Raw genomic sequence first — 251189 nt, forward strand, 5'->3', positions numbered from 1 at the left:
CCAGTACCGTTCCACATTGTTCAGAAGGTTGACGAGGAGTTGAACCGTTTACAGCAACTCGATATAATCACTCCAGTGGATTTTTCCGAGTGGGCAGCACCGATCGTCGTAGTAAAGAAGCCAGGTGGGAAGGTGCGAATTTGCGCTGACTATTCGACCGAACTCAACGCTATTCTGGAACCCCACCACTATCCTCTTCCGACACCCGACGACATCTTCAGCAAACTTGCAGGCAGCAAGATTTTCAGTATTATCGATCTATCCGACGCTTATTTGCAAGTTGAAGTTAACGATGATTCCAAAAAGCTCCTGACTATCAACACGCATCGAGGCCTGTTCCAGTTCAATCGGTTGGCTCCAGGAGTAAAATCAGCACCCGGTGCATTTCAACAACTGATGAGCAGTGTAATCGCTGGTATTGAAGGAGTAGAGTCTTTCCTGGACGACTTCATTATCCACACAGTAACAGAAACGGGCCACGATCGAACACTGAACGCTCTATTCAGCCGTCTTCAAGAATTTGGGTTCAATCTACGATTGGAAAAATGCAATTTTGGTCAATCCAGCATAAAGTTCATTGGTCATATTGTAAGTTCCAACGGTATACAGCCAGATCCAGCAAAAATCGGCGCTATCACGCAGATGCCACGACCTACTGATGTCAGCCAAGTCCGATCGTTCTTGGGAGCCGTTAACTTTTACGGTAAATTCGTTAAAAAAATGCACCAATTGCGACGACCGTTGGACAATTTGCTGAAGAAAGACTACCAATTCGTTTGGAGTCAGCAGTGCCAAGAGTTTTTCGTTAAAATCAAGAAAGTACTTCAATCGGATCTCTTACTAACTCACTACAACCCTGCTTTGGACATCATCGTAGCAGGAGATGCCTCGAAGACAGGAATAGGTGCCGTTATCATGCATCAGTTTCCAGATGGGCAAATCAAAGCCATTGCTCACGCTTCAAGGACACTGACGCATCCGAACAAAACTACAGTCAAGTGGAGAAAGAAGCACTCGCTTTGGTGTTTGCCGTGACCAAATTTCGCCGCATGCTGCTAGGTCGCCATTTTAAGCTCCAGACCGATCATCAACCGCTCCTGAAGGTATTCGGATCCAAGAAAGGAATTCCACTCCACACAGCCAATCGTCTCCAGAGATGGGCTCTTACGCTACTTGGATTTGATTTCGACGTGGAATATATTTCAACTGACCAGTTTGGATATGCAGACGTTCTCTCCCGGCTGATCAACAAACACGAGAAACCAGATGAAGAATTTGTAGTTGCTACAATCGGCATCGAAGAAGAGTTGGATAACGCCTTATGTGATTCGTTCAGCAATCTTCCAGTCACGTTCGAAATGGTTCTCTCAGCCACAAAGAAAGACAAGCTGCTCCAGACGGTTATCCAGCATATCAACACCGGTTGGCCAGCAGCTAAACAAATCACTGATCCAAGTCTCAAGACGTTTTGTTGCCGGCGAGAATCTCTTTCAATCGTCAAGGATTGCATCATGTTCTGCGATCGCATCGTAGTTCCAGCTGTATATCGTGGTCGAATCCTGAAGCAGATTCATCGCGGTCATCCTGGAATGGACCGAATGAAGTCAGTTGCGCGCAGTATCGTTTACTGGCCTGCAATTGACGAAGATATCCAGAACTATGTACGACGTTGTTCTATATGCGCCTGCGCAGCAAAGTCTCCACCGCAGATCCAACCTCAGCCATGGCCGAAAGCAGAAGGTCCTTGGAAACGAATTCATTTGGACTATGCCGGACCTATCGAGGGAATGTACTATCTGGTCATCGTTGATTCTTTCACCAAGTGGCCAGAAATCTTCCAAATTTCTTCATCAACGGCGCCATTGACAATAGGATTATTAAGAGAGACTTTTGCAAGATTTGGAAAACCTGATGCACTGGTTACGGATAACGGAAGCCAATTTTGCAGTGGCATATTCAAGCAGTTCTGTGAGAAATCCGGAATCACTCACATTCGTACCGCGCCCTACCATCCACAGTCAATCGGACAGGCGGAACGATTTGTGGACACGCTCAAGCGTTCACTGCGGAAAATTACAGACGGGGAAAACATACCATCATCCGAAGCGCTGCAAACCTTTCTTCAAGTATACCGCTCAACGCCAAGCAACGTGTTGGAAGGAAAATCCCCGGCAGAAGTAATGTTTGGCAGACCAATGACGACTACACTTGATTTGCTTCGTCCTACGGGAATCCATCAAGCCCAATCCACGTCATCTTCACTATCACCTTCCGCCACAACTCTAACTACTGGAGCAATGGTATACGCCAAGGTCCACAAGAACGCCAAAACTTGGACATGGAAACCTGGAACTATCATTGAAGCATTTGGAAAGGTGAATTTCAATGTTCTACTGGATCAAGGTACGGGACGCAGAAAACTCATTCGTTCCCATGCAAATCAACTACGCGCTAGGTATGATGATACCCAGCAGCCATCACACGAAGTTCATCTACCATTGGCAGAACTGATTGCAGATTTCAGATCACCGGTTTCTGTTCAATCGAATTTGAATCCAGAACCATCCACCAGCTCCGTTTCAAGACCAGCTATGCCCATTAATGATTCCGCTGACAGCCTGGATGAAACAATGCGGACAGCTTCACCAACAATGATTGCATCAACGCCTATAGCAATTCCGCTAAGAAATGATGAGATCACACCTCGCCCAGCCAGATGCTCAAGACCGCCAAGACGATTGGAGGATTACATCCGGTACTGAAATAAAGGGGGAGATGCTACCACCAGCTAGACAACTGAGTATGCGATGACTAAATGGAAAAACTTAGTTGTCAGAGAAAAGTAGAAAATAGATTGATTCTATTACAAGCTCTTGTTCAATCCAGACGTACTTTAATAAATAGTCAATAGTTTGAACATCTTTCATTTGTAACATAATCTAAAATAATTTCAAGTGAACATTAGAAAAAAGTACAAATATGGGCGTAGTAAGAGATCCGAGTTTGATCTTCATTAATATCAATTACCAAAAGATCCAAAAGTGCACAAGGAGTTATGACGGTTTTGCGTGAAGCATAAAAACAGCATATCGCTGCTCAATGTCGAGAGTAAACAGTGTAGTGTGAGCTTATTCCTAATTTTGAAACCGTTCTGGATTAAGGTGAAACGGGATTGTGGTCTTTTCCTATACAATTTTGAGGTTAGAAATCTTTTTACTTTTGTTCTTTTTACTTTTGAGCGTAAAAAATTCGGCTTCCACTAAATAAACAGCACTCAAATTGCTACTTCAGGCATGCGACAGTTGTGAAAACAATTGATCAAAGTTTCATGTACGTAGTCTTCATAAATCAAGTAAAAATTAGATTGCAAAATTTGAGTTGATCGCGACCACGTTCCGTTTCACCTTAAGGTTGGAACATACCTGTTGAGGCATATTGTTTGTGCGAAGAGATCAATTCAGATGGGTCAATGAATGAATCATAATCATTGATGGATGACACGTACGATTTTAAGTATATTAAAGATGCAGACTCTCCGGTAACCCTCAGACGGTAAAATTATCGCCTGCAGGAGGAATTGTACATAATGCATAAAGCATTAAAAACATTCAAGTATTTTCCGAGTGAATGGCATCACTTACGAAAAATTCAACAGGGATCATCGCGGTGCAGATGCAAGCAAGTCCACCAGTGGCTAAATTGAAGTTTCTAAAGCTAGTTTGGCAACTCCCACCATAACGCGACAACCGCACCGGGCGTTGCTATGTTGGTTTGGGAAATAACAATCCTCACCTCGGGTAGTAGCGAGTTATTAAATTTGGCAACGCGATAGCAACGAGCCGAATCGTTGCTATTTGATGAAATGTCAAACTGTTGTTTATTTTGTGCTCGATAGTGAATGTTCGTAATAATATTACGAAGACGGTGAGTGTTTCGAATGCGGACTCAATTGGTCGGCCTCGGAAGACGAAGCGTTTTGCCTCGCTTGTTAAACACGTCGTAGGACGCAAGTATCGGCGTGAACCACTACTCAATTTTATTTCCGATCGAGCTGAAATTTCGCACAGGGTGTTTTCCCGGGCAGGTAAACATTTTGTATAGGTTTTTTATTGAGATGACCATTTTGGTTGGCATTTTGGTCTACAACCTACACGATGCGGAAAGCTCAAATCCTCATAAGAATGGCCAATATTATTCAATAAACCTGGAAGGTTTAAGCAAATCTGCTCTGGAGTATTATCAACTATTTTCCCGTTTCGTTCGGTCGTTGTATAAAACCATTTTCCTCCTTTACCGCTGTTTCAATCTTCAAAAACAACCTAAGATGCGTTCGAAAGCGGCGTTGGAAATGGTCATCGGTATAGACCGTTGTTAAAACGCTGGATGGCACCTTCCTCCGTATGGCGGTCAATATTTGGCTATTCACTAGGCTGAGAGTCGCCCCGAATCTTTCCAAAAACCATTTTCTTAATCGCGTATAAGGAAATTTGTTTTGCGAAATCACTTTCTTCACCACTAGAATCAATCAAATAATCGAAAACAATTTACGCGTTCTATATTTAAGTGCTTTTTGGCGGCAAATTTTCAAATAATAATAGCAAACTGTGGGAACCGAAACAGCATGAAATACAGAATACAACTAATGACAGTTCGCCAGCTTTCAGTAGAATAGTTATTTAAGCCAACGTTGCGGGACGTGCCCAGTTTTACGGAATTACTTTAAATAAACATATAAGGATGAAAAAATTTATGTACGCACAAGTAAAAAAATCTGCAAAAGAATTATGTCACCGATATTGGGAGAACGGAAACAAAGTTAAAACAAAGTAACGTGAAATGGGGGGAACATTTTATAAAGTAGAAAGAACGTAGATTATTCCGGAAACGGATAAGTTGGTTATTACTAGATCCGCAAAAAATATGCGAAATACATCACAAACAAACATTTTGCCAACGCTGGCTAGTGACGGTCTTCCGAAATTGGCAACTGCCGGTGTGAAAAAGAAATAGTGGAATTGGTAATCCCCATTAGCAACGACCGGTGCGAAAATCGGTTGCTATCCAAAATAGCAACGGCCAGCGTTGTGAAAATAGCAACTCAAATGGCAACTCACCGGTGCGCTTGCTCTTAGGGGGCAACGTGTACTTGAAAAAAACGCCAGTGTTGCGTATGTCTTACACACTTATTCTCGTTTAAATTGTTCAGTAATTTTTATTACGGTCATGTTCAGTAAATTTGAAAAAATACTGATCATTTTGTAATTTTCTCAAAAATAACTGATGTCGGTTGAAGTTTTTACCAAATTACCGTTATGCAAAAGGCACTTGACGAGCTCAGCAAAAAACAGTACTGACCTTTTCTGTAAACTAAAGTATGTTCTGCACTTTCATAAAGTTCAGTAAATATTTGACGATCTGTCAGCATCTTCCTAGGTGTTGCTGAAAACTCTTCAATTGTTTAACTGAACTCTTGTTGTTTTTTTACTATACTGTTCGGCAATTTTTCTGCATCTGTCAAAACGAAACATCAAATGTACTTTCAAATCTACAAGAAAACGACGTGGAGGTACACGATCTATTCAGTCAGCATATGGAAATTTTTCCACCATAGGAAAGCAGTTTACTAGAAGCCTGCAACAAAAAGCCTGTATTCATCATAACATTAAACGAATCAAGTTTTTACTCGAATGTGCTTGGAACACCAGTATAATCGATCTAAACAATCCAAAATTCCTTTCTAAAATCATTCAACAGTTGCAATAGCAACTTTCACAATGGTTCATATTTCTCTCGTAACCATGAAAAAACTTTACGTTTACAGAATGCTCGGTAATTTGTGACGAATCGTCAGCTTTGTAAACTTACAGAACGGTCGGTAATTCATGACGAATAGTCAGCTTTGTAAATACCGAATCATGCAGCAATTTTAGATGAACGCTTCGTAAATTTTTACTGAGCTATCTTCTATGTTTGACGTTTCAGCGAGAATGAAAAACTACCGAGCACTCGTCAAGCAAATAAATTGCTGAACAGATTGCTGATGGCTCAGCTGTTGAGAACTCGTTAAAAAGATTGCTGAGTTCGGTAAAAGAAACTAAGTGTGTATGTATGTGGGCGAACTGTCATTGTAGCGATTTCGAGCAGTTTTAATTCGTGATTTAAAAATGAATGACAACGATAGAAAATTTTTGAAAATGAGATTAAATGAATGAATGAATATTTTGAAAATGACAATCGACTTCCATTTGTCAATTGGGTTGTTTAGCTATATCAGTTTTCATATCATCTCAAAGAGCTGCATTTTCTAAGCAAAACGTGATTTTCAAAATTTTTCTATCGTTGTTTTTTCGAATCACGAATTAAAACTACTCGAAATCTGCTCGAAATAGCTACAATGACAGTTGGTATATGGGTGAACCACATACATAAGACATACGTAACACTGGCGTTTTTTCTGGTACACGTTGTCCCATAGTACTCCGTACCTCGTCCTGTCAAACTGCTCGATAAATAATAAACAATATGAATTTTCTTTTTCTCGGCTTTATCGAGCCCCAAAAAAAACCCATAAGGAACTGTCAAAAAGTTATTTACAAAATCAATGCAGTTTTTTTTCGAGTAGGAACGAGACAAACGCAGGGCTGCGCTGGTACACTGCCTTCAAAAACAACCCAAACAGTGATTTTATTCAGATGGTGGTACCATTCAAGTAGTTCATTTTGTACCAACTCTATGAAAGATTTCTTCCTGAGTGTTACGTATGTCTTGTATGTGGGCGAACTGTCATTGTAGCGATTTAGAGTGATTTTTTAATCTTCATTTGAAAATCGAAGGACAATGATACAAAATTTTTAAAAATCATGTTTTGCTCAGAAAATGTCACTCTTTTAGTTGATATATGAAAATCAGAAATCCGTGAATAGCTATACAACCCAATTACAGGTAAATTTTAATTTTCATTATTCAACTGTTTTCAAGTTATTTTTGTTTATTAGACTAAATTGGGATATTTTTTTTCATTTTCCATGGCTTCCATGAAATCGCGACTTACCACTGTCCCTAGTAAACAATTATCTGAGAGAGCTTCGTAGCCGCAAGGTTACAGGGTCCGCTTTGATAGGCGAGTGATCGTGGGTTCGAATCTTAGTAGAATCAGACCATTTGGTTGTCAAAGGACTTTAACATGGGTTCATTCTCAGGCTCTCTACTACATACCCTTCCTTCAAGCTGAATTCCATAGTACCCTTGCTGTCTTTCATCCTAACAAAAAAGTCCCTCTTATAATAAAACTGTTCTGAGTAACGTGTAATAGTTCTCTTCAGGGAATTGTAATTATGACGCGGTCTTGGCTGGAGGAACGAGGTTCGATGAGACTCCTTCCTCTTGACAAAAATATAAGTCCTACTTATAATAAACCTGACCAGAGGTGAAGCATTGAGTGCCTCTTCAGGGAATTGTGATTGTGACACGGTGTTAGTAGGAGGAACGAGGTTCGATAAGACTCCTTCCTCTTGACAAAATAAGTCCTTCCTATAATAAAACTGATTTCAGAAATATTTACTCTCTACTGGGAATTATAATTTGCGATATTGGCACGGAGGAACGAGGTTTCGATAAGACTCCTTCCTCTTGACATAATAAGTTCCTCTTAGAATAAACCTGGCCAGAGAGGAACGTTAGGTGTAGCCTCAGTTCAGGGAATTGTAATTGGGCGATATTGGTAGGATAGAAAAGAGGCTCGGTATAGTAGAGCAGTAAGCTTGAAATGGAAAGGGTAAACTCTCACACACAAGCACGGATGTAAATGAAAAGCGTATCATTCACTTCAATAGTGATACTGCCAGTAATATGAAGTGCGGAATACAGAAAACACCTGGGCAATATCACAATAGATCAAAATGTCTCTGGTCGCAGTGATGAGTCCACACAGAGGGGGAAAAAATCAATTATCTGGCATCTCTTTCTCACTTGCGTCGTAAATTGCGATGTCGTTTCTATATTACTCGGCAGATTTGCCCGAACACAGCGGAATAAAGAAATTCGCTATCAGTTGTCATTACTAACGCTCTCGGATATTTCAAACAATATGATTTCACAAAGGTGTTCAGAAAGTGTGCTTATAAATCAATTGGTTTATTTTACCTCAGTATCGGATTAAACGCAAATAATAAATAGTTATGTTACATAATTTCAAACTACATCATAACTTCTTTAAATTAATATATTATCTCTCTTATTTTTTGTAAATATGCTTTAGTAAAAAAATGAAACCATCAAATCACGCTGTCATGTTTTCCATCAATGTTCTCAATTTGGCAGCTGCGTTTGTTATTTTCCGCTCTATTCTAGATTTCAACTTGACCAGCAATAATAACAAAATTGGTCAACTTGTTACTTTCCAATTTTTGAATGTTCCCTGTATTTTCAGAGTTGCAAAAAAGTGCTATTGTATTTGTGCAATCCTGCCCATTTAGAAAATCAAAAACTTAGTTTTACGTTTTTATCCCCTATTTTAAGCAGAGAATTTTTTCTAACATTTTATTGTGCCGTGTTATGCAAAAAAAATCTTGCAAAAATTCAATGAAAATTCTCGCCAAACATTTGAAAAGGGTCCATGTGCCATATGTAAACAAGCCGAATTTTATCGTTTTTTGATTAATACAAGTGAAGTTCACCCTTACTGATATGGTTTGTTAATCAAAGAATTTTAATCAAAAAATCCTATTTGTACAGGTAGATTAAGCTTGTATTCAATAAAACCGAGAAATCGTGGCTTGTTTACCTATGGCACATGGGCATATTCACGGATTTTTGATTTTTAAGTACGGCGCGCATAGTATTTACGAAATTGATAGCTTCCATATCGGTACGTCGTATTAAAATCGTATATAACTTCGTGACTTCAGGTGTGTTTTTGCGGTATCGTAGCGTTTTCTCTTTTAAAGCAGACGAAGTCCATATGAGAGACGTCACTACTCGATCTGTAAGGTAGAAAACTAAATGTCCGGTTGACCAAACCCCTAAAGACTCCGCGTCGATACATTCCGTGAGGGCGTATTATCTACAGATAAATCAACAACGCCAATAGTTTTCGGTATAAAGAGGATCACCTTACGATGAGATGTCCGATTAAGTCCAGTATCTTTGCGTATGCTCATTATTGCGGTGTTACTTTATCGAACTGAAAAAGTTCGAAACACGTTATGAATTTCATGGCGGATGAAATGAACTTGAAGGCGCAACATTTAGTCTAAAGAACCCGACACTCGAAATTAGGGAATCATTTACCAAAACGTACCCTGCTGTATACCCTGCCCATTCTCCAACATCCCAGTGATTTCTCGTGGAAGTGCAGAGGTGTCCTCGGCTTCCAATAAAGCGAGTATCACGTCAACATATTCCCATACAAACTCCTTCTTTGACCTGCATTCGGATGCGACCGGCGCTGGTATTGCCTTACATAAAGATTAAGATCTCCAGTTTTTGAGGATGCATGTTGGTCCTGAGCATCATCTGTTGGTTCTCTGTGTAATTACAGCTGATCTGGCAAAAACGGAGTAGCAACCACGCACGGTCAATCATGCTCATGCTCATGCTCATGGATTTTTGATTTTTTTTATCTCAGCTAAGAGAGTGTAACTTTCTGAGCAAAATGCGATTTTTTAGAATTATATATAATTGTCCTTCGATTTTTAAATGAAGAATTAAGAATCGCTACAATGACAGTTGGTACACATGCATAAGACAAACGTAACACTCAGGAAGAAATCTTTCGAAAAAGCTGGTACAAAATGAACTACTCGAATGGTACCACACATTGAATAAAATCAATGTTTGAGTTGTTTCTGAAGGCAGTGTACCTGCGCAGTCCTGCATTTGTCTTGTTCCTACTCGAAAAATGCTGCATTGATTTTGTAAATAACTTTTTGACAGTTCCTTATGAGATTTTCTTTGGGGCTTGATAAAGCCGAGAAAAAGAAAATTCATTTTGTTCATTATGTTTTATGTATGATTTCGAGCAGTTTTAATTCGTTATTTAAAAATTGAAGGACAAATTTTTCAAAAATCACGTTTTGTTTAGAAAATGCAGCTCTTTCAGTTGATGGAAAAAACTTTTATAGCTAAACAACCCAATTATTAAGTATAGTATATTGAGTAAAAGATACTCAGACATTAAACTACATTTTACGAACGTGCTGCGTAAACAATTCAGTTACGCTTTATTAACATTTTCCTTCTTTTGATTATAAAATGAAAGATTTTTTTATTGCAAGACGTCAGCTTCCTAAATAATTAGTTTTAGGTTTTCAGTAACATCTTTTATGTTGCAAATACGGATGTTTCAAATCATAAATATTTATTTTCAACATTTTCAAGCAGAGGCTAAACGTCTGAATCGGACGCCATTACTGCGCATTCGGATTTTCCACCGGGCGCATTCCAGTTTGTTGACATTTGTGTACGCTGTCAAAACAGTAGTGACAGATGAAAATTTGTTGTTTTCTGGCGCTGTCTCTCGCCCGTTTTCCAACTGAACGCAAACCAATCTATCGTCGCCAGCAAACAAGAGGAAGCTTTCGTTCGGAAACTGTCAGGTCGGTCGGTTCATTTTCTTTTACGCGATCAAATCGAGAAGAAAGGAGCGATTGGCTATTCACGCGACGACTAGCAAAGTTTAGTGCTACTACTGTAGAGTTTTGAACATTGTCTGGAGCGAAACAGGTGAAGTTTAGTGCGAAATCATAAAACTAGAACATTCATGGCCAGAGTATAGTACATTCGTTCGTTCTCTGGGAACTGTGGAATCCGTCATAAAAGTGTTCGAGAAACCGTGTCGATTTTTTTTTGCCCGCACTCTTCTTTCCTGGGGTAATTTCGTTGTCTCGTTTTTTCCACTTCCAGCGACGAATGTTTGACGTGTGTGTATCGTTTTTCGAATGAAGCCGTTTTCCGGGAGTTTTGAAAAATAAATGACAAAAAAAGTTTTGGTTAGGTGTACTGTAGTTCGAAATCGCATCGAATTTGTGTTAAATTCTGAATGCGTTGGAGGATGATTATATTCTCGTTATGTTGTTTTCGATGTAATTACCTAACGCTTGAAACTGTTGTAAGAGTGTAGGGCAGCAAAAATAGTAGGAGGATAGTGGGGAAATAGCACAAATAGTTGCCCAAAGTTGTTCGTTCAAAAACTTGGTAAGTTTTTCGATTTGCTGGTGTTATTACTAGTCGAAAGTTCAAGTGCTAGTTCTTTTAAAACTGTTAGAATATTTTCTGCATTCTAAATATCCTCAAAACTATTTTGATGAAATATTTTGTAACCCAGGAATTTTGGAAGCTCAGAAGAATTTCTCCCACTTATTGCCGAAATATTACCATCCTAATGTGAATAATTAATTAGGCATAAAATGCTTATGCTCAGGTTAGTAATAATGGAAGAAACTATGAAACTCAAAAATGTTATATAAAACAACGATATAACGAAAAAACCTTCCATTAAACGTATAATGGAAACAGGATGAGTATTTAAATATTTCTTTAAACACAGCTATTTATTTTGATTTAAAATAATAAAGGAAAACCAAATTTATTGCATATGAAGATCAAATTTGTATAAAATAAAAAGCATGATTGCAAAGGACTAACACTGTTTTTAGTAAAAAAGCACTTATTTCGTTTCTTCCTTTCGTTTCGTTTTTTTATATATTACAAGAAAAAAAGGAAGAAAAAACGGTTTTGCTGTTAAATCCAGGTTTAAATTCAATTTCGTAGATTTTTCGGGTATAATTAAAACTGTATTTGTTAACGATTTGCAACATAAAATAAAATAATTTGAGATTGTGTTGAAGATATAAAAGGCAGACAAAATGTCTATGTTTCATCTTCAAGGTGAAAAGCAATGTCAAAATGGAGTGAATCCAATATCCACTGTTTAGCCTACGTGTAAGTACACTCTGGATTGCGTTCTATAAAATATGCTTTCAATAAAACGCATTAGAAAAAAACCTACTAAATGTATTTGTTGAGAAAATTGAAGTTGATGGTGAAACTCACTCAAGTGAACAAAACGGTGATAAGTAACATTCAACACGAAATTAGTGTTATTAACAGTATCACTTTACCCGCAAGGATGACATCTAGATTTACTTAATTGGATTGATAAAATATAAAAAGAATTAAAACCAGTTAGAAAACAATTTTAATATTTGAACGAAAAAAAAAAACACAACCGATGTCACGCTACTTTCGGAATCTATGTTAACTAATTTATTTCATGTTAGATTCAAAAATAAAAAAAGAAAAATATGATAGCAAAAACATAACAATTTTTAAATAAAAAGTTCGGTACTGCTGAACAGTCCTACGTTGGAGCAAGTTTTTGATAAACATTAATTTTAGTTTATTTTTTCATATTCTTAGTGTACTTTGAGCCCTATTTACCGCTATGTTTAAACATCATATTGTAAAAGTTTTTCAAAATTAAATAGAATTTCAATACTAAAGTTATTCCTAAAAAACAGCCTCTGTCGGTTGTAATAGCACTCCCTCAGGCCCGATTTTATTCGAACTCCCGGAAAAAACAGCGTTCATGTTTGAGTTTGAATGTATGCATGTGTTAGTACAGTTTATCGTTTTCCATGCTCTAAAACCAGCAATAATTCCCCCCGGTTGCCCAATCCATCAATCGATCCGAGTGTGCTTGATTTGATAGTTGCTTTTTCTCTCGCTCGCAATCGCGGACAATTATTGGATTGGTAAGTCGCGGTACGTGTTCCAATAGCAATATATATTTTATTCTGCAGCATTATAGTCCAGCATCGCAGTCAGTCTATGTGTCCAGAAAAGTTGGAAGTTGAAACAAGTTCGATTAGAAGAAAAGAATATATAAACCGTTTTACCACACGCCGGGTTGATAGAAGATAGAGAAAAAATAACGAAGAAAAATTGGCTTAAGTTCGATGAAAGGCCGAGAAATAGAAGAAATAGTGTAGTGAGTGAGATCAGCGCCGATCATCGCCGTCCAGAGGCAGAGGTAGTGAATCAGCGACGAAACAAGTCGAAGAAGAAACAATCAAAATAGTGCGCGCTGTTGTCTCGTCAACGTTCGATTCTGCTTCGCATACGCTAGAAGTTGTGTATGAGTGATTCACGTCTCTCTCTCTCTATCTCTATCTATATCTCTCTCTATCTGTGTATAAATATTCCGATATTATTGCTGAACACAGAGCACAGCAAAAAGGCTGAAGTTTGATCTCGTCCAGTCAATCAGCGCCCGAGCCCTCGGCTCCCGATCGATCCGTTGCCGATTTTCGCGTTTCGCCACGGGAGGAAGATTGTGCGTAAGTGTTCAATTGTCAGTGTGCGTTCTGTGCTTTGCGCCGAGGGAGACCTCTGCCCCGGTTACGACCGGCTCTGCTCTGCTCTCGTCATCCTGCATATCACACGGTTAGCAACAGGACCGTCTCGTTTCGGTGGCGGCTGTACACGCAGCCAGCAGAATCTGTTCCACGGAATCGGCCAGGCAGCAGCGGATTGGTTCAAAGACCGCAAACTGCAGTGAATCTGATTTTTTCTGTTTGAATAAATAGTTGCGGAGTCTTGCTGAAAGCGAGCTGGAAAAGAGGGTCTAAAGGAGTGGAGGTGAGTGTTGATTATGTGTATGCATTTTCGGGCGAATATTTGGTTCTGTTTTATTCCAATTTAGCATAAATATCATTACTTATTCGCTGATCACGCGAATCATCATGAATTCGCAGCGTGGTGATGATGAAGCAACGCTATTATATAAAGCGATTGTTTTATTACTGCACAATTGAAATAGCAATGGATCGTCACAAGAAATGAGTTCTGTGTCACTTTACGCATGTGTTTATTCTTAGACTCCCACCTATCACCCTACTTGACTCTTCCCTCGCGTTGATTTCCAGAAAAAAGTGAATACAATCAAGCAGGTATAATTGCCGGTACTTGGCAAGGTATCTAACGAGGCTCGGTAAAGTAGAGCAGTAGAGTCTTTATATGAGCGTGTAGAGGGAAGGGTAAAAGTATAAAAATCCTTCACTTACCACGGTGACAAACTTAGCTTCCTTTCCGTTATAGTTGTTAGAGATGCAGAGAATTTGGACTCTGGCAACAACGATTGTGACACTTTCCTTCCTGAACAAACCGTAAAGACGTAGACGGCGCTGTTATAGATCTATACAAAGCGGCAGTTACCGAATTGTTGTACATTGAAGATGATAAATTAATTCCAAGGTAGCCATCTTACGGTGGCTCTTTGTGCAACTTCATTAGCTCAGATCCATCGCAGAGAAGCAACTACGAAATTTGCGGTTGTTCAAGCTTAAGCTCTTAAACCATCTGGCCCGTTACTGGGGACTATGCACCGAGTACTCCGAGTTTTTCAGTCTGAATCGAAGTCTTGTGGAAGCATCTCGTTTCGAGTAGGTCGAACAAAAATAAATGATCGCTGACGGGCGTAATGTTTCGTTTTTCGTATTTTCTCGATTTTGTGGGTTGCATTAATGATGTCCATGCATTAATGATGTCACGCAAAATTCGGCAAAAATTAACTCCCCCCTCCCCCTTGTCACAAACTGTCACAACTTTTTTGACCCCCACCCCTCAGTAACGTCACGTTTTTATATTTCCCCCCCCCTCCCTTTCTTGGTTATGATTGATTAAAAATTAAGAAATTTGTAAAAAATGCATTTTTTTCTAATTTGGAACGATTTTACTAAAATAAAAACTGAAAGGAAAAGAAGATTATAGAAGATAACTAGAAAAGGCGCTTAATCCTTGGTCCCAGCATTTTGTTGATGGATACGCATAACTAACTGCAATATCATTGCTGATTCATAAAAGACCATCCATATTTAGTTCCTCTTCTTGAAACAATTCGCAATCCAAATTTTCTCCACATGATACAATAACCAATCATTCTTATTCACGTTTTGTCACAATTTACTAAAAATGCATTGAATTACGCTGTCATTCATAAACAAACATGCACGGCAAAATAGAACTAATGAACATTATGTTTTCTGAACATAAAAAAAATTATTTCATTTTATCTCAAGCGAACGTTCAGCAAAAAAAAGTGATCGTAAAACTATTGTGCATACAGAGAAAAATCGGAAGCGACGGGTCGCTCGTCTGACAAGGATTTTCCAGCGAATTTCGTAGTATTTTAATATAATGTAGTCTTTGATCCAACATAAAATGTCCCGAAATATGCGACTGTAATATTTTCTAATAGTTTTGATTGTTTTCTAGTCGCAAAACTATGTCAATTTAATCAAAGAACATTAAAATTGCATTGTACTGTGCGAGAAATAATCATACAAATAGAAATCTTCGCGTCGCTGGACTCACTAGCGAATTGCAGAGTAGTGCTGCAGCGACAATATGAATGAATGTTGCGATCATCATAAATAGTTCTGAGTTGAACTCTGTGGAATGGCTATGTGTCTTTTTTTTGAGTTGAAATGTGATGTCACACTCAAGCTAACCCCCCTCTCCCGTATGTCACTAAATGTCACAATAATGCGTGACATCATTAATTGATGGTTCCTTAGATGAGCCACAGAAGAAATGACAATGACAGCTCCTTTTGAGCTCAAAGCAAAACTGGCAGGGCGTAACGTGCTCGAAAATAGTAAAAATCGTTCGAATCGAGCTGCGCAATACCCCCCCCCCCACCAGTTCTTTAAACTTTTTTGACGACTCTGTGTTTATTCAGGACTGTTTTGTGCTGATTATAAGCTGCGTTTTGAATCATATATTTATTTTAGGTTCTCTTCGTGGTTTTCAGCAGCGTTTTTCGACGACTCTGAGCTTTACTTGAGATTATTTTTCTTGTGTGACTTTTTTACCCTTTAGGAGCGTTTTGAGCAATTTTGAGCTAAACTTGAAATTTTGTTCCTTTTCTCCTTTCACTAACCTCTGGCAGCTTAGAACCAAATTTAGGATAATTTTCATTTTTTTTCGCTTTTTAGTGTTTGCAAATTATTTTTTTATCATATTTTTTGTTTATTCTGATCTTTAAAAGGTTGATTTTAACCCTCTTGTATCCAGTGCTGCCTTTAGACGGCCTTCATCGGAAACTTCTCTTAATCATACCTTTTTCTCATAAAATGAACTGACATTTTTTATGTTTATATGTGGTTTCATGATCATCTGAATCGTACGATAGCAACCAGTAAACTTGAAATTTGCATAAATAACCAAATAGGCATCATGATCTTTTGTCAAAATAAAATTGTTTAATAATGCTCTATTTTTGCTACTTTTATTTCAACAAACGCTTGAATAATTTTTTTTTGATAACTGGTGGAATATTTGTGTATTTTAATTATGAATGTTAGCACAAGTATTTTTTTTTCTACACGCACAGAACGCACGTCAATCCGAGACGAGCCTCCGTAACAAATCCGCCATTTTGTTTTTTTTTTGTATTATAATTTTTTTCTCGTGTTCAAACTTACTTTTAAATAAAATCGAAAGATTATTTCTCTGTGTTGCCTTCTCACTTCGAAAAAAAAAAATGAGAAAAATCATCTTCGACTCTTCTTGCAAAAAATCTGTGCTAAATTCGATTGACTTTTGTTGGTAATTCAGTTAGTCCAAATAAGCACTGACGAAGGCGCGAAGACGAAGCGTTGAAATACGGATATGCAAGTGATAAGTGAAAAGTGATAGAATTAAATAGTTTAGTTTAGTTTAGTTTATTCATTGTCTGATAGCGTAAGGCAAGCCTTTTTAAATGCTATCTCCGGAATGTCAGCGTTTGTCTATTACAGGTTATTATAATTATTCTTATTTGCTATTACTATCTGTTGCAATACTCTAGTAAGCCCCTCTTAAAAAATGCTTCTGACGGTGCACGCTTTACAGAGTTTGGAAGAGCGTTCTAATTGACCACACCAGCCACAAACAGCGAATTGGCGTAACCCGATGTACTGTTAGCTGGAACCACAAGATTTTGACACCGCTGTCCACGGAGGAAAGTTAACTTTCTGTATAGTGGTCCCGGGGATTGTAACTTGATGAGCTTATATAAAAATACACAGGAACGGTAGACGAAAAACTGCTTCAATGGACATCCCAGGAGGTTCGGCTGCAGATGGGTTACGGAAGAAAAGCGATTCAAATTATATACGTATCTAACGCAACTGTTTAAAGCCACGTGCAACCTATTCATAGCAGCTGCGCTAGGCTTAACGTGCAAAACATCAGCGAATAAAAAATGCGGCAGGATAGTGAAAGTGGATAAAAATTGTAATGTGTAGTACAATTTAATGTTTAACGGCGCCAATTATATCTGATGACTTAAAACTAACAGCAAATTTTTTATCCTCACTGTCGAATACGAGCTGGAATTAAGTCTAACTTAAAGCTAACATGGATTTTTCAATCTGTGCTTTTTTGTTAAATAGGCGTCTGATAATCTTTGACTGTTCTGCTGAGTCGCGATGTTATGAGCTGTGACAGGGGCTTGTAATCCTCGGGTCTTGGAGGTATTGTGCGGGGTCTAGTTGCTGGTTCTGTGCTTGAGGTTCAAACGTGTTCTTGTCGTTCTGTTGGGTGTAGGCGGAGGGGAACGGGACTAGAACTGTACTGGGGCCTGGATGGATTCTAGGAAAACATATAAGGGACATGTAGGGTAGGTCAAGGCTCGCCAAGACATCACGAACAGGAACAACCGGCTGCGTACTTCTGGCCTGAGGGGAAGCTATTGATTTAGACCTGGATTATCGAGCTTATGGAAGACGGTTAAATTGTTATTGAAGATACCGAAGCCAGTGGTTCCGTTTGGCTGCACGCCGATCATATGGTAAATGAATGATTCTAAGATAGAAGTTAAATGAACCGTTCATAGTCGAACGTTTGCAATGTGCTCCTCTGGTAGACAGATTGAACATCCAATTGCAAATTAGAGAACGAGGTAGCCAGATCTGGAATATGTACGCATACTTGCCTGGAAGTACAGGCTGAGAGACCCCTGCCATGACTCCGACCACAGTACCAGGACGACATTGGCAGCAGGGTACACTACAACTATGATTATTGGTCCTGTCGTCATAGTGTCTTGGGGCATGCGTCCCGGTTGAACCACGATGGCTGATTGGATTGTGGCTACTGGATTCGAAGACGGGTTCATCTTCACTGGAGTATCTCCTGAGGCTGAGAGACCCCATCCCGGTGAAACTTCGACAGCGGATGAGGTGGCCCGTGGTGTAGAAGGAATAGGTTGATATTACGGTGAACGTATGGCGTTTTCAAATTATTTATCGGTAAATCTGCGTACTTATTAAAGATTCTACAGCTTCTTTGAATTTTTTCGCGTTCTGCTCTTATTTCAGTTTTCTTGGTAAAGAGTTGAAGCACTTTTTGATGAAATATGGAACCAATCTCTTCGCCATTTCTATATGTGTTGACCGCATAGGTAAAACTGTGGAGTCCTTAGTAAATATCTGTGTGATGGCCGTTTCAGATTTAGATTATGGTGCGTGGGGCAAACACTGGAGCTCTCGCAAGGCAAGCACTGGTAGCACTGAGTAATATTGTACAAATCCACAGCTGAGAATAATCTCGGCTTTTTAAGGATAGCTTTCAGGCCTCAGTTTTCAACGGTTAGCAAGGGTTTCAAGCGAGACTTTGGTGCAGCTTGAGACTAGGTATTCAAAGTTTTGGATGGTAGAAACTTGCAGACCCTCCATAGTACGTCGCACATTGATGTGATGTTCCGCTGCGCGATTTTATATGAACACTCCATGTTAATGTGGAATTTATTAAAAACCGAGATGTTTGAAACTTTCAACTTTTTAAATCGTTGTTGATTGAGCCACTAGATCATTTTGAAGTGTGATGATATAGCGTGGCAAGTGCAATAATATGTATTTTGTTTTGAACAAATTCAGTGGGAGCAGGTTATCGTTGAAGAAAGCTTAAACCTTATCCAAATCGTCCTTCATCCGATGTATTATATTCTCAGGATTTGCATGCTTGTACGATAACGAAGTATCATCAGCAAATATCCGGGGCTTAGGGTGTAGAATAGGTTTAGGTAAGTCATTGACGTAGAGAAGGAATAATAGTGGCCCAAGGTGGCTACCTTGCGGAACGCCATTCGTCACTGGGCGAAGTGAGCTATTTTTCCTGTAGTTGTTGACGTCAGTTTTGGACCCTGCTCTATAAATAAAAGTTTTTTTTCCTGTATGGACTTCCTCACTTCGACCTTCCTGCGACCATAATCGTAGATCTATTGTGAGATATGCCCGGGTGTCTGCTGTATCCCGCACTTTTGTTAATAGCAATACCGCTATTGAGAAGTGGCATGCTTATTATTATTGTTCATCAGTGCTTGTGTGTAATGTGATACTCTTCCTTACACGCTTACTATTCTACTATACCGATACTCGTTCCTCTTGCCAAATGCCAATTATAATTCCCTGGAGAAGTTTCGTCGTGCGTCCTTCTGGCCAGTTTTATTGATAAGAGGTACTTATTTTTTGTTAAGAGGAAGTCACGCAAAGGTATTGTAGATTTCAGCGCAAAGGAAGGGTAACTGGTAGGGAGCCTGCGAATAAACCCATGCTTAAGCCCTTTTTGACATCGGATGGCCTGGTTCTACTAAGATTCGAACCCACGACCATCCCGCTTGACGAGGCGGCCTCTGTAACCTTGTGGCTACGCAGCTCCCTTATAAATAAATAAAAGTTACTCGTGCTACCTTTAAACAGTTCGGGAAGGTTCTCGCACTTATTGATTGGTTAAAAACGTCTCTACTTAATGTTGAGAAAGTCTATTTAGATTTCTAATCCTCTAGTTCCGTCGCGAATCGTAAAAAATCGAGGCATTGAGTGGCGTAAGCGTATCGTATTTGTTGATTTCTCGGTGACTGTTCATCATTGAGGTCAGCTGGGGTGTAATGGTACAAAAGAAATCGTTGAATGTATCGCTACCGAATGTCCGCTGGTTAGTCGTCCATATTTTATTGATAGTTTTGTTTTTGCTAGACCATCGTTTTTTTCTCTCTAATATTCTGTTCAAGTTAGTCAAGTTTTGTTTGTGGCTGTTTGAGCGAAATAAGTTCTCATAATACTCTTTTTTACATTTACCCTTGTCCTTTTGCACCATCCTGAAAACGCGTGCGAAAAGTTCTCTGGTTCTTCTTTCAGACGGTCGTCGCTTACAGCTTGCCAGAACATTTTCTTTGATGCGTAGAAGTTTCCAGAGGTTAAAAACTCATCCACGGGCAGTGTCTTATACTGCCGCTATTCGCGTAACAGTCCTATGTAAAATTTGAAGGTTTTCTTGTTTTTTGCGAGAATGGGTCCATCTTGGCATGCTTTTTAAGAATAGCCATTAAAAATATAAGGTTTGATTCCCACATCCTCGATTTAAATGGCTATTCTTGAAGAGCATGCCAAAATGGACCCATTCCCGCAAAAGAACAAGAAAATACAAAATTTTACATAGGACTGTTATGCGAATAGCGGCAGTATAATTGTCATCTGTACAGTAACTAAAAAGTAAGTAAAAAAGTGAAAAATATGTCCAATTTCAAATGTTATTAAATCGGTTAGTTTTCGATGGATTTCCTTCGTTCTTGCAGCAATAGATTGGATAATCTTCTAAGATTCCTCCCAAATGCAGAAAATTGTTATTTTATTATTCGAACAATCGAACTATTGAAAATTGTCAAGCCTTGTCAAAACGCAAAATTCGAGCTCTGATTGGTCGTTATATTATTGCTTTCCCAAGCACGGTCGACAGAATTATAGACCTAGTAATACGAAATGTACTATTTGGCCTATATAAGAGCCTGTTTCAGTAGAAACTGCTCATATCAAGTCTAGACAGCGGCAACAGCAGTCCTTACTTAGTAGTAGCAGCAGTAGCTGTGGGAGCGGATAGCATCAGCAGCAGCAGTGTTATCAGCAACGATATTGGCAGAGGTAGCTGATACAGCGGCACTTCCTCGAGTACAAGCTGCCTTTGTGCAGTAGCGAGCAGCATCAGTAGTAGGTACATTAGTCGGCACTTCCTCCTATGACATGTTGCCGTATTTTGACAACACACAGACGTTTTGCAATGCTGGCATACAAAATATATGGACCGTCAAATATTCATTAGGCGTCGTACACAAATTACGAAACGCAAAAAATCTAGATTCCAGACCCTCTCCCCCCCTATGTAACGATAGGTAACGTTCGATATGACTCTCCCCTCTAAAATTACATAACGCTGAACAGCCTGACCCCCCTTCGAAATTTTCAATTTCGAGCAAACATCACAGTTACGTAACTGTCTCTATTACCCCCCTCCCCCCTACGTAACGATAAGTAACGCAGACTCAACCCCCCCCCCCCTTCATGCGTTACTTAATTTGTGTGCGACGCCTTATGAAAACAACAGCTTTCAACTGTGTTATCATGAAAATGCCTTAATCCCCTCTGTCGGGGTAGCACACAGATGCGATCAGGGTTACCAAAAACATTTTTGAATAAACTGGAATAATTTTGAAAATAAAACTGGGAATAATTGGATCAATAATAGGATTTGCAATATTCCCGGGAAACAGGAATGAAAAGTCTCATCTTCCGGGAATTCCCGGGAACTGTAAATAGAAAAAAATCCTAGCGAACATGAGATTTCAAATAGTCAAAATCAAAGTTTATTGCCAAAGGTGCCAAACAAACATTTACAATTTTATTATCAATTCGCATGAAAAACGAATTGAAAAACAAAACTTATTCAAGTTCACTCCAGAAATTCATGATCGATTTTTGTCGAAAATGTTAGCAGAAGAGTAGGTTACAGGGTTTTCATGTCGTCGAACAATTGCTTCCGCTTTGCAATCCGCTGACAATTTTTCGTCAAGCCCAAATAATGTAATTTCCTGCTGTAAAACTTAGCTTAAGTTCGCTGAATCACCGCTGCACAGTGGTCCAATAAGGCAAAATGTGTAACTTAATTCCATAGCGCTTTTCACATTCATCCTAGTTTAATAGTGTCTTCGGCACAATTGTTTGTATGAATGCCCCGCAAAATCGCAAATTGTCGAAAAATATGAAAAGTCAATCATACTAAAAAAACTAACTTTTTTGTGTTAAGAGATAGAGGAATGATTTATTCAGGAAAGTTATAGAAGCTTCAAAAATATTGAACTTTGTTAAACAAATTAAAATCCTATCTTCATTAGGTACAAAGTTATAAAGTATATTATATGAAACTTACTTAAAATTTAGTTATTTGTATTTAACTTTTGTTAGTTGCAAAGTATCATATTTCAGCTTATTTTTTCGATTACTTCAAGAACGTATAAGTTAAAAAGGGGCAAAGGAAACCATGATACCAATTCAACACTTTTTCATGAAGTATAAACTCTTGTAGGTTCCATTTGTCCCAATCCACCCATATTAGAGTACGACGAGCATATGTTACAGTAGGTTTTCATATATGAAAAATACAAACTTTTTTGTGTTAAGAGATGAAGGCATAGCATTTGGAAAATTTAGGGAATATTAGAGTGTTTAAACTTTGAATTTGGGGACAATGATTTCGAACATTCAAATAAAATTTTCATTTCATGATGTTTTATTTTATTGAAAATAAATTGTCTGAATTTTGAATCATCAAATTAATCAATATATTGTATCGCAGCCCGTAAAATTTTTTCTCATTTATATTTCATTCAGGGAAAAAAACTAAATTTCATTTTAATATCTTCACTTGTGATAAAACACCACATTACACTGGTATGTTTTTCAACAAGTCTTTCGAATTAAATCATTCTAACACCATTTATAGACAAAGCTATAATTTGTTGATGAAGTCATAACGATGGTAGGTTATGACAGCCACGATTGGATAAAATATTGTGGTTTAATGCATGATGATCAACAGGAATGAATAGTTCTATATCACATCAATGCTTCCTCTACCACTCCCTTATCCACCGTACGGTTGTAAAGTTTTAAAAAAATTGTTTCAAATAAACCTACAAGAAAAACTCGATCAGGTGAATTGATTGGAGCTTCTGTCTGCATGAACACAATGTTTACTATAGTTTAGCCACCGGGTATTACTGTTTTTTTTTGTGCTATTCTGTTTCGGACACAAGACAAACATTCGTGTCGCACCCGACTAAATGCACGCCAAACAACTGGGGCACATCGTTCAAGATCACACAATTGGCGCACCGCGCTCTCGTTGTTTACGGCATAACTAATGCCTAGCCCCGCTTGGTTCCCCATTTTGACGTTTGAGTTGAGCGTAAAGCAGTGCCGCAGTTGCATTGCCGCGCTGCCGTTGCGTTGGTTGTTGCTACCATGCATATGATTAATACCAACCGGGCCTCGCTACGTTGCACATTTATCGTGTGAAATCATGTAGAAACAATTATCTCTACTTTAATTCAAATGTTTCTTTCCTGTTCCTACGCCGGATCTCGCCGCAGAGCCCGTCTTTCCCGTGTAGCGCCGTCTTCCCTGCCAAAATATTCTAACCCAGTCAGTCAGTGCTCCACTCAGCGTATGCAGGCTGTAGAACAAAGCATGATATGTGTATACCAGTACAAGCGCGTGTGCATCATTTTAACATGGTGGCAGACATGCAATATGCATAAGAGTGCACTCGGAGCGCGGATTCGTTTCATCATTGCAGGTTTCATTGCCGAAAAAAATTATCATTTTGGGGGTATGAATGGAAAAAGTGGTCCCAATGACAACGAAACAGCCAAGAGCTGTCGGTGATGAACAAACACACGCACTGTTCTCAGTGCAAAGCACAGTGGTGCGCGCTTGGACGCAGATTGGTCATAGTCATCAATTATTCAAACACCGTTAATGTACCTTTTTGGTGTGACCGGCCGTTGTGACGGGTAAATAGTCTGCTTCTTTTAAGGCATCCAACGTAGTTTGAAAAGCGCTAGGAATATATTGTTTAGATTATGTTTCTCACACCATGGATTGTGTTGTTTGTTCGGTTATGTATGTATGTATATGTGAAGTTTCTTGTTACTTTCATGCAGTTGGTCACTTGTGGTTAGATTTTAGTGTTATTTATACGAAGTTACCCGAATTGGTCAGCTATCCATAACGAGGTAGGTTCTATAGCTGAATTTTCCAACTGTGCGGTAATTTTATGAAACTGCAGAACTCCGGTTTTAGTTTCAGTATTTTCATTTTTCTTGAATGGTGTCTTCTTCAAAAATTCTTTTTTACCTGCATATACCAAATTTAATGCGGGACCTGTTGTGTGCGGGGAAAGCAAAATGAAGAAGGATGAATGAAATTGAAGTTGATGCGGCCACGTACTGCATTACATCTATATGTATCTGTTCTCCAGGGAGATTTTTCGAAATATTGCCTGGAAGCCTGCGTTGTGCCAGCTCCGGGCGGAGGCAACCACCAGGCACCGGCTCTGGGTGGAAGACGCCGAACCGAGGTATCATTTTGCGCGACTCTGGGTATAAAAAAGGGAAGAAGATAACGCTGTGCTGTTGGTTGCCTGACGGACTGGCTTGCCGAGCTCTCGCAGTCGCTGAAAAAAAAGGAAAATTGATTATGACGGAGCTGGGAGCTGGGAACTGTGTGGTTTTGAAGCATGTTGAAATATGTTTTCTGTTGTACGATGGAAGATTCATTTCGCACATTGAAACTATCGCTATTGATTAGTTTGATGTACCTACAAATAAAATGAATGGCAGATAAAGCAGCAGAGTGATGTGCTGATACCAGCATGCCTATTTATTGTTCCATTCCGGATAGACAGCATCGTTTAGAACGCAATGTATTTGTTCAAAATTTATGGGCAGAGAATAGCAAAAAAACACATACATAAGCAGTTTCTAGATCTCGTCGAGCTAAATGTACTGGCATTTTATCCTTGGGCCTCAGTTTGACAAAAAGAGGTATGACTAAATCACATTAAACCAGTAACATTTCCAATCAGTTATATTTCTAATTTTGGCCACCAACGAATGATTAGATCCCCCGTTCAATTCAACAAAAATCTAATAAACGGCCCAAACTATCTGCTGTTAAAACGTTTCTTCATCAGAAAAAAGAATTATGATTTCTTACATTATTCTATTGAGACGCTCAGCAAAATATTTTCAAATTCTTTTCTCCATTCTCTTGAGCTCGACCCAGTATCGCACTGGTAGCACCTCCGAATGTGATGGTTGCGCACCCGTTTCAGCACACCAACCAATGGTTTTAGATCGCAAACAGCTCTCTTACTTGCATCGTAAATCAATATCGTTTCTTTATTCAGTGGTAAATTGGCTCATGTTAATGATTTGTGCAACGTAAGAACAGTGATACACACAACATAACACGCGACGCATCACGGAACAAAACACTTATGGTCCTTTTAAACGTTCAATTGGCACTGACCGGTGGAAGTTATTAGTCTGCGTAAATAAGTATTTATCAAAATCAAAGCGCAAGTTATTCGTATAAATAAATAAATTTGATGCATTTATACCGAAATGTTTAAGCATGATATTTTGAAGTCCGTCTCATTTGCTTTTTCACCAAAATTGAGGTAAGGAGCGAAAATGGCAGGTGACAATTCATAGTTTCATAACAATCACTCGAAATTTTTGGATTGGTCAGATTTAGGACATGTGGGAACGAGCATTGAGGTCTTTTTCAATGACCAGCGTCTCTCGATTGTAATAGTAGTTGCTAAACATGCAAAAAGTTTCACGGGATCTTTATGAGCCTTGATAAACGGCAGTAGACGTTTATGCAGGTGCTCTTCCCTTTATATATTTCGAGTCTATTGTCTTGGTTGTGGTGAGAATTTTTAGCGCTCGAAACATGTTTTCTTCGGGAAAAACGGTCCCGTTTGCACTACACTACAAAATACTTATGAAAATGATTGTTCAGATACCCGGCACACTTCTAAACTAATGAAATAATATGAGTTTTTTGCTTTCAGTTGATCTGCTGGGTCACTAAAGTAAATAACGCAAACCTCTGCGAAAAAACAGCGTTTCGGGGAACCGGTACCCTACCAATAATTGATATTTCTTATGAACAAACGTGTTTTTTGTTGTTGATTGAAAGAACTTTCAGAAACTTACTACTTTTAAACAATAAAAAACCTAAATTAATCCACCTAGCGGTCAGACTCAGCCTTTCTCATTCAAACTTATTATTTGTAAAAATAGATTTACATGAATGCTTAAATCCAAAAAGGTATATCCACTCTTTGGGTTCTAAAATATTGATGTTGTAATTAAAGTATAAAATATGAAATTTGACGTAATGTTAGTGCTTCAAAAATAGCGAAATATAAGAAATGACTCTTAATTTCGAACTATTTAATCACGAGCGATACCGGGAACGTTCAAATAGTACGATACCACATTTAAATCATGTTAAGGCCATATATATTGATCAAAGCAGCTATAGTGTTGAATAGTCTTTGAATTTCTTTTCTTAACAAAACTTTTGAACAGTATATCAAATTTTTATGAAGTTTGTTATTTGAAAGTTTAAGAGATGACTCGATTGTATGACACTAGGTATGTTCAAATAAGTCGTGTAATACTTGAGATAATAGTCTTTCGTTGTTTTACAAATTAAAACATAACGGTTGCTTGAGTTTGATTACAATCAGCCAAACTTTGAAACCACGTGTTCAATCATAATTCATCAGTTAACCCTTAACTATTCCGTTCATTCGATATCAATATTGTTCAAATCTGTTGTGTAGTTTCTAAGATAATGAAGTTTCGTGATTTTCACATTTTGATACATTACAGACGAAGTTACATTCCGATTACAGCAAAATTTGATTTGATTTGATACTAATTCTGTGGAAATCGGGTCAACCATCTCTGAGAAAAGTGAGTGAGCCAACGTAGTCTTCAGAATATGTTTCTTTTCATAGCTGGATTTCACATTTTTTAACATAACAGGAAAAGTAATAATCCGTTCGCAAAAAAAATCATTAGGGTTTTATGGGGCAACAAGACTTTCCATATGACACTGATTTTATGAGAATCGGTCCAGCCATCTCTGAGAAACATGAGTGAGATTAAACAGTCTCCAGAACACGTTTCTTTCTGTAACTTCTGAACCATATGTTCAATCTTCATAAAATTCAAAAGTTTAGGGTTTTTAGGTAGCCCGTTCATTTGAAACCAATTTTGTTCAAATCGGTTGTGTAGTTTCTGAGATATTGATGTTTCGTGATTTTTACATTTTGATACATAACCTCTAAACTAGAAATCAGATTACGATAAAATGCAATAGGGTCTTATAGGGCAACTAGACCTTTCATTTGCAATTGATTTCATTGAAATCGATTCAGCCATCTCTGAGTAAATCGAGTGAGATTGGGAGAGCGTTACACACACACACATGCAGAAAATGCTCAGCTCGTCGAACTGAGTCGAGTGGCATACGACATTCGGCCCTTTTGAGCACTTTTATACCTTTAGTTTTTGCAGTGATTGCTATACCTTTCTAGGAGAAAGGCAAAAAGTGAAATGATAGAAATGACTTTTAATTTCAACTTCAATCTCGAGCAAGGCCGCAAACATTGAAATAGTACAAAATTAAATTTAAATGATGTTGAGGTCACGTATTTTGATTGTAGCTATAGTTTTAAACAGTCCGCGGGTTTCGTTTCTTTCCATAACTTTCAAACCACATGTTTAAACATTATGAAATTCATTGTTTAAGGGTTTGAAAGCCCATTTATTTGAATTCAACTATGTTCATAGCTTCTAAGATATAAGAGCGTTTTTCACATTCTGACGCAGCGCCAAAACTAAAAGTTTGATTACAATGAAATTCAATAGCAACCTAAGCGGCAAATAGACCCTTCATTCGACACACAAACATATACACCTTTACATGCATACAAGCAAAAAATGCTCGATCCGTCGAACTGAGTTGAGTAGTATATGACATTCGGCCATTTCAATCATTTTTCTACCTTTTAATTAGCCAGTGATCGTTAGGAGAAAGTCAATATGTTTACTTTCATTATGTGATTTCACATTTTTATGAACAACCGACATAGTTACGATCCGATTGCGATGAAATTCGATAGCAACCTATGGGGCAACTAGACCTTTCATTTGACACTAATTTTGTGAAAATCGGTTCAGCCATCACTGAGAATAATGAGTGAGTTTAAACAACCTCAGGATACCTTTTCTTTACATAACTTTTGATCCATATGTTCAATCATAACGAAATTCAAAAGTTAAGGGTTCTGGGGACAGCCCAATCATTTGAAACCAGTTTTATTGAAATCGGTTTTGTGGTTTCTGAGATATTGATGTTTCGTGATTTTTACATTTTGATACATAACCTCTAAACTAAAAATCCGATCACAATGAAATTCAATAGCAACCTATGGCGCAACTAGACCTTTCATTTGCAATTAATTTTATGAAAATCGGTCCAGCCATCTCTGAGAAAAGTGAGTCAGAAAAAAAAGTTGCACATACACATACACACATACACACATACACACATACACACATACACACATACATACATACATACAGAAAATGCTCAGTTGGTCGAAAGAAGTCGAGTGGTATATGACATTCGGCCATTGGGACCACTTTTATACCTTTGGTTTTTCCAGTGAGTGGCCAGGTGCTATACCTTTCTAGGAGAAAGGCCAAAAGGTGCTACACGCCCAAAAAAAATCCAAACTTTGCTCTTTTTTCTCGAGCAAAAATGTATATAACCCCTTAAGGTGTGATGAACATTAGTTGACATAGTGCCCGATCCCAGTTGGGATCGACTGGTTTCATGAAGGCTTATACCTTACCAGGATAACAATGCTAAATTTCGAGGGGCTGTAGTAGCTCTTTTCCGACTATTGACTTCTTTGATTGAACAATGCTCCGCAATTGCAGAGTATATGTTCAGCAGTTTCAGTTTCCATTTGGCAAAAACGACATTCTGGTGAGTGAGTTCTTACAATTTTATTCAGGTGATACCTACTCGGGCGGTCAACAGATCAGTTACTACCTGAAGATTTGTTTTTGAGATTAGGTCGGTTTGATAAATCTTTTGGCTTGTGTGGATGTATCCGTAGCGTTTCAGCTTGATTTTACCATGGACATTTCCCAGATTTCAAATTCAGTCCTCAGAGCACCTTCAGGGACTCCACGAAATGGTTCCGGGCCAATAAAATTTTATGCTGATCCTGTTTTTGGCAAGGCTGTCGGCTTTTCCATTCTCTTGAATGCCACGGGTACCCAGTATAGAGAGACTTCGTTCCTACCAGCCAATTGTCTTAAACAAAGAATGCATTCCCACACTAGCCTTGATTTACATGTAAAAGCTTTGAGTGTATTTAAAGCTGCTTAACAGTCAGATAATATGCATATTTTAGCAAATCCTTATTTCCTTGTTAAACAAATTAAGCACACATTCAATAATGGCTTCATCACCTGCAAGTCTCCTTCGATCTGGTGAGCCATCGTGCACGCTGTGCCCCTATATTTCTGGTGCCGACAGGGTTGCTGAAGAGGAGTGATTTCACAGGGTTGTCTTCCGGCATCCTTACGACGTGAGCGGCCCACCACAACATATTGACAACGCCGTCTACAGAGACTTGAGGTGGGAGGCTGATATTGTTCTCTTTGGAGCCTCTCGTTCGCATGTATTTCGTTTTCGACGCATTAATTCGCAGTTCGATGCGACCGGCTTCGGTTTTCAGTCGGGCGTAAGTTTCCTCCGCCCTCGCAAAGTTACGTGTTATGATGTCAAAGTCATCCGCGGAACCCAACAGCTGAACAGACCTTGTGAAAATCGTGTCTCTCGTGTCGACACGCAAGTATCACATCATTTGCGCCATGGTGACCTTGGTCAATCGAGTCAGTTTATCCGAAAATCCGTTGTTGTGCATGATCTGTCATATTTTTTATCGATCGACTGTATCATAGGCCGCCTTGAAGTCGATGAAGATGTGATGTGTGGGCACGTTGTACTCGTGACATTTCTGTAAGATCTGTCGAATTGAGAGGCTCCCACGAACTGGCCCACGAACAACCTGGTTAAAGGTGATAGACGACGGAACAAAATCTCTGAGAGTATTTTGTAGGCGGCATTGATAAGCGAGATACCGCGGTAGTTGTGGCACTCCAGCTTATCGTCCTTCTTGTAGATGGGGCAGGCGACTCCCTCTATCCACTCGTCTGGCAGTTTTTCCTCCTTCCAAATTCTGGGAATAACTCATTGCAGCGCTCCAGCCAGCGTCTCTCTTTCATGTTTAATGAGCTAGCTTGGCAGTCCCTCTCTGCCTGCGGCTTTGTTTTTCAGTAACCCGATCTCACAAAGAACTTTATGAACATCAGGGGCTGGTACTCGGTCATCTGCTGCTGGTGCTTCTAGGTCAATTCCAGCTCCGCTTCTGTTCAGAGCACTCCTTTCACCTGTCGACCACCTCGCTGGCATCCTTGAGGAGGTCCCCATTCGTGTAGTTTCACATGTTAGTTTGCGGCACATAACCACTTCCAGACTGGTTTACCTTCTCATAGAACACTGGCACGGTACAGCTGCTCCAGCTCCCCATGTTCACGATACGCTTCTTTTGTCTGAGAATCGGGATCACGTCGTTCTGTGCCCGTTTGTAATTGGCCTTGTTCACTCTCATTGACCTGCTCAGGTATATCGTCCAGGTCCGGTTCTCCTCACTAACCGCTGCCTCGCACTCCCCGTCATACCAGTCGTTTCTGCCACCCGGTGCTTCCACTCCTAGTGTCGCCGTTGCGGTTTTCCCTACAGCTGCGCGACTGCTCCACCAGCCGTCCTCGAGAGGCGATGCGTCAAGCCCCTACGACGTGGGTAGTATCGCTTCGAACTGTCGTGCGTATTCCTTTGCAGCCTAGAAGTCCCGGAGCCGCTTGATGTTGAGCCATGGGGTTCGGCGATGTCGCGCGTGGTATACGGTACGGTCCACTGTATTGAGCGCAAAGATACCGCAACGTCAAATTACATGTAAAACTGATCCAGTGATCCAGCTAATGCTGGCTTCACCAGAGGGCTCTTGTGGCTGTCAAACCACATACATTTTCCATCTACCACTCATTGATTCTGGTACCAGCATTTCTGGTACCCACTTTTCGGTTGGTTTGCCCTAAAACAAGTGTAATAGAGTAAACGTCCCATTTTGTCGGTAGACTTATTCTCGAGTAAATTTCGTTCTAGATGGACAAAAAACAAGAGCTCAACATTTGTTTTCAGTACAATGTGCACTCTTAATGAATAAGATAAGTTTTGTAAGCATTTGAAATGAAATATTGCCGCCGTGATGAATTTATGATTGGTAGGCAAAATGTTGACGTTTATAGGCCCCTGGGCTTCACTCATGTTGAATGTAAACGTCTGTGATGCCACCGGGTTGGCTTTCTGTTAGGCCTGAAACAAGCTGAACGCCAACGTGAGCGATCGGGCGAGATTCTTGCCGAAGGTTAATAAACAGCCGTGAGTAGAGTTGTTCATTAACCTACGGTAAGAATCTCACCCGATCGGTCGCGTTGGCGTTCAGCATGTTTCATGCCTTAGTATTGAATATTCCGGTGAAGTGTTTGCTATTTCATCTCGTCCGTTACGACAGCGGGCCGATTGCTGATCGCTTTACGCAAGGTGCATTTTCCAATCAGATTAAACCGACGTTTCGTGAGCCGCGTCTCCTAATCGTCACTGATCCATTGACTAATCACCAGCCAGTTACTGAAGCATCCTACCTGAACATTCATGTTATCGCTTTTGTAACACTGATTGTTTACTGAAATTCATCGATTCTGCCATCCCAATGCAACACCAAGGCATCGCATTTGATCGGTTTAATGTGGTGGTTATTGCCCCGAGAAGTTCCACACCCAAATTTATGGAAATTCGCTCTAAGCATGCTGTCAATAAAAATAGAGATATGGCAACCATATTTCTGTCGAACTGCTTACATTTTCCATCTATCACTTAGGAACCATTCAAATATTACATAACGCGGAATTCGGCAATTTTCAATACCCACCCACCCCCATGTAACGCAATTTTACATGTTTGCCACATGCAATATAACGCTCCGCTAAATACCCCCTCACCCCCTAGAGCGTTATGTATTATTTGAATGATCCCTTATTGATTCTAGTACCAACAATTCTGGTACCTATACTTTTTAGTTGATTTGCCTTAAAATAGCTGAAATAGAGTAAACGTCCTTTAATTGCTATTGACCTATTTTCGAATAAATATATTTATCAATGGAGAAACCAAGCCTTAACGTTTGTTTTCAGTATAATGTGCTCTTTCAATGAATATCTTATATTGCGTGTAAGCATTTTAAATTTAATTCTGATGCCATGATGAATTTATGATTGGTAGGCAAAATTTCGACGGCAGCACTCCCCTGATGGCAACCGAGAATATCGGACAGCAATATCGAGTCGCAATATCGAAATATCGATAATATCAAATGCGCCAATATCGTTCGAAAATATCGATATTGCGAGGGGCAAATATCGATAATATCAAATATCGATAAAATATCAGCAACCCTACTTGGGTGTAGCCGGTGAGACACCCCATTTTATAACTCAGCCGATCAAGTTCCCACCGGTTCACCGATCTTCCCTTGATTGCTCTTATCCCAGTTGGTACCACGTGGAGGTATAGATAGGAGTTGCTAGGCATTATGCTTTGGACCACACTGGGGTCTATTTTATGTCAACTAGTACGGGTGTACTGCTAGTACGCCCTGTCCAGTCGTTTACCAACGGTTATTGTTATAACGTTTACGCACTTTTTGCAGCCTGCTGCTTTACAAACATGTGTAAGGTTAGCATGTAGAGAAAGGCTTCCTAAGCAGTTGATGGAGTACTTTTTATTGTTGCCATGGCTCTGTTACAAATCCATAGGGCATTTGTACTCTTAGTGATAACCTTGTCTAGATGGGAATCCCAATTCAGTCTTTTATCCAAAGTTACATCGATGTTTTTAACTTATTCTGCAAACTGTATTTTAACTCTATCTAGAGCAAGTTGTTTTAGTTTTAGTTTTACTCTCTTAGTAAAAGGCACTAGTAACAGTTTTAGAAGGATTTACATTCAAACCCTCTTCTCTGCACTATTTCAAAGTTAGCTTGAGCGCAGCCTGGAATCGATTAGAAATCGTGTAGTTCTGCAAGCCTTTTAAGAAGTACGTCTACAACTAAGGACCACAATAAGAGCGAAAGCACTCCTTTTTCGAGGACATCCCTTCATCTCGATCTTTTAGCATCGCCATTGTCCCCATTCAATAATACAGTTATCCAAGCCTTTTGCTACAGGATGCATCATCACAGGCTTATTCAATATCAAGAAAAGCAACCAAAACTATTTCTTTGGCTTGAACCGATTTATCGATTTTACTAACTAGCAATTGTAACGCCGTTACTATAGATTTACCTGATTGGTAAACAAATTGCTTTTTACTCAATCGAAAATTTACCAAGCTTCTTAACTTGATGAAGATGTCCAAAGTTGTTTTCATAGTCTTTAAAATAATAGATGGAATGGGTCTGAAAGCTTTGAGAGTCGTTTTGCCTCTTTTGCCTATTTGTGGAATAGAGCAGGCGGTTCTCAACTTTTTCTTCGTCCGCGAGAGAGTGATGGTAGATCATGTTGTGGTAGTTTAGTTCAGGTTTCCAATTAAACTATAGCTTGTTTGATCGCTACAGTCATGTTTTAAGGGCTAGATTGACCAACAAATGAAGTATTATAGAGAAAAATTGCTTTGTTCGCCATTACTGATTTTTTTTTTCGCGTACCCCCTAAAGGCTTTCGAGTACTCCCAGGGGTACGTATACCCCAGGTCAAGAACGGCTGAAATAAAAACAGCTCGAACCTGTCTCTAGGTTTTTGGTATGTAACTCGTGGTAACACTGGCTCAGAAGAGCTCAGTCAACTACTTTTGAATAAGAGCTTCTTTTCCCTGTTGAAGTAGAGCTGTAAACATTCCGTGATTTCCAGCATATTTGTAAGGTTGATAAAACTTAGAGTCCATTCAACCCCAGCAGGCGTGAAGGTTTCGACAGGTGTAAAGATGATCTGCCTCATCTAAATCGTGTACTCCCGTTTGGTTACCTGCAGCCTTGAAAATTGCGACAACTTTCTCGTATACCGATTCCCCCCTAATCCTCAATTTAAGTTATGTTTTTCCCCGTTTCGCAGTCCGAGAGTGGATTTGCTTTCAACTTCCAAGCTCAGTTTCCGATCGCAAGTTTCACAACGACGCGTCCTTTATCCCGCCGGCAAGTAACAGTTGTACGTTCAATTTTTCAAAACGAACCGAATCAACGAGAGATTTTTACCGTCGAAAGATACAGATTTATAAACAATTTGCTGCCAAAGAATTTTAGATATGGCTACTATAACCTCTGCTATGAAATGAACAGTAATTTCGGATTCTGAATGTATCAAAACTTATCTTCAACGTAGTTGAAACAGATAGGAATACATATGGAAACTGGTTTGATCGGTTATCGGATGTGGAGCAGTGCGACGAATCTTTTTTTTTCTGAGATCGGAGATGAAGATTATAGGAACTTTCAAGTAATAATTCCCGAATATTTTAATGCTTTTACCCCTTATAAGGCCGTGTAAACTGCGCTAGGAACCAACACAAGTTCAGTAAATTGTAAATAAAATGTAAAAAATATCCTCAAATTAACATTGCACAGTTATAGCAGTTTTAGATATCTTGGAGTGTTGCAAGATACTGTTGGTTCCTTGGTTAAGCAAAATTTATAAACAATATTTTTGGTGCAGCAAAAAAATTTTTTTTTGTTGGTGTCAATATAGTTGGCCACTGCCTTATAAAAGGTTGAGTGAGTTTTCAAGGTCCCTACCAGGCTTGTTATTCTCTTTAACCCATTCCCGGCGGGTGATGCCATATGGCGTATGATCGTAGCTTAACAATATTTTTTGCAGTTTTGAACAACGGGACTATTTAATACGGTTAGAGAACAGATCGGTTTACAATATGCAATACAGTTTGTGTCAATTGTGCATGTAGTTGCTGAGTAGTACGAGTTTGAAGGTCATTTTTCGAGATAAAATTTGATTTATTTTCGCCGGGAATTGGTTAATACGTGAAAAGAGCGGAATTAAAATTCACCGCGCTTTACTTCTCCGGCATGAGCACTGCGTGTAGCAATTCTTTGCACCACATACCTTTCTTCTGCTTTGTGCTGTACCTCTGTCGTCTGCAAAAAAACTCAGTTGCTGATTACACCACAACCGAACAAAACAAGAGTGGTGAATCACTTCAGTGAGAATACACAGAAGTACAACGCAGTTGCTGCTAAATAATACAACAGAGACTTGAGTTTTTTATGGATTTTTTTGTTTTGTTTCGAGATGCAAAACAAATTCGACTTAGGGCGGGGGCCTAGCGTGGTTGGCAACGTCTTCGCCAACCACGCTCGACGCCTGGGTTCTAATCCCACCGCCGACATAGGTGTCGATGGTTGTGAGGTGTCGTGATCCACTCACAACCAACTCAACTGGTTTAGATTCAATCCTAGCCGACACCGGGAGATTTTCTGAGGCGAAAAATCTCTGGGATCACCCCTTCCATCGCATGAGAAAGTAAAGCCGTTGGCGCCGGTCCGTTAATCAACGGGTCGTGAATTAGGGTCCTGGGTGGACTCGCCTTCCCGGGCGTCGGTGATTGGCACAACAACAGTGGCGGAACTAGACCGACGGAAAATAAGCGAGAATAAAAAAAAAATCGACTTAAAACGCAACCTACTTTCCAACCCAGATGCTCCCCTCATTTAATATATGCGCGAAAAAGTCACTGTAAAAATACTGCAGTGAGTTTTGTTGTATAGTTATTTTGCGTAATATCCTTTGGTGCGAGAAAGCTCACCTCAGTTTGTTTATCTCCCCTGAAATATTTCAGATTCCACCACGCTGTTTTTTGGTAAGCTCCTCAGATACACAAGTTTCGTTGCTCTCTTCAAGTAAGTGCGTCGATTCGCTCACAGTCGTTCCCACAGTGAAAGATATTCTCCTACACGCTATTGATTCTCTGAGGAGAAAGATAAGCGTGGTTTCTACTTTGTGAGAATCCTACAGTCGACTAAGCGGAATCTATTTCACGTACTGGTAGACTAATTTAGTTAGTGAATATTGTTTTTTTTTTGTTTTATATTAGGTGACGATGTTCCACCAAATATGGATAAGATAAAGGCAAATATCCTATTTGCAGCATTATTTTATCGTTCGCCCAAATTCAATCATCGTCGAATGTATTCAAACTATTGGATTCCTGGCAAAAGAGGAAGATTAGAATACAAGTGATAAAATCAATCATGATTAATGATGTATCCAAGAGGAATTTTGATTTCGATGCGCTACATTATTCTTCATATTTTTTTTATCATTTTCGTCTTCGACGTCTACTCATGATATATTCATCATTGAAGTGAAATTAAGTTGAGTGTTTGACTTAATTTTACTTCAATGATGAATATATTTGAATTGAATAATCAAATTGGAAAGTCTAAGCGAACTTTCGCACCAAAAGAATCTCGATTGTTAGTGCTGTCTTAACTTCAGGAGATTTCGGCGTCAAATAACCATTGAGTTAAAAAAGTATCAGGAGTGTTACGACGTAAATACACCACCTAATTAGTAACTGGGCAACTCTTCGCCGGATATAAGTAATTTTCTATCCTGGAAGATATTCTTCATTATCAAGGGATATATTATCGGTCATGTTCCAGAAATTTCGTTTCAGGTACTTTCCAAAAGAACGACCGCAGTGATGGATCTTTTTTTGCGATAAAACCGCTGTTACTGTCAATTTTTAAACCTAGGCTAAACTGCACTGATAGTTTTTTGTTACCAAAATCGAGACTCAAAAATAATTGATTTACAAGTTAACGTCTCGTACTAAATTTTATTACCGTCGTCGTATCTTATCGTGAGTATTTCTCAGGTAAAGAATGTATATTTCTGGTTTCAACAAATCATCAGCCCCTAGCTGTATATTTTCCTACTCGAACTCAGCTAACACTTTTCGAACCGATGTGAACGTCTCCAAACGGCATAGCAGCAATACACATTCGGTAGAAACCGAGAGCAGCAGTTGGAAAAATCAATAAACGTCGAGAGCGGTGCGAAAATTGCACACCTTATAATATCCCAGAGCATTCCCCAAATGACGTCTCGTTTGTCGTTGTTGGGTAGCTAGATGTTACCTACGTACTTGTTGTACTGCTGGAATTGCACCAGAAAATGGTCTGCGAAATGCTACCAATCGGTATATCGTAAGTGGTATCTAGCAGTCCGCCATACAACACGTTAGTGTGCTGCTGGATGGCGGAAGCTAGCGCTTAAATCGACATCCTTCATTAAATAATATCAATAGCCGGGGCTAGCAAGCATGAGTCGGTTGTAAGTATGAACCGCTGTGTAGCAATACTGCTGGAGTGCTGGATCGAAAAACACTTTTGACTAGCAAATAAGAAAATAAGGAGGCAGTTCGGTGTAGGGGAATATTTTTTTAAATGTGCTATATGCGACGAATTTTTGTGCTGCAACTTGTTGGCTTCTTTTAGATTTGTCTCATCAAAATAAAAAAATCTATTGTTTTTAGCTGGTCGGTACCTACTTTACTTGATTGTATACGTGTGGTAAGCGGACGGATTTTCGCAACTGGGTTGGTTCCCATTCTATACCGTTCAACTTTGATAAGATGGTCAAATTAATGCATTGGAACGATCGAATGGCTGTAGCACTAGTGCTGAATAAACTCGTTTTTTTTTTCAAGAGAAGCAAAAATAGGACAAAATTGGTTCACGGATGAATTGAAATGCTGTCGAGTGTAACAACATCGCGTTGCACAGCGGTCTACACAAATGGCCTCTCGGATCCGTGCACGGGAAGGCGCATGTCGGCGAAGGCGGGCATTGTCATTTGCTATCGGTGCTATCGGAGCTTTGTTGTGTTGTATCGAAAGAAGGATATTTCAGCCGTATTTTTCGAACCTTCCGTGGGTGTCCGGGCAGCAGGTACTCTGCTGTTTTCCGAGCTGATGGTAAAAATTTTTGAGATTCCCGCACGAACCCCACTAACTTTGCGGGTTGTTGCAAACGAAGTAATTGAGAGTAAAATATGAAATATCGGTGGAAATGGTTGCAAAAAGGGACTACCTCTTTTTTATTGCTTGCTTTATTAAAACGGTTTGGTGAGCGAATAAAACCGACGGATTTGTCTTCAAGCTGCGTTGGCCGATCGGGGCACGCATTCAGGCGGAGCGGCTGAGAGCAAGTGAAATATTGCGTATCGAGTTTTATAGGACCATCAATTTGCGATAGCTGGAAACGATTGTGATGTTCCGAATAATTATGCTTTGGGTCACAAATTTCGCGTAACGATATTTGAAATGAAAATCTGGAAGTAATTGGTGCAATGCATGGGTGTGTATTTATGACTCACAAGAGATTTCTTTCATCTTTATTATTTTACACTGTTTTTATGATTGCGGGTTTCGTGGCTGGAGTTGTACTCCGTTTCGGTTTTTTGGCATACAACTTGTGTGAGTTTCTATGGTGATTGACAAATTATCAATGCGAATTGTTTATATTTACAGATTGTTTAGAAACGAAATTAAATCTCTCTATTATTTTTTATTTGAGAGCCAAAAAAGCTTGAACCCTGCGTGTTTTTAACGATGAATACTTTCAAAATTTTATGGAGTGTATTTCTTTCACATCTTTGCGCGATGTTTTATTCACGTAATGAAGCATCTAAAAACGATTTGTGTTTACCAGCTATCTTCTATCCAATGATTTTTAGAAATTGATAATTCATTTTAATGTTCACTAAACTGCCGGTAACCGCAAGTCAGTCCCATCTGTGAAAATGTTAAAACGACAAAACAGCTTGGAAAGATATTTCGTTCACGCTCAGTTATCACTTATTTAAGATGAATTATTTTGACAATATTCATGCTAAAATATAGTTTGCATACTAGCCTGCACTAATTACGTTGTGAAAACCATTGATATAATTGATTTTATGATAAAAACCTTGAGTGTAACTGACTTGCCGTTACATTCTACACCGAAGAGAAAAGTAACCGCAAGTCAGTCACATTGCCATGTTGAAACTATAGTGCGTGTTGACGTGTTGTTATTCGTTGCCGTGGAAAACTGTCAATCCTTCGCTGTTAGGAATCTCATGATGTACAGAACCGATGAAAGCTTATCCGGTGAGGACTCGGATAAAGAATTTATCCATTTGAGGTTCTAGCATCACTTTTGGAGATTTCTTGGAACGATTCCCTGGATTCTGATGGAAATTTTTTCGATACTCAAGATTATTCGGATATTTCCACTAAGAAGCGAACCAAGAAAAAAATTGACTTGAATTCGTATTAGCAGAAAATTGCTCCACACCAATTCAAACTAAAAAATAATTCCAACAATTGATAATTATTACTAGATAACTTGTTTTCATCTAAACGGTCGTATCGAACTCTTTTTTACTCTCCATTCATTTTACTGTTGTATTATGCATGTTTTTTTTTTGTAAATCGGGACTGACTTTCGGTTATTTTTCCTCTGGGACTGACTTGCGGTTATTTTGCCTAATGTGACAATTCGACTTGGTATTGATTTCCACTTTTGTTGAACAAACCACTATTTTTTATCGGTACATCTGAAAATATACTCAAAGCTAGGCCAAAATACGATGCTAACTCAAAATTGACAAAATTACAGATGGGACTGACTTGCGGTTACCGGCAGTAAAACTTGTGATGATTGTGAGAAGAATAGTTTCAAATGATTGAGATGGCCATGGTAGACAGGCTCAGGTTTCGGCGTGAGTAACTTATGACGAATCATGATGGGGTAAGATCCGTGAACTGGACAGAGAAAATTCAACTAGCCTGTTCTAGACTTTCATCATCTGTTCCGTTCTAATATCGTTTACGGTAGAAAAAAGTTAATTTGTTTCATATTTCTATTTATTTTATTTTTAATTTTTTTATCCAAAGATCTCATTGCATTTAAACGTAACAGCAGAACAGCTTGAAAGCCTTTCAAAAATCGTTTTTATGATTTATGAATTCAGGAAACCTCTCGAAACATCCGATAGTGTATGTCTTCTTTCAATAAATATTTTCGGACCTTCGAATTTTTTAAATTTTTTTCTCAGATTTAACATTTCTTCATAGAATTTCCATCTTTTCGGAATGTGAATATAACTACCAGCAACGCTTACACTACACAAGTTTGGTACTGTAAGTTATCAGTTCTCCTTCATAAAACTCTATAAACCTTCTTTGTGGCCACAAAAAATCGGAAGAAGTTGGTGTTACTGAAAAAAGTTTTTACGAAGTTGTCACTCGTAGTACTAACGGAAAAATAGGTGTTCACACTGTATCGTATGTTTGAGTTCTTTATACATAATTTCAAATACGATTTTATTTCAAAAACGATCCAATGATTAAACACCTGTGAATTTAGTGCAAATCAGAATGTTTTTCGAAACATTAACGGCTACACGAAAGTTTATTTAATTACTTTTTTCATGGTTAGCGCACGCTGCAAACTCACTTAAAATAACTTGCGAAAAAAAAAACTATACTTCCATGCAGATGAAGCGATGATGGAAAAGTTAATCATCTTTCCATTGCGTTTGAGTTTGTCAAACCTCTTATTTGTCCTCATCCTTCCCGGCAGCCCCACTGCGAACGCCAATAAAGAATGTCATAACTCCAATAACTTTCCCTCCAGTTACCAGTGTCTGTGAACGCAAGACTTCTAAAAGCCAAACTTTGTACATAGTTGCAAAGCGATCGTGGCCCATCCGTACAACGTTCTAACAACATTGTACTGCTCCGATGCGGAAAATTTCTCCAGCGGTGCAAAACTTTGTGATAAAACGTTTGTTTTATTCATTTCTAGATCTGAAGGAAACTCACTGCTCTTCCGTTGTCCTTTTTCGTTCGGTCTGACCTTTGGGTATGTCATGCGAATTTCTATTCTCTCGCTCGGTATTTTTTGAAACCCAGTAAGTTGTGGCTTGATCCTCAGTTTTCAACCGAACACTCATCGTAAATTATACGAGGCTGAAGTACATCGAGTGTAATATGAGCTTCCAACCCGACTGAAGTAAGTCACATCTTTGGACTGATGATGTTTTCCAACCAAACAACGTAGATGTGAATATGTCACCAATTCCAGCAGAAATAAAACGGAAAAGTTCTGTACAGCAATTTCTTCGATTCTGTAGGGAAAATGGAAATTCTCGCAGACTACAACTTTTTCGACCACCGCCCACCGGAGGCGGCGGTGGCGAGGGAACGAATATTTCACGACGATACGTACGTGTGCTAAATATAGAGGACAAGATGAAACGGTGGGCGAAACTTGCAAGGGTGCCTTGCAGTTAGCTTCCAGTTTCCTGGCGTATCCCCCGGCCGCCTTCCTTTCACTTTGCTTCACTTTGTGGAAGAATTTCTGCTCCAATATAAAATATACTTTTTCTGTGGCTTGACTGCTAGGCCGGGCCTTCCGAATATTTCATTGCAATATAGCAACATTTTTGCGTGACAAGAACATTTGCCCTCTTTCCTCCAAACATGGTAACCTAACCTTACCGCCGGTTATAGGCATGTAGTAGCAGCTATGGATGAATACAGTACGGCTGAGCCAAAGGCCTATCGCATTGCATGCTGCTGCTGCTCGACGAGAGTTCTTGAAACCCAAACCAGACGAACTCTACAAAAAAAAAAAAAATGCCCGCTCCTCTCGGCCTCCCAGCTATGCACTTTTTTCTCTCACTTTATAGCTTTTATTCCATTTGTGGCAACTTGTACAAGGGACGAACTAGACTTCATATAGCAGGCCACTGTACAAAACAGAACTAGAAAATTCTCAATAGTTTGCAAAGAGTTTCCGACCGCTTTGACACTGTATGACCAAACTAGACCAACCGAGCAGAAGGGATCCTTTCAGGTGACACCGCTCTGGACCCGGTGTCATATCTGTGCAGTGGCGCGCTCTGGCATTATAACAACTTCTTGCCGTGTGTACAAAGCCGCACACCTAAAACAGCGCTGGAAACAGATTGTGCATCGTTTTATTTCTTCCTCCCTCTCTTTCCTGTGAAACTGCTGATAAGCTGGTGGCTATTGGTAGTAATTTTAATTGGTCGCAATTTTAATCCATACTCTTAGTTTTGATGCAAAGAAATACAAATTAGGTTTACTAGCGGAACTAAGGCGTTATTTCGCCTGTGAATATATTTCGTGTTAGCTGGGATCATTTGTTTGCATTGTCACATTACTATTATTCTTACCTGTTTATGCAATACTTGAAACAGAATTTTATGTTAGCTTTTCGCAGTGTGTTCAGTTATCGTAAAACGGGGATAAAAGAAACGTATCTTTTGAGGTTAAAAAATGTTATTACAAGTCTTTGTAAACATTCAAAATTTATGTAGAATTTTTGTTTTGAATAGCTGAACAGTAAGTAAGTCCTCCTATCCCATTTATGGGTTAGCAGCATCACTGGCAGTTTGGAAAAAAAATACAAAACAGAGGCTCAAGTTCAGAGCGTTACCGAGTGTCAAAAAAAAACTTTGTGGAAGCCATTTTATTCCAATTTAAGCCGTTGAAGATGTTACGTCGTCAAGCGGCCACAAAATATGGACTCAACTCCTCAGCTAACCAAGATAACCAACTTGATAAAGTCTGATTTATTTGCTGTGTGATGCTCTACATGAATCGACAGAGACATAAAAAAGCCGAGAGAAACGGACCAAGATTCCAGTTTTATCAGCACAAAGTGTTACTGGAAGTCGTGTCCAGACGAAGTACAGGAAGACCATCCCAGGTAACAAAACTGGTTTTAAAAGTTTTATAGCACTGTTTTGGCTGTATTAAGCGCTATAAAACTTTGATAAAACCAATATTGTTACTAGGGCATGAATCGGTAGAAATTCTTGACCCAATTCCGAATCCTTCCATTTAAAATGAAGACTCTGTTAGGGGCCATCCACATACCACGTGGACAGATTTTTAACAATCTTAACCCTCCCCCCTCCCCTCCGTGGACAACTGCCCATACACATTCCAAAAAAAATGTATAGACCGTGGACATTAGCCAACCCCCCCCCCCTTCCCAAAGCTGTCCACGTGGTATGTGGGTGGCCCCTTAGGACATACCCATTCATTAAGATGTCATACATGAAGTAATAAATCTATCATTTCTGCTATTTAAATACTTTTTAATGTTTTTTTTTGCATCTCAAACCATTAAAAAAGATACTACTGATCAAAAAAAAAAAACGGAGTCGATTGACGAGTGTCTGAATTATCGTATCAAAATGAAAGCTACTACTTTAATAGAGGAAAGCTAAACCCATGTTTTAAAGCCTTCATATTCGTTGTAAACATTAACGTATTTTTTGTACACTGCAAGATATATTGAAGACTGTTTCTACTCGCCTCGTTTTACGACAATTTTCAGTTTTATAACCTGACTCTTTTTTCTGATAATGCGTTGGTGCATTGACGAAAAATATAGCAGATTTATTTTGATTTATTTCCAAGCTATTCCTTCTGTAGTTTCTACTTAAACACCGCCGTTTTTAAAACAATAAGGAATGTATTAAAAAAGTTTTGTCTGTATTTTTTATTACTTGTAAAGAAATTTGTCTAACAGAAATTTGACACCGCCGTTTTTTAACAATAAGGAATATATTAAAAAAGTTTTGTCCGTATTTTTTATTACTTAAAAAAATGTCTAATAGAAATTTGACACCAGACAATAATCATATTCAAAGTGTTAAAATTTTATATGATTAACAGCCGCATCTAGCGCCAAGTTTTAAAGTCTTAATACCTATGCCTGGGTGCACAAGCGCCTGGCTTGATAAAGGACTACAGAGAGTATAACAAACGTTCGTAGGAATCATAAAAAATCAGATTCCGAAATCATTCCAACTTTCATTTTGTGTAGCTGGATACACAGTTGGTCTCGGTGTAAGATGTTGGTCTAACAAGCCATGAAAAAATCGTTAGATTCGTCAATAGAATCGTAACAATTGCCCTATACCACTAACGCTTGATTACGGAGTCTGTGTCGACTTCCCTGATATTCCCTGATTTTCCAGGTTCTTAAAGATTTTCGCCACCCGGACTTAGTACACAGAATGCAACTTTGAGTTGAAAAACTATTCGACCAGATCAGAATCAAACAGCAGAGGCTTAGTATCACCATTTTATGCTGAAATAAATTCGATTTAATGATAGTCAACCGTTCAACCGATTCTTTCAATCGCATCGTGAAAATCTTTCCTGTTTGTTTTTATTTCTCCTAACATTTACTGATTCAGGGACCATACTTAAATGACGTAGCACTTATGGGGAACGGGGGGGGGGGGGATGCTCGTTTGTTGAACAACCTGAGACAAGGGGGGGGGAGGTATTGGATTGAAACCGACGTAGCATTTTACTTTAAGGGGTTATATACCTTTTTGGTCGAGAAAAATGAGGAAAGTTTGAAGTTATTTTTAAGTGCATAGCACCATTTTCATTGCATCAAAGTGGTATTTTTCTGAAAGAACAGTTTATCAACAATAAAAAAATACGTTTGAGAGGCTGGCATCACGGCTAACTAATAATACGTGCCCCGAAAGCTATCCGTTTAAGTTATTAATTTATAAGTGAATTAAGTGGCCAAACTTGTTAAAAAGTGTCAAGTTGTGATCTGTGATGCTTTGTCTAAGTGAGAAAAGTGAAGGTTTTGTGAAAAACACAGTGTTCTTTGCGTGTAAATAGTATTTTTTCCTCGAATTGCAATTGAAAATTGCAAGGCCAGCTAAGTTGCGTGAGTGTGAGTGCCTACTTTGTGCGTCGCGATAACTAGCGGTTCGTTATTAACATGCGAAAATGGAATGCATGGCGGTGTGAGCGAAGAGAACAATAATATCTGGCGAGAGAGCGAAGAGATTAGTGTTGCGCTGTGCTTGTCGGCGTTTGTTTCGCTGGCATAGGCATAACCAAAATAAACAGATGAGTATAAGTTTTTGTATCAAACATTTTAAGAATGCATAGGCTCTGTGTGTAGTGGTTTTTAGCGGGCTTAGGACTTTGCCAGAAGTGTAAGGCTACTGACATACTGAGGCGTCAAATGAAGCGAAGCGTTGAGCGTTTGAGAAGCGGAATAAACAGAAGCGTTGGGTGAAGCTTCCTATGACATACTGGAGCGAGCGTCGCAAATGCGTTGTGTTGTCATATTCCTAGATTCCAATAGCGGTTTTCTTTAAAGGAAATATGAATTCGTCCAATGAAGATTTTTTTGCTTCTTCAAGCACGGTAAATTACGTTTTCAGTAAACAGAGATATTTTTATGAAATAAAATAATATTACTGAAGTGAGTTGCGCTACAGACGTAGTAAAAAAAATAAGAAATTATTCTAAATTTTAAACCCGTTGACCCCGAGCAACGTTCAACTAGTTTATAATATCTGTTAGGATTTGAATAACCAATGAGAGCACAGCTAGTTACTCAGCGGCTTGCATTTTCGCGACCAAAGAAGTTCAGCATGCTAGATTTCTGGCCATTCAAATCAAAACTCAACAATATCAATCAATAATATCAGTGCTATTTTCCCGACGACCTGAAAAATTTTCCCTATAGTATTTTCTATCCTACTTTTTTTCTTTTTTAAGATTTAAGACCAAAGCAAATATTAAGTACCTGGCGATATCAGGTTTAGTCTGAACATGGATTTTCTGCACAACCCTCTTCTAAACATTTTAACATTTTCTAAACGGAAATGTATTTATTTGCTTTTTTCAATTACCAAACCAAAACAAAGCAAATATAAAGCACCTGGCGATAAAAGATTTAGTCTGGATATGGTATTACCGCGTACATATACGCGCGTCAAAACACTACTCGTTCTGTTTCGCCGCCTCTATCGACGCGTCTTTGCCGCTCCAGTATGACCGGTTCGAGCGTTTCATATAGACGTTCGAAGAAGTAGCTCTGACGCTTTTGCGACGCTTTTGCTTCGCTTCATTTGACACCTCAGTATGTCATTAGCCTAAATGTGTCATCTGTTGGTGCACAAAGTGTGGTAGCTTTTCGGTTGCGGGTGAAGTTTTTTTTTTTTTATTTACAAACCAGATTGTACGGTGCACTCTCACAGGTCAAAATTGGCAGTTTTACAATATAGTTTCAAAATTCATCATTCGAGCATGACAATGCGGCATGCGATTGATGCATCGTCTACAATTGTGAGTCCTGGCAGGGCGGTGACATTTTATTCAGTTCTATGTTCTTGTTTTATGATTTTCCTAGCTTTTGGACAAATGTTGATATACATAAGTAACTTTTATTTAATTATGTTGAAATCGTTTTGGGCGTGAAAATAGTTCACGACAACTGAACTTTGATTGCAATTATTTTGCATTTTAATAATAAACTTGGAACTCTGTTTTGTTTAATATGCTTATTTGCATTTTTTTAAGTTTTTGGGCTATGAATGCATGGAACTTTGTCAGTTTTTATATTCAGTAGGTGTCTTTTGTGCGAAACGTCGTGTCGCGTATGCGTCGGTAGGAGAAAATGGAGCGGTCGTCCATAATGCCTCGGTGAAACGCATCATCGGCCCGGGTGAGTTTTGTTTATCTAGGGGTTTCCGGAGTGCAGTGGGCACGCTATTGTTTACTTCGGGGAGGTCAGCTCAGTTTCGCGCACGTTATTTTGACAGCGCTCAGTGTAACTATCTTAATACAGCGGTTTCGGAGCTCAATGACCTTTACATCGTATAATGCTCGGGTGTGCCTTGTGGGTTTTTTTTACTCGCTCTAACGGTTCTTTGAGCTGGTACCAGTAGTTTGCGTTCGGCGTGAGGTGCGTTTTACGAAATTCATTCGTTTCGAGGTTAATTTTAATAGTTCACGGGATGAAACGCGAAGTTTGGTGTGATACAGACTAAATCTAGAAAATCTATAACGAGCGTCTTAGCAGAGTGATTGAGATCAATCAAGGAAGTAGTTGTCGGTTTCCGTTGTGCTCTGCTAGATTTTTTGGAGGTGGATGTTGAGGTTCGGTCCGCAAATATATGTTTCGACTGTGACGTGCAGTCTTCCTCAGTGCTTGTGTGGACTGGAACCAGTCCACATAGGCACTGGGGGGGACTGTGCGTCACAGTCGAGATATAGATAGATATTTGCGGACTGAATTTCGATATTTGTTTCCGGGAAGTTTGGTGGAGTGTAGCGGAGGCCGATGGCTGTTTCTTTGATTGATCGGTGATACAGACTGTTAACGATTGGTTGCCGATGATACCTAGAAACTTCGATTCTCCTATATGCCGATACAGCGATCGTGATGCGGTTCTATTTATATCGTCTTCTGATGGCCGGTTGCGCAGAGACCGAGAAATATCCATATCGGGCGCGAATTTGTGTATAAAAGATCGCACCATCAACCTCGATGGATCCAGATCAATTCCTTTCCACTAACACTAATTCCTTCCTTTGATACTTGTGGATGATGCAGAGGATTCCTCGGTCTCTAGTAGCAACAAGTATTAAACTAACACTCCCGATATCCCTTCCTCTATTGATCTGCATTGGGCGTGGCCAGCTACGTTATTGACCAGTGGAAAGAAAAATCACCAGGAATTGTACACTGAAAATGGCTTGCTACTCCTAGGCACCATTTTGACGGTTCTTTGTGCAATTTCAGCTGGTTCTGGTCAATCGCGGGCAACACACGGGCGATCAAATATGCTATGCTATGCTATGCTAAAAAAATACGTTTGATATTGAGATATACCAATTATTACTGGAGTAATGGCCATTTCCCCGAAACGCTATTTTTTGCAGAGGCTTGCGGTGATCCTGATAGAGACTCAGCGGGTCAACCGAAATCAAAAAACTCATATTATTTCATTAGTTTAGAAGTGTGCCGGGTCCTTGAACGATCGCTTTTATGAGTATTTTGTTTTCAGTGCAAACGGGAACGTTTTTCCCAAAAAATGCACGTTTTGAGCGCTAAAAATTGCATTTAATTTTTTCTTGCGGCAAAATGTAACTGTATGTTTCAAAGAGCGATCGTTCAAGGACCGGCGAATTTAATAACGAAAATAAAAAAAAATGAAGGAAATCGGTTCAGTAGTTTTTCCGCAGTCAGGATCACGGCAATGTCATTTTTCGGAAAACACTATTCCGAGATAATAGCGTGTAAAGTTTCAAGTTTAGCTTATGCGGCCGTGGCGAGGCACGCTGCAAATCGCTCTAACTTTCTTCCTATTCCTCAGATCTTTATGAAAATTTGTGAAAATGTTCTCAAGATGTTGTATTTGAAGATAATGCAATAAATTTTTTTTCGGTTTTTTGAAAACTAAAAAGGTGTGTAACCCCTTAAAAGACTATTTTTTTTCACTATTAAAAGTTCTGCGATAGATGCCGCCAGCAGTAAGTGCTGGTTGATTTTGACATATCTAAAACATGATGAACCAAGCTAAAACATATGGCAAACGAACCGCTTTAACAGGTCAGTGATTTTATTGTGGTGTCATATATTTTTACTTGCGTAAAAATATCTGATTTTGTGTCAAAAAATCGTCAATCGCGGTAAGTGTTAAATTTTTTTCTTCATTCATAGAAAATGGCAACTTAAGCGCATCGAGAGTTAAAAAAAAGTTCGCAAAATTGCTGCTTTAAGTGAAACAATGTGTCATAATTGGCTGCGTCGCTTTAAGGTGTGAAACTTCGTTCGATTGTTTACACCACTGACACATGCATAGAGTAGCAATCCGGGCGCTATTTATTAGGTGGAAGCTAAGATTACTATTTATGAATAAAAAAAGTAGGAGGTTGTGTCCAAGGCACGACCGCACAAATGACGTAGAACTACGTACACTATTAACAAATGCATTGAGTGTTTCATTACCCTAGTAACACAACTGTTTTTATCATAGTTTTAAAGCGCTTTTTTGGCTGTATTGAGCGCTATAAAACTTTGATAAAACCAATATTTTTACTTGGCTAATGAGTTATAATGTCTACTAATGAAGGGTTGTGAATTTCATTAACCGGATTCAGCAGTTAGCAGATCGTGCCAAGTTAAAAATCATACACAGCACACACACACAAATCATACCATATCATTGACACACACATCATACCATATCATACACACACAGCAAGCAAGCGACCAATCAGAGGACGTTATTTTTATTTCAACAAGACTTGACAATTTCCAATAGTGCAATAGTTCGTAGATTCAAAAAACATTTTTCTGCATTTGGGCAGATGCGTGTATAATTTTCCAATCGATTGCTGCAAGAATGAAGAAAATCGGTTGAAAACCAATCGACCTATAAGCATTTGAAAAGGGACAAATTTCGTCCCAGTTTTTCAGTTTGCATCCCTGTGTGGTATGCTAAAGTAAAACGTAGTTCTACGTAAAAAAAAAAAAAACTAAGATTACTACACTCAAAATCGTCAAGTCCTCGTCAAAAGCCACCGTTCAGTTTCACCTTACAGATGGTAACTTCGATGTTGCAGGCTGTCCGCATGAAGGAAGACCAAAAACCTTTGAAGATGCTGAATTGGAAGATTTGCTCGGAGAGGGTCCATGTTAAACGCAGCAACAGCTTGTTCCGGTGTTAGAAGTTACCCGCCGAACCATTAGCAAGCTTTTGCATGTTTAAAAAATGATTTAAAAACAAGGAACTTGGGTTCCTTGTGATTTGAAGCCAAGAAACAGTATCGTATTTTTGCCTGTGAACACTGTTTAAAAAAGGAAGGGGTTTCTACATCGCATTGCTCATTTCAGTTTTCATAGAATGGGTGGCAATGAAAATTGAACTTTTAGAATTTCGTTCAGAAATAGGACTCAATTCTTGACCGATTTTGGATCTTGACTCGTCAAAAGATTTATCTATTTTCAGTAAACGGAACCTAAAGAGCTGTTGGTGCTTCCCATTAATCCGGATCTCCGGGACCACGTTCATGATCGGGAATCTGCTTCGGAATGGCTATTTCGAACAACTCATCAGATGGACTTAGAATGAATGAAAATCAACTCCTGGAGTGATTTCATGAATTTTGATCCCGATGTTGTTTGGTTTTATTGACAATTGTAGTATTTTGTTTCATCGGAACATGGTCCCGAAGATCCGGATTTACAGCAACCAGATGGGGTCTCAGGTTCCAGTCGGTCCCGGATTCTAAAAATAGAAAGATTTTCCAATCTTTTGAGAGGCCAAAAAAAGTAAGAAGCATTTAAATTTGTGGGTACCCGGGTACCTTGCCGAATGAATGCCGAAATGAAAGATTATAGGTTTTCAGCCTTTCCTGTAAATTTTAGCGCCCCTAGCCACTCACATTTTCTCAGAGACCTAAATAAGTTTTCTCGTAAACATAACGTTGAAGCGACAAACTCGGCAAACAATTACTATGCGAACTCTCACGTAAGTTGACGCATTTTGGTATTTGCTAGGGGCACCAAAACACAGGAATGGTTAAAAAAATATAATCTTCAATTTTTTCTAGTTTGAACTTTAAGGCCACACCAGTGTTCGAGCATCAGGCCGAGTATAGTCTTACCGTGGAATCACTTTTTCGTCGTTTCTCACGCAGTGCTCGGCCTTATCGCATCAATTGAAGTCGATACCGTTTCCCAGTGATGATTTCGTTCGACTTCAACAAATACACAGCATTTGACTGAACTGACGACGTAGAAGATTGACCGTGAAGTCCCCATGGTTTTCTTTTTTGGGTTGCTGTAATTAATACATTTTTCTGAAAAGACACCCGGATACCCTTCGGAGTAGATAGACATGATGTTTCAACAAGCCGGCGAAACATGCCATACTGCACGCGAAAAAATGGACATTTTAAGGAATGAATTGAGTAAGCAAAATTTATCTCTCGTTTTAACCCTGTAAATTGACCAGCAAGTTTAACGCCACTGGACTGTTTTATGAGGGGGTTGCGTGAAATCGTTGGTGTATGTAAACAAACCCAACACCATTGAGAAGTTTTAGGACAAAATTAACACGTGTAATTTATGGAATTCAGGTCCAAATACTGTAAAAAGCATAATTGCACCTTTCGTAAGAGCTTTTTGAAACGTAGCATGAAACAATATGCAAAATTCCCTAAACTGACATTTGAAAAAAAAGTTAGAATTGAAGCCGATTGTACAAGCTTTCGGGTTGCTTATTTTCTAGGCTATCTCTTGGTTTTAAGGTGTCACTGATACCTCTAGCGGATCTCAGATTTTTGCTTGAGTAACAAGACAGAGAATGCATAATTCTTATCACCTGTTTCTATTTCATCCTTCTGCTCAAATTCAATATAACAACTTTTACTTCGATAACGTAACGAAAATAAAAATTGGTTTATAAATTGAGGTATGTATCTTATAATTTGTGCGAAAGATTTTAGTCCGAGTACATGTTCTTTAAAAGATATTGATGTTGTGATGGTCCTTTATTTCTACTAAAATATCAGCAAATTTTATTCCAAAAGAGGTGATAAGCGAGTCTAAAATACCATTCGCGGATTCATAAGAACTTTTTTTTGTCTGGATAAGCCTTTTGTTCGGATTTGTTGATCCAGTACCTGAGTTAATTAAATCTCAAAACGGTTGAGGAATTATTATGATTATTAGGATTTTATTACCACATTATTGATCAATGTTTATTGTCAGACTGAATTTGAAGAATTTGAGATGTCGTGCACCAATGCTCATCCCACTTTCATTAAAGGTAATTCATTGAATTACTTCCCTCATCTTTGATGTCCAAAGATTCATTTCCCGTGCTGGTGGCCTGATCTAATCAAACTTATCCAATAATTATCGCTCTCGGGCGTAATACCTCTTGTAGTACCCGCACATACGAACTTACGGAGGCTCACCGCCAACCTCACTGTGGTCCTAAGTTTTACTGCGGTCTGTTACAGTGAAACGTTGGCTTCATCACTCATACCGTGACGTCTAGCAGCGGACCGCCGGTTGCAGTAGAAGTTGTTGGGTACAACTCTACTGCAATGTATTACATCATCGTTTACCAATCCATCCGCAAGCCATGCTGAAAGCAGTCTTATACTACACTATGCTCATTTGAAAGTTTGAGCTCTGATAGTATGAAATTAAATTAAACTTTGAAACTTTGCCATTTATCCATCATCTTTGAGCGACCGACGATGGTGATAGTGATGGAGTGATGGTGCAGGGGGGTGTTGCTCCGACAGGGAAGCCCAAAAAAGCTTGATGGTTTGATATATTTGCCATGAGAAAACTTGATCCCTGCACAGGCAGACGAAGGCAAAATAAAATCTTATCATTAACAAACGAACGAACGAACGAACGAGCGTACGAAGAGACGAATGATGGTTGCCTTCTGGTCAGAAGGCACAACCGAAGGAGGAGGGCACGGCAGATTGAACATCGTGTCGCTTGTTTGCGAAAGCTTGTAGGTCAATGTAGATTTACAGCTCTCACCATTTATGGCAGAGTAAAACATTAATACCCATTTTTAGAATTCGTTTCGTAATTTTGCAATTGTGATTAAGTTTACAACACCAAATCGTCTCATCAAACAAAATACAGGTTAAGTGGTATCTGAAGTTTGACATTAAATCTCCGTTTTCGACTTACTTGTTCAAGTCTACAGGGTTTTTCGGATAAACGGTAGAATTTCGTTCCCGGTTTGACCTCTGAAGCTGGTCGTTTGCCAGCTAGAGGAAATCTTAACTTGATGATATCAAAAGATCGAGCCGAAGAGAAACGAGCACTTTACCGAAGCGAGCCCAAAAGCTTCTTTCGGGTGCCAATATGCACAGTATAGTGAGAAGAAAAATAAACTTTCTTTTCCGGATTACTAGATATTGAAATTTATATTTCCGTCCTTTGAATGTACAGATGAATATTCCAGCGTACTTTTCCTACACTATTATGCAAAGCGGCTGGTAGCCGCAGTTACCCCTGTCAAGGCACACGCATTCGGAAGACGGAAAGACTTGATGAACCGCTGTTGGATCCGCTTGGTCTACGCCCAGAAACTCATTTTATGCTGGCCTTGAGTTTTGCTGTTGCTAAACCGACTTCGCTCGTTCGCTGCGAGCTATAACTTTTTAATCCCGTATGGATGGTTCGTCTGAATCATCCTGCTACCGCACCCATGTGCGCCTAGATAGGAATGAATCTTGAATGATGTTATTCACAGAATTAACAGGGGGATAGAATACACTTTGAACTACTGATTTTGCAGTGGTTTGATGTGACACATAGCGTTCAAGCTACCAATTAAATGTAAATCTTTGAATTTCGATAATTTTAAAGTCTTCATTGTAATAGTTCATATACGTATAATCTTTTCATTGCCATGCATTGTCTACTTTTTTACTTTTCTTTCTCTGTGTGGACTCATCATTGCGACCAGAGACATTTGATCTATTGTTATACTGCCCAGGTGTTTTCTGTATTCCGCACTTCATATTATTGGCCAGTACCACTATTGAAGTAAATGATACGCTTTTTTCATTTATATCCGTGCTTTTATATCAAAGCGGACTCTGTAAGTTGGACTCTATCACTTAATTTTTCAAGTAATAAATGGATTATATGTCCATTAAATGAAATATAAATATTTTTTTTTAAATTTATTTTTAATTATCTAAGTCAATATTGCGGATTGCGAAGATTTTTTTTTGAGCTTTAGTTTGACCGCAAAGTTTGTAGTTGCTCCTCCGTGATGGATCTGAGTTCGTGAAGTTGCACAAAAAACCACCGTATGATGGCTAATTTGGAATTAATTTACTATCTTCATTGTACAACAATTCGGTTGCTTCCGTATTGTATAGATCGATAACAGCACCGGCGACGTCCTTTTGGTCGGTTAGAAAAGGGAAAGAAGGAGTGTTCCAATCGTTGCCAAAGACCGAGTTTTCCTCTGTATCTTTAACGACTGTTACGGGAATGAAGGGTACTTTGTCACCATGGGAAATTATGGGTTTTTATACTTTTACCCTTCCCTCTATTTTCAACTCTACTGCTCTTCTTCACCGATCCTTGTTAGCTACTCCTGCCAAGCATCGGCAGTTACCTGGAGAAGTGTGTATTTATTCAACTTAGTTTCGGGTCTGACTATTTAGGGCGAATGTCAGTCAGAGTTGAAATTTCCAATTTTATTTGAGACTCTAAGCCAAAGCAATGCGTCGGTGTTATCCGTAACCCAGTAGTTGTGTACTTGAGCATAGTGATGAAGAGAGTTAACACTTAAACGCGCAACGTTGTTTAAAAAATATTGGGAATAATGTTTCAAAATGAATGCATTTTTTATTTTTTCTACAAATATAATTGATTGGAGCAGTTATCTAGGCTTCAATTTTTTTTAATTAAAACCTGTTTATACCAGCGGTTCTCAACCTGGGGTATGAAAGCCTCTATGGGGTACGCAAAAATGAAATCAGTAATGGCGGACAAAGCAAATTTTCATTTTTATACTTCATTTGTTTTAAAATATTGCTCTTAAAACACGACTGTAGCAAATAAACAAACCATGGTTTATTTTAAAACATGAACTAGACCTTCACATGACAACATGATCTGCCTTTACTCTCTCCCACGCTGCGAGAACAAACCGGGCCATGGGGTACAATTGATTTAAAAAATCACAGGAAGGTTGTATGCAAAGCCACAACCGCAAGCTTGAAGTAGAATACTTTTACAAGAAAGATAAATCGGCTGCTTGCGTGTCAGTCATTTTTTCTAGTAAATAAACGTTGACCGTTCATTGGTAGTATTGTAATTTCTTTTTGTTTGATATTTTGAATGAAGTTCATTGAATATTTTCAAATTTTGTGCAAATGAGAAGTTGAAGTGCTGCCGAATTGTAATATGCACATTTAATACGACATCATTAAACGGGAACGGAACAAAGACTACGGTTATGCAGAACGCGAATGACGGCGCGATGCGATTCGCCTTACCGTGGTGAAATGTACAGCTCTTTTCAAGGCGAAGTAGAGCTATACATTTCAACACATTTCGTCTTGCCGAATCGCATCGCGCCGTTATTTGCGTTCTGCATGACCGTAGCCAAACACTAAGCGACGCAAACACGTAATAATAGTCAGAGTATGCATGTAGATGAAGATAATTAACTTTGGATTATAGCGCGAAACGAGAAAATATTAACTCTTCAAATATTCATTTGTGTTCTTCAAATTTCAGTTGTTCAATTTAATAACCGATGAAATGTCTGTTTATTATCTGATGAAGTTCTTATATAGGCCAAATGATTCATTCCCAATTTACTAGGTCCATAACTCTGCCGACCGTGCTTGGGAAAGCAATCGTATAACGACCAATCAGAGGTCGAATTTTGTGTTTTGACAAGGCTTAAGGATTTTCAATAGTATAATAGTTCGAAAAATAAAATTGCAATTTCATGCATCTGGTAGGAATCTTAGAAGATTTTCTAATCGATTGCTGCAAAAACGAAGGAAATCCATCGAAAACTAACCGATTTATTAGCATTTGAAATTGGACATATATCTCACTTTTTTCAGCTTTAGATTTTCATTTCACATCCCTATGTAGCCGAACTTCCTGAGAGAAGTATTCTACTTCAAAATATCGCCAAGGGGAACGTGGACAAAAAAAGGTTGAGAACCGCTGGTTTACACGATTTATATTTCTAGAAAAAACGAATTTAATACGTTATTCGCAATGTTGTTTTAAAACAATATTGCGCTTTCAAGGGTTGAAAAAATTATGCTAACTGATTAATCGAAAACATTGCGTGACTACTCTGAAGTGTGAAATGTTAAAAACGGGTATTTTGACAATTATACAACCCACAAAGCAGAGCAAAAAAATGGGTTTATTGTTGATGGCAATGAATAATTTCTTATAATACTTCATCATAATCAAACAGAACACAAACATTCGTTTCCTCTCAGCATATGTACTTCGTAGGCAGGTGGAAAGCGGGATAATACGCATGCAAATAATTTCTCGGCGAGAAACTCCATCATCCGTGTTCTTCGAAGCAGAAGTAATCAGCAATCAGCATTCTCGGATTTGCGGGGAATTAACGATAACACCTCTTTCGCTTATTACAGGTGTGATTCCGTGTACTCCTTCGACTTTGGCTTCTAATATCGAAATTCGTGCGCCAATTTTCAGTGCTAATCACGTTTTCCTTTGTAAAAAGCATAGCTTTTAAATTTCATCACCGACTGCCGCTGCAGGGCGCCTCGCGTCTCCTCTCAAGCACAAGCCGAGTTATTCTTTCTCTGCATCCACAGGGGAGGCAGAACCGAAAAGTAAAAGATATAGCCTCGCTCATGAGCAGCATGAGCATGACGAAACTTCTACACCGGCATCACGTTGGTATTTTTTCGGAATCCTGCTAGCATCGCGACATGCATCGCTTACTCCACTTTGCATCATATCCAGTTTCCCAGATGGGTTAAACTTTTCATTCTGCGATGGCGAAAGGGCGGCAACTCACGATTTCTGACTTTTTATTCATGCACTTCAGAGTGCAATCTGGTACCGAAGCCACTAATGCAAAAATCATTATTCATTGTGATTTTCGGTGCAAATTCTATTTTCATAATTTACTTCAGGCTATCCTAACTTTTACTGTTCCGTTTGAAGGCGAAACTAGTTCTTCGAAGGAGGTAATCGTGAATTCAGGCTTCATAGCTCTGCTCGTTTCCACTAGAGATGGTCGGGTATGGGAAATTTGTTACCCGTACCCGACCCGTACCCGACTCATCGAAAATTTTCAAACCCGTACCCGACCCGAACCCGAAGTCTGGTTTGTTTAAAATACCCGTACCCGACCCGAACCCGAAAAATATCTATTCTAACTACCCGTACCCGACCCGTACCCGATAGAAAAAAACGCCGAAATTGCCGGTACCCGACCCGTACCCGACCCGTCCTGGTTTTATTTTTTTATTTTTTTTGTTCAACATGCCTGGGTACCTCGTACATTTTATGCACTGATTGTCATATGTGGTTTCTCTAGATGATGGCCGGAGTCAGGCTAGAACCGAGTGTGCGTGTGAACGAACGATAATGAACCCAGAGTTTCAGGCGGGTGGTCCGCTATAAGGAATCGGTCCACTATGAAAAGTGCATGTCTGGTAAAGTTTAAAATAAACGACGAGTTTTATAAACACATTAAAGGGTCAAACGAATTTTAAAAGGTCAAAACTAATATAGTTTATAACTTGAGAAAAATTTGATTATTCACTGCATTTGCCAAAAACCTGTAATTTGAGTATAGATTCGGTGTCATTGATAAATTCTAAAAATCAGTAAAAACAGATATTAAATAAATAAATAAATAAATAAATAAATATTTAAGTGCTTAAGTCCAAAATATGGGTGCAATATCATAGAATTTGATTTTTTTATAACTTTCCAAAACTCGGCATACTGACGTTTTTTGACATATTTAAAAATAAATATATCATTACTTTGAAACGCTCTGCAGCTTCAATGATAGCTTGTTATTTTTTTGGCCTCGAAGAAAAAGTTGATTTGTAGTTAGTTTTTATTACCTATTATAATATATAATATTGTTTAAATTTTTATAAAAACAATTTTTTTTTGCGAAATTTGGTTGATTTGAGGAGTTGTGCAAAAACTACGTAAGCTGTTTTTGTAAAGAGGACGCCCTGTGGCGTTGCTTGTGGTTGAAGATTATATAATTCTGTTTAATAAAAAAGTTAGGGGAGAAGTGCTAAAAAATCATGACAAATAGAGTCACGTGCTTTATGAACGTCTCCAAATAAAAAGTGGAATGGAGATTCGTGTTCAGCACCCCAAAATTAAGTATATACCATATTTTTGTCTTATTTATCGACACTTTCTTTTTCTTGGCAAGCATTTGTATTAAGTCGCCCCACTGTGCAATGCTCCGCGGTTTTCCTGACAGTTATGAAAAAAGCCCGACAAAAACTCCATTTAAATCAAAACCGTTGCAGGAAGAACTATTCAATCTAACATTAGAAAGCGATAGCATGATGTCATTCCCTTGGTGCATAGACTGCCGACAACTGTCAGAATAGGTATTGGGCGATCTCTCGTTGAGTGATGATGGGCGATTTTCTCTCCGATCTTACCGATTATCGACATTAAGAAAACACCCAGGCTTGAAATGATAAAAATTGAATTCTCACAATGCACGAAAATTGAATTACCCGTACCCGACCAATTGAGAATTTTTCAAACCCGTACCCGACCCGAACCCGAAGCCTTGGTTTTTTAATTACCCGTACCCGACCCGAACCCGTAGAATATTTTTTGGCGTTACCCGAAACCCGACCCGAACCCGTCGGGTACGGGTTTCGGGTAAAAATACCCGTACCCGACCATCTCTAGTTTTCACAGCTGCAACATTGCTAACATCCCAAGCCAAGTAACTTGGTGGGAAGCGGTCTCTAATGAGATATATGATCTCGTACATTATTTAAACTGCCTAACTCTCGGTATACTTTATTCTGCTCTCTATCATATTCATACATACCACCTGAGGAAAAACGTTGGCGTAAGAACTCCAATTCTCTGTCAAAAGTTCTTCCAGCGTACACTGTGCTGCACTTCGGAAAGGTGCACTTTTCCGGAGCCCTTGGGAAACGACACCGCCGAACAAACTTTCTGATTCATTTCGGCAAATTCCTGATGGTGTTGTGTACTTTTGGTTCATGTTCCCGCTAATAGCGAAAATTCGAATTAACTTTCTGAGTACCTCCCGCAACCGTTACCTGAATTTCAGCTTCACGTGAAGTGCACATTTGAAAAATGACTGCCGGGAGAAGGCCTGTCTGGGGTGCATGATGATGGGCACATTTGTGTGCTCACGGTGTCGATATTTTACCCATCCGAATGAAGATATGGCACAATTTTGGCGGAAAAGTGCAAGACCGGCTTTCGGCATGGCGAAGCCGAAGTTGGTTGCGTTTCGTGGTGGGTGCAATTGCAGTAGTAGTACTATGTTGCACCAAGAGCATTCAATAATTGCGAAGACCTTGGAGTGTAGTGTTATATCTGTCAAATGCATGGATGTGAGCATCGTATTTTGGAATATCGAAGTTAATCCGCGGGATATGTTTTGTAATGACAACGTGAAAAACGTAAACATTCATGACGATTATGATTTCATTACAATTCCAGATTAAATTAGCCAAAGTGGTCCGTGAACAATAATTTATTTTGAACACTAGTTTAAATTTAATTATATTGTCAATTTATATATGTACTCGGTGATAATTGCCACATGTGGAAAAATGTTATTCATTGGATTGCTTGAAACAATCGCTAACGATATTTTTCGATTCCATGTATGAACTGTTCTTCGCGCAGTGAGGTTCACCGTGGATTAAGCTCATTTGCAAAATGCGATGGAACGAGTTTCTGGCACTAAAAGTTTGCTTTCAAATTTATTGCTCCCAACTTTTTTCGAGTGTAAACTTTCCGTTGGGTACATCGTGTGCGAAAAAAAAAACCAACTACTAACTCGCTGCTCGCGTGAGGTGTCTGTACTGTGTATTGTAGTATGTCTGTTCCGACTGATTCGATGATGCAAAAGTTCGTTTTCGATTGTCGATGTAATTATTTTTGTTCATGGCACCGTCCCAGCCGAAACATCTGGTGGCGAATTTAGTTTTTCTCTTAGAGGGGAGGCTGTATAATTTTGCTCTGAGGCTTTTTAATTAGGACTCGTGAAGAAATTTAACACATCGACTCAGTTTAGAAAATTGAACAAGTAGACACAGTTTTTTAAAAGAGGTGTCAAAAATTTAGCGCTATTGAATTTGAAGTTGTTTACCTTCGAAAAATGGATTATTGGATTAATTATATGGGGTTCTTCAACCGAATTGTTTAAATTGAAAAAAGTTTTCAACAACTTATATATTTTTGTTTATTTTCTCTCTATCATCAAATCTCCACATATGGTAGAAGCAATTGTTAGCTTAATTGTGTTAAATTGAAAAAAAGATTCAGCAGACACAGAGGCGTCGCGTGGCTGATTTCGTCACATATACACCAAACATTGATTCAAGTTCTTTTTCCTCGAACGAAATAAGAAAATCAAACCAAAGTTTTTGATGCTCGGATATTAGAACAGGTGGACCCGACGCCACTGAGCAGACATTGAATTTTTATATTGGAGTATTTCGCGCTAACTCGATTGAGGGGTTGGCAGCACCCTTTCAGAATTCAATTAACTTTGCGGGTATGTAGGCCTTACTACCCTAAGCAGCTCTGCGTATGTGCAGAGCTAGCACCTAAGCAGCTCTGCAGTACATGAGATAGAGAAATGTTGTCAAGAAAAGTTCTAGGGAATTGTCTGAACTTTCATTTAAAAATAATAAAAAAAGTTTTAATTCAGAACCGAAATAAATTCATTTTGAAAACAAAAAGTGGTTTCAAAAAATCGGTTATCTCAAATTTTATTCAAAATAAGTTTTAGATGGACAATTTAGTTGCCTGAAATTCTCCTGAACAAATCGTACTCTTAAGAAAAAGAAGTTTTTCTACCAAAACTTTTTTTTGTTCACCTTTTGTGGATGACTTCTAGGTAATCATTCTTGCTTTCATTTGAAAATAGTGGAAACATTAAATTATAAACTTTCCAAGAAAAGAATTTATTTCATAAACAAAATGTGATTCTATAAAATCGTTCATCTCAGATATTTTTCGAAAATTTAACGACTTAACTCTTCTAAATAAAAAAGTGGGCACTGTTAGGAAAAAAAAGATTCTTTAACAAAAACTTTTTCATGTTTGACGCGGTTGTAGGGGAGGATTGTACAAAACGCACCAGTCAAGCATTTGCACGATTTACAGCGCTTCAAATCATTTCAAAGCGATTGAACGTGTAGGATGATTGTAGGATCTATTTATTGTATGTTTATGACGAAGTTTATTATAAAATACTCGATTTCAATGTCTTTTTTGGTAAAAATTACCATTGCCGCCAAACAAGCCTGTGACCAAAACGCACCACAACAAAGGTCAGTATGCTCCAAAGCAGAAGGCTAATATCACAGAACAGATATGCAACTTCGAACAAAACTCTGCAGCAAATCGGTGCTCAAGTTTTCGCATTCATTTTTTGCTGTTCCATCCTACATTAAGTTTACAGTGCATCGTTCGAACAGTTCGCTCCAATAGTTTGAACATGCACCAAAAAACTATTTTTTTGCTTTAATGACCAGGCAAAAAGGTGATCTTGAATAGTTGAATCTATCAAAATCAAGTTAAGACAGGATCGCATTCAAGAAATCTTCAAAGTGGAAATTCAGAAACAATTCACAATCAACGTCAATAAACTAAAAATCTTTCAACCATTCAAACATTGTCTAACAAATCTTCTTGGATCGTACACCTCACGACTGTTAAAACTATTTTAACCTGTTAGTTGATTTACTTGAATATTTTCGATGGACTTGGAAACCGGATTTTCTCGATCAACGACAATATTTTTTTCTCATACCGTTTTATATACCTAACATTGCTAGAAATGGATATCAGACGCGCTGTACCAGCACTGTTTACGACATTAGGTACAATGTAAAAAAATGATTGTCGTTAGTCAAGATATTCAGTTTTCAACTTGGGCAACAAGGAAATTCATTAAAAATATATCTACATAAAAACCGTTGCACGTATGCGGGTGGTACTGTACGTTTATCATGAAAAGGCACCCTCGCTATACCAGTACCGGGGAGAACAAAGGATTCTCTCGATGAAAAAGCGGCGAGAGCGCATACAGTCCTTTTGTTGAATGAATGGAATATAAGCGTAATGAAATTTCGAGTGTAAAATGTATTCTCTCCACCGCTAGATGTCGATACCCTAAATAAAGAGATTTTGTCTCGTTTTTGATTCTTCAGTTGAACAGATGTGCTAATATGCCACTAGCAGAAATCAGCACGCGAAGTGAGAAGCGCTTGAAGTCTCGAAAGTAAAATAAAAAATAATGGAATATGCTCTACGTTGTCAAGCAATCTCCTGCAAGCTCTTCATAGTGCATTCTGTCCCAATTTAAATTTTGATTGTTTTAAGGTAAAAGTTGACGAAAGTTAGTGAAATCATTTGAAATACTCTTTATAATACTATAAACTCCAAAAGTGTAAAGGTTAGGGGAACCATAGTTTTTTGTATTATTTACTAGTCAGTTTATCATGAAAGCTTAAATAAAATTCATGAATAATAACATGTTGGACAGAGCCACAGCCAATTGCACAGTTTTTTTGAGTATTTTAGTCATTATGGCACACTTTTTTATATGAGAATGAGAACTGTAGAGAAGCTGGGTTTTTATGAGAAAAGCGAGGAATTTCGTCATAAAAAGCCACATTTGTAAGTATTTTGGGGAATTAATAGCATGGGCCATTTTACCCAACTGGTGCGTCTTGTACGGTTCTCCCTTACTTGTAAGTTGTCAAGGATAGTTTTCAAAAAAAATATCTGAATTTTCATTTAAAAATTTTGAGAAAATAAATTTAGAGATTCTACACTTCTCAACGAGCCGCCTGAAAAAGTTTTTGCTAGAAAAACTTATGGTGATTATTAATTGTAACCGAACTACGTATCTACGGTCGTTTTAATTTACTATCTTTCGATTTCCTTTGATAAAATTCAATGTAAACTTTCTTATCATACAGTATGTTAGGTCCCTCGTTTGGAATATTTCTTGAGCTGACAGAGAGTCACATTTGATAGAAAAACTCGTCTGCGCATATGTCCTAATGTTAATCTACTTAATGTTTTTCAACCTTTAGGTTTTTTTTTAATACTCTTCTACTGAAATTGTAATTTATCAAATACTAAGATACAGAGTTTCCTTGTAGAAGCTTATGACCACTGCTACCATCAGTTAGATACAGAGTTGGTATCAAAAAACGAGCTGTAGAGCGGTTTTTAACGGTTTTTAATTGAACTATGGAAACAAAAATTGTAATAACGTTTTTTGTGAAAAAACTTCAAAATACGTTTAAAACTATACTACTTTTGAACTTTTTTGCTCCAAAAATGTTATGCAAAGAGCAGAGTGAAAATTTACCACATACTACTTATCCAGCATTAGCTCTGCGTGTAGCAATTGTTTGCACCAAACTCATTTTTTCTTCGCTGTGTTGTGTTTATGCTGTTCGCAGGAGAATGAACACACTTGCTGCTAACACTACAGCTGATCGGAACAAGACTTGTGAATCACTCTAGTGAGAATTACACAGAAGCACACTACGGTGAGCACTACTGGGATAAATTCGATAACTTTCGAAGAGAATCATGTGGGACGGGCGGCTGATCAAGATGCTAAGCAAACAACGCAATCTACAGGGGATAGTCAAAATAAGTAGGATAGGCAAAATTTTGATGGAATTTGAAATGCTGTAGCTTTGCCAAACGTTATTCGATTTTAATAATTCGAACACTATTGAACTGGAAAACTTCTGAAGTTTCATTTTCTGACCTCAGATCTGGCCTAGGTCACCGGATGTAGGAAATATTCCTAAGTTCCGGTAGGTATGTCAAATCTGCAAATTTTTGGATGGATTTGGTAATGGGTTACCTGATGAAAATACTTATTCGCATCATCGACATAGATAACAAAATCATTTCTGAAGCGAATGGTCCATCAAGATCCCAAGAAGTCTCCTAAGTCCTAAGAAGAACCTTTAATAGGGGACATTCACGTTTTTGCACCAAATATAGCGTGTGACACCTCTATCTTCAGGATTTTTCATCAGAAATCTTTCAAAAGACTAATTTTTGAATATAGGCTTCATTGGCCACTTCCGGAACAACCTGAATGCCCCGAAGGAACTCGTAGTGAGGGAATTTACATTTCTGCATCAAAATATAGTATGCGACACCTCTATCTTCAGGATTTTTCATCAGTAATAATCCCGAAGACATATTTCTGAATACAAACTGCGTTGGTCACTACAGGAACAATATAAATGCCCCGAGGGACCCGTAGCCCGTACTAGAGGTTCCTCTGAGTACTTCCGGATGAAAAAAAGCCATTTCTCGATGAGTTCTTGGCCGATTCCGGATCTTGATGGACCGTTCGCTTCAGAAATGATTTTGCCATCTATGTCAATGATGCGAATAAGTATTTTCATCAGGTAACCCATCACCAAATCCATCCAAAGAATAGCAGGTTTGACATGCCTACCGGAACTTAAGAATATTTCCCACATCCGGTGACTTAGGCCAGATCTGAGGTCAGAAAATGAAACTTCAAAAATTTTCCAGTTCAATAGTGTTCGAACTATTAAAATCGAATAACATTTGGCAAAGGTACATCATTCCAAATTTCATCAAAACTTTGCCTATCCTACTTATTTTGACTATCCCCTGTACTTTCCTACCTAGATGCTCTCCTAATGTCCTTTCGGGTGAAAAAGCTCACACCACTCTATTATCTCTTTGGAGAAATATTTCAGATTGCACAGCAGGGCTTTTTTGTGAGCTTCTGAGATACACATGATTCGTTCTTCTCCTCAAGCAAGTACGGCACTTTGCCCCCCGTGTGAGAGCAGTTGTTTTCACGGTGTAAAATATTCTCATACACGCTAGTGATTTTCTGAGGAGAATCCACTGATTATGAATTATAACACTGGTCAACATAGGTGCAATCCAAAGGCTCAAATCGGAAAAAATGAAAGATTATAGCCATTCAACCATTCCTGTGAATTTTGGTGTCCCTAGCCACTAACTTTTTTCAGAGACTTAGATGAGTTTTCTCGTGAATTTAACGTTGAAGCGACGAACCCGGCGACCAATTACGCTCTCGTTAGCTGACGTGTTTTGGTAATGGCCAGGGGCACCAAAATTCATAACAATGTTTGAATATGTATAGTTTTACATTTTTTCCGGTTTGAGCTGTTGAAATGCCCTTTTTTTAATTTTGTCGATCAGTGGAATCCAAATACGTATCTGCGGACGATTCTATTTTTTTAAATTTTTTGTAGCAGAATTCAATTGAAACGCTTTCTATCTTTATTACCATGAAATATCTAACATATTTAAAAAACAAAAGCAAAAAGCACAAAAACTGTAAAAAAAGAAAAAAAAGTATTAATTTGCAAAACTACTTGTTATCAATGCCGCATAGGAAGAGTGTAATCGTGAAGTCGAAAATGAAGTCAAATCATGCCCAAACATTTTTTTCAACTACGTAACCACGAAACTGAAAAGTAGCAATTTCCCGTCACGAATGCATTTTGATGAAAATGTAGGTGAAAACCCATCCGAAATTTGTTATCTATTTGCAAATTTCTTTCAGGTAGTCTATAGTACATTCTTCGAAGAAGACCGCGACCGCGACTTCTTTGCGTTCATTCCAGAAATCTCTAATCATGTATCTGTTAATAAATTTTTTCAACACGAAGTCTTAAAAGCACTTAGAAGCTTAGACGCATCGAAAAGGTCTGAACGTAACGGAATTGCTCCAATGTTCTTGAAGAATCTTCCTGGGGAACTAACAGTTCCAGTAGAACGTCTTTTCAATTTATCTCGTAAACAAGGGAAATTCCCCGAAATCTGGAAATGTTCTTATATAGTGCCTATTTAAAAACCAGGTGCGAAATCTGATGACATATCTCTTCTATTCCAAAACTTTTTGAATCGTTTGTAAATGACAAAATTTTCAAACAAATAAAAGGGTTCGCCACAGAAGGCAGAATCGCAAAAGGCAGAATCGTGAAAGGCAGAATTATATGACTGTACACACAAGGCAGAATATTTCAAAAGGCGGAAATATGAAAGGCAGTATTTAAAAGAGCATGAAAGGCAGAATCACTGGAAGCAAAAGCTGACTCACGATAGCCAAGTGCGTTATGGGAAATTGGTGCGAATCCTGGTCATGGTGTCAAAGGTGCTACTCTACTGGTTTTGCCTAGGTCCTCAAGACTTTCGCGGAGAGTAGTTTTTCGGTATAACTTAGGCATAACTTTCATTAGTCTCAACGGCTTGTTGGGTATAATTAACATAACACAATTCATGCGGCGAAGACGCATAATCGAGGGTAAGGAACCGAGGCGGCACAAAGCCGCCGTGGTTTCCGCAGTTCGAGCCGGCCGCCGACCCGCCGTCGGAAGCGGTGGTCTCTCGCATACAAACGACTGATCTACTCGATTTCTAGGATTATTTAAACAGGTTTTCTTTCCCTTGGTTAAGTTCGAACGAGCGGTAGCGAGTAAGGACAACATACACTTGGACAATAGAGTCGGCCAATGTTAGTAAAGTACATAACCAAATCGAATCTGCCATTTTGTGATTCTGCCATTCGTGCTCTTTGTGATTCTGCCTTATGAAATATTCTGCCTTTCGTAATTCTGCTTTTCGTGATTCCGCCTTTTGATTTTCCGCCTTTCGTATGAGACCCATTGGATTCATGAGCGTCCTTGAAAAGGATTCCTAAAAAAAGAATCTTCAGGAATGCCCTGACTGTGGGTTTGGTGAAATGATGGAGATTAGTATTTTTTGTTGAATAACATAAGAATCTAATAAAAATACTGATTTTTACAATTTCATCAAGTCCACAGGGTCATTGGATTCACGAGGGTGTTTTTTGACCGCGATAAAATTGAAACAGCACTGTAGTATGCTTTCAAAACAAATTTCAGTCATCTCTGGGGTGCACCGGGGTACGCATTTAGGTCCACTTCTTTTCATTTTGTATGTAAATGACATTTCCCTCATGGTTTGAAAAATAAACATATTAACGCTATTCTTCGTCAATGACATTATTTCAAATTGTATAGACTCAGCTGCGTATCTCCCAGCTGATTTCGAAGTAAGATGCTTCTCGAGTCCCGGCTCGGAAAAGACTGTTAGTGTCACTGGGATCGTAGCGCTGGCCCCGCAATTGTTCTGTACACTCAACAGTTGGCTTCGAAGTTTGTGTACAATAAAACAGAAGGTAGAGCTCCGATATGAAATGTAGCACCATGGCCGGAAAACAGTGCAGAACAAACTATACAAAAAATGATGCCATAAATCGCATGATGCGTCAGTGTAATCTACATTGCGAAACCATTGGCATAACAAAGTCACAAGAACAAATTGAAAACTGTCTGAAACGCACTAGAATGCTTAGTACCTAAGAAAAGAGTTTTTTTTTCTTCATCTATAGTTTATTTGACACGGCACAAATACAATTCAATGTTTAACGGCGCCAATTATATCTGGTAGCTTACTTTCTAAAGTATCTGAATAACTAAAAGCGAATTTTTTATCCTCGCTGCCGACTACGAGCTGAAACTAAATCTAACTTAAAGCTAGAATATTTTGCATTAAAAGCACAGGTTTGCTGTTTGATGGTTTTCATTGCCATAGGTAAGCAGCATATTTAATTTGTTCCGCTGCTGGGCCAAGATATTACGGACTGGCATATTGGGTTGTTTCCATCGGGCCTTGAGAGTATCGTGCGGGTCTGATTGCTGTTTCCGGATCCGGGGTCTTAACGTGTTCTTGTCGTTTGGTTGGATGTAGGCGGAAGGGAATAGGACTAAACTGGGGCGTGGATGGATTTCAGGAAAACGTATATAAGGGACATGTAGGATAGGTCACGGCTCGCCAAGACATCACGAACAGGAACAGCCGGCTGCCTACCTTCGGCCTGCAGGGAAGCTATTAATCTAGACCTGGCGTCACGGTGTACAGGGCATGACCAAACAACGTGCTCTATGTCGTGATAACCTTCACCACAGGCACAGATACCACTCTCCCCGAGCCCAACACGACGGAGATGCGCGTCAAATCTATAGTGGTTGGACATAAGCCGGGACATCACGCAAATGAAATTCCGACCTACATCCAACCCCTTGAACCACGGCTTCGTCGATACCTTGGGGATTATGGAATGTAACCACCTTCCCAGTTCCCCCTTGGTCCAAGAATTTTGCCAACTGATGATCGTATTCTGACGTACAAATGCGAAAAATTCATTAAAGGCAATTGGTCTTTCATAAATATCACCGTTTGTTGCGCCCACCTTAGCCAAAGAGTCCGCTTTCTCATTACCCGGTATCGAGCAGTGAGAAGGGACCCACGCTAAGGTAATCTGAGTAGATTTTTCGGATAAAGCACTCAGATGTTCCCGTATTTTCCCCAGGAAATACGGAGAGTGCTTAACATCTTTCATCGATCGGAGAGCCTCAATGGAACTAAGACTGTCCGTAAAGATGAAATAATGGTCCGTGGGCATTTTTTCGATAATCCCTAGGGTGTACTGAATTGCAGCTAATTCTGCGACGTAAACAGAAGCAGGATTATCGAGCTTATGGGAGACGGTTAAATTGTTATTGAAGATACCGAAGCCAGTGGACCCATCAAGAAGTGATCCGTCAGTGTAGTACATATTGTCGCAGTTGATGTTTCGATATTTATTGGAAAAAATTTTAGGGATCTGCTGCACGCGTAAATGATCCGGGATTCCACGAGTTTCTTCTATCATGGATATATCGAAAAACACAGTAGAATCAGAAGTATTTGATAAGTCGACACGATTTGGAATATTCAAAGAAGGGATAATATTTTGGGATATGTGATTGAAATACAATGTCATAAAACGGGTTTGAGAATTAAGTTCGCTTAACCTTTCAAAATTTTCAATCACGGGACGGTTCAAGACCTCACATTTGATTAGAATACGAGAAGACAGGCTCCAGAAGCGGTTTTTCAATGGTAGTACTCCAGCTAAGATCTCCAAACTCATCGTATGGGTCGATTGCATGCAACCCAAGGCGATACGCAAACAACGATATTGTATTCGCTCCAGTTTGATCAAATGTGTGTTTGCTGCGGAGCGGAAGCAGAAACACCCGTACTCAATAACAGACAGTATCGTTGTTTGGTAAAGCCTTATAAGGTCTCCTGGGTGGGCTCCCCACCATTGTCCGGTTATTGTACGAAGAAAATTCACTCTTTGTTGACATTTTTTCATCAGATACCTCACGTGACAACCCCAGGTGCTTTTAGAGTCGAACCAGACACCAAGATATTTGTGTACCAAAACCTGAGAAATCGTTTTACCCATTAATTGTGTTTGAAGCTGAGCAGGTTCATGCTTCCTAGAAAAAACTACTATCTCAGTCTTCTCCGGAGAGAATTCGATACCTAGCTGTAAAGCCCAAGCAGACAAATTGTCCAAGGTATCTTGCAATGGTCCTTGCAAATCGGCAGCTTTGGCTCCTGTAACAGAGATTACACTGTCGTCTGCAAGTTGTCTTATCGTGCATGAATTTGCCAGACATTCGTCGATGTCATTTACATAAAAGTTGTGAAGAAGGGGGCTTAAACATGAGCCCTGGGGAAGACCCATGTAGCTAATGCGAAAAGTTGCCAAATCGCCGTGCGTAAAATGCATGTGCTTTTCGGACAACAAATTGTGCAAAAAATTGTTCAAAATTGGAGAAAATCCTTGTCGGTGAAGTTTACCCGAAAGAATGTTAATAGAAACGGAATCAAAAGCCCCCTTAATGTCCAAGAACGCAGACGCCATTTGTTCTTTGCGAGCATACGCCAGCTGAATATCTGTTGAAAGCAACGCAAGACAATCATTCGTCCCTTTGGCACGGCGGAAGCCAAATTGAGTATCTGATAGTAGACCATTTGATTCGACCCAATGGTCTAAACGACGGAGTATCATTTTTTCCATCAATTTCCGGATACAGGATAGCATTGCGATCGGCCTATAAGAGTTGTGATCAGAAGCTGGTTTCCCTGGTTTTTGGATGGCGATCACCTTCACTTGCCTCCAATCCTGCGGTACAATGTTTTGCTCCAGGAACTTATTGAACAAGTTCAACAAGCGCCTCTTGGCATTGCCGGGTAGATTCTTCAACAAGTTGAATTTGATTCTATCTAACCCAGGCGCGTTATTGTTACAGGACAGGAGGGCAACTGAAAATTCTGCCATCGTAAAAGGTGATTCTATCGCGTCGTGGCCCGGAGACGCATCGCGAACAATGTTTTGCTCAGGAACAGAGTCCGGACATACTTTCCTGGCAAAATCAAATATCCACCGACTTGAAGACTCCTCGCTTTCGTTGACCGTTACGCGATTCCGCATTCTTCGGGCTGTGTTCCAAAGAGTGCTCATCGATGTCTCCCTCGACGTCTCGTTCACGAACCGACGCCAATATCCGCGTTTCTTTGCTTTAGCCAAACTTTTAAGCTTGGTATTAAGCTCTGAATACCGTAAATAGTCGCCAGGTATACCTCCCTTCTGGTAGGCCTTAAACGCGTCGGATCTTTGCGTGTAGACATCGGAGCACTCTTGGTCCCACCACGGAGTGGGAGGCCGTTCTTTGATCGTTACGCCGGGATATTTCTTCGTTTGGGCTTGCAACGCGGCGTCGAGAATCAAGCCCGCGAGGAGGTTGTATTCTTCAAGTGGTGGATGATGTTGAATCGACTCGACCGCTTTTGAAATCATTTCCTCGTATAACTTCCAATCGACATTCCGTGTGAGGTCATACGGAATGTCAATTGGTCGCATGCGAGTTGACCCGTTATTAATTGAAATAAGAATAGGCAAATGGTCGCTACCGTGAGGATCAAGGATTATCTTCCATGTGCAATCCAACCGTAGCGACGTCGAACATAAGGATAGATCCAAAGCGCTTGGGCGCGCTGGAGGTTTCGGGATACGTGTCATTTCACCGTTGTTTAAAATAGTCATGTCGAAGTCATCGCAAAGGTTATAGATTAAAGAGGAGCGGTTATCATTGTAAGGGGAACCCCAAGCCACACCATGAGAGTTGAAGTCTCCCAAAATCAAACGTGGCGAGGGAAGAAGTTCTATTAAATCAAAGAGCAGCCGTTGCCCAACCTGTGCTCTGGGAGGAATATATATTGAGGCAATACAAAGCTCTTTACCTTGTATTGTCATTTGACATGCGACAACTTCGATGCCTGGAATCGAGGGGAGGTTAATACGATAGAAAGAATAGCACTTTTTAATCCCTAAAAGTACTCCTCCATATGGGGTGTCTCGATCAAGGCGAATAATATTAAAATCATGGAAGTTGAGATCAATATTTGAAGTAAGCCAAGTTTCACAAAGGGAAAATGCATCGCATTTGTTTTTATTTATCAAAACTTTAAACGAATCAATTTTTGGTAAAATACTTCTACAATTCCACTGTAAGACAGAGATAGAATCCTTCATATACGCAGTTGAATTAGGCATCGAAGGATACAATCGCTGCAAGGAGGGGCCATTGGGCAGTCAACTGCTTCAAAAATGATCTAACTGTTGGGAGGAATGCTGTAAGAAAAATTTTAATTGGATCGGGTACATTGAAATTTTCAAAAATCCAGTCCACAATGTCAGGAAATTTCACTAATCCAGAGTTTGTTTCATCAACTGGATGTGCAAAAGGAACAACTGGGGTTTTAGATGTTCCTGGCAGTGCTGGGAACTCCTTCTGGGACTTTAAATTTGCAAGTCCAGGAGGAGTTTGCTTCGGTTTTTCAGCAGCACTGTTTGGTTTGTTCGTACTTTTCATTACACTTTGGGAAATCTTAGGACCTTTACGGGGAAGTTTAGGAGAAGAAACATTTTTCCTCTTCCTAGACTCCCCAGGATTGGCATAAGATGTTCCCGCTGATGAATCGTCAGAATCGGTTTCATCAGAGGGCAACAGATCAAAGGGGTTCGATGTTATGGTAGAAGTGGTCACGGTCTTCTTAAGCATCTCAGCGTAAGAACGCTTTGAACGCTCCTTAAGTGACCGCTTGATTTTATCTCTGCGCTGCATGTACACCGGGCATGTGGAGAGCTCATGCTGGTTTTCCCCACAGTGAATACATTTTTCAGCATTAACACTGCAAGAATCTTCTGCATGAGTCTCCCCACACTTGCTACATCGTGCCTTATTGCAGCAGTAGGCGGCTGTGTGGCCTAACTGCTTGCAATTGGTGCAATTCATAACACGGGGTACATACAATCGCAAAGGCAGACGAACCCGGTCGATCGAGACGTGGCTAGGGAGTGCAGATCCGGCAAACGTAACGCGAAACGAGTCTGACGGAGTGTAAACTTTTTTACCGCCGACGAGAGACATGGACCGCAATTGCTTACAATCCAAAATCTTCGCCTGTGTTTCGGTATTTTTGAAGCAACCGGTTGCGCTTTTTAGGATACACTCGACAGACAGACTCGAATCGGTTATGACACCGTCGATCTCCACGTCTCGTGCGGGTATGTAAACGCGATACTCGCGTGTGAAGAGCTCAGAGCAAGCGATAGCATTGGCCTGTGTCAGATCACTGACCACGACACGGAGCTTGTTAGGTCGGACCTTGGAAATTTCGGTCACGGCCTTGTACCCCTTCGTCAGGTCTTTTGAAATTTGCAGTATGTTTAATCGCTTTGAATTCACTCCTGCCTTTGGACGAAAATAAACAGTATAGCTGCCCTGTTGAGATCCGTCCGGGTAAAGCCTGGGGCGAGGGGGGACTGGAGAATGAACAGGGGAGGGGGTAACAGAAGGGTCAGGGTCAGGGGGGTTCGGGGATGGTGGCACGGGAGGCGAGGGATCTATATCCATCGCGCTAAATGTAGCGCACGAGCGCACTAGCGCCGACAAGAACACGTACCTCTTTACTTCTTCCTTCCAGCAGTGGTTGTCCGATCGTTCGAAGCTGCACCCAAAGCAGCCAGCGGCACCAGTACAGCAGCACCAACACAGCCACCAGCAGTGAGCCGGGTGTGAGATCACTCAGCACAGCGACACGGACTCGACTGTCAACTGATGGCCTTGAATAAAACACTCTTTTGTTTGGCTATTCGTACACACGGACCGGATTGTAATAGAACGACCACTTTGCACGTCCGTTTCTGTCGAGTGTTCGACGCGGAATGAGAAAAGAGTTGTAAACATTATAAGTGACAATTCTAATCAAACAGTGTATGTAGTCTACATTTGCTATAAATAAAAATAAATGAAATAAATAAATTTAAATTTTTTGTCGGGAATCCGTTTAGTTCAAATAAGATTATAAACAAAATTTCGTTGCACTTTTTACAAATGCAGGGGCGACTCGTCCATAGGTGCAACCTGTGCATTGCACATGGGGACGTCAGGCAAAAAATGAGTCTGAAATCCAAATTCATGCTCTTATTTTCTTATTTTTTGGTTTTATTTTTGAATAGTAACAAAGGGAATTACTTGCTTTTATTCGCGGTTAAAATTGTAATTACTTCCCCAAACTCTGATTTTCAGAATTTCTAGTTGAACAGGTAGGTTCAACAGCCACGAGTCGCCCCTGTACAAATGCCAGCATACTTTCATAGGACGTAGTCCTACGTGAAAAAGCGAACAACATAAATCGTACACGATAAAGGAGTATAAACACTAGCAGCTACCACCGTAACTTTGAATATACGTGTGATCGGAAATACTGAAAACCTTTTACTAAAGAGAGATGGAAAACAGTGAAAAAAATTAGGAACCTATTTAAATTCGATATATTATAATGTCAGGTGACCACACATGTAAACACATAGGATGAGTTTTGTTTTGAACTGTTTTGATCTAATATGCGATTCAAACTATACAATTTAAGGATTGCAATTAATCTATTCGGAAAATACATGCAAAAATATGGAATCATTAGAACTCACAAAAAGCTCTTGTCTGATGGTGGTAGAATGAACTTGTTTGTGATTGATTTGCAGGAAGAATGTGGTTTACGGTTTTCGTAGAAATCAAACCAATTGGAAAATTCATAATGGGGCAAAAGTTCGCTATATCCTTGAGGCAAAACTTCGCACCAAGTTTTTCAGCCAGAAGAGTAACGTGTTTCAACTTTTTAAGGTACGCTATGTTCGTTCCGGAAATATCAGAAAATATAAGTTGGAAGCAATGAACACCTAAGACATAACGGAAAAACAAAACGTTGTGTTTCTTTAGAGCTAAACTTGGAGATATGGTATTATCATTCTGTCCAGCTTCCTAGAAGAATTAAATTCGTTATTCCACAGCTTAGGCTAGAGCGTTTTTCATCAGTTTTTGAAAAATTTCGATTCGAAATAGATACCACTTCTTCAAGAATCGGATTTTAACTGCTGAAAGAGGAAGAAAACGGGTGTAGCGATTTTGGGTGTTTTTTTCGAAATTCTTAGACTTCAGACAAAGTTCGAAAAGTTCTGGTAATACGTTTTGAAGGTGAAAGGTTTATGTTCCACACTATGAACTCTGAATTACTAATGCCAAAGCATATATTAGTTTTTCCTCTACACATCCTCTTGGCACCAAAATTAAAAAATGTGTACCTTTTTCACCTTTTACCTTTTTTCTACTATTTAATCTTTTGAGTAATCTTCCAATGTGGTTCCTCTTCTTCCCTTGAATATTTCTTTCACAAATAAGAAAGCCGCATTTCGCAAGATTGTCATTTCGAAATGTAACAATTTCACCAGAATAACTAACAGGCATTCAACGAAGTAATAAAACACTTAAAATGCGAGTGGCACGTTAATGTTAAGTTTACGCAGGTTGCAAATATATGCACTGCTCTTCAAGCACAGCAATGTTCACAACTCAGGAGATTCCAACAACCACAACATGGATGTTATAAATATTGTACACCCTTCCTTTTTCCCTCTGAGTGGCGCACGCTTACTTTGCTTTCATTCTCCGCAAAGTACGAAATTGTTACGTCTGCACACGCACCCAAAAATGGTTCTCCTATGTCGAGTTCCTTTCTGTTTCCGCTCGAGTGGTGGCGGTGTTCCTGGTGGATGAAGTTCATAGCAGGTGTGTGAAAGGAATTTCGAAATGTCGTAGCATGGCAAAAGCTTCCATATATATACACACACATTTATATACGAGTTATAAAATCCATAATCCTCGACGTGCTATATTCAGACAAGCATCTCATTTATGCCACTACTGCACTACCGGGGCTTCCTATGGCGGTACAGCTTGCTTTCCTTTATTCGCTGCTGCCAGTAACACAGTGGCTAACGAGAGTCGCAGTTCATCTGGATTTAATTGGGCATTGAGATAAGGAAATTGGTGCAAAGCATACCTGGAACACGCGCGTCCGTCGAGCACATGCCAAGTAACTAAGGACTGCCGTCGACGGTCGGTGTGCTCATGGAATTTGCTTGCCAGGTATTTATATCAGTGAAGCTCGGAAAGTCAGGCCGTTTCACTGTAAGTTTTCCACCCAGACAAATGCGAACAGGAGTGCTTAAACGATCTCCCAGAACTGGGTACAATCTAAGGAATTTTGTCTGACACTCTCATAGCTCATAGCATTTAATAAAAGTGCTTTACACCGCACACCATCGTCGTTTAGCTAAAACTAGGTGAATTGTATATATACACTCGCAAACGCACACGAAACAGGAAGATGGAGTGGGTGGATTTTACTGCAGAGTGTAAAGTTTACTTGCGGTACAGAAAGTAACCATGGAACAATTAAGCGAGACTTTCCACGATCCTTCACACTTGCCAAGCCCAGCTATCCAGCAGCGGAGTACGAGAGCTTTCGCACGAGCAAAGAAGCAGGAGCTCATTGTTTCCTAATCTGTTAATTACCTATTCTAGAGTATAGTGTAGGTGTTCTTTACCCTGAGGCGAACCCGCTGCGAATAATGATGCCTTTAAAATTCTTTTTATGAATCATCATGAACGCACAAATATATTTTTTCAAAGTTGGAGTGTCAGGTTTGTTTTTGGAAAAGTATTCAATTGAGACTCTAGTGACATCTGTATTCGTTTTTTTTTTCAGTTGTACCAGTGATTTACTACAAAAACGTAGTTATTCTAAGCCATTTGTCTGACCTCGTTGGTTTATTTGCTTATGAACGCAATGGATTTTGAGGGAAGCTTTTCGTTGCGGTCAGTTTAATTTTGTAAAATTGCCCGGCATATAGACATCGCGGCGCAGCGCATAGAACGAATAACTAAAAAGGGTCTTCGCGTTTTCATAGGATCATTTTCACCAAGAGAACGCGTTTGTTTGACATTAACGAATGCTGATAAAGCGTTTCGCTGGTTTAATGGCATTTCGTCAGAAATTTGGTTTCAAGTTGGTACTATTTTGCTCTGTCTATGTTTAACGCATTGACGTGAAGTATATGGTTATTGCTAAAACGGTAACTCTGAAGCAACTTTAATTATCGAGTGCTTTTAATTGACGAAGAACCATTTGTCATTTATAACTGTATAAAAATGCTCTTTTGTGGCAATGAGTCGCCGTAAAAAAATCTCACCACAATGTCTACAGTTTTATGCTTATATTTCGCTATAATGATAATTTTTTGCTTCTCATTGCAATCAAAACCGATTCTTTCAGTTTCTGAAACTGTTTCTTCCAGTAGCTTGCGAGATTTGCTGCTCGCTCATTAATCCATTGTACCGATAATAATATTTTTTAGGTGAGGTCCTTATGATGAGAATTCCCTCTTCCCAAAACAGATATGCAGCAATATTGTACCCTACATTTGTGAGACTTTTTTACGAGTATGCAATAGGGTCCAACATTTCCCGAAAACATCTTCGACGCTTGTAATATTTGAGTAACATTTTCTCAAAAAATCTACATGTGTAAAATTTATTAAGTGGCGAGTTTCAGCGGATGAAAAGCAAAGCACAGATTCCGTGAGAGATTGATTCAAGCTCAATCCGAAACTTTTTATTCGGGACTCGGCCAAGAAGGTTAATTCTTCCAAATCCCGCACCAGGAAGCTGTACCGCGAATAGTTGATGCAGCTGAAATTCATCGTACTGAACGAGACGTACGTTAAAGCGGATGCCAGGTAGATCCCCAGGGATTTTTTCGTCGGCAAGTCCCGCCTGAATGTTCCGAAAAAGAAGGTCTACAAATTTACCAAGAAATACTTGGTGTGGCAGTCGATCCATGGGTGCGGCAAGTGTGAGGCCGCTATTAATTCAAAGCACAACCTCAGCAAAATTTGAGAGTTGTGTAGCCGCCAGGTTACAGTGTCCGCTTTGTCAAGTGGATGATTGTGGGTTCGAATCTCAGTAGAATCATGTCAAAAAAGACTCAAATGGGTGTTTTCTCAGGCTCCTCAACCGTTTACTTTTCCTTTACGCTGAATTCTCTAATACGTTGGTGTGATTTCCTCTTAAGAAAAAAAAAGTTCTCTCTTATAATTAAAATTGGCCAGAAGGACGCACTACGATACTTCTCCAGGGAATAACAAGTGACTATATTTGACAGGTAGAACGAGGCAAAAATAAGTTCGCTTTTAATAAAACTGGCCAGAACACTTAAAGAAACTTCTCCAGGGAATTATAAGTGGCGATATTTGGCAGGAGGAACAAAGTATAGTAGAACAGTAAGCGTGTAAAAGGAAGAATAAAATCACATTACCACAAACACGGATAATAATAAGCATGCCACTTCTCAAAAGCAGTATTGCTAATAATAAAAGTGCTTTTGCTCGTCACCTTCTAGAACGTTACCTCTAAATGTTTGAAGAAAAACGGGCCTCACAAACAAATTTGCCCCGGGCCCCCAGCTTCTAAATCCGGCTCTGGTTGCCAGAACAAGAGAGAACTCTTTTTGTTGTAAAACGCTTATTAACATTACTTTATTGGAGTTTATGACATGTAAAAGCTTATATTTTCATCTTTATATTGCTACGCTGAAAGGTCACGTTCTAAATCAAATAAACATGGTTTTAAATTTGAGAGTTTAAACATAGATATGGAAGCACTGCTCGTGGGCGAATATTTTCTCCCTGTTGCTCTTACATAAAATGCAAGATGATAGTGACAGCATGTACCAAAATTTCGATGATCATGCTTGCAAACGTGCATCTTACACATCCTCAGAAATGACATTATTAATGCTAACATGCCCTGGACTTAATGGCGTAAGGATTCCACTTATACTTGGAACGGCGGTTGTTGCAATTAAAAGTATATAAAAAGAGTATATTTTTACAAAACCTGTTTTCTTTCTTGCCTATTCACGAAGACAACCAAACATTAACGAAAATCCAAACTGACTGGACGACAATAGAACTCGGCACGCAAGCCTTTGCAACTGAATTTACAAACTCGAACTTTTCTTAACTTTTCCTGATGAAATTAATCAGATTTGAAGTAGGAAAGTATAATAAAAACATTGGGCGAAACTCGACTACTTACTAGATGAGGATGGTAATTTAAAAACTAACAAGTGCTGCAAACAGCCGAGAACTGATTTGTATTATATTTATATACTGCGCAGTGTGAATCCGGGATACGTTCAACACCAAACATTACTAACAACAAATAGTAAATATTTTGTTTGTTACGACTGCTGAACGTTAAATAGGATAAGAAGCAATGCTACCCTCTTCGCCTATCTATAAAACCTTTGCTGGACCATTGGCTAAAACCGTTTTCTTTGTTTGATTTCAGCTGCAGCGGAAGCACGATGGTTTCCACACGACAGATGACTGGTTCCACTACTGAGGACACCACCCTCTACCTGTTTCGCTCGTCGGCCAGTAATTCCTCCAGCCAGTTTTCCTCGAACCGGTCCACCGCCGCTAGCGTTCACCAGCAGAGCCATCAACAGTCATGTAGTCCCACAAATGCCCCAACCGGCCCCAACTCTGGGCTGGTGCTAGTGGGGCTCAATTCCCTACCGCAACAACACTCGTGTCCATCGGAGCAACCGGCTCTGAATTTGCTGGATCTACCAATCGAGATCCTGGGCCACATATTCTCCTACGTGGGCTACAAGAAGGTGGCACAGATGCGAGTGGTGAGTAGACGACAATTTATGATATCCTCTTATATCCTCCTATGTACAGTCTCAATGTCCATCGGAACGCAGTCAGCTATTCCATGTAGTATCCATTTTGTACTGCTCATGAATATCATTGATTTTAATTATTATGCAAATCTAGGGTTCAATTTTCGTACACTGACGTGCGAAATTGACGTTGCGATAGAGCAGGTTCCATTCCCAGAGGTTATAAAAAAAGCGGAACGCTCTACTGACGCAAGGAAGTTAAAAAAAGCTTGATTAGATTAGGTCGATCTGATAAATGTGATGTGACGTGCAAATGATTGAAGGAAAATGAGAAAAATCACTTCGAGGAAAGATTCATTTCCGCTTGAAAATGTCATCTGCTATTCGAACTCTCCTGCGTGATGGAGTTGAAATGCCGTCTGCCGAAATCATGAAGAGAAAAAAGCATCCCCGGCTGTATCTTTCAGTCACTTATCATGGCCTCTTCTCGGCAGAACGAGCACGAACGAAAGTAGCAGGAAATCGTTGACAAATAAAAAACCGATATGATTTTCTCATTTTTCTGTATAATCCTTCGAACGTAGCGGCTCGCGATCGGATTTAAAGTTTCGAGAAGTTATGACTATGAAAATTTGAACGTGATACCTGCAGCCTCCCAGAAAAAGCACTGAGGAAAATCGAAAACGTATCGCCAATTACCGCACTTTGCTTATGCACGGAAAGTTGCAGCCGCTTTTGGTGAAACGTGCAATTTTAGTTGATTAGAAATTCAAATGACTTGCAATGGAAAGACAAAATAAAACTAGGTATATGAGTACCTTATATTTCGTTTTATCTTCTGTACATTTTTTCCTCTCGGGGGATCTTCGCTTGTTAGTTTTGTCGTTAATTTCAACGGCAATATTACCTTTTATTATTTTTTGTTGCCGATTCGCTTTTATCAAGGAATGCAATGCGAGGTGAAAATAATGAGCTAATCCAATTTCAAGGAAAATAATGAGAAATTAAGGTTTGAGAAAACGTAGCCAACTTTGAGTGAAAACAGCTTGGCATGGTTCAAACTATTCAAAACACAGCTACTACATTTTTGCTGCTTGATCGTCATATGCTTCTTATTCAACGTCATAGTTAATGATGGTTTTATAATAATCCTTTATAAAACGCCATCAAAACTAGAGTATCTCGTGCAAAACTATACGCAACACAAACGGAAGGGATTTTGTTACTTTTGAGTAACATTTTCTCACTTTTTTGTGTCTTATGACCTCGCATTAGACACAAAAGGTAATAAAAATAAGTAACAAAATATATAACGGCTACACGCTTGTATATGTTTCTGCAGGAGAACATACAACCAAGAACAGCAATGCATTATATCGAGACTTTTTCCGCTGCATTTGTATTGAGGCAACGATGAGGTTCATTTCTGTCCGCTTCATTCACAAATAAGCAGAATCTCACCCGTTAACCTCAAATTTCTAATTAGAAACACCACTGTTTCGTTCCGCAATGTTTACTTGAAATTGAAATATGTAATACCGTGTGACCAGAGTTGCCGGAGTTGCGAGTGTTGTTCTAGATGGGCAAGAGCTTTGTATCTTCAACAGGTTTAAATGAGTTTCCATGGAACGATGAGTGTGTGTTTTAGATAACTTGCAAAAAAGCAAATGTTTGTGTTTTTGTGGGGGAAAAATGCTGCTTGGGAGCTCTTGTCATATTTTTTCTCTACTCCGGATGCGTACAACAAACAAACTAATATACGCAAACCGGATGATTTGGAGATAGAAGAAACTGGTAACATGTGCAACATATGCGACAGTAGGGGAACAACGGGCAAGACGGTCACCCTAAGGAAATCATTCATTATTCTGCTCAAAACACAATATTTCAACCAACGATATTCATAATCTTCGACATTGACTAATGCTTTTCATAAAATAATGCAAACTTTTCCTTTTTTATGTGATTTTATATTAGTTTTCACTAAAATAAAAACAGTCTCGAAAAACCACTATTTCACAACGTGCATATGAAACGGACCGGCTGTGCTGGTAAGACAGATCTATGAAAGACTATAGCAAATTTCTTTTCTATACGGGACGACGCGCTGGGCAAAAAAGCACGTGTTTGCTTACCGTCGCCGGCTGCGCCGATGGAATCATTCACATCATTTACATGTAGTATATTTACAGCTTTTAACAATGTTTTTAATGATGATTTTTGTTTCAAATGAGAGTTAATGACTTTAGGTCTCATATCGCATGCTAAGAATGCTGAAAAAAGAATAATAAATGGTGCTATTGTCGTTTTCTCAGACTGCCCATTTTGCTGTTGGTATGTAACTGGCATAACTGATTTGTGTTAATTTCAATGGTTTATATAGAAATGAGCAACGGTCCATCTTGCTCGCCCTGTCCGTGTTGCCCGTTGTTCCCCTACCTATGTGTAGTTTTTTGACTGTAGATGGAAAGGAAACATTTTTCGACAGTGAAAACTTTACATCTAGTTTGAACGACCTTTGTTAGATAGTCGTACTCCTGTAACATGTGCGTAATATAAGACACTATCTGTTGTTACTTGACTGGAGAAGAATGCGTGTGACATTTTTTTGGTATCGCGACAAGTTCACATTTATTTATTGCATTTTCGGAGGATTCAAGACAAAACAGTTTTATCCATGATAGCCTTAAAATCATACTTTGGAAGAAAGCTAAAAATAATTGTTTTTGGGTATAACAACACCTACGAAAATTATTATTCCCATTTTTCGTTTACTGTTATTAATTAATCCCGTACAAACGTATATTTTTTCGATATTTAACTCGGTTTAGATTGAACCATTTTATTTGAATCATAACATAACACAAAGTAGATCCATTAGATATTATTGGCCTTTTTGATATGTGAGTCTCGGTAGGTTGGAACTTCTTTACAGTTTGGTAAATTTCTATGAAATTTCCATCTAAATGATCCATTTTTTCCAGCTTTTCCCACTTATCGGCGTACCATTGTGGGCGGTGTTTGTTTATTTAAGATACTTGTTTTTTTAACACTGTATTCCGTTCTATTCTATAGTTTTAAGAAAATTTTATAGGCGCATTTTCAAGGTGTAGTTTGAAGATGACTACCGTGAAACTTTGGCAAAAGCTTTATAAAATGTTGATAAAGTTTTTTAGAGTTGTTTTGAAATAGATGGAGTTTGGGAGGTGTTTTAAAGTTTTATAGAGATTCTTCAAGTTTAACCCTCTAGTGCCCACTGCCGCCTTTAGACGGTCTTCAGTTACACCTCTTAAAAGCTTTAATCAATACTTAAAAAATATTTATAAAGATTCATAGTGATTTTTTCGAAGTCCTTCTGGAAATAAACTTGTGCACTAGAGGGTTAAGAACCGATCACTTTTGGTAACTGTTGATAAATGAAAACCCCGAGCACTTACAAAACTTAATAGATTCAGTAATGCTTTGATAAAACTACCATACCATTGAGCTTGAGCACAACCGCACATTTCGTAGTTGCTCCTCCGTGATGGTTCTGAACTAGTGAAGTTTTACAGAGAACCACGTATATGGCAACTTAAGATTAGTTTACCATCTTCAATGTACAACAAGCGGTAGTTTCCGCTTTGTACAGATACATAAACGGCGCCGGTCACGTCCTTACAGTCGTTAGGCCAAAAAAAGAGATTGAAAAGAAGGGGGTGTCACAGTCATTGTTGTCGGAAATCAAGTTTACCTCTGCATCTCCACGACTGCGACGGAAAGGTAAGGTTTGGTCTCCGTGGTAAGCAGCGGTGCCAACCTTTTTTTATAAAAAGCTGGAAGAATTCAAAATAAAAAACTGGAGAAAACTGGATATATAAATTTGAAGCTTTTACAGAAATTTATTTGATTTTCGGTTCAAAATTGCTGCACCGTATTATTGTATGTAACCAAAAAGGCTGAAAGAAAAATTTTTACTGATGGAGATTATAGTCACTGGCGTACTTGAAATTGAGTGGATTTCGATTAAAATCTTAGAACCGAGGGGCATGAATGCACAAAATACTGAAAAGACCATACATGTAATGGGAATGAGTTCAAAAAATGTGGTGATGAACAGAAAACTGGATAAAACTGGAACAATTTCCAAAAAACTGGAAATATTCAACCTTCAGCTGTTCCGCTGACGATCTTCAAAAAAAGTGGAGGTATCCAGGAAAAACTGGAGGGTTGGCAACGCTGGTGGTAAGTGATGAATCGAACAACGTTGCGCGCAAAGTAAACTCATTACGAAAGCAAGCGAAAATATATTGCCATTGCGCAGTCGTCACATCAATCCCGATATTTATCGGCCGAACGAAACCTACTCCGTCTCACAACACACCTATATAAAAGCAACGGGTGAGCAATCTCCTGCTAAACGGCCAGCCCGAGACCGAATTTATTTCTTAATCTTTTCTAAATTCAAAAAATAAAAATAGAAATATTTCTCGACAAAGCCTCTAGCCTTTTAGAAAAAAAAACTAATTGTGACTGCAAAAAAAAAACCGAAAAAACAAGAATATACTGAAGTCGCTTTTTACGCGGGGGAATACGTGCCGTGTAAATGGAAACCGCGTGAAATGCGGAAATCCGCGTAAAAAAACGCCTAAATTCCGGAATCCACGTAAAAAACCTGCGTAAATTCCGGAATCCGCGTAAAAAATACCCGCGAAAAAAAACACATAACAGCGACTTTAGTGTATTATTATAATTATCTAAAAAACACTTCTGATTATTTTCTTCTACCAAAAAAACACAGTGTAAGCTAAGCATTGATGTTTGTTCCAACTTGAAAAAACGAAAAATCGAAAACTAAAATTTCTTTGAAATTTTTTTTACAACGTTAATTTTTTGGATCAAACAAACCGTTCTGGCTCCAAGAATATTTCAATAAATCTGATTTAAGAGCCATTTGGAGTTCGCGAGAGGTGCAACCGCCTTTTGTGAGGGACGTTGTTTTGATGTTCTTTGATTTAGCTGAAATTTTCAGCGTTTATTTGTCTATTCAAGGTAAAAAGTTTTTTTTTTCTTCCCAGTAAAATGTTTTGCAAAATTTCAATTTTTTTCATTGAGGTTAAGTGGGGTAAAACGGCCCTCAAAGATGTTATGTCCAAAAAACGTCAAAAAACCAAAAAGTTCAATAACTCCTGCTAGAGTTGATGGATTTTTCTAAAAAAATTGTGTTATTATTCTACACTAAGAGTACTTCAAAATGCATGGTTTTAATATATGACAAAGGGGTAACATGACGAAAAAAATGCATTTTTCTTTTAAAAATTGTCAATTTTCGTGGTCATCCTACTCTTCTCAACATTGCTAGAAAAAATATCAAAATATAGTGTTTTGTAGAGCAACTCAAAAGCTTTAATTTTATGTATAAGCCAAGTGGGGTAAAACGGCCCAAGAAGGTTTTTTTTCAAAAACTGTCAAAATCACTAATATCTTTACCTGCTAGACTTGAAAGATTTGGCTGAAAATTTGAATAATCACTCTGCCTTACCAGAATTACCTACTTTACCAGAAGAACACCATTTGGGGTAAAACGTTACATGAAGATTTTTTTCGAAAAATGCCGTCTAATAACTGCAAAAACTCGAGTTAGACTTGATAGATTTGCTGAAAATTTAGATTATTACTCTAGTTGAATAAGAACTTAATGGCAAGGTGACAAAGGTGACAATAAATTAACATCACGAAAAAATTTTATTGGAAAATATTTGGCGATTTTCGGGGTGCTGTTTTCTCTACAGAAAAAGGTCCAGAACCCCAGAGAAAAATTTGGAAACAGACCAAAAAGGCTTAAGTTTTTCTTGACTGTTTCACTAAGTTTAAAGAAAAGCATCAAACAAGGTAAAAGATATTATCGATATGACGGTTGCGAAAATGAATAATTACAACCGAGTTCCTACTTGTCCGTGAAGCATATAAACTCATTATGTGCACGATTTTCTACAATATTTATACAGGTCAAAATTAGCGCAAAGGAAGATGGTGCTTTGATGAACGTTGAAGAACATCATGAGCATAAGTTGCTGAGCATTAGTATTCGAAGTCGTGTTTTTTTAAATGATTGCTTATTTTTATTGATACGACAGCAACCAAAGCAACACTTTGGGAAATCAGCGATGAATGCGAGGAATGGAACCGATGACAATAAATTCAAAAGTAAATCGTAATCAAAATGATGAACATGAAAGTCAAAGAATATTTTACTTCATTTGCTTCAACAAGGTTCGAAATATTGTAAATATGTATTGTAATATTGTATTGAAATATTGTATATTGTTTTTACCTTGTTTGACGCTTTCCTTGAAACTTAGTGAAAAAGTCAAGAAAAACTTCAGTCCTTTTTAGTCAGTTGCATCAGTCAGTTGCAAATGATGCATCTGGATTTGATATCAAATAAAAGCTCTTTAGTTGTTTTATAAAATGCTAACTTCGGGTTCTGGACCTTTTTTTGTAGAGAAAAAAGCACCCCGAAAATCGCCAAGTATTTCCCAAGAAAAATATTTTTTTTCGTCATGTTAATATATTTCTCACTTTTGTACTTTTGTTTTGAGTAAATCTATCGGATCTAACCCAATCTTTTGCAGTTTTTGTGATTTTGATGGCATTTTGGAAAAAAATCTTCATGGAACGTTTTACTTCAAATAGCTTTTCTTCTGATAAAGTAGGTAGTTCTGATAAGGTAAAGTGATTATTCAAATTTTCAGCAAAATTTATTAAGTCTAGCAGGAAATATTGAGATTTCAGTGGTTTTGACGGTTTTTGGAAAAAAAAAACATCTAGGGCCGTTTTACCCCATTTGGCACACTTGGCTTACACATAAAATTGAAGCTCTTGAGTTGCTCTACAAAACGCTATATTCAAATATTTTTTTCTAGCGATGGAGGGGAAGAGTAGAGTGACCCTGAAAATTGACAACTTTTAAAAGGAAAATGCATTTTTTCGTCATGTTTCCCCTCTGCCATATATTGTGACCATGCGAAATATTCTTAGTGTAGAATAATAACACAAATTTTTAGAAAAATCCATCTCATATAGCAGGAGTTATTGCAGTTTTTGGTTTTTGTACGTTTTCAGACATACCATTTTTAAGGCAGTTTTACCCCACTTAACTGCCGGTAACCGCAAGTCAGTCCCATCTGTAATTTTGTCGATTTTGAGTTAGCATCGGATTTTGGATGGGGAGTGGAGAAGAGAGATTCGATATGATCGTTTATATGAAAATAAGTTATCTAGTAACAATTATCAATTATTGGGATTATTTTTTAGTTTGAAATGGTGATGAATTTATGCAGCAATTTCCTGCTAATATGAGTTCAAGTCCATTTTTTTCTTGGTTCGCTTCTTCATGGATCTATCCGGAAAATCTTCAGTATCGAAAAAGCTTCCATCAGAATCCAGGAAATCGTTTCAAGATATCGCCAAAGGTGATGCTCCAACCTAAAACGGATTTTGATCATCTTGACATTTGTTGTCGGATGAACCAACTGCAGTCCCGGCTGCAGTTTCTTCATTCGAATCCTCACCGGATGAGCTTTCATCGGTTCCGTACATCATGAGATTTTCCAACAACGACATTTTTGGAACTGTTCACATGAACATAGACTTCCGAACAGCGAAGGATTGACGGATTTCCACGGCAAAGAATAACAATACGTCGACAAGCACTATAGCATCAACATGGCAATGTGACTGACTTGCGGTTACTTTTCTCTTCGATGTAGAATGTAACGGCAAGTCAGTCACACTCAAGGTTTTTATCATTAAATCAATGATTTCAGTGGTTTTTACAACGTAATAAGTGCAGGCTAGTATGCAAACTATATTTTAGCATGAATATTGTCAAAATATTTCATGTTGAATAAGTGATAACTGAGCGTGAATAAAATATCTTCCGAAGCTGTTTCCTCGATTTCATATTTTTACAGATGGGATTGACTTGCGGTTACCGGCAGTTAACCTCAATGATAAAAATTGAAATTTTGCAAAACTTTTTACCCTGAATAGACAAACAAACGCTGAAAATTTCAGCCCAATCGGAAAACATCAAAACAACATGTGGTTGCGCCTCTCGCGAACTGGCTCTTAACAAGGCTTTTTTTTTAATTTACTTTTATTTTTTAATTTCAAACAACTAACTTTTTGTAGTTTATAAAATTTCGAGGTAAATAATTTTTAACTAAAAATATTTCATTGAAAAAATTCAAAATTGGGACAGATTTTATGGAATTGCTTGAAGGTTGACTGAAACCTGAAAGATGAAAAAAGTTGTTTAAGTGAAAGTGAACTAAAAAATAGACCAGCATCGAGAATGAACCGTTTACTGGATAGAATACGAATCCAATTAGATAATCTCATCGGACGAACATTTTATAAGTATCGTTTGGAGTAAGAACGGACTTGGTATTCAAAAAGGTTCGGTCATGTCCTATACCAATGCTTCAAAAATGGGAATTCAACAGGTGGTGGCGTGTATGACTTCAAAACAAAAAAAAAATGATTATAGCTATGGGAAAGTGTCCAGTTGTTTTGTTGGTAGAAATAACTGCAATAAAAGAGCATGAAAAGATAGACGCTCATACGAACATATAGACCTGCTAATCATCGTTCTATCGAACAGGAAAACTGCACTTTAGTGCGGTATTGTTTTAAAACCATAAACGCACGCTACTGCCTTAGGAGATCGGATTTGCGTCAATATGCGCCTATGAATAAATTGTTCGAAACTAATAATTTATATTACCTGAATTATCTTGTAAAAATTTTTTTCCCAGTTATATGCTCACAGTGTTTTGAAATTTACAAAATAGCTATAGCGATAGGAAGATGTGTTTTCCAACTTTTCAAAAAAAAAAAAAAAGAACAAGTTTTTTTACTGGCACAGCAATAGATATCAAATAAGCTGTGGAAGAATCAAATGACCACTAGAACTCATATGCAATGTGTAGCAGGAGACCGGGAGCGCGTTGGCATGCTTCTTCAATTGATTTCTGCAAACGACTCTGAAGAGTTATTTATTCTATGTAACTTGTTTTACGGTATTTCCAATTCATACCTACACAGTAAAAAATTCTGAATATCACACTTCACGTGAAATATTTTCTCATTTGAATTTCTGTTGCTTCTGACAAAAACCACGATTTTAAATGAAATTTATATGCAATATTATTTGAATTTCAGTTGCTTCTGACGTAAATCATGGTTTTGTTTGAAAATTACACGCAATATCATTCAAATTTACGTGGAATGTTATGGAATTTTCTATCATAAGCGATGGAGGCAATTCTTTACATGCGATTCGACATAAAGTTTTCTTACTGTGTATATCGATTCAATGAGTATTTCGATAACACCGCTCACCTAGGTTGTCTGCAATATAATTGCCGTATCTGTGTTGTTCCTACCATCAAACTACTTTTTGTTCAGCCCAGCAGATTCCTAACGATACCTACACACATGCAGCGAATGTTTATGCTTTTGTCCTAAGCAAGCTTCTTCTTTGCATGCATCAGTTTTCCGAGCGAAGGGGAAAACACAAAATATACTAGCTCTTTTTGATAGCATCGATTCTAGCGGACGACAACGTTTCTGACGGAAGACCGTTGGAAAAAACTCGAATTCCCCGGTTCCCTTCCCTTTACGACATTCCAGTGCTGCATGGCATAATATTGGAATTGCACAAAGTCAGCGCTTTTTATTCACGGCATCCACGCGAGAGCGCGCAGTAGCAAAAATAAGGGGCGAAGAAACCCATTGAAGTATGCTGCTGCGAGTTTATAGAAGCTGACGCGATGATGCTTTCTGTATACAACAGCACAACGTTCTCTCTGTTCTGTTCGGGGCATTGTTACGTTATAACTTTCGCGATAGCCGCCCAACCTATTGCCGAATACCTAAACCACAACGGTCGAAGCTGTGTGTCGACTCGAGTCTGTTCGGAGGCAATCAAACTGGGAGTGCACTGGGGTGAGCGTGATAACTTCAACTACCGCAAAGAAATATCCCAGCTCCGTGACCTATAGAACTACAGCTCCTACAAACGAATGCTGGCTTCAACTATCACGATTCATCTGATTTCGGTCGGTCGCAGTCATCCAGGAAAACAATTACATCGCGTTATCTTTTCTGCTTTTCCTCCGGGTGAACGCCGCTTCCCAGTGATGTGTGTCATTTTCATTTGTTAGCATGGCGATAACTGTTTCCAAACTACTTAGGAAAAGTTTACTGAAACAACAAATTGCACAAACATAAATAAATGTTTTTCTTGAAGTCAGCCAGCCGACATGACAGTGCCGTAGTTTTTACGCTCAAGCTACCTTCAATTGTCTATTCCTGGGAAATGCCTTGACGGAACTAGGGTTTCCATTGTGACGAGATGAATTGCATTTCGTAGAAAATGTCTGACAAATATACTTGTTTGTCTCACGCCATCTTGCCAGTACCAATAAAGTGCTAATTGAACATCGGGAAATATTCCAGAAAAGTTGTGATAAAATTATTTGCCATTACAACTGGAAATTTTGCATATGAAAATTTGCTATATTTAAAATCTTTCCACAGTGAGCGATATTTCCAACCCTAGCCCTAGGCAGGCACTTGTGTATATCTCGATCTTCACAAACATTTTCCGACGCGAGCAAAATTAGCAGTTGCCTTATTCCGTGGCAGCACCAGCAAACCCATCATCATGCCATCGGAGTTTGGAATTAGGTTAACTAGGCTATTGTCGGTGGGTCGAAGCGCTCCATCCGGCATTAAGCGTAGCACTCTGGTGTTGTGCCAGAAAACGGTGAAGGGCGGAGGGAGAACGCGATTCTCGAACTCTCGGTTTTTCGGTTCCGGGTGTACCGGCATGGCGTGGTGGTAGTGTCCGCAGCGCGTGCCAAAAGCACAAGCACTTTCGGCGAAGCGAAGTGAATCTGAGCCAAATAACAACACCACCACTCGCAGCTCCGGTTGTCAGGCACCGAACATAAGCGCAACGTACCCGGCCAGCGTGAAATGCTCGATGGAGCAGCGATTCTTAATTATACCTCGTTTGGTGTTTCGTGAAAAATCGTCAAATTTCCTCCTTTTTTTCTAGTTTGGGTGTGTGCTACTACGTTCTGGCCTGCTGTAAGCGTTAGTTTTTGTAGCCTGTGAAAGTGGAAAAATTGCCATCCCTGCGTCCGATGGGCGGGGGACAGGAAGTGTGCTCTAATTTGCTCAATTATTTTTCATGAAATAATAAAGTAGTTTAAAGCGTTTCCAGACAGAAGGATGATGGTGATACTTTGTTATGTTGTTTAAAATTCGGATCCTAGAAATATATAATTTGATATGAAGCAACTCCTTCCTTAGAAGTGAATGGTTTGTTGATCCTTCTTTTTCATGTATGTGTATGTAATTACTTCGTATAATAAACAATGACCGTGTATCCATAAACACGACTAACAAAAAACCTCCTGCATAATTATACCAACCAACTATATCGAATATTTTTTACTATTTATTTATTTCGTCAAACAAAAATAGACTACATATGTTTAAAACTAACTTACACGCTATATGCTATTTATACTAGTGGGAGCAAAAAAAAAGAGCTTGTACATAATTGAATAATAATTTCTTCACTTGACGGATTATTACAATGAATGTTTTCTATCGATTTAAATTGCGCGTTGAGTTGAAATATTGTTTTAATTTAGTTCTCGACATAGAAAAGTCAATTGTTTCACAGTGTTGGTTATACACTATTACATTTGATTAATTGGCCCGTATTTAGCATAATTGTTTCGTTGATGATTTAAAGAAAACAAAGTCCGAGTTCGTAAATTTCTAGAAGGTACATAAAGATTGAGCTTTGATAATATTTCGGGTGAATCGACACGTTGAGATACGATATCGTTAACAAATGACATCATTGCGAATTCACGACGGGTTTTTAATGATTGGATGTCAATAAGTCTGCAGCGTTCGTCATATGATGGTAGGGGAAATGACGTCCATCGTAGATTACGAAGTGCATATAACAGGAATTGTTTTTGCACTGATTCTATTCTGTTTACATGTGTTGCAGAAAACGGAGACCATACAATGCTACAGTATTCTAAAAGTGACCTGACATAGGAATAATAAAGTGTTTTTATTGTGTATGGATCTTGGAAATTATAGCAGAAACGTTTTATAAAACTGAGCATGTTACTAGCCTTATTAATAATTGTATTGTAGTGATCAGTGAATGTTAATTTTGAGTCGAGTATGACTCCTAGGTCCCTAACTCGTTCACTTTTCTCTACAACCTGATCTTCTAAGGTAATAATTTCGCTTGGCATGTTTCTTTTTCTGCCAAAAGCCATCGAACTACATTTTTTAACGTTTAGCTGAAGAAGGCTTTTTTTACACCAAATGTAAAAATATTTTATCTCGTTACGAAAAATATTTACATCATCAGCGTTTTTAATTTCAATGAAAAGTTTAATATCGTCGGCATAAATAAGAATTTTTACATGTTTTAGAATAAAGGAAATGTCGTTTACAAATAATATAAATAGTAGAGGGCCCAAGTGAGAGCCTTGAGGAACTCCTGAGGTTACCTGAATAGGTTTCGATATTCTACCTTTAAATTTGACTGTTTGTTGACGATCTGTCAAATACGATTCAATCCATTTGAGTAATTGTGGATGAATTCCAATTTTTCGTAACTTGAAGAGAAGCAGGGGTATATCAATGCGATCGAAAGCTTTACTGAAGTCAGTATATAAGGTTTCAACATAATTACCTTTATCCATTGCGTTCAAAGAGAAGTTAATAAACTCGAGTAAGTTAGTTGTTGTTGAGCGCCCTTTGAAAAAACCGTGTTGCGTTGGGGTAATTCTATTTTTTATTTGGTGGAAAAACTTTTTGTTTATTATTGCTTCAAATAGCTTAGGTATACAGGAAAGAATGGCTATGCCTCGATAGTTGCTAATGTCGGTTTTTTTACCAGATTTGAACACAGGCACTAGATATGAGTTTTTCCAGAATTTCGGGAAGCAACCGGATTCCAGCGACATATTGAAAATCAAGAACAGTGGGGAAGTTAGCTCTTTAGCTAAATGTTTCATGAATGCTGGCGGAATTCCGTCTCTTCAATTTCGCGTGCGCTGACATGTTCAATATTGAAATAGTTGGGAAACTCAGGAAAGTTGGTGAAGAATGTATAGTCACGATCAGATTCGGAGAAAGTTGTATAATTTTGTTGAGAAAAATCAGCAAATAGATCAGAGATGTATGCCGGGTTCTCTTCAACTTTGTCATGCAGTTGCATTTTTGAAGGAAAATTTTCAGATTTTAACTTTGATTTAACATATTTGAAAAAAATTTTTGGACAGGATTTGATTTCAAGCTCAGTCTTTAATGTGAACTCTTCAAACGCGTTACTAATGGCATCGTTTAATTCGCCGCAAATGTTAAGATAAGTTGTTAAAGCATCACGATTTTTATGAGTTTTGTATTATTTATGTGCTTTTTATTTTTTGTTTTTTAAGTTTTTAATTTGTCTATTGTACCAGACTGGGTATTTGGAATTGCCATGACGTCTTATTCTTTTCAATGGTATTTCGCTAATAAATAAATCAGATAATATGTTATAAAAATTTTCTATAGCCGAATCGACGTTTCCGTCTTCAAACAATACATCTTGCCAGTTGATACTATTTAGTTTATGTTTTAATTCATCATAGTTTGCTGACTGAAAGTCAAAAACATCTTCGAATTTATATTCGTCAGGTCTTTTATTCACATGCACAAATAAAGAAAACTCTATTGCTGTATGATAAACTTCGTTCTTCCATAATGGTTGTAATGAATTCGTCACACAAAAGTCTTCACTAATGTTGGACATTAACAGATCTAGATAACACTTTTGTCCATTTTTCACATGATTTATTTGATTAAGACCAAGACTAGAGGTTTTATCAAAAAGAAGTTGCAGCGTTTCATTTTCGCCAATAATAGGAAGTAAAATGCTATGGTTATCGATGTCCGGAATAAAATCAATGTTGCGTTGGTTGAAATCACCGTATATGTGGAGTTTTACGTCAGGTAACAGCTTAGATGCAATATTTTCAACAACATAAGAAACTTTTCAAAAAATTCATTCCGCGCATTATTTGGAGGGAAATAGACAGAGACAAATACGTGTGTCTCTCCTGCTAGTTCTGCTTTCACCCAAACATGTTCGAACTCTTTAAACTGAATGGTGTCGATAAACGCTGAATTAAAGTCTACTGACACCGCAATCAACACACCACCACCGGATTTCATTTCAGATAATTGATAGTTACGGTCATTTCTATAGACATTATATCGGCAACCGAAGACTTCTTCGCTGCGAACGCCCTCATCCCAGCTGGTTTCGGTTGCTAAAATAACAGAAAATGAACAGGATAGTACATTTTTTTGAATTTCGTTAATTTTGTGAGCGCCTCGCATGCGGTTAAAATTTTGGCAATATACAGAGATCTCGGTAGTGGTGGGGTGTTCGAGTGTAGAAGCTAAAGAATGAGAGTCATTATTAACAGAAGTGTTTACCAGAGCAGAGCAGGTCGCGTCATTTCCTACATCTCTAGGTTGAACAAAATTATCACCAGCAACGGTCCTCTGATGAGTGAGTCAATTGCGTTGAAGACACGAGTGCCTAGATGAGCACGCAATGCATTGTGAAGTAGGAAGGTGTGCAGGATCGCTGATCATCTTTGAAATTGAATCGTAGGAATGAAGTTAGATTGAGGTCTGCTATTACTAAATCACGTGGTCATATTTTGATTATACCCCCCTAATCCCCCGTGGTCTTTCTGGTTATGGTCAACCTCCCCGTCCTCCACCACCTTTAACCTCATGGTCTTTTGATTTCACCAAAAATGCCCCTTACCTCCATAATAGATGCGGAAAGCATTTTTATTTTCTTTTTTATTATTTATTTTTTTATTTATTTATTTTATTTATTCAATTGGAGTAACCTAGTTGCTATTTCCTGATTATTTCACAAGACATCTTAGCGATTCGGAAATTCGAGGGGTTTTTACCCTTTAATTTATTCTCAATAATTTCACTTCTACAACCGTCAATTCTAATGTTAAGAGTAATGACTTTGCCTTCCAAAGCACACATTTTTGTGGTTTTTTCGTTTGTGCTTCAACGTTCGATTTCAATTTTTGACCACTTCTCCTGTGCAGATACGCGAACTTGGTTGGGCATTGTTATGCAAATACACGTGAGTCACACACACGTTTTGTTCTGTCCACCTCTCCCGGAGTGCAGATAAACGTCGTCGTGGTTTGCATATTTGCCTCTGCACTGCGTCTTTACATATGCAGCGCATGCTGCTGTCACAGATTGATAGACGCAGCACTCAAGGTAACAACTCATGTGCCGCAAGCATCCGTGACGTGTAGGTACTGTGTGGAAAACGAGATGTTGATTTGGAAATTGCATGCCGCTGTATGTTTGCCCGGCTTTATGAGCCATAATTGATCACAAAAATCGTGGAATTTATGTGGTCGTAAAAAAAAAGCTATTGAAAGTTATTGCTCCAAGAGTAACTTTGACGATTATTGGTTGCTTTGTCGAAATGCTTTTTAGATTTCTACCCTGTTTGTAAGAGATAATGTAATGAGATTAGAAAACACCTTTTAGGCTGGTAGTCTATTGTTTCAAATAATTTCATATTTTTCAGAACACTCGGTAGCTATTTCAATATTACCGAAGAGAAACGTAATAGCAAACCATCAAACTGAATTTGCACCGTGACTGATTCGAATGACAGCCGCGTACTAGGTATGAATTCGGCAGCACGAAAGAATGGTCCAATTTCCGAAGGCCAAATTTCGAAACAGGCGACGTTCTTCCTGTATGCCAATTTGAGCCATTTGTTAGTACTAGCGAGGACAGTACGTGTGCTGGGGGAGTTTGGGTTTGATTCGCGTCGGACGCCTCCCGGTAATGGGAGCGTAGACGAATGTACTAACCGGAAATGAATGGCATAAAAGAAATATGGTATGCAGAGTTTACGCGAAAAGTCGAAGTTTTACATGTTACATAAAAAAAGGCACGAAAAAGTTTGCACTAAATTAAAGCTCTTCGGTGAGCCCTTAAAGCAATGACATGAAATATAATAATAATCCATTCTTGATTATAAACTGACACAGAAATTCGGCTCTGCTATTGCGAAACATCGCGAAAAACTCACTGGAACCAATGCGATTCCTGCGACTTCCGCACAGCTTTCTCACAAATTTAGAACCAATATCCAGTACTTCCCGATAAGATTACTTTTTCTGCTAACTCTCGCACCCCATTGCATGTCAATAATAGACAGAAGTTGTTATTCAAATATCGTGCTTATAATTCATTTTCAGTAGCACTAACTGCGAAGTTCTGTACTTCAGTAGTTAAATACTATGTCGATTTTTCGTTATTGAAATATGCTGATTTTCCAAAGTGCCTGCTCTAGAAAAAGTTGTGCAATAATGTAGAATTAGTTTGACCCTCTGGCACAGTACCAAACGTTTCCTACTCTCTAAAACATTAATTGCCGTTGTTACTCAATGTAATATACTGCACCGTTGGCAGCCCTCTGTGACATGCATGCATAAATTGGTGCAAAATGCTTGCACAGTAATGTAATCACAATCATGGTTTCATATTTAAAAAATATTTGAAGTTGCCCTATTACTAACCAGCCGTCGCCATCTTTCGCAGTATTTCCCGTACCCATCAGAGTGGCTAAGCGTTGAATATTATGTACTGACGTTCGACCTACTGTCAGGATCGAATAAAGTATCGAATTAAGATTACGCATCGGATGGATCAGAATGTAGTCGTTAGTCAGTTGTACCAGCCCGATATTCGTCCTCCGTGTGCGACACTGTAAATCCCTAATATGGGATCCATTTCACCAGTACATAGGAAATGACTGCCATCCTCTAACGACAATGAGTGAAGGAAGACGCCGATAGATGTTACCACATATCCAGAGATATAGTTGGTATATTCTATAAAGCTACACGACCACGAATACCAGGTTTCACGTGGACTGTCCCGGTCCCGGTTGGACTAGTTCTTGATGCTTAGCTTAGCTTCTGACCCCGAATGACAAACTGACTGGGTCGGCAATTGGCATGGGGACATTCATTCTGTAACGTTCCGTTATGTAGACATGTGTACTGCTGCTCCAGTAGTTGCTGGTCCCATCGGATTTGCAGCTCTACACCATCTTCAGGCAGGCAGCTAGGCAGACCGAAACTACAATGTGCCACTACCGCCGTGGTGTACACGAGTGAGATTGAATTTCGTTTTATGATGCTTCAAATTAATATCCTCCTTATCCTTCTCTGTTTTGTTAGACTTTATGTCTAAGCTTTTCCTTGGCTGGCAGTTCATACAGCCTTTCCGGTTGACATCGCATCGGCAGAGAATGAAAAATCCGCTTTTAGCAACAAGAGTCGTTATCTATTCTACAAAACCAATGTGAGTGATGATTGTGGTTTGAAGTGTGTAGGTTAAGGTGATAAGTAAGACGACTGTTTCCAATAGTAATAAAATATGTAGAATACCCTATATGGAAAATTTTAGTTTTAATTAGTAGCCAGGCATGGCGACCGTGTCAAATCGATCATTTTCTTCGAAGATTATTTCCTGCATTTTTGAGTACAACTGAAGCACTATGGGTGACCCGGCTTGAAATAAAGTGGCCAGAAAAATTGGCTTTACTCGATACATTTTATTTTCATGAATTATTAACTTTTGAACCAGTTGATCAATTTTCGATGTTTGTGGATCAAACATTAAAGTAATTATTTCTAGTTTAAAAAACATACCGAAGAATCAAACACGTTTATTTTTCAATGCAAAAAATATGAAATTATTATAATTTTTTATCATGTTTTCAACAGAAATTCACTTAAATACAAAAAAGTATAATTTAAAAGTTGCCTAAAACGGGGATACAAAGACAATTTTTTGCTCCATCTACAAACATAAAAGACTGATTCTGATTACATCAAACATTTCGGTCACCCTAATTTCTGATAATATGAAAATGAGCGCTTCATTATATGTAACAACTTTGTAGAAGAAAGTTTTCCTCTAAAATACCATCGAAATCTAGATCCTAATTTCCCTCTACAATGATGGGGAATTTATTTTTGCATCATTTCGTCGTTTCAGCTGGTCGTGTTCTAAATTCTTTGTTTATTTATTGGCAGAAACTTCAATTTAATTGCATAATTCATCTTCCTAAAAAAATTAATCTTCTTATCGCTTTAAAATTCGCGAAAACAAAATTTCACAGGTGAGCAAAATCATTTCAAATCGCCTGGAAATAAGTGAAAATTTAATCGACCATTTTTGATTTGAATGAAACTTTGCACACGTAAACTGAGCATTTTTCACAGGTGGAGAGATTTTTACACCCATGAGTTACATTCTAAAAGGGCGTATGCCTTTCGGCATAGGTTTTATTCGAAGCATTGTACCCCAGAAACCGTTGGTTGTATAGAGAAACTGTTTGAGAATGAGTTGTAGCGAATCGAAAATGCATCATAAAAAAAAAATATCCACTGTACAAAAAAAAATTTTTTTTGACCAAAAAAAATTAAAAATAAACAAATTTCAATTTAAAAAAAAAAATAGTTGATTTTTTTTATTTTTTTTTAAAGAAACGACGTTAATACGCAACTTTTAAAAAAAGTCCAGGATGCAAAAATGAAAATTTTTTTTTTATGGTAGATTAATTTTTTTATAAAAAATCTAATTTAAACATTTTTCAAAATATTTGTATTCTGATGATTTTAAAAGATGCAGAGAGTCATTTTGAATCAAAAAGCTTTTGGTAGTAAACATTCTAAAGGCATCGGTTATCGAGTTATTTTTAATTTAAGCTCGAAAAATTATTTTAATATTTCGGAAAATACACGTTTTTCTTAATTTGTCCATGGTTCTCCAGCATTCTTTTTTTTTTTAAATTGAAACTGAATGTTTATTTTTAATTTTTTTTGTCGAAAAATTTTTTTTTCGATATAAGGCAACCTCGATATAACGTAACTTCATATAACGTAACTTTTACCTCGATATAACGTAACTTTTCAAAATGTATTGAAATCGAAAATAAATGATACAGCATAATAAATAGCATATAAATAGCTTCAAAAAATGTTTGTAGTAAGTTTTGAAACCAATAAAACCAATGCGAAAATTGTCCAAAATAGGCATAAGGAAGGTTTAAAAATACTAATAGGTGATGGGAAATAGGTTTTCACGCATCCTTCAGTAACAATTCACAGTCTTGCACCAATATAAAAAAAATAATTTTTTTTGCTTGTTGAAATTTTCTCTAAATGGGCATAAAAAAGGTTTAAAAATACTGATAGGTGATGGAAAATAGGTTTTCGCGCATCTTTGAGTAACCATTAACATTCTTGCATAAATTAAAAAAATTTTTTTTTACTTCGGTATAACGTAACTCGATATAACGTAACGAAAATAAAAATAAAGTTGCCTTATATCGAGACATGACTGTATATGGAAATTACCTTCAAATGTCGTTTTGTAGTAGGGTTCAAAAGTTTCATCTTCTGGAAAATAGTCGTTATGCGAAATTCCAGCTCAATCGGACAAAGGGATGCGGAGTTTCAAAGTTGTTAAAGTCGGTAAAAAACGGGCAACCAATTCAATCTTTTTTTCTTTTTTTTTTCTTTTGACTTTAAAAAAATTTTTTTTTAGAGTGTATGTTTTTTTCTCGGAAAGACAAAATTATTATCTACAGCTTTGTCGAAGACGTCGCACCGGTCAACCAAACCGTATTGGCCCTAAAAATATTTGTAATCATCAATACCTTCCCAAAATAACATTTTTCAATAGCTTCTTTAAAATGAGTCGTGTTCCAAAAAATTTAACCAATAGCACAAAATGGCATCTTTTGCCCATAGAAACGTCTATGCAAAGTTTCAGCCAAATCAAAAATGACAATTTAAAAAAAAAAATTAAAACTGGGACATTTTTTGTGGTACTGCTCAGTAGAAGGTTGTATCCAAGACACGAACGCATAGCAGAGGTAGAATACGACCACTTCCGGGCAAACAATTTTGTTGACTTAGAGCTTGACAGCTGCTATTAAACGAATTAAAAAACCATGAAAAAACAGTTCTATTCGATGAATTCTATTTTCAAAAATTCATTACTTTTGGACCAGTTGATCGATTCTTGATTTTTTGGATCAAATTAAAGGTTATTACTTCCAGTTTTAAGAAATAATATCAAAAAATAAATCTGTGTGCTTTTACACACATAATATATAAAACCTTTGGAAATTTTTGTCATGTTTTTGAATTGAATTTAACGAAATTAAAAAAAAATTGAAAAATTTCTTCATATATAGTGTCAAATATGCCCTTCAAATTGAGACCAAGAGATATTTTTTATGTTTGCTCCAAAAAGAATGCCAAACAAATGAAAAACGCATATTTTTTATGAAAAACATCGATAACTTTGAGTAGAAATGAGATATTCACAATATCAGCATTGCAAATTGTTTCTATTAAAATGCCCTAGAAGTCGTTCAAAGACAGCTTAAAGGTGAATATTAAAATAAAAAAGTTAGAGTGAAAAATGTATTTTTACAATATAAATCGGTTGTTTTAAAAGATAGAAAAAGCTTTTTTTACAAAGCTACTTTAAATTAAGAGAGCTAAACCATTGTAGAACAACTATTTCTTTTATCTATAAAGAAATAAGAGTTAGTTACCTGATTTTATCGTATATTTGTGTCACCTTAATCTGTGATAATTTTTCAATAAGCGGTTTATCATATGTAACAACTTTGTTGAAGAAAGTTTTTCTCTAAAATATTGCTATAGAGCTCTAGACCCAAATTTCCTCCTAAATTTGGTTTCTGGACCATTGTGCATTGGTAAATGAGCTTTTTCAAATAATTATTTTTTTGTTTCTCTATAGCTTATTTTTCAAACAAAAATATTTTGTTATAGTGGCATCAATGCGCAAGGCAAATTGCGGTCGATTGCTTCGATGGGTACTCCTGTACCAATCCGCATATTTTACGGATACTGGCCGTGACGTTAGCAAACCTAGGCTGTGCGTCTTCTTCTACATTTACCACCTACGTGGTAGGAACGCAATTACGAGAAAAACGAAGAATAAATGTGAACTGAAAGTGATTTTAAAATATACACACCAAAAATTCTCTTTATGGTTCAGCAAAGTACATTGCTGAAAGTTTATCAGCAAATCACTTGTTTACTGAATCACAGCATTTTTTCCAAAAGTTTACTGTAATTCAGTTCTACAGTTTACTGAATTTCGTTCAGTAATTTTATTTTTGCTGTAAACCAGTATTTCATTGATAAATTTACTGAAAACCAGTAATCGATTCAGTGATTCGCAAAAATACAGCAAATCTATTTGCTGAACAGAAAACAGTAAATGAATGTTTGCTGGAATCCAGCGAAAGAATTGATATGTCAAAATATTTTACGTCAAGCTGACATTAGTAAAACGCGCCAAATCGCTGTGCAGCTGGTATGGGATCATCTCTAAGCTCCTGATAGCGGATATGGGACCATAGCTAAGTCACTGTTGCGCTAGATGAACTCAAAGGTTGAAATGATAATCATACATCTCTAGTTCAACAGTAATTTGGCTATGATCCGATGGGCGGATGGAAGCTGGTGCCTGAGGGAAACATGGTTCCCTTGAACTAACTGGTTAACCAGTAAATTGATTTATGCTTTGCTAAATGTACAGCAAATTGTCATAGCTGACAATCAGCAATTTGTATTTTGTTTTACTGAACATGCAGCAAACGATCTGTCATTTTTATGCAATTGAGCATTACTGAATAATCAGCAAATTTCATTTTGCTGAACAGATTGCTGGAAACACAGCACACCAAAAATCAGCAAAATTTTGCTGGTTTCCAGCAATGAAAATTTGGTGTGTACACCCAAATAGCGCCGAAGTCAGGGGACGAATGAATGATGATGTGATGAAATATATGCTTACGATTATCTTAAATAACTACGGAAAGAACAAATGCCACAAGTAGGCGGGGCCGCGGATGTGGTATTATGGAATAATGTAAAAATAGCTTGGACTGCGCTACGCATTGTTTCAAGGTTTACAGAAGACGTTGCACGAGAAGTACATTAGTTTTTCATCAACTATTCAACTGTCAACAAGCACATCGTTAAGATGGTACCAAGGACACAAAGGGGCTACGGACAAACGGCAAAGCGTACTTTTGCTGCTACCAGAATAACTAGAATTAGAAGCTTAAGAAGAATTAGAAGCTTAGGCTCTTACGAAATATACTAGCTCAAAGCGAATCGTCATCTTCCTCCTGCCTAGTACAAATTACAATTGGCCTTTCTCAAGGCCACGAACACATTCTTGAAGCAATGAGGAATTTTCTTACCTTGCAAATTATGAAATATGCAGTTCTAAATTTAATTCTAGCGATTAAAGTGACTTGAACCTTGATGACGTCTAAGGAAAAGTTGTCTGTAAAATAGTGGAGAACAAATCCTTATCATTGAACGTAACGTATAATCTCATCGTAATACCCAAACAAATCAAACGAAATTAAAAAATTACGCATTTTTTAAACGGAAAGGTTTGGCACTTTCGGCACTAGCTTGGAAAAAATGCTTTCAAATGCACCTAGTCCGATCTTGCGCAGAGTACCCTTTTTTCAAAAAGAAACAACTAGTGTTTGGCACATATCAAATTTTAAGAACGTAAAGTTAAATTGCACTCTGCAAACCGTCAACAGAATAACAAATGACAAACATGATTCAGTGTAAATAATCACCTTTTTTTATTTACAAGTTCAACTCATCTATACTTCGATATTTAACGCAGTATTTTGGATAACCAGCACCGAGGACCTGATCCCTCGACCACATATTGCTACTGCAACGTAACCCTTAGGGAGAGTGAATAATGTGAGCGCGTCAAACCACTGTTTTTCCGTTTTGTTTTGTCACATGATAATTGGTGCAGGTTACTTTCTCTTATAGCGAATTTCTTTATTCCACGGGGTTAGTGCCAACTTTCGGGTGGAATAAAAAAACGATCTCGATCTACGATCTAAAGCCTTGCGTTGGTGTGCGTGAGACCATGTGCAATGTAAACATAAATAAGGCAATCCACGAGACAGTTGCGATCAGCTGATTTCAGTCTGTTTTCAACTTATGACAGCTTTACGTATATTCGATCGGTCGCAACTTGGATGCAACTCGGATCCAGAAGCGTGAAAAACAAATGTTATCCGATCGGTAGCTTTTGTATTGCGGATGCCAATCCTAAATACAACAACAACAAATCATTTTTGATTTTATTGCCGACATTAAAAGATTTCTGTTTTGATCGTGTTTTGGTTTTGCAGCTTGAAAAACAGCAACAATAATAAATGTACAAGCATTGATAAGCCACCCGTGGACTGCCTTATGCTGTCAAAATACTTTTTTCCATTTCGCCATCTCTGCTGCATCCCGCCAATACCTTTGCTGCAGCAATTATTCCTTCTCTGCGTTCCATGATTTCACTGCACAGACGACAACACATTTTTCTTTTGTTTGCACCATCACGCGCTAGTTTTGACCGTTTCGACAGATACGATGTAATAGTATTGGTGAACCCACTCGCAAAACTGACAAAAATCACAGTGCGAACCTGTCTGTTTTGCAGGCGCTTCCAGGTCAAAACTGGGTCAATATCGAGCGAATAAAGAAGGGTTTTGACAGCAGTTAGTGCGCTTTCAGGTCAAAACGAGGTGAGCTGGTGGAATAAAGAAATTCGCTTTTAAACTGCCTCTGTCTTCAATCTTCTCAAAACTCTCATTCTTAAATCCAAGATGGCGACTTCCAGAATCTGGAAAACAGCTTATTATGGCTAAATACAATCTAATTTGGATAGTACTGCGAACGGGAAGGTGCCCAGAGTACAAATAGCCTTAAATAGTTCTACTTCTATCTTGTGGTCGTGTCTTGAATATGACTCTTCTGTTGTTGTATTTCAGTACTTTTCTGCATGCATGAAATACTACCAATTCTTGTCATCCATAACAATAATCCTTTCAAAACTGTTACCAATCGGGACCAATCTGGACCTCGTTGAACAAACTCTCGCTTCCTTGCTGACTATCCCATTACCTTTGAGCAGTGAAAAAATAAAACCGTTTACCGACAGATTTGCGCAAAGCAATGCAGCGTTTTTCTGCTTACTGAGGCAAATCTCTTTTTATAAAACTGTTGTAGCGAAAAAATGCATACCACACCGTAACTTTTACGCTCGGTTCGTGATTGCTTCTGGCTGCGCCTATCGGAAAGGATGCTAACGCAAGGGTAAAGAGCAGATTTTAAAAATCTGCAAACATACGCATTTATTTTTTTCGGCCTCCGATCGATTCAATGCGCAGCCACGCGGTTCTGATCGTGAACCAGGAAAGAAATACGGTTGGCCGGTCGTTCGGTCCAGTGCAATCTGAGTTCTGAGCAGGAGTGAGATGGGCTTAAACGCGTTTCGGTTGAAGGAGAAAGTAAATAGTTGATGACATAATTTAAACTTCATGAAACGGGATTTTCTATGCATTGAAACTTTTCAATAATTCAATAGCACATGATCCTATCTATGGAGTATGTTTTACACTGTTTCACTCAGCTGCGGTGGAGAGAACGATTTTCTGTGCGATCTTGTGCAGGCATTATATAGCTGTACTGTGCCACAATATAGTTATAAATCATCTTTGTTACCGTATGTAATTGAAATCGGTCGAAAATTTCCCGAATATACGCAACGGGTAGATGGAATTACTAGTGGCTGCCGAGCGAGCAGCTAACCCGATTGCTCTACATCGGCGTGTACTCGGCGTTATTGATGTTGGGGACAGCCCAACCCAACAGGATTAGCATGAGTTATTGTCAATCGGCTAAAATTTATTCAACAACCGTTTCCATCCGAAACGGTTGGTGCATAAATTTCCACAGATGCTAACGAATCAAATTGATTATGTGTGCCTGTGTGGACTTCCCGTGCGAAAATGACTGGTTGACCGTCTCTATTCTAAAACCATTTTTCACAAAAAACCGTTTGGTGCATAAACTGAATGGAATTTGGGACGCTTTTTCCGATCGGCGAACAGAACAAAATATTCAATAAACTGGAAAGCATTTTGTTGCTATAAACAAAGTGGGAGGCTTGAGCATGGAACGAATTCAACGAGTTCAGTACCCAATAAAAAAACTTTCGCCTCCTTATGTTACCCGCACCCCGACACTGTAGAAAATTCATATCTCAATGAAAATTACGGCGTCGGGATTTTTCAGTGTTGTTTTTATCACTGATTACCATACATTTTGATGTCCGAAGCTAAATTTGAAAACTGTCGCTTGAAAATCATAAAATATGTTCCAAGGAATTACTGAAATAGATTTTTATTTATCAAAGTTATATTTTACCGCAAATTGACCATCAGATAACGTCCTGAAACAGCACTTTCTATTGAACACTTCGTTACCAACCAAAAAAACTTCCAGCGACCCACTTCAGATGGGAACAAATGTCACCGTTTCATCATCCGCCATCGGACACTTTGTCGGAAAGCGTGAACCGACAATTGTCGAACACTGCAGAACTGTTTTTATCTTGCAGATGAGCTGCAAAATAAAAATCGCTCCATAAACAAGGAGTGTTTTTCGTGCACTTACCCATCGCATTCCGTCTACAGGCGCTCTTATTGCTCACTAGAACAATATAGGGTGTCCTTGCTGTTGAAGGCGAAGGTTTGAAGTTTTGCGCAATTTTATCTGGGTACGAGTTAGCAGCTAAGTTGTGCTATCGAAAACGATATTTTCAGCGATATCACGTCGATAAATTCATAGCGATTAAGTCCAAGATTAATTTGCACAAGCCCGGGACGCGGTTTCTACTCTCCGGGACACCCGTGCGCGGGGAGGCCCAGTTTCTTTTGCCATGAATTTCGTATCTACTTAGTTCTTGAGTTTTCCTTTCGTCCTTAAGGTGAATCGGGACGTGGTCGCGATCAACTCGAATTTTGCAATCTAATATTTTCTTGATTTATGAAGACTACGTACATGAAACTTTGATCAATTGTTTTCACAACTGTTGCATGCCTGAAGTAGCAATTTGAGTGCTGTTTATTTAGTGGAAGCCGAATTTTTTACGATCAAAATACAGAAGTAAAAAGAACTCTAACCTCAAAATTGTATAGGAAAAGGCCACAATCCCGTTTCACCTTAAGTTGCTGCGGGAATCGTGCCGTGGAATTCGTTATGTAGAAAAACAGCAGACTTTCCACGAAAATCATTTTCACATTTTCCCACCCCCGCTCTGGGTTTATGGGAATGAAATAACGACATCACCAGCAGGGTACCAGAGTGCCGAACAAATAATAGATCTTCACGTGGGTGGAGCTGATGTTCTCCGCCTAGCAGAAGGCTTTCGCTTCTAAAAGCGGTTTATTTCCTCTTCTTCATTTGAGCCCTGGCGTGGAATTCTAGCCACCATTAGTAGTGCTACATTTTACTGATGTCGTTAGGATGTGGATTATATCTTTACTTTAAATTATTGATCCTGTAACATTCTTGATTTCATAGTTTAACGCTTTCGAACTCCAGCTGCAAGTAGAGAGAGATAGAGAGCTAACCCAAGTCAATTTATTCTCAGCTGTCTTGTGTCCCATAGTACAAATGTGATCATTGTCTGCATGGTTTCGTGTGTGTATACTTTTCAACCGTAAGATGAGGAAACTTTTTTGTTTGAAATGACAGAAAAAAGAATGCAATACTCAGTCAAATGTGTCTGACGTTTACACAACGAGTTCACTCTACACAAAGAAGCACGGACGCTTTAATCGAGGTGCGAATAGATCTATTTTAGAGCTGTCACCGAGGTACATTCTACAATATGGAAGATACCTTCAATGTGATTAACTTTATGGTTCATAAAATGCTTGGAACTGCTGGTTAAAAGGCTGATTTTTGGTTTTTGTCCTATTTCAGCATGATGAATTGAATTTTTTAGGAAGAGCTTTTGTTTTAATTCCTAGTTCTCACAGATTTGCTTGTTGGAGGCATAAAATGGTCGTTATTTTTTTCTACTTATATAGTTCATTATTATCGTCAAACATTTTTGCATCAAGTTAAAAATTTTTATTATTATTACTGGAAAATGTATGTAACATATATGCATTTTCAACTCATCGATAAAAAGTGTATCATCAAACATTTAGAAATCTCTTTAATTATGTTACATCATCAGAAAATCTGGCTATCGAAAATGATTTTATGTTCTTAGAAATAATTGCTAACAACACTTTAAATACGCAATTTTCATTTCCACACTTCAGTGATCTGTATATGTCAAACCAAATCTCTGTTGACAAAAACTTTCATCTATCGCTTTTTATGTTCAGATAAATGTAGTTGAATTTTTGAATAATTTTCATCCTCCAGCCAATCTGAATGATGGGATTTTGATGCTATCACGATACTATCGATACTATCACATTTCAAAAATAGAACATTTCGTCGCTGCATCGAGATTGCTTCTATATGCTTTCGAATTTTTTTACCTTGTTCTTCGTTCTTCTTCTCGAAAAATGCTGTTCCGGCACCACTAAATTGATGCGCGAAATATGCAGAATATTCCCCGTTTGGCTCCTTCAGCTTTTTTATTGGCGAGGCTGTGTTGCGAACGCGGTCTTGCGTTGCTCCTCAAATCCTGGTTTGGATGAAGAGCTTTCCACTAGACATACACACCGTAGTGGGACCTAGAAGTAGCTGATGTTACGAGCCTCACGTATTAAAACAACTGAGATGCGTCGGTAGCGGCGGCGGTGTGCTGTGGTTACTAAAACAACCTACGATGTCGTATGTGCTGTGTTTAATGCAAACACCACCTATACTTACCCTGAGGCCGCCCGGTGTTGTGTCTGGTAGCGCCAGCAGCCAGCCACCTAACAGCAATTGCACTGGTAGCAGAAGCGGTAGTCGATGCCTCTGTTGTGTCGGCAGAATGTATGGTTTTTAATTAAAATGTATGCGGGAAATCCCATCGTTACTTTGCACGTCTTCTTCATTGCCTTTACCTTTTCCATTCAGAATCCATTCTGTGAACTGTTACACCCTCTTAAATATGTTGCAATAACGTACAAAAACGTTCAATACCAGAATACTGAGGATAGCCCAAAATTTGTCCTTTTTAAAATAAAAATGATACCTAAAGAGCTCTTTTTCGTTTATTTAGAGAAAGCACCTTTGTACACTGATAGAGGGCTTAATATTTCACAAGAATGACTATTCCCAGCGGGAAAACTAAATGCATTTCCGGAAAAATGTCAGTAGCAAGGGCAAACACGGAAATACACCCCAAAATAGCAATCGTACGACTATTTAGTTGATAATGGCCGCTCGTTGGCGGGCAGGTAACGGTTGGGCTAATTACTATTTCTCCGGTGCTTCTTATCGACCCGAAGGATCTGTCTCCCCCACTGTGTAAAGTTTCCGAATCATTTAAAGAACTTGTTTGGGGTATGCCATGTGTACATTCATTTTTTTATTGTTATTTGTTTTTAAAAATCTGTTTTTCAGTTGATTTGTTTTGAAGTAGAATACTTCTCTCAGGAAGTTCGGCTACATAGGGATGTGAAATGAAAATCTAAAACCGAAAAAAGTGAAAAATATGTCCAATTTCAAATGCTAATAAACCGATTAGTATTCGATGGATTTCCTTCATTCTTGCAGCAATAGATTGGAAAATCTTCTAAGATTCTTCCCAAAATAAGATAATTGTAATTTTATTATTCACACTATTGTACTATTGAAAATAGTCAAGCCTTGTCAAAACAAAAAATTTCGACCCCTGATTGGTCGTTATATGCTTGCTTCCCAAGCACGGTCGACAGGATCATATACCTTGCAATTGAAAACATGCTATTTGGCCTATATAAGAGCCTGTTTCAGCCGGAGCCGCTCATAATAGTTCTGAACAGCGACGACAGCAGTCCTCCCTTAGCAGCAGCGGGAGCGAGCAGTGGGTACCATCGATAGCGGAAAGCGGCCACAACTGTGGCATGGCTGTGGATAGGCGCAGCAGTTCCAGCGGATCTCACCATCGATAGCAGCAGGGCCAGCAGATGCAGTTACAGTGGATACCAATGGCGGCCACAACTGTGGCATGGCTACGGATAGTGTTGCAGTTGCTCAGCAGTTAGGCCAGCGTATAGCGGCCACAACTGTGGCATGGCTATGCGCATAGCGTAGCATCAGACAGCGACAGCAGCAGTCGTCCTTCCTCAGCAGCAGCACTAGCCCTGTGGTTGGTCACCACGTCTCAGGAGCAGCGCGGTTTTTCTCAGCGTGTGTCGCCAGACAGCCATTATTCCCCCCGTGTTGGGGCAGTATGATGTTTGCCATCAGGAAATCCAGTTTCGGAAATCAAAATGCCTTTTTGAAGGCAAATAAACAAGTCATTGAAAGTTAATAATTTTTATCAACGCAAGCAAGCATTCTGTGTTGCATCCTAGCAATTTAAATTTGTCGCACCCGTCTAATTTACTGAATGTGAAATAGCTTCCACAGTGCATGTTGTCCGTGTATCTTATTTCCCCCAATGTTAGGGCAGCTCAAAGGTTGTAATTAGCAACCGATTTTGAACCACACCATGCTTTTTTCAAGGCAAATAAAAAATAATTGAAGGTTAATAATTTTTTGGCATCAACACAAGCAGACATTCTGTGCGGGATGCAATCAAATTCTGTTGTAGTTGTCTAATTTTTACTTTCACTTTATTTAGTAAACCCCCCACTGTAGGGGCAGCGCAAAAGCTGCGATCAGCATAACCGACATTGAATAATAAATTTCCCTGTTAGTACGCATTCACAAAAGCAGTTAGTCCGACTATGCAGAGCTAATATGAAGTCGATTCAATCAATCAGCATAAACAGAATTTCGTCGTCTCCCAGCTGCCAAGTTGCAACATGATGCAACACGCAACAGCGAGCAAACGAAATCGCTTGATGTTACAAACCGCAATAAGATACGGGTTAAAACCGTTGCGTGTGTGAGAGCATCATCGGTGTTTATTCGCTGGATACACTATCTACTGTCTACTGAACGCAATAATCTGCTTACATGCGACACGGGGACGGGAACATTTTCTTCAACGAAGCTGCGCAACACGACACAAAACATGTTATTTTGTTGCTTCAATGAGAGTGCTATCGGTCCGGCTCGACAAGAAATCATTTTTGTGCATCCGTGCTACGAAACTGAGGAAAAACTTTAGAAACTGAAAAAAGAGGTGGAGCTTATCAAATGATCGCTATATCATTCCACCACGTACGTGAAATAATTCATTCCTATTTTCATCCCTATATAAGAGCCTGTTTTAGTCCAAGCCGCTCATAATAGTTCTGAACAGCGACGACAGCAGTCCTCCCTTAGCAGCAGCGGGAGCGAGCAGTGGGTACCATCGATAGCGGAAAGCGGCCACAACTGTGGCATGGCTGTGGATAGGCGCAGCAGTTCCAGCGGATCTCACCATCGATAGCAGCAGGGCCAGCAGATGCAGTTACAGTGGATATCAATGGCGGCCACAACTGTGGCATGGCTACGGATAGTGTTGCAGTTGCTCAGCAGTTAGGCCAGCGTATAGCGGCCACAACTGTGGCATAGCGTAGCATCAGACAGCGACAACAGCAGTCGTCCTTCCTTAGCAGCAGCACTAGCCCTGTGGTTGGTCACCACGTCTCAGGAGCAGCGCGGTTTTTCTCAGCGTGTGTCGCCAGACAGCCATTATTCCCCCCGTGTTGGGGCAGCATGATGATTGCCATCAGGAAATCCAGTTTCGGAAATCAAAATGCCTTTTTGAAGGCAAATAAACAAGTCATTGAAAGTTAATAATTTTTGTCAACGCAAGCAAGCATTCTGTGTTGCATCCTAGCAATTTAAATTTGTCGCACCCGTTTAATTTACTGAATGTGAAATAGCTTCCACAGTGCATGTTGTCCGTGTATCTTAATTCCCCCAATGTTAGGGCAGCTCAAAGGTTGTAATTAGCAACCGATTTTGAACCACACCATGCTTTTTTCAAGGCAAATAAAAAATAATTGAAGGTTAATAATTTTCTGGCATCAACACAAGCAGACATTCTGTGCGGGATGCAATCAAATTCTGTTGTAGTTGTCCAATTTTTACTTTATTTAGTAATCCCCCCACTGTAGGGGCAGCGCAAAGGCTGCAATCAGCATGACCAACTTTGAATAACAAACGGTTAACGTTTATTCACTAAAATTTCATCCAATTCAAAACAGGTTTTTGTCTGAGTACAATAATTTGCACAAAAAGACATTAAAAATTTTACCGCATTATTAGACGCGTTTCTCCAGTCATGCCTCGTGAACGAGAAGGTTCCCTATCACAGACATAGATTTCGTGCTCCAGCACATTACAACACGTGGAAATTGTCTTTTTGCTAGTGCAACATTTCTTGGAAGTGTTTTATTATTCTCGGGTAAGAGACTACGAGTGCATTTTTGAAGTAGAATACTTCTCTCAGGAAGTTCGGCTACATAGGGATGTGAAATGAAAATCTAAAACCGAAAAAAGTTAGAAATATGTCCAATTTCAAATGCTAATAAATCGGTTAGTATTCGATGGATTTCCTTCGTTCTTGCAGCAATAGATTGGAAAATCTTTTAAGATTCTTCCCAAAATAAGATAATTGTGATTTTATTATTCACACTATTGTACTATTGAAAATAGTCAAGCATTGTCAAAACGAAAAATTCGACCTCTGGTTGGTCGTTATATGCTTGCTTCCCAAGCACGGTCGACAGGATCATATACCTTGCAATTGAAAACATGCTATTTGGCCTATATAAGAGCCTGTTTCAGCCGGAGCCGCTCATAATAGTTCTAGACAGCGACAACAGCAGTCGTCCTTCCTTAGCAGCAGCACTAGCCCTGTGGTTGGTCACCACGTCTCAGGAGCAGCGCGGTTCTTCTCAGCGGGTGTCGTCAGACTGCCATAATCCCCCCCGTTTTGGGGCAGCATGATGATTGCCATCAGGAAATCCAATTTCGGAAATCAAAATGCCTTTTTCAAGGCAAATAAACAAGTCATTGAAAGTTAATAATTTTTGTCAACGCAAGCAAGCATTCTGTGTTGCATCCTAACAATTTAAATTTGTCGCACTCGTCTAATTTACTGAATGTGAAATAGCTTCCACAGTGCATGTTGTCCGTGTATCTTAGTTCCCCCAATGTTAGGGCAGCTCAAAGGTTGTAATTAGCAACCGATTTTGAACCGCAAAATGCTTTTTGAAGTAGAATACTTCTCTCAGGAAGTTCAGCTACATAGGGATGTGAAATGAAAATCTAAAACCGAAAAATGTGAAAAATATGTCCAATTTCAAATGCTAATAAATCGGTTAGTTTTCGATGGATTTCCTTCGTTCTTGCAGCAATAGATTGGAAAATCTTCTAAGATTCTTTTCAAATGAAGATAATTGTAATTTGATTATTCAAACTATTGTACTATTGACAATAGTAAAGCCTTGTCAAAACGAAGAATTCTACCTCTGATTGCACGGTCGACAGAATCATAGACCTTGCAATTTAAAATATGCTATTTGGCTTATATAAGAGCCTGTTTCAGCCGAAGCTGCTCATAATAGCTCTAGACAGCGACAACAGTAGTCCTCCCTTAGCAGCAGCAGTAGCAGTGCAGTGGATATCAGCGATAGCGGATAGCGGCCACAGCTGTGGCATAGCAATGGGTAGCGCACTAGTTGCAGCGGATCTCAGCATCGATAGCAGCTGGGCCAGCTGATGCAGGGACAGCGGATACCAATGGCAGCGTATAGCGGCCACAACTGTGGCATGGCTACGGATGGTGTAGCAGTTGCAGCGGGTATCAGCATCGATAGCAGCTGATGCAGTGAGACACTTTAGTGAAATGCAGTCTCTGTGCGATAGCGGGCACTAGTAAATGTATTCAATGAAAAGTTGACTCGTTTTGACAACACATGAGCCGTCTAGTTTTGAGTGTTAAATCAGTTGTTTATTTTATCACAAGGAATACTTTATTCGCACTGTCAGTGATAACGGTGACCGGTATCTTATCCGATATTCCGATATAAATTAATTTTTCGCGTAACCAAAATTTAAAAATTGTCAAGCCCCAATCATGACAAGCAACTTGCTATAATATTGAAAATGATCAATCCTTGTTGAAGCGCAAAATTCGATTGATCTGATTAGTCAACGTTTATTTACTAGAAATAATGACTGACAGGCAAGCAGCCGGGTTATCTTTCTTGTAAAAGTATTCTACTTCAACCTTGCGGTCGTGGCTTTGCACACAACCCTCCTGTGATTTTTTTCCGGTTCTTTCGATTTCAAATATGGGATGGGATTGCTTCTAAATATATTTAAAAAGTATGTTCGAGTAGATGATCAAATGATTAACACATTTTTTTCTAGTTGTTAAACATTCTTGTTCGATTAGAAGCAGTTTTTCAAAGTAACATATGAAAATTATTGTGTATGCAAAGGGATTAACTATAGACGGATGTTTGTTTCAGCCACAATTATAACAGGAAGAAGTTGGTGGTGCGATCTTTACCAAGAGCTCACGCACGATATGGGTGCTTTACTGGGTGTCCGACCACCGGAAGACAATATACCTAAAATCATATCATAAACGCAGCAACAGTATACAAGAAAATCAAAGTAAAGAAAAAGCAAATCAATTTCGGCTGCCTCACATAATAATCGCTAATTATCCGTCGCCTTCTGAGCAGCATTCAATGATTTATGTACAACAACTCAGTAGCTTTTGCTTTCTGTGAAGATCAATAACGGCGCCGGCTACGTCCTAACGATCGATTAGGGAAGAAAGAAATCGTTTGTAGCCAGAGCCAAAGCTCACCTCTGCATCTCTAACGACTGTTACGAAAAGTAAGAGGGTACTATTGTCGCCGTGGTAGTGACGGATTTTTATACTTTTACCCTTCCCTCTACAATTTGCAAGGAGAGATGTACAGTAAGGTATTTTTTACGTGGATTTTGCGCAAACTGTTTTTCACAACAACTCAAAAATGGTGCAAGACTTCAATCACGTTTCCGTTTCAGGCCAAGAGTTATCATATATCAGTTTTCTAAAAAACACAATTTTGGTGTAAATACTTAAAATTTTAAACATTGCAATTTGGCCGCTAGAATGACCCCTATCATTCATATTCATCATATTTTCTTCGTTACATTTTCAACTTGAAAATCGTAATAAATCCCATACAAATTTGGAACACATTCCCCGCGTAAAAATAGTGTATTCAAAATCATTCAACTGTGTGTCGGATCTGACTATTTTCGATTTAGCGCGAAGGGAAGGGTTAAAGTGGAGGGATGGAAGGGAGCCTGCGTTCAAATCGGTGCGTAAAAGTCTCTCCGAAACCGAACGATTTGTTTCCATGAGAATTCGAACTAATGATCATCCGCTTATCAAAGCGGATTCGGTAACCTACGAGCTACGAGGTCCCCCTAGTCTGGGATCGGATTCAACTATCTGGGCATAATACAAATTTCGAAAATATACATGTTGAATGGTATTTGAGCATTTTAGGTTATATTCCAGAAGCCGATCCCGATTCTGCTAATACGCATGTTAAATGGAAATTGTCGATTCTACATTCGAATGTATGTTAGAAACAAAGGAAACAATATCTATGAACTCAACTGCGTCACGGAATTCCATGTTTATATATAAGACTAGCTGAGCGGGCAAACTTTGTTCCGCCCATTTTTTCTTTATTTAAATAATTTCAAGCATTCTAAATTGAGAATCTCCACATGCTAAATTTGGCTCAAATTAGTTCTCAAGTTGTACAGAAAATTATGTTTCATTTATGTGTGTCTGTCTGTCTGTCTGTCTGTCTGTCTGTCTGTCTGTCTGTCTGTCTGTCTGTCTATCTGTCTGTCTGTCTGTCTGTCTGTCTGTCTGTCTGTCTGTCTGTCTGTCTGTCTGTCTGTCTGTCTGTCTGTCTGTCTGTCTGTCTGTCTGTCTGTCTGTCTGTCTGTCTGTCTGTCTGTCTGTCTGTCTGTCTGTCTGTCTGCCTGTCTGTTTGTCTGTCTGTCTGTCTGTCTGTCTGTCTGTCTGTCTGTCTGTCTGTCTGTCTGTCTGTCTGTCTGTCTGTCTGTCTGTCTGTCTGTCTGTCTGTCTGTCTGTCTGTCTGTCTGTCTGTCTGTCTGTCTGTCTGTCTGTCTGTCTGTCTGTCTGTCTGTCTGTCTGTCTGTCTGTCTGTCTGTCTGTCTGTCTGTCTGTCTGTCTGTCTGTCTGTCTGTCTGTCTGTCTGTCTGTCTGTCTGTCTGTCTGTCTGTCTGTCTGTCTGTCTGTCTGTCTGTCTGTCTGTCTGTCTGTCTGTCTGTCTGTCTGTCTGTCTGTCTGTCTGTCTGTCTGTCTGTCTGTCTGTCTGTCTGTCTGTCTGTCTGTCTGTCTGTCTGTCTGTCTGTCTGTCTGTCTGTCTGTCTGTCTGTCTGTCTGTCTGTCTGTCTGTCTGTCTGTCTGTCTGTCTGTCTGTCTGTCTGTCTGTCTGTCTGTCTGTCTGTCTGTCTGTCTGTCTGTCTGTCTGTCTGTCTGTCTGTCTGTCTGTTTGTCTGTCTGTCTGTCTGTCTGTCTGTCTGTCTGTCTGTCTGTCTGTCTGTCTGTCTGTCTGCCCGATTGGGGAGTTCCATAGTTCTGATTCATCCTAATTCTAACTACAAGTTACATACTTTATTAGTTTATTACTGTTCATTTTATTGCTAAAATTAGCTGTAAAATGTTTATATGAATGAAGTCAAATAGAAACGCTAGCATATTGGTTGATGAGCTTCGTACGATGCAAAATAGTTTTTCAAATAGCTTCCCGATAGCTAACATACGGGGCGGATGTGATAGAGCGATAACAAGTCTATATACATATAGTACCGACAAACGAACTGCAAATTGCCGAGTGCGCCTATAGAAAGGTATTCATTTTTAATGCTCTCTTTGGCTTATAATTGGCGTCGATTTATTTACCACCATCCCTTATGTGGTCGCATCAATATTCTAGCAATGTAATCCACTGTTGGAAAATGTACTTATCGTGAGACACCTTTGATATCTCTACTTATCTGTTTCATATATGGTCGGCGTGCGACCAGACCGAACCAAGCGCCATTTTTTTTTAATCAGTTATTAACACCAGTCGATGTAAGAATAAATAATCTATCTTTGATGAAGAAACGAAATCATTTGAACAGTTCATTACATTATAACAAAAATTGTGTATAGCAGCTTGCAGGAAACAAACAGGGTGATTAAACTTTAAACGCCGATTACTCGAAATAATGTTTCTGGCGCTTGGCTCGACCTGGCTGCATGCCGACTGTATTACGGTTATTAATTTTTACCGAGCACTTTTCAATTGAGAATCAATCTTTAATTTAATTTGACTTCACTACATGGCGACCGCGGTATTATCAAATAAACAGTTTATTGGCAAACACAAAATTTCGTTAATTTTTAGTTTACCCTGCAAATTTTTAAATTTCATTATGAGAAAAACTAACCCAGTTGTGGTTATTGCAACAACTAACATAGAACCTACGGCATCAATCTTTGCGATATGAGGGCCCTAAAAATTATTGCCATTCGCGTTATTCTAATCCTGGTGGTCCGTAACGTTATGACAATAAGTTATGCACCTCCATTCACGATAATACGATTATCGCTTGCTGTGAATAGAGAATATTAATGAAAATTGAAAACTCCAAAAACCCGCATTTGATAGAGGAAATTTACCATAGTTATCAATACGGTTGAGCCTTTGGTTTTTGTTTTCTGTGTGTTTCGCTTCGCATAGCAGTCGTCCTACCTATAGAGTAGAATAAAACTGAAACGTTCACGTGGAGGTGTGTGGCTCTGTATTAAGGGAACCCGTAGACCATATGAGTATGTGTGTTTATCCTTATCAGTTACCCAGTCTGTGCACTGGAATTCGAATAAAAGCAGAAGCAGAACAATACTCGTCCAGGTGTGCTTTTGTAGCCCGGCGGCGTGTCCTGTACCAGTGCGCTTGACTAAACAACGGCAAACAGCAATTCAGTTTTCCACCAAATGCCGGTACGGTACGGTTGAGCCTAAGCACGTATCCCGTTGGCTAAACATTTGCTGATATTTGCATGCATGCTTGCATGCGTTATTTATGTAATCGAATGAATTCCGGTCGCACATATTGAAGTAATGGGTTTTACTGCAAAACTGAAATTATGCGCATGTACCGCAAGAGAAAGAGAGAGAGAGGAGGTAGAGACAGAATGCAATACAGGATCTAGCAGTTCCAAAATATATTTAACCAGTTCAAAAAATTTGGAAGAATAGCTTCGTGCTTCTACTGTGTGTTTTAAGCGAATGGACTAGCAGGAGAATAAATGTATGCAAGAGAAAAAAAGTTCAAAACTGGCTAACTGTACCGACATTATCGATGCAGCGTTCTTGCTGAATACTGGAATGGAAAGCCTTTTGACTGTGGAATCGAGCTTGCTAGGGTGACGAAATGGAAATAAATGATCCGTTTTCTAAGTTTATTACGGGAATATTTTCCGAACAGGGAATGTGACCTTCGGGAACGATTACATTGCATGCCTCAGAATTACAGACATCTATTATGTATAGTCGGTCATCAAAAGACAGACAGTTCGGGTTGCAATCTATTCGAGCAATTGCAGAAAGAATGCCTTGCGATAGGTGAGACGATTTTCTTGACTCGTGTGCAACCAGAGTTGATTAAACTTCAACGTCAATCGGGCAAATTACACGTTGTTATGAGATCAATAACATGAACGTGAAGCATGTTCTCGTTCTGCATGTGGAAATATAGTGTATTTGAGCGCAATGATGGGATTTCAATGGCGCTCAAAAATTCAATAAGTTCGGAATCGATCACTAGACACGTATGGATTTATGTCCTAATGTGTAAAAAAAGTTTCAACAATTTGACGACCAATGAATAGAATGTTCATGAAATGAACAGAAGGATTTATATGATTGATAAAGTTTTTTGATAGGATTGATTTGTGCAAAATCCACTAGGAGTAATATTCGCACCGACTATAGGCAGAAATGAAATTTGCTTTTTTTGTGAAATCAATACATTAAAAGCTTTATTAAATGTGGCGAGCGAAACCAAAAACCCGTTACTCGGTGATCGTTTTTGCAAAACAAAAGTCAAATTAAATTTTATTAACCTTAACAACTACACGTGATTGCGCTATATTTACCTCCACAGTTCAGCACACTCCAAGTAGAGAGAACGACGTTTTTTTCGGAAGGGCATGAGTTTCCAGATAGGCAAACACGAAAGTGTAATAAACGTGACAGCTGCCGCGTCAATTAAATAAACTGCAATTAAATCCAACCAATCGATTGGTAGCATATACAGAGCATGTTAAAATGGTGAAAGTCGGTTGTAAGATTGAACATATTGGCAGCAGGGCTCTTATGACGCAGAAAATCGAGGTTGATCCTGTCGAATATGTAATGTCATTCTACATGTAACCAGTTAGTCTTTTCTATGGTAACTTACTGGTAAATCATATTTGTATCATGTAGTTTCTATCTCTTTGTACTACGAAGTGCAATTGAATGCACTCCCGAATTTATATTCGATTGTTGCCTTTCTCCTAGAAAGGTATAGCAATCACTGGAAAAACCAAAGGTATAAAAGTGGTTCCAATGGCCGAATGTCATATACCACTCGACCCCTTTCAACGAACTGAGCATTTTCTGTATGTATGTATGTATGTGTGTATGTGTGTGTGTGTGTGTGTGTATGTGCAACTTTTTTTTCTCACTCACTTTTCTCAGAGATGACTGGAGCGATTTTCATGAAATTAATTGCAAATGAAAGGTCTAGTTGCGCCATAGGTTGCTATTGAATTTCATTGTAATCGGATTCTTAGTTTAGAGGTTATGTATTAAAATGTAAAAATCTCGAAACATCAATATCTCAGAAACCACATAACCGATTTCAATAAAACTAGTTTCATACGATCGGGCTGTCTCCTAAACCCTTATTTTTTAAATTTCGTTATGATTAAATATGGTTAAAAAGTTATGTAAAGAAAAGTTATCCTGAGGTTGTTTAAACTCACTCATTTTTCTCAGAGATGGCTGAACCGATTTTCACAAAATTAGTGTCTAATGAAAGGTCTAGTTGCCCCATATTGAATTTCATTGTAATCGGATTGTAACTTTGTCCGTTGTTAATTAAAATGTGAAATCACATAATGAAAGTAAACATATTGACTTTCTCCTAACGATCACTGGCTAATTTAAAGGAAGAAAAGTGATCCAAATGGCCGAATGTCATATACTACTCGACTCAGTTTGACGAATCGAGCATCTTCTGCATGTATGCATGTATAGGTGTATATGTTTGTGTGTGGGTGTGTACGTGTGTATGTGCACCTTTTTTTTCGCACTCACTTTTCTCAGAGATGGTCTGACCGATTCTTTCTATCTTGGTGTCAAATGAAGGGTCTATTTGCCGCTTAGGTTTCTATTGAATTTCATTGTAATCAAACTTTTAGTTTTGGCGCTGCGTCTAAATGTAAAAATCGCTCTTATATCTCAGAAGCTATGAAAATAGTTGAATTCTAATTAATGGGCTTTTAAACCCCTAAACAATGAATTTCATAATGTTTAAACATGTGGTTTGAAAGTTATAGAAAGAAACGTAACCCGCAGACTGTTTGAAACTATAGCTACCATCAAAATATGTGGCCTCAACATCATTTAAATTTGGTATTGTACTATTTCAATGTTTGCGGCCTTGCTCGAAATTGAAGTTGAAATTAAAAGTCATTTCTATCATTTCACTTTTTCTCTAGCACAAATATTACGTTAAATATCACATACTATACCTAAATTATTACTCTATATATTACATCAATATTCTAGTACCCAAAGAGTGGTTATACCTTTATTGAATTGTATTTGACAATTCAAGGATGTTTTCCTTAAACCGGAAGCTGCAAAATCGGGTTTCAAAGTGAAATATGAAGTTTGCGGGCCCCCCCCTTGCCGTCCTAAGATGATTTCTGGTCTCTGGGTGTAACGCTTCCGTAATACTCATAATGGATGATATTTGGTCATCTTAAGTTGTTTTCCAGAAACTTAAAGTCGGCATCTTCGACATCGAAATACCCGGATTAGGCAAAATTTGGCCATTTCAGGATGTATTCCGGCAACCAGAAGTAGTCATCTGGATTTTTCGCGTGATGTATTTGAAACATATTTATTTCATGGTATTTGCATATGTATGTTTTAATGTATGCTCTTTAGACTGGGACACGGTTATATGGGAAAAAAGCGATGGAAACAATAACTTTTCGCTCCCATGCACTTTTCGTGTTTCTTATGGGTCCTATAACAACTGTGTAACTTTTCAGATCGATCGGTGAAATGCCCGATTTTCGCCCGATTAGTTTTAAAAATCGGGGAAGAGATTTTTCCATGAAAATTTCCTATAAATATCATGTATTGAAATTTTTTAAGAGCCAACTTGACATCTCTAGAGAATAAGTTTTGAAGAAGTGGATTTCTCATATAAAATCGTATGGAAACTTTAAAAATTGGGCGCAAATCGGGCGTTTCACCGATCGATCTGAAAAGTTACACAGTTGTTATGGGACCCATAAGGAACACGAAAAGTGTATGGGAGCTAACATTCATTTTTTGTCCCACCCTAATGCTCATATGTGTGTAAATGTTCGGTATAGTTGTGCTGTTGGCTATCGGAAATTTCTTATTTAGAGTGAAAAATGAAACCAGCGGAAATTTTCAAGGAGTATTTTTTCTGTTAAATCGTGTAAATCTATTTTAACATATAATAAGTTTGAATGCGAAAGGCTGAGTCTGACCGCTTGGTGGATTAATTTAGGTTTTTTTTTCTTGAAATACACCGCTATTGAACTCAATCTACTTCTTCAACTCTTGCTTTGCAACATAATGACAAACAACATTGTCGGCGTACACCGATTAAGCTGTACGTTTTACACAATAGTAGGAGAGAGGTGTAAAATATCTCTATTTGATTTCATCAGAGTTCTTCATTGGAAAGCCTTAGAAAACTACCAATTTACAATTGTGTTGTTTTCTCATATTGGAATCTTCCTATCGAAAATGTTTCGAATTTTTGCTTGCTCTACTTTGACGAACCTCTTTTGATATTCCCTTTTACCCGGGCAGCTCTCCATAATTTAAAATGCGGTAACGTAAATTCCTCGTGGGGCTATACATTGTTGCGATAATTGTACCATCAACGAGCGATTGAAGTTACAACCGTCAGGGCCCGACGATGACAATTGCTGGGAAACGATTGTACGTAAAAGAGTTATGCTCGGTCGTGCCCTACCGCCAACGATGACGCCGCCAGATATGGTGGACAGATCCGTGTTTGGCTTTGAACATGAATGCACGTAATTTAGCGGCTTGGATTTGGTTGTTAGGCCAGAAATAAATGTGTCTACCGTATGGATGGCAATCATGGTAATCGACTATACCGGGTTTATCACAGTGGATTCGTTATAGTATATTGATCAAAATAACGTTCGCAGGGAGCAGTCAATATGTTTACACCAAGCTTGTACGTTTTACGTAATATAGTTTTCAATGGGTTGAGAAATGTGTAATGTTTGATTCAACTGGTTGGTAAAATATGGTATTTATACTTAAACCATATTTATTGTTTTTAAACTTGTAAAATTGTTGAAAGTCGTTCGATAAGCGATGAAAAAACTGCCAATTTGGCAACTGTGTTTCACATGTCAGAGGTGCCAGATTTCTTTTCAAAGCGCATTGTTGACTAACTTTTTTATTCGACTCGTATAATAGGTGGTGACGACGGAAGTCCTGGGGAATAATAAAGTGCAACGCAAAAACCGTGGAGGTGTTAAATTTTATGTTTATGTTTAATGTTATACACTTTCACCATAATTGATTATTATTTTGTGAACCACACTCAAGGTTTGTGAACCTCCGGTTAAAAATCACTGAGATAATGCCATTTTGAAGCATTCCCAATTCATTGGTTAGCAATAGAACAAGAAAAACGTGAAAAATAAACACGTCCTTAATTGTACCTGATTGCAAAACCTCTCAATGTGTTACTTTTCTTGTTAGGTTGGCTCGGATTTTGACATGTTCGTTTGACTCACAACATTCTCTCCGCGTATCTCTCCCCCTGAGTATTGCTAGTTCATACTAATCTTTATTGATTTTAAAATGTTACTGTTTTGTTTTAACCTCTAATTCTTGCAAGTTATGTTATGTTTGCTTCTTTTAAATCATGGCTTAAAAATAAAAACCTTTAATTGATCTCTAACAAAAACAAGTTAATAAAGGCTATATCACATGGTCGGTCGGTCGTGATGAAAACGCCTGCTTCTCACTGCAGACGGCTTGTGTCTGGGCATATTGGTCCCATCCCCGTCCATGTGTGGGTGGTTGGAGTCGTCTGGTGGGTTGTGATGTAGCATACCAACGGATAAAAAACTAGATATGCTGGTAGTAAGATCTTACTAGGGGAGAGGGGGGTATCAAAAAATCTTACGATATCTTACAAGGGAGGGAGGGGGGCTTGAAAAAGTGAAAAAATATGCTCACGTAGTTATTGAGCGGCCCCATATGCAGAAGTAAGGCAAACTCTATGACGAGGTGTGCCGCTTTTACAGACTTGAGAATGATACCATGGAAAACTTACTCTGCGAATACTGAGTAACAATATAACGCAGACTGTGTATCCTCAGTAAAGGATTCCTAAGTCCCTCCGACTCTTGTAACGAAAGCTCTAATCAGATATCAACTCAATAATAGTTGTGCATAAAATTGAATGCACCTAGTGTAAGACGAAGCATACCACAATAAATCTACTATCAATGGTCGCAGTGGTTCTATCTCTTATGGGAAAGAAATCGAAGCGTTTTTTAACAACTCACTTCAAACCTTAAAGTTTTCTAGTTCGCACAATTTCTTAATTTTTTTGAAAATCAAACGCTTCTCAACCAAAAATGCATTCCCTTTTCAACTCATTCAGACATTTTATACTGCAGTAGAAAACCTTTACGATAAAAATTCTCGTCACTTGAGATATTTAACGCTAATTTCGTTGCACTAAAGATAGCAAATATGGTACGTTGAACACTGACGATTGACCACGTGGTTAAAGTCGACGACCACGTGGTTAAAGAGACGACCACGTGGTTAAAGTCGCAAGACCACGTGGTTAAAGTCGCAAGAGAAGAGGGGGGGGGGCTGGCCAACAGACCCGAAAGACCACGGGGGGGTACGGGGGTATAAAAAGTGATCAAAATATGACCACGTGGTTTAGGAACGGCCCCTTAGTATCACAATATCATAATTTTCCGCATTTTGGTGGGCTGAACGCTAATTTCCTTATCGATTGCTGTAAAAATAAGCAAAACCCAGTAGAAATGAACTAAGTTTTAAGCATTCTAATGTGGACAATTTCTGTGACGCTTCGTATGTTTTCGGTTTTCAATTTCTACCCCTATATATGTTGTCAAAAGACGTAATTCTACGTCAAAAAATTGCGCATTACATCAAACAAATAAAGTGGTTCATTTAAGAATTAAAAAATAAATTCGGCAGAAACGGAAGCACTGTTCATACGAAAATATTTCTCTTCTCTATGAAGGTACTATATAACATCATGTATCCCTTATCAAGATGAGGATAATTGTAAACGCGTATCTTACACTTCTACAGAAATGTCATCTTTAGAACTAATTTGCTTCGAAGAATGCGGAACTGATAGCGTTGGGACTTCACACATACTGTGAACGACGGTTGGATAGAGTATGTGGTCTTTTAGTTTATTTGAGTACAAGTAGATAAACGTGTACAGTTTCATAAGTTCTTATTCTCTCGTTTCCCATTGGGGTAAAAAAAACCGATATTGACAGTAACACTTATGGGTGGTCGCAGATAGAACTAAGGTCGTAGTCGGTAGGGAGGATAAAAAATTTGCTTTTAGTTTCTAAGATACCTTGAAAATTAGGACACTAGAGTCGAATGGCGCCGTTAAACTTTTTTTTGTATTGTGCCGTGTCAAATAAATGTTGTGAAAAAAAACTTATCGAATCGACGAAAACCTAAAGTCCAATAAAACTCTACGACCTCACACCGTTTTAACTCTCTAAACCAGGCGTTCGTTGTTTTTTTAACGGCAGTAGGTTTCTTTCTCGTACTAGATACGTCCTGCACAAAAAGTAGAAATCCCACTTTGCTTCCGTGAGGTACCTAGATTTTGGGGCTGTTCCTAAACCACGTGGTCATATTTTAATCACTTCTTATACCCCCCCGTGGTCTTTCATGGTCTTTTGGCCAACCTCTCCCTCCCCTCCTTCTTGCGACTTTAACTACGTGGTCTTTTCATTTGTCAAGTGCCAAAAATTCACTTAAATTTTTACATTTTCATTATTAAACATTCAGTACATTCTATATTTCTAAAGTGCAAAAGCTTCATTCTTAATTTGGTGGCAGCAATAAATTATAAGTCAGGAAAAAAGACCAAGTGGTCATTTCGTTAACCCCCCCTCCTCCACCGCCGTGCGTGGTCTTTTGACAAACCCCCCCCGTTCCCCTCTTCTTGACCTCGTGGTTTAGGACCGCCCCTTTATACTGAGATTAAGAGGTCTCAAGCAGCCATAAGATCTGTGTAAATTGTGTCTATTTGTTTCTCACCATCAACGATCACCTCTGAACACGATCAGTAACCTGTTCAACAATTTAATATATAATTGGTTGAAACAATGTTTTCAATTATCGCTATAATTTCAAACAAAAAATCTAATTTAAATAGGCCTATTCCATATTGGCTAATAGTAATTTAAAAAATCGTTGTTCAAATTGCAATAATGGATTTAAACCGATAGAACTTCTTTCCTTATTTATTTACTGATTCAGCAACAATTTTCTGCAGTGTTTAATCGGCGCGTTTCCAGGTAACTTACGAGTATTGGCGGATTCACAATCAAAAAATTGTTGCGAACATATGTCGGGTATGGAAACCAATATTCAGCAGTAAATAAAAATACGAAAATCAGGGATGTTAGGGAAATCATTTTTCGATCAGGAAAATTGTACTGAATGCTAAAAAATATAAGGAAATTTAATTTTCAATACTTTTCCGCTACCCTGAGTAGACAATTCGTAATACATTTGATGACTATCATATAGACTGTTCCGAAAATTATAAATACATCTTCTTTCTTGAATAAAACAAAAAATACAGGATTTTTCGGGTCATTTTATTCTGAAATATAGATAATAAGTGTTTCCTTTCCAGTTTCAATTCAAGTTGGGATTATTTTTCGTAGGATACGCGAGTTCTCTAACTTTTCTCTTAACACTACTCATAAGCTTTTGCACAGTGTGTTCTCCGACCATTTTTACCACTTTAAGCCAATGTTTTTTAAATTTTTCAACATTGTCCGCTGGTTTGACATATTTCCTGAGCTTTGCCTTGGTCAAAGCCCAAAAAGTTTCAATAGGGCGAATTTCAGGACAGTTTGGAGGATTCATCTCCTTTGGGACATATGTGACATTATTTGTTTTATACCACCCTAGTGCATCCTTGGAGTGATGGCAGGAAGCAAGATCTTTACCATGGGTAACAACCTTTTCTGCAAACACTCTTTCACGTAAATTTTACCATTCATTGTGTCATTCGTAATGAATGGACGAGATATTTTCCCACATTCACAAATGGCCTGCCAAACTATTACCTTCTTTCCGTTCTTTCCGAATTTTCGGTGTAAATGGCTTTCACTGGTTTAGGGACATCCTTTCCCTTCGGTGATGTATAAAATTGCGGTCCTGGCAGAGTCTTATAGTCCAGTTTCATGTAGGTTTCGTCATCCATGATAACACACCCAATTTTTTTGGTCAGAAGTTTGTCATAAAGCTTCCGAGCTCTCGGTTTCACAGATTCAGCTTGTTTTGGATTTCGTTTTGGCTGCTCCTGCTTCCGACGGGTCTGCAGACCCATTCTTCCCTTGGCACGCATAACGTTACTCGCCGAGGTTCCAAGCTTTCTCGCCACATCTCGTACTGTTACTGAAGGATGCCGCTTGTAGTATTCCTTAACCTTTTTGTCCATTGTGGGATCAACAGGCCCGGGTTTTCTACCACGTCTTGGGGCATCAGTGAATGTGCACTCTTCCCAATACTTCCGCAATGCGGTTTGAACTGCTCCGACACTTCTACCTTCTTCTCTGGCTAATTTTCTTATAAGAAGACCACTCACGGTGCCCCATTTGTGCACAGTTCGCTTTCTTTGCTCGGGAGAAAGGCCACGCATTTTCAAAATTTCGCACTAAATGTTAGAAAAAATGCCAGCATCTGTTTCTTATACTGCACGTTATTTGAAATGACGGTTGTTCGTAAGTGTATTTATAATTATCGGAACGGTCTATAAAATTCTCTGATCATGTAAACCTACGGAGAGACAACTGGGTATAGATAGCCACTCGCTGATTGGTTGAAATTGAAAGCCCCGAGTGCGTTAGAATTTATCATCAGGCTTAATGGCAGTGTTGCTGAACAACATGTTTTGTTGTTTTGATTTAGGTTTATATCAATTACCAAAACATCCATCCAAGCTTTTTGATGGCGAACACAGTAGTCGTGTTACTGTGTGGTGATATAAAATTGTTAATTTGCGTGTGAAATAGTGAAGTGATTCACGATAGATACATTCTAACGTGTTTCGGTAGTGAATCTATACAAGGCTAAGTACAAGAACAGTTGCTTTAAGCAGCAAGTTCGCGTTAAAGTTTGATAAAATAAAACCCCCTCCGGCGCTTTCACAGCAGCGGTGGTGGCGATCGTTTTTTTCCTTGCCTCTGTCTCTCTTCTCTGCATGCTTGTTGGTGTAGCGTCCCGCGTTTAACCTGTATTGTGTCATGATTTGCTCCGGCTGTAGTTCGGCAATTGTATTATCAGATTTGCCGTTGAAATGTGTGGGCTTTAACTGTGCACGTTTGTTTCACTACAAGTGCACCGGGCTCACCAAGGCGACGGCAAAGATGATTACAGACAACGATAATCTTTGCTTCAAGTGTGATGAGTGTTTATCAAACCAGTGTTGTGGTGGGCAACATTTGACTCCGGACATGAAGCGTATCGAAGAAGAGATGCAGAAATTATCTTCTCTCTCTGACTCGGTCATTCAAATACGGGATCAAATTGCGACCCAGATAAACAGCGCGATAAATATCGGTATGGAACAGTTGAGATCAAATGTAAAGGAGTCTCTTGAAAAATTATTATGTGAGAAATTTGAAAAATTGAATCAATCGGTTTTGCAATTAAATACGAATCAGAATATAGCTGCTATTAATAATGCTCGCGCGCGGATTGGGACGATTCCTTCTGAATCGGACCAAATCGGCAAAAAGCGTAGAATCGAATACGAAAATAATGACGATGTTTTTGACGACGGTGCAACTTTTGCGCAAGTTGTTAAAAGTCGCGGTAAAAACAATAAATCTAACTCAAGTAACAAAAGTAATACTAATATCGGATTTAAACCGGTTAAACCTAAGACTCGTCCGGTTATTGTGATTAAACCGAAAGAGTCCAAACAACCTTGCGAGGAAACTCGTAAGTTTTTGAAAACTAACTTAGATCCTAAAACACACAAAGTTAGTAATTTCAGGAACGGTAAAGATGGTTCCATTATTGTCGAATGCGCCGTTGGCGAAAATATTGATTTAGTGAAAAATGGCATTCAAAGCAATCTGGGTGAAAAATACAGTGCTGTTGTTCCCACGTCGGTGCCTAGATTGAAAGTAGTGGGCATGAGTGAGAATCTTTCTCCTGATGTTTTCATTGACTATTTAAAGAGTCAAAATGATTGCATCACAATCAATGAGGTAAAAGTAGTTAATATGTACGAAAATCCACGCTTCACCTATAACAAGTATAGCGCGGTAATTGAAGTTGATTTAGAAACGTATAATAGTTTGTTATCTGCTAAGCAAGTAAATGTAGAGTTTGATCGGTGCTTAGTATTGCCCGCGATAAATGTGCTAAGATGCTTCAAATGTGGAGAATTTGGACACAAGAGCATGAATTGCAAAAATTGTGATGCATGCTCTAGGTGTAGCTAAAACCATAAGACATCTGAGTGTACCTCTACTGTATTGAAATGCGTCAATTGTGTAAAAACGAATAAAGAGCGTAAAACTAATTTGGACGTCAACCATGCCGCTTTTAGTTCAGAGTGTTTAATTTATAAAAGACTATTCGAGCAAAAGAAAAGCAGCTTGCGTTTCAATAAATAGCAAACAAGTTCCAACGAGAATGTGAATAAGTTTGATTTTTTGTATTTTAATATTGCGGGGTTGACAACAAACTACGTTACATTACGTCAGATTGTTGAAGATAAACGTCCACTTTTGGTGTTTTTATCAGAGACTCACATTGTCGATGATGAAGCATTTGAACAATATAGTATTCCGGGATACAATGTTGCTGCTTGTTTATCACATTCTAGGCAAACTGGCGGTGTTTTGCTATTTATGTCAGAGAATCAGTTCATTTCCAGCTTTGTCACAACGAAGCTAAGGATGGTAACTGGTTCTTGGGCATTACAGTAGTTGGTGGCATGAAGGTGGGCAATTATGGTGTTTTGTATCATTCTCCTAATGCTAGTGACCGCCGTTTTCTTGAAATATTGGAAAACTGGCTTGATGAATTTCTTGATTTGAGTAAAATAAATATAGTGACGGGCGATTTTAATATTAACTGGCGAAATGATGCAAATTCGAATCATTTGAAGCGTTTAGTTGAGTCTTTCAATTTGAAACAAAGTGTAGATGAATATACGCGTATTTCCCAGCGGAGTAGAACTTTGATTGACCATGTTTATTGCAATTTTGATTCGATTCGTTCAGTTACGAATTCTGATATGAAAATAACCGATCATGAGACATTAGTAATTAATGTTCTAGAAAACTTGAATAATAATAATGATTCAATAAAATTGAAATGCTGGAGAAAATATTCGAAACAGGCTGTTTCGAACCTTGTTGAGAGAAGCTTGGGTTTTCCAACCGCGACCGGTAGTTTAGATGAATCTGCAGCTGTTCTTACTCACATTTTGGAGACGTGTACGAATCAATTAGTTGAACATAAATTTGTTTCGCTGAAAAACTCGAACAGCTGGTATAGTTTGGATCTTTTGCGCCTAAAGCGCAAGAGAGATAAACTGTACAAAAAGTTTTGTAGATCAAACAATCAGAATCATTGGATTGAGTACACGTTCGCGCGTAATAAATATTCACAAGCGATTAAAAAGAAGCGTTGTGAATATATCCAGAGAAAGATTGTTCAACATGAAAATAACAGCAAAGAGTTATGGAAAATTTTGAAATCTTTGTTGAAACCTAGTAATTGTAAACCGCGGTCCATAACTTTTGAAGGCACATTAGAACATTCAGGACAAATTATTGCATCTAGATTTAATGATTATTTTGTCAATAGTGTTTCATTGATCAATCAATCCATTGAATTGGTCGAGGAACCCGACGAAATAAAACAGCCGATTAACAGTAGTTGTACATTTGATAGTTTTCACCCAATCACGTTAGATGAACTGAGAAAAATTTGTTTTTCATTAGGTAAAACGGCTGGAGTAGATAATGTAAATGCTAGAGTTATTCAAGATTGCTTCAATGTCATTGGTCACACTTTGCTGGACCTCATTAATGAATCGTTGCAAACAGGGCACGTGCCTTTGGTGTGGAAAGAATCGTTGGTTGTTCTGATTCAAAAGGTTGCTGGAACGATTAAAGCCGAAGAGTTTCGTCCCATCAACATGTTACACACATTAGAAAAGATATTAGAACTAGTTGTTAAAGGCCAGTTTCTAGAATATTGAAATAGTAACTCGTTGCTAATTCCGGAACAATCAGGCTACCGGGAAGGCCACTCATGTGAAACCGCGTTAAACTTAGTACTAGCAAAATGGAAAGATAACTTAGAAAAAAGAGACACAATATTTGCTGTTTTTTTGGATCTAAAACGCGCTTTTGAGACAATTTCTAGGCCCTTATTGTTGAACACAATCAAGCGCTTTGGAATTTCAAGTACTGCATTCAGATGGTTTGAAAGCTACTTGTCTGACAGAACTCAACGGACTGTTTTTAATGATTCTGTTTCTAGTCCCGTGGAGAATGATCTTGGAGTTCCACAGGGAAGTGTATTAGGGCCCCTTTTGTTCATTTTGTATATAAATGACACGCGACGAGTTTTACGTTTTTGTGATATTAATCTTTTTGCCGATGACACCGTATTATTCAATGCAGCTAAGAATGTAGAAGAAGCCGTTTCACACTTGAACGAAGATTTACGTTCTCTAAGCAGATGGTTGAAGTATAAGCAATTGAAATTGAATATTGATAAAACTAAATTTATGATTTTCTCGCGCACCGTTGTAAATGATGATGTCTCTGTTTTGATTGATGATGAGGCAATTGGTCGCGTTCGGGAGATTAAATATCTTGGCGTGATTATTGATGACAATCTAAAGTTCAACGCTCACATTGACAATGTCATCAAGAAAATTGCCAAAAAGTATGGAATTCTATGCCGTCTGAAAAACGAATTAACGATTAGTAGTAAAATACAGCTATACAAGTCAATCATCTCTCCACATTTGGATTTTTGCCCTACTTTTTTATACTTAGCCAATAACACACAACTGTTGAGGTTACAGCGTTTGCAGAATAGAATAATGCGTTTGATCTTAAATTGTGATAGATTAACTTCCTCTGTTTTCATGTTGGACGCTTTGCAATGGCTATCTGTGAAGCAGCGAGTTGTTTATTTGTCTATGGTGTTCATTTTTAAAATAATTAATGGTTTGCTACCTCAATATTTGAGTGATCGAATTGAAAGAGGAAGAGATTTTCATAGATATAACACTAGAACCGCGGATGAAATAAGAACACCTTTCTTTCTAACGAGAGCTTCACAAAATTCATTGTTTTATAAAGGTATAAATTTTTTCAATTCGATGCCAAGACATGTTAAACGTGCACCAACACTTGCGGAGTTCAAAAGACAATGTATTTCACACGTGAAAGTTTCTATTGTATAGAACGATACTAAGTTTTTCAAAATGATGTAGAGTTTACCTGACGAAGTTTGAACAAACGGATCTTAAATGACGAAGTTTTAACAAACGGATTTATTTTAGATGAACTATTTGTTTTGGTTTCTATTCATATATTGATTGTTTTATTGAAGCTTGTAAATGACGAAGTTTTATACGAACGGATCTGATTGTGTTGTAAAATTTTATTTATATGTTTATATTAAATTGGACTTTTATAAATTTATAACAACAAAACTACTGTGTTCGTCACGGTGATGATGAAGGATTTTTTTTTCTTTTCATTATTGTTGTTGTAGCTTTAAAAATAATAGAAAGAGACTACAAAAGCTTGAGCCTCGCGCGCGGCTTTCAGATATAAATGATTTCTTTTAGCAAATTAAAATTGTTATTTGAATGCTTAGAGAAAATCATGAAATAGTTGTGGTTGGTCTGGCTGAAGGTCATGAAAACCCTGTACTAGTTTTGTATGCTCTATGAATCAAGTATACAGTTTTTGAAGAAGTTTATATCTGGAGGTAAAATCAGTTCGTTTTTTTTTTGTTTTGTATAACTGATGAAAATGTGATCACATTAATTATCTATAGATAAATCGTCCAGCTCAAACCTTTGTAGGGGTATGTGGCGGGACCATCATCATCATCATCATCATCATCATCCAAAAGTGCGCAAGGAGTGAATACGGTTTCGCGTGAAGCATAAGAACAACATACCGCTGCTCAATGTTGGAAGTAAATAGTGTAGTGTGAACTTATATCCACTTTTGAATACGTTATGGATTAAGATTGAAACATACCTGTTGAGGCACATTACTTAGACGGAGAGTGCAATTCAGATGGTTCAATAAATAAAATGTAATTATTGATGGATGACACATTCGATTTTAAGGATATTGAAGATGCAGATTCTTTGGTAACCCTCAAACGGTAAAACTCTCGCCTGCAGGAATAATTGTGCATAATGGTGATAAAAAGCATCAAAAACATTCAAGTATTTTCTGAGTGAATGGCATCACTTACGAAAAATACAGAGAGTAAGAAGCCAGTTGTCGCCTCTCAGGTATAAACCCTAGCCTGTGAAGATAGTGGAGTGGTTTAATCATTAGTGATCAAGTAAGCAAGCTTATCTTTTTTCACAATTTATTGGGTGTTGTTTTTTAATAAAAGTTCAGTTTATTTTAAAAAAGCATGCGATCACTTGGAAATGCTGGCTGGGTAACTTCTAATACCAAAGCAAGCTGTTCCTGCATTTTGGATCCTAATCGATCAATCCCTCAATTCGGGGCCTTCGAAGATTTCAACATCGAAATCATCCCCTTCGAAGCGACGGAATCAATTACGTTACGTTAGAGTAGCATTTCCGTACACTTTTTTCAACTCTCGATGCGCTTCAGCTGTCGTTATCTTCGCATGAGATGAGAAAAGTAACACTTCCCGCAAATGACGATTTGTTGGCATAAATCAAACAGTTTCACACAACTGAAAGTATATGATGTCATAATAAAATCACTAACGTTTCAAAACGGTTGATGTATGCTCGATTTATCATGTTTTAGATAATCGACCAGCACTTACTACTGGCGCAATCTATTGACAAACAGTGAGAACTTAGTTCCACATTTATATTTAAACATATATATTATAGTAAAAAATTCAAATCCAGTTTCGGTTGAATGCTACTCAAGCTTTTCTACTGCTAGCTTTCGATACTTCTATTGCCTTCAACAGTCCCATCGCGTTGAAAATAGAATTTTGTTAATTCAAAATACCTTATATTTAACACATTTTTTTTGCGAGATTATCATTCAATCTTGTCAACTAATAATTGTACTTATTTTTGCAAAATCTAACTCGCTGAGAAAAATCGTCTCCAACGATACTTACAAGGTCCAACGTGTAATCGGTAAAACAATTTCACGATCTATTACACTTGACTGCGCGAGCTTGCACCTCTTTCTATTATCGATTACAAGGGAGCTAATACATCTAAACAGTGTCGGCACTCAAGTAATACTCCGAGAATTCTGAAGTAATATCTCACAAAGCGAAGCAGTCCTTTAGTTACTGCCGTGACTGAAAGCGAACCGTACGTAGTGGCGTTAAACCCGCTGGCTGAAGTCGAGAGTGTCGACTACGTAACGCTTATAGATGCTACGCCGCACAGTGGTCGGAAAGGACTGAAATCAGGGCGAAATTAATAACTACTTAGGGTTGCCTCCTAGATGAACGATGTCTTCTCGAATATTGATCCTAAAACTATTGGCCAACTTTTGATAATTGCTAGGTAGTTCAAAATTCTACCGCTAGGGCGGCGCTGTCGCTAATTTCTCAAGGAAGCAAAAAAGAAGGATAATGTCTAAAGAAAGTTTGTAGAGAATAGTATTTTGAAAAACTCCTCCTTGGATATGAAAATAGTACATGATGTATTTTTTGAGTAATTTAGCAATTAATGTTAAAAAACATGATTTATGGCTACCTATAGCATGTCGAAGAAGAAAATCCCGAAAAATCTCGAATTTTAGATATATCAAAAAAAGTTTATGTATGCGTAACGGCTATTAATGTGTATGTAGTAAACTAGTTTAATTTTATGAGTGGCGCCCCAAGCTAACTTTGCTTGCTAAAAAATGGCTGCTTGCGCGTCGCACGGTCGTTTTTGTTTTTGATATTGTGAACGTTTCGGCGAAAATTGCCCAGAAAACTTTGTTGTTCCTGTCTCTATGAACACGAGGGAACATTTTAGATTTTGAATGAGCGCGGATAAAGGCGGGGATACCATTTAAAAATCTACATAAAGTTGGAGTGACAAGTATTTTATTATACTTATTTGTGGAAATATTATTTCCATGAAACAACTATAAAAAGGATATCTGAAGTTGTTAGAATACTAGAGTAAGGCCATATAATCATTTCGACACCACTGTAACATTCATTACTACCTCTGCATTCTGTAATAATTCACCTGGGTAAACAACTTGAAAATGGAGAAGTCGTGAGTGCAGAAGAAGCCTACTTTCTCAACTTAGTTAAATGTATGACAACATTAATTATCCGAACATTCTAATGATTTTTCACTAGCCTAAACCCTGCGAAAATGATTCCTGAAAAGGGCTTGCTCGATGCATCAAGTTGAAAAATTGACTTTTTTCCGACTTTAGGCAATTTCAGACCACTGTGCGCCGCTTCTCGTTACACATCAAACAAAGTGTATGAATAATTTCCATCCATGTCATGAATATTCATTTAAACAATATCTGACCTTTCCTTTTTACATTCATGTTTACTTTCATCATTTAGCCTGTAAAGTGGCAAAGAAGGAGGCAACAGGAGCCTAACTCACAGCTCTATCCAGTGTTCATGTACGTGTACTGTTCATCAGCTTTGGAAGAGTCTCAGCTTTCGCCTGGATTACGCTGCTATAAGCAGTCAGTGCACTCCGTTTGTTTTCCGGTCATTTGAAGAGTACACACACTCGCGCGCACACACACACACACACGGTCGCTTGCATCATGTTCGCATGCACGTTAACGGAGGTGCCACCCCCTTTCTAGCTTCCATTTCACTCATTTTTCACGTTCTGTAACGACAGAATCTCCACATGCTTTATAATGTGGACGTTATGTAGACGTTTATATGGTAATCCTTTTTCCGGAGAGCTTGAAGCTATTTTGTTTGCTAAATGAAATGAAGAGCTTTAGCAGCGCTTTCTGAACTTAAAAGTGAAATGGCATGAGCATGGGAGGAACGTTGCAGTGGACTAGAGCTGGAATAGTGGAAGCTGAAAGATAAGCATGGAATCTGCAGGTGGCTCGTAGCAGCGATTTCCGTCATCGTGCTTGGGCGCTCCCGAACTTAGTTCCATAATTTATGAAATACATAATTTACGTGGTATAATAATGCATACGATAGCAGCGTGATATCTCTATTTAGAACCCGTCTGTAGTTTGATTTGATTGAAGGTTGAAAATCGGAAGCAATCTGTCTACATTGCGAATGCTGCAAATGATTTCATATTGCTTCACTCGCAACCATTCATCTCTATCCGATGCAATACGGTGTTTAGTGTCTTTATCAGTTGAATATGTGGTATGCTAATTACGGGATACATGCCTTGTGCAGAATTGAATGAAGGTACCAACAATATTCAGTTAATTGGCCATCAAGCTTTCACTAACCGTTTCACGATTATGTGGTATTATACCTAGTCGACTGTGTAGAACCCAAGGTTCAAACGGGCGTAAAAACGTTTGAGCGTAAGCTATTTCCATTCTCATTCATGTCTTAATATTGGATAATTTTTATGTGACATTGCAGTGTTGGTTACTTAATTATTTTACTGATTTGTGTTTTGGTTATATTTTAAAAGCAGAAAGAGATGCAATTGGCATTATTGGCAATCATCCCTACATGATAGCTATTAGGCTTTGCTGTCATCAACACACACCAAATACAAGCATTCATTTTTTCGTTGAAATCTAGAGAAACATAGACAATAACAATTTAAATACAAATTGAAATTGCGATAACAAACTGATTGTATCTTCCTTCTTTTTCAGGTTTCACATCAGATGAATCAAGTTTGTAGTTCGATACTGAACTCTACCTTCCAGAAACTGCAGACGCAGATGCTGACACGTTTTCAAATTGTTAAAGCAAAAATGCCACGCAGGTAATTACTATCACTATATGTACCGTTATTCTATACATCACAGGATATTTCTTGCAAAGAAAATTTTCCATGTTTTATTGTACTGAACGCTGATTTCACCCAACGTGTGCTCGACGGGAGTAGAAGTGTAAGAAATGTTTTGATTTTCCCGTTCGGTTTGCCGCTTGAAGCTGAAATTGCTTCTTCCGATCAAACGTTGCTGACCACTGTGGAAAATCCGGACCGTATCCGGCGAAAGGAGTGGAAAATCTGCATACACTTGAATGAAGTGTAAATCGGATTTCCATTTTGTTTTGATAAATTGGTTTACCATCGTCTGAATATTGAATTTGCTGCTCGACCAGTGACATGGTACGATTCTTGTTTTCGTTTCAAGTTTATAGGTTCACATTTCAGTGATGTAAAAATGCTTGGAAGGTGTGCTGATCAGAATATTTGATTTGTATCGTTGTTTCAAATTCATGAAAAACGAAGTTTCATCAAAGCAAAAAAAAGAAGGGTCATTTCGGTGAATCTTATCAGGCAGACGGGGGTATTGTCAAGAGAGCGTGAGAAATTTCAATAGCTCTATTATTTTTATTGCTTTGTTCGTTGATAATACCTTTCTGTTACCTCTTCCAACCAATCAATTTCTGAACGACACCGAGGCGCAAAATGCCTGCGAGTAAAGCTACAAATACCCGAAAGCGAACTGTATACAAGGCTGAAAGGATCAGCACGACGTGGTTGTTACTCGTCGCACGACATAAACTATTGCAACCGTTCGAGTCAACTGAACGACAAACGAGGGGGTACGAGCAAGGGACCAGTTTATGATATCGGCGGAAGGCTAGAAGCGGACTATTTTTGCCTCTCAGCTGCCTGCCAGTGGCTTCTTCAGAAGCCTTCCCACTCGGTCTCGTTTTGCACGGCAAACCAGCACAATTCTGCCGGTATTGAATAAGAATCCTTATTATTTTATTTCGTTGTGTTCCGACTTCTCAGGTGGATTTTTTTCTTCTGTGCAACTTTTCTCCTGTTGTAGGATTTTCTTTTCTTTTTTCCGCTTTTTGTGTGTTTATTTGCTTCTGTTCTGGTATATTCAAATAAGGGTTTTATTTTTGGCACAAATTTAAATCGACAGCCAGTCAGTTCCGGATCCTTTCTGTTTATTTATTTCAGTATTTATTGTTTAGTATATAAACGATTTATGCGCTACCATGAATTCTGCGAATTCGGTTCTATTTCACCAAACTGAAGATGAAGTGTTGATCACTTTTTTGGTGAAGTTCGCATTGATGCGTAGGTGGCAAATGATGTTTCAAAATTCTCGGTTTCTTGATAATTGTAACGCCTGTTCTCACAGTTGAAAACAATAACTCTGGGCTGGGTTGCTACTCGACGAACAAAGACCGTCGAATGTCGAACGTTGGCGAGTTTTATTATTGCTTCAAGTTTCCAACTGATAAGAGATATTTTCATTCAGTTTGCGGTTCGTTTTGCTTGTCCCGTGGCGTTACTTTTTTTGAGAATTGGTTTGTTATGAAATGGAATCAGCCTATAGAAATATCAAACTATGGCAGTGAAACATTGGCAAATGGCAGTTGTGGCAACCCAGATCGGTTTGAGATCGAAGGTTGTAGTGATATCGTCAATGGCAGTATCGTGATAAAACTATGAAAACAGATTCCACTTGAATCCGTCGGTGTAAAACTTACTTACTTTTTGTGTAGTTGGGACTGATAACATGTCGTACCCCTAAGTAACTTCAGTTTAAATAGGAACCATAAGTTTTACTGGAAACAATAAATTACTGACATTGGGTTGTTCAGCTATATCAGTTTTTTATGTCATCTGAAAGAGCTGCATTTTCTAAGCAAAACGTGATTTTAAAAAATTTTCTATCGTCATTCAAATTTTAAATCACGAATAAAAACAGCTTTTTTTCATTTAAAAATCGAAAGACAATGATACAAAATTTTAAAAAATCACGTTTTGCCCAGAAAATTACACTCTTTTACCTGATATATAAAAATTTGAAATCTGTGAGTAGCTAAACAACCCAAATAACGCTTTTTCTTACGCATATTTTACTGTGATAAATGAAAGATCTAAATGCTGCGCCGTTAGTGCGTTTTTTGTACTATTTCACGTCTGATATGATATTGAGTGAGTTGCAACAATATGATTCCGTTCCAACATTTAAAATTTTTATCCAAATTCAAATTTCACGGATTACAAGTACTTTTGCCAACAGTGATAAATCGTAGATAAATTCATCAAAATCGACAACGTTTTCATGGATTATGCAGAGAACAACTGGGCCACGTTTGGAAAGAATCTGTGCCATAGCTTCAAAACTACAGCAGTCATCGACTTTACAAATGTAAAGTTTGTGAAATTGGTTAGTTAGATTTTGCTCCAGTTTCTCTCTGCTAATTGTTAGTAGTTCATGATTTTATTTTCTTTGAAACTGTTTTGTTATTGAAATGTTTTTGCCTTTCTCCTAGAAAGGTATAGCAATCACTGAAAAAACCAAAGGTATAAAAGTGCTCCAAAGGGTCGAATCTCATATATCAATAGACTTAGTTCGACGAGCTGAGCATTTTCTGTATGTGTGTGTGTATGTATGTAACGGTCTCCCAATCTCACTCGATTTTCTCTGAGATGGCTGGACCGATTTTCATGAAACTAATTGCAAATGAAAGGTCTTGTTGCCCCATAAGACCCTATTGAATTTTATTGTAATCGGATTTTTAGTTTAGAGGTTATGTATCAAAATGTGAAAATCACAAAACTTCGTTATCTCAGAAACTACAAAACCGATTTGAACAAACTTGGTATCAAAAGAACGAGCTTGTTTTTTGAACCATTTGTTAAATAATTTTATAATGATTGGACATGTAATTCAAAAGTTATGCAAAGAAACGTGTTCCAAACACTGTTTAAACTCACTCACTTTTCTGAGAGATGGCTGGACCGATTTTCACAAAATTAGTGTCATATGGAAGGTCTTGTTGCCCCATAAGACCCTATTGAATTTTATGGTTATTGGACTTCAACTTTGTCCGTTATGTATAATAACGGAAAATCAGGCTATGACAAGAAATATGTTTCTAAGATTGTTTGAACTCACCCACTTTTCTCAGAGATGGATGGACCGATTTCCACAAAATAAGTTGCAATTGAAAGTCCTAGTTGCCTGATAAGACCCTATTGAATTTTATTATAATCGGACTGTAACTTTGTCTGTTATGTATCAACATGTAAAAGTTATGAAACTCCATTATCTCAGAAACTACACAACCGATTTGAACAAAATAGGTATCAAATGAACAAAATAGGTATCAAAACCCCTAAATAACGAATTTTATGATGATTGAACATGTTGTTCGAAGGTTATGAAAAAAAACGTATTTAGAAAACTTTTTAAATTCACTCGTTTTACCAAAGATGGGCTGGACTTATTTTAACAATCTTAGTTTTAAATTGAAGGTTTAGTTGCTTTATTGGTCCCTTTTTAATTTGATTATAACACTAGTTGACAAAATCGAAAAAAATGCTGCTCTAAATCTTATAATAGTTGCCCTAGAATGAACAAAATTTAATAACAAGCTATAATTTTTCTTTTATTTTAGTTTGATCTTCGAGGCAACACTTGTGTTAGCCAGTGTAATCGGACTTTTATTTTATCCATTATGTATTAAATTGTAAAAATGTTGAATATCTCTTCTTTCAAAGATTACACGATTATTTAAAGAAAACAGGTGTCAAAAGAACAGGTTGTCCCTCAAATTTAAAAAGAATCAAACCCCAAAGGCTGTTTAAAACTAACTGCCTTAATCAAAGTTCGAAATTAGGAGTCATTATGATAGAAAAACTATTTATTCAGTGCAAATATTATGTCAAACTTCAAATCCTATGCTGCAATTATTCCTTCAAATACAACATCAATATTCTAGAATCCAAAGAGTTGATATACCTTTATTGGATCTTATTTAGCAATTGAAGGATGTTTTCCATAAACCGGAAGTCGCAAATTCGGATTTCAAAATGAAGTATGAAGTTGATTGCTGGCCTCTGAGCATCATCCCGGGTACTGAAAAACTCGCATTGGGTAATATTTGTCCCTTTTAGACTGGTTTCCAGAAACCAGAAGCTACTGTCTAGAAATTTAAAATGGCGTCTGAAGATAATTTCTGGCCTCAGGGTATCATACTGCTTCCCCAAATCGTATTGGATGATATTTGTCACTTTAGGCTGTTGATCGGAAACTGTCGCCATCTTCGCCATAGAAATACCCAGATTAGGCAGTTCGGCAATTTTATGATGGATTTTATGATTATCAGGCCACCATAAGTGGTCATGTGGATTGAAAATTGGGTTTGTAGTCGAATTCTGGCCACTGCGTATAATCCAGTTTTCGAAACCCATTTTGAATGGTATTTGGCCATTCATTGGATGTTCCTCAGAAACGATCAGTAATATCAATTGCGTTAAAGAATTTCACTTTCACTTATAAGATCATTCAAATTAATGTACAAGGAACAACATTTAATTATACATTATTTGAAATCTACTGACTAACGTTGACTGAAAGAATCTGAATATTTATACGCAGTATATGAGTACAAATCGATTATACCACGATTAAAAACAAAATCGCATCATAAAGTTGAAAGAATTTCATGTTATTTGCATGTATGTGTGTTAATTTATGTTCATAGGTTATATTTTAAATGTTCGGTATAGTCGTGCTGTTGGCTACCAAAAATTTGTTGTTTAGAATGAATAACAAATCCAGCAGAAATTATCAAGGTGTATTTTTCAAGTGTTGGAGTGAATCTATTTTAACAAATAATAAGTTCGAATGAGAAAGGCTGGGTCTCACTGCTAGGTGGTTTAATTTAGGTTTTTTTTAGCATATTTCACGTTCTTTTTAGGCAGTAACGTATCATTGCAATTTTTGTTCAACCTCAATTGTTTAGTAATTCCTATCAGAACTGCGCTACGAACCGACAAAAGTTCAGTAAAACGTAATTAGAATGTAAAAATTATTCCCAAATTAACATTGCACACTTCTATCAGTTTCAGTAAACTAGGAGTGATTCAAGATACCCTTAGAAGTTTCTGGTTGAGCAAAATTTATAACCAATATTCTATGCGGTTTTTTACGTGGATTGCGGAATTTAGGCGGTTTTTTGTATGCGGTTTTTTTTACGCGGCACGAATCCCCCGCGTAAAATGCGACTTTAGTGTACACTACGAAACAGAAATAAATTTGGAACGTAAAACTCGATGCGATAGATGAAAATCAAAGGCAGATGAAACTCGGTTGAAAGCTCGCTGAATATCAGTGATGGCACCGTTAGCACTGTAGTTAGTGCGGCGGAAAGGAATTTACAGCGCAGATGACCTCCGCAGGTTTCTAGATGGCACGTTTCAATATGTTCTTTGTGCGTGCTCTATTAAGCCCAAATTAAGCAATTTAATAATTCAATTCGAAATAACACATTTTTTAAATTGATTATTCTAAAATAAACTGGGCATAGTTGTTTATTTTCGATAGAGATGTCATATATAACAGATGACAACTAAAACTTTGGAATTATTTTCTGGTTTTCTTACTCCCCAACAGGCCCGGATTTGAGAGGGGGCAAAGGGGGCAAATGCCCCGGGCCTCCCGATTCAAGGGGCCCCTCTAGTCCTGGGACGACCTTTTTTTTTGCTCGTCACCTTCCAGAACGTTACCTCTGAATGTTTTGAAAAGAGGGCCTCACAGATAAATTTGCCACGGGCCTCTCAGCGTCTAAATCCGGCCCTGCTCCTCAACAAACATATTTGAAAAGAGTGTATGGGAGTACACTGGGGTCGTTTTTTACGCGGTTTGTTGTACCGCATTTAAAATATTAGATTAGATATACTTATACCAAACTTATTTGATACCGCGTACAAATAATCTTCCGAATCGAGTAAAAATAGTCCGCGTTATTGTATAAATATCCCGTTTAAATAAACGCATAAAAACAACCCGCGTAAAAAGCGACCCCAGTGTATGTACATGTAACTCTCTCTCTCTCTCTATTTTATGCCAGTATTTTTTGTTTTGTTGCTTAGTTTTGTTAAAAATGACGTCAAAACAAGAAGCATTGCGCTATACTGGCAAAAATATTACAGTAAACCATTTAAAAAAAATAAATTTTTCGTTTTCGGTAGTGTATAATATCCTGCAAACCTCAACAATAATTCAAGAAACAGATAGTGGAAGACTGGTCAAAAGAATGGGCAACAAAGGACTTCGTTCTTTTTCTCTAAATCATGATTCAAACCCACTGGTTTGGCTATCAATCTAGATGTGTATAGGGCTAGCAGCGAGTCACTTTTTAGTGATTTTGTTACCATTTCGAGCCTAGTGACTGAAAAGTCACTATTTATTGAAGCCACTTTTTTAACTTTAAATGAGCAAAAATTACTATTTTGTATAGAACATACATTGGAAAGAGTTCTGCTCAGTTACCAAATATTTGGACAGTTCATTTCGCTGACTTTTCCATCGTGAAAGTTACATGCCACCCAATGTTCTCGAATCTCTTATTGCAGTGTAGACACTATTCGGCCGCCTGTTTAACCGTATATTCGACTAAACAGACGGCCGAATATTCAACAGAACATGATGATTAAATGAGAAAAATTAAAAACCAAATTACTCTTGAATTCGAAAATCCGAATTTCCGGTAATTTTCCAAAATAACTTTTTCACAGCCCTATTATTCGGAGCATCTCTACTACATACTAACAAACTGTCTAAGAACCAAGCTTGGGGAAAACACAGCACTTCAGAACGCGGGCGGCCCATCTGCCAACAAACACACCACACAGGGCAATTCGTGTGGATTCGGCAACACTTGAGCCGAGGGTTTTTAACTTCGGTACATGAAACAACCGCGGGCTTGCAGTTTCGAAAAACACACTAGCATTAGTCGCCAAGATGAGATCGACAATGGTATAATAATGGATAGCTTGATGGTAATCATCGCATACATCCCCCTGCAATGTTTTTTTCGTATGAACTTTTGTAAAAAGGAAGCGTTTGAGAAAACATGTGTAAGCAAGCGAGCTTCCGAGGGCTCACGAAGTCGGGAACACTAGGTTTTGTGTTTGCCGAAGCTTCCGAAGGGCTGTTCTATTTGAAACAGTGGGTTTCCGTTTTGTATAGGCACTGAAGGGCAATGAAAATACCCTCCGTGGTATCGTTTAAAACACACACGCCGTGGTGTGGGTGGGTTTAGACATGCCTGCTAAGAACTGCCAATATGAAAGCTTATTCTAAAAGCTGCCTGCGCCTTTGTGCGTGAAATTACGTAACTACTTTGATTTCCTTGTCTTAAATCGTATGTACTCTCCTGTTTTTCCTGATTGAAAAGCAGAAAAAAAATTCAAACTCATGGGTCGTATTACAGAAGCTTCAACGAGCACCTCGCTTCATTTGATATACATGGACGAGTCGCTTTGATATACATGGACGGCACTCGCGGTGTTTCACAGATCAATGTAAAAGCCATAAGCTGTAAAAGCTTATCATAAAAAAAATCCACCAAAAAATCTGAGTACTCTATTCTATTCGATATGATGCACTGAATTTCTGGTCAAAATTTCATAATCTTTACTCGGTACATTTTTGAAGGTCGTAAAATACAAAAAGGTATATAAAAACGACTAAATAGTCATTGTAAAACACATTGTCCAACCACCATTTTATAAAATAAGCTTCAAAATGTTTTCTGCACATCTCAATCATTAGATTTCATGATATTTACAATGACTGGAAAGATTTATGAAAAAATCTTATGGTGCACAGTAGTCCAAATTCGTAAAAAAAATCGTGATCATTTTGAATTTGACTGTAAAAAATTGATTTTATGTACCCAGTGTCTTAAGCAAGTTTCTTACATAAAATGTCGTCTTCTGTTTTTTAAGCAATCCCCCTATAAGTCAGATTCAAAATTTGTGTCTATTTTGAATACACCAGATTGCTTCCTTCAGCAAAGCTGTAGAAAAAATTAAAAGAAAAGAAAATTGCTGTGTTAATAAAATAAAAATAAAATTAAAAGAAAAGAAAATTGCTGTGTTGCCCTTCTATCTGTGAGTTGGAAATGACAAAATAGAGTTTTTCGTGGAACACCTTTTCTCAAAATCGGTTTTCTGTCACAACTTTTTCTGTGATTGTCAAACCCAAACGCAACTCAACGAATCATTCTGAGAACAATGTACGAAAATAGCATTTTTAACCAACAAACAATTCTAAAACGGTTGAAATAATTTTAATGCTCAATAAGTGCTCTTGAAAATAACTGATTATCATGTTAATTTTTGGTGACTAAAAAAATTGAAAATTTTATTATCCAAGCATAAATTTTTTTTCAATTTTTTTCCTAAAACGATCAAAAACCTTTAAATGCAATAAGATGTCAATAAAATTTTCCCAAAAAAAAATCACAAGAGGGTTGTGTGCAAAGCCGTGACCGCAAGATTGAAGTAGAATACTTTTACAAGGAAGATAACCCGGCTGCTTGCGTGTCAGTCATTTGTCAAAACTAGATGGCTCATGTGATGTCAGAATGAGTCAACTTTTCATTGAATGCATTTACTAGTGCCCGCTATCGCACAGAGACTGCATTTCACCAAAGTGCCTCACTGCATCAGCTGCTATCGATGGTGATACCCGCTGGAACTGCTACGCTTCCCCTAGTCATGACACAGTTCTGGCCACTTTCCGCTATCGCTGGTATCCACTGCACTGCTACTGCTGCTGCTAAGGAACGACTGCTGTTGTCGCTGTCTGAAACTATTATGAGCGGCTTCGGCTGAAACAGGCTCTTATATAGGCCAAATAGCATATTTTAAATTGCAAGATATATGATTCTGTCGACCGTGCTTGGGAAGCAATCATATAACGACCAATCAGAGGTCGAATTTTTCGTTTTGACAAGGCTTGACTATTTTCAATAGTACAATAGTTTGTACAATAAAATTACAATTATCTTCTTTTGGGAAGAATCTTAAAAGATTTTCCAGTCCATTGCTACAAGAACGAAGGGAATCCATCGAATACTAACCGATTTATTAGCATTTGAAATTGGACATATTTTTCACTTTTTTGGTTTTAGATTTTTATTTCACATCCCTATGTAGCCGAACTTTCTGAGAGAAGTATTCTACTTAAAAAAAAATTCAAAAATATTGTTCTGCTAGCTTAGAAAAAAAGTTAGCAGAGCAATGGCCAAAAACAGTATTTATAACCAATAAACTGCTGTAGAATGGTCAAAATAATTCAATGCTCATGAAACGCTCTTGAAAAAACCTTATTTTCATGATAAATTTATTGATTTTCAAAATTCGAAGATATATTTATGCATGCATAGTTTTATTTTTTTTAACCCTGGAAAGATAATCTCATTCTGGCGTTAAATTGATGCATGAATTTTGAAACATTCAAAATGCAAGTTTTTTTTTTAAATTTAATAATAAGTGATCATTACGGTGTAAACACATTGCACAATGGTCCAGAAACCAAATTTAGGGGGAAATTTGGGTCTAGAGCTCTATAGCAACATTTTAGAGAAAAACTTTCTTCTACAAAGTTGTTACATATAATAAAACGCTTATTGAAAAATTATCGAAAATTAGGGTGACCAACATTTTCGATACAATCAAGTATCTAACTTTTTTATCTTTGTAGATAGAAGAAAAATTTGTTCTACAATGTTATGGCTCCATTAATTTTAAATAACTTTGTAAAAGAAAGTTTTTCTCTATCTTTGAAAACAACCGATTTATATTGAAAAAACATATTTCACGCTCCAACTTTTTTATTTCAAGTTTCATCTCAAAACTGTCTTTGAACGACTTTTAGAGCTTTTTAAGAGAAACAATTTGCAACGCTGACATCGTAGATATCTCAATTTTACTCAAAGTTATTAATATTTTTCATCAAAAAATATGCGTTTTTCATGTGTATGTCAAGAATGACACATTGGGGCAAACATAAAAAATATCTCTTGGTCTCATTTTGAAGGGCATACTTGACTCTATAAACGGAGGAACTTTTAGAAATATGTTATTTTTTAAATTTGAGTAAATTCAATTTAAAAACAAGACGAAAATTTCAATAACTTTATACATTGTGCATATAAAAGCACCCAGATTTATTTTTTGGTATTTTTTTCTTATAACTAGACGTACTTACCTTACCAAACAGTCCCAAGCCGTGGTGTGGCCTTTGCTGTATGTAAGAGTCGTCTCCATTCCACTCGGTCCATGGCTGCAGTTCGCCAGCTCTGCAGTCTGCGTAGGGTCCGCAGGTCGTCTTCCACCTGATCGATCCACCTTGCCCGCTGTGCACCTCTCCGTCTCGTCCCTGACGGATTGGTTTCAAGAACCATCTTTACCGGGCTGTCGTCTGACATCCTTACAACATGCCCAGCCCACCGCAGCCTGCCTATCTTAGCGGTGTGGACGATAGATGGCTCCCTAAGCAGCTCCTGCAGTTCGTGGTTCATTCGCCCTCTCCACACTCCGTTTTCCATCTGCAGTCCACCGAAAATGGTACGCAGTACCTTCCGCTCGAACACCGCAAGGGCGCGTTGGTCCTCCACAAGCATAGTCCATGTCTCATGCCCGTAGAGGACTACCGGTCTGATCAGCGTCTTGTAGATGGTTAACTTGGTGCGGCGGCGAATTCTGCTCGATCGAAGCGTCCTCCGGAGACCAAAGTATGCACGATTTCCTGCCATAATGCGCCGTTGAATTTCTCTGCTGGTATCGTTGTCGGCAGTTACCAGTGAGCCCAGGTACACGAACTCATCGACCACCTCGATTTCATCACCACCAATTTGAACTCGAGGTGGGAGGTTACTGATACTGTTACTGTCTTCACGTGAACCCCTTCCTTTCATGTACTTCGTCTTCGATGCATTGATGACCAGTCCAATCCGTTTGGCTTCAGCCTTTAGTCCGATGTACGTATCCGCCATCTTCACAAAGGTCCGAGCCACAATGTCAATATCGTCGGCGAAACCAAACAGTTGAACCGACTTTTGGAAAATCGTGCTACTCGTGTTAATCCCCGCTCTTCTTATGACACCTTCCAGGGCAATGTTGAACAGTAGGGACGAGAGACCATCACCTTGCCTCAGCCCTCTTCGGGTTTCGAAGGGGCTCGAGAGTGCCCCCGAAACACGAACTACACACATCACTCGATCCATCGTCTTTTTGACCAACCGCGTCAGTTTGTCCGGAAAACCGTAGTCGTGCATAATTTCCCATAGCTTGTCCCGATCGATTGTGTCGTACGCCGATTTGAAATCGATGAACAAATGATGTGTGGGCACGTTATATTCGCGGCATTTCTACATAACCTGCCGAACCGCGAATATCTGATTTTCACGTCCCGTCGCGGGCAGCTATCGTAGACCTGCTCCAGCTGCGCGTAGAACGCTTCCTTCTCGTCGTCGGATCTTCCTTCATGTGGGCAGTGCACGTTGATGATGCTGTAATTGAAGAACCGGCCCTTTATCCTCAACTTGCACATTCTTGCGTTGATCGGCTGCCACCCCATCACGCGTTGGCGCATCTTACCCAGTACTATGAAGCCGGTTCCCAGCTCGCTGGTTGTGCCACAGCTCTGGTAGAAAGTAGCCGCCCGGTGCCCGCTTCTCCATACCTTCTGTCCTGTCCAACAAAGTTCCTGCAGCGCTACGACTTCGAAGTTGCGTGGATGTAGCTCGTCATAGATTATCCTGTCGCATCCTGGAAAGCAGAGCGATTTGCAGTTCCATGTCCCAAGTTTCCAATCGTAGTCCTTATTTCGTTGCCTAGGTCTATGCCGATTGTTCCGATCCGTATTATCTCTTACGTTTTTTGTAACATGTTGTTTTCCGGGGCGGCTTGTTGGGCCTTCCCCAACCCCCTGTCTCGCCGGGGGACCATCATGCCAGCTCTGTTTAGAGTCCCACGCTGCCACCAGGACGTTGATCAGCCGCTCCTAACATGGAGATCAGACGCTGTTTTGAGCCGCACCATCTTGGTGAACAGACGCTCGGGTTGACGAAGCATTTCCTCCACCGCCGGAATATGGTTAACGCGCCAATGATCGCGTCGCACCTTCTCACTTAGCTAGTGTCGGATGACAACATTGCCCAGGCAACACCAACCAGTTGTATCCATGTTCCAACCGGCAGTCTAGTGTAATCATATGACTCGCGGAGGTGTGAGATAGGAACTTTTGAGGGCCGAAGCTATGTTTGACGCTCCTTCCAGGTTGTCAACTCACCATTTGTTGCCCCTGTAACTAGACCGTAATTACCTTTAATTTGACCCAAAAAGATCGAAAATCGATTAACTGGTTCAAAAGTTATGAATTTTTTTAAAATTAAATACATCGAACACAGTCATTTTTTATGGTCACCCTATTTCGAAGTTGGTTACGCAAAGTGCTTCAATTGTGCTCAAAATCGCAGGGATGCATCTATGTTGAAAATAATCAAACCCGCATTGTTTCGTTGGGTTGTTAAGGGGACTAGCTCCGAAATAGGGTGACCATAAAAAGCGGCTATATTCGATGTATTTTATTTTAAAAAAATTCATAACTTTCGAACCAGTTGATCGATTTTCAATCTTTTCGGATCAAATTAAAGGTAATCATCCCTAGTTATGGAAAAAAATACCAAAAAATAAATCTGGGTGTTTTTATATGCATAATGTATAAAATTATTGAAATTTTTGTCTTGTTTTTAAATTGAATTTACTCAAATTTAAAAAAATAACATTTTTCTAAAAGTTCCTTTATTTGTAGAGTCAAGTATGCCCTTCAAAATGAGACCAAGAGGTATTTTTTATGTTTGCCACAAAAAGAATGACATACAAATGAAAAAAGCATTTTTTTTGATGAAAAATATTAATAACTTTGAGTAAAATTGAGATATTTACGATGTCAGCATTGCAAATTGTTTCTTTTAAAAAGCTCTAAAAGTCGTTCAAAGACAGTTTTGAGATGAAACTTGAAATAAAAAAGTTGGAGCGTGAAATATGTTTTTTCAATATAAATCGGTTGTTTTCAGAGAAAGAGAAAAACTTTCTTTTACAAAGTTACTTCAAATTAATGGAGCTATAACATTGTAGAACAAATTTTTTTTCTATCCACAAAGATAAAAAAGTTAGATACTTGATTGCGTCGAAAATGTTGGTCATCCTAATTTTCGATAATTTTTCAATAAGCGTTTTATCATATGTAACAACTTTGTAGAAGAAGGTTTTTCTCTAAAATGTTGCTATGGAAATCTAGACCCAAATTTCCCCCTAAATTTGGTTTCTGGACCATTGAGCCTTGAGACATAACTAATACCAGAGTTCAGTTTTTTGAAAAAAAAAAAAGAAGACGGGTTCGCACTATTTGGAAAAAAACGGGCAATGTCACTAGAAGCGAGGAGTCACATCGACGAAGACTATTTTTCTAGGGTAAAAAAATGTTGCTCTGAAACCGATCCTAAATCTTTAGATACAATAAGATGTCAATGTTGCTTCCATACGCAGATTTTTATTTTTTTAACTCTAATTCATAGAAACTATCTGCGTATAGAAGCATTTAATTGACATCTTATTGTATCTAATAATTTCTGATCGGTTTCAGAAGAAAATATTCAAATGAAACTATACATGTATAAATATATTTTAAACTTTTTTTGAATCAACAAAATCATCATAAAATTCGGATTTAATGAGCCTTTAATAAGCATTAAATCATTTTGACCATTCTACAGCAGTTTATTAGTTGGGAGTGCTGTTTTTGACCATTGTTCTGCTAACATTTTTCTTTAGGCCAAACGGTATTAAAGCCACAAATGGCCGACTTCGGGCCACCATTTCGAATTTTTAGTAGCACAAGACTCGGTAGCAGTGCATCGGTGTTTTCACAAGGAACGCGTTATCTATTTCTGAATTTTGTGCTTCTGAAAATTCGAAACGATGGCTCGAAGACGGCCGTTTGTGGGATTCAATACCACTTTGAAGTATTTTCAGAAATTTTGTCACGTCGAAAGCCTCTATGCAAAATTTCAGCTCAATCAGCTCAAGCGGTCAAAGTTTAACCTTTTTGATCGATGAAAAATGCACAGGTAATGGCACATGAAATTGTCGATACCAAACCTTTTTTTAAGCCAAATGTCTTAGAAATGCTCGAAACGTCGAGATCTGGTGTTATCTAAATAATAATAATAATAATAATAAATCTTTCGAAAAAAAAAACGAGTTTCTGGGACTTAGCTGTTTTACAAAAACCGGAAGTCTCCATCTTGGATTTCAAAATGTCATCTGGTGTAGGACTCAAGCGTCTGCTTAGCGTCCGGGCTCCGAAAACATCCATATGGTATTTCACCATTTAAAGCTGTTTTACAGTATGCACCAGTCGCCATATTGGATTCCAGAACACTGTCTAGAGCTTGTTCCCGGCTCCGAAAATATCCATTTTAGATTGTCAATGCTGTAATTTGCCATTTTGGATTTTGGGAACTGATTCTCAGCTGCTAGGATTATCATAGTCATGAAAGTTACTACACAGAACTTAAATTCAATTTACAATCAACAGCAATCAAAGCCCGGGAACTACTACTAAATTTAAGCAAAAGAGACTAGCAAAACAAGCAGTAATAGCATGTATAATAGTTATGCGCCATATTTAATGCACCTAGAGTAAGGCGGAGCATACCACAATAGATCTACTATAAACGGTCGCAGTGGTTCAGTCTCCTACAGGAAAAAAGCATTTTAGATTGTCAATGCTGTAATTTGCCATTTTGGATTTTGGGAACTGATTCTCAGCTGCTAGGATTATCATAGTCATGAAAGTTACTACACAGAACTTAAATTCAATTTACAATCAACAGCAATCAAAGCCCGGGAACTACTACTAAATTTTAGCAAAAGAGACTAGCAAAACAAGCAGTAATAGCATGTATAATAGTTATGCGCCATATTTAATGCACCTAGAGTAAGGCGGAGCATACCACAATAGATCTACTATAAACGGTCGCAGTGGTTCAGTCTCCTACAGGAAAAAAGCAGTAATAGCGAACCCCATTAACATGTCAGCAAGAGATAAATTTGTTATTTATTATTCAACAAATTTTGTACAACCTTAGTTCAAAATATCAATGTCAGAGGTGCTTGGTAACACACAATGAATTTCCAAAATGATTTCTCTACGATCATAATTTTTTCTTAAAAAAAAAGGAGATGTGGTGCGTAGTGGATACACAGATGTAGCATAGCACCTACGAAGCTACTTCGTCTAGGTCTTGCAAACGAGGGCGATAACACCCAAGTTCAATAGCCCATGTTCGAATCGCCAAGGATCCAACAACGACCGTTCTCAAATTACCAGAATTCGGATGTAGTAAGCACATTTTACCAGGTCTCTGTCGTTCTCTCTTTATGCCCGGAGGCTATCGATTCCCTATGCATTTCTGTTAAAAATAAGCCAAATTAAATATTGCTACTCAATAAATAATTATTCGTTACACAGACATCGCTTTGAGCATTTCGGAGAATTTATTTTTCGATCAGGGAATATCCAGGAAAACGAAAAACAAAGGCGAAAAATATAGTGAACGTTTACAGAGAAATGGGATTCGGTTCAAATATATTTGTACAGCCTGTTGCATGTTTTGTTCCGTTTTGAACATTGTACCTTATAGATTAAATACTACAAACAAATCTGTTTAAGTTGCTTTGATGTGATTTTTCAAACTTCTGTGAAATATTTGACAAACAATGCAATAAGTTTTAGAATTACGATGAAGAGATCAAGTCTTCTCGGAAATCAGTTCTTCTTGAGGCACAGTTACACACGCGGCGTAATGACGCCTTATCCATACAAAATAGAAGGCGGAATGGCCGTGTGTGTATCTTGACCTTTAGTCTCTGCTACAACTGAACATGATTTATAAGCTGAAGATATTTCATTTCACTAATAGAAGCAAAGGTTACCAGTCTCATAATGAACAAACATTTAAATACACACTTAAATGTAAAACATCAATTCAATTCATACACCGACTGATTTAGTGTGTGCAAAGTTCTATCGACCTTGCTCGCTTCAGTCGTTGTCATTTCCCTAATTTCTCAATTGATTGCTTACAGGAAACGTACAACATAACTCAATGTCCTTCTTTTCTATTTTCGACAGAGAATCCGCCCGGCGGAACCATCCGCTAGCTTGCGAATGTGATATACTGGAAACCTGTTCGATGCGCCTCTCGTTGCTGCAAATGACATTCGGCAAACATATCGAGCGGAAGCACTGTTGTTTTTTTCCCGGTGGGGTAAGTACTGTTTGTTTCTTCTTCTTACTTTTATACCTTTTTGTTTTGCTGCTACTACTGCCCTAAAACAGGGTTATTCAGAGATCGATTCTCCGGGTAATGTATCTTTTGTTTAATTTATTTGTTTTCATTTGACGAATGTTTCAAAAGCCCACATAATTCTATCAATTTTAGTTGAAGTTTTGATGGAAAACTTACTTTTTAATTGAATCGGCAAATGCCACGAAAGTATATCGAAATACTGAAATTCAGCCTACAACTTGCATTTTTTTTACACACGATTCTTAGTCTGCACGATGGTGTAGAATTGATAGCATTCGATTCTTTCATTCGAAAGTGCCATTCAGCGTGTCACATTAAGCAAATATGACTGTTCAGTGCGTCCGTCACTACTCGAATATTGTTCACTGGGCGCCGTTTCAAAATAGTTCGATTTCACGCAGTATGTTCGCGCGAACTGGGTCTGATTGACAAATAGATAAACTGTCAAAACAAAAATGTATATATCGTACTGTCACGTACGTGACCTTTTCCCAAACATGTACGGGCACGATATATTGGCGGAGCTCAGTGCAGAATCTACTCGGATACACAAAAGTGGGCTCCGAAACAAGCCATGGCACATCCATGGGAACTGTTAGTAGTGCAACGTAAGTCCCCGCTGCAAACGACCAGATCCGAATTTCGCCTGCTAAGTACACGATACTGCTGGCGCTGTTGCAGGAAAGTCGGCTACGGGCGATGAATGGATCGGAACAGATTGCTCCTGGAGGGACAATTTGCCGACTTTTTTGTGAAGAGGAAAACGCGATGAAAAAATGTAACATTGCACTTCTTCTATTCATCAATGAGGGCCATTATAGCGAGTGCCATTGAAATATGTCTGACTGGAGCGATAAATCTCGTAATAGTAGGAATATTCACCAAACGAATTTATCTGCCAGGAAGAAAAGGCGGAATAAATTTAATTTGTTCGGAATGAATTGTGTATCCATGGGCGTTTGGTATTCGGGCTTTCAGGTCGGAGAATTATTGCGTATTTTTATCTCCTCTTCTACATACTATCATAGATAAAAAGTGTGCTCACTTGTTTGGTTTAGTTTTGTTTTTCTAATTTTCAACATTTTAATGTACTGTAGTATTGTAAAAGCGAAACTAAAAAATTCATTCTAACAGGGTTCACTCCATTATCTGAACCTACTACATTTGCTTGTGTAATTTAACCGAATTCATATTCGCCTTCAGTCGGACTATGTTTCGATATTGCAGAGTGTACCACAATGCACCGTCCTTTCTGCCATCAAGCGCTCCCGGCTCGGGTTCTGCTTTTTATTTAAACAACCCGATAGTGAAACCAAACTCAATCAGCGAAAAAGCTCCAATCCGCATCGACCCCTCGGATGGGAAAACAATCATCGAGATTATTTTCCTTTTTAGCATTAAATAGAAGCAATTGTAACGAAGCGAAGCAAAAAAGCACCAACATAGAGAAAAAAAATTAATCTCATCCGTTCTGGTTTATTTCGACTATACTCCGCGCTGCGGCTTCGGGGATGAGTAAGGAATTTCTTGGTGGCATACTGGTCATATCGGATCAGTGCCCAAATAACAATGAAAGATTTTTCCACGATTAAACGCAAGCTCAGCGCTTCGTTGAACTATGGCAACTTTTCTCTACCCTTTTGTTGATACTAGCAGTAACGACATAGTCAATCGTTGGTCGGAGTCGTCCGTTCCTTTCTCCGCCCAATCGGTCCAGCGCGAATGAATGAAGAATGGTCTGGCCTGGGGAAAGAAAACAAACGAACAGTATTTTTCACTCAATCAAACGAGTAGAAGAAATGTTTTATTGCCTAGTGCTTCTAGCTGTGATTGATCTCTTGTAAAGGAGCAATGTTCTACTGTATATTGTATTGGTTTGAATTGCTGGGGCTGATTTTGAACTACGTTTAGTTACGTTTAGCTTGTTAGGCCAGCGTCGTACCCCGGAACCAGCTGGGATTAATTTTTTTTCATACTATAATAGATGGGGCTTCTAGAGTTTTCATATTAAACAGAATTAAGCGGAAGCTGGATTGCTTGTAAATCAAATGACCTGCACATGCTATGAAAATAATCATGCACTTTATGCTGTGTGTCACCGGGCATCTGACAACTCTTAGATGCAAAACCAATATTTTGTCGGCTATGATTCACATATTCCCTGAATTGTGTAATTGAACTAACTATGCCATAATACCAATCTTGCGAAATAAATTAAGTCAACCTTCTGAGAATACAATCCGTATGTTGCAAGCATGTTTTATTACTAATGAAAGAATGAAGAGACAAAGCGTCCTACCCGCGTGTTTGCACTAGTAGGATATATTATGGAAACTGATGAGAAGTGATGAAATAAAATACCCGTCCGTGACTACTGTACGGTGTCTTGCAACATTTTATTCGCGATAAAAAATTAAATTAGACTATCAACTAAATCCTTTGCACTATCCACTGCTCGCTGGAACCGCGGGGGGAAAATTTATTCCATTTATCTAGTGTTCCTGTCACATGAAACAGAAACAAACTCTCTTCTTCCATACCTATTCCTCGCCAAACCGTTTTCCATTGTCTGGCCCCGGAGCTGCGTCTCCATTTTACGTGCTTCGGTTTCGGTCAGTCAGTTATCTAATAATGAAACGAATAAATTGTCGGTTCGCCACTGGTGGTGCTACATAATTCTGGTTGCATTACTCTCTTGATTTATTATTAAGCTCACGACGGTACATACACACATCTGTACGCTCGTGTACCAGTCAGTGGCAAGATCAGCACTAGTATCACTATGTAGGGAAAAGTAGGTAAAGACGGACATCCTAAGGTTTAATCTAAATAATTACTTAGGTATTGCTATTTAGATCGCAGTAGTCATACAAATTGAAACTCAAGATCATTTGTTTTCATAATCATTTTTGGTATTAGTGAACTTCCTCCAAGTTTTATGTGTTTTGGGTCTTCAAAAGTAAGACTACAAATTGCTGTTTTTTGACATCGTTGGGAAAGACGGACACTTGGGGTGGATAAGATGGACACTACGAAGGTAAAGGTGGAGACTCACAAAAAAGATGTAGTACGTTAAGTATTCTTTTGGTTTATGTGTTAAGTGATGGCCATACATTACTCTACGTTATTAGAGTCCACCTATACATCACGTGAACAGTTTGAGAGGATGGGTTTCGACGAAGGCGAATATTCCACGCCTATATGGCCTGTTCTAACTGCTAAGTGAATAATATCTGCTGGTTTCTCTCGCGGGTGCACTTTGTGAACATCTGTAGTACACAACAGATGCTACATGTGAAAATTCTTGGAAAATCCGTGTGTCCATCTTTCCCTACCTTAGTGTGTCCGTCTTGCCCGACCTGGTTGTAAATTTTTCAAACGATCGTAGCTCTTCATCGGAACATCGAAAATCTGCTGGATTTTCACTAGAAAACCGAGGAAAGACTAATTAATCACTTTACTATTGTGAACAAATGAAAACACGTAAGTTTCACGAGTTTTTCACTATTTTCCGTGGAATAAAAATTACATCAGATTGCGCGTTCACGAAAATATTCTTTGTTTTACTTACAAATTTGACAATTTGCTTGCTGAAAACCGATAATGCAACTCAAAAGCATTAACACACTATAAAGAAGGTATTCGCATCACTCAACTATCATAATACATTCTAGTTTGTGAAATATTAAAAGTGTCCATCTTACCCGCAGTGTCCGTCTTTACCTACTTTCCCCTACATAGCGGAAAAAAATTCCATCAGTGTCCCATGTACCGAGCTTAAACCGAGATGGCATTCAGAGCTTTATCCGTAGCATCGACCACGCACAAATGAGAATACGGAAATAACCTGCCGGCCTGCGAGCCATAACCTTACCCGGCGTCGTTTCTATTTTCACTTCGCATATCAGTGGATTCCAGGTATTGTTTCCATAATGGGAAAGAAAAGCTCTGGTGCGAAGCTTACCTGCAGTAACGTTGCACGTCGGTCTAGCGCTGCACTGGACAATAAGCTAGTCGCATTGTTCGGGGATTATTTATTCCAGTCTACGGGGGCGCTTAATACTTCAGGTGATTTGTGTTCACCAGATGAGAATCCTAAATAGTTCCCACATTCAAGTTTATGATTGATTATCGTAGAACGGCTACATCATTGCAGCATAGCTACCAGTCGCTGTTCTTCTGTCTTTCATAAACGCGTTTCGAATCAGTTCGATTTCACGTAACATTTTTGGATACACTATTGGGGTGTACTACAAAAAGAATGAATAGAAATGCCATCCAGCGGACCATGCAGAATTCGATTTCTAAACACGGTCAGTGTTGAATCTTTTTGAGATCTGCCACACAACGAGGTGAAATTTCCACTAACAACATATTACATAATGATACGAAAATTTGCTTTTTATTTTGCCTTGGACCCATTTCACCTTTAGAAGCAACAATAGCGCTATTTTGGTTTTTTGAGGAACCGTAAACTGACATTTTAAAGGGTGTACGGAATCAAATTGTATCACAAAAAAGGCTTGGTAAATTTCGCTCATTCAACCAATCGCTTTCTAACTTTCAGGTAGTAAAATAAAACATGTTATTTAGTTTTTTCACTGTTCGTTTTATTCAATCCCATCCCCGTATCTAAATGCACAAACTTTCCTTTAATACTACTTATAAGGTTCTGTACAACGTTTGGACCCATTGGTTTTTTTTCTGTGGAAATCCATTTTCTCTTCATATCCTCATCCGATTTTACTTTTAGGATGTTTCCGAAGTGCTTGCTTCATGATGGCCCAGTACTGCTCAATTGGCCGGCCGCAGTTCAGTTGCGTTCGGGGGTTTGAGATGCTTCGGTACGAAGTTGACTTAGTCTCATACCATACCATACAGAATCTTTCGAGTAATGACACAAGGCTAAATCCGGCCAGAAAGTTGTTGAACCGTCGTGTGATTTCAGAAGTGGAAGTAAACGCTTTTGAGGCTCTCCTTCAAGAAAACCTACCCATCGACCGTCCCGGTTGTCACGAACGGGGTGCTCCGCCTACCACACGAGCAAATTGCTTGCCAAACCATTACTTTTTGGCAAACTTTGACATCTTCTGCTTTCTAACGTCCTCGGAAACTTCGAATTTATGATGAGCCTTGAAGTCCTGGAGCCCCGGAAGCTGCCGGGAATCTGCTTTTATAGACTGTTCCGAAAATTATAAATACATCTTCTTTCTTGAATAAAACAAAAAATACCGGATTTTTCGGGTCATTTTATTCTCAAATATAGATAATAAGTGTTTTCTTTCCAGTTTCAATTCAAATTGGGATTATTTTCCGTAGGATAAGCGAGTTCTCTAAATTTTCTCTTAACACTACTCATAAGCTTTTGCACAGTGTGTTCTCCGACCATTTTTACCACTTTAAGCCAATCTTTTTTAAATTTTTCAACATTGTCCGCTGGTTTGACATATTTCCTCAGCTTTGCCTTGGTCAAAGCCCAAAAAGTTTCAATAGGGCGAATTTCAGGGCAGTTTGGGGGATTCATCTCCTTTGGGACACATGTGACATTATTTGTTTTATACCACCCTAGTGCATCCTTAGAGTAATGGCAGGAAGCCAGATTGGGCCAAAAGATTGGAGGATTGTTATGCTGCTTAACCATGGGTAACAACCTTTTCTGCAAACACTCTTTAACGTAAATTTTACCATTTATTGTTTCATTCGTAATGAATGGACGAGATATTTTCCCACATTCACAAATGGCCTGCCAAACCATTACCTTCTTGCCGAATTTTTCAGTGTTAATGGCTTTCACTGGTCCAGGGACATCGTTTCCCTTCGGTGATGTATAAAATTGCGGTCCTGGCAGAGTCTTATAGTCCAGTTTTATGTAAGTTTCGTCATCCATGATAACACACCCCATTTTTTTGGTCAGAAGTTTGTCATAAAGCTTCCGAGATCTCGGTTTCACAGATTCAGCTTGTTTTGGATTTCGTTTTGGCTGCTTCTGCTTCCGACGGGTCTGCAGACCCATTCTTCCCTTGGCACGCATAACGTTACTCGCCGAGGTTCCAAGCTTTCTCGCCACATCTCCTACTGACACTGAAGGATGCCGCTTGTTGTATTCCTTAACCTTTTTGTCCATTATGGGATCAACAGGCCCGGGTTTTCTACCACGTCTTGGGGCATCAGTAAATCTGCACTCTTCACAATACTTCTGCAACATGGTTTGAACTGCTCCGACACTTATACCTTCTTCTCTGGCTAATTTTCTTATAGAAAGACCACTCACGGTGCCCCATTTGTGCACAATTCGCTTTCTTTGCTCGGAAGAAAGGCCACGCATTTTCAAAATTTCGCACTAAATGTTAGAAAAAATGACAGCATCTGTTTCTTTTGGATGTAAACAACAGGACGCAGCCAACGTTCGGTTGAATACTGCACGTTATTTGAAATGACGGTTGATCGTAAGTGTATTTATAATTATCGGAACGGTCTATACCTGCTGATTGTGAGAAAGATTTGGATTTTCGAGTTATGTGCGCAAAATTTCTTTATGCCTCTTCTGTTCTTCAAACTCCATCTTCGCAACGATTGCACTAGCAGCTGAGTGCAACTTACACAATGTCAACAATATACATTGAACAAATTTCGCCCAAATGTTTAATAGAAAATACGCAATAAGTAAAAAGTTCCGGCCACTTGAAAATAATGCAATTTGATTCCGTACACGCTTTTTGTGGTTACTGACATTTTATGTGGATCAGATATCTACTAATCGATTTTTGAGACTATTTACCTTAATATAAGATAAAATTTAACTACCTCATTTAGATATTAGCGCTTTCATTAGTGCTCTACATACTTGACATTATTTTGCTTTGTGAAATATATTAAAATCATGCTGAAACTGTTTTCGTAGAATCACTGTTTGAGGTCAGTTTTTGTCCGATTTTAAATCTGTTTTTCAAAAAGATGGGTCTTCCTTGTTGATGCTCCGGAGTTTCTGCTAGTCTTTTTCTTGTTCCGCTTACTGACGTTTTGCTGGTGGCCGGAACAGTTCAAGATTTGTTCGGATTCGACGTCCAAACAATGCCGGATTTGGAGTGCTTCGCCACTTCAACAGAAACAGGTCTAGTGCTTCCTGGATCAGACTTTTCCCTTCTCGAATCTTCCTGATACCTCTTTTGAAGGTATCGACGAACTGTTCCGCCTGCGGGTGAAACGGTACTGTGGTGGTATGTTCGATGCCGTTCATACTGCAAAAATGTCCTAACTTGGCGCTGGTAAATTGCGTGCCATTTTCGAATATGGCATCGCCATGCGGGCAAAAAGCTTCGCAAAATCTTGATGGTTGCTGTGGTTGTAAAGTGGCCTGTTTGCACTACTTTGGGTCACTTAGTGAAGGGCTCCACTGCCAGTAAAAATAGTCTCCATCGAGTAGTCCAGCGTAGTCCACGTGGACCCGTTCCCATGGCCGTTGTTTTGGCTAAGGTACAGGTGAGACTCGATGTGATGACTTGAAATGTCTACGGTCCATAATTTTGTTTAAATATACATGGGCAGGTGTCTACGGAGAGAGGGAGGGGGTGTAAAATTGTTGAAAATCTGTCCACGCGGAATGTGGATGGCCCCAAAAGACAACGTTGCGGGAGTCGAACGTAACCGATCCAACATCCTTCTCAAGTGAAATAGATGCGATGACATAATCCTCATCCAACATAACGTGTTGCTCGCCAACACATCCACGTGATCGAACTTCTGAATGATCACGTGATCGATGGTAAAATCGTACATAAGTAGCATCAGGACCCACAGTTGAAATCTATTGGCGGAGTACATAGGGACCATTGTTCGAACTGAATATACGAAGCAACGGTGCATGACTGGTTTGAAGCCGAAGCTTGCTTTCAAAGACAGTGCAGTGAAACTTCGTGATCGCAAATATTATTACCAGGTCCTCTCGATCAGGTTGACGATGCGTCGGCAGCGACAATCATTTCTAGCTCTGGGTTGCAGTGCATTAGAAGCAGCTCCGACGACAGGATCTCTTTTAAGTTGTTGAACGCTCCGCCGTCTACTTGAACCCTCAGCAACTCATTCAATGGTAATCGTAAGACACGCATATTTGGCATAAATTTTCCGTAATAGTTAACGGTTCGTAGAAATTCGCGTTTTTCTGTTCGCTTCAACCTTTCCTGGGACCGGCCGAACCCCAGGTTAATCCAGCAAGTGTCCCAAGTGTCTAATTTGGCGAGATCCGAACTAGCACTTCTCCAGACGAATGGTGCTAAACGATTGACCTTGCAAATGCCCCGATGAGTGTTAACGACCAGGAGTTTACTGGTAGCCTCGTCGACTTCCAGCTGAAGATGCGGTAGGGGTCCGCTATGATGACGATGTCCGATAACGACTCAGTGGCTGCTTGGTGTAGCAGCTGCTGAGCCGCGAAGCAATGGTTCAGGTTCAGTTGCGTCACCCTTACGCCCGTGGTTTCGCAGCCGGCTTACCGGCTGGGCACCTGGGGCCTCCCATAAAGTGTTTGGCGTTCCGTTTCCTGGAACATACCATGCACTTGGGAGACTCCCCACAGTTCTTTGCTTTATGGCCTGCACCTCCACATCGCCTGCACAGCTGGCTCCTATCGGGCCCCTTGCAGGTCCAGGACTTATGTCCGCCCTCGAAGCACCGGAAGCAAATGTCTGGTTGCTGTAGTATGCCCAGAGGAGCGTCCGCCGACGGTAGTCGGAAGGTAGCTATCTGGGTCCCCGCCGGACCTTTACGGAGGCTGATTGACTCCTTAGCCACCTCCACCCCGCACTTTACTTTGGGGGCTTGTGCAATGTCGCACCCCTCAGTGATTTCGTCCAGGTTTTTAAGCTGGAGAGTCACTTCTGAGGTGAGTGCCCGCACTTGCACCTCCTGCTCTTTTCAGCTACCGTTTTGTAGGTAGCCCCCTTGTTCTTGGCGTCCTGCCGGAGCTCAAGTATCATCTCGCCAGTGCGAGATCGCCGGATACTCCGCACATCCGCCCCCAGATCCTTGAGCTGGGTTTCCTCCCTCATCTTTTTCAAGACTTCTGAGTACTTCGACCCATCCGTCTTAAATATGAGGGCATTATCCCTACTCCGCGCCTTTTTGACCTTTTTTGGGCCTCTGGCCGCTCCGTTATCTTGGCGCGTCGCGCCTTCCCGACGCTTCCTACCCTCTACGGTAGTCCAAGGGTTGCCCGTAGCCTCCACCTGTGCTTTTTCCGCGGTGGACCTTGAACCGGTTGGCGTGCTCTCCCGTGGGAGTAGCACGACCAATCGTTTCTTGGTGTTCCCGGGGGCCGTTTCCCCCGGAGACTGCCTCGTTCGCTTAGCGACCCGCCCCGTGGAGCAGACCGACGCGAACAAGGGGGCGTCTGTCTGCACCTCTTTAGATGCAGTCACCCTCCCGGTGCTGGCTGCTTTCTCGGCCGCCTTCACCCGAGCTACGAGTTCTTCGTGCTCCTTTCTGGCTTCATCAATGGTGCTCCGAAGCAGGAGGAGGCTCTGCTTCAGGTCGCCAGCGATGTTTCGCCTGTTCGCCGAGAACTCGATTATGGCATCGAGTTGTTCAGACAGCGCCGCCACTCTTGGCCGCGTGTCCACACACCTTCCGACGGCCTTGACTAGCAAGGGACCGTCTATCGAGATGTCTGGTGTGGACACCGACGGATTCGCCGTTTTTCCACCTCCAGACTTCGCCGCATCCGTCTCCGCCTTCTTCTACGGAGTCCGCTGGATGCCACCTCGTGTGAAGGGATTTGGTAACCCCTCCGCACCCGTCTCTTTTTTTTGTTGTGAGCTCATTGTAGTTAAGTGGGTCCCCCTTCCAGCCGCTATCCTTGTCCATGGTGGAGTAGTCGCCTATGTGGTCCCATGGTGGTCTATGCCGAAGCAGTGAGGTCATGGCTAGGGTAAGCAGTCATAGCGCCTTATGGGCAACTATGACTCCACCGACCGGCGCAAGTCAGGAATCTGATCCTACTCCTGCCTGATTCCCACCAGGCAATAGACTCGGAACGTACTGGAAGACCTGCCAGGTTTTATGGGACGGAGACCCCTGCACCGGGTACCACCTCGCCATTTCTAGCCGTTGCCAGCCCGAGGACGCGGTACCATTACGAAATCCAGCTCATATCCGTTCACTACGCTGCCAGTTGCCATAATCGGGACCTTACAGGCATCAGTCCCGATGGGCGGGTTAGTGCTTTTGGGTGATGGGAGCGGCTCTATTCGCTCCGTCAGAGGTGCCTCAGGGTGCTTGTGGCTTTTGCGAGGAGTCGACTGTCCCTGGTCCGACGCTCACCACCCCTAGGCGACCTCCCGCTGCTGGTCCGGGACTGTCAGTGGTCACATCACTCTCCAAGTTTCATCCTCACACCCTTAGATCTCTTCTCAGGTGTCTCAGGGCAGATTTGCTCACCATTGTTCAAAAATAAAAAAAAAAAACAAGTCCGTGCGAGGCGGTTCTTTTTTGGGACCTATCTGTCGATACCAACCCGATCAAAAGAGCATAACTAAAAAAATACGAAATTCTATCAACGTGAGACACAAATAACATATTTTGATACAATTTGTATTTTCCATATAATTTTGATAACAAAATTAAATCTGAATGAGTTATAATAACAAAACGTGAAATGAGGTAGTTCTGAAACAAGTCTAACTAATTTTTCGTTTTTATCAAAACCTGTTGTTTCTAACAATGTTTGTTATTATATTGTTCTATATATTATCTCATTTTGTTAGAAAGCTGATATATTAGTAACAAATTTTAATATGTGTTTCATACTAGTAGAATCATTTCTGTTATAATTTCTGTTATTTTGACAGCTAACGGGACCAAATTGAAAACATAGCCTGTAAGGTTTTTCCCGTAACAAACTAACAACTTCTGTTACATTTTTCTTTTTTCTTTCTGATTGTCTTCTAGATTCTGGATGAGGTGTACTCAGTGTTAAATTACGTTCGAACCACACCAATGTTGGCGCGACCGTTCAAAGTGACGGACGAGCTGTTCGATCTGTCCACGATGGCCATGGAGTATTTCAAGGAGTACATTGAACCAAACTTACCTGATATTGCATACTTTAGTAAAGATTACAGTAAGTATCAAAGCTCTTTGTTTAAAAAAAAATAATTTAATTTAATTTGTACCTTCTCCCCAAAATACAGCATCTAGTACAAAACCGTTCGCGACACTGGAGGTTTCCTCCTCGATTCTGTCTCGAGACACATCACACTCGAGTTCGTCCTCGCCTCCGCAGAGCAACATGGTACTTCGGAAGGGTATCCGCAAAATTAAACAGGGAATGAAAAGGTAAACCCCAACACCAGTGCAAACGTATGGCTATCAGGAGTCTTCTTTCTGTGCTGGTCGATTTGACTGTGGAGCAAAATTTATGGTGATTAATTATAGGCTGTAGCAGGTATTGAAGTATTTTGTTTATTCGATTAGCATAACGTCGCTAAAAAATGTGAACCGAGCGTTGCAGTTTAGTTTCTCAATTTTTTTTTCGTCATGTATGAGAAAGTTGAAGTATTGCTATTTAATTAAAATGAATAGTAAAATTCACAGGTTATAATTAATCACCAAATAGGTAACTGATATAGTCGTTTGACTAATCTATATTCCAATAATGGCTAAACATTTTTTTCTTATCTATATCAAATTTTTGCATCAACAGATACAATAATCAATTATCAGTGTTGCGCAGCGAGTTGCGTACCTGCAAGAGGAAAGCAACCGAGCAGGCAAAGCAAATTGCCGAACAGCAGAAACTGCTTGCCGAACAACAAAAACAAACACTGGAGTATGCAAATCGGCTCGACGAGAACGACAAAAAGAACGAGGAGATATCAAGGAAGTTCTCCACTCTGCTACAGGTAAAATATTCGCTTCTTTTCCACTTGTTTGCTTGGTTGTACCAAAAAAAAAAAACTTAAGCCACTGCACCGTGCAAGAAGCAAACAAACACCAAATTATTTCACGTTATAGCAACGATACTTTCGTTATTGTTCTCTAACTAACGATGATACATAACTTTCATTCTAGGAATTAAACAAATGCAAAACTGAACTACAATATTGGCGCTCCAAAAGCCCGGCCACGCCCAATTGCAACGCGTGTGGACAAGCCATCGTACCGATGCCAGCAGAGGAACTACAGGCACTGGTCAATCAAGGAGTTCGACCAGAGGAAGTCGGCCTAGCGGTAATCCCCGAGGAACCCACCAATCAGGAAGAAGAGAATATCGCTATACTAGATCTAGACGCTCAACCAATGTCTCCGTTGACACCTTCAGTGGCTGCGGTAGTAGTAGTAGGGGCTGGTTCCCCCAGAAGTCAGAAACGCAAATTTGCGGAATGTATCGGAAGTGCCAGCGATGATTTACCGTCTCACTGCAGCAGTGAGCCGGCTTCAGGATCTACTTCTCCCCTTAGCCCGCCATTTGCATCGGCTCCGTTTGCCTCTCTAGTGGCATCGTATTCGTCGTCGGCTGGATCTTCAGCCCCGCCAACAGGCCCTTCATCATCATCATCATCAACAATATCATCATCATCATCATCACCACCGTCATCATCATCTTCGTCAGTTGTTTCAGCACTGCTGTCGCTAGCAATACCCACCTGTTCCCCTCACACAGCTTCACAAATAAGTCATAATTCCCCGCCAGCCGTTTCTGCCCCAGCAGTAGCTACGGGCACAGTTGCAACGATGGCCGTTGCTGGCAACTTAATCGGTGATAGTGTTAATCATAAGAAACCACGGAGAGTACAAAATAAAGCTAGATCACAAACTAATCACAATAATAGTAGTAACGTGACTAACACGAACACAAAAACAACTAGAAGTAAACAGTTTGAAAAATAAATTTATGTCCAGTTGATCTGAGCAATGGGAGGCGAAACAAATAGAGCATCTAACCAATTCCCGTGAAATGGATGAATTTAATAGAATAACAATTTTTAGTTAATTTAGATTTTTCATCTTCATCAAGCTTTAATGTTTAATTGATGTTTTCTAACTTTTTTTTTACTTTCAACGTACTATTGTTATGTGGCTTAATTCTTTCTGGTTTGGAACACAATAATTAGCAGCAAACTGAACTAACTTGACACGCGTAGTAATACTCGATACCCACTATTCCCGTATGTTATGGTTTCTCAGAACCTGAAATAATTACTGCTAACATAAATGTGATGTCATAATTTCTAAACAGAACATTAACTAACAGCACTTGAGCACAATAGCACCCAACACCAAACAGAAATCAATACAATAAACTAAAGTATTGGCGGAATAAGAATCATTAATAGTACGTCATCTCTCTCATTCACTCACACAGATAACTTATCCATAGTTGGACAGTTTACGTCTAACAATGAAATAAAATAGCAAAAAAAAACATATTTGTGTCGCAATAGTACTATTTTAAATGAAATATTTGTACCAGTAGTTAAAATCCACAAGCATACAAAAACACACACACACACACATACATATATACAAGTTCGGTTTTAACTATCATGCACAATAAAAATGGTGTTGGATGATCTCGAGTTACAACGGCTTTGAATGCTTTTCGGGTTTCTCTGTATCCCCCTCAAAAGGATCTAAATAGCGGTTTCGATAGTGGTTTTTGACTTGGTTTGGTTATCCTTCACTTGATAAATTTTAACAATATTATTTCACAACGTTGCAGCGTTAATAGGGACAAAATGAAGGCAATGAAAGATTAATTTTTGATAATGTATCGGAATCTTTGCGATACTATTAATGATAGGTAACTCTGAAGTCGACACTAAGAGATAGAGATGATCACTTCATTCACTCATTTCGCATTACAAACTTTTCAAAATTAAATTGAGATTCAGTTTCTTGCATGGATTTTTTACTTCAATTTAGCTTTTTGTGAGACGAAAGTATGTTTTGAATATAATTTTACGATTGTGATCGTAATATCTTCTCCCTGGTACCTATTCCGGTGACCACTCCAGAGATTTCACTACTCGAATCCACACTTTCACAAATTGAATGCATCCATGGATGTCTGTTTCACATTTTTTTCATTTACGTACAGAAAATGCTCTGATCATTTTAGTTTTTTTCTCAAAATATTATTTGAAAGTTGAAATTAAATACAACATAAAAAAACCAGTTTATGCTTAATTAACAAATGCAAAGGAAGATTTATGTAACTAGCAATGTAAATAAATCTTTAAATTCATAATAAAATTACTGAATGGATGGTAAAAGCTGTGCTGAAGATTAAGTATAATATTGCATCAATTAAAGCCGATTACAATTATAAAAATATTCGACACACATGCAAATGCATCAGAACTAAATACTCAGCAATGAGAACGGCATACATCCGAAAAATTACACAAAATTTAGGAATACGATGATAAAAAAAAGTAAAAATGTAGTAGACTTTTTCTCTTATATATACAATATATATACAACAAATAACTAATTATTATTTTTGTAGTAGATGCTAGTTTTGTAAGACAATTTACCGTGGATCGTGTTACGACGAAGGGCGATTTGTGGTATCCTACATCCTCGCGTAAGAAAAAGACAACCGCTGACGCTATGGCAAACGCCCGGCTTCATACGTAATTCGCCACGCTCCGTCAACTCTCATCTTATTGTGGTAGTGATATCTCCGTAAAATTTCCTACTCTACTAGAGACTATGAGGAAAATCATAAAAGCTGAACATGTGTGGATCAAACAGAATAAAAGAAGAAAAAAAACAAATAAAACACATACACGCGTAAATTAAGGCATATTAGGTTGATTTTAAATAATTAGAAAAAAAAGACGACTTAATTATGAGGCAAAATGAAAATATCCTTTAAATTTCAAGTGCAGGGATACGGAAATCAAAACATTCAACATACATGAATACGCAAGAAGAACACAAGTAACAAATCTGGTAGTCGAGAACCAAAAAAAAAATTGATCAGATTTCGGCTCTTTTCTATAAAACAACTAGTTTTCTCTGGAAACAGTTTCAAACCAAAAAAATCAAAGGAAGCAGCGCAGAGTTTTCATACAATAATTGAGTTAGGAACTGCAAAAGTTAATTATAAACAAAAAACAATTAAGTAGAATGTGATAGAGGACACAACCAAAAATCCAGTCACTCTCGCATACACACACTCACACACTAACGCTAAAATATATGACATTAGCGTGTTTTAACGTTACTTCTTAGTCGTTTCAGTTTCTAGTTTCTTTCGGTACCCTCCCTTTTTGATATATGTGAAAAAAAAAGAAAACAACGCAACACAAAGTGTATCTCTTAATGATCCCATTTCTGTCTGTTAGGACCAACGGTATCGCAAAACTTCCACCATTTTATTGTGGCTTACGTCTGCCGTGATTCACCATAGCTGTAGGCTTACTCTGTCAAATGTAGTGGCTGCGGTTACTTGAAGACAAGCAATAGTGAATCACGCATGACAGCAGGATGAATGATTGGCGCTTGGGACACCGCACCAATCGCTAGGGTGGAAAACGATGAATTTTAAAACCCATCTCTGTTAACCTTGAAGCAAAATAGATATTTTTAGAAGTTTTCTTCTGTATTTCTCGTTGCACAAGAGTAAGAATATATTATTAACCAATGAAGACAAAACAAGCAAACAATTGCTAGAATGCAAAACATCATTCAGAAGCCAATAAAAAATCCTGAGGTGAAAACAATGAGGAAAACATGTTCGCTTCCTAGCTTTGTTGTATATGAAAATGTGAGAAAGTTTTGAAAATTTTTATAGTTTTATTTTTTTTATATTTGTTTAGAGTTGCTTAATAATTTTGTGAAAGTCGGAGTCTCCCCAGCTTAAATCGGAACAATAGACAATTACAGCCCCTGAAAAACTGACAGGGTGCGTACCCTTAAACACCTGTCAAATCGAAATTACAACTTTACATAACAACGGACGCCGCTTGGTTAACGCATGCGTCGAATTTTTCTGACAGTTTCAAACATGTTAGCGTCGTGAAATAGAACTCAGCTGATAGTCTGCGACATGGTTTTTAGCGTGCAAAACATGCGCATTCTGATTGCGCAAGGAAAAAGCCACTAGTTTTTAGTTTTGACGCATGCGTCTCTCGTCTGTATGTCTGAATTTTATGAATGAGCTAGTCGTGATACGTACTGTCAATTTGACGTGGCGTTTACATTCCACTTCAATTGGAAAACCGAACGTTCGCTGTTAGCAATTGGATCTACGACTCAATCCGGCACCTTGCTTTTATTTTACTACTAATGGCGGGATTCAGCGAAAATTTTCAGGTTTTGGAAACCGCAGAATCCGAACGGTAAGTTAAAATAAAGGTTGCACTATTACTTTAATGAGATCGAACAGTGCTAGTTCACACGTAACTCATGCAGATAAATCTATTATTGACTTGAGCCAATGGTTCACTGGCACTTGACTTATTTTTGGCTTTTTTCAGATATGTTGTTGCTAAACGTAATATCGCTAGCGGAGAGCAGATCCTCATGGAAGAGGCCTACGTTACTGGACCGTATTACGATGCAGATATTAGTTGTTTAAATTGCTTCAAGGAGTCCTGCTGTACATGCAGGTAACGAAGCTCTATGGTAATTTTTGCGCTAATCATTCATTGATTTATGCTTATAATTAGCAAATGCAGCAAAGCTCCACTTTGCTATGATTGTAGTAGTCACAACGCAGACGAGTGTGATTTCTACCGAGAATCTAGCCTAGACAAGAATTTTTTATACAATCACTTCAACGTCATCACCCCGGTTCGGTGCCTGCTGCTGTATGGAACAAATCGAGAACGCTACGACGAAGTTATGCGTATGGAATCCCATTTAGAGGAGCGTCGTGGAACCGAAATTTGGGACATTCACGAAAAATATGTCGTTAAACCACTACTAGACAGTGGAGCTTTCGACAACTTCCATAACTTGGAAGTAACTGGAGAACTAATCCAACGGATTTGTGGGATTTTAGACGTGAATACGTTCGAAATACGTGGGAACGAAGATAGCCCAGGAATGACTATGAGCAACCTAGCGCGAGGATTGTTTCCAAAAACCGCACTGATGACACACAGCTGTGTACCCAATACGCTTCTGTCGATCGATGGGTACGCAAATGCTCGTGTCTATACATCCGTACCAGTCAAAATGGGCGAAGTACTGCACAATAGTTACACCAGAAACCTGCTCGTAGGTGAACTATTCATAGCAAAAGTTGTGTATTGCTGAAAATTCTATTCTTCGCAGGGAACGTACGATCGTCAGACTCAGCTGATAGAGGGAAGACATTTTACATGCTCTTGCAAACGGTGTACCGATCCGACCGAGCTGGGTACACATTTGAGCTCCATACGATGCACATCATGCACTGATGGACTCTGTTCGTTTCACACTGACAAGTAAACTATCCTATCATATTGTATATGTATGGCTACCAAATGCTAATTATTCTATCGTTTTTCAGTCCCAGGTGGGAGTGCAACAATTGTCACCACCTGCTCAAACGGGAGTATGTCAACGAAGTGATGTGTGCAGCTCGCAGCGAAATCCTTGCATGCCGTAAGCTTTGCTTATACATACTTAATTGCGTTTGATATTCTTTATTCGTAACACTTTCACCGGACGAAGATTTTTTACGAAATTCACTGCGAAAGCTTAGGCTTCAAACGCTTTTTCATAAATTTGTTTTTATTGCTAGCATATTGATCAAAGTGCGGTGCGTCTCCATCGCTTGAAAACAGATGCAGGCGCATGGTCAATTGTGACTGATCAAATTTGATTGGGGCACGTACTTCAATAGAACCGATGTAGCTAGAAAAAATCTGGTATTTAACCCGTTAATTTCACAAGAGATTATGTTTGATGTTATTTTTTTCATTTGCTACCGCAAATCAACAATTTATGTTAAGTATGTTCGAATATCCATTTACAGCACCGGAAATTCGCGACCTCGAGAAGGTAATTAGTAAACATTCGAAAACACTAAACCCCCAACACTCGTTGGTGCTGGAGGCAAAGCAAAATCTAGCCGGCGAGCTGCGCAGTGTTTGCATGTCACTGGAGCCGCCCCATGTGCCGAAGCAAATTCTCAAGCGGAAAATAGAGCTGTGTGAGGAGATTCTGGGCGTTGTGCGTGTCCTGGAACCGGGAATTTCTCGGATGGTTGGAATCGCCCTGTACGAGCACCATGTGGCACTGGTTGAACTGTCGCGGCGCAATTTCGATACAACGGAATTCAAATCGCACGAGTTGCTGGTTTGTTACAGTGACAACAATTTTACTTTACCGAGTTTTTGATAGTTCTATTTTAGGACAATCTACTGAAAGCGGAAAACGATTTGAAACAAGCAGTCAGCATGCTATTATTCGAACACGTTTCCACGCCTGAGGGCCAACTTGCAAAAAGAGCTATGCGGGAGTTGAAAGATTTACGGGAAGATATTGCGGAGGTACGAGCGATGATAGAGGATGAACATTTGGAGAAGCAAGATCAGGGTCATAATCGGAAAAGTAACACGGCGAGTAACGGATGCAGAACGAAGAAATTTGGAAAACGTCGATAAAGATACTTAAAATATTATTTTTATTCTGTCGAAAAATTCCACCACGAATTATTATTATTATTACTTTAGAACAAACCTTTGAAACAGTACTACATAATATTTTAACCCTTTCTTTACCACAAGGTTTTTACTTAAACAAAAATCGAAAATTAGGTTTTTAGCGAAAGCGCTTGAACAAACCCTTCTTATTTTATCCCAAATTATAGTTTGAACGAAAAAAAAAATCCAAAATGGTGCTGTAGAGCACCACTGGGTCTTACGAGTCACATTTTACAAACAATACAAAATCAACAACTAACTTTTTTTTGTCTAGATATCTCATAAAAAGTAAAAAGAACGGAATAATATTTTATATTATGTATGCTATGCTGTAAAGCAATTACGGTCTCTTAAAAGGCATAACGGCCTTCCATATTTCGAGCAACAGAAATATGTAAAATGGCTACGAGAATCACAATGGTAACAACGTGATCGCTCGTCACATGCTATAGGCCAGTGAGCAACACCATCTAATCTGGAGTTCAACTCGGGAGCTTTCAGCGAAAGTCGAGATTTTTTTACAGGCATCTGTTTCAGGGGTCGACCTCTACGCTTTACTATTTGTTTTCCACGCTGAATGAGCCAGTTTGCAATTTCGATACGAAAGTCCAGCAACATTATTCTGGTTTCATCAAGTCGCGTATCGTGACGTCGGTATTGTATTGAAGGCATCGATGTGCTATTTCAGTCACTCTTTAGAAAACAGCACGATAATTCTAAATTTTCAAACGTGTTGGGAACAACTTCATTTTTGTTGTTATTCGCCCAGTAATGCTCTGGTGCACCAAGGTTTGAGCATTCATAAAACTTGATTAAAATGAGAAAAATGACTACAATTTGTTTTAAGGAGTGTTGTGACACCTAATTAATAAGAAAATATTTTTTGCACGGATCAACAATAGAATGGTGATAGCTCATGAACAATAGAAAATATTGAATTATTTTTCGAAGAAAAAAACGGCACTTTTTCAAATGTTTGATACTCTAATAAATTATTGACTGTACATTTTTGGATAATTTTTTGCCGAAACATAAGTTAGGTGTGCAAGAATATATTTTCGAAATTTGAGCAAGATTGCTAAATAATTCGTAACGATACACACATCCAAACTTGTGGTGCTCTAGAGCAACCATGGTAAAGAGAGGGTTAATCCGTATTAATAAGAGCTGTCTCTTCAAAGGCGTTTTTTGGTTTTACACTTAGTAATTCAAAATTTACATGACATTTATATCAATTATTGATATTATTATTAGGGTTCCCAATCATAGCCCCTGTTTCAGACATTCTGCAATTTATGTTAGTCTACAAATTGTCCACCTAGTCTAGTACGAAGTATTTGGAGCAATTCTGACAGGAAGTCTTCAAATAATTTACAGAAATTCACTGTTTTGAGAGATATTTCCGATTTCCCCTAAAGTAAGATGACAAAAATTAGCTTCGTGAAGTGAGATTGACAGTGAATTGAAAAAGAGAATAGGACAAGTGAACTGAGACTGTTTCCCAGCTCAAACATTTCTATGTCCCAGAAAGTCGATATTTCCGATTTTGTCAAGATAACACCAGATCTCGACATTTTATGCATTTCTAAGACAAAAAGTTTTTGTGCCTTTCGTCATCAGTTGAAAAAGTGAGACTTTGGCCGTTTTGAAGCCCAACTTCCCCGAGTTGAAATTTTGTATGATGACATTTTCGAGAAGACGAAACTTTTCAGCCCTACCGCAAAATTAAGTTCGAAGGTCAATTTTTTCCCTTACGTAATTATTTGGCATGATACTGGCAATAAACCTTCTCGCAGTCATAATCGACGTAACTATTAAAGTTGAGTTGGTCGTCGATCATCACTCCCAGGTACTTGAGCGCGCGCTTCGGAAGTATGACATCGCCGCCGATGGTGATTTCTGTCCGCTAAACCGCTTTACACATGCTGACCAAAAGCACTTCTTTTTTTTAATGTGCAAACTTCAGCTTTACTTCCCGCATCCGGATTTTGATGATTCCGATTGCCTTGGTAGCCGGTATTTCCACCTCTTCCAGAGACTCGCCTGTCGACGATAGCACAATAGCATCTGCAAAACCAACAATCACCACCCCTTTGGATAGCTACAGTGTCAGCACGTCATTATACATTCCATTTCGAAGTGTTGGACCGAGTCGTGGTCTTCTGTCCCTCGACAGTTTCGTATACCAGGACCCGATTCTGGAAGTAGCTACCTAGAATCTTACATAGAAAGTCTGGTACTCGAATTCTGTGTAGCGACTCGGCGTTAGCTTCCCAGCTAGCACTGTTGAATGCGTTTTTGATGTCGATTGTAACTACGACCCAATGACGATTGTTAATTTGTAGGATGTCTCAAGCACTGTACGGATAGCCTCAACTGCAGATTTGCCTCTCCGAAATCCAAATTGCATTTTTGACAGGCCTCGTTCGCCTTCCGTGTATACGGTGTCAGCCTAAAAGCTCAACAGCTGTATCCAAATCAGCCTGTACGATACTGGATCTCCTACTGGCTCGTTCGGTTTCGGCAACAATATTAACTTCTGCTTTTTCCATCTGGCCGTTCTGAGCGTTCTGAGCAGGTCCGGAAATGCTTGGATCACTGATTTCGAAGCCACACTAGGGATTCCACCTGGACCGCTTTTTTCGTCTTCAGCTTGTTCACTACACTCAGGAGTTCTTCATTGGAGACGTGTGGCCTATTGGCGTCACTTCCATTTTCTTCGCCGTATGGTGTGGTCGGTCCAAGTTACTGGAAAAGTCCCTCAACTATCATTTACAACTTTTCTGGACTTTGATCCATAGCTGTCATTGACCCTTTGACTTTCGACATCACGATTCGGTACGCATCGCCTGAGAGGTCGGCATCCGTTGAACTGACTGTGTTCTTTCCACGCCATTGTTGTAATGAGGGTTTCAGACAACCGAGCAGTACTCTAATATAGAACGAGAAATGCGCAATGCAACGATTTGAGGCAGCTGTTAAGTCAGTGTAAACGATGCACGTTTCACCATAAGTCACTGATGGACGAGTTGAGACAAAGCAGATAAGGGGCGGTAGAGTGCCTGGCTGTGAATTTATGTTGGCCAGTGCTTATAAAAGCTTCACAGTGAGCGAGCAAAAGGCTCCATGATGACAAGCTCGAACAGTTTGGAAACAGCACAGAGCGAGGTGATAATTGCTCAAATCGTGTTTGTTTCCCTTTTTGTGTACTGGAAACATGTACACACAAATTTCCAGCAGGACGGGAAGATACCGAAATTGACAGATAGCTGGAAAACATGCAGGAGTTGAGATACCAGGTTTTCAAATTGCGTTTTAAGAAACGTCGACGGAATTCCGTCAGGACCCGGGTTCAGGGATGATTTGAATTTAGGCATAATTTGAGTTTCGGCAGGCTCTAGAAATCATCGTCGCGTTTAAACGAATGGTGTTCAAAGTTTGACCGGACCGTGGGGTATTACTGACGGCACGTTCAACGTGATGATCGCTCAGTGTCTCGTCAGTGAACATACTGGCGAATTTCTCGAAGAAAAGCTGACAGATGTCCTGCGAGGTGGTTGCCTCCTTACCTTTAAACGTCATAGAGGAGGGGACCACCTTCATGTCGTTGTTGATTGACGAACCTCCAAAACTGCATGAGACGAGACTTGAGCTTCCTCTCTAAATCTTGTTGATATCGGAGAAAGCATCGTTTCGCAACACTTTTAGATACGTAATTGATTCTCACATAATGACGTTTCAGAGACAATGCACGGTGCTTAGTAATTTTTTTAAAGGCCGCTCACTTCTCCGATTTCAACTGCCGCAGTTCTTTCGTTTGCCGCTGCTGTCGGGGCGCAAGACTCTTTTTTGGGACCTGTTGGTCGGTGGCATAGGCCAATACGTTGGAGAGAGTTCAAGCGGTTTCTTCGGCATTGACGGAGTCCAAAACAGAGCTCCAGCTCTGTCCTCCAGAGCTCCAGCTCGGACCTTGGAGGAAACGTTAGGATGGATACTCGAATGATCCAAGTCCGGAAAGAAAAACCGAAAGCCGAACACCATAACTTCATCTGTTGCTTAAACGATTTCCAGCACTGAGTAGACCGATTGGCACGGAGCAACAATACATTTACGCTCATGTACTCATGAGGTATGTACAGAGCGCAGAGAAACGACTTACGATCGCTCAAAGAAGCGGCATCCTCTAAAGTTTTTATTCTGAACTTAGAATTGACTGCCAGTAGATGTGCGACTATTTTCGGCGCTCCTATCGCAACGGAAAACCTCATAGTTATTTCCAAACACCTGACGAGAAAGTGTGCGCGTATCCAGTCAAGTCTTCTTTAAAACTATGATATCATAGCAAAGAACCGAGACGAGAACACGGAAATCATCGACAAACCTGTTCATACCACCGATATCCTGGTAGTACAAGTCAGGTCAAGTCAAGTGGCGGCTAAAAAGCAGGCAACTTGTTGGTCGTATTGTTGATGTGCAGCTCGAAGTGCCGGAAGTCCAACTAGAATGCGAAGCGGTATCAGGCATGGAATGGGCCGAATCGTAACCATACTTGCCTGCTGGAGCAGGTTGCAAGACCCCGGTTCACATCTGTCATCAGGACCATGGGCGTAGCCAGAATTTCAAATAGGGGGGGGGGGGGCAAGTTCTTCAAAAATTTTTAGGTAAAAAAAATAGTAGGGTATCGAACGTCTTCGTCAGTGGTTTTCTTCGGCAGTTTTTCTGCAGCAATCTTATGCAAAAGGGGGCCGAAGAAAACCACTGACAAAAACGTTCGATACTCTATTTTGAAAAATAGAAATCAACACTAGTGTTTAGTGATTGAACGGAGTTATGTTCGGACGCTGGTTTAACCGCCGACAGGACCTCTTCGAGAACGATGCAGGCCAGCTGAATGATGCGGCGAAGGTACCTCGTTCGCCGGAAGCTGGACACCCATTCGCACAGCCGCCATCTCAACTACATCCTGCCATAGCTTTCCAAGGACGTGAAATTTGAAGACACAGTCAAGATTCTCAATAAATTTTTTGGACATCAAACGTCAACGTTCCGGAAGCAGTTCATGTGTCTGCAGTTAGTGAAATGCACATCTGAGGATATTATCAGCTACGGCGGCAACGTCAATCGAGCCTGTGAAGATTCTCGGTCCTAGAACCTAAAACCGGATCATTCCAAGCGCCTCATTGTCGTCAGCGGATTTAAAGCCACAAAATATGCGTATGTCCGGACAAGACTACCTTTCTTGTTAGAGAATGTCCAATTGATGAGTATCAGCGCCTTGTAAACTTCAATGAAGACGACACGATCATCAACAAAGCAGCGGCTCGAAATCTACAGTTCACGCCGCCAGGGACAGGGAGAGTGCACCGTATCAGCGAAATTCTTCGAAGCAAGAAGGTAAGAAACCAAAGACACCATGTTGGCCAAATGCATTTCGTGAAGGACTGATTTTTCAACAACCGCGTTGGGCACAAAAAAGGATACCGTTCCTGTTCGAAGAAGACGAATCAAAACATGTAGATATCCTGAAGGCTCCTGCTTCTTAAGATCCACCAACTGAACATGAAGTTCAAGAACTTCCTCCGCCACCATTAAAAGCTCCACCACAACTTATGGCTGAAGAACAACAACCCCTCGATACTGCTGAACAGCCACTAGACAATTAAAAAAAGGTTCCTGAGCAGTTAGACGATGAAGAGCCAGAAAGCCCTGATCGACCTAGACGGCTCGTTTCGCTGCCTTCCAGATTCACAGGGTATCGGCTGTTTCAAGGAGGGAGATGTTACATTCAGGCAACCAGTGAAAAGTTGTCCTTGACATCAGAGTGGAACATTTGATTATTGATTGTCCAACCGAATGGAAATAGATGTTCTTTAGTAAAAAGTTTTAAGTTCATTTAAACTTTTGGACATATCAGTGATCAACACTAATTTTCATTTTTTTATTAACACTTGACTTAAATTAATTGTAATTTAATTTACACCAAACGTACCGTAGAAAGATAACAATAACAATGTCGTTAGTTAAAAATCATCTTCCTTTTATCCTGTGCAAATCGCGTCAGCGCTAATTCAGTATTTTTTTCACGATTTTTGCTAACCATTTGCCGATGAACACTCAGGAAGCAGAGAGCACTCAACCGCTGTTCAACCATTGTTGACTTCAGCCAGGTTTTTACCAGACGTAATGAGCTGAACGAGTGCAATTTCAATTGCTTTCTCAGTCGCAGGGAAGAAAGAACGGGTTTCAGCTAGCAAACTTCCACCTCTCCAACAAAACTGTCAGCTTTTGTAAAAAAAATACTAAACTTTTGGTTTTGCGCTTGAACTCTCCCAACGACAGGCAGGTGCAGTATTTTCACCGAACCGTGTATCCAGTGCTCGGTTCCAATACTCTAAGCTAGTTGATGGAGGCGGATTTGCCCAGTACTTTTTGTCCTTGGTGGATCAACTGAAAAACCTGTGCAATTCCACAATCAATTATTTTTCATCTGGCTGATACTTTACACAGATGTTTCTATGGGCTGAGGATGTCGTTTTGTGCTATTAGAGTTATTGAAAAGAGAATTCAGCTGTGAATACCGTGAAGAGCGCTGGCTGCAATCAGCGCGACTAGGGTAGAGGAACCGGGGGCTTCCATATTGCTTTTCACAGTGCGTCCCGGAAATTTAGAATAACGTCAGGAAGCAAAATACAATCGAAACACGCCTGAGTCGAATACTTGCCTGAGATAACAGGCTGGAAGATCCCCTCTGTTTCTTTGAACTCAGTACCGGGACGGCTCTGTTGGCGAGAACTCCGATCGACGTTGCCACTAAGTTTAAAATAAAATCTGGCAAACGGATAAAATTCCTGGCAGAATTGAAAGTGATGACCTTTTTTTTGCTCTCGCTGGGTGTAGGTGGGTTAAGGCCAGCTACGGCCCATCTCGCAGTAATGACCTTTTTGCGAGACGACGCGGGTGAAATCTGGCAAACATCTGGATTATTTGCAAATATCTGTTTGACTGGCGCGCAAACAGAAACCTGGCAAAATACATATTTATCTGGCATACTGGCAACGTTGACTCCAATGAAGAACGAAGAGATTATCGATTCTTGAAGATGGTAGAACCGAGACAGAGTCAGAGGGGACTTCTACTGAACCTTGTTGCGTGCATCCCGGTATAACCAAATTAGTCGCTAACTGGACGTCGAAAATGATGGATCGGTCCCTGTGGCGTCTACAAGTTAGATAAGTGGATTCAGTGGTCCCTTCCGGGTAATCTTCTAATGTCTCTTTCGGTTGTGCAATTGTGGAGGAACGTTCCGGGATTAGCTCAGACCAACCATAGGCGTTACTGGAGACGAAACCTGGGATAGCAATAGCGATGTCGTTGATTTATTGGTTTCCAGCGTACCCGCGTGAAAGAGGGTACCCTCTGGCCAGGTTTCTGGATCTAGTACCTTGGCCTTTAGGGATGGATCAATTCCAATTTTAAAGGCACGAACGTAAGAGTGCTGAAATTCCTGTCCTTCGAAACAAGTTTGACAACGACGGGGTCGTTGTCGATTTTGAGATAGGCTTCGCTATAGATGACATTGATTCCGAAGAGAGGAACTGAGGCATATTCTTCGAACTTTTTAGAAATTTAAAGTTTTTCCGTAACGCATGAAGGGGGGTGGAGGAGGATTGAATTTGCGTTACTTAATGTTACATAGGTTTGGTGGAGGGTTCTAAAATCTAGATTTTTAGCGTTAGGTATTTTGTGTATGACGCCCTTCGCCAAATTTACTCTGCAATGGCTTTCCGATAAAATCTTCTCCGTTATACATCAACCCACCAAACTGTCCCCAACTGTGGCCGATCGAGCGCTACTGAGCAATTGTAAAGGGTATGCTCAAGACGTAACGTACAGTATTGCGAGACAAGCAAGCGTTCAAAAAGAATCAGCAGGAAGTACAAAAAAATGCGGTGCAGAATTTGACGAAAGACGTCAAGTTTAAGGTACGAGAATTCTACAGAAATCGACAATCCGCTTGATTTATTCAACGCATTGCTATTGAAACGAGGCTAGCTAAAACAAATGGTTTCATTTTTTTTTCAGTCAATTCGTGTTAATTTTTGTATTTAAGCGAAAGAATGCCAGTTGTAGCAGCGAATTTCAATTTCTTCAAAATAAGCACGAGAAGATGATTTTTAAGTTGCTATCACGGCCATTTTCAAAAATTGCACTTACTTTGAGTTTCATTAACTTAACATTAACATTTCATTGACTTACAAGATCCAATAAATTTAATCAATTTTCTGGGCATCAATGATAGGCAAATCACATCGTATTAAATGAGAAACCTTTCAATTATGTTATTGAATTCCGTTCGTAAACTATGGATGAGACAATAAATTCCTCCAACAAAAGTTAAAAGAGCGTTTGAGACTAAACCTCAAACTATTGGTAAAATGCGACCGTACAAGGGTTTGAATCGCCCTCTCCTTTCAAAGTTGATTTCACTTAGTGGTACAAAATGATAAAAGACTCTTTTCCTTCTATTACTGACAAAAATAAACTTTCAATTAACGTCAACTTAGTGTAGAGATAACGGTTCAACAGCAAGGTATAATTTTTTTTAACTATTGATAATTATAATTATAATCAGTCTTTTATGTCTATTTTGTTATGTTCAAATCGTAAAGGCTAGTCAATTTATTTGAACACTCGAACTAACAAACAATGAATCTCTCCAGTCGCTAGGAGACAAATCAGTTCCACAGGTGCAAATAATGCGCAAACGCGTGTTTTTAACCGTTATGTACTCGGCAGGGTACCCGGGTACCTTTTCAGACTTTATTGCTTTAAAAAACAAGGATAACCTCAACTCAGCCAGCTGAAACTTATGGAATGTTCCTAACTAGTGGAAATAAACCATTTCCCATCACCAGATGGGTAAGGTTTCGAATTTTTTTTACCCCATAAGTACTCGGCAGGGTACCCGGGTACCCACAAAATGAAATGTTTCTTGCTTTTTCATTTCTTGACCGATTTTTGATCCTGGCCAGTCGAAAGATTGGAAAATCTGTCTACTTTTAGAATCTCAGACCGACATGAACCTGTGACCACATCTGGCTCCTGTAAATCCGGATCTACGGGAGTATGTTCCGGTGAGACAAATTAGTACAATTGTCTCTAAAACCGAACAAAATTGGTATCAATATTCATTAAATCACTCCAGGAGTTGATTTTCATTCATTTTGAGTCCATTTGATAAGTTGTCCGAAATGGCCATTTCGGAGCGAACTCCCGACCTTGAAGATGGTCTCGAAGATCCGGATTCACGGGAACCATTTAAGAGCCAATGGGTCTTTCGGCCCCATATACTGAAAATAGACAAATTTTTCAATCTTTTGACGGGTCAAGATCGAAAATCGGTCAAGAATTGAGGAAGTAAGAAGCATTTCATTTTGGTGGGTACCCGGGTACCCTGCCGTGTACTTACGTGTGTTAAAATTGCCGAGTACATAACGGTTAAACAAACTTCCGATTGTAAAATGCGCCGTGCTAGATTTTCCATGCACACGACTCGAGCGAGACAGCGTTGCGCACCGTCGTCGGTCGCCCGTCGCCGCGCGCCAAAGTGATGTGTTGTGGACAGGAAAAATTGTGTGTGATATGGGCGGCAAAGAAAATATTTCGCCCACCAGTTATTCTTCGCTGCCAACCTTTCGACTGCAGGCAGTAGTCAGGTACCTACATTCGATTGCCACATTCAGTCCAGTCGAAAGCGCGGTCGGAGATGGCACAGTTTGGTGAAAATTGTGAGATTTCGAAATCAGAAGAATTGGGTAGGTAGGTTGAGTTGATATGTGGCATTGTATTCAGTAGATATGTGTAGTTGACAATAATTATTAAAAATATGTTTCCTGTTCTTTTGCTAACTTTCATAGATTTTTAATTGCAAAACGCGATCTCACTCGTGGACAACTTGTGTTCGTAGATCAACCGTTCGTTACTGGACCTTACTGGGATTCGGAGATCAGTTGCCTGAGTTGTTTCCGGAGTTCTTGTACAATTTGCAGGTGACGAATTACGCCGACTAAATTGGCAGGCGTCAGTCAATGATTCGATTTAATTAGACTAATTAATACGGAATGTGTTTTTCATCACAGGCAATGCAGAAGAGCACCACTCTGCTTCGAATGCGTGGGCCACAACGAAAACGAGTGCAACTTCTACCGAAACTCAAACCTAGATGTAAATTTTTTGTTCAATCATTTTAATGTTGTGACTGTGGTGCGATGCTTGCTACTGTATGAAAACAATCGCACACAATTCGATGAAATGATACAAATGGAAGCGCATCTGGAGCAGCGTCGAGGATCGGAAATTTGGAATATCCATGAGAAGTGTGTCGTGAAACCGTTGCTAGAAAGTTGTGCTTTTCGGAAATATACTGAACTCGGTCTGACCGGAGACTTGATTCAACGAATCTGCGGAATCCTGGATGTCAATGCCTTCGAAATCAGAGGATATGTGGATAGTCAGGGCGTAAATTACCCGGCTCGTGGTCTGTACCCGAAGACAGCGTTGATGACGCACAATTGCGTGACTAACACCCTAATTTCGGTGGACGGACAACACAATGTTAAAGTGTATGCAACTGTTCCCATTTCCAGTGGAGAATTGTTGTACTACAACTACACGAGATGTTTGTTTGTATGCTTTCAAAACATTCGTTTAAATAATAATTTGGTAAACAATTTGATGTGTTATGACAGGGAACGTTCGAACGTCGTGCCCATTTGCGTAGAGGAAAATATTTTCTATGTTCCTGTGCACGTTGCAGTGATCCAACCGAACTGGGGTCACATCTAAGCTCGGTTCAATGTACAGCATGTGCGGATGGCCTCTGCTCGTACTATGCTAATGAGTGAGAAAAAGCAAACGGACTGAATTTATGGAAAACCATTCACCTCTCAATGATTTTAGGCTGAAATGGATATGCTGTAAATGTGGCAATCAATTAGATCGCGACTACGTGAAGCAAATATTTACATCGGCAAGGAACGATGCGATGAGTTGTTGTAAGTATGAATATTTTGATATTGAACTTTTTGTGGTAGAATTGTATAGTATCAGAACTAAAAATTTCAGAAATTTCAATTTTAAAAACTAAATGAATTTTTTTTCTTAAGTAATATTTGCTTGCATATAGTTTTCAGTTCGACACTATTCCTAATCAAACCAAAGTATCATATATAGGGTAGAAGCATCGGTTTTGGCCATGATAGAAAAAAATTGATAATTGTAAATAAGTATCACAGACTTCGCAGCCAACTGTTAAGTGTGCAGGACAATTGTGGGGCTAGCGCCACGATCCTGCTGACACTAACAGTGTCCTCCGAAGCGAAGACTCGAACTTACGACGGCGCCTAACTTGTTAGGCCTGCATCGTACCACTAGACCAGCTGGGGAGTTTCTGAAAGCTGTTTTTAGATATTTCAATATTTAGTTTGAAAAATTTCGACTTTCTATGAAATAGAGTTATTTGTGGTTCTCCAGCCACAAACATAGATTTGTTGAAATATACGATCGATATAACACAGCTCATTTTTGACATCATTGATTGGATCGATAAATCAGAAGTTATGGTTTTGTTCACATTCACGGAGATTTATTTACTAGAGGTGGGCAACCCGCTCACGAACTGATCTAAAGAGCTAGTTCTTCGAAGTGGGTGAGTGATTGACGGTTCCTTTTTAAAGAGGGGTAACTCACCTCTTACTTAAAGCAAAAAAGCTGATTGCTGATTCAGTTGATTAGATACCTCAAGCTAGAGCCATGTAAGAGCTTTACACCCCAAGCGCAAAGCGGCGAGCGAAACTGCAATAAAACTCCCAGCAACCAGCTGCCACCGGCTGTCTACTCTCTTATGCATAATCCATCCACCAGCCGCGAGAACAAGAAAAAATTAACTTGCCACAGTTTACACACAGATACGAGTGCCAAAATTGACGGCGAAAAACTTTGCACGAACTAGGATAAGGTAATTTTTTTTCTTGCTCTCGCGGCTGTTGGATGAGTTATGCATAGGAGATCAGACAGCTGGTTGCTGGGAGTTCTATGTAATTGTATTGTGTAAAGCTTTCATATGGCTTGCGGTGTCTGATAATAAGCTATTATAATCGAAAAAAATCACAAGGGTTGTACGCAAAGCCACGACCGCAAAGTTGACGTGTTCGATACGTTACTAGTATGGAATTTTTCTGTGAATTTGCAAATGAGAAGTTGAAGTGCTATCGAATTGTGATATGCATATATAAATACATTATTGAACAGGAATGGAATATGCGAATACAGTCAAAGTTTGCATGCAGGTAGAGATAATTATCTTTCGATTATAGCGCAAAACGAGGAAAAATCAAATCTTCATTAATTCATTTGTTATCCTTATAAGGACAATTGTTAAATTTAACATAGGATGTAATGTTTGTCTGACCTCTCTGTCCTACTTTGACAGTGAGGACAAAAGCGCACGGCCAACAAAGTAGAAAGGTGTTTTCACATTGAAAACTAGACACGGCTTCACTTGAGGAAGTGTTGGCATATGCATACCGCTATCGTACGAAAGCGCGTTGTTTCATGTCGGGAATAATATCAACAACAAAAAATGACGCGCGTCTAAGCACATCCCGAACTGTTTTGCCGTGCCGCTTCCATTCACTTTCTTTTAACATCGGCCTTAGGGACGTGCCGCCTGCACCAACCGTTGAGGCTGTTACCACAATGCTGCTGGTACCCAAAGATATTAACTCTTTAAATATGTGTTTTATTTGTCCCCAATAGAAGAATTGTTTAATTTAATATCGGATATAGCGCTAATCGCATCTCTGTAATATTACCGACAGTAATATTTTTCTGAAGAAAATGATCCAACTTTTCCATTAGAGGAAGTGCCGGCTGATGTATTTACTGCTGATGCTGCCCGCCCACACAAAGACAACATTTTATTGGATGGAGTACCACGGCATCAGTTGACCCTGCTACTATCGATGCTGATTACCCGCAGCAAATGCTGTCGCTATTCGTTGCCACAGCTGTGACCGCTTCCGCTGCCTCTGCATCAGCTGGCCCTGCTAATATCGATGCTGAGATCCGCTGCAACTGCTGCACCACCCGTTGCCATGCCACAGCTGTGGCCGCTATCCGCTACCGCTGGTATCCACTGCACTGCTACTGCTGCTGCTAAGGGAGGACTGCTGTTGTCGCTGTCTAGAACTTTTATGAGCAGCTTCGACTAAAACAGGCTCTTATATAGGAATGGAAAACCTATCGATAGTTATCGATAGTATTAGGAAATTATAGATAACTATCGATTGCCATTTTAGTCGTTATTTCCCATCCTTGCTCTTATACAGGCCAAATAGCACATTTCAAATTGCAAGGTCTATGTTTTTGTCGACCGTGCTTGGGAAGCAATCATATTAACGACCAATCAGATCAATCGAATTTTGCGCTTCAACAAGGATTGACGATTTTCAATAATATAGTAAGTTGCTTGTCATATTTGGTGCTTAATAATTTTTAAATTTTGATTATGCGAATACTTGATTTTTATGCAGATAATGAAAGTTTCTTGGATGTTGTACTCATGACTGAATGTGCCCGCTATCGCACAGAGACTACATATCACTAAAGTGCCTCACTGCATCAGCTGGCCCAGCTGCTATCGATGCTGATACCCGCTGCAACCGCTGCTGCACCATCCGTAGCCATGCCACAGTTGTGGCCAGCGATGCCAACTTTTTCTCAAGAAAAACTGGATATGAAAATTTGAGGCTTCTGCGGAAATTTGTTTGATATTCGGTTCAAAAATGTTGCGTAAGCAACAATGCTATTCATATATTGCACCGTTATTTCATGTGAACAAAACAGATGGCAGAGACAATGCATTGCTATTTCGATTTTTTTTAGTGATGTAGATTACAGTCACTAGGTATAAAGTCTGGTGTACTCGAAATTTTGAAGATGCGACTGGAATTCGATTCAAACCAGAAAACTAAAGGGCATGAATGCACGAAATATTAAAACAAAATACGTTTAAGGATAATGAATTCAATAAATGAGGTGACGAATAGAAAACTGGATAAAACTGGATCAATTTTTAAAAACTGGAGATATTCAACCTTTAGCTGTTTCGCTGGCGTGGCAAAAAAACTGAAGATATCCAGGTAAAACTACAGGGTTGGCAACGCTGGTTGTGGCCGCTATACGCTGCCATTGGTTTTCGTTGCCCCTGCATCCGTGCTCCTGCATCAGCTGGCCCTGCTAATATCGATGCTTAGATCCGCTGCAACTGCTGTGCTATCCGTTGCCATGCCACAGCTGTGGTCGCTATCCGTTGCCACTGGTATCCACTGCACTGCTACTGCTGCTGCTAAGGAAGGACTGCTGTTGTCGCTGTCTAGAACTGTTATGAGCTGCGTAGCCGCGAGGTTACAGAATCCGCTTTGTCAAGCGGATGGTCGAGGGTTCGAATCTTAGTAGAATCAGGCCATTCGATGTCAGAAAGGGACTTTAAGCATGGTTTATTCTCAGGCTCCCCACCAGTTACCCTTCCTTCACGCTGAAATCTCCACAATACCTTTGCGTGACTTCCTCCCAACAAAAAATAAGTCCCTCTTATCAATAAAACTGGCCAGAAGGACGCACGACGAAACTTCTCCAGGGAATTTTAATTGGTGATATATAGCAGGAGGGAACGAGGCTTGGTTTGGTATAGGAGAACAGTAGGCGTGTAAAAGGAAAGGTAGCACATTACACACAAGCACTGATAAAAAGTAATAATAAGCATGCCACTTTTCAATGGCGGTATTGCTAATAATAGAAGTGCGAGATACAGCAGACACCCGGGCATATCTCACAATAGATCAACGATTATGGTCGCATTGAGGAAGTCAAAACAGGAAAAAAAAATCCATTGCCATGCCACAGCTGTGGTCGCTATCCGTTGCCACTGGTATCCACTGCGCTGCTACTGCTGCTGCTGAGAAAGGACTGCTGTTGTCGCTGTCTAGAACTGTTATGAGCGGCTTGGACTGAAACGGGCTGTTATAGGCCAAATAGCATATTTAAAATGGCAAGGTCTCGAACGTGCTTGGGAAAGCAATCATTTAACGACCAATCAGAGGTCGAATTTTTCGTTTTGACAAGGCTTGACTGTTTTCAATAGTACAAAAGTTAGAATAATAAAATTACAATTATCTTTATTTGGGAAGAATCTCAGAAGATTTTCTAATCTATTGTTGCAAGAACGAAGGAAATCCATCGAAAACTAACCGATTTCTTAGCATTTGAAATTGGACATATTGCTCACTTTTTCCTTCGCTTTTATATTTTCATTTTACATCCCTATGTAGCTAAGTATGTAACCGAACTTCATGAGAGACGTAGAACGGAAAGAGCGAGTGACCTGTTAAAAAGAACTAATTCACCTTAGTAAACGGAACCGCTCCTATTAATTTCATGGGTTGAGCAATTCAAAAGAAGGAAATAATTTTTAAATTATTTATCCAATCTCTCTGATGTCAAAAAATGACTTGTGTTATATCAATCGTATATTTCAATAAATCTATGTTTGTTGCTGGAGAATCACGAATAACTCACCAAAAATCGTATTTTCATAAAAAACTGAAATTTTTCAAACTTAATATTAATATATTATTAATTTGGAAAGTTAGAGCTTTATGATTTGAAATTACTGAGCAATATCACAAAAAAAAACGACCAACCATTTTAAATTTGTTTGAAAGTTATGTGAATATGCTATGTAGAAAAAGGTATTGACGATTACAAATACTTTTGGAGCTTTGGTTTTGATTAGAGACAGTGGTAATTCGCGGCCAAACAGTTGAAAATTCGCGGGTGGCAAAATAGAAAATATTCAAAATTCGCGGTAATTTCGCGGCGACTTTTTTCTCCAGGAAATACCTAATAAAATAATTTTGCTTTAGATAAAAACAAGGAATAACTGTTTTATTTATTTTAATATACGGTAATCCAACCGTACGATTCACCTTTTTTTGCATTACTGACAAAAAATGCAAAATGTGTCAAATTGTTTTCGGTCAGATTTTGGTGTTGGTAAGCATTCAAGATATTCAAGTTATGTTCAGAATAGAAGTTATAAAGTTCAGAAAAACGTCCGCGATCCGAATACCTACTTACTTTACTTTACTTTTAAGGCGACAGACCGATTATCGATCCAGTGCCGAATCCAGAATTCGTCGCCATGTCCCTCGGTCTTGGGCTGCTATCCTCCAATCGCCTCTAACACCTATTTCGCGTGCATCCTCGTCGACAGCACACATCCAACGAGTGCGGGGTCTACCTCGAAGTCGACTACCTCTATCGGGATTCCTGCTAAATATAGCCTTCGCTTGACGCTCATCCGGCATTCTCGCTACATGCCCAGCCCACTGAAGCCTGCCGTGTTTTATCCGCTTGACTATATCCGCCGATTTGTATGCCTGGTACACTTCATGGTTCATGCGTCTGCGCCAAACACCATTTTCTAGTTGGCCGCCAAGGATTGAACGCAAAATCCTACGCTCAAAAACACCAAGAGCTCGCCGATCAGCCTCTTTCAGCGTCCATGATTCATGGCCGTAGAGAGCCACCGGAAGAATCAGTGTTTTATAGAGTGCATGTTTAGTACGGATTTGCAGACTGCGGGACCTTAGCTGGTTACGTGGTCCGTAAAAGGCCCTGTTTGAGGCTGCTATCCGCCTCTTTATCTCACGGCTAACCTTGTTGTCACATGTCACTAATGTTCCCAGGTAAATAAATTCGTCGACTACTTCAAATGTTTCCCCATCTAGCACCACTCTGCCAGCCACCATGTATTTCGTTTTGGCAGAGTTTATGACAAGCCCTAATCTCGCAGCTTCCCTCCTGAGAGGTCCGAAAGCCTCTTCCACAGCTCTACGGTTGATACCAATGATGTCGATATCAACCGCAAAACCGAGAAACATGTGCGACTTCGTAATGATGGTGCCGCTTCTCTGCACACCAGCCCTCCGTATAGCACCTTCCAATGCGATGTTGAACAATAAATTCGGCAGTCCGTCACCCTGCTTCAAACCATCTAACGTCACGAACGAGTCCGATATCTCACCGGCTATCCTGACGCTTGATGTAGAACCTTCAACGGTGGCACGTATCAGCCTAATCAGCTTTGTTGGGAAGCCATGTTCAATCATAATCTGCCATAACTCATTTCTCTTGACCGAATCGTACGCTGCCCTGAAGGCTATGAACAGATGGTGCGTCTGCAAGTTGTATTCTCGAAATTTATCGAGGATTTGTCGCAAGGTAAACATTTGGTCCGTCGTGGAACGTCCCCCTCGAAAACCGCATTGGTACTCGCCAACAAAGGTCTCCTGCAACGGCCTCAGTCTATGGAACAGGATGCGGGAGAGAATTTTGTACACGGTATTGAAAAGAGTTATGCCCCGATAATTCCTACAGTCCAGGCGATGGCCTTTTTTGTAGATCGGGCATATGAGACCCGCCAACCAGTCCGAGGGCAATTCTGCATCAGACCACACTCTCAGCATGATCCGATGGATGGCACGATACAGCTGTTCGCTCCCGACTTTGAAGAGTTCGGCGGGAATGCCGTCCTTCCCGGCTGCCTTGCAGTTTATCAGCTCTTTCACTGCTTTCTTCACCTCGTCCATGGATGGTGGATCCACAGCCTGACCATCATTCTCAATAGTCATCCTGCTCCTTTCGACTCCACTGTTTCCCTCACCGTTCAACAGCACACTGAAGTGTTCCTTCCAACGCCTGGCTACCTCTGTTTTATCGGTTATCAGTTTCCCCTCCCTATCGTTGCACATGGCAGGGGCTGACACGTTTTGATTCCTGATTCCGTTGACCTTCTTGTAGAAGCTCCTCGCATCGTGCCTGGAGAAGCAACCTTCCGCCTCCGCAAGAATACGCTCCCAATGCTGTCGTTTCTTCCGGCGATGGAGTCTCTTTTCAGCGGCTCTTGCATCTCGATATCTACCCATGCCCTGACGAGTCACAGCCGTGGCCAACATGTGACCCCTGGCGCGGTTCTTCTCCTCCGTCGCTCGCTGGCACTCAGCGTCAAACCACTCATTGGGCGCAGCTTCCGCAGTTGTACCCAACACTTCTCGTGCTGTAGTGCTGATCGAAATGTGGATGTGCCTCCACTGTTCATTCAGGTTCCCTTCAACTCTTTCCTCAATCCGTTCATCAACTTTCTGCGAGTACTCTGCAGCCACTCCTTCAGTTGATAGCCGCTGGATGTTCAACTGCATCCTCCTCGTTGCCTTGAATTTCAGCACGTTGGACAGCCGGGCGTGGATTTTGGCTACTACGAGATAGTTATCCGAGTCAACGTTCGGTCCTCTGAACGACCTCACGTCTGTAACGTCTGAAAAGTGCCATCCATCAATCAGAACGTGGTCAATTTGAGAGCAAAGCTCTCCAGGTCCAGGTGTGCTTACGTATGTTCCGGCGTGCAAAATAAGTGTTACAAATAGTCATCCCCCTAGCTGCAGCGAAATTAACAAGCCTCAGGTCATTGTCGTTCGTAGTAGAGTGGGTGCTTTCCCTACCAGTTACGGGGCGGTCTTGGTGCCCGACCTGTGCATTTGCATCTCCGATGACAATCTTTATATCGTGTCCTGGGCACTCATTGTATGTCTTTTCCAGGAGCTCATAGAACTCCTTTTTTTCGTCATCGGGTTTCTCGTTGGTCGGTGCGTACACATTTATTAGGCTGTAGTTGAAAAATTTGCCCTTAATTCTCAACACGCATATACGGTCACTGATCGGCCTCCATCTAATGACACGCTTTATCTGTTTTCCAATTAGCACGAAACCGACTCCTCTTTCTGCTTTCACGCCGCCGCTATAGTAGATGTGGTACTTAAATGGAGTGTCCGCAATCTCGGAATTCGCGTTCTCCCGATTTCGGCCACCGCACCTCTTGCATAGCTGCAACCTCCACATTCACCTTTCGCAGCTCTCTAGCCAGGATACTTGCGCGTGCCGGTTCGACTAGAGTCCTTACATTTCAAGTACCGAGTTTCCAATAATCGTTGTCTTTTTTCGTTCGCCTAGGTCCATGTCGATTATTCCGTTCCGTATTTATATCTGGATTGTTCGTAGTATTTAATATTCAGTATGCTGGCTTACTAGGGCTGCGATACCTAGTCTCGCGACGGGGCTGCCGTCTTTGATATAGCTGGCGAGACACCGCGTTTCATGATTCAGCCGCCCGCTCCGGATCAGACGCTGTTGTACGCCGCACCTAACATGGGGAAACAGCCGCGTACGTTCCCCCTTCCCAGTCAGCATACGACCAAAGTTTCCACCAGGGTTGGTTACCCGATCTCCACTGAGGTTACTCGTAATCGCCAAAATCTTTGCTCGAAGAGGATCTAGCAACCGAACCGCCCGAAGACAATTCACTCCAGGCTGACAAAATCGCGTTTTAAGAGTACTATTTCATTTTATTGGTTACGTAGGAAAAGGTTTCCCGTTGCCATCCAAGTGCCCATTAATTTTCAAATTTGTAGGTGTTGCTGGTTTTCATGAGTTTCGCAGATTTTAAATCGGAATGTTCCATGGTTGGCATAGAATGTTGCGGTTTTTTATTACTTCTACATGAAATATTTAAATTATGGAATTTGGAACTACAAGTCGTCTGCTTTCCGGGATCAACTTAAAAATCGTAGCGCAGCACTTTGTTGGACAAGACAGAAAATAGCAGGCACCGGCAGTTACTTTCTAAAGGGTGGAACGACCAAAACTTTAACGTAGCATGAATCCCATAATCGATTAGTTGAAAAAAATTCCCTGTTTTTGTTGGTTTTGTCTGCTTACTTTGTTTTCGGCGCACGCTCTTCAGTTGTCAAAATGGCCTCCACGCAAGGGGACCGGCGTTTAAAAACTCTGCACGCGCGTCAAAAAACTTGTGTGAGTGTCTCCAAAAACGATTCCTGCCAATCCTGCAGCAGCACACGGGTTCCGTGCTGTTTTGGCCGGATCTGGCCTCATGTTACTACGGCCAAAAGGCCCTGGAATGGTATGCGACCAACTACATCTAATTTGGTCCTAAGGATAAGAACCCGCGAAGACAAAAAGTCGTCAGTAGAGAGCAGCAGTTCAAGGCGAACTGGCGAGTAGCAGCTGAGAAGGTCGACAAATCGACTGTACAAAATGTGATGCAGCATGCGAAAAGGAAGGCCCAAGCATTTGTTTTTTTTTGCCGCAGAAGAACTTACTTGATTGTAAAAACCTATGATAGCTGGCCGCCACGAGACGTGGAAACCGTTATCAGATCAGACCGGACCGGGGCCTTAAAAGGCCAAATACACACACGGCGTGACAACGCCTTCCTGACGAAAATTGTCAGTACCTTCTTGAAGCCTTCTAATGTGTCTTCTAGCATCTGCCACCTTCCACTCGTCTACACGGAAGGCGCAATCACGCCGTCTTGAGCTAAGCCGTGTGCTAATTTTTTTGGCGTCATGCCATCCAATTTATGTTTATTTATGTTTGTTGGATGAAAAAATAAAGCAACACACTTCTAGAATCAACAGCAGGCGAAAAATGATACAACACGTTGCTGCCAGCGCCTTCGCCAAAAAAAGGCGACACAAGACCGTGTGGAAAGCACGATGCGTCTACACGGAAGGCAGACAAGTACGCAGCCGAAGGCGAAGCTAGAAGGTTCTGGTTAAAAGGCGTCCCAACGGAAGGCGCGATTACGCCTTTTAATTTGTATGGAGGAGGCGTCATTACGCCGTGTGTGTATTCGGGCCTTAAAACTTAGTTTACCCTAAGAAACGTCAACTAGAAGACCGAGATCGCGTTGTGATGGAAGAACTGTGTCAAGCTAATGACACTCGAAAGCATACGTGCCGCAAGCCGATATGCGTAGGAACTTGGAAGGCAATTTCTTACGGACGAGTGTTGCATGATCGGAAGGTTGAAGTTGCACTTCGATACGCATCTGAATGGCGATGCAGTAGAGCACGAGGAGTGGACCAAGCAAGCTGGCGGCGGAACACTGGCTAGATCAGAGCGTTGGGTAATTGTCGAGACTTGGGAGGAAGAATGAGTACCGAGGAAGGTATCGTATGCTCCATTTACAAAAAGGGTGCTAAGCTGGAATATTATAATTATCGGACAATCATTCTGCAAAACGCCGCATACAAGGTACTCTCCCAAGTATTCTGCCGTCGAATATCCCCCTTTTGTAAAGCAGCTCGCGGTGCATTACCGGGCGAAATTCATGAGGCCCGTGTCATCAGAAATATTCAGGATTTCGCAAGATTTCAAATCGGTGTACAACACAATCGATCGACACCTGTTATGGCATGAGCAGGTACATATCTCTAGACAAATTAACGCGATTGGCCAAAACGAGGACGGACCAACTGATGTTGGGGGTACTATCAAGCCCTTTCGAAACACGAGAAGCTTTACGGTGAGGTCTTTCGTACCTACTGTTTAATATTGCTCTAGAAGGTGTGATTGGAAGAGCGGGTATTGAATAGCATGATATTCCAAAAGCTCGTTCAACTTTTTGGCTTCGCCGATGATATCAACATTGTTGCTCGGACCTTTGTGAAGATGGCGGATACGTATTAAAGGCCGAAGACAAACGTATTGGACTGGTCATTAATGCATCGAAGACGAAGTACATGAAAGGAAGGGGTTCACGAGGAGACAGTGCCAACCTCTCACCTCGAGTTCAAGTTGGTGGTGACCGAGGTGGTAGACGAGTTCATGTACCTACCTGGGCTCACTGATAACTGCCGACAACGATACGAATTTAATCGTCGTATTATGGCAGGAAATTGCGCATACTTTGGTCTCCGAAGGATGCTCCGATCGAGTAGAATTCGTCCTCTACGACGATGAGACATGGACTATGCTTGTGGAGAACCAACGCACCCTTGCGTCTTCGAGCGAGAAGTGTCGCGTGGAATGCAGATGGAGAACGGAGCGTAGAGTGGATTGGAGACGACTCATACGTACAGCAGAGGCCACATCAGAGCTTGGGACTGTTTGGCGAGCTAAGTAAGTAAAAGGGAAGGTAGTCGAAATTTTCAAAACCATCAAACTATCAACATTACCGAAAAAATACCTTGTCTGACAGACCATATGCAATATTGATCAAGAGATCTACGTCCACTAGTTAGAGCCATGAAAAGCGGTGCTACCTTTCATAGCAATATAATAGACCTGTACTATTCTAGTCGGACTTGGTGAGAAAAAAGACAATTAAGTGGTGCAATGGCGTTCGGTGGCCAATAAGGTCGATGAGACCACTTTGCAAAATTTATCGAAAGGTTTGAGCGGAAGGCATGGCAGTTCGGGATTAACAAACCAGAAGAATAAACAAACTCTTTTTTCTTCAAATATATGAATTGAACTACCAAATGAAAAATAGGAAGATTTTTGTATTAATTTAAAAGTCTTAAATCTTGCAACCACGATAAGCCTGATTTTTTATTTTTTAGCTACTTATATTGTATGAGGGAGTTATATTTGTTTCAAAACTGAAACTAGAGGGTTGAATCAATTTGTGATAAGGTTTTTAATTAACATTTTATCACCATTAAATGTCACACGCTTTTCGAACCATTTATTTTTTGTTTCGCTTCACAATAAATTACTATTTTTGCACTTGTAAATTATCATTATTTTGGTCTATCAAGTGCGACCGTAAGTGTTCCGTAACGCTTTGCCTTCTTTCCACTCGTTCAAGCAACACTGAATTAGCGGTGGTGTTTATAACCCGTGGTATATACGGCACGGTGCAGCGAAAAATTTTAACCATTATTTTCTACACTTCTCGAAAGACTTGCAACATTTCAATAATGAACTATTTTTAACTTCCGACAAATCCATAGCCTCTGATATCAATGAGCTGGAAAACATAATCAACAAGCACTCGAAAACGCTGAATCCCCATAACTCTTTGGTACTGGAAATGAAACAAACACTAGCCGGAGAACTGCGTAATCTCTGCCTATCGTCTGATCCAGCTGACATCGCCGCGCACACCCTCGAGCGCAAACTTGAGTTATGTGGAGAAATGTTACAGATTCTACGAGAGCTGGAGCCGGGTATTTCTCGGCTCACCGGAATTGCTCTTTACGAGTACAATGTGGCGCTGTGGCATCTCTGCCGAAAGAATTTCGAGTCCAAATTGATTTCATGTGCTGATTTATTGGTGACTATAAAGATAACAAGCAAATTAAGAAAAAAATAAACTAAAACTTTTTTCTTTAACAGCGCAAACTCGGAGAGGCAGAAAACGGTCTAAGGGAATCAATTGGTATGCTGCTGTTTGATCATCCAACAACACCAGAGGGTCAGCTCAGCAAGCGGGCCATGAGTGAACTGAAGGAATTACGTGGGGAATTATCACAACTGAAGGCTTTGACCGAAGATGCGAACACAGCAAAACCCAACCGTAGTAAGAAGAAAACTTCAAAACATAAATAACTCGAAATAATTGTTTGGAATTAAGAATAAAGTGTATATTATAACAAAGATTTCAAAATACTTCGAATCTTAAGAAGAAGTTTTCCACGATTTTCGCATTCCGGAGGTCTACAGTAAACACAGTGCTCTAGTAGCTGGCGGATGTGGCTTTGCTCGGCTTGATCAGCTACGTTGTGTAGAAAGCCAGCGCTGCTGTCCCCATAAAAATCCTCTAAAAATAACTTCAATTACACGATTAGAGTACATTTCGACTATTAACAATTTTTAATTTACCTGACAAATTGAAAATAAATTAATATCGCTGTTGTGATAGGAGCAGATCTCCTCCTGCACATAGGCAAAGCATCCATCACAATCAATTAGAGTATGCATTATTTCCGTATTATTTCTACCTAATCTCTCACTTTGGTTATCCAGTATTATCACGTTGTTCAGATCGACGAAGGACACTTTAATAGCACCATCGGGTTGTATTTTCACGACGATATTGTCCGGGTTTAGGTCAGTAAGGTACAGCCTGTCAAATGGAATTATGTAGGTATACTAAAGTAATGTACATTCTATTGCGAATTACCGGAATCCATCGAGCTCTACGTTAAAGGCCATCATGGCGTTAATCAGTTCAATGGCGACTAAAACTCTAGTTTCGAACAGTCCGTTGTAGAAACTGCTCAGGGCTTCACCATCGAAGCTTTCAACTAGCGTGAAGCCTGCTTGGAAAATAAATTTCGGTACTGGGGCTCCGTGACTGTTTGCTAACTGGAAAAATATGTTCGAAATATTGTCATTGTGTTGTGCTAAGTAGTGTTGAGAGAGATCTGATCTCTCAGATTTCAGCTGAATATTCTGTGTTCGGTGATGTCGGTAGTTAAAAAAACTTTTTAAACATGTTCAAACTCTGAAATCTAAGAGATTGTTGTCAACTCTATATTTTACCTTTAAAGCAAGTGACTGTACATTAGTTCGCATCAGAATCATCTTAACAGCGTCTGTCAAATCACTAAATTTCCTCAGAAATCTTTCCAACGCTCGATCATCACCTAACGGACAAATGATGGCTCCCTCGTATAAATCTCTGTCCAAAATCTGTCGACGCATTGCGGAAAGAAATTTGTCATCATCGTTGTCAAGTCGACACCTCGTGTGTGGTATACGTAGCTCTTCACATACAGAATCTCTGAGTCTTTCAACCGTTTTATGTCGATTAAGACTTTTTAAGACCACCGTGTGTTCTCCATCGAGGACTGCGTAACTAACGGCGTGCTGATCGAAACGAGTGATTAGTTGGATCAGGAAATTTTGACTTTCGAAGGACAACCGGGTTTTGAACGAATGGCAGTCGGTGGATTTTGAAAAACAGATGGGGCAAAGCACTTCGGTGTCATATAAACATCGTTGAAAGAGGATCTCTTCCGGTGAAATTGATTCCTTCGGAAAGTACTTGAGTACTGCATACAAGAACAGTGCGAAGAGATGTAATTTTAAAAGCATTTTGAGCGTGACCTCATGGTAGAAATTTATCTGTGAAATGAAAAGTATTCGAAATAATTTAAATGAAATGTAGTAGGTAACAAGATACATCCTAATGAGATAATTGGAATTTAATGGTACATTTTATCTTTTAACTGCTTTTCTCTGAACTCGAAGAATGACAACAGTGACGTGTTTCGTGTTTGTCAATGTTAGTCCTGAGATTTCCTGTGGTTATTTTTAGAATTTTTTTAGTCACCTTACTCTAAATATAAACTCTAAAATAGAACAAAATTTTAAAACAATTTTGTTTGGTGGCATGGCGCTTTCATTCATTCAACTGCGAGAAAAGATGAAAAGGTAAAACGAACAACTGATGTCCAACCGGCAATGTTTTGCGACAGTCTGTTAGGCGGGCAAACAAATCATCTGTGCTGTTGTCAATCATTTTTCAGACCTCCGTTAGATGATGTCAATTAGTCTGGTCGTTTTCTAACCCATTAGCGTATTCAGATTACAGTGCACGAAAATGAACGGTTACTTTTGATTTCTGTTTTGGCTTGGGTAAAATAATTCGCAATATAAATCATAACGTTGTAAATGTTGTAACCAATTACTAATCGAATCAGAAATATTGAGTTAAGAGAGTAACCTTGAGTTAATTGAGTTGTCCCTAGGAAGAAATTATATCCTCCCCCTCATTGTAAACTAACTAAGGAACACAATGGAACTAAGAAGATTTTGAATCAACATAAAAGTATAGTGTCACCCAGCCCAAGAAACCTCGGAAGTCGCTTATGTACAAACCATAAACATGAAGGAGTGTCACTCTACTGACTGACCAGTACAAAAGTAGAGCCCGTTGAATTTCGGAGCTGTCCCCTGCCGCTGCTGGCCGGAAAGCAGTGGCCATTCAACAGAATGTAGTGACCTATTATTTATGTGCGGGCGGCTTTATTTTTGCATTTTTGTATTTCAATGGCTGTAAAGTAATAATTTAAGTCTATAATTGGATTTAATGTTTGAATAATAATATGTTGATGCTCCGTTTATAGGTAAATATACTTTTCCGTTTTTGGAAATGATTTGTTCATTAAATTGAAGCTTAATTTATATGTTCCAATAAAATAATTCATTTTTATAATTGCAAATAAGTGAAAATGTACACCGAAGAAGTGATTATGGGGCTTATTACGGGAGTCACATCACGGTGAGATGACAACCGTAATAGACACGGTGAAAGTGATTCCCATTTGATTTGCACGCGTCTTTTTTCACTGTGAGATTTTTTTATTCGTTCTCACCGTGAGGTGACATCCGTAATAAGCCCCTACGAGTTTACTTTTCGCCCAAAAGATGCCGAAAGAGATTGCCGAGGCAGTTGGATGTCATTTGACCATAGTTTATCGCATCAAAAAGTCTCTCCAGGATAGTCCTAAGCAACGAAAGCCGGGAAGTGGACGTCCTAGGTTTGCACGTACGCAAATCGGCCTGTGTAAGGATGGCTTGCAACCCGGTACGTTCTGTTAGGAAACTTGTCAAGGATGCCAACATTTCTGATAAATCCATGCAAAGAACCGTCCAACGGTTTGAGATTGCCGCTTGGTTTTATTAATACAGGTGTTAAAAGCAATACCGAAGTGTATATCGGTATCTAATCGCACCCAACACTGGCTTATTGAAAGCCCGGACCTTAACCCGCTGGAGCCTGCAAAACATCTCATCCTAATGTGAACACCCTTAAGTCTAACATAGCGCGCACATGGCGATCGATGCCAGAGGACTACGTACGTGCGCTAATTCGGTAGGTATAATAATTTCACAGAAGGGTTCCACAGAGAACAAAAGAACGCGGACGAATGAACGCAGGAAGCTGACCGGGATAAAGCTGCCAAGAAAAGCCAGTCCTACTTGCAATCAATGTAAAGGTTAATCTTTGTTGGTTAAACTTCTTTCTTATAATTGCAATCGCATAACATAACCTCAACCCAAATTCGAGCTGTGAGCTATGAGCTGTGCATTACGTAAAAGGTTTTTAAAGGGTGCAATCATTTATTTTCAATTTATTTGGTCTATTCACCAGCAGTGCCCTAATGGTGTAACTTAAAGGTAACAATTAAAATATCTTCAGAGAGTCAATACAATAATACACATTACAAAACAATATTACATTTGAACTAGTCGGATCTTGAAAAAAATAAACGATATCGCCGGCAAAGCAGCGTTTGAGATAAATTAAAGTCGAATAAAGCAGATACTCTGTTAAATAATCTTTAAAGACTAACCATTGCGCCAAAATGCCTTAGTTAGTTCGTTGGGCAGGCAATCGAAGTATCGTATTGTTTCGCAAAGCACAAGGTTGTACGTTTATATTCACTTGTTCCAAGAGAGCGGGACAGTCTATGCGGCCTTGTAAAAGGTGTATGGTGAATAATGCCCTGGCCGTGTCTCTACGGACATACAGAAGCTCCAAACGTATTAATAAGCAGCGACTTTCATAGCTTGGTAAACGGAAGCGATCCGTCCGTGGCAGTTTACGAAGAGCGAATCTCAAAAAGTGCCGTTGAACTTATTCTATTCTTTCCACGCCATTGTTGTAATGAGGGGTCCAGATAACGGAACAGTACTCCAATATAGAGCGAGATAATGCGCAATACAATAATTTAAGGCAGTAGATATCTGTAAAGTCTTTAGCGATCCTGAAGATAAATCCCAGAACTATAGAGGCTATGTCGACAGTAAACGAAATGCGAGGTTTGAAAGTGAGCTGGGAATCCAAAATTACCTCCAAGTCTTTAACTAGGTTTACGATTTTTCCAAAATTACCTCCAAGTCTTTAACTAGGCGCTCGATTTCAGCTCCTAGCAAAGCGTATTTGAAGGCTTTGCAGTAAGCGAGCAAAGGCTCCATGATGACAAGCTCGAACAGTTTGGCTACAGCACAGAACGAGGTGAGGCCACGATAATTGCTCACATCGTTTTTGTTTCCCTTTTTGTGTACTGGAAAGATGTACGCAAATTTCCAGCAGGACGGAAAGACACCGAAAGTGACAGATATCTGGGAAACATGCAGAAGCGGAGATACTAGGTTATCAAATCTGCATATAAAAAAAACGTCGACGGAAAATCACCAGGACCCGGTTTTAATGATGCTTTGAGTTTGTAGGAAGCTCTAGAAATCGTCGTCGCATCTAAATGAAAGGTGTTCAAAGTTTGACCGGACCGTGGCGTATTACTGGCGGCACTTTCAACGTGATGATCGCTCAGTGTCTGGTCAGTGAACACGTTGACAAATTTCTCGGAAAAAATCTGACAGATGTCCTGCGGGGTGGTTGCCTCCTTACCGTTAAATGTCATTGAGCAGGGTATTCCACCTTCATGTCGTTGTTGATTGACGAACCTCCAAAACTGCTTGGGATGAGACTTGAGCTTCCTCTGTAAATCTTGTTGATATCGGAGAAATCATCGTTTCGCAACACTTCTGTATGTGTGGTTGATTCTCACATAATGACGTTTTAGGGATAGTGTGTGACAGTTTTTTTTTTTCAAGGCAGCTCTTTTCTCAGATTTCAACTGCCGAAGTTCTCTCGTTTGCCACGGCTGTCGGGGCGCAGGATGCTGGCACTTCTTTGAGACGTATCGGTCGATGGCATAGGCCAATCCGTTGGAGAGAGTTTGAGCGGTGTCTTCGGCATTGACGGAATCTAAAATAAAGTTCCAGTCGAGCTTGGAGAAAAACTCAGCGATACTCTGGTGGTCGGCATTGTGGAAGTCGTAAGATACGGTAGCGGATGCAGTGTCAAGATCGCATTTCAATGCGGCGTGTATAGTCACTAATAAAGGTGGGTGGTGAGGGACTATTTTTACTAATGGAGCAGGGGCCTCGCATAAATATGGGGCCGAGTCCTGGGCGCTCACAAAGCAGAGGTCTAAAATGCGGTTGTTCTGGTTAATTTGAGTGAGTGTGGCTAAGCTATAAGTAAAAACGCGTCTTGATATTTTCTCCATGAAATCCGGGAAAAATTGAAATCGCCGAACACCATAACTTCGTCTGTTGCTTTTGCGGCTTCCAACACTGAGAAAACTGATTGGCAATGAGCAAAAATCAATTCACGCTCATGTACTCGATCCGGAGGTATGTACAGAGCGAAAGATCGAAACAACTTATGATCGCCCAGTTTGATCGCTGTCCAAACTTGTTCAAGGCTCAAAGAGGCGGCATTTACTAATGTTTTAGCTTCAAACTTGGTATTTACAGCCACGAGAACGCCACCATTTGATTAGATTTGCGACTATTGCCGGCGCTTCTATCATAACGGAAAACCTCGTAGTTATTTCCAAACATCTGACGAGAAAGTGTGCGCGAATCCAGCCATGTCTCCGTAAGAACAGTTATATCGTGGCAAAGATTCGAGACAGCAACGCGGAAATCATCGACAACGCTGTTCATACCGTCGATATTCTGGTAGTACACGTTGCTCTATTGGTGGCGGCTAGAAAGCAGACTTCTTGTTGCCGGAAATTCAGCTAGAATGCGAAGCGGTGTCAGGAATCGATGGAGACAAATCGTAATAATACTTGCCTGCTGAAGCCAGTTGAAAGACCCCCGATCCACATCTGCCCTCAGGACCGAGACGACTGTGGTGAGCACCGAACTTACTTACCTACTCAACTGGCCATTCGTCCTAAGACATGGCCTGCATAACGTAGTTCCGCTTATTTACTCGGTTCATGACTCCGCGGTCAACTTCCCCGGTAAGCCATTTCCGTCCAAGATTTTCCATAGCACTTGTCGGTTTATTGTGTCGTATGCGGCTTTGAAATCGACAAAAGGATGGTGTGTAGGGACGCCGCAATGGAAAGATTTGGTCAGTCGTAGACCGTCCTTCCATGAAGCTGGTCTGGTAACTTCTTACAAGTCTGCTGACTAATGGTGACAGGCGCTGAAAGATGATCTGGGAAAACACTTTGCAGGCGGCATTCAGGACTATGATCGCTCGATAGTTCTCGTAGTCTAGGTTATATCTAGTCCTTATCATCCTTCTTGTAGATGCGGCACATAACCTAGTCTTTCCATTTTTTAGTAGCTCTTCTGTCTCCCAGGCACTGCTTCCACTTTACGTCATCTCATGTTCATCCGTCGAAATACCTCCCTCCCTATCTCTACCCATTTCGGCTCGTGGGACAAAGTCTCTCCGGGATGTGTTGAGTTTTTGATAGAATTTCCGTGTTAAGTGTGTGCGCAGCTGTTCGAGTTCATCGCATTCCTCCTCCTTTTGGTGGCGCTTCTTTCCTTGAAGAGTTGGAATTGCTGCCTCCATTTCTGTCTATATCGCTCCACAGCCGGCATTCTTCGTCAAACCACTTGTTACGTCGATTCGGTTGCACGTGTTCCAGGACTTTCTCCGCAGCACTTTGATAGCTGTTTTAACGGCGTTCTAGAGATCCTCTAGAGGGCTTCTTCAGGCTCATTCTCTTCTCGCAGTGCAGCTTACTGTGCTACAGCTTCGTGTTGCTTCAGTCGCGTGAGATCATACCGTGGCGGGCGAAGGTACCGTAGGTTATTAAAAACGGATAGTTTTTGGCGCATCTTAACCATCACTAGGTAGAGGTCTGAATGGATGTCAGCGCCTCGATGTGCTCAGACGTCAATAATGTTCGAGGAGTGCCTAGCATACATTGAAACGTTGTTGATTTTTGGTCCTGTGCTATATACTGAAAGAAGGTGCTACATGCTTAGAGTTCTTGGAGGTGGCAAAATTGATTAATCTGAGGCCATTTATATTCGTCAGTTGGTGTGCACTAAACCGTCCAATCACCGGTCTAAACTCCTTATCCTTGCAAACCTGAGCGTTATAATCCCCGATAATGATCTTGACATCATGTTTTGGGCAGCGGTCGTAATGACTCTCTAACTGCGCGTAACATTCGTCTTTGTCGTCATCGGTACTTCCGAGGTGTGGGCTATGCACGTTAATAATTCTTATGTTAAAGAAACGGCCTTCAATCCTCAACCTGCACATTCTAGGCCAGCATCAGATCATCCGCTTCCGCATCTAGCCCATCACTATAAAAGCTGTTCCCAGCTCTTGTGTGGTTTCACAACAAACTGGTTGGTCATACCTTCTCTGTACGTACGCACCATCGGTCCTCCAATGCATACCGCCTGCAGCGCTACGATGTTGAACTTGGCCTCGGGTGCTACATTCTGAACTCGAGCTGTTCAGTGTACAGGACAATTGCGGGGCTAGCGCTACGATCCTACTGACACTAACAGCCTTTCCCAAGCCGAGATTCGAACAAATCGTCTGACGCGTCAGAAGCTGGAGATATACCGGGAAGCTAGAGCTGCCTAAAAGAACCGCCGTGAAAATCGTGAAAAAAACAACGACCGCGTTCTCGCGGAGATGGAGAATTGCCTCACCAGACACGATACCATGAGATAGAGCGATCGATGGAATCAGTAACCAGACATGGCTAGGCGATGGAAACAGCAAGGAAAGCAGCAAGGAAAATTAGAGAGTCGTTGAGGAAAAGAGGAGAAAAAAATTGGGAAGGATGGATAAACTGTGGATCTACTAACCTTGAACCAGTTCACGGAGCTAATGTACCGTGGAGACGCTGGGAAGGATGGTTTCCTGGCTGAACTTTTCAAAGTCGGAACCGAGCAGCTGTATATTGCAATTCCATAGATTATCCGAAGGGTCTGATGAGAAACAACCTATGGAAGCACCCACTACTGTTGGAAGCACCCAGGGTTATATACCCTATCTATTAGGAAATGACTGTAGCAACTCACGACACATATCTCTCCTCAATTCCGCATGTAAAATAAATCCTTCGTCCTGTTTCATAGACTGAGGCCGTTGAGAGTAGTCAGCCTATACACCAGAGAGACGCCGAGACACTCACCGTTAAGGCAACTGTCAACATCAAAACGGATAACGGCAATGCAAAATTATACAGATCGCCCGTTTTGATGTTGACAGTTGCCTTAACGGTGAGTGTCTTGTCATTTCTCTAATATACAGGTTCCCTAGTTGCGAGGGAGCTTTTGGTGATAAATGTCGGTGCGGTTGGTGAGCGAGACGAGCTACAACGGACCAGATATTCACCTTGAGACAGATCCCCGACAAGTTTCGAGGACACAACTGTAAACCACATTATCTCATTATAGACTCACGTACGTACGACTCAGTGAAGCTCAACAAGCAACATAGCTTGAACACGGTTTTTCAAATAGAAATGATTAAGTTGATACGTGTGACTCTTGACGGTTTCAAATCAAGTGTCAGAATACCAAGCGAATTCTTGGACGCGTTTGTGCTATTCAAAATAGCTCTGGAAGGCGCAAGGTGAACAAACGTATTGTGGTAGCAAACAGGTCTTGGTATGGAGTGTGTTGTCAGCTGAAGTCTCGCAGCCTAAAGATCAGTACAAGGAATGCCGAGTCAGCTGCAGTAAAGTACAATTTTGGTAAATGTCAAAGAGCCTCCCAGCTGGTCTCGTGGTACGATGTTGGCCAAACAAGCCAATCGTTGTATGTATGAATTCCGGCTCGAGATAAACTGCTAGTGTAAGTTGCGTCAGCCTTACAATTGTCCTGTACACTTAATTGTTGACCTCAAAGATCGCTGACTCGTACAGATGTGTACGGTATACAGAATAGCAACATTATCGCAGTATAAACGTTGACGCAGTTAAAATTTCCTCACTGGCTCGTACAATTGCGTACGACAACGGAAAAACACGCTTCTTCTCTGTAGTCAACAGAATAAAAGCTATGAATTTTGGATCTCACATCAAAGGATGGAAAAAATCATAACACAAAACATCCTCCGAAAAACTACATATTCTCACGCATGCAAGAGACCATGATGTATAGAGACATGGTGTAACTGTATGTCAAATGCAGAATCGGCCATATTGGAAACAAATGTGATTGCAAAGAAGTTTGTTTATAAACAGCCTCTGGAAAAAAAAATTCGCATCGTTGAATATATCATTAAGATGCATTTATATTGTAAATATAACAATGCTACATACCTTGCTATCAATATTAGTGCTTATTGAAAGCTACTCTATTTTCTTCCTGTTGCATGGTGATACTTCGTCTTCAACCTCCCTAAGCAAAAAACACTACCTCTACCCGCGCCTACTTTTTGGTCAAATCATTACACCATATTCTACTCATCATGCAAGAGCAAGAGACAACTTAAAGCAAAGAAATTTAGGGTGGCTTTCTTTGATGATTTTGTTTCAGTATTGCCTGCTTTATGCGGAGCGAGCAGCAAGTAGCGCATGTTAATGAAAGAATCGTAAACGATTGCACTCGAGCGATCGCAACGATACTTTCAAATGTTGGTTGCTTGTAGGCGGAATTCGGCTACTCCACGTCTGGCTTTCACTGTGATATACCTCGATGATTCTGATGATTTCAAATATCAACTGGTAATGCACAATTTCCGTAAGCATTGGTGTTAACCACTTGCTCCGGCATGCAAACAGTTGAAATCAATCAAACGTTCATTTGAAATAATAATTTTGTATTACTGGGGATAATCTTTCAAAGATTCTCGCGATACTGTTGAATGCAAGCGAGCTTGGATACAATAAATATTACCGTGTTTGAATCATTCAGTCTCCTTCTACGGTTTTCCGAATTCTTGGAAGCGAAAAACAATCAGCAGCGTTTCGATGGAAAATTTGTACGCGAGTGAAAATAATTGAACGATACTTGATGAATCAAAGGACACATTTGCATGAAATATTGCTGGTGAGTGAAAACTTCCATGCTTGCTCAAAGCAAAACAATCCATCATACCATCCGTAATTGATTTTTTCTTTAAAGGTTTTCTAATAACAAACATACAATGAACATTTTGTATTAGAGCATACCGATTTGAAAAAATTGAAGTTCGCTTGTCCCAAAATCTACTTTGGTCTCCTTATAATTATTTGTTCACTTTTTCATCGCCACGTGGAATGTTATTGAGTAAACGAACTCATTCATCGCTCCCAGATTTGATTTAAAAACAATCAACTGTTGCTTCTATCTGCTATGTCGAAGTAGACTTTCTGAGTACACACAAAATTTACACAAATACATTCATTGATTTTTTTTTCGTGAAACATTGAACCTTGTTAATTATAGTCATTAGATGTATATCTGGCGGATACAGAACTAGGAGTTAATTTAGTAAGGTGACATCCATAAATTACGTAACGCAAAAAACCCGATTTTTGGACCCCCACCCCCCATATGTAACGAAACGTAACGCCAACACCTACCCCCCATAAAAATTACGTAACGCTGCAGAAGGATTTCCTTGATAAAAATGCTTGTTTTTGGAGAATCTCTCCAGAGATTTTTCGTTACGTAACGTTTAACTCACCTCCCCCCTATGAGCGTTACGTAATTTATGGATGCCGCCTAAGTGCAGACATGTTTTGAGCCAAACAAGAGCAGGATTTTCATGAAAAAATATGACGGGACGGTGGTTCGATTATGCATCCGCCAGGCTATGTATCTAGTGACTATCAGAATAACGCTCAGAAAAAATAGCATAACAATGGTAATCTCACTCAGTTCTTATTAGCGAAATGTACTCACAAACTTGCAAACAGCTCCACGGTTCCAATATTGGCAATTTGTTCGGACATTCTAACTAATCTCATAAGTGATAACACACGTGATTATATCCTATCGTGAAGTAAACTCGTCACATAAAGTAGCCCGTCGTAGTTAGTTAGGAAAACAAATAACAATCTGCGGTGTCATTGAATCCAGTTTAGCTGCTGAGTTCGTTAGAGTGAAGCCGGTTCTCTCGCTCAGTATCCGTTCTCAGTTCGAAAATGCGGGTAGCCGCTCGCACCAATGTTAGTAAAGATTTTTAAGCTGGTTGGTACTGTGTTTGTGCCACAGGTGAGAATATTCATTTTTGTTTCTTTTAGCCGGTTGAATAAGGCTTGCCATCGGAAATTGACCCGACGGTTTTTTAAACTTCAAAAATTGATTTATCCAGTTGAATTAGATTTTCATTTTAACAAACATCACCCCAGCTGTTTTGATTCAGAGGACTAAGAATCCGTGTTTAATTTTGAATCATCTAAATCAAAACAAAAGCTACCATCCCTATTTATGTATTATTATAAAAAGCTTTGCTACGTACCAATACCAACCTATCAAACGCCTGTAACCATGTAGGTGTTTGTTCCCAAACAAAACACAGAAGCATCACACAGAAATAGAGAGAAAACAAAACGACGCAATGACGCGAGTGGTACCCACAAAGCAACTCAAGCTCTCAGTCTCAGAATCTATTCGTTCCGATTAACATCGTCTTTCGTGCTGTAGTCACACTCGCGTGTGACTTTCTTTTACAAACATCATTAGTTTAGTGAACGCAAACGACGACAAGCCATTTTTTTCTTCAAATTAGTTTTTGATATCAACTGTGGAAAACACGAAAACCTTGATAATCGGACTACATTGTATAGTCAATCACCTTGATGCGATCGAAAACGGTCTAGATTATCGAGACAGTGTGCTATTCTAGGTTGAGGTATAGCAGCTGTGCGATAACCCGTTACGTAAGCTCCTTCGTATAGTCCTACACTAACAAAGTAAAGTGAATAAACGAGTGAGTTGGTGCACAGGTTAATAAAGACCGTTAGCAGCTGATCATCCGCCATCGCCAGCAGGAACCAGCCCATCAAGGAGAAAATATCCGCGAAACTATAATAATGAGCACTAAAGTAAGTCAGAGAATCTCAATAAGTCACGGAGGGGGAAAAGCAAAAATAGCCTGATATCCCATCGTCAACATAACGTCACTCTTTCGCATCTATACAGAAGCACGAAGTGCTGTAAACATTTTGCACGTTTTTTTGCGCTGTAAACTGTTAAAGCAGCAGGAGAACATTGCTAGCAGTCTCGTTCGTTGAGAGACTTTGAATGGAGTTCAAGTTCAAGTCGTACAGGTTTGTTTTTAGTTTTGCTTCTCGCTTCCTTCGTATCGGCTTCTCAACTGAGTCGGGGGCTCAGACAGACGAATACCTCTCTAGCAGAGCACCTCCGCAAATACCCTGCCTCATCACATCGGAGACGAAATGACTCAACTTTGTGTTGTGCTGTGGCCTTTCAACATGTTTTCGATCAGATGTTTCGGCAATTGTGCAGTTGTTTATGTGTTGTCCGAAAAGCCGGGCGGTGATACATTTGTTTGATTCTGCAACTTCTTATGAACAATTTTTTCAGATTTTTCAAACAATATCGTTTTTCTCACCTTTTAACATTTTAAACTTTTGAACGAAATGACCAGTTTTTAATAGGCCATTAAATGTTTAACAAACAACACTCAAAGAGGTCGCATGGTTATTGATGTTGCGTAGAGTGCGAGTGTTAATTTCGTCAATCGAAAATCGGTATTTTCAAGGTTAAGAAAAATTGACTATAATTGAAGTCATTGTTCTTTTACCACATTGATTGTTCCATCATTATTGTTACTTCGTTACGTTTTCAACCAGTGCCAGATAAAAGTTGATGGCTTGATGGTAAAGTGTGTTGTGGAAATACATAGCCTTGGTGCTACATTCCGATTCGGAACTCGACCTTCGTTTTTTTATACACAGACTTCACAACCCACTGTTAGGTGTACAGGACTATCGCGGGGGGCTAGCGCTACGATCGTACTGACACTAACAGTCTCTCTCGAGTCGAGACTCGAACCTACGACGACTGGCTTGTTAGGCCAACATCGTACCTCGAGACCAGCTGGGAGGGTGGAAATACATAATTTGAGGTAAAAGTTTAGAATGTAATTCAAAGGTACTGTTTTCGGAAAGATGTTCTTAGTTTATGTAACAATGTCTGAACGACGAACGATTTCAAGTATATCGTCAGCTGAATTCAAGACTGACTGAATATTCTGTAGCATTGAGATTTTAATGCCCCTAACAGGCCTAATAAGGGTATATCGTCTGTGACTCGTCGCGGCATATACCCCAAGTAACAATCAAAATGCTTCAAATACTTGGGATTGTTTTGTTTTTGTTTTATGTTTACTTGCATTAAAGTCTTTGCTCAAATTTATTATATTTTTCTTGTTCTCAAGGTAATCGAAGATGTGAATTATCTGGGTATTTCGGAGTAATATCGAAAGGCAAATTGCTTTGGTTTCTCTGGCAGGGATTGACAATCTAACTCTCCTAGCCTCCAGTTTCAGTCCGACGTAAAATGCCTCCATCGCAAAGTTTTTTTGTAGTAATGTTGAGGTCTGCGAAGTCAATAAGTTGACTACCTCTGCTGAAAATCGTGCCTCTCATGTCGATGCCCGCTCATCGGGTTGTGTCCTCAAGAACAATGTAGAAAAGCGTGCAGGATAATTAATCTTCTTGTATCAACCATCGTATTCTGCGCGCTCTGTCGGTTTTTTTTTCTTTATTAGAGAGGCTTTCAGCTTTTAGTTGGTTCGCCTCTGTCGTATAAGTTTATCTGGTCTCGATCGCCTTGATGTCTACGAAGACGTGACGTGCCCACATCGTACTCCCAACATTTCCGAAGGATCTGCCGGAGAGTGAAGATTTGACCTGTAGTAATGGGTGCTTGCGTGAAGCGCGCTTGATACCGTTCTACAAATCCTTCTGCTAAAGGAGATAGACGGCGAAGTACTATCTGGAAAAGAACTTTAAAGGCGGTGTTGATCAACGTTGATCGCCCTTTTTTATAGATGGGGTATATAACTCCTTCCATCCATTCTTTCGGTAATCTCTCTTACTCCCGAATCCTGGAAGTTACCCAGTGGAGTACCGTTACTAGTGCCTCTTTACCGTTTATAGAGCTCTGCCGGTAGTCTGTCATTGCTTGTGGTGGCTCTATTGTTTTAACCAAAAATCCCGGTGTTGTGTTCTTTTACGGAGCGATAATAAAAAACCTGATAGTGGTTTGCTTAGACAACAACGACTGATTTATTCTAGATTTATATACAAGATACAGACATACAAATATACAGTAGAGGCCACAGTAACATATACAACACCCGGTTTGATCTCCAGGATATCGGGAACTAGGACACTGTTATCGTTTGCAGGCACTCCATAGTCAATTTCTCTCTCCCCTCCTTCCGTTGCTCCGCTATTTAGGAACTCCTCGAAGAACTGCTTCCACCTGTCTCGCACTCGCTTGTGATCAGGTTTTCTTCCACGTTCCTACATATATCTGGGCTTGGTGTGTAGCCTTTACACTCGCTGGTTCACCTTATCGAAAAAAAAAACCCACAGTTGTTCCAGTTCTTGATCTCTTGATCTGCTGGCGTTTCTTTTTTCTCATGACCGTGGTAAACTCATTTCAAGTTCGTCGAAATTTGGTCACGTTCTCTCTTATGGCGATGCTTGCTCCGTCGCTTGCTGACAATCCCCGTCACACCAGTCATATTGTCGGCTCGAAGTTAGCATGCTTAGTTCCACGATAGCGGTCTCTTCGATGGCCTAATATAGCTTGCCTTATCCATTGTCGAGAGTCGAAACACATAGTTCGTTCGCGGAAGGTAGGCGGCGTTCTCGGCATCCTGCAGGTTGTGCAACAACCAGAAGTTTGGGAGAGGTGGACGGTTTTGTTGTGTGATCTGGACAGTTGCGAGCGCACTTGTACTGCTACTAAGTGGTGATCTTCACCCTGGAGGGAGCCATCAATGAGAACGTTTTCAATTTGGTTCGTTGTTCGGTTGTCAGGTGATCGACAGATGGCTTTGCGGATATATTTACGGGGAAAAAAGTGAGTCTAATTACCAGGCCTCCGGAAGCTGCGAAGTTGATGCATCGTTGGCCGTTGCCGTTTCTATCGGTGCGTAGACTTTGAGGCCCTTTTAGCCCTTTTTAGCCGTTTTCCACATCCTTTTCCCTGTCAACATACCACCAAGCTTCAGCCACGGTTTGGTTACCAGGATCTTCGCTTATTTTCTTTTCTTTGTAGACTCATCACTTCCACCAGAGATATTGGCTTTATTGTGATAATGCCCAGATTTTTTTTTGTACTACGCACTTCATATTATTGGCAGTATTCTTATTGATGAAGTGAAGCCCTATATTCGTTTGTGAGGTTCCGTACCCTTTCGTTTCAAGCTTACTGCTCTACTCTACCAAGCCTCTTTACATTCTACCAATATCGTCAAATTAGAATTCCCTAGAGTGGGACTACAGCTAACGTTTCTCTCTGGCCAGGTTCATTCTAAGAGAGACCTATTATATCAAGAGGCAGGAGTCTTATCAGAATTTTGTTCCCCGTGCCAATTACGCAAATTGCAATTCTCTGGAGAGGATTAATATTCCTCGGATCAATTTTATTAGAGGAAGTTACTTTACTCAGACCAGTTTTAGTATAAGAGGGCCAATGTTTGTCAAGAGAAAAGTCAACAGGGATACTTTAGAATTCAGTTTGAAAGAATGTGGTAGAGAGCCTGAGAATGAACCCGTGCTAAAGTCATTTGACAACCAAATGGCTTGATTCTACTACTAAGATTGGAACTCACGACCAACCGCTTGTCAAAGCGAACTAGGTAACTTTGCAGCAACAGAGCTCCCCATCTTCGCTTGGTTACTCGTATCTCGGCCAATACAACGGGGAGGTAGAGATAGGAGTTGCCATGGAACACAATGGGGTCTATTTCATAAGTTAAGGTACACTAATTACTGATAGTAATAATTCTTGTTTTTTATGGAGAAATACCTAGGTCCCCGTGGCTCTGTGGTTAGCGATGTCGGTCGGCTAGCTTTCCCACACGGTCATGATATCGGGTTCGATTCCCGATCGAGTCGAGGATCTTTTCGAGCTGGAAATTTTCTCGACTCAGCACTGGGGCACGGTGTTTCGTTGTACTTATCCTACACATGCAAAATGTGCCAAAAACAATATCGATAACGAATTCTCTCAACTAATCTAGTTGATCGAGACCGCTATTAGCCCCAAGGCTAAGCGTGCGATATTGTTTTGACATGACATGTTTTTACAGATGTAAAAGTACATGAATAACATGTACTTTTACATCTGTAAAAATATGCTTATTATGTTATTTGTTCGAAAAAAGTCTTAAAAAATATCAAGTTGTTTTGGCATATAGCGTAAATAACTGCTCATTGTCATAATACTTTACTTTCTCAATTTTTATGTCTAAAAGGCTATCATCTAAATCCACATCATCTTCCACTGGAACTCGAAATATATTCTGGTCTTATATCCAATTCCCGATGATCCATTTCTGTTGTTCAGCTCATGCTTGTTGAATCCCAGGAAAACTTCATTTCCGCTGTGATATATTCCAAAAGCAGACTTGAAAGTGGCGGCCTTCAAGTATCGTAGAAAAAATTGAAGTTTTGAGTTGAAAACAAATTCAACTTCAGAAGTGATGTTTAATGCATACATAGCATAAAGTATGACTTTCTCCATAATACTGAGTTCTGTTGAACTATCCATTTGCAAGATACATTGGGAACAATGCATTGGAAGTCAAAATATAGAAGTGTCCAACCAATTTCGCAAATGTTACAATTATGCGATCATGAACGTGAATCATCCCTCAGGATCTCACCTGCATCACAATGTTACGCCAACGCACTCAGTCCATGGCAGCTTGCCTCCAGTTTCTTGAGCGTCCTACATTTCCGAGATCTCGCTCTACTTGGTCCAACCACCTAGCTCGTTGTGCGCCTCTCGTACCGGCCAGATTCTAGACGAACACCATTTTCGCAAGATTGTTGTCCAGCATTCCTACAACATGTTCCACTGATTGTATCCTTCCAGCTTCAGCAACTTTCTGGATACTGGGCTCACCGAAGAGTTGCGCCAGCTTGTGGTTCATTCTACGCCTCTATACGCCATCCTCACATACTCCGCCGAAGATGGTCCTACGCACACGTCGTTCGAGAACGGCTAGTGCTTGGAAATCCTCCTCGAGCATTGTCCATGTCTCGTGCGCGTAGAGGACTGCCGGTTTTAAAAGCGTTTCGTAAATGATACACCTGGTACGGGGGCGAAGTTTGCCAGACCTCAACGCCTTGTGGAGCCACACAGAAAGCCAACCTATCCGGGCCCAGCTTGATAAGCTCCGCCGCCATGCCATCGTTTCCAGCTGATTTGCTGCTCTTGAGCTGCTTGATCATCAATCAATGCTCGCGCTGCATTCTTTTCGTCTAGAATCGTTTAACACTCCTCGTCGAACCAGCCGTAACGTCGATTCCTCTCAACGAGTCCAACAGCACCTTCCACTGCGTTGTTATAAGCTGCTTTCACAGTACTTCAGAAGTCCTTCAGAGTAGCGAGCAGCTAAAGTCGCACCCGATCATACCACGATGGGCGATAGTTGTCAGAATCGACATTTGCGCCTCGGACGTCGATAATATCCGAGAAGTGCCTCCCGTTTTTCCTCCTGGCCAACCTGTGCGTTGTGATCTCCGATAACAACTTTGACGTCATGTTTTGGTCAGCTATCGTATGCGCGTTATTTCCTAGGTAAGGGCTGTACACTAGGGTGGGTCAAAAAATAAATGTTAGCTCCCATGTACTTTTCGTGTTCCTTATGGGTCCTATAACAACTGTGTAACATTTCAGATCGATCGGTGAAACGCCCGATTTGCGCCCGATTTTTAAAGTTTCCATACGATTTTATATGGGAAAATCCACTTTTTCAATATTTATTCTCTAGTGATGTCCAGTTGGCTGTTAAAAATATATCAATACATGATATTTGTAGGAAATTTCCCTGGGAAAAACTCTTCTGAAGACCATAAGGTGCTACGATGCTTGTAGAAACAGCTATTCACCCCAAACTGATTGAATATCTGACGGACGGCTCACCATTGAAATTTTCCAGCAACACTGCTACAGCATGCTGCTATTGCAAACTTGCTTAGGTATGAGAAATAATTTTGCGTGAAATTAATTTTCAAAGTTTGTTTTTTGCTCATAGTATCTTCGGGGAAGTCTCCAAGATAAACTCAAGCGATATCATTTCTTATCACATGGTTGAATTTGCAATAGCAGCATGCTGCAGCAGTATTGCTAGTAAAATTCAATGGTGAGCCGTTCGTCAGATATCAGTGGTGGGCACCGCTAACCGAAAATTTAGCGACGCTAATCGCTAAGTTGCTAACTGGAAAATTTAGCTCGATAATCGCTAAACGCTAAACGCTAAACCCACATTAGCGGAACTTTCGCTAATCGCTAACTTTTTAATATGTAAATAGTCATATCGCTATATTTATTGCTCGTGTTTTGTAAGATTTGGACCACTTTGATCTGTTTTGGTTGAACAAACGAAAACAATTACTTTTCAAAGCTATTTACAGTAAGAGGTTCACGAAACGGTATTCATATTTGACTTTGTAAAAACAAGAATAACAAAAGTTATTTAGTTTGCATTGAAAATAGATACTCTTAGGAATGTTTTCATGAAAATTCAATTATTATCTGATTCGAAAAAGTAGAACCAAAGTTGCCATAATTTCAAGCGCATTGCAATTTACCAAAGTTCTTGGTGTGCAAAAAATTCAATCTAGACTTTGTGCTTGTTCTTCAAAATGCTCCTTTGGCTTGTACGATAACTGGAACTCCATTCTAGGGTAAAAAAACTGACAAAAGTAACTTTCGCAGAAAAGTATGTTTATCTTTCGAAGCAATTTACGTACGCCATCAGCAATTCACAGTTTTTCTAAATATTTCTATTGTCGCTTCTCCACAAAATTTAGCGAATTAGCGATTAGCGTTTCGAAGGCCAAAATTTTAGCGACGCTAACAGTTTCGCTCACCAGCTCAAAAATTAGCGAAATCGCTAAAGCGCTAACTGAATTTTAGCGTCGCTAATTAGCGAATTAGCGGAATGGTGCCCACCACTGTCAGATATTCATTCAGTCTGAGGTGAATATCTTATTTTACAAGTAAAGTAGCGCCTTGCGGTCTTCAGAAGAGTTTTTCCTAGGAAAATTTCCTATAAATATCATGTATTGATATATTTTTAGGAGCCAACTGGACATCTCTATAGAAAAAGTTTCGAAAAATTGGTTTTTCCCATATAAAATCGTAAGGAAGCTTTAAAAATCGGGCGTTTCATCGAGCGATCTGAAAAGTTACACAGTTGTTATAGGACCCATAAGAAACACAAACAGTGCATGGGAGCGAAAAAATAACACCATCGCTTTTTTTCCATATAACCGTGTCCCAGTATACTGTACACGTTAATGATGCTAAATTTTTGACGCTAATTCTCAAACACGGTTGAAACTACGGATTTCAAGTTGGTAGTTTTTTATTAAAAAAAACTGTTTTATTTTTCGATATACCCTCCATCTTGAGTAATACACTTCTTGTAACGGTCCTCTAACAGTTCAAAGCCAGTTTTGTAGTGCTGCGCGTAAAGTCCTTCGAAGCAGTCTTTGTTTCCAACTTTTTTTTCTTCATTCGGGTAGAATCGCTGACAAAAGAGCCACATTTCGACTGGAGACCATGCTTGTCATTCTCCTCAGTATGTGAAAGGAGAGGAGAAAAAATTCACCGCGCACTTCCCTTCCAGTATGTGCCTGCGTGTAGCAAATGCTTTCACCACACTGCTTCTTTCTCCACTCCAGTGTCTCAACCAGCTTACAGAGAGACAAACACACTTCCAGCTCACCCCACATCTGGTAGAAACGAGAGGGGTGAATCACTACAGAGAAAACGCAAAAGTACACAACAGTGTCCACTGGTTAGTAGTCCGGAAAGTGAAAAAAAAACCTACCGGGCAAAAGAGTAGTCCTCGTGTAGCTACACTGCGAAAATTTCACCAGAGTAAATTCGACCGGCACGAGCGGCACAGTGCAGTGTAATTATTGTGCATGAAGTCCACACGTGTGAGAAAGTACACTATAGTTCATTGTCTCGCAAGAGAGAGATTTCAGATTTCACCGCAGTGCTTTTAGAAAGCTCAGCAGATAAAGATCGTTTATCGCTCTCTTCTAGCATAAGCGTTGATTTGATCTTTGAGTGTGAAAGCAGTTGTTTTCGCAGTGCAAGATGCTCTCCTGCACTTTAGAGGGTTTCTGAGGAGAAAAGATAAGCATGCCGGAGACATAGGGAATAGTCGCTAGGGAGTAAATCTGAGAAACGCAGAGTTTAGGGAAGCATTTCGTAGCGCATTTCATTCAATTTATCGGTCGTATCGCGAGCAAAACAAGCAGGAGCGTGGTCTTGGTGAAATATCACTTTTATCTTCACTATTTGCGGGTATTTCGCCTTCATTTCAATCAATTTTAATTTTAACCATTAATCAATCCAATAATGTACGATGCTGTGACCATTTCACCATTTTTAAACTAGTCGATGAATAATATGCCTTGCGAAATTCAAAAAATGATGGCCAACACTCATCAGCCACAACATCGATCGGTAATGATTAATGCGTTTTTGTGCACTTCAGTTGACTCTCTGCAGGAAAAAGCTACTCTGTCGAACAAACAGTAATACATAGCAATTTGGAGGCATTCTACGAAAAAAATATTTTACTGATTGTTTCCTTCATCTATAGTTTATTTGACACGGCACATATACAATTCAATGTTTAACGGCGCCAATTATATCTGGTAGCTTACTTTCTAAAGTATCTTAATAACTAAAAGCAAATTTTTTATCCTCGCTGCCGACTACGAGCTGAAACTAAATCTAACTTAAAGCTAGAATATTTTGCATTAAAAGCACAGGTTTGCTGTTTGATGGTTTTCATTGCCAAAGGTAAGCAGCATATTAAATTTGTTCCGCTGCTGGGCCAAGATATTACGGACTGGCATATTGGGTTGTTTCCATCGGGCCTTGAGAGTATCGTGCGGGTCTGATTGCTGTTTCCGGATCCGGGGTCTTAACGTGTTCTTGTCGTTTGGTTGGATGTAGGCGGAAGGGGATAGGACTAAACTGGGGCGTGGATGGATTTCAGGAAAACGTATATAAGGGAAATGTAGGATAGGTCACGGCTCGCCAAGACATCACGAACAGGAACAGCCGGCTGCCTACTTTCGGCCTGCAGGGAAGCTATTAATCTAGACCTGGCGTCACGGTGTACAGGGCATGACCAAACAACGTGCTCTATGTCGTGATAATACTGATTGTTTCTTCGCTACTAATTTTACTTTCATGCACATATGCGCTATCAGTCGCTTCAAAGTATAACACTACCATGGGTGAAATGAAAAAAAAAAAGGATTGTGTTCAACATATCGTGTCACTACCTGATGTGCCTATGCTTAGAACCGCTTGCGTTCGTTCTCAGCAGTTCGGCTTAATTTATATAATGCACTCAATTTGAGCCAAAACGGTTTGAAGCTCATTAAAGGAAAATGTGATCTCGCCTAACTAAAACAAATTGTAACGGGAGAGTGAGTGTCTTGTTGAATCTGCATTTTTAGTTGCTGCAGGTGGTCAAAGTAAATCATCAATAGCACGTCTCAATCACCGGTTCGTGATTATTGTGAATCGTGCAGGGTGTCAATAGCCCACGTTGACATTGAGCAGCTTTGCAGTATACTTTATAAGAGAGTGAGGGGGTAATATAGACATTAAATCATTCTTGTGTAAATGTCGCGTAGCTCAACGGATCATTGAGGTCTCGATTAGCTAAGGATCATGAATGTTGCAATTAGTTATTGATTTTGTAACCTATCCGAAAAAGGTTTCGCTTCACAATCGAATTCTAGCAGATAGCACTCTCCAACTAATAAATGATTTCTACTAACACGTCTTGTTCTATGTTCCCATATTACACCTTAACAATAGCCAAGCGACACCTCGCGATCACCGTTATAGTAATTAATTAACGTTAGCAAGCATGAAAACCGTAGTGGTCGTTTTTGAACTGTTGGTTCCGGTTATAGCTGATAGGCAACTTTACACAATAACATTAGAGACATTTGATCAATACTTTTGATACAAAACCAGTTTGCCGGTTACATTGGACTCAACATTCTAATTCGATAACACTGACAGGTTTCTGAAAGAACGTTGAACTTTCAGCCGTTTGTTTGTATTATGTGGCTCTAGCTTTGGTTCTTATAATAATTGTGCTATTTATTATTCGAGAAACTTACATTACGACAGTTCATTACCGTCGGTAAACAGCTCAAATCACTTATCTGCTAGCCTAAAAATGTAGCGTCGGAATTCGCTAATCGTCCACTTTTAATTTGCTTTGGAACTCATGTACTGTGTTCTAACTAATTTGAATGGGTTATACTTTTTCAGTTTAAAAAAAAAAAACAATTTTTTTTTGCATTTTTATAAAGTACAACAGCTTGAGAACATTTTTTCCAATTTTTCCAAAGATCTGAGCAGAAGGGAGAAAGTTAGAGCGATTTGTAGCGCGAGTTTTTCGATTTCAGTTGATCTGCTGCGTCGCTATCGTAAACACCGCAATCCTCTAACGAGAAAAGTTTCGTGGAAACGGCCATTATTTCCTAAATAATTGGTATTTATTATGAACAAACGTGTTTTGTTGTTGTTGGATAACTGAACTCTCAGGAAATTACTACTTTTATGCCATAGAAAGGTGCTACATGCTCTTTTTTCTCGAGCCCCTTAATAAATACCATAGCTCACAACTCACAGTACAGGAGTTGAATAAAGTATTGTTTAGGAAACATGTATAGTGAAAAGTGACGCTACATTGTTTGGCTGCTGGAGTAGCGATTGGCGATTGCCAGTCACTGCAGGTTGTCCAGTTCATTCGATACGTAACTGCTATCGTTTTCTGTAAGTACTTCAAATCACATTTCAATTTGAACCGATCCCGAATGACAGTTCGAATAAGTAATAATACTCAAAAGCTGTTATCACAAACATACTACAATCGTAAATAACTTTTATCACCCCCCGTAAATTTCGAAACACTTAAGCTTAAAAACCACACGCGCCCTAGTATTCACAGCCGATTGTTTCTTTACTCTATATGCAACACAGGTTAGTCATCAGTTGAAAACACTTATCGCGATGACGTGTTTCTGCCCCTGAAGATGCAGTTAAACTAATAACAACCGAATCATCAGCGTTATCAGCGCAAAGCTCGTGCAAACTCGCTATCAGTTACGTTTTCCAACTGCAATCGAATGTTTTACACTTGAGATGTACCAGTTTTTTAATTGATTGTTTGTTGTTCTGGATTTGCATTACAGGTTGACGCCGACTCGGACAAGATGGATGACGATCAGCCGGATTTCAGCCAGCGCTTCAACGATATGCGACGTCGGAATCATCTCGTCGACTGTTCGTTTAAAGTGGACGACAAGATATATTACAGCCACAAGTTGATCCTCTCAGCGGCTAGTCCTGTATTTGAGGCCATGTTTTATGGTTCGCTGGCTGAAAAACAGACTGTGAAGATAGCGGATATCCGATCTTGTGTGTTTGAGCGCTTGCTGGATTTTATCTACGTTGGGTCGATTAATTTCGATGGCGTACTTCAAATTGAAGAAATTTTGGAGCTTTATTACTGTGCCCAAAAGTACATGATTGATAGTCTACATAAGCAGTGTGTGAACTACTTTGGTAAAAATATCAAACCCAACAATGTGCTGAAGATCCTCGACATTGCTTACCGAATGAACCTGGAAGACATTATTTTCTCATGTTTGTGCGTCCTGAAGCACTTTCTCTCGTCCGGTATGAGTTTGAGCAATATCATCTTGGAGAGTAACCATCACCTGTCCAAGAGTTGTGTTGATTTAATTCTCGAAGATAATTACGAAGTTAAGGACAATGTGATCTGTATGATACGTGCCTGGTGCATAACTGAGTGCGAACAAAACCGACTCGAAATGAACAGCGATAGTTTGAAAACAGTCCTGCAGGATATTGAGCTACCGGACAAACTCAAGGACACCATCGTAGATTGTAGCTTCACGAACTTCCAGCCGGTGACCACCGGGGAAAAGTACAGCTGGACGCCAATACAGCGGATTCACTACAAAGCAGTCCGGCCGCTGATTATAGGAGACGAAATGTGCTTTGAGGCTGGTATTTCCTGTAACCGTTTTGTGGTGCTGAAATCATTGTCAATCAACAGTCGGCTGACTCCGCAGCTAAAACAGAACGAGCTTCGGCGTGACACTTACACCGAAAACATTGCCGTGGAGATCTGCTCCAAGTTTAGCAACAAAATAGAGCCAATCTTCCGAAAGCAACATTTAATTTGTGATGTTCCATTCAACATCAATTTGGAGATTAATTTGCACAATCAGATCGTCCTCTTCCCAGACATCGTATACGTGGTGCGTCTGAAGTGGGGCCCGGAAAGTCTGGGCTATGAGTATCCTCGAGGTATTTTATCTTCGTATGGAAAGTGCAAACAATTTAGGATTAATTTTTGCGAGAGCATCTATCTTGAAACCGAAGGTAGCATTTTGAATGGAATTATTTGTGATCTATATAAGTAGGTTTTTCTATTTTGCGAAACATTTTACTCTAAGGTGGTTATTCAATTTCAATTATACTCGAGAGGCCGGAATCGCCGTTCCGATTGTTGCAAAGATCTTGTACAACAACTTTTCTAACTTTTCAGTTGAAACAATGTAGTTATTTTAAGCCATTCGAATATAATAAAAAATATATAGGACTCCTAATTTTATGTTAGTGATTGATATTTCTTGATTACCTGTATCAGATAATTTTCAAATCATACTGATTCATTTTTATACAATACATTTTAAAGTATACGTATGGTGTGTTTATAACCTATATCCGAATCTTTTATGCTAGCATAGACGAATCTCATTTATGCCTAGTTCATACTATAGCGGTGATATCGCGTATTTTAATATCAGAATCACGGAAATTAAGGTGTTTGACATTTGATATCATGATTGGTGATATCATATGATTTTCGCTGTAGCTGTTGTGAACGGGTTCATAGGGTTAACAGACAGACAACTAGGGATTGATTGAAAAATTCTCTTTTCCTGTGTAAGTGGAAAATTTGGCAAAACTCGGTCATCTAACAGTTGCTTTCATGACTTAATTTGATGTTCTAATGTTAAAGCACACACTAACAGACGTAACACTGGAACCAAGCTCCATCGCCACAAAAAAAAAACGATCATTTCCAAATTTCCATTCGAATAACAGTCATCGCGCGATAACGCTGTCATGCAATCTCATATATATTTCATAGTTTCCAATTTGAAACATGTACGTACGCTAGCAGTGATGTTAAAATACAAGACGAAGCGGTGCAAGCGTACCTGATCGGCGGTTTTTCGACTTCAGAACAAGCAAAAGAAAAGACCTCGAAAATAAAATGTTACTTATCCTGCTCAAAATGATCCACTGACTCCCTTTTCCAATATTCCAGATAGGCTTCGTACCACTCCAGGACATAATTTGAATAGTGGCACGACGTTAGATCCGGCCAGAAGATCCTAGATCCCTCGTATTGCTTCAACAGACAAAGCAGACGTTTCTGTAGACACTCTTTTAGGTTGATCTCAGTAGACACGAACGGCGCACTCCACATGAGCAGATCGCATGCCAAATCAGGTATTTCTTGGCAAACTTTGAAAGTTTCTGCTTCCTTACTTTCTCTGGAACATCAAACTTGTGCTGGGCAGCGAAGAACAGTAGTCCCTGCCCTTAGCTGGAAGTCCGCCTTGACGTAACTTTCATCATCCATGATGAGATAATGACGCTTTGCCAGCATGTGGATGCACAGTCTCTGGGTTCGTGACTTTCCCACCGTATTATGCCGTTTGTCAATTTAAAACCTTCTGCGCTTTGTACGTATGCAGTAGCTCCCAGTTCTTGGTTCTTTGAACAAAAGAATTGGACAGATTCGGAGATTGGCCACATCCCTGACGGATGCATTGGGATTTCACGTAAACGCTTCTACAACACGCTATTGAGCTTTATCACTGATAGAACATCCTTTCTGACCACATTTCTCCTTACGTTCGATGCTTAAGTCTGTATTACACTCATTGACCAATGGTCAAATATTTGACCTTTTGACATAATGGTCAAATTTATTTGACATCATGATTGTTGTTTGCCCGTGTTTGCCACATTTAAAAATTGGAGAGTGACAAACAGTTATCTTTGACCAAATATTTATCTGTCAAAAAGTGACAAATATTTGATGCTTGGTCAAAGAGTGTAATACAACCTTTAGAGTTTCATAGTAACGTTATTTACACGACTCACCGTTGACTGCACGATTCCGAGTTTTCATCCGATGTCTCGATGAAAGCGTTGACGATTTTCCAGGTGGAATGTGCGGACTGCAGTGGTGATTAAAGCAGTTAGAGAACGTATAAGGTGAAATTCAGCCCGGTCGGCCTGTGAAACGAACATGACTCATAACACTATGCATAGAATAATAATGTTGGATAATAATTAAGAAACAAGAGATCTCGTTTGATACTGAAGACGCACGATGCTCACACCATAATTTTTCCAGATGAAAAATTGTTTACGTTGGAGCACTGGCGTAGCGTGGAGGGCGGGGGAACGGTCCGCCTCGGTTTTCACCCTCTAGGGGGTGTCACCAATGAGAAAAATTTTCATACGTGTCTCCTTCAAAAAGGTGACATCCGTGAGATTATTTATGAGTTAGGTGGAAGTCGAGGTGAAACCCTCGAAAATAATATAAATTTGCACAACCAATTTTTCAAAAATGGATAGGTTTAGTGCAATTGAAAACGAGCGTGCTCGCTCACTTCTTTTTGACAACCCGCACAGCTTTATATCCGTTTCTCCCTCCCAGGTTGGAGGCTGTCATGGGCAAACAGGATGACCGTGTACAGGGTGCTCGATACGTTTGAATACAACTTTTCATCGTTGTGTAGGTGCGCACCATGTGTATTTTGCGCATTAGTATTTGTGTCAGCCAAGGATGGAAACAGTCGCGTAACGCATAAAAATCATTTGGGAATCGTATCGGAAAATGCTTTTCATATGTTGTCGATCCCAGTGATGAAAATTACACATTCCTACGCAAGCAAGAGACAAATAGGAGCGGAGAAATATATGGCGGCATCCTGTGATGTTTTCGTTCCAGCATGACTTGTTTCATGCAGTACGATCAATGTAGAGGTACAATTTCCGTAAGCATTGCTGATAACCGTCGAAAATTATATAAATTTGCTTTTAATCGTATAAACTGAACCAATTTTTCAAAAATGGGTAGATTTAGTGCAATCGGAAAAGAACGTGCCAACTTTCACAATTTTTGATCACAAAATTATTTCATTGCAACCTTGTGGGGGTGACACTCAGGGGGAAAGGGATGACACCCGAATTTTCCGCTCCGGGTGTCACCCGGTCACGCTACGCCACTGGTGATAACTAATTACTTGGCTAAGTAAACAGTTGAACGCAATCTCACGTTCTTTTGGATTCATAATTTTGAATTACAGGCATTCAATAAAAATACTCGCGATTTTATTGAAAGCAAGCAAACTTGTATACAATATAAAATTATTAAGTTTGAGTCATTCAGTCCCTCACTTACCAAACAGTCCCAAGCCGTGGTGTGGCCTTTGCTGTACGTAAGAGTCGTCTCCATTCCACTCGGTCCATGGCTGCAGTTCGCCAGCTCTGCAGTCTGCGTAGGGTCCGCAGGTCGTCTTCCACCTGATCGATCCACCTTGCCCGCTGTCTCGTCCCTGACGGATTGGTTTCAAGAACCATCTTTACCGGGCTGTCGTCTGACATCCTTACAACATGCCCAGCCCACCGCAACCTGCCTATCTTAGCGGTGTGAACGATAGATGGCTCCCCAAGCAGCTCCTGCAGTTCGTGGTTCATTCGCCTTCTCCACACTCCGTTTTCCATCTGCAGTCCACCGAAGATGGTACGCAACACCTTCCGCTCGAAAACCGCAAGGGCGCGTTGGTCCTCCACAAGCATAGTCCATGTCTCATGCCCGTAGAGGACTACCGGTCTGATCAGCGTCTTGTAGATGGTTAACTTGGTGCGGCGACGAATTCTATTCGATCGGAGCGTCCTCCGGAGACCAAAGTATGCACGATTTCCTGCCATAATGTGCCGTTGAATTTCTCTGCTGATATCGTTGTCGGCAATTACCAGTGAACCCAGATACACGAACTCATCAACCACCTCGATTTCATCACCACCAATTTGAACTCGAGATGGGAGGTTAGCACTGTCCTCTCGTGAACCCCTTCCTTTTATGTACTTCGTATTCGATGCATTGATGACCAGTCCAATCCGTTTGGCTTCAGCCTTTAGTCTGATGTACGTATCCGCCATCTTCACAAAGGTCCGAGCCACAATGTCAATATCGTCGGCGAAACCAAACAGTTGAACCGACTTTTGGAATATCGTGCCACTCGTGTTAATCCCCGCTCTTCTAATGACACCTTCCAGGGCAATGTTCAACAGTGGGCACGAGAGACCATCACCTTGCCGTAGACCTCTTCAGGTTTCGAAGGGGCTCGAGAGTGCCCCCGAAACTCGAACTACACACATCACTCGATCCATCGTCGCTTTGACTAACCGCGTCATGCTCTACTGCATCGCCGTTTAGATGCTCGTCGAAGTGCTGCCTCCACCTTTCGATCACCACACACTCGTCTGTTAGTAGGTTGCCGTCCAAGCTCCTGCACATATCGGCTTGCGGCACAAAGCCTTTGCGGGAGCTGTTCAGCTTCTCGTAGAACTTCCGAGTGTCGTTAGCTTGGTACAGATCTTCCATCGCTACGCGATCTCGGTCCTCGAGCTGGCGCTTCTTCCTTCGGAGGACGGAGTTTTGGCTGTTCCATGCCTGTCGGTATCGTTCCACGTTCGCTTTCGTACGGTGTTGCAGCATTCTCGCCCGTGCTGCATTCTTCTCCTCGACTAACCGTTTGCATTCGCCGTCAAACCGGTCATTTCTATGATTCGGGGCCCTTGTACCTAGTAGCGCTACTGCAGTGTTACCTATGGCGGATCGGATGCTTTTCCAGCCATCTTCAAGGGTAGCTGCGCCAAGCTGCTCTTCCGTAGGTAGCACTGCCTCTAGCTGCTGCGCGTATTCCTGTGCAGCCTCGGCGTCCCGCAGTTGCTCAATATTTGGTCGTGGCGTTCGACTTCGGCGGGTGTTATACACCGTCGATAGTTTTGAGCGCATGCACACAGCTACTAGGTAGTGGTCCGAATCTATATTCGCACTGCGGTAGGTGCGAACGTTGATGATGTCGGAGAAAAACCTGCCGTCGATTAAAACGTGGTCGATTTGGTTCTCTGTCTGTTGCTCGGGTGATCTCCAGGTGGATTTGTGGATACCTTTGCGGGGGAAGAAGGTACTTCGAACTACCATACCACCGCAAAGGGAGCCGCAAAGTTTACGCACCGATGGCCGTTATCATTAGACACGGCATGCAGGCTATCTGGTCCGATTACCGGTCTGTACATTGCCTCCCGTCCTACCTTAGCATTCAAGTCCCCAATAACGATCTTCACGTCCCGTCGCGGGCAGCTATCGTTAACCTGCTCCAGCTGCGCGTAGAACGCCTCCTTCTCGTCGTCGGGTTTTCCTTCATGTGGGCAGTGCACGTTGATGATGCTGTAGTTGAAGAACCGGCCCTTCATCCTCAACTTGCACACCCTTGCGTTGATCGTCTGCCACCCTATCACGCGTTGGCGCATCTTACCCAGTACTATGAAGCCGGTTCCCAGCTCGCTGGTGGTACCACAACTCCCGCCCGGTGCCCGCTTTTCCATACCTTCTGTCCTGTCCAACAAAGTTCCTGCAGCGCTACGACTTCGAAGTTGCGTGGATGTAGCTCGTCATAACTTATCCTGTCGCATCCTGGAAAGCAGAGCGATTTGCAGTTCCATGTCCCAAGTTTCCAATCGTAGTCCTTATTTCGTTGCCTAGGTCCATGCCGATTGTTCCGATCCGTATTATCTTATACGTTGTTTGTAACATGTTGTTTTCCGGGGCGGCTCGTTGGGCCTTCCCCAACCCCCTGTCTCGCCGGGGGACCATCGTGTCAGCTCTGTTTAGAGTCCCACGCTGCCACCAGGACGTTGATCAGCCGCTCCTAACATGGAGATCAGACGCTGTTTTGAGCCGCACCATCTTGGTGAACAGACGCTCGGGTTGACGAAGCATTTCCTCCACCGCCGGAATATGGTTAACGCGCCAATGATCGCGTCGCACCTTCTCACTTAGCTATTGTCGGATGACAACATTGCCCAGGCAACACCAACCAGTTGTATCCATGTTTCAACCGGCAGTCTAGTGTAATCATATGACTCGTGGAGGTGTGAGATAGGAAATTGTGAGAGTTGAAGCTATGTTTGACGCTCCTTCCACGTTGTCAACTCACCATTTCATGCCCAATTCATTCAGTCCCTATTCATGCTTATTGGAAAAAAATCAAAAGTGAAAAACAATCAGCAGCGTTTCTATGGAAAACTAGCATGTGAGTGAGAATGAATGAAGACACGTATAGAATCAAAAAACGCATGTGCTCCAAATATTGCGAGTGGGTGAAATTTTCCATGCTTGGTGTCAGCTTAAGCCTCGTATATAGGCTAACGAGGCTAACCGACACGGACGGGATCGAACTGCTGTCATTTGTTGTTTGTTTTCAGTGCACGATGAAGGAGTATCGCGACGTCGTAGTAAATTGTTTGACCCTGCGACATATTCCGACGGTTGAATTCCCAGAAGGTAAAGCGGAGTTTCAGTCTGTCAGTACCGGGTGACACGCTCGGACCGTGCGAGACTCGGTGGTCGCACGCCAGCAGTCATCATGGTGCTGAGGGAGCGGACTCGTCGATAAATGAATCCCTCGATCCGGCTAACCGCTGATGGCAAGGATGTGTCGATTGGGGATGCCCACACCATCATGACGAATGACCGGTGATACAAGCCGTACAAGAAACGCAAGGTTCACGAGGAATCGGAGACTACAAATAAGAAGAGGTCAAACTGATATCATTAAGGCTTGCATGCCAGGAGATCGTATTCGTGTTCACTGATCCCGTGGTTCCAGAGCGGCCACGTTGGTGCCATATCCTGGTGTGGAAAGCTCTAGCTGGTGTTTATCGAAAAAATGTGGAAATCAACGCTGCGTACTACAAGACAACGGTTCTGAAAAAGGTTGTGGCCCGGCACTTCGGTACCTCTACGGAAAGGATCCTTACGTCTTTCAACAGGACGGCGCACCGGCCCACACGGCAAACATCGTTCAAGCGTGGTGTCGGAGAATTTGACTAATTTTCTCGATAGGACTTTGTGGCCTCCCAGCTCCCCGGACCTTAATCCCCTTTACTTTTATGTATTTTCGTGCATGCTGACCAAACAGAACGAATATAAAATGACCAGTATGGACCAATTTAAGAAGCTCATTTCCATGATCTGGAACGAGATGATGATGAACCAGTTGCGGGCCGCGCTCGATTCATTTGAGAAACGTCTCAATCTCGTCATACAGCACAAAGGCGGTGTGTTCCCAGCTGATATGCCGTAAAGATTCTCATTAAAGACTGTTTCAATCAAAGTGAGCTCAGGAAATATTATCTTGTATTTATTCTTTCAACACATTTTTAAAGTATATTTGGACTTATTGAACACTCTTTATATGAAGCATATCTTTATGATGGTCCAGCCGATAAAAGAGGAGTGGAACGATTTTAGAATGCTTCAGCTATTATAGTTTGGGAAGCAATATCCAACAGAGGAAAGTTGCCACGGCCTATCATCGACAAGGATGTAAAAATAAATAAAAAATAATATCAACAACTCGTCATAAATTACCATTTGCTGGTTGTGCCAAGGAATTATTCGGCGTAATCATATGCAAAGGCGAAAGATTTGAATTAAACTGCTTCAACTGTAAGATTACTGTTCTACCATGAGAATACAAAAGAACCAGAGAAGAAACATTCATCTGTTTTTATATCATGGCATAAACGAAGTGTGTCACTTTCATCCCTGTAAATCGTTGCGTAGTTCAGTCAATGGTCAATTGAGAACAACATTCGAATTGTTGTTCATTGCATGACATAATCAATAGAAATCTCGAGAAAAACCTAAATTAATCCACCTAGCGGTGAGACCCAGCCTTTCTCCTTCGAACTTATAATTTGTTAAAATAGATTTACTCCAACACTTAAAAAATACACCTTGATTATTCCTGCTGGGTTTGTTATTCATTCTAAACAACAAACAATGTGGCCAACAGCACAACTATACCGAACATTTAAAATTTAGCATATCATCGGCTTCGTGCAACACTGGCACAACTCAAAATTTTGCATTTTTTGAGTTTTTGATGGTAAACGATGCCAAATACTGTTAAGTTTCATCACACGAAATCCCATTTCGAAAATCACAAAAATTCCAGAGCTATGAGTAGAAGTGCCTTTGCTGCACAAATCGAAATTTCTCCATAAAGTTAGTAAAAATAAGGTTTTAACTTGGACAACGAGAGCACGTATTATGTGCATAATAGACCCAAAGGTGTTAAATAAGGATTGGTAATCTTAACCCTCTAGTGCCCAATGCCGCCATTTGGCGGGCTTCAGTCGAAGTTCCGAAAAGCTTCAATAAATACTCAAAAAGTGTTTATAATGATTCATAGTGATTTTACCGAAAGCCCGTCTAGAAATTAACTTGGGCACTAGAGGGTTAAACTTCCAAGTTTTCTTGAAATTCGAAAAATAAATTTTTGACAAATCTAGAAAATCTATAACGCAAATTTTCAAACGCGTTTTTCTCAAAACTATGTTTTTTGAGTTGTGCCAGTGTTGCACGAAACCGACGATATGAATATAAATTAACACATGTACATGCAAATAACATTAAATTCTTTCAACTATATGATGCGATTTTGTTTTTGATTGTGGTATAATCGATTTGTACTCCTATACTGCCTATAAATATTCAGATTCTTTAAGTCAACGTTAGTCAGTAGATTTCAAATAATGTATAATTAAATGTTGTTCCTTATACATTAATTTGAATGATCCTATCAGTGAAATTGAAATTCTTTAACGCAGTTGATATTACTGATCGTTTCTGAGAGGCATCCAATGAATGGCCAAATACCAATCAATATGGGTTCTTGAAACCTGGATTATACCCAGTGGCCAGAATCCGACCTAAAACCCAATTTTCAATGCAGATGACCACTTCTGGTTGCCTGATAATCATAAAATCATAGAATCCATAATAAAATTGCCGAACTGCCTAATCTGGGTATTTCTATGGCGAAGATGGCGACAGTTTCCGATCAACAGCCTAAAGTGACAAAGATCATCCAATACGATTTGGGGAAGCGGTATGATACCCTGAGGCCAGGAATCATCTTCAGACGCATTTAAACTTCTAGACAGTAGCTTCCAGTTTCTACCAGTCTAAAAGGGGCAAACATCACCCAATGTGAGTTTTTCAGTACCCGGGATGATGCTCAGAGACCAGGAATCAACTTCATACTTCATTTTGAAATCCGAATCTGCGACACCTGTTTTCTTTAAATAAGTCGTGTAATCTTTGAAAGAAGAGATTTTCAATATTTCTACAATTTAACACATAATGGATAAAATAAAAGTCCGATTCCACTGGTCAAAACAAGTGTTGCCCCGAAGGTCAAACTAAGAAAAAATGAAATATTATTGCTTTTCCTGTGAATTGTTCTTCTTTCTAGGGCAACTATTATGAGCTTTAGAGCAGCATTTTTTTTCGATTTTGTCAACCAGTGTTATAATCAAATTAAATGGGTACCAATGAAGCAACTAAACCCTTAATTTAAAACTAAGATTGTTGAAATCAGTGATGCCATCTTTGGCAAAACGAGTGAATTTGATAAAGTTTTCTGAACACGTTTCTTTTCATAACCTTCGAACTACATGTTCAATCATCATTAAATTCGTTATTTAGGGGTTTTAAAGACAGCCCGTTTATTTGATACCTATTTTGTTCAAATCGGTTGTGTAGTTTCTGAGATAATGGAGTTTCACAACTTTTACATTTTGATAAATAACAGACAAAGTTACAGTCCGATTATAATTAAATTAAATAGGATTTTATCAGGCAACTAGACCTTCCTATTGCAACTTATTTTGTGAAAATCGGTCCATCCATCTCTGAGAAAAGTGGGTGAGTTCAAATGGTCTTAGAAACATGTTTCTTGTCATAGCCTGATTTCACATTTGTATAACGGACAAAGTTGAAGTCCAATAACAATAAAATTCAATAGGGTCTTATGGGGCAACAAGACCTTCCATATGACACTAATTTTGTGAAAATCGGTCCAGCCATCTCTGAGAAAAGTGTGTGAGGTTAAACAGTATTTGAAACACGTTTCTTTGCATAACTTTTGAACTACATGTCCAATCATTATAAAATTATTTCACAAATGGTTTAAAAAACAATCCCGTTCTTTTGATACTAATTTTGTTCAAATCGGTTGTGTAGTTTCTGAGATAATGAAGTTTTGTGATTTTCACATTTTGTTACATAACCTCGAAACTAAAAATCCGATTACAATAAAATTCAATAGGGTCTTATGGGGCAACTAGACCTTTCATTTGCAAAAAAAAATTTTTACTCAAAATAAGATATAATTTGACTACCAGTTTAAGATATTAGCGAATTACCATTAATGTTCAGAAATAATCGATATTATTTTGCTTTGTGAATTATCCTAAAACTATGCCAAAACCGGTTTCGTAGAATCACCGTTTTGAGCTCAGTTTTTGTCCGATTCAAGATTGGTTGGTAAACGGCTGGGCAGTGCGTACCAGCAGTACACCCGTACTAGTTGGCATAAAATAGACAGTGTGGTCCAAAGCATAATGCCCAGCAACTCCTATCCCTACCTCCACGTGGTACCGACTGGGATACGAGCAGCCAAGGGAAGATCGGTGAACCGGGGGGAACTTGGTCGTATGCTGACAGGGAAGGGGGAGCTGCTCTCCTAGGAGGGCAGCTTGTCCGAGCGTCTGTTCCCAATGTTAGGGGCGGCTCAAACAGCGTCTGATCCGGAGCGGACGGCTGAATTATGAAATGCGGCGTCTCGCCAGCTACACCCAAGACGGCAGCCCCGTCGCGAGACTAGGCATCCGCAGCCCTAGTAAGGCAGCATGCCGAAACATTAAAATACTACGAACAATCAAGAATTGAATACGGACCGGAACAATTGGCAACGACCTAGGCAACGAAATAAGGACGACGATTGGAAGCTCGGTACATGGAACTGTAGATCGCTGAACGCCCCGGGTGGCGACCGGATTCTGCTGGATCAGCTAGAACCCCGCCACTTCGACGTCGTTGCGCTCCAGGAGCTTTGCCGGAAAGGAGAGAAGGTACGGAGGATTTGTGGCCGCAAGGCACAGTACTACCAGAGCGGCGGCACAACCAATGAGCTGGGTACCGGCTTTATAGTGCTGGGCAGGATGCAGAGTCGTGTGATCAAGTGGCAGGCGATCAGCGACAGGTTGTGTTTGTTGAGAATAAAAGGCCGGTTCTACAACTACACTATCCTCAATGTGCACTGCCCTCACGAAGGAAGACCCGATGTAAAGAAAGAAGAGTTCTACGCACAGCTGGAGAAACTCTACGATAGCTGCTCGCGTAGAGACATCAAGATCGTCATCGGGGACATGAACGCGCAGATCGGTAGGGAAGAAATGTACAAGCCGGTGATCGGCCAACATAGCCTGCACACCGTGACGAACGACAACGGCCAGCGATGCGTCAACTTCGCAGCTTCCCGAGGACTGGCAGTCCGAAGTACCTTCTTTCCCCGTAAGGACATCCACAAAACAATCTGGAGATCACCTGACCAACGTATAGCAAATCAAATTGACCATGTTCTAATCGACGGCCGGTTCTTCTTTTACATTACAAACGTACGTATCTATCGCGGTGCGGATATTGGCTCGGACCACTACCTAGTTGCGGTATCATTGCGCTCAAAACTGTCGACCGTATATCACGCGCGACATCGCCGAACCCCGCGGCTCAACATTAAGCAGCTCCGGAACTGCCAGGCTGCGGAGGAATACGCGCAACAGCTTGAAGCGGTGCTACCCACAGCGGAGGGGCTGGGCGCATTGCCTCTCGAAGACGGCTGGTGCAGCATTCGCACAGCTATCGTGGAGACCGCAACGGCGACACTAGGAGTGGAAGCACCGAGTGGCAGAAACGACTGGTATGACGGGGAGTGCGAGGCAGCGGTGAATGAGAAGAACCGGACCTGGGCGATATACCTGGGCAGGTCAACGAGAGAGAACAAGGCCAATTACAAACGGGCACGGAAGGACATGACCACGGTTCTCAGACGAAAGAAGCGCCAGCAAGAGGATCGTGAGCATGAGGAGCTGGAGCAGCTATACCGTGCCAGTGAAACGCGGATATTCTATGAGAAGGTAAACCAGTCCCGCAGAGGCTATGTGCCGCAAGCCAACATGTGCAACGATGCGGATGGAAACCTTCTCACGGATGCCAGCGAGGTGGTCGACAGGTGGAAGGAGTACTTCGATGGACACCTGAATGGCGAAACAGCAAACAGAAGCGGAGCAGGAACTGACCTAGGAGCACCAGCAGCGGATGACCGAGTACCAGCTCCCGATATTCACGAAGTCCTTTGTGAGATCGGGAGGCTGAAAAACAAAAAAGCCGCAGGCAAAGACGGACTGCCGAGCGAGCTCTTGAAACATGGAAGAGAGGCGCTGGCTAGAGTGCTGCACTGGGTCATTTCCAGGATTTGGGTGGAGGAAAAACTGCCAGACGAGTGGATGGAGGGAGTTATCTGTCCCATCTACAAGAAGGGCGACAAGCTGGAGTGCCGCAACTACCGCGGCATCTCGCTTATCAATGCCGCCTACAAATTACTCTCACAGATCCTGTTCCGCCGTCTATCACCTTTAACCAGGAGGTTCGTTGGCCAGTACCAAGCGGGTTTCATGGGAGCCCGTGCCACCACGGACCAGATCTTCTCAATCCGACAGATCTTACAGAAATGTCGCGAGTACAACGTGCCCACACATCATATCTTCATTGACTTCACGGCGGCCTATGATACAGTCGATCGAGAACAGCTATGGCAGATCATGCACGACAACGGATTTCCGGATAAACTGACTCGATTGATCAGAGCTACCATGGCGCAAGTGATGTGCTTCGTGCGTGTTTCGGGGATACTCTCGAGTCCCTTTGAATCGCGCAGAGGGTTGAGACAAGGTGATGGACTTTCCTGTTTGCTGTTTAACATCGCCCTTGAGGGTGTGATCCGGAGGGCGGGCATCGAAACGAGGGGCACAATTTTCACAGGTCTGTTCAGCTTCTGGGCTTCGCGGATGACTTCGACATCATATCACGTAACTTTGCGACGGCGGAGGAAACTTACGCCCGACTGAAAGCCGAAGCTGGACGGATCGGATTGCGGATAAATGCGTCGAAAACAAAATACATGCGAGCGAGAGGCTCCAAGGAGAACAACATCAGCCTCCCAACTCAAGTCTCTGTGGACGGTGATGAGCTTGAGATGGTCGATGAGTTCGTGTATTTGGGGTCACTGGTGACCGCCGACAATAACACCAGCAAAGAGATCCAGAAACGCATCCAGACAGGAAATCGTGCCTACTTTTCACTCCGGAAGACGCTTCGATCGAATCGAGTGCGACGACGCACGAAGTTGACGCTGTACAAAACCCTGATAAGACCGGTAGTCCTCAACGGGATCGAGACGACAACGCTTCTCGCGAAGGACCTTAACGCTCTTGGAGTTTTTGAACGGAAGGTGCTACGGACTATCTACGGTGGAGTACGGACGAACGACGGAGAATGGCGACGGCGCATGAACCACGAACTGCACGCGCTGCTTGGAGAGAATCCCATTGCACACCTAGCGAAAGTTAATAGGTTGCGGTGGGCCGGTCATGTCGTAAGGATGCCGGACGGCAACCCTGTGAAATCACTTCTCTTCAGCAACCCTGCCGGCACCAGAAATAGAGGGGCGTAGTGTGCACGATGGCTCGACCAGCGGGTGAGGGTGATGAGACGCCTGGGGAACTGGCGAAACACAGCCCAAAACCGAGCAACATGGCGACAAACTCTTGATACAGCACGAGCCACCACGGCTCTCGTCTGATTGGTAAGGTAAGTAACGGTATGTAACATGATTATTTTTGTTACGTAACAATACTTATATTGATGTTATGTAACGACATTAATGTAGCTGTTATGTAAATTTGATGATTATTTCCTGCTTTGTGTAACATTGTTATATATATATATATATATATATATATATATATATATATATATATATATATATATATATATATATATATATATATATATATATATATATATATATATATATATATATATATATATATATATATATATATATATATATATATATATATATATATATATATATATATATATATATATATATTTCCGCAATGCTTCCAAATATTTTATTTGCTAAGTTTTAAATGATTTCTGATACTTTCGAAAAAGAATCAATAACAGTGCTATTTCCCTGTAGATCGAGCTAAATTTCAAGGGAAAATATAAACATGTTAGTCCAAATCAGTAAACCTTTAGTACCTAATTGAATTAAGTAAACTTTTCGGGCGGTCTGAATAAGCGATTTAAAAATGAAAAACTTCTCTGAAAAATCCGCGTGAATTCCGAAAACCGCGTAAATTCCAGAATCCGCGTAAAAGAAGTAAAAAAATCGTGTAAAAAGACCGTGAATATTCTTTGCACTACACTACTTGTTCCCTTGTACACTAATGTCGCTTTTTACGCGGGTTTTTTTACGCGGATTCCCTCATTTACACGGTTTTTTTACGCGGATTCCGGAATTTACGCAAAATCTGAAGGGGGGGACTATTCTACTTAATTTTTTATTGGAAAAAATATCCAAAGCGGTTAAGGTGAAACGGGATTGTGGCCTTTTCCTATACAATTTTGAGGTTAGAGTTCTTTTTACTTCTGTATTTTGATCGTAAAAAATTTGGCTTCCACTAAATAAACAGCACTCAAATTGCTACTTCAGGCATGCAACAGTTGTAAAAACAATTAATCAAAGTTTCATGTACGTAGTCTTCATAAATCAAGAGAAAATTAGATTGCAAAATTCGAATTGATCGCGACCACGTTCCGTTTCACCTAAACGCTTATTTTTTTTTAATTGTGTAGTAGGAGTATCGTAACAAAAAAAAAAAAAAAAAAAAAAAAAACAAATACAACTAAAAAGATCACTTCAAGCGAGATTGACTCTCCGAACTAATGTGTTGAAAATCTTAACCACAGCCTCAACGCAAACCTCTTTCAGCAAAGCAAAACTAAATGTTTTTAGTCCATTGCTGTATTGCTCATTTTAATAACATTAAATCATCGCCAAAAATTGTTTTATTTCGCTTTCGGATACAAGAGCTTTCAAATGTCGCAAAGAGCGCTCCCATTCCACACAAGGAATTTTTTAGCCCCCAAGAATTTTCCACAGAATGGTTGTATTCAATATACCGTATTGCATCAAGTTTTGAGCAAATAAGCTATAATGTAACTTCTTGCACTAAAAAATCAACGACAAATAAATTTTCTCATCAATCTTAAGGCCCAAATACACACACGGCGCAATGACACCTTCTCCATACAAAATAGGAGGCGTGATCGCTATCCCGCCTTGTATTTTGTATTGAGAACAGAGGGGATTTACTGCTGTCAAAATTCATATAGGGTATCGAACGTCTTCGTCAGTGGTTTTCTTCGGCAGTTTTTCTGCAGCAATCTTATGCAAAAGGGGGCCGAAGAAAACCACTGACGAAAACGTTCGATATCCTATGTGTGCGTTATCGCAGATTAACTCTGGTCCATGAAGTTTGTTGGTCCATGACGTTTAAAAGATTTCCTGTGTGGCGAGGAAACTTCATGATTTTCAGCTAATTGCAGGCTGCTGCCACCAAATTTCACTACGCAACGCAGTAATAATGAAAGTTTTCCGCGATTTCTAGATTTTGTTAAAAAAAAACGTTACAATTCTACTAAATTTTACTTCAATCAAAACGACAAAAACCAAAACAACCAGACGTCTTGTTGCCAAATATGCTGGTCACGGTTACACGATATTTGACAGATAGATTCCCCCTGATGGAGAAGGCGTCATTACGCCGTGTGTGTATTTGGGCCTTCAAATGTTTATCATGTTGGTTATTTTATTTTTGTTGCAATTACGTGCTATTTATATAGATTTGAACATGTTTTGTATATGAAAATAACGAGAATCAGAAAACGGCTTATATTCAAATTCCGAACACTAATCACTAAGAAATAGAAAGGCAAACCGTCTCAACACTGACTGTCACTTTTTTCAACGCCTGTTGATTCCCTGGAAGTGGTCCTATAGAGTTAAATTTTTCATTTCTCGGTTAATAGATGATAGGGATAATGTTGCAAATTTAAAAGGTCCTCTCTCTCCTGGGCTCAAATTGAATTTGTTTAAGGTGGAACCTCATTGAATCCAAAATTGGCCAACTTCGAGTCACCACTTCGAATTTTCAAAAGCACAAGACTCGGAAATACTTATTGCGTTCCCTATGAAAATTCTATTTTATGTTTGTTTCCGAGTCTTGTGCTTTCGAAAATTCGAAGTGGTGACTCGAGGTCGGCCATTTTTGAATTCAATGAGGTTTCATCTTAATAAAAAAATCTAGCAACAAACCTGATTTTGGGCAGCCATTGTTTTCTCAACACGTACAGAGACTTATGTATTACAAATCTTTGGCAAAGATCTAAATGATTAACTTAGCTTTTGCAATCGGACTTCCGAAAGTCGTGCTTTAAAGTCATCAGTAAAAAAAAGAAACTTCTGAAAAAAGGCATGAAATTCCTAATATCGAAAAGAAATATTGATGCCAAATATCTTAAAAATATATTAATGGTCGAGATCTGGTGTTATCTAAAAAAATATCCTTGAATATGTAGTTCCATGCTTGTGGTTGACTTATTTGAAAACATTTTCACAAGACTCCAGCTGCTTAAACATTTGTTGCATTGGTTCGACTGAGCCCGCAGCTCAATTTTTTTTTCTCTTACATAACTACAAGCGAAATAAAGTTTTATTACCTATCACGACAGATAATATCTTGATAATTAGCACATGTACTATTGTACTCCATGCAACATGTGACGCTCATGCTTCCAGCGGCAGCATACAAATTTCAACAAAACGCACCATTTGATTGGTGCCGAGAATCATGAAAATCTGATTTTGGCAACTATCGACCCCACTACGACCAATACTTTGATTTTCCGTGGAAACATCAAACGTAAACTCCAGCATTTCTAGAACATGTAGGAAAACATAAAAAGGTGACATTCTTTCATCTAATAACTTTATTGGCATTCTAATTTTGATACAGAGTTTGGACGGTTTTACAGTGTCGCGAATTTTAGTTTGGCAATTGAAACAAAAAATCTATTTTTAACCATATGACAGTAAAATCTGCATTACCAATACTCAACTGATTAGAACAACTTATTGAAAAATTAATCACGTCATGACATTGAATTGAAAAAACTACAAAGTTAACAATCCCGAACGGAACAAAAGACCTAAATTATTTGCATGTTGTTTTTTGATAATCAAAGGGTGACATTTAAATAATGTAAAATTTAATGCCAAAATGTGCTAACTGAAGGATACACGAAACATACACGGTTAGGTTAGACATTCAAAAGGGTTTTTTAAGCTAGACCTAAAATAATAAGGTACTTCAACAGAACAAAACGTTGGTGAACCTAGGAATTGAAATTAAAACTTATGGCAGCCTAATTTGTTGTTAATGACTAGCTTATAGAATGTATTCAGTAAATATACTCGTTATACTAAATTTCTATTTTACCACGTAAAGAAAGTAATTTATGCTACCTTGGCATGATGACCTAAAGATAATTATTTTATGGAAATAGCATATCTTATCATAACATATCTAGACAATGAAGAAACAAATTTAAGCATGCTAAATTACATCGTTCTGTTTTTTTATATCCCAGTTTGCTTAAATTTTTTCTATATTTGATATGATTATCAATAGCTACTATGGGCTTCAAGTAAATACTACCATTACGAGCGAGTAGCAGTTTACGTATATAATTTTTACGGTGTTGCAGTATCCTTTGCATTAGCTTCTGTTCCGGCTGTTTCTGTTTTGTCCGAACCAGCAGGTGCTTCCTTTTCTTCTGCTGACCCATCATTCGTATTGCTAAGTCCACTATCCTCTTGCGCTTCTTTAGAAGAATCTTCGCAAGTATTCGATCCTGATTTTACAGTGTTAATTCGCAAAGAATCGATCTCCCGTTTCAGTTCTTCGATTTCATTGCGTGCTTCGCTTAAATCATTTTCTAATCTTTCGATGGTGTCCTTTTTCTGTTGAGATTCACCTAAGTTTTCCAGTAGGTATTCAATGGCATTTTCCGGCCGGTCGGCATTACATTTAATTAGCACCTTGGTAATGGAGTCCATCACACCCTTGCGCTCCAGATATTTACGGAAGTCTTCCTTCGATCCATCAATTGGCTAAATTGCAGTAATTGAATTAGATTAGAGGAATGAGAAAGAGCTTGATTATCTACCTTGTAACTAGACATCTTGGGTGATAAAATCGATACACTTCCGGCTTTCAAGCGTTAACACCGTTCAATATTGCAGCGTAAATAATATTGATTACTAACTTTAGTTGTTTTAACGCAAGATTCGGCGACTAGAAAACTAGTCATATATTTGTTGTTTAAAAGCTATGAATGCCCAAAATGCCCACTTTTCCGCAGGAAATGTCAAAATAACCAGAACGCAGAAATACAACTATCAGCCAAAGTAAACCTGACTAAGGTATCGCGAACCATGTACTTAACCCGATATGAGTGAGATCGGATATGTACATTGGTCAAGACAGGAAAATTTCTAGTGATGTCATAATTTAGCAACCTTGTGTCCATGATTAATTCCGCGCACAGTACAGTTAAGTTTGAATGTTTTGTGATTATGTTAGAATATTTTTTTTCGATTAGAAGTAGAAAACAATCAAAACTATAATACTTTGATGGCAAAGAACTCGCTGAACGTGCTATTCGTGGTATAATCTTGAATTTATCGGTAATATGGATTATCATCTTCTAATGGTTCTTGTTGTTTAGGGAAGTCTTTAAAAATCTATCATTCAAGGGAGAAGTAAAGAAATAGTTCCTCCTTATAAAAAAACTCCTGTTTGAGTTATTATATGTGTGACCCCGGTGGTTCACTTTTCGGCAAACACCGGAAGTGAGTGCTTTTGCTTCGTGGAAATACGAGGGCGTTATTTACTTAATTTAACTGACAAAAGTCTGTCTGAATGTTGTGCGATCAAAACGAGATCAAATTCAAACAAATTTTCCACAACAGAGCAGTTGCGGAAACAGTTTTCTAACGTTCGCTTGAATTTAGGCATAGCAGAGTGCTATTACTAGTATGCGTAAACAAGAATAGAGGAAATCGCAATTGGGTTGTTTAGCTATATCAGTTTTAAAACTTTATTTACAACTTTAAAAGCGATTTTAAACTCCTCGAAATCTGCTTGAAATCACTACAATGACCCATATACCAACTGTCGCCCATATACCAACTGTCATTGCAGCGATTTAGAGCGAATTTTTATTCTTCATTTAAAAATCGAAGGATAATGATATAAAGTTTTAAAAAATCACGTTTCGCTCAGAAAATTACACTCTTTCAGATGATATATAAAAATCGGAAATCCGTGAATAGCTAAACAACCCGATTCATTCAAATATTGTATGAAATACCTCTCCGAGACACTCGAAAACAGTGAATCATCGAGGAATTTAGTTTTATGTTTAAAAGAAACTACAATTAGGTTTGTAGAACTTTACCTTAACTTTATTTTTTCATATAAGCATTATTCCGAATAACACCTCTCGGGTACGTATAAACGAAACTGTTCTGGTTTAGTGTAAAACAAGAAAACAAAATACTAGGTGCTACCAGCATAGAAATCATTTTTTAACCGATGAAATATAATTATTGGCCCACCGTACTAAGAACGCAAGTATCGAAAGTTTCTGCGTTTTCATAAACGCGCATTTGATGACAAGCGAAACTTGTCTAGATAAAACCGGATGTCGCGAATCGCTCTTTTTCCGGCATCTGCCAGCAGAACGCAGTGACACATTTCTGATTTGCTGTAAAAAAGTCAGCCTAAAATGGTAATTTTTCTTATTGAAATGTAATTAATTGTAATGACTGTAATTGTGAATAGAATTACTATGTAGATACAATTCCGTCGGGTTTAAAAACTATCGTGTTTCATGTAAAATTCGTGATTTTTGTTGCTGTTTGACAGCTCTGCAGGGTTTGTTGTGACTCGAAATGTGTAATCGGAATAAACAATAGGCTTTATTTAAAATGTTATATATAAAATCCTTTTATTTAGACTTTCTCACGTTTTTTAAACTACTTAAAAGTTATTTTTAAATACTGATTTATTTTCTGAATTTTTGTTTTACAGTCGCTCGTGATTCCCGAAAAGTTTCAACATATTCTGCGTGTGCTTAGCACGAACATCGATGGAAAGCGTACCGTTCCGATTGCGCTGACTGCCATCAAGGGTGTTGGCCGCCGTTATGCTCATGTAGTCCTTAAGAAGGCCGATGTAGATCCGTTTAAGCGAGCTGGTGAATGTTCGGAGGAGGAGGTAATTTGTTTTTCAACGTTTCTGTTCAAACTTGATCTGCATATGTTCCTTTTCTTAGGTGGAGAAAATTGTCACTATCATCTCTAACCCTCGCCAGTACAAAATTCCGGATTGGTTCCTTAACCGACAGAAGGATATCATTGATGGTAAGTTCTCGCAGCTGACATCCGCCAACGTCGACTCGAAACTGCGTGAGGATCTGGAGCGACTGAAAAAGATTCGTGCCCACCGTGGTTTGCGTCACTTCTGGGGTCTGCGTGTGCGAGGTCAGCACACCAAGACCACCGGCCGACGTGGACGTACCGTTGGTGTCTCCAAGAAGAAGTAAGCTTAGATGCTGTGCCACCCAGGTGGAGAAGCTGTTTGTGTATTTATTCATACAAATCGCAAGAATTGGAAAGTGTTGAACCGTTTGTTTAAAGTTGCGAAAAATGGAGTGAAATAAACGGTTTAAAGGAATGTATTGAATTGGTTGTAAGTATAGTTTTATACAAGTGCCTTTTTTAATTGAAAGCATATTCGATCGCTCAAGTTCATATTAAAAATGCACTTATTTGGTTTCCTATCGCGGGTCAACAAATTTTACCGTCATTGGTTTCAAGTTGTTGGAATTAAAAAGTTGGTCGCCTGGAACACTGTTGGACTAACGAGCTTTATTATCCAGTATTTAATGTTACGGTTCGGGTTATGTTTCCAGGGTCCGGTTCAATTTAAAAGAAAAGTTGATCATGATGAAAGCAGCTGTTTATACTGAGCGTCTACCTTTGCTTTTTAGACAGCGCTCTCTCAAAGAAAGATAAATGAAAAGTTTCGAAGTTGAATTTCCGCGTACAATGAACACCAGTGAAAAAAATCTCTAAAAATTCCATTTGGACAAGGTACGATGCTTGCCTACCAAGGCAATCAACGTAGGATTGAGTCTCAGCTCGGGAGAGACTGTTAATGTCAGTAGGATCGTACTAGCTTCGCAATTGTCCTGTACATTAAACAGTTGGCTGCGAATTCTGTACTTTTGTATTTATGTCTTAAAGAAAGACGCTCTTGAAAATTGTAGTTTTTTGGGGACAAATGGCTGTATTGCAAAAAGGCAATCATTCCGAATGGATAAAATTTCGTTCGAATTCGGTTGAATCTCGAAGGGTCGATATTTTGGGGTGCGGATGGCAATATTTTCGGTTTCGGAGGTTCCTTTGGAAAGCAACAAGCACGCCATCACCCCGCGATAGTTCACTGGTGCGTTGCGGTCACATTTAAATGAGGAGTAGTCAGGTTATAATTCCGAATCACTAGGGATACCATCCGTCCTGATTTAGCAGGACATGTCCTGATTTTGAAGTACTATTTGGGCGTCCTGATTTATTTTTTATATTTTAGCATTTGTCCTGATTTTCTTGAGATATTTTCCTTTGTTGTGTGGCAATGAGCATATTTTTTCAAAATTGGGTTGTTTAGCTATTCACGAATTCCCAAATTTTGGATATCATCTGAAAGAGTGTAATTTTCTGAGCAAAACGTGATTTTTTAGAACTTTATATCATTATCCTTCGTATTTTAAATGAAGAGTTAAAATTCACTCCAAATCGCTACAATGACAGTTGGTATATGGGCGAACTGTCATTGTAGCGATTTCGAGCAGTTTTAAATCTTGATTCAAGAAGCGAAGGACAACGATAGAAAAAATATTTAAATCACGTTTTACTCAGAAAATGCAGATCTTTCAGATGATATAAAAAACTGATATAGCTAAACAACCCAATTGCTCAATAAGTGTTTTCGATTCAAGGTCACAACGCTCACTGCGATCGAAATTTTTCATTGGTTGAATCTCACTAGAATAATAAGACGAATCTCTCACGCGTTGACCGTTACCATTAAGCATCTGGCATTTGTTAAGTTTAAGTTGAAACAGTTTACGTGTGTTGAATTTTCAAAATATCTACTAATGCGTAATAATCCAAAGTGGTTTGATGAAAGTGGATCGTCAGAGATACACTCAGATTTTTTACTAGGTATTTTTCTACACGGATTTCCGAATTAACGGTTTTTCACGCGGATTTTCAAATCGAAGATTTTCAAATTACGCGTTTTTATACGCGGATTTTTTTATTAACTCGTTTTTCCGCGATGTACGTATCCCCGCGTATGAAAAACTGAGTAAATCAAATATTACGAGTTATATTTGCTCATACTTCGAAGAATGAATAACTTAGACAAATTTGTGCCCAGGTAAGGTGTCCTGATTTCTAACTTCGACCAGATGGTATCCCTACGAATCACTGATGTCAGGTCGGAGCCAGGTTTCAGTAAAAACTAAAACACCGTAGTCACAGCTGGAAAGCAACAGTCTTAGGTCGTTTTTTTTTGGTACGTAAGCCTCGCACGTTCTGGTAGTATACAGTCAGAGGGTTATTCACGGTGGTACTCTGTCACCTGGAAGCGTGGTGCTGATCAGTAGTGCATACGGAAGAAACCGATGTGTACTTGCCATGAGTAAAATTTTGGAAGCCCCGTTCCCCGCTGCCACAGACGCAGACTGTTGAGCGCTGGTGGCAGTGGTGCGGTGGAGGGGGAGGGAGGTCGAAGGATTCCACAACGCTAGAGTCGTTGCGTCCCGGATTTGTAAGCAAGTCGGCTGTAAAGCGGCGTATCTTGGAGATTGCTGGATGAGTATCACATTCTGGCGGGTTGGAGGCGGAGTGCTGTTGAATGATGGGTTCAAAATAATTATTTTAATCTTGTTAATGCCTTGTAATCGTTGAACCTCAGTTTGGAGCCTATCATAGCCTCTAGGTCGGTGATGGAGAGGACACGTTCCAACGAAGATGATTCCGAAGATGAACTGGTACTGGTGATTGACGGTGGTACAGCGGCCAAAAATGAAAGTGATCTCAAATTGGGCTCAGAAAACCCCTTGTTAAGGCCAAAAAAAGAAAATTATAAATTAAAATTATCTCAAATTAAGCTCAGATTGGCTAAAAAACCCTTTTGAATGCCAGAAAAGGCAAAAAGATGTTCCCAAATTAGGCGCAGAATCGTCAAAAACCCCTCCTACAGGCCAGAAATGACTAAAAAAGAAAATTCCCAAATTAAGCTCAGAATCGTAGAAAACCCCTTCTTAAGGTCAGGGGCGACTCGTGGCTTTTGAACCTGCCTGTTCAACTACAAATTTAGAAAATCGCAGTTGGAGGAAGTAATTTCAATCATGTCCGTGTTAACACACAAGTCATTCTATTTGTTAGTGTTTGAGAGCGAAACTTAAAATCAATAAAATATAATATTAAATTTGCGTTTGGAATATATTTTTCGTCAGGCGTACCCCGTGTGCATTGCACAGATTGCACCTATGGACGAGTCGCCCCTGCTTAAGGTGAAACGGGATTGTGGTCTTTTCCTATACAATTTTGAGGTTAGAGTTTTTTTTTACTTTTGTAGTTTGAGCGTAAAAAAATCGGCTTCGACTATATAAACAGCACTCATATTGCTACTTCTGGCATGCAACAGTTGTGAAAACAATTAATAAAAGTTTCATGTATGTAGTCTTCATGAATCAAGAGAAAATTAGATTGCAAAATTCGAGTTGATCGCGACCACGTCCCGTTTCACCTTAAGGGCAAGGCGGGTTCCTCGCTCCCGCACGCGGGATCTATAGACGGCTGGTGAGGGTCAGTAAGTTGATCGTCTTGAAGCAATCAGTCGGTGGGCTGAAATCGCGTTATACGTAGAGATGACAAAGATTTGTGTAGGCGGGTTTGAAAGTAAAACAAAATTATCTAACTGTTTCTGCGTTTTTATTCGATAGCATTCGAATGTTCACCAACTGGTAAAGCAGTATAGACTAAGAAGAATAGTGGTGGCCGACAAACGATAACACGTATTGGAAGAGACTGAATTAGATTCCTAGATTTCCAGGTTGTTATTGACTTTTGTTTACGTGTATGCGCACGCGTGTGTGTGCGACGCGTGTCTTCTGTTTTTTTTTTCACGATTATGATAGTTGTTTTTCTTTCTTATAATAGGTAGAAGCATGTTAATATTTGCAATAAATAACATCTAGTTTGTTTTGTTCGTAATATCATTCAAGAGAATCTTATGAAAACAATATGTTCGGGTTGTGTTTTCAGGTTCCATTATACGATATAATATAGGTTTTAAGAGAGATTAAGTTTGATCGAATATCATGTCTTTTTGTATTCTCTGAGCAAAGTAATGTGCTCGTTGCTTCAACAGTATTCTTACTCCATTATTTAATGATAGTTATGTAGTTAGTCGTGCCGTACAATCACACATATATTGTTCTTCTGAGGAGGGTCTTGTATGCTAATAATTTCACGACGAGGAATGTTCGATATTATTGTTCTTTAATTGTTGCTCTTTTTGCATCGCATAGCTAATCAAATTGGCAACCGTTTAGTAATTTGAAGTAATAATTGACAGAATAGCCTCTATCGAGCAATTCAATGTGTTACTCAATATAACTGACTTCGTTTCGTTTAAAAATTTCGGTTATTCATATTCTAAAATATACCTTAAGTGCTATGAAGCTATTTTAGTTTAGTAGAAGCATAACTAGCAGTTTTTTTCTAATGCTATTTTCATAGTAACACGCAACCAGGCGTAACAAATTCATACATTTTATATAATTTTTAAAAATAAATTCAAGTAAAAACAGCAATTTTGGGGGGCGGGGATAAAATATTGAATAAAATACATTGAGATAACAATAAGTATTCTATTTGAGTGAGAACTAGAGAGGATGAAGTGCCAAAAGTGAGTGTAATTATTCATCCAAAATCTCAAGAAACGCTTTCGGTACTAATCCTTTCAGCAGACCCTGTTTTCCGTTCATGTAGTCACTGTTCGGTGGATTACACTCGCATACGAAGATCACCTTGAAAGGAACAAGAAAGCAAGTTCTGCGTCAAAATTCTTTGGAGTGCAGATAGTTACCTACCTCATTCGATGTAAGATTCAGTTCGGTGCCGTCTTTGGCGTCGTACGAGCACAGAACACGAGCTCGTTTGTAGCCTAGATTGCCACCCAGCTCGATGTTGTTCGCGCGGTGATTCGATTCATCCTCCTCGTATCCCGCCACGGGAATGTACGGCTGTGGACCTCCCAGACTGTAAATGGGTGGACGGATATATCAGCGGATGGAGCCAATTAGAAAGCAATCAACGGAACAAGGACAGCAGCGTAGGAGGAACAGAGAAAAATGCTGGGAAAGGAGGACACGATTTTGGAGTGGTCATTAGGATCCATCAAAGGAAGACTACAATGAACTTTGTGTTCTCATTTGTTTTAAAGACTGCGTTAGACTCTAAACACCCAAAGTATTTGTGCTCAAATAATAATTGCGTTGAAAAAAAAACGCAAAAATAAACAATATTCAGGATTTTTTCATTGTAAAAGTAAGCTCGTCGTTTGTTCGACTGGATTTACGTTGCGAGTGGTTGATATGATTTCGCTAACTCGATAATATATGAGGCAATTTTTTAGTCAGCGAACTAGCAAATTGGCGATTTTTTAACTGGTTAGGGAAACTGCAGAACCAGAAATTTTCAGATTAATCGATAGAAGCGATTGAATTAAATTTTAATGGCAATTTTGAATCCAGTGCATATGTTTCCTATGTAGTAGATGATTTAATTTCCAAGCAAACATTCACAAGCCGTACGATTTCCAGAAACGCATCCGATCAATTCAGAGTTGACAATTCGGTTCGATAATTGCGCGTAACGAAACGGTGGGAACAGGGGAGTTTCCAATCAATTCGCATGTGTTCATGTTTTGTTGCTCCTCGAGTTATCGTTAGATTGCAAATACAACAGCTTGCTTTCATCTTTCGGAAAACTATCTCTTTGCGTTGCTTCAGGTTGACGGATTCATCATATTCAATTCCTATCAAGTTTCTTTCGACAAATTCGTTTTCTTCATTGAAATGTTCTCTGCATCCGCTCGTGCTGGGTAAGTAGGCATTTATAATAAAAGTTGTTGCCGTTCAGTTCCAGATTGCGTTGATCGGTTTACTTTTTATCTGTGTATCTTCTCACGCTTTAATGTATTCTAATTTATTACGGAAGATATATCAGTTCTGGCGCAATTCTACTCGTTCGTCACTCGTTTCTACTCTGCGTCAAATCACTCAATGGACAAGGCAGCTACGGTATTGTTCGTGCCTCCTCGTAGTAATTACTTCTCTTTCTCGTATTGGTATCGATTTATAAAACGATATATAATCGGTTAGAAATCCCACGAAATAATGATAAGCAGATAATATTTCCTCAATCCTATCTAGTAAACTACTCTAATAAAAACATTTTACATTTTTTACATTTCTTGGGTCGATAACCCAAACACATAAAAGTTACAAACTACTAGTACTCAGAAAACATTACATCCATTGCAGTAAACTGAAACTAGAAACGTCCTAGACATTCCAGAGCGAAGTAGGAAGGGAAGAGAAAGCTCGCGTTGGAGGTACATACATTAGAGTAGATATTCGGAGGTCATGGACGGGATATGGAAGGAACGTATGTAGTCTAAAGCTCGGAGATGTCGCTGGGATCGCTGTTTGCCACTAGTTCAGCGATAACGCTGTCGTCCGTCGCGATAGGATAGGCCGCGGGGGAAACCCGTGGCTTTCGCGGTACTTGGACTGGATGCAACGTTATCGTCTGCTGCTGTGGGCTACCGCCTTGTGTTAATTGTGATGGACTGAGATAGGGAGGTCCACTAGAGAGGTCTACATCCTCACTGTTCACGCGCAAGCGTGGCGCTGATGGACGCATGCTGGTTCAGTGTGTTCGGGTGTTTGAAAAAGAGGAATATCGAAGCATTTCGTTTGTTTAGAAGAAAGAAAAAGATTTGCCACCGGTTAGTGGAAAGATTGCAAAGGTCAGTTTGTAGAGGTGAACGGAGCTTGAAGCCAGTGGGGTAATCTAAACATCGATAACCTACGAAGCTTACCTGGCCAATTCTCGTTGCAGATCACTCATGATTTTGTTGCACTGCCCGTAGTAACGCACTTGGGTTTCAACGAACGCATGCAAATGTCGCAGGTGCGTTGCCTGCGTTGTGCTAATTCCCTCAAGTAGCAGTTTCGTAATTTCCGCCTGACGATCAAATTCTGATTGTGCTACTCGTAGGTCGCGTTCAGCCTGAAATAGATACTTGTTAAGTTAGTATCAACAGGGTGGATTTTTATAACGCCAGCATGCATTCTAATGCAATAGGAAATACAACTACGGTTGCGATCAAACGAATATCCTTAAAAATTGCCTTCGTTACTACTTTTAATATAAAATCACTACTTATAAAGCGCTGGTGGATCAAACAGTAAGTACAACTTCAAACTATACCTGCTCGAGGGCAGCTTCGGGAGAAATTCCGTCCTTCTGTCAGTGTTCAATATTTTGTTAGTTGATAGAAATAGTGAAAATAAATTTCAAATGAACATTAGCAAATAATGTGGTTCGCAAACTATCTTTTTGTTCATTTTTTGATGTCGTATGTATAAGTTTTATGCATAATCGTTAGTAGAAACGTTCTAACTATGTATTAAAACATTAAAAATTATCACGTTCATTTTAGTCTCTGTTCAGTAGCTGTAGATTGAAAAGTATTTGAACAAAGTAAATGTACTTACCGTCTGCTGGCCAAGCATGCTTCTCGCCTTTCGTACTTTATTTTTGCATGCGTCCAAATCCAATCTATAACAAAGGGGCTTTCGATGAGTTTCAACTAGAAACGTTCACAGAGTTTAGCAAGTAACTTCACCTCTTACTCTCCAATATTCCTTTCTCTTTGGTAATGGTTTTCATTTCCCCCTCTAAAAACTTCTTTAGCGGTTGAATGAAGCACATTCCAGCGGAACCGATGAAATCCCGCTCGCAAGATCCAAGCTTCTGTTGCGCCTGTCCAACTTTGATCAGCGCACTGCCGTACGCGCCATCCTGACCGAACTCGCCTCCACCCTCGATCATATCCAGTCCCAGGTACTCGAGATTGCCTAGCCGTTTCGGTTTGGCTTTTTCCATTCTTTCGAATATGAAATCTTCCACTCGATTTGCTGGATTCGGTATCAGTGCCGCCTCGGTATCCCGTACAATTTTCTCGGTCCACGTACGGGCGCAATCTGATCGTTCACTGAGAAGCTCGAAATGCGAATCCATTTCCGTTTTCTCCGATGTGCCCAGCTTTTCCTCTGTGAGCTGAAAATAGTTTCAAGTTTAATATTGTCTACTATTTTTTTTAATTTCAATGTTTCTTTGACGACTAATCGATAAAGTGATTCTGTGTAGGTAGTCATCAAGTGCAGTGTTTCATATTAAACATATATCGACGTTATTGAGGGAAGGCCAAACGTGACTTACCTGTACGACCCGGGAAAGTGTGGAACCCGCATCCTTTACGAATTTTTTAACATCAAAGTCTGGCATTTTGATGTTCATCGTTGTAATCTGTTTTGTTGATTTGACTAGAAAGATTGCGCGGCTAAAATACACACGATTGTTAGCCTGAAACTGCACTATTGCAATCACTCAGGCAGGCGTTCCACGGATACACTCCGGGAGCGAGTCGAAGATGAAAGTGAAAACGAATTATCGTCAAATTACGGTTGAATTTTTCCGAACGATTTCACTGGATTTAAGCCATGAAAAAGTTTTCTCTTTGTGAGTGGCTGTGTAATAGTTTGACAGAAGAATGTTATTGATTTTCGAGGCAGTTTTTTTAGTGAATTTGCATTATGCTCTAATTATGCGTTGCTAAAAAATTATAGCAAGCTTAAATAAAAGGTTACAGCGCAGACAGACGTCCAAGCCGAGTTCCAAACTTGTGAAAATATTTTTGTAGTAGCAATCCGTAACCAGATAGCGCTACCAGTACCGCCAGCCTCGTACACCAGCGAAAAAAAATGTATTGTAGCGATAAGGTCACCAGGCAGCGCTAGTGTACAAGTGATTAATAACGCAATTTACTTTGAAAATTTACACGGAAATTTTGATCAATGTTGTTCTTGCTTGGACGTCTGTTTGTGGTTACAGTAAAGGCCTGATACTAAACCAAAAGTTTTACAGTTTGTCAGTCCAATTTAATAAAAATTTCAATCGCTTAGCAGTTAATTGGGCAATTTTAAGTTATTTATTTATCAATTAATAATTATTCGTCTGTATGCAACTGTATGCAAGAGATGATTTTCCGATAATTCATAGGCTCGAATAGTGTGTAGATGCAGCCTATTTAAACATTTTATGGGCCTTAAATATTAAACAACCGGATAACAGAGCAATAAACATGAAAAAGAAAAGAAAACTTTTCATATATTTTAGAAACAATATTCAAGAAAGCGTAATTGATCATTATTTTCCGAACCAATGGCATCCCTATTCCCGAGTAACAGTGAATGACAATGAAGTCATGTCCTGGGCTCAAACTCATTTGTGCCCGCAGTCAGCTGTCAGATAAAGGTGTATGAAAAGTGGCGGTGATATGCTATCTCGTTTACACATACGTTGAGATGTTCGCCCTTGAAACATGGCGCGGTGCCATTGGGCTGTTATTTTCACATCCGAATTTGAACATTTTTATCAATAGAACTTTCTGACAGCTCAGTCACGTATACTAACTGTAGGCAAAAATAACTGGAACAAGATACTTAACTTCCCAAATTTTCATATATTTTGAACACGACCACTTTCCGGCGGTTAGTGCTGCCATCTGATGACCTAAATTCTTATAAAATTGTCACTATGAGCAAAACCGATTTACCGTGCATAGTCCGTCATCCACTGAAAATAAATCGCACGCTAATCCCTAATGCTTTTTACGTACGAATGTCAATACACGAGCCTAATCATTCTATTATGTCGACTCATATCGATTTTTTTTGGAATTTACGGTATTTTTACGTGGCTTGGCATTTGACGCGTGTAAGCATTGGAATCTGAGTGTAAAATTATTGATTTTGGTATGCATGACATGGCAAGCCGAAGTGTAAGACACTCGATTTTGTGATGCGAACTGAAACGCAAGTGTATTCCACGTAGATATGAAATGTTTCATCTATTAGCACAGAAGTAAGTGGAATCCACTTGGCAATAACGTGTCGATTTTTTACAGTGTCGATCGTTGAGCTGTTCAAGATTGTATATTTGAAAAAGGTGTAGCAGTTTGGTCATCTCGACGCTTAATGATATTAATGATAATGATATTGTCATTTTTTGCACTTAAAGGTATTGCCATATTTTTTGCACTTTAAAGTACGAATAAAAGTGTGAAATCGACTGTCAGAGTGGGGGTTTATATTGAGGGGTTATATTTATTTTCAGGTCCCATTCTACTAAAACATAAAGTTTGATATGTCGCCAGCCAAGTAACATGGGAGTCGCGTTTATAATTCTCTAGTGACTTCATATATCACAGAAAATGTCCCCTGGGAAGTTGTAATTTAAATAATGTAGATGATACTTCCGAAAGTAACGAGGACATAAATTATGTACAACATTCTCATCAACGCTATATTGTCATATATAAACATATCATTTTCTCACATTTTCGGTTACTGTAAAAAGAACAGAATATACAAACCCAGTACATATTCATATAAATATAAAGCAAATGTTATGATTTTTATGTAAGGGGCCATCCACATACCACGTGGACAGACTTTCAACGATTTTGACCCCTCCCCTTCCGTGGACAGCTGCCCATATAAATTCTAAAAAAAAATGTATGGACCGTGGACATTAACCAACCCCCCCCCTAAGCTGTCCACGTGGTATGTGGATGGCCCCTAAATCAGCACAATAAACTTTAGCTTATGTGGTTGGTGTCAAGCAATGATAACTTAAATTGAACTTATTGTTACTAGTAGCAGAGCGCAATGACTTGATGTCGCTCTCAAGGAGGTAATGCCAACTGCCAATAGAATATGAGACGATTTCCAAGTACTTCTAGAGCGGTTTTATTGTTATTATTATGATTGCCTTATCAATTGCCTTGGTGGAAATATTTGTAGAAGCTTTATCGTTAATTATTAACTTTATTAACCTCGGTTTAAGTGGAAAACTTGGCTGTAGAGTGTGCTTATAGCGGTTATTAGGAAGTTCTGATGGTACGCTTAATTTTAAATGATGCGCCGAAAATAAACTAAACATTCGTACACATTATTATCTTTTTTAAGATGGCAGCACCGTACAGTCGTCCACATGGATACTGAAAAAATTGTTTCACCTTTCAGCAGTCATGTCTTGGCCTTGTCGTCAGTTGATTTTGATGTCAAGTATACATCAAATTAACAGTGTAAAAATTAGTTCGACTTTTGCTCACGCGCAGCGACAATCATGTCCGATGAATTCTGCAAGAGTCAGGTATCTTGTTCTAGTCATCTTTGCTGTAGGTTACTTATCATAAATCAGAGGTTCAAGTTACAAGATGACCATCTTTTGCAGACTGCAGATGGAAAACAGAACGTTAAGAAGGCGAATGATGTTTTTCAAACCCGTACCCGTCCCGAACCCCAAAGTTTTATTTGTTTCGGGTAAAACCCAAACCTGAAAATTTTATTTCTATCAAACTCGAACCAGAAATAGTGGAATCCGAACCCGAGAAGTATTGAAGGGACCGATTTCTATACCAACTTGAGCTTTGAATCTCAAGCGGTATTCAAATGTTAGTAATTCTACAATGGGGGGTTTTAATTTGAAAAAATGCCTGCTTTTTCTTACACTAATCGATAAATGACCTTTCAGTAGGCATTACGTAATTTGTTTAAGATCTCTACGAGTTTTCTTTGATTTTAAAATTGAAAAATTATATTTGTTTTAAATTTTTACTAACTGGCAAGTAGTGCACAGAGTGACAGAGTACTGTTGCTAGCTTTCGGGGAATATAACCCTGATAGTAAGCAAAGTGACATTTCCGCTGCTGGCTTGAGGAAAATATAACCCTGGTTTACGTGTCATGACAGGGATGCCAGATGTGAAGACATGTCTCAATATCGAAAACATTTGAGCGCGTGTGAATAAGTGGAAGCCTAATAGTCGGTTGATTAACCGCACTCGATTGAATGTGTCACTGGAAGTTTTGTAAACTTTCAACGGGGACCGTGTTTACAGATTTCATCTGTAAAGACTTTTTTTTTATCAAAACGTATATTTGACACGGCACAATACATATAATGTTTAACGGAGCCAACTGGGTCTTATTTCTAGTTTCTCTTATAAGCTAAGGCAAATTTTTCACCCTCGCTGCCGACTACGAGCTCAAACTAAGTCTACAACTAAAACTAGCATTGTTTTTTTTCAACGGTTCTGTTTGTTGGAATTGTTAAATGGGTACAATTATGCTTTTCAAACAGCCGTAGATCAGCATCAAGTATGAAGTGTTCCGTTGGGCCAAGATATCGTGGACTGGGACGGAGGGTTGTATATCTCGGGCCCTGAGTGTATTCAAAAGTAAGGATCTAGCGTTACGGAATTCAGCACACACCAAAACTACGTGTTCGATGTCATGATATCCCAATCCACAAACGCAATGGTTACTGTCCGTGAGCCCAATACGCAGTATGTGTGCGTCTAACCCGTAGTGGTTGGACATAATCCGAGACATCACGCGAATGAAGTCTCGTCC

At 39.6% G+C, this 251189-nt stretch overlaps 10 protein-coding genes across 20 annotated transcripts in view; 7 read left to right on the forward strand and 3 right to left on the reverse strand.

Moving 5' to 3' along the window:
• The window catches only part of LOC129720306 (uncharacterized protein K02A2.6-like), a 1317-nt gene extending 282 nt beyond the window's left edge, over positions 1 to 1035 (forward strand). Inside the window, exon 1 of the mRNA XM_055671768.1 lies at positions 1 to 1035. This exon is cut by the window's left edge and continues 282 nt beyond it. Coding sequence (XP_055527743.1) covers positions 1 to 1035 — 1035 coding nt within the window.
• Positions 1036 to 1049: 14 nt separating this feature from the next.
• On the forward strand, positions 1050 to 2762 carry LOC129720308 (uncharacterized protein K02A2.6-like). The gene has a single exon (XM_055671769.1). The coding sequence runs from the start codon at positions 1050 to 1052 to the stop codon at positions 2760 to 2762; it is 1713 nt and encodes a 570-aa protein (XP_055527744.1).
• Positions 2763 to 10535: 7773 nt separating this feature from the next.
• LOC129720706 (uncharacterized) lies at positions 10536 to 166934 on the forward strand. Of its 5 annotated transcripts, none has more exons than XM_055672307.1 (9): positions 10536 to 10869; positions 12801 to 13638; positions 78480 to 78828; positions 134691 to 134803; positions 151023 to 151158; positions 162142 to 162313; positions 162384 to 162528; positions 162896 to 163094; positions 163264 to 166934. In XM_055672307.1, exons 3-9 carry the CDS (start codon positions 78496 to 78498, stop codon positions 164080 to 164082), a joined length of 1917 nt encoding a protein of 638 aa, XP_055528282.1. In that variant the 5' UTR covers positions 10536 to 10869; positions 12801 to 13638; positions 78480 to 78495; the 3' UTR covers positions 164083 to 166934. The 5 variants fall into 5 exon arrangements, with proteins under 5 accessions (XP_055528282.1, XP_055528281.1, XP_055528284.1 ...); XM_055672306.1 differs by having other exon boundaries at positions 10536 to 10722; XM_055672309.1 differs by having other exon boundaries at positions 10536 to 10722; positions 12809 to 13638.
• Positions 166935 to 167272: 338 nt separating this feature from the next.
• Positions 167273 to 170136, forward strand: LOC129724983 (SET domain-containing protein SmydA-8-like). The gene is made up of 7 exons (XM_055680321.1): positions 167273 to 167543; positions 167682 to 167813; positions 167874 to 168426; positions 168484 to 168635; positions 168701 to 168795; positions 169169 to 169491; positions 169548 to 170136. Exons 1-7 carry the CDS (start codon positions 167491 to 167493, stop codon positions 169797 to 169799), a joined length of 1560 nt encoding a protein of 519 aa, XP_055536296.1. The 5' UTR covers positions 167273 to 167490; the 3' UTR covers positions 169800 to 170136.
• A 4415-nt stretch (positions 170137 to 174551) lies between these two features.
• On the forward strand, positions 174552 to 194462 carry LOC129721904 (SET domain-containing protein SmydA-8-like). The gene is made up of 7 exons (XM_055675006.1): positions 174552 to 179657; positions 179756 to 179887; positions 179978 to 180524; positions 180587 to 180738; positions 180798 to 180892; positions 192773 to 193095; positions 193158 to 194462. The coding sequence occupies exons 1-7, from the start codon at positions 179605 to 179607 to the stop codon at positions 193368 to 193370; spliced, it is 1515 nt and encodes a 504-aa protein (XP_055530981.1). The 5' UTR covers positions 174552 to 179604; the 3' UTR covers positions 193371 to 194462.
• Positions 193381 to 204671, reverse strand: LOC129721906 (uncharacterized). Of its 2 annotated transcripts, none has more exons than XM_055675011.1 (5): positions 204453 to 204671; positions 194307 to 194891; positions 193945 to 194129; positions 193644 to 193887; positions 193381 to 193581 (listed from the first exon to the last, which is right to left on the reverse strand). In XM_055675011.1, exons 2-5 carry the CDS (start codon positions 194859 to 194861, stop codon positions 193537 to 193539), a joined length of 1029 nt encoding a protein of 342 aa, XP_055530986.1. In that variant the 5' UTR covers positions 194862 to 194891; positions 204453 to 204671; the 3' UTR covers positions 193381 to 193536. The 2 variants fall into 2 exon arrangements, with proteins under 2 accessions (XP_055530986.1, XP_055530985.1); XM_055675010.1 differs by having other exon boundaries at positions 193381 to 193591; positions 204453 to 204667.
• Positions 204501 to 218557, forward strand: LOC129721905 (kelch-like protein 28). Of its 3 annotated transcripts, none has more exons than XM_055675007.1 (2): positions 204501 to 204764; positions 217019 to 218557. In XM_055675007.1, the coding sequence occupies exons 1-2, from the start codon at positions 204717 to 204719 to the stop codon at positions 218276 to 218278; spliced, it is 1308 nt and encodes a 435-aa protein (XP_055530982.1). In that variant the 5' UTR covers positions 204501 to 204716; the 3' UTR covers positions 218279 to 218557. The 3 variants fall into 3 exon arrangements, with proteins under 3 accessions (XP_055530982.1, XP_055530983.1, XP_055530984.1); XM_055675008.1 differs by lacking the exon at positions 204501 to 204764 and adding an exon at positions 205139 to 205597; XM_055675009.1 differs by lacking the exon at positions 204501 to 204764 and adding an exon at positions 216449 to 216599.
• A 16631-nt stretch (positions 218558 to 235188) lies between these two features.
• LOC129722239 (c-Myc-binding protein) lies at positions 235189 to 236642 on the reverse strand. The gene is made up of 2 exons (XM_055675536.1): positions 236446 to 236642; positions 235189 to 236389 (listed from the first exon to the last, which is right to left on the reverse strand). The coding sequence occupies exons 1-2, from the start codon at positions 236458 to 236460 to the stop codon at positions 235970 to 235972; spliced, it is 435 nt and encodes a 144-aa protein (XP_055531511.1). The 5' UTR covers positions 236461 to 236642; the 3' UTR covers positions 235189 to 235969.
• A 1301-nt stretch (positions 236643 to 237943) lies between these two features.
• Positions 237944 to 239022, forward strand: LOC129723386 (40S ribosomal protein S18). Its single transcript, XM_055677581.1, has 3 exons — positions 237944 to 238071; positions 238374 to 238559; positions 238618 to 239022. Exons 1-3 carry the CDS (start codon positions 238069 to 238071, stop codon positions 238885 to 238887), a joined length of 459 nt encoding a protein of 152 aa, XP_055533556.1. The 5' UTR covers positions 237944 to 238068; the 3' UTR covers positions 238888 to 239022.
• Positions 239023 to 242325: 3303 nt separating this feature from the next.
• Positions 242326 to 247273, reverse strand: LOC129723384 (endophilin-B1). 4 transcript variants are annotated; one of them, XM_055677577.1, is made up of 7 exons: positions 246932 to 247272; positions 246336 to 246769; positions 246205 to 246268; positions 245918 to 245953; positions 245526 to 245716; positions 243511 to 243679; positions 242326 to 243447 (listed from the first exon to the last, which is right to left on the reverse strand). In XM_055677577.1, exons 1-7 carry the CDS (start codon positions 247007 to 247009, stop codon positions 243337 to 243339), a joined length of 1083 nt encoding a protein of 360 aa, XP_055533552.1. In that variant the 5' UTR covers positions 247010 to 247272; the 3' UTR covers positions 242326 to 243336. The 4 variants fall into 4 exon arrangements, with proteins under 4 accessions (XP_055533552.1, XP_055533554.1, XP_055533553.1 ...); XM_055677579.1 differs by lacking the exon at positions 245918 to 245953; XM_055677578.1 differs by lacking the exons at positions 242326 to 243447; positions 243511 to 243679 and adding an exon at positions 243686 to 245348 and having other exon boundaries at positions 246932 to 247273.
• Positions 247274 to 251189: the final 3916 nt, after the last annotated feature.

Source organism: Wyeomyia smithii, chromosome 2, assembly GCF_029784165.1.
Source record: "Wyeomyia smithii strain HCP4-BCI-WySm-NY-G18 chromosome 2, ASM2978416v1, whole genome shotgun sequence".
Taxonomy (NCBI): Eukaryota; Metazoa; Arthropoda; class Insecta; order Diptera; family Culicidae; genus Wyeomyia; species Wyeomyia smithii.

What these genes read in the sequence shown, in the direction of transcription:
- LOC129720308 (XM_055671769.1), top strand. Translation starts at nt 1,050, where the DNA reads ATGCTGCTAGGTCGCCATTTTAAGCTCCAGACCGATCATCAACCGCTC.
- LOC129720706 (XM_055672307.1), top strand. Translation starts at nt 78,496, where the DNA reads ATGGTTTCCACACGACAGATGACTGGTTCCACTACTGAGGACACCACC. An exon ending in AGGTGGCACAGATGCGAGTG is followed by an intron (nt 78,829 to 134,690) that starts GTGAGTAGACGA and finishes CTTCTTTTTCAG; the next exon opens with GTTTCACATCAGATGAATCA. An exon ending in AGTTCTCCACTCTGCTACAG is followed by an intron (nt 163,095 to 163,263) that starts GTAAAATATTCG and finishes CTTTCATTCTAG; the next exon opens with GAATTAAACAAATGCAAAAC.
- LOC129724983 (XM_055680321.1), top strand. Translation starts at nt 167,491, where the DNA reads ATGGCGGGATTCAGCGAAAATTTTCAGGTTTTGGAAACCGCAGAATCC. An exon ending in GAAACCGCAGAATCCGAACG is followed by an intron (nt 167,544 to 167,681) that starts GTAAGTTAAAAT and finishes GGCTTTTTTCAG; the next exon opens with ATATGTTGTTGCTAAACGTA. An exon ending in CAGCGAAATCCTTGCATGCC is followed by an intron (nt 168,796 to 169,168) that starts GTAAGCTTTGCT and finishes ATCCATTTACAG; the next exon opens with CACCGGAAATTCGCGACCTC.
- LOC129721904 (XM_055675006.1), top strand. Translation starts at nt 179,605, where the DNA reads ATGGCACAGTTTGGTGAAAATTGTGAGATTTCGAAATCAGAAGAATTG. An exon ending in GAACGATGCGATGAGTTGTT is followed by an intron (nt 180,893 to 192,772) that starts GTAAGTATGAAT and finishes ACAAATCCATAG; the next exon opens with CCTCTGATATCAATGAGCTG. An exon ending in TTTCATGTGCTGATTTATTG is followed by an intron (nt 193,096 to 193,157) that starts GTGACTATAAAG and finishes TTTCTTTAACAG; the next exon opens with CGCAAACTCGGAGAGGCAGA.
- LOC129721906 (XM_055675010.1), bottom strand. Translation starts at nt 194,861, where the DNA reads ATGCTTTTAAAATTACATCTCTTCGCACTGTTCTTGTATGCAGTACTC. An exon ending in TACAGTCACTTGCTTTAAAG is followed by an intron (nt 194,130 to 194,306) that starts GTAAAATATAGA and finishes ATATTTTTCCAG; the next exon opens with TTAGCAAACAGTCACGGAGC. An exon ending in GTAGAGCTCGATGGATTCCG is followed by an intron (nt 193,888 to 193,944) that starts GTAATTCGCAAT and finishes TCCATTTGACAG; the next exon opens with GCTGTACCTTACTGACCTAA.
- LOC129721905 (XM_055675007.1), top strand. Translation starts at nt 204,717, where the DNA reads ATGTTAGTAAAGATTTTTAAGCTGGTTGGTACTGTGTTTGTGCCACAG. An exon ending in GTACTGTGTTTGTGCCACAG is followed by an intron (nt 204,765 to 217,018) that starts GTGAGAATATTC and finishes TTTGCATTACAG; the next exon opens with GTTGACGCCGACTCGGACAA.
- LOC129723386 (XM_055677581.1), top strand. An exon ending in GTGAATGTTCGGAGGAGGAG is followed by an intron (nt 238,560 to 238,617) that starts GTAATTTGTTTT and finishes TCCTTTTCTTAG; the next exon opens with GTGGAGAAAATTGTCACTAT.
- LOC129723384 (XM_055677577.1), bottom strand. Translation starts at nt 247,009, where the DNA reads ATGAACATCAAAATGCCAGACTTTGATGTTAAAAAATTCGTAAAGGAT. An exon ending in CACTTTCCCGGGTCGTACAG is followed by an intron (nt 246,770 to 246,931) that starts GTAAGTCACGTT and finishes AACTATTTTCAG; the next exon opens with CTCACAGAGGAAAAGCTGGG. An exon ending in CTGCAACGAGAATTGGCCAG is followed by an intron (nt 243,680 to 245,525) that starts GTAAGCTTCGTA and finishes ACCCATTTACAG; the next exon opens with TCTGGGAGGTCCACAGCCGT.